The sequence below is a fragment of the Pteronotus mesoamericanus genome, unplaced genomic scaffold (assembly GCF_021234165.1).
Source record: "Pteronotus mesoamericanus isolate MK-2021 breed Mesoamerican mustached bat unplaced genomic scaffold, CSHL_Meso_final contig_105, whole genome shotgun sequence".
Taxonomy (NCBI): Eukaryota; Metazoa; Chordata; class Mammalia; order Chiroptera; family Mormoopidae; genus Pteronotus; species Pteronotus mesoamericanus.
In genome coordinates, this window is record NW_026555006.1 from 5,587,803 (window position 1) to 5,872,326 (window position 284,524).

At 50.1% G+C, this 284,524-nt stretch overlaps 3 protein-coding genes and 1 pseudogene across 9 annotated transcripts; 2 read left to right on the top strand and 2 right to left on the bottom strand.

Annotated features, from left to right (window-relative positions):
• Positions 1 to 8,946: 8,946 nt before the first annotated feature.
• LOC129070556 (NADH-cytochrome b5 reductase-like) lies at positions 8,947 to 28,085 on the bottom strand. 2 transcript variants are annotated; one of them, XM_054573529.1, is made up of 7 exons: positions 27,839 to 28,085; positions 24,128 to 24,417; positions 23,089 to 23,237; positions 20,603 to 20,690; positions 17,445 to 17,549; positions 14,060 to 14,263; positions 8,947 to 10,837 (listed from the first exon to the last, which is right to left on the bottom strand). In XM_054573529.1, exons 2-7 carry the CDS (start codon positions 24,320 to 24,322, stop codon positions 10,634 to 10,636), a joined length of 945 nt encoding a protein of 314 aa, XP_054429504.1. In that variant the 5' UTR covers positions 24,323 to 24,417; positions 27,839 to 28,085; the 3' UTR covers positions 8,947 to 10,633. The 2 variants fall into 2 exon arrangements, with proteins under 2 accessions (XP_054429504.1, XP_054429506.1); XM_054573531.1 differs by lacking the exon at positions 27,839 to 28,085 and having other exon boundaries at positions 24,128 to 24,440.
• Positions 28,086 to 28,229: 144 nt separating this feature from the next.
• On the top strand, positions 28,230 to 41,091 carry MRPL37 (mitochondrial ribosomal protein L37). The gene is made up of 7 exons (XM_054573458.1): positions 28,230 to 28,639; positions 30,705 to 30,888; positions 30,983 to 31,098; positions 33,818 to 34,003; positions 36,006 to 36,163; positions 39,078 to 39,281; positions 40,843 to 41,091. The coding sequence occupies exons 1-7, from the start codon at positions 28,294 to 28,296 to the stop codon at positions 40,918 to 40,920; spliced, it is 1,272 nt and encodes a 423-aa protein (XP_054429433.1). The 5' UTR covers positions 28,230 to 28,293; the 3' UTR covers positions 40,921 to 41,091.
• Positions 41,092 to 49,169: 8,078 nt separating this feature from the next.
• On the bottom strand, positions 49,170 to 205,995 carry SSBP3 (single stranded DNA binding protein 3). 6 transcript variants are annotated; one of them, XM_054573478.1, is made up of 18 exons: positions 205,847 to 205,995; positions 204,763 to 204,835; positions 204,480 to 204,541; positions 201,612 to 201,696; positions 93,185 to 93,274; positions 71,965 to 72,045; positions 71,008 to 71,067; positions 66,678 to 66,744; positions 66,494 to 66,570; positions 59,434 to 59,498; positions 58,710 to 58,758; positions 58,058 to 58,093; positions 57,524 to 57,578; positions 56,145 to 56,215; positions 52,235 to 52,313; positions 51,993 to 52,021; positions 51,747 to 51,848; positions 49,170 to 50,926 (listed from the first exon to the last, which is right to left on the bottom strand). In XM_054573478.1, the coding sequence occupies exons 1-18, from the start codon at positions 205,900 to 205,902 to the stop codon at positions 50,897 to 50,899; spliced, it is 1,167 nt and encodes a 388-aa protein (XP_054429453.1). In that variant the 5' UTR covers positions 205,903 to 205,995; the 3' UTR covers positions 49,170 to 50,896. The 6 variants fall into 6 exon arrangements, with proteins under 6 accessions (XP_054429453.1, XP_054429444.1, XP_054429470.1 ...); XM_054573469.1 differs by having other exon boundaries at positions 59,434 to 59,522; XM_054573495.1 differs by lacking the exon at positions 71,965 to 72,045.
• On the top strand, positions 194,277 to 194,895 carry LOC129070614 (60S ribosomal protein L17-like; annotated as a pseudogene).
• Positions 205,996 to 284,524: the final 78,529 nt, after the last annotated feature.

Below are 284,524 nucleotides of genomic sequence, written 5' to 3' on the forward strand. Positions count from 1 at the left end.
CAAGGCTGGTGCTCTGAGCCACGAGGCGGAGTCACCAGGGAAGCCTGACAGAGAGGGTCCTGGTGGAGGATTTGCTGGGCCACGGAGGGAAGTAGGCAGCAGGGGTGGGGGAGGCTCACAAAGGAAGCCTCTGGTTGGGCCAATGGCTCCCCTCCCCTCCTCCTTGCTGGCCAATTAGTCCCGCTCCCTGGGCCCAGTCAGGCGCTTTAACAAGCCGAGACACATTATGTTACAGGAAAGTGAGCGGCCAGGGGGGAAACAAAGGCAGGGCCCTCGCCATTGCCATCTAATAAAGAACTTAACACAGGAGGCTAAAAGCAGAGGCACCTGTTGACCCAGTTGTCCCGAGCCCGGTTCAACAAGGCTGTCAGGCGCTCCGAATGACAAGATCGTGCAGGAGGGGGAGAGCCCCTGGAAGTGTGTGCGTATCATCTCCACTAGCTGGGAAAAGGGAGACCTTGAGACTGTATATTTATCCCAAGTCCTGGAAAGGGGAAATGGTGGGGCGGGGCGGGGGGCGATTATAATGCCCAAAGAAAAGCCTCTAAAACAAGTTTGGTTAACTGCCTGCCCTCCTGCCAGGTATGCAAAATGAACAAATAGAGCCTGAGGCAAGAAAAGGGTTCAGGCTAACAGACCCCATACAAACCTATGTTTGGGTAGTCACATCTCCCTGGGGAGAAAGGGGGCATCACCTTTACCGGTCAATCAAAATGTAACTCTCTCACCCCCATCCCACCAGCTATGTAAGTCCTCAGAACAAAGCACTCGCTCTCCTGGCTTCTTGGTTCTTTTGCTATGTTGGGGGATGGGGGTTGGGTGCGGTACCTGGCCCACTGGCCTCTGGCCACCCCATTTTTGGCCACTCAGCCTCTGGCCACCCTTGCTGTTGCCACCCTTGCTTTTGTTCTCCCAGTAGAACTTAACACTAATAAAGTTTGCTTGCACGCTAACAGGCTTTGACCTGTAATTCTTTACTGCACCAGCAAGAAGAACCAGGGTTTCTCTGGTAACAGTGAGAGGAAGTTCAGTTACATAAGGGGAAATTGCCTTGGAGTCCTTCCCTGTCTCAGGAGAGGCGACTGCAATGGCTGTCTCAGGATTCTGATCCCCACATTGTTGCCTGGAGTGTTTTACTTCCTTCTCTTACCCTCTGAGCCCTCCTGTGCTCAGCCCCTCCATCCTTCCCACCACACTCACTCCTCAGCCACACATCCACAGCCAGATCTCAGGCACCAAGAACAGCTCCACACGGGGCCCTCCCAGAGCTCCTTGCCTGGCAGGATACCAAGCCGAAGACTTCCTTGCCCCACAAAATAAAGCAACCGTTGAGCTCCTATGGTTTGCCAGGTACATTCATTCCAGCCACATCCAAGCTATGTGACTTTGCACAAGTTCCTTAAACTCCCCTCTGTGCCTCAGTTTCCTCATCTGTAAAATAAGAATAATGAGTTCATATTTGCGAAGGGCTTAGTACATGGTGTATAGTAAGTTCTGCTTATTAATTTAAACTCATTAATTTAAACAAAATTAGAAAACTTCATAACAACTTTGCAAGGTAAGGATTATCAGCTCTGTTTCACTGTTCGGTAATCAGGGCTCAGAGAGAATTGCTTTTATTAGTTCATTTAGCAACAGACATTTATTGAACACCGACTATGTGCCAGGGCAATGCTCACTACTTGTACACATTATCTCACTTAATTCTCACAGCTCTGCGAGGGGGTGTTATTGCCCCCCAATATTTCCAAGTCTCCCCCGGGGGGAGAGCACTACCCTGGTTGAGATTCCTGGTTATTTATCGTCTGTCTCCTCACTAGCACGTGATCGCTGGAGAGCAAAGATCTATATTTTATCACTACAATAATTCAGCCCATGGTGCAGATTAAGTGCTCCATAAATATCTGCGGAGAGATGGAATAAAAGTATCCCTAGTTTAGAAGCAAGGAAACTGAAGTTCAGAGAAATGAATGATTTGCAGAAGATCACACAGCTGCTTAGTGACAGAGCTGAAATTTGACATATATCTGACCACTCGAAAGTCTGTTCCTTACCATGGCACTGATTCCTCCCATGTGGAGGCCCTTTGTGGGGGTGAGGGGGGGAAGAGGTCTAAGCTTGGTACAGACTTGGGCTAACAGGTTGTAGGTGCCGGGAGCGGCCCCTGTAGCCTTCTTCATTGACAGCCCTGATCCCTCCAACTTGTCTCTCAGGCCACTGACAATTCTGTCAGGGAAGCAGCACTTCTGATCCCCCATCAAAAAGGGGGACCAGCCCTGGCTGGTGTGGCTCAGTGGATTGAGCACTGGCCTGTGAAGCGAGGGGTCACTGGTTCAGATCCCAGTCAGGGCATGTGCCTGGGTTGTGGGCTGGGTCCCCAGTTGGGGACTTGCAGGAGGCAACTGATGCTTCTCTCACACATCAATGTTTCTCTCTCTCTCTTTTTCTCCCTCCTGCCCCCTCTCTCTAAAAAGTAAATATGTAAAATCTTTTTAAAAAATAAAAAAAGAAGGGGGATCAACCAGACTTCAAAAAATCCAGACATAGAAACTGCCACGCTCAGCCTCCGGGGCCTCCTGTCTGCACGCAGGCTCACGTGGGAGCTCAGAGCTCAGAGTGGGAGAGAAAAGGGCTCACTGTGGAAGAGGCGCTGAGAAGCCCACGGCGGGTGGGCCAGGGCCTTGGGCCGTCAGAGTTAGAGGGGACTTCAGAGATCAAGTCCCCTGCAAAGCACAGCAATAGCTTGCCCTACTCCTATACTATTCCAGAGAAGAAGGCACCCTCTCTCAGTCTCTGTCTCATGTTTTCAGCCTCTCCTTCACGAGCCGCACACAACTTGTAGAGACTCCCTTCTCACCTCCCTTCACTCCCCAACCCACTGCCATCTGGTACCCTCCTCCACATGCTCTCGATAAGGTTCCTGGCATCAAGAGATTCTTTTTCCTCAGCGTTCAGTGTCAACCCCCCCCTTTCTGAGCCTCAGTTTCCTCAATGGTGTAACAATTCCTACCTCACCAGATTATTCTGCGGACTAAATAACTCATTCCTTCGAGTGTTCAGCAAACATTTCTGAACATCTGCTGTGCGCAGGCTTCCGCTGGCTCCGAGGACGCTGACTTCCGAGGCGGCCACAGTCTCCCAGGGGCACAGATGCGGTTATAACAACAGTGAGCCCTCCTGGCCCTTTGCCTGAAACCTGGTGGACACTCTGGGAAGTGGGGGCTCTGCCTCCCTTCTGCCTTCTCTGGGTCTCAGAGAATGGGTAGGAAGAAGGGGCGGACTTGCTCTCTGAAGTCCCCTCTAACTCTGACGGCCCAAGGCCCTGGCCCACCCGCCGCGGGCTTCTCAGCGCCTCTTCCACAGTGAGCCCTTTTCTCTCCCACTCTGAGCTCTGAGCTCCCACGTGAGCCTGCGTGCAGACAGGAGGCCCCGGAGGCTGAGCGTGGCAGTTTCTATGTCTGGATTTTTTGAAGTCTGGTTGATCCCCCTTCTTTTTTTATTTTTTAAAAAATATTTTATGTATTTACTTTTTAGAGAGAGGGGGTTAACATGGGGAGCACGTGGCCAGGCTACAGGGCTGGCGGGACGGAGCCAGTGGAGACATTCTGGAGATTCCCTGGGGCCGTTGATCTGGAGGTTCAGGGGCAGCTCGCTGAAGGCAGTCACTGAGCTGGGCACAAAGGTTCACTTCTTGGTAGAGACCCTCTGCTGTGCTTAGAGAGGTTGGAGGAAGGGAATTAATACACATGAAGATCCCACTGTGAGTCAGGCACAAGGCTGAGCACTTTACTTACATAATCTCCTTTATTCCTCAAAGCAGCCCTGGAAGGAAAGGAAGTCCCATCTGCCTTTCACGGGAGAGCAGTGGCTAACCCTCGGCCCTGTGCCTTCCACCAGGCCCTTCATTCATTGGGCAGATGCCACTTCAACACTCCCCTGGTCAGATGCTGCACTAGATGCGACGGCTGGTGGGGTAGGAGGGGGCATGTGATGGAGGCCTGCCCTCCTGCGAGAACACCACGGTCTCCGCCAGCTGCTTTAACCTCTTGAGCCTTCATTTCTCTGCCTACAGAATAAGGAGGCTACTGACCTCTGAAGATGATGAGAAGTGAGATAACTTAGCCACACTGTTGACGTGTCACCTATATTACCCAGATCACCCGGAGGAACCTGCAGAAATTTTCTACATGCACCAGGCTTCCTGCGTCTCTCTGCCTGAGGTTGTCTCTGGCTGCCGGGCACGGAGCCACCCCTGGGAGGTCACGAATGCAAGAGCTGGTGCACAGGGAGCAAGGCTCGCCCCCTGAGGGATGATGGATGTTGGTGGATAAATATGCCCCCTGGCTGGAGAGTTTGAAAGGCATTTAGCAGTATTATGGTGGGACCTCGCAGGTGAGCCCCAGCTGCCCCCTGGGGTAACCGGCCCCTCAGCGTGCCCTTTGTTGGCTTTCCTCCCCTACTCCCTTACCGTGCTTCCCTGAATCACCTCCCAGCTGTGGGACAAACCCCATCTGACACAGAAGACGAAAACCTGGCACTCAGTAGACCCTTAGTAAATGTTTGCCTCCAAGCTCACTTTCACTTTTACAGAATCGGACATCTTCGAGAGCACGGCGGCTCCTGCTGAACCATCAGCGGCCCATCAGCATCACCCAGGAGCAGCTGTGGGCAGTGGCCCGGGGGCACAGGGAGGGGAGGGGAGCCAGGGCCACAAGCCCTAGGGCACTTAGGGCTGAGGCACGAGGAAGCCAGGTTAATCTCTGCACAGGAGTGCACAGCTAACGTTAATCTTCTGGGGTTCCAGGTTCTGCGTTCCGTTTTCCATCCCAATGTCCCGATCCTGTGCTCCAACTCAGGATTCTATGTCCAACATACTAGGCCCAAATTCTATGTTCCTTGTTGCAAGGAACACCTCCCTCCTTTCCTCCTTCCAGGTTCCCTTGTGGTTGGCCAGCCAGAAAGGAAGTTCCCTTGCGCCGAGGCGGAGGAACTGATGCAGGCCTGCCTGCTCTCCGAGCGGCCGGCGTGGAATATCATCCAGCCCAGTGTACCCACCTGCTGCAGCGCTGAGTGCCCAGGTCTGAGACCTGGTCAAGGCTGTCATCTCGCCCCACTACAAGCTCTGCCAGCACTGGGAGCAAGGGGCAGGGTGGTGTAGTAGACTCCAGCCAGAGCCTCTGGGACCGCACGCGCACGGCTTTGCCACCTTCCGCTATGTGAACCCCATACTCTTGCGCGTGGCGCCGGTGCACGCCATCTATTTGGAGTGAGCTCTCTGGGATGAGGGGTCTGGGACCTGTGTGGGGCCCCACGCTAGAGCCTGGCCCTGAAAGCAGCCCCTAGCTCATCTTTCAGTGACTTGTTAAAGCAGTGCCCACCCAGGCAAGGCCGGCAGCTTCCACAGCGCATGGCCGATTAAAAGCAAATGAGTGTGATGTGTCTACATTTACCCCTCCTTGGGCCACTGCGGCCACACACGCTGTTGACTGCCTTTGCCTCTGGCTGGAATTATGTCAGCCACGTGCACTCCCAGCTGCCTGTACAGATCAGAAGCTCGGAGGGGCAGCTATCTATGTCTTTGATTAATAAGAAATGGGAGATAAAATAATAATGACTTAATACATGCAATTTGGAATCAAAATCTTCCAATGCATGGCGAAAATAAGAAAAAGGGAAGTTGCAGAGAGTGCGAAGTCTGAGGACAAGTGCTATCCTGAGAGGCCAGCCATGAACAAGGCACTGCTGAGAGGGGCACCGGCGTGAGGCCAGGAGGAGGCCGGGCTCTCGCCTGCTCCGTGCCAGGGGCCGTGCTCGGGCATCACGCACACCTCCTGCATCCTCCCGCAGCCCCGGGAGATGTGCTATTGTCTCCATTTCGTATACGAGTAAACCGAGGCTCAGAGAGGCCTAGCTACTTGCTTTCAATACTTAACATGATCTTAGCTAGGTCTGCCTCACAAAAGAAGGAACACAATTTTTAAAAAGGAGGAAAAAAGAATCCCACCTGTGGTGCCTGGAAAGTCACTCTGGTTGAGTTTACAAGGAAAAGAAGAGGGACAAGCAGAAGGAACAGCATGTAAGCTACAAGTGCTGGACATTGTTTATACTATTACTGCTGTATTAAACCAGGCCAGCACACAGTAGGTGCTCACAAATTGTTTCAAATGAGAGACACAAAACTTTGGAGGCATAAAGGGACGCAGCAAATCCTGAAGTGGGGGAGAGGGAATGAATGTTTTTAAGCCTCTAGTTTCTTTAATTATGGAACTATTTACAACACAAAAAAGGTAGAGCCCATCACCCACATCCCCCAGATGTTTGTATTTGATCATACTCATTTCAAATATTCTTTTTTAAACAAACATTTTATTTATTTATCTTTAGAGAGCAGAAAAGAGAGGGAGAAAGAGAGGGAGAGAAACATCAATTGGCCACATGTGTCCTGATCAGGGACGGTACCCACAACCCGGGCATGTGCCCCGACCAGGAGTCCAACGGGCAGCCCTTCGCCCTGGGGCACGACACCCAGCCGGGTCACACTGGTCAGGGCTCCAATATTCTTGTAGTAAAGTGACGAAGATAAAGGCCCTCCACCCACCCCGCCCCATTCCCTTCCCTCTATCCCCAGAGATCACCACTATCCCTGAAGTTGGTGGATCTTCTTCCCGAGCATTTGGCACCCTTTTGTGTTTTTAAACTTTCCAAATATGGTTATCTCACTGTAACTTTCCTTTTAGAATTGCTTTCTACTCAGTTACTATGTTTTTAGGATTTAGTCTATGTCGGTACATGCAGACCTGCTTCATTCATTTAGAACTGCTGCATGGTATTCCGCTGACGAATCTCTACAGAACAGTTCATTTCTCCAGACTCCTTCTGATGGATAGTAGGTACTTTTTTATTCTTTGCTATTTCAAACAGTGCCACAATGTATATCTTTACATACATCTCCTGGTGTGCTCATGTGTCACATATGACCAGTTTAACAATGACAGCATGTGTACCCCTATATGACCTTGGAGAACGGCTTAACATCTCAGAAGTTTAGTTTCCTCATCAGTCTACTGGGGTACTAAAATAGCATGCATTTTGGTAACAATTACACGCTTCAATGTAGATGAAAAAGCATTTTGCAACCTGTAAGGTACCCCATGAATATTAGTTGTCTATTATTCAGGTAGTCGACATTCAGGGTGTACTCAGCTGGGGTACAGGGCCCTGGAGCGCTCACGTGCAAACGAGACAGTCTGCGAGGTGCGGCAACGGAACTCACAAGGCTGCTCACTAACCTCGCCGGGAGTGGCAGAGGCCAGCAAGGCTTCCCAGACACTGAGCTGAGCCCTTAAAAGACAAGGAGGCCAAGGCGAGTGGTAACAAGAGGGTAGCAGGATGGCCCAGGCACAGGGAGCAGCAAGCGGATGTGAAGGGAATGACTGACACAAGAGAACAAGTTTGAAACCTAAGAGCTGGGGGTGCGGGTCAGGGGTCAGTAACATAAAGTAAGTCTGGAAAGGTGAACAGAGCTGAGAGGCTGCATCCCAAGGGTAGTGGGAGCCCTTGGAGGACCTTAAGCAAGGGACTGATAGGCTCAGACTTGTGTGTGAGCAAAAAAGTGGTCTGAATAAGCTCTGAAGGTCTGTACCTGCAGTCAACAATAATGCACTGTACACCTGGAAATGCCTTAAGAATGTAGGTCTCATGCTAAGTGTTCTCACCACACACACACACACACACACACACACACTCTCTCTCTCTCTCTCTCTCTCTCTCTCTCTCTCTCTGGTCTGGCAGCGTGAGAGGGGGCATGGGGGAGGCTGGAGGCTGGAAGAGCAATGAGGGGATGGTCAGGTGGTGCAGGCAAAACACAGTGAGGTGGTTGTTTTTGCTGCCGTCACCCTGACAGCAGAGTTCCCATGACACGCAGCAAGGGCATCATCAGGAGAGGTGGCAGGAATGGGCCAGCTGACAGGACCCTCACCCCCAATTCAGAGGTCCATCCTCACACATCCCAACCAGTCCTCTTCTTGGACTCACTCAGCATCTGACAAGGCACAGCACCCGGCCACGAGCTCTCAGGTTTCCGGATGGTGTGAGCCCTTTGGCATCTTGGCACCGAGGGCATGGCTGGGGCCCTACCGATGTCCTATGATAAGAGACCCCACCAGTATCCAGGCTGCACAGATCCCACGTGGAGGGAAGGGAAGAGAAAGGTGACTGTACAGGACCAGGGAGGCTACTGGTTCTCACTGGGTGGCCTTGTCTAATGTCTACACATCCAATATCTAAAAGGGGACAAAGACACACACAAGAACTGCCCCAGACTCCCTAGCCCTTAAGCGGGGACCCCCTGTCCATCACCCTTATGAGCAAGGAATTGCCTTTGAAGCCTCTACCCTCAGTGGGGAGGCGTGTCCTGGCCCTCCCCCACATGAGGCTAAAAGCCCTTGCTACCCACTCCTAGCACTCCGTGTCTCCCCGTCTAGCACACCCATCCCTTCCAGAATTACTGGCTTAGTTGTTGCGTTCCTTTCGGGCAGTAAGCTCCCCAGTGGAGCTTACTAGATGCCTTTTCACTGCTGTTTCCTTGGTGCCTGGAACAGAGTCTGGCTCATACCAGGCGCTCCAGAAGTGCCTGGGAGGAGACTCAGTCAGATGTGCTGACTGAAGGAGGGGAAGCACGAGGGTAGGTGCCCAGATTCCCGTGGCCCTGAGAGAGGCAACGTGTCTTGCCCGAGGCACAGGCTGGGGCCTCTGACTCAGGGCGCGGCCCTCCCACACATTGCACTGGGCTACAAAGAGGTTCTGTGACAGCACAACATTTCCCAAAGCCTATTCCATGGATCGCTGGTCTCAGAAGCTTCTAGTGGATAGAAATGTTCTACAGTTAAATAAGCTTGGGAAACTCTGGGTTAAACAAAATGAAAAAAAGTTTCTTTACCACTGGGCTGTTCAGAACCTTTAATATACTCACACACATGCGATTCTTGGGGAAGGTCACATTCGGTATTCCCCACGTGTATCTGACCATGGAATTTTGCCTGTGAAACAGTCTGAAACCTTTGGCACCATCCCCCAACTGCTTGTCATGATTATTTACTGAATGTGGCACAGTAGAGAGATTTGTTGCAACTTTTTGGGTGGTGTATGGAAACCCTTCTTGCACAAATGAAAATTAATCCAAGCCCCAAGACATAAATGGGATAGAAACGAGACTGCTTTGGTCAAAGGGGAGCCTGGAGATCCCGCCTGGCCGTCCCTTCCCCCTGCTGGGCCAGGAACCCTCATGTTCTGCCTGTGGAGCCCAGTGTGAACACCACCGGCACCGAACTCTGAGCACAGGGCTGCCTTTGGGTGACCCGGCTTGTGGCGCTGGCCCTGCTGTGAACTGCTCACCTTCGCCAGGTCACTTGGCCTCACTGGGCCTTGGCTTCCCTGTGGATACAAGGAGTCTGGCAGGCTGGATGCTCTCTGGAGTCGACTTTGAATCGCTGATATAATGAGGACTGTGATTCTATGGCTGTAAAATTCTAACTCCGCGATTCTATGGTTCTCTCATTCTGAGTCCATGACTTAATATTCTGATTCTGGGAATGCCTGTAGCCAGCCTGAGCTGGCATCGCGCACTGGGGCTCAGGCTGTGGAAAGCAGAATTCATCAACCGCAGTGCGCTGCCCAGGGGCGCTGGCTTCCCTGGGGAGGGCATGCCCCACACAGGATGGAGGGGGCGGGTGTGGAGCAAAGGGGTGGGTGGATCAGAATCAGCCTCCACTCAGTGGGCAGAGCAAGGAGAAGGACCCAGGTCTCCTGACTCCTGCTCTATCTTTAGATCTCCATAGCAACCGTCGCCAGGGCACCAGAGCTGAAGGGAGGGCTGAGCTGGCTGCCTGCAAGAGGGAGGGGCCTTTGCGGCTGTGCCTCCTTTGCTGGAAAAAGGATTCTGGGCTGGACTCTTGAGCCAGGGAAGGGCAACTGAGTTTGAAGCTGTTTGCAGTGGGAAAGGCCTAGGGCCAATATAAAACAAAGGTAACACGAGGCCCCGCCAAGCTCTGAGAGGGTGGTCAGGTCACAGGGCCCAAGACTTTTCCTGTGTCAGGCTCATGGCACTGGAGGTACAAAGGCAAGCTCCCCCTCTCAGCCGCCCCTGTGGCCGTCCCCTGAACACTAAACAGACCCTTCATTTCAGCCAGGCCTGAGCCCACCCAGGGATGTCCCCAGAGAAGGTGGCTCTGGAATAGACATTACAGGGCACGGTCTGAAAGGAGCCCCACAGGAGCCCTCTAACCTGGGGAGCCAGAGGAGCTCTTCCAGCTCCTTCTCCTACCAAGTCCTACTCATCCTGGGCGTGGCCTGGACTGGGAGTTTCCCGGGAGCCCTCCTGACTCCGGATGTTACTCTCGCCACCGCCAAGGCCCCTGCAGCCCCATTCTCCCTCCATACAGCAGGATGCCGTCCTGAGGGAGTCGGAAGCTTTGTGGGGTAGATGAGAAGCAGTGCACAGACGTAAAGACAGCTGCCCGAGGCCACCTGGCAAGTTAGCAGTGGTCTCCTGTCCACATTCGCTGGTTCCTGTCTGTGCCCTTCCCCACGTCCCACGGGCAAGGCCCTGGCCTGGGCTTTGGAAGGGAGGCCAGGCCTAGAAGAGGAAGTAGGAGTCCTCGGCCAGGCCTGCGTGCAGCAAGCACCTGGCCATGTCCTTGGTGAACTCAGCTGAGCCACAGACCAGTGCAAATGGCTTTCTCCGACAGGAGCCAACCAGCTCTTCAATCAGGTCCTGGGCCAGGCGGCCAAAGCGTGTCTTCTCCCGGTAACTCCAGGGAAGCTGTTCTGGGGAGGTCTCCTGGGAGGATGAGAAACAGTGGGGGTGACTGCTGGGGGGTCCTCAGCGTTCACACAAAACAGCTCTCTTTGCCAAATGAGGAAACTGGGGGTGGCGGGGAGCGGGCAACCTTCACCTAGCCCAGCCCTACCGCAAGCCAGGGACCTGCTCCCGCGGGGCCTCAGCGCCCGCCACCACCTTGGTGGCAGTTCTGTACCCTCCTACAACAGGGAGCAGGCACGCTCCAGGGCACGCAATGAGGCGGGCTTGGCAGGGCTGGAGCTCAGGCCCCACTGTCTCTCACTGCCTCTGGGGCCGAGTGCCTGTCATCCTGGGAGAGTTTTCCCCGCCTTCCTGTGGGTCCGCTGGCCTCTTCCCAGGGTTGTCTATACCTATCACCCTTGGAGCATAGGTTTTCTTCATTTGTTTTAAGGTTTCAATTAACTTGTTGACTTAATGACATTTATGGAGCGGCCGCTCCGTGCCTGGCATTGTGCTAGGCACCGCGGACAGGGCAGCTGCTCCGAACAGGCAAGGCTGCTGGCTTCACCCTGTCCGTGTGTATCAGGGGTCTCAGGCATCCGTGTCTTAACCAAGAGAGGGGTCTGTTTCTCTCACAGAAAGAGGCTGGCGGAAGTTCGGGGCTGCACGGCGCCAGCCCGAGGGGCCCAAGCAGGCTCTCTGTGCTCCCAGCCTCAGCGTGTGGCTTTCAGCCTCGGGGTCGCAAAAGCAAAGCTGGTCTACTGCCAGCTGACTTGGAGGAATTTCTTTTAAGTAAACATTTTATTCAAGTATAACATATGTATACAAAATCACAGAAATCATTAAGTATATATAGCTTGAAGAACTTTAACAAAGAGAACTCATGTAACCAGCACCCAAAACAAACAAAAAACCCCCTGCAGAACGGGACTGTTGAGACCGCTGCAGGCCCTATTAAGGCGAGCCTCCGGTTCCTGGGGCTGAGCAGAGGCAGGAGAGGGGGCTGGGGTTGGAATCTGGGCTTCGCTGCCATTTTCTGGCTGAGCGACAGTGACCTCTCTGAGCAACTGTGAGGAGTGTGGGTGACGGGGACGCCGGGCAGAGGCTCCATGAGCGCAGGCCTCTCACCTCAGGTGCACGCCCAGGGCCTCGGGGCCGCCTCCCAGGGCCTGCCTGGCCCTGAGGGCCCTCTGAGGACAGCACTGCAGTGTGGCGGGCGGGGGGTCCTCTCTGATGACCCACATTTTCCTAGCTCCCTCCACACTCGGAGGTACCCCACGGGACCCCGAGGACGGCCCACCGGCCTCACCTCTCCTTCCCACGGCCCGGTTCCCTCAGGCCAGTTAGGCTCAGCTCAGCCCGCCTCAACTGCGCCCAGAGTGGTGTCGGGTCCGGGTCCTGCCCAGTGGGGTGGGGATGGTAAACAGTGGTGGTGCACAGGGTGGGCGCTGTGCAGGCGGAGAGCCCAGGCTGTGACAGCAGACACCTCGACAGCAGCCCAGGGGCTCAGGGAAGGCTTCCAGAAAGGAATTACACCTCAGCAGAAAGGTGTGGCGATGAGTCAGTGTTAGGAGGAGAAGTGGGGGGAAGCGCTGCTGGCAAGGGGGACGCTGCTGAGCAAAGGCCCAGCAGCCAGGAAAGCACAGGGCACTGCAACCACAGGCAGACCAGTGACACGCGAACACCGCATGCAGGAGGGCGCGTTAGGAGACGGGCTGCACAGGACTGGCACCGCCATGCGGGCTTCACACGGTCCCGAGAGCAGGAAGGAGCCAGGGAAGGGCTGGAGGCAGGGTAGCGGTGTGGTCCTTCCAGCTGCAGGATGAAGGACAAATCCATAGAGGGTGGTTGGGGCAGGGGGGCACTTGAAGATTCAAGCTGGCACTGGCTGCTGGCTGCCAGTGTGGCCAGACAGGAGAGGGAGCATCCTGAGTGGAGGGAGGGCAGGCAGGTAGGAGGTGCCTCTCACTCCATGGCCCCTGCCACGGATGGCCAGCCCCCGCGCCTACCACATTCCAGGCTACAGGCATCATCCAAGCCCCACCCGGGGCTGAAGGCCCTCCACTGCTGGTGAACTTTAGCTCTCCCCACAAGCCCAGGCTCAGAGGCCATCTCCTCTGTGAAGCCCTCCCTGCTTGCTGCAGCACCCTGAACACCCTCAGCAGCGTGTGTCCCTGCGCTGTCTTATACTGATGGACCGTAACAGCCGGGCCTCCCAGAGTAGGATGTCCAGGGCTCACACCCAGCTCTCCACCAACTCGCTATGTTACTTTGAGCAAAATTCTTAAATCTCCTTGTGCCTCAGCTTCCACATCTATACAATAGGTGTGATGGCAGCACAAACCTCCTAAGATTGTGGTGGGGGGTTACATGAATCCACACACAAAAACGCTCAGCACAGTGCTGGGCACAAAGTGCTCTGGGACGGAGCCATTGTCCGCAGCCCCTGTGGCCGCCTCCCCACGAACAGGTGAGCACCTGCAGGGCAGGGCGCAGGCTGACCCTGAGCAACGGGGACCGGAGGGAGGCGCCAGCCAGCAGGGCACCCCAACCCAGGGGACACAGGAGAGAGAAATAAAGCTACCAGCCAGGGGAAGGCAGGTGAACAAAGAGAGCTGAGGGCCAAGATGGAAATAAGGGGCAAGATGGGCCCCCCATGTCATGGCCCGGAGGGAGGCACCGTGAAGGCCTGGGTGAATGAGGGGATGGGATCAGAGGGAAGAGGGGTCAGCGGGCAGAGTCGCCTGAGTGTCTGCAGCCTGGAGAGCAGGGAGCAGCTTTCCTCCCAGGCAGGGGCCAAGCGATGTGGTAGGAACTCTACTGAGTGCAGTGGACTCAGATCTAGTTTATTCCACAGTGGTTGAGGGAGGGGTGCTACCCTGTGCCTGGCACTGGCACTGTGCTGAGCACTGAGGAGGTCTGGTGGTCCAGACAGGTAGTCTCTGCCTCGAGGAGGACTCCGTGGCCTGGCCCACTGACTCCACAACCAGGCCCCCAACGGACGATGCCAGTGGGCGGACGGTGGGCAGCAAAGCATGATGGGTGAGAGCTGGAGCTCTGGAATCAGAGAGCCCCAGGGTCAAATCCTGGCTTTAGCCCACCTAGCAGCATGGCACTGGCTGGCACCATCACTACTGGGAGCATGTTTCCTTGTCTGCATGATGAACACGACAATACCTGCCCTCCCCGCCTGGCACGTGGTGGGATCCCACCGCGGCATGGATTATTACGGCACGGGCACAATCATCACCCTGGGCTTACCTGGCTGAGTACAAAGAAGGTGCGGATGTTCCAGAAACGGGCCTGCTCCTCCAGAAAGGTTTTCAGGTAGATGCCCTCAAAGGTCTTGAAGCAGCCAACCAGGGTGACAAAGGTCTCGTCATCCTCATTGTCCGTGATGCTGTGCAGGATGGGCACCATGGGGGCCAGGCCGGTGCCCGCAGCCAGCATGAGCAGCTCGCCGTACTGGGGAACAGCATGGGTGTGTGACAGGGTGGGCGGGGGGTGGTCTCATCCCACCTGCCCGCTACGGGGCCTTTCCTTGGGCTTGTTGGAACCAGACGGCACTGCTCTTCCTGGTGTTCGTGCATCTGAGTTTCCCTCTCTACCTCCTCCAGGAAACCACTTGCTTGTTCAAGTCTATGGTTTGTGAGGTCTGTGTAACAGACAACATGGAATCTAGGGGCTGAAAGGGAACATATGGGTGTGGCCCATCTTACAAGTGGTTTGTTTTCCTTCTAAAGCATCCCCACAGGACTTGTACATACTTCTGCTGACGGGCAGTCCACTACCTCTCGTCAGTTTGCTCTGTTATGGACTGACTCCCTCGCCAGGGGGGTCTTCCCACCTCATGCGGAGCTCAAACCTGCTCTCACCCTACTGCCCCCACCCCGGCTCTGCCCTCTGGGCTGCTTCCTCTGCCCCAGGGCGGCCCTGCAGAGACCCAAGGGCACTGGCTTGGAATCCTGAGACTGTTCCACTCTAGGCTAAATAATACTATATGTAAGTGTCTAGCACAGGAGAGCCATGAAATAATTGAGTTTCCACCCTAAGAGGCCCTAGTTCCATCAGCCCCTCCTCACTGAGCACATTTCCTGGCTCTAGGCCTCTTAAAGAGAGGCCGTCCTCTTTATGGTCAGTGCCTTAAAGGTTAGTGCCTGGCCCATGCAGTGAGGTATTCACCTCCTTGTTCTAGAGACTAGGCCTCAGTGAATACAGTCCGGGGTTTCACTAGCTTTACTGACGGCCCCTACACACACCACAGCATTGCATAAACTACCTCCTGAGGTGCCAGGAGTCACAGGTCTGGGTATAAATCCCCCACCATGGGCTCTGGGCAAATGCTTTCACCTGTCTGAGCCTTAGTTTCTTCCTTGGTTAAAAAATAAAATAAAGTAAAATAAAGTAAAAACCGGCCCCTCCCCATAATAGCACCTATCTCAGAATTATCACGAGGATTAAAAGCGGTGCCTGGTGAGGCCTGGGGCTTAACAACTAGATGCCATGGCCTTTCTGAGCCCCTCCTGCCAGCCATGCTGCCCAGCCCTGTGTCCCTGCTCGTCCACTGTCCTGTCTCTAGCCTGCTCCTCCTCCTCCCATTGCTGCTGAGGTTCTCCCCTGGGAAGCCGTCCCTGAGCCAGGGACGGGTGAGGGGTCCCTCCTTGTTCCCCACAGTCCTCGGTGCACCCTGCCTCACTACGCTGGCCATGCTGTGTTGTTCACATCTGTTTGTGTGCCTATCTGCCCATCAGACCGTGAGCTTCTGGAGGACAGGGGCCTTGTCTGAGCCATCTTGGGCCCCCCAGGGTCCAGCACGGGCCTGGCCCTGGCTGAATACCTGGGAACGTCTGTGGAAGAGCTCACAGACAGATGCCAATGTGCAGTGTCTGAGCTGACCCGACGTCCATCTGCCGTGAGGACAAGTACAGAGCAGCCAGACAGGGCTGAGATGAGGGCTAGTGCAACCCAGCCTCTTCAGAGGAGCTGAGCCAAGTTTACCTGTCAGTTCAGGGGCCAAGTGTCAGTGTGAGACCACCTCTCTCCTCCTCACTGCTGGGCCCTACCGCCTCCCCAGGCAGACAGGCAGGGGCTCCCCAGCCATGTTCTGTGGGTGCAGAAGGGCAGCCATAAGGCTTGGAGAGGCCCCACCTGGGAAAGGTGATTAAGACAATCTTCATCAGGTGCACCTCAAGGTTGGGAGGAAATGGAAAATCCCTAGGGCCTGCTCTCAAGGGCCCCGGGGACACAGGGACATGCTCAGCTAAAGTGCAAGGCTGAGCATGGTTAGTATTAGGAGAATGTTGTAGGAGAGTATTAATATATGCACACCTCCATATGTGGGAAATGAAGGTAGTAGTGCCTAGGAGCTGTTGTGAGGATTAAATGAGTTACTACACGTACGTACTAAAATCAGAGTCTAACTCAAAGGAGGTGCCCCATATATGATTGATATTATTATACACACATATGTGTACACCCTTGCATATACACCGCAGTGTGGAAGAGGGTTTGGAAGGATATATGCCAAGGCAGTAAGACTGATATGTCTGGGTGGATGGCCTGCAGGTGTTCTTCATTTTCTCCTTATTGCCACTCTATATCTGCTGATTTTTTGGGGTAATGAACATGTACTGCATTTGTAATAAGGAAAAAAAAAATAAAAATAAAAGCTATTTTTAAGTTAAACAAAAAGAAGGGAGAGGAATGATTCATTCTTTTCCATTTGTTTTTGTTTTGCTTTGTTTTCCAAATTATAAAGGTAATAGGTGTTCATTGTGGATAATTTGGAAAATATAATGAAGAAAATAAAAACCATTTATTTCATCATTCAGAACTATTATTTCATTGCAGTTTCTTTTCATATTTTTTCTGTACATTTTAACTTAGTTTCTCAGCCTGTTGTATATTGTTTTGTACCTAGTGTTTGTCCCTTGACCTTATAACATAAACATACATTATCATTTATTAACATAATTTTAAAATCCAAGATAATATTCTTTTAAGTACTTGTAACCCAGGGTACTTAACTGTCCCCCGGTTGTTGAATATTCAGTTATCTCCAATTTCTTGCTATTATAAATAAAGCTGCAATGAACATGTGCAAAAGAGTCAGCATTTTGGATTGTTTCCACAGGACAGACTTCCAAAAGTGGAATTACTGTGTTAAAAACTCTTAAGCCTCTTCATACTGCCAAATTGCTCTCCAGAAATGCACCAACTGATGAGAAATTGCTAATTCTTCCTGGGAACATGAGGGAAGGCTTTAAACACAGCACGGAGATAAGAAGAGCATTGCAGGCTGGAAGCAGTGGCTTCCAAGCAGTGAGCCATGGGACAGTCTCTACAGCCTTGTAACTGGAAACATATCTCAGGGTAAGATGGGATGGGGGCCTTAAATACCAAGCACATGAGTCTGAATTTTCTAAGCGATGGGCAGTCATGGATATTTCTGCAGCATGGGCGAGCAATTTTGTTTTTTAGTGCCTATTCCATCTCCTCCCATGTCCAACCCCAAGGATACTCTCGGACTTGGGTTTGAGCTCAGGAAGAATGGTACAGTGAGATTCTACAATCTGAAACCTGAAGCTGCAGCCCTGGAGGCCAAGGTGGGAGGGGTCTCCTGAAGACTCAATGTGCTGGCACTGACCTGGTTGGGTTTATAGAAGAAGCCTCCAAAAGGTCCTCGCCAGAAAGCCGTGACTCCCGTTCTCCAGGACTCAACATACCGGGACATCAGCCCAGTCGGGTAGCACTGGGAGCAAACACAGGGAGACCTCATTGGCACAGGCACATGCTGCCAATACAAGCCACAGCAGCCCTTTCTGCAATGCTAAGTGCATTACATGTGATATCTCATTTAATCCTCCTAATCATCCCACAAAATTGGTAGCCGTTCCCAACTTTTAGATGAAGCCCAGAAGCTTATCCAGAAGGGAAATGGTGATGCTGGGATGAGAATCTGTAGGACCTCCAGGTCTAGCTAAAGGGGTCTCAAACTCAAGTAACTAAGGGCCCATACAGGTAACCTAAATGAAGAACTGGGTATGAGATGACTAATGACAACAAACACTCAGCCTCAGTTTAAGAGGGCAGCAGGGAACAGTGGGAACTGTGGCCAATTGGGGAGTGTATGCTCCTTCTAAAGTTTGTAGACCACTCGTCTGAAATCCCTGTATTACCCTACAGTTTCCTTGTTGGATAAAAAACATGAAGGATGTGAAGGAGACTCCTCCATGGGTGGAGGACAGTCCACATTTCGGGGGTCCTGCCCACTCTATGCCAGGCACCATGCTGAGGCTGCAGGGGAGACAGTTGGGCCTGAAGCTCTGTGGAGGCAGCCAATGCCCGAACCATGGAAAGGACTTGATAAATATTTGAATGAATGAATGAATCAACCAATCAATTGATCAGATTCAGGCCCTGCCTTTAAAGAGCTCACAATCTAGGAGGAACCTAAGTCTCCGACATACACAAGGCAGAGACACCCTAATACTCCACGAGAGAGATACAGTGCTGAGAGAACACTAAGGACGTGCAGTCACTTCAAATGGAGCAGGATCAAGGATAGCTTCCTGGAGGAGAACGCATTTGAGCTGGACCTGGAAGACTGAGTAAGATCGAATTCACAGAGAATGAATGGGAGCAGGAGGGCAGAGAGGATTCTGGGTGTCAGGTAGGGTATGGTCAAGGATAGAACAGTCCAGGTCCTGTGCTGGGAACGGCAAGTGGACACAGCAGGGTGGGTGAGAGGGAAGCACTGGATGTCAGGCCTGGAAGGGTGTTTGGGATGAGGCTGGAACCAGACTGGGCTTTGGTCATCAGACATGCTTTTAAGTGCCCACAGCCACCTCTACTAGTACCACCCCTGACTTCCTTGGACGCCATTTGCATAAATCAAGGGAAGTCCTTCGGTCACCAGGAAGAGGTCTGGGAGGGAAGCTACCATTGTCCTAACTTGCTGGAGGCCGTGTCTCAGAGCGCACCTTGTTTTCTGGCCCAGACTCGGGGGAGGCACAGCCCACACAGAGCCTGCTCAATACACACTTGTTAAACAGGACTGACACTGAACTTTTGTTCTTCCACTTCCAAGGGGCCGTGGGACAATGATATCATCTCTCTGAGCATTAGCTTCTTCATCTGTAAAATGGGGTTAATGTGATCTACTCTGTAGGGTGGTTAGGGGAATAAAATGCCAGAAGCAGTGCCTGGTTCCCAGACAGTGCCTGAGAAATGGGAGTTCCTCCTTCCCATGTACCAAAGAGGAGAAACCCAAAAAACCCTTCTCCCTTCCCAATTTGCAATCTTTTCCAGCTTTTCCTAGCCAGCGGCTTAGGGATAATTAAGCATCCATCTAAGAGAGGCTTTCTGGTAAGTGAAGGAGAAAATCAGCCTTGCAGCTGGGAGAAAACTGTCTCCGGGCTTATCCTTTCAACAGAAACACACCCAGACAAGCAGCTTGGGGAAGCAGGCCATTTGGAGAGGATTTGTGGAATCTCCCAGACAAACAGTTGTGTGGAGAAGGGATCCCATCCAAGGTTATGTGTGAGGGAGTAAACGCTCAGGCTCTGAAGGCAGGCAGGGAAGGCGGAGCCAGAGCTGGTGCTGGGGTCATGCCATCAGAAGGCCAAGGCTTCCCACCAGCCACCTTTCTTACCAGCTGCGGAGCTTCGGGTTCTCCTGGGGACTCAGTTTGCTTATCAATGAAATGGGGATAATAATTCCTGTTCTACAAGGGAGATGAAAAAATGTGAAGCTATTCTTAAACACTGGTGTTCCCTAAGATTCCATTTGGGAAATGATGATCTAGAGCCATATATTAGGTTAACCCACAAGAAACTGCTGTTTCTCTAAGTCAGAAATATTAGAGTGGCAGCAATTTCATGCTGTGCCACCCATTTATTTTTCCCACATAATTGGACCTTCATGAATTCTTTTATATTCAGTGTCTATTCTTTGGGTCTCTGGAGTATTTTGTATCCAACTCACTTTGCTCATCTCATCTCTGCTAAATTCCTCACCACTTGGCTGCCTCCATGAGCCCCTTTCCTCCTGCCTTTCAGGCCGGGAATAGTTCCCACGAGGCCCTGTTCTGTTTCACCCCTCCCTACCTTTGCTTATTCGTCCCCTTGGCCTGGATGTCATTCCTTGCCACTGCCAATTTCTGCTCCTCCTTTAAGGCCCAGCTCAAATGCCCTGGCCCCTGCCCACCTTCCCAAGAGGTGATCTCAGGTTGCTTGGTCCACAAAGTCCTCCAAGCCCCGTGCTGATCCAGGACAAATGATGAACAGTTCCCCAATCAGTCCTCCTTTACAATTGCACATGCTGTTCCCAGCACTTTGAGCTTCCTTCCCACATTTCCCCTCTGGTTCCCCGCTCCTTCACTTCCACATGCAGCTCAAACACACACTTCAGCTAGGAGCCCAGCCTGCTGTCCCACAGCTCCAGCACCCTGAGCTGGGGGCTCCTGTCCTGGGGTCTATCACACCGTACTGTTCTGGGTCAGTTGCATCTGGACCCCGATGCTTAACACACAGTAGGTGCTGGGCAGCTGTCTCCCATCCCCCTTGCTCAGCGCTCACTCTCCATCAATTGGCAAGAAAATGAGAAGGAGCAGCTTTAACTTTCTCAGTCTGAGCCTCATTTTCATAAAACCTGTCAGGTTTCAATAGGACCTCTGTTGGTGGTCAGGCAGCCCCCCTTCACCAGGAAAGGAGATGGCAGAAGGTTCTTCACTGTCCCCTCTAGCCAGCCTCCTTCTATGTGAACCCATGGAAGCACCTTAGAGCATCGTGTGATTCAGCTCACCTTGATTAAAACTTCAAAGAATCCTTCTGCATTGGCAGGGCTGATGGGCGTGTAGGCTCTCTGAATTTCTAAGCCATCTACTATCCCTCTGGGAAAGAGAAGCACTCAGTCAGTCACTCAATAAACCCGTGTAAGTATCTACTCTGCCAGGCTGGTAAAAGTGAAGGTGGGGTTGGGTCATCCCCAGTGGTCCTCACTGAGGGGCAAGCAAGATGGGACAGAAAAAAGCACTGAGTTCCCCCCGCCTGTGCTGGCTGTGAGCCCCTGGGCAGGTCATTAGTCCCTTAGCTCCCCCTTCTATGAAATGGGGCCAACCATCTTTGTCCCTGTTGTGTGGGTCCACTGGGATCACAGAGAGAAAGTGCTTCAAGAAGTACATGACGAAGAAGCGGTCTTTAGGACACCACTGAGGTTTTTTCCTGACAGCTCTTCGACCACAGAATGATAAAGATAAAAACAATTGTTTTCAACAACTGTTTATTAAACACTTACTACCGTGTGCCAGGATTACCAGAATTGGAAGGATCCTCGAAGGCGCCCTAGTCCAAGCCCGGCCCCGTGCACAAATCCTTGCCATAATGTTGTCAGCAAGGGGAGCAGGGTGATCATCACGACCGAGAGAGCAGCCTTGTTGTCTTAAATGCCTGCTATACACCAAGCGTATTACATGTGCTATCTTATTGCATTTAAGCAATAACCCAAATGGCCAGGGCTTAGAGAAGGAAAGCCACTTGCCCAAGGTCACACAGCTAGAATTCACACGTAGCTCTGTCTGACTGCAGAGCCAAGTTACCACTACTCCTCAGAGCTTTCCAGAAGCACCTAAGCACTCCTCTCTTGAGTCCCACAATGTTTACAAAGGTTTTTAAAATGGCCTTATCCTAATGCATCAAAAGCAGGGGAGCTGAACAGAAATATTCAATAAATATTTGTGGAACAAATGAGGGAATAACAACCAGAACACATGACATGACTTAGATGCAAAGAGCACGGTGACATTTGGTATAATAGAGGCAAAACTGACATATGGAGGGAGCAACCACTCTCACTGGGGGCCCAGGGAACCTCACGAGGCCTCCTGGAGCTGGGGTTTAAAGGATGAGCAGGCCACCAGCAGGTGAGAATGGGGACAGGAAGGGCAGTAATTCCAGGCAGGGGAATAGCTGGGGCAAAAGCTTAGAGGTAGGATAATGTAGGGCAGGAACTGGTGGATGGATCCATAAGGCTAGAACAAGGGGCAAATGTGCAGCAGGGGTAGGAGAACTTGGTGGGAAAGGAAGCTGGGAGCCTGGGTTAGGATGTCACTGGGAGGCATCAGGGAGCACCAGAGGGCAGTTGAACAGGGAGTGGACATGGTTGGCTGCATGTGTTAGGAATGCCACTTGAGTCGCAGAGAGGGTGGAGAAGAGGGCGGGAGGTCCTGATTTATGGACGGTTGGTTGCCAGGGGCTGTGACCTGCTCTGCGGCCCCTCCCATCCATTGGAACAGTGAGCTTTAAGGACCGCAGGCCAGGCCACAGGCCAGAACAAGCTGGGCACAAACACCAGGGGTCACTGCAAGGCAAGTGGCCAGAGTGTGACCCGTACTATGCTCTCTCCTGATTTTCCTCATCCTCTAGCTGCGCCTTCTGTCTCCTCTGCTGGCTTGTCTTCCTCTTGCCAATACCGTAAATGCTGGAGTAGACAGGGTTTGGTTCCCTGCCCTTCTCTCTTTCCATGCCATGTGCTCCCAAATGCTGTCCAGGTATATGCCAATGATTCCCATATCCATATCCGCAGCTCAGATCTCTCTGCTGAGCCTCATACCCAGAGTCAACTGCCTGGCAGAGGCCTCCATCAGGAGGTCGCAAAGGGTCTTGTCTCTGGGCAGGTAAAGGTGGGAGCTGAGGCAGGAGGGAGAGTACACAAGTAGGCTGGGAGGAAGAAGGAACTTCAGAGGACTAGTTAAGAGCATTACTCAGCAGCTGGGCTGTCTGAGTTTGCATCTGGCTCTATGGCTTACTAGCTGTGTGCTATTGAGCAAGCTCCTTGTTCTCAATGACAGCGTTCTATCAACTGGTGCTACTCATATTAGGTTCATACCACAGGCTCTAGAGCCACACCGCCTGCCTTTAAATCCTGGCTCCAACATTTCCTAACTGTGTGTGTGTGACCTCAGGCAAGTTACTGAACCTCTATGATTTTGGTTTCTTCTTGGGTATAATAGTACCCACCAAACAGGATTTTGTGAGAATTAAATGAATTCATATGTATAAGCACACAGAACTGTGCCTTGGATAGTATGTGCTATAAAAGCATTTGCTGTTATTATTATTAGTTATGAAAAATGCATTCTCTAGTTCAATCCCAAAGTCCTCTGAGTCATATATTATTATGTCTATTTTGAAGAAGACTAGTAGGGGGTTGAGCGGTTGACCTAGGCCACACAGCTAGCAAACAGCAAAGCAGGGCTGCAAAGCTTTGATCCTCCCACTACCTGAGTGTACCGTAGGATGAGGTGCTGGCCAGGCCAGAGGCCGAGCTGGCTGTTCCCAGGTAACGCAAACTGGATGCGGTAGGTATCTTTAGTGAGTTTTTCCATGGCACTGATGTGGAAGGCCAGGAACATCTCTGGGTTCAGTTTGGAGGGGCAGCTCTGCAACAGGAAAATATCCAACAGCTAGAAGATGGGGCTCAAGAGACACGCGAGCATCCACAAGCACCCTTCCCACTTTCCCAAAGGAGACACTCTCTCACCTGGTAAGTTTTCTGTTATAATAGAGCCTAGTCACACCGTACTTCCCTTTCATGCTCTGATCTTAGAATGCCAAAGCAATTTACACCATGCTCACCCTGCTCTTAATCCTTCCATGGCTCCCCTCAGCCCCAGGATAAAGTGCAGGCTTCTTAGCTGGACACCCATGGGACCTGTGGACCAACCTCAGGCCTCATTTTACCTCCCATGCTCCGATGCCAGGCTCTTCTCCATTCTCCCAAGAGCACCCTGCTGCCTCTTACCTGTGAGCCTTTATTTGCTTAAGCTGGGCGCTCTGTCCAGAACACTCATCTCTAATGTATGAATGGCCCACCCATCTGTTAAACCTGCTAAAATCCATATTTGCAAAATTTAGAAATTGATGAGACCTCAAAGATGATGTAATCTAAGATCCTTATTTTACATGTGAGGCCTTGAGGGTAGTGACTCACTTGTCCAAGGTCACATCATGAGCAAAGACTCAAATTCATGTCTTCTAAGTCTCAGCCCTTAACATTCCATCTCACCTGTATCTCCTCCAGGAAGTCTGTGAATGCCATAACTCATGGATCGCTCTCTTCTGTAAAATGTCCACACCGAATTACCCTTGGAATTGCTCCCCATACCCAACTCAGGGCCAGGCTTTTTGGTCTACTTCCACTCAGTGCACTCACTTTTCTCTGCTGGACAGAGTCAGGGAAAGCCTCCCCAAGAAGGTACACAGTACAGGGTCAAACCCAGACAGATGCTGCCCCCCGGGCCCTCTTGTCTGAGGAGCCCCTCTCTCTTACTTGTGACTCCTTCCCTCTTAGCAGGCTTCTGTCCTTGCTGGCTCGGGCTGCCTCCCACCTTGCCAGGTCTCGGTTGTAGAGGTCGAACACACAGGGCGAGCAGCCACTGCCACAGCACTGGGAGGGTAAGGGCTCCACAGGCCGGAGCTGCAGCCAGGCTTCCTCATCGTCGTCCTCCTCCCTCTTATCCATCATTAAAGGGCTCGGGCAGCCTGGGAGGGACAACTGGTGCTCTTCCCACACTGACCTGGCTGTGAGGTCACGGGCCCAGGTCCCGTTCCCTTGCAGGTCTGGGAGAGGGAAAACGTGTGTTACACTCTGGTCACCTCTACTGCTCCCATCCTCCCGAGACGTGCAGGGGCCGTGCTCTGTGTGAGCCCTGAGGACAGGGATGAATCACCCTGGAATCTGGTGCCTGGTGGGGGAGGCAGGCACATAGGACATAACAAGCAGAACTGGCAGCAAAGGCTTCCTGGCCTTTTCCTGTGCTCTGGGTCCTGGATTAAGCACTTTACATAGGAAATCTTGCTGAATTTTTTAAATATTTTAAATGATGAAAGAAAACATTTATATATAATTTAATAGTTATAAAAAGTAAATGTAAATGGTATCAAAAAACACCTTTGTAACCACCACTCAGTCAAGTAAAAAGAACCTGCCAGCATCCCAGAAGTCACTTACGTGCTCCTTCCTGATCACACCCCCCCAGCCCTGTAATCAGCATCTAGATTTTTGATGTAATCATTCCCCCACTTTCCTTAATTTTGTCTCCTTTGTTTGTAGCCCTGACCACTACAGTGCAGCTCTGTTCCGTTTTTACCTTTACGAATATGAATGATATTCTTACAGAATCACAGTTTCTTTCACTCAGCATTGTTGGTGAATCATCCACCAAATTGCTCCATCTCATTTAATCTTTACAACATCTCCAGCCAGGGCTGGAGCTGTTTCTGTGAAAGTAGTTTGGGATTTATAAGGTCATCCATTTTTATATGTAGAAATCCAGTTTACATAGAAATAGACTTGATCATCTCTATTAACAATCTATTCATTTAAAATTCCACAGACGCCCTGGCTTGAGTGGCTCAGCGCATTAAGCACCAGCCTGTGAAATGAAAGGTCATTAGTTTGATTCCAGTCAGGGCACAGGCCTGGGTTGTGGGCAGGTCCCCATGTGGGTGCATGAGAGGCAACCAATCACACATCGATGTTTCTCTCCCCTCTCTTTCTCCCTTTCTTCCCCTCACTATAAAAATAAATAAAACGTTAAAAATATAAAAAATAAAATTAAAGTTAAAAAAACAATAAAATTCCACAGGCATACCAAATCAAAGGAGGGTGCTCTCCCCCTCTCGCTTGAGAATCGAACTGAGGGGAAGCCTCATGCCACAGAACATTATTTGATATAAATATCATTCCTCTAAAATGCAGCTCCTCCAAGAACTCCAGCCTTTGATTTCCTCCCATTTATTCCCGCCGTGGACACTTACTAATAGGGGCTGCTGAATGATGTGCTGGGATGCAGAGGTGAGTGACCCTCATCTCTGCTATAGAGGAGTTCCTGGCCTAGTAGGACAATCATCTGCTAAACAAATAACCATTATAAGAATAGATGCCACTAACTGAACCAGAGTCTAAGCCAAGCACTTTGTACTATGTCACTCAATCCATGTTCTTCCTCATTTCACAGAAAACTGAGGCCCAGGTCAGGAGGCCGGAAGTGGTGAGGTTAGTAATGCACACCTGGGTCTCTTATGTCTCCAGGCTGGTACTTTCTCACTAGATTTCATGCTTCTGGTGGGGTGGGGGGAGGGTGTGTTCATCTCTGATTCCCAGTGCCTGGCTACTGGACTGGCCCAGAACAGGGGTCCAACTTGCCAAACTGTCAGTGAATTTTATGAGCACCCTGGAGCCTCCCAATGGCACTAATTTCATTTGTGCATAAAGTGCTAGGATCAAGGTGTGGGCCAAGCCTGGGGAAGGGCAGAGGTGGAAACGCCAAGTTGGCCAGAGGACCAGGAAGTCCCATTTCTTAGTTATCAATCACTTCCCAGGAATCCTAATCGTTAAGACCTTTTCCACTTTGATTGCTTCCCACATCCGTTTACACTGGAGCTTCCCATGGGCCCAAAGGATGTGCTTCTAGCTCCTCTACACCATCTATCACTGCACCTGCCACCAGCTCTGATCACACCAGTGCCCTGCTTAGCAACTTCTAACAGCTCCCCATTGCCTACTGGATTGAATTCAACCTTGCCTGGCGCCCAAGGCTCCTCCTGATCAGAACCTGGCCAAATTTTCCTACCACTATCATTGGTTCTAGAAGAGCCATCCCTCTGCGTGCAATAAATCTGTCTCTTACAGGAGAAAGGGTTTGGCTTCGGAAAATCTGATTCTACTGCTGGTTCTATGATTTCAGGAAGGCTTAGCAGGCTGGGACCCCCTTCAGGGTAGTATTCTACCACCAAGCACAGGCCGGGCATTTGAAGGCTCCAGTGAGCAGTGAGTGCTCATTCAGTTTACAAATAAGGTCTGGGGGCCAGGCACAGTGCTAAGGTGCTGGGATACAGGAGAAGTCAGTAGGACATGGGCCCTACCTTCACAGAGCTTGTAGCCTAGCATGGTGTTACATCAACCTGCCCCATTTTTATGGCATGTTATATGCTAGGTATGTATATGAGGGAATGAGGTCTGGTCCCCTCTTTATACCCATTTCTTACTTTGATTTTTGTAAGATAAACTGAGATAAGTGAAAGAACTCCATTATCTGTAAGCAGCTATATATTGTGAGGGTTATGCATATTAGTCTTTGCCTTAAATCTACCTCTTCCATATTTTAATAATCCCACTTTCTCCAGTATTTTGGAAACTGGTAAGAGAAGTTGGGCATATCAGTCATGAGTTGTAAAGAACTGGTTCATGCCTCCTCTCCATCTCTACCTTTTTGGTCTGGGAGGCACCGCCTCTAAACTATGCCTTGATACATGTCATTGCCTCTGCCTGGATGGCTCTCCTCACCTTTCAGGCTTTGCATAAGGTTACCTCCCCTCAGAGGCCCTCAGTAAACCTCCCCTTTCTCATTCTCTATCATGTATACTATTTGCTTCTATTAGTACTCATTCATTAAACATGCATTTACTATGTGTCAGGCACTGTTTGGGGGGTGGAAGGATATACCAGTGAAGAAACAGAAACCCTGCACTCATGGAGCTCACATTCTAGTGGGAGATAGTCGTTAAATAAGATCAAAACAGAAAACATATGTTTGTGTTAAATGCTAAAGAGAAAAACAACCGGGAAAAGGGACAGGAAGTGTGTGTGTGTGTGTGTGTGTGTGTGTGTGTGTGTCAACGCTTATTTGTTTACTTGCTGTTTCTCCCATTAAACTGTAAGCGCTACATCACACATCTACTTTATTCACAAACACAAACACAATGCTCAGCACAGTGCCTGACACATAGGAGGCATCTGATAAACAGGTGTTGCTCAATGAGCAAAGGAACGCCCCCATCGCTCTGGCCTCGCTTCCTGGAGGCGGAAAGGGAAATCCCGAAGAAAAGGGAGGAAAGTAACTCTCGGGTTTGGGGAAGAGGCGCGCAGTAGGAGCCATGACGCTGGTGTGGAGGACAGGGTCACTCTCAGGCTTAGGGGAAGGACAAGGTAAAAGTGCTCGCAGCAAGCAGAAGTGGATGGAAAGGAAAGAGAACTGACAGCGCACACTACGTGCCGGGCGCTGCACAGGTGAACTAGCGTAGGCGTTTGTATCCCTACATTTACAGCAAGGGACACTGGGTCTCAGAGGAAAGTGCCTTGCCCAAGCTCCAACTGCTCGGTAGCGGTCCAAGCTGCCCTGAGTTCAGGTTTGTAGCCTAGGTGTTGTCCTATTCTCATCCCAGTCACAACCAAGACCACTCACCAACACTTCAGCGCTGCCCTTCACCTGAGGCTCCTACAGGCTCCCTCCCTCCCCCACCCCGAATCCCACCTATGAGAAAATGAAAATGGCCTGCGGGGTGGGGCAAGACCAGCGTGCCCTGACTTTGATTGGTTCCAGTGGCTGCCACTCACAAAACTAACTTTGGCGCCCAGCCCCTTCGTTCCCAGCAGGCCTTGCGCACGGGAACATGGCGGCGTCCAGGTGGAGGTCTTGAGGAGACGAAATCGGTATGGCTTTGACGTCGGGATCCGCAAAGCGGGCGCTGGCTCGCCCCGGACGGCTCGGCCTTGGGGGCTATGGAGCCCCGAAACGCGGGGCGTATGAGTGGGGCGTCCGCTCCACGCGGAAGCCCGAGCCTCCTCCCCTGGATAGGGTGTACGAAATCCCTGGATTGGAGCCCATCACCTACGCGGGGAAGATGCATTTCGTACCCTGGCTAGCGCGGCCGGTTTTCCCGCCCTGGGATCCGAGCTGGACGCATCCAAAGTTCCGCCGCAGTCCTCCGATTCACGAGCACCCGCTGTACAAGGACCAGGTCTGCCACACTTTCCACCAGCGCAGCAGCCTCCTCGAGGGTGAGGCCCCAGGATGCACGGGATGGGACCTTGTTCCTCTACCCAGCACTGACCCCAGCCCTCTGTGTCTTTGGGCAAGACATTGAAACTCTGAAGGGCTCGGTTTCTTTGTTTACGAAGTAGGGCCTATAGTGATTTTCTGACAATTGTCCGGATTAAGTGGGTTGTAAAGAGGTGTCTACCCCTAAAGTTCATGATCTCTTCATCACCCCAGTCTGCTTCTCCAGCTCTGTATCTTGAAGAGTTTTGTTACAGACTTTACAGAACAGTTCCAAGTTTAAGGAACAGTGGCAACGCTAGGAGTAAAAGTCAGGTTACCCAGCTTCCACTCCAGGATTTTTTCTGCCCTCCCACAAAATCCAAAAGTTCAATTTCTAAGTGTTTGTATTTCTGATGTCTTATGAGCCTTAAAGTGAAAAGTCTCATTGCCCTCATTGCCTTTTATTCATTAATACAAAAGAAACTGCCTGAGGATGTATCCCCCGAAGTGTCTAGGCTCCCTCTAATCCCAGACACAGCTTTTCAAATGAAGATTATGTCCCTGAGCCAGAGTAGTCTTTTTCCAGCTGGGATGGATAACCTGTCAACCAAACGGGTTAACCAGACCTCTGCTAACTTGTGGGCACACTCATTGAAAAGAATACAGTGTTAACTTTGATCTGAAGGTAGAGGACTGGTTGTGGGCTTAATGCAGAGCTTAGTTCCCTAGGTCTGTGCCTCTTCCTCCCTTAGGGAAGTCAGGTCTGGGGAAAGTGAATTAAGGAAGTTTGCCTGGCAGCACAGCACATCCTGCTGAGAGTAGCTGATGTTCCTTAGTGTTTAAAGACAAAGTAGTCTGAATCAACTCTATTTCAGTTTATTTATACTCAATCTTTTTTTGAAAAGGATCTTAGAGAAATTTTACAACACAGCCAGATTAAATTAACAATAGATAGGTGAGGCACTCAGCACAAAGGAGAGAGAAAACAGTTGAATACCAAAAATTCATTCTGTGAGGTTCTGCTTGCTAATGGGGAGCTTGGCTCTCAGCTTACTAGCAACAACAAATGGTACAGAGACCGGAGCAGCTAACTAGGCCAGTAGCCTGTTTCTGGAAAGTTTTATTAGAACACAGCCATGCCCACTTGTTTACTTTTTGCCTATGGCTGCTGTTGTACTACAGTGGCAGAGGTGATTATGTGACAGAGACCATACAGCCCAGAAGCTGAAAATATTTACTGTCTGGCCTTTTAAGAAATTAAAGTTTGTTTACCGTTGGGATAGGGATTCAGTTACGCAATTCACCATGTCCAAAAGGCTAAACAATACCATACCCAGAAAAAGCCCAGCCTACGCAATTCACCATGTCCAAAAGACTAAATAATACCGTACCCAGAAAAAGCCCAGTCTTCCTATAGCAAGGCCAGAGAGAGGTTCAGAAGGTGTCAGGGAGACAAATACAGTATTTCAGAGGGCTTCTTCATACAAAAATCTGTTTATTAAGTAGCTCAGTATAGAATCTCAGGGTTAGATAAGATGTGATATGTTATTTAAGTGCTCCCAAACTTGGGGCTCTTCAAGTTATTCATGATTTAAAAGTTATTTCCATTATTTCCAAAAGCTCCTTTCCCTTGATAAAGTAGCATGGGCTTAATGCTAATAAATGAGGTACATTTGGTAGGTAATGAGCTTTTACGGTCAGGGACCAAGTGTGGGTCAATAGAAGAGATCTAGGTTTTGAAATGTGGGCACCCACTGATCTAATCCCATAGTCTAGCATCTATCTGAATAGGCAGATGCTTATGATCTCAGCCATTTTAGCCACTGTTTTAATTCCTGCTGTGCCAGGCATTCACTGTCTCAATTGTTAACCCTCCCTCAATAGACAGTCATTCCTGAAACAGAGTTGAAATCTGGCTATTCTAGCTTCTGCTCCTTATTTGTAGTTCCGACCCCTCAGATGTCTGTCTGTCTGTCTTGTCTCTAGCCTTTTCCCCAAGATGCTACCAGGCAGGTTTAGGTATCTCATTCTGAATTGTGTGCCCCCCCCCTCCCGCTTTTTTTTTTGTGACTAATTACCCCAAAGGTGTAAAGCAGGCCCTCTGGCTTACCAAGACCAAGTTAATAGAAGGCCTTCCCAAGAAAGTGCTTAGCCTTGTTGATGACCCAAGGAACCACATAGAGAACCAAGATGAACGTGTTCTGAACATGGTCTATCATGCCCGTCTCTGGCACTCAACTGAAGACATCCCCAAGAGAAAGTCCTACTGGTAAGATTCCCCAAAGTCAGTAAGATTTCCAGTTGATGGATTTTGGATCACATGTTGTTTTATGTCTCCAAATGTTTCTTCTTTTTTTTCCAAGCCCAGTCATTGTGGACGCTCTGATACAGCTGTGTAAGTCCCAGATTTCAAAGCATCCTTCTCTGGCCAGGCGGATCTGTGCCAAAAACTACAGGTTATCCACTACGTGGAACCGAGGTTGGTATACCAGAAAGCTGTAGTCTGTTTTTCATCTTTCTATATTACCTGTACCACCAGCTCACATTCCTAGCGCCCCACACCCCCGCATGTGTCCTCACTTTCATCGTTCATGATCCAATTTTGTAGGCTTAGTCACGTCCTCAGTATCATTAGCCATAGCCCAGCTTTTTTTGTTTTTAATCACTTTTTCCCAAGGCCATTAATTCGAAAGACATATCTATTGAGTGCCTACAAGTGCCTAAATGTTGGCAAGATAAGGAAGTAACAAACCTCGCACAGTCTCTGCTCTCACACAGCTAATATTCTATGGCAAGAGCCTTTAACCCCATGCATGCCTTTCTCCTTTTCCCAGCCCATTTCCCACATAGCTGCTAGAGTGATCTTTCTGAAGTGCACATCTTATGACCCTCTTTTATCAAATCCTTCGCTGTCTCCAATAGCTTCAACCATTTATCACGGTACCCACGGCCGTCTGTGATATGGCTGCTGCCTTGTCTTTCTAGTCTTGTCTCCTGCTCAGCTGCCTGCCACCCTCCCCCCATGCCCAAATTTACACTTTAGCCACTTGCAGCTTTTTGGCGTCAAGCGTTTACACATTTGCACACACTGTGCATTTTGTCTGAAAGGCTCTTTTCTACTTTTCCTCATTTGACCAAATTCTTACCTGCAAGACTCAACTCAGGCCCCTTCCTGTGTGAATCCACAGGTTAGCTGTTTCTCCTCTGTGGTCCTTATGCCCATTATGCATGTTTTTATCATAGCACATATTATATTGTAATTATCTAATTATCTTTTCTGTCTGCCCTACTACACTGTCAGCTTTTGTCCACAGTGTCTAACAGTTCAGGGTACATGATAGGTGCTGACTGAAGGGACAGGTGTATGAATACCAAATTTCAGGTATTTCAGGTAGGAATGTTCAGAAGACACGGGTGTTCTGATGAGTAGAAACCTGGAACAGGGAAACCAGCTATGAAATAATTTGGGATTTTCAGGACATCTGCTTGGTCAAGTTTCTCCAGCTTGCCCCTTTGCATATGGACTTCCTGGCAAGGACTCAGCTTTGCCGAGGTAATGGCACCACTAAGGAAATTAGTGCACCTCATTAACAGAGGAGCACTTGTTGGCCCGTCATCAAGGATTGCCTCTAATTAAACTGCCCCATTTGGAGCTGTCACTGGAGGAGGGATGTGGAGGGAATTGAACTGGAAACCACACTAGAGTGGTCTGTGGGGAGAATCTAAAACCCAAGGTTAGGAGAGGTCCGGGCACATTTATCTTCCTTGCAGATTATGTGTGAGGAAACAGGAAATACTTCAGAAAACTATTCTTGAGGTGTGGGTATGATTTATTTTAACAAATAGGTCAGAGTTTATCTATCCACAGATGCAGTATCCCTTTTTTACATACTCAATAAGGGATGCCACATGCTAATTAAATGACAGATTTTAATGACCACAGCATAGATAAACTCATCATTCTTGATCCATTACCATTACGCAGCTATTTGACTATTTCTAAAAAACAAACGAACAAACATGCACCTTCAGAGGAAGATTTGCCAGCCTCCGTGTAGAATTCTCAGGAGGCCATTCTCAAGAAGTGTTTCCATTTTGCCTGGTGGTGGCATGTGGCCTCTGATGGGGACCTCCAGGAAGGGCATTCACAGTCAGACCAGGAGGCTTACTGATTATTCAGATGTGAGGTTTTTTCCTTATACACCTATGTCACTTTGTAGGAAATACGCTAATCCGACTTAAGTGAGGTTTTCTGACTGGCTTGATTTTTTTTCACTCTCAGTTGTTCAGGACAACCTGGCCTTTTTCCTGGGTTTAATAGCCTTCCTCCCGAGCCTCTAGCCTCAGGACTTCTCTCTCCGTCTCTCCCTCCCACCACACTGTACTCTAGCCCCCTGGCTTTATTTCCCTACCCTGCCAGGGAGCAGCACGCTTCCGGGCCTTTGCACGTGTTATTCTGTCTTAACTAGAATGCTGTGTCTCCTCGTTGCCTGGCAAACTCTTACCAGCAGTTTTCAGCTAAGGACAGTTTGGCCATCTAGAGGAGATTGTCCAGTGTCTGGAGACATTTTTGATTGTGACAGGACTTGAACCAGGTTAGAAAGGGGGTGGGGGGAGTCAGGGGAGTTCTCCTGTTGTCCAGCCGGTAGGGTCAGGGGTGCTCTCATGTGTCTACAGGACAGCCTCCCTTGCCAAAGAATTATCTGGTCCAAAATGTGCATAGTGCCAGAGTTGAGAAATTCTGCTCTTAACTCGCCTTGAGAAGCTAGTTTGAAGGCAATGCTTCTTTCAGGAAGCTTCCCAGGCCTGCAGAAGGAGGTCAGTGTTCCCACCTCTCCTGTCTCTGAGTATAATTCATACTTTGGTTGGAGCACTTACTACCTGGCGAGCTTCTTCAGAGCAGAGCATAGCTCTCATTGTGGGGCTCCCAGCTGAGAGCTGGGCTTAGGACAACCCGTGTGGGGCAGCCCTGAACCCCCAGAAACCACCAGGTCTTTGGGGTCGCTGGAGAGAGAACACAGGAAGAAGAATGCATCGGTCAGTTTCCTCTCAAGAATCCCAGGATTAATACCTTAACCAAAGTTTTGTTTTCTGTGATTAGGGTGATTAGCCCAGAAAGCTATAAAGACTTGAGCATGGCAGGGTGAGGCTGAGACAAGGCTTTAGACCAGGTTAGACTAACTGTCTCTCCCCTTTAGAGTCTATTCTCCTTCAGGTCCGCGGTACCAGTGGGGCCCGGCTGAATGCCAGGGATCCTCTGCCCCCTGTCGCCTCCAGAGAGGAAGTTGAAGCTACTAAGGATCATGTTCTCGAGACCTTCTATCCCATATCTCCCACTATTGGTCTTCAGGAATACAATGTTTATGACGAAAAAGACGACACAGGTAAGTATCAAAGCCTTTGACTTTCAGGCAGTGTGGAGATGAGAGACGTGCTTTTTCTGAAGGGGAAGGATATATTGAGTACTTACTGTGTGCTGGGCACCTCACGTGCATTTTCTTCTAAGATCCATGGAGCAGCCCTGTGCAACAGGTACTATTATCCCCCTTTTATAGGCAAGGCGGCTGAGGCTCAGAGAGCCCACATGATTTGCTCAAAGGCCGACTTTGCTTTTGACACCTGAGAAGCAACGCTGTTAGATCAGAGTTTTAATGGGTGGTGTGAGGCGCTTTTGAGGGCCATATGTTTCCTGTATTCATAGGTCCCTTGAAAGACACCCTTTTTCTCTATACCGTGTAAACTCTGGCCAACCTCCCGGTAGGACTGAGGAAGCCCCACAGGCTTTGGATGGGGCTCTTCATCCAAATGCCGTCAAGCAAGGCACCGCCCAGTCAGCCAGACAGAAAGCAGGGAGTCGGGCCAGGCAGGCCCACAGTTCTGCTACCCACTCAGTCGTTGTGAGCTGTAGCGGCTTCCCCTTAACCGCTCCTTATTTCTGCACCTGCAGCCTCGGTCAGAGCCCACTGTCGCTCCCTCGGCCCATTGTCATAGTCTCCCAACCCGTCAGCATGACCCCCGCTGTTTTCCCCCCAGCTCATCTAGTTCACCGTTTAACCTTTCTAATACAAGTGTAATTCCATCTCTCTCTCCCTGCCCATCTCCCCCCTGTGTGTTGGATAAAGTTTGAGCTCCGTAGCGTATCACATGAAGGCCTTCAGGTCTGGCCCCTGCGCCTCTCTCCAGCCTCATCTCTGCTCCCCCGGTGCCCTCTGTATTCCTGATGTACTTAACACATCGTGCTCGTTCTCACTTTTGGGCTTTGACACGTTCTTTTCCCTCTACCTGGAACTTTGGACCATTCGCCTCTTTTTGTCTTCAGCTTGGTTACGCCTCATCTTGCATAGTTCCTCGTAAGAATCACTTCCCCAGGATGCTCTGGGCCTTTCCAGTCTCATCAAGGACCTTTTATCTTTCCTCCCACAGCCCCCTGACTCACCTCATATCTTGACATGTCCCTCTTTGTGGATATGATCAGTTTTCCTGTCTGTCTGCCCCGCTGAACTGTGAGTGCCTCCATGGCAGTGGCAGTCTCTGCCTGGCTCTGTTCCTGGCACCTCTCGTGGAGCCCGGCGCCAAGTGAGCGCCGAGTGTTGGGTGCTCACGTGTGCTGAGGGACCGAAGCAAGGACTGAGGCAGAGAGCCACGTGTCTCCTAAGTAGCGCTCTTTTCTGAGGTCTTCAGAGCCACGTAGTGCCAGCCTCTTTCTTCCTCCTTTTCACCGGTCCAGGTTACTCATTCTGGAAGCCCCCAGCCGGCCAGGGGTTTGCCCAGAGCCATGGAGGGGAGGAGAGCCATGACTAGCAGGGTCATGGCTGAGATGAGCAGGTGCCCAGCTTGGATTCTCAGCACCAGTGTTGTGCTGATAATTGTGAGGTATAAGGCAAGTCATTGGTTACTAATAATAAAGTATTGAATTTTGCAAATGATTTGCCTTTTTTTAAAAAAATTACTATCGTAGCTTTCAGGTTATCTTTCTGCTAATGTCACTGTCATCCGTGCGCTTGAATGAGAAATGGGTGGAGATAGATTCATGGAAGAATCACCTGTAACAGTGCCACACATTTTTCTGTAAAGAGCCACGCAGTAAATATTGTACGTTTTGCAGGCTACATATGGCCTCTGCCACAGCTACTTAATGGACAGTATATAAATGAGTGAATGGACAGAATTGTGGTCGGTAAAAAAACTTTATTTTTAAAAACAGATGGGGGGCCAGGTTTGGCCAGCAGGCCGAAGTTTGCCAGCCCCTGAGCTGGAGTGATAGTGTCTTGCCTTTGCTGAGTCTCTGTGGTGCCTGGCACTGAGCTAAGGTGAGGTGACTTTCCTGAGGCGTTGGGTCAGGCTCATTAACCTTTTCTGCCCTCCACATGGTTATATGTCTTGCAGGATTCCAGGAGGGTTACCCTTACCCCTATGTGCACACCCTGTATTTGCTGGAGGCAGCCAATGTACGAACATACCGCTTTCAGCCAGATCAGCTGAGGGCCAAGATGATCCTGTTTGCCTTTGGCAATGCCCTGGCTCAGGCCCGGCTCCTCTATGGGGTAGGTATGTGGAGGAGACCACCGAGCTGCCTTACACATGGTGGTCTCCCGCCTCACACTGCTCAAAGGAAGGAAGGAGCCGGGCGTGGGGGGATCCCTTGTTTTACTGAGGAATTTTAGGAGAGGCACTGCGCTCACCCTGCAGAGATGAGCTGACATCCTCTGGGGGCCTCACTTGGTGATCATGGCAGCCCGTGCAGTTTCACTGCGACCCCCAGTGTTAATATTATGCCACTGAGTCACGGGGAGGCTGAGCCGCCTCTGCGGCATTACACAGCAGTAAGGACTGGAGAAAGTTTGGGAACCAGGCACACCCAGCTCCCAAGGCCTCGTGGTTTGCCCGCAGCATACCCCTCTGTGCTGCTGTGTCCAAACTGGCGCACCAGGCTCCCTGGGCAGGCAGGGGAAGCGGAGCAGCAGAGGGACCCAGACCTGCCTGCTTATTCGGGACAGGTTCTGGGGACCCAAGATACGCCTTGGTGGGAGCCCCTTGATTCTGAGAGGAGGCCTCAGGGACCTGGATGGTGTAGGACGCAGGCTGAGTGGTCAGCCATACAGAGCTGTCATGAGATTGGGGGAAGCCTCTCTGGGAGCGAGGGGTGGGGGAGTGTTTCTGGGAACTGCTGGCAGTTTAGAGCCTAAGACCCTTCTGGGGGAGGGAGTAAATTCAACGTGCTCTGTTGCCCATCCCTCTCTGTCTGGAGCGAGGTGGGGTTTGGAAGATTGTTAGCCAAATGAGATGGAGAGAGGCATGGACTTTGCCTGTATTGAACATCTGCTACATGCCAGACATTTAATTAGGGTTGTTCTCAAAATATGGTCCTGGATTAACAGCATCAGCATCAACGTGTGGGAAGTGCTGGTTCCCAGACCCACACTGGACCTACTGCCTCAGAAGCGGGGGGCAGGGCTGGCAGTCCGTTTTGGACAAGCCTTCCAGGGCTGCTGGTGCAAGCTCAGGTCTGAAACTACTGCACTGACACTTCAGAATCGCTGCATTATTTAACCCTTGTAGCGACCCCCCAGTGGCAGACACTAGTAGCTTCATTTTACAGATGAAGAAACTGAGGCTCAGGGAGGATAAGTAACTGCCCAAGGTGACACAGCTTAGGGATTAGCAGCTGTCACCCCTTTATGTGACCTTGTGTCTTTCCAGTCCTTGGAAGGTTATCTTTGTTTGCATTCTCCATATACTGCCTGAAGGCTCTGGAAGGTTCAGTAACTTGCCCAAGAGCCCACAGCTAATGAGCGGGTTGGCAAGCCGTGGAGCCCTGATCCAGCCAGCTCTGAAGGATGTGCTGCCTCCCGTCTCTGGGGCAGGGAAGGCTGCAGAGATCGTCACGTGCCAGGTTCCAGGCCTGCGGGCTCGTCGCTTCTGTGCCAGCAGAGCACGGGTAGCAACGCTGCCACTAATTGCTACCCAGTTGGGTAGAAAGGAGGCCGCCCCCACCCCCTCCAGGTCCAGATTATTCCTGGGGCCGTGAAGTTGAGCAATTATGGGAAGAGCCTCTGTGTAAAAGGTAAAATTGCTGAGAAATTTATGTACTACCTGCAGCTTTATTGATCTGTAGAGGGAGATAAGAGTCAATACAAAATTCTCAGCTAACACTTAGAGGTACTTTTCTTTTTATTTATTTCTCGTGCAGCTAAGAACAGGTATTTCTAAGGCCAGCAGTCCCAGTGTGGCCCACACTGAGGTCTGACATTAGCTATTCCTAACGTTAGATGCAGCCCTGGAGGGTGAACGTAGGCAGCATTTTCAAATCAAGGACGCTGTGCTTCATGCGGCCTGCCTGGTGGAGCTTTGTCCAGTGGGTAGCAATCACGAAACTGGATTGCTGCAAAGTCTCAGTAGGGTGAACATCTGATTTGTCATCTAAACGGGGACACTGCTGAGCGGGAAGAGAGGCACTGTTACTGGCTGCCCTGGGACACTGGGTGTAGACCAGAACAGTAGTATTTTAAGTCATTTAATAGCATGAGGTGGCTCACATCTCATGGGTAACCTTGAGCAAATTATACCACCTCTCTGAACCTCTTTTTTCTCATCTGTTAAATGGGAATATACCATTAGACTTAGGAGATTAGAAGCGATTTTATGTAAAACTGGTATAATGCCTGGCACATGAGAGGCCCTCCGTAAATGGTTGCTGGTATTGTTATTATTATGAAGTGGCACTAATTGAAAGAGATAATTAGCGAGTGGGTTGACTGGTGAAACCCTGCAGCTGCCGTGGCGGACTGGACGCCCAGGAACCGGGCCTGTTCTCGGAGCCGCATCGAGGGCATGAAGCCCTGATGAGACCACTGCCCGTCTCCCGGGGTGCCAGGCCCCTGGGCGCAGGCAGACGTGGGAAGTGAGCGTGGCCGAGGCTGGGCCAGCCCGGGCTCTGATGCTACACATCCTTGTGACTCCAGACAAGCCACTTGCCTCACTGAATCTCAGTTTCCTCGCTTGTCCAGTGGGATGCGAACTGAATGAGATTATATACAGCCATTGGCCCTCTAGGTCCACATTTGAGAGAGCTGATGTCACCATTGTCGCCCTGAGGTGACACCAAAAGTTTGAGGGATTTCCTGTTGTTAACCTCTCAGCCCACCTTCCTGTCCTGTGCCACCTGCCCAGTAATCCCCTCTCAGTGGCAGGAATTATTACTTTCATGTGCTCAGCTTGAAAAGCAGGCACCCTGGGGCCACGAGGCACCGGGCCGGCAGAGCCCCGCTCAGGGGGGAGGGGGGGAGGCCTGGCCCTGGTCAGGGCCCTGAACTCATTCTGCTTTCTTTGTCTTGTGGAGAGACCAGTAAATGGGAGTGGGCATTCTTTTCAAGGCCAAAACTAGAAGCTGCCTGGCCTGCGCTCTTCCTTATGCCCCACAATTCTGCATTTGATGTCTTTGTCCCCTTTTCCTCTCAGAACGACGCTAAGGTTTTGGAGCAGCCCATAGTTGTGCAGAGTGTGGGCACTGATGGACGGGTCTTCCAGTTCCTGGTGCTACAGCTGAACACCACAGACCTGGCTTCTAACGAGGGCGTCAAGAATCTGGTATGGGTGGACTCAGACCAGCTCCTCTATCAGCATTTTTGGTGTCGCCCAGTGATCAAAAAGAAGGTGGTTGTGGTAAGTCCAGCCATCTCCCACCTATGACTGGAGCAGGGCCATGACTCACCCCACCAGGGGCTGGGGTTGAGGGGATGCTCACTGCTTACATGTCACCGCTGCACCCCCAGGGCCACCCGACGAGCGCCGGCCTGCTTCCTGTGCAAGGGCGGCGGCAGGATCTAAGTCCGTCCATAGTGTAACGTCAGGCCAGACTAGCACTCTGGAGACGTAACGCGGGATTGAGGGGTGGCAGAGACCACTAGGGACGCTGCTGGACCTGACTCGCTGTGTCCCGTGTCCCACGCAGAGCCTGAGTAGATTTGCTAAACGGTGGTGTTCAGCCTCTGAAGATTAGCAACATGTCAGTTGTGTAATTAGTTCTCCAACATCTATCATTGTCGTTTCTACCCCTAAAATGCTTCCTGGGCCCCGGCCCTTCTCGTTGCCTCACATACCATTGTGTCCCCTGCGTAGCCATACTGGCCACCTTCACGTGTCTGCTCCTCGTCATGCTCTTCCTTCTCCCCTGCATGTCTCTCCTCTTCCTTCAGCTTCTTCCCTCCAGAACACTTAGTACCAGGCCCTCCTGGTTTAGTCAGTGGCTCCTTTCCTGTCCAGCTCAGTTCCTGTGCCCCTGCCCCTGAGCTACATCAGCCTCCTCACCCTGCCCTTCCCGCCTTCCTCTGTGACTCTGTACCAGGGCCCATACTGGTTTCTCTGAAGCTTCCTTCCTTTTCTTTCTGCCCCATTCTACTTGCCCTTTAAGACTCATTTAAAAAAAAAAAAAGATGCATACATGGTTGTTTCTGTGTATTGAAGTCAGTGAGTTAGTCATTTTCTCTTATTTTTCTTTTCTTTTTTTTAAGATTTTATTTATTTATTTTTAGAGAGAGGGGAAGGGAGTGAGAAAGGAAGAAAAACATCAATGTGTGAGATACATTGATCAGTTGCCTCTCACATACCCCCAGCTGGGGACCTGGCCAACAACCCAGGCATGTGCCCTGACTGGGAATCGAACAGGCGACATTTCAGTTCACCGGCCGGCACTCAGTCCACTGAGCCACACCAGCCAGGGCTCTCCCATTTTTCTTCGCATCTCTTTTCTAGTGCTATTAGGAGGCCTGCCACCTTCTACTGTCTCCATTTGAACACCTGGCTGTAAGCTCCATGAGGGCAGGAGCCAGATTCAAGTCACTGGAGGTTTCCAGCACTGGGCACAAGGCCCAGTACAGAGAAGGTACCTAGTAAGTGTATGTGGCAGGAGCGGAGACTTAACTGCCCCCCAGGACGAAAAGGAGCAACAAACCATTTGTTTGTGGTGGTTGAAGTGAGAGGGATTAGGGATCACGCCATTGTCGACAGAAGATTTGGCTGAAAGGCGCTAGGAGTGCTTCATGTCCTCTCCAACCCAGCCCCTCAGGCATCTCTTTGGTGCCAGCTCTCCAGGGCCCCTCCTTGGTCCTTGAGAGAAGGAAAGAGTTATTATCCAGGTACTTAGGATTTACATAAAGCCGACCTTTGTTTTAATTGCTGCCATTAAACCTGGTAGTAGGATCCTAATGGGTTGTGTTCTTTCCAGGAACCTGTGGGGCCGAGGGGTTTCCAGCCAGAGACGTTCAAGAAGTTTTTAGCTCTGTATTTGCACGGCGCTGTGTGAGCCAAGGAGCTTTCTGAGGCCTGAGGCCCCGCCGGCCGTCCCTCAATGAAGATCCTGCACCCTGGGCGGTTCCTGGGGCTGTGCCTGGGCCGGCCTGAAAACCTAGTGCTCTTTCAGCCTGGTGGTCACGCTGACAATAAAGAGTACCGCCCGTGCACTGGAGCCTGTGCTTGGTGTGAGGGTGCTGCCCGGGGAGGCGCCTGCAGCTGCACATCGGCCTGCACTGTGAGCCTGCCGCTGCACCATACAGGCCCTGCCGCCGGGCCTGTCCTGGCTCTGCCCGTGGCCCATTTTGTGACTTTAGACAAGAATCTATCTCTCTGAGTTTCCATTTCTTCACCTAAAACTTAGGGCTAATATGACCTACCTTGTTTTGAAGACTAGTTCATGTGTATGTAGTGTCTGAATAGAGTGTCGTATTGGGTTGGCCAAAAAGTCCATTTGGTTTCTTCTATAAGATGGATGTAGTAGCACTTGGTTGTCTTTAACTTCGTTCCAAACAATTTTTGTTAGATTCTATTGTGACAGCTGTCATATCAGCATGTATTTAAAAAAAACTTAGGAAAATTGGTGAATTGTGTAGCCATTTTAATATAGAAGATGGAAGAAATTACACAGTGTTTTTGGCATATTATGCTCTATTATGTCAAGAAAGATAAACATGCAACTGAAATGCAAAAATTTGTGCAGTGTATGGAGAAGGTGCATGTGACTGAATGTGTCAAAAGTGGTTTGTGAAGTTTCGTGCTGGGCTGGAGATTTCTCACTGGACGATGCTCTATGGTCGGGTTGACCAGTTGGAGTTAATAGTCATCAGACGGACACTTGGAGAACAATCAGCATTCTACCACGCAGGAGATAGCTGACGTACTCAAAATATGCAAGTAAGTAATTACTGGTGAAAATGAAAAATGCGTCTTTATTACATGAAAAAAACCTAAATGGACTTTTTGGCCAACCCAATAGATTTCTCACTAGTGTCCTACTTAATGGCTGAGTACATCCGTGGTTCAGCTGGTCTGTGTGTGTGCTAATAACATCAAGTCCTACTCTGGGCCAGGCACCTACACACAGCCCCTTGAATCCTCACACAGCCCTTGCTGGGTAAATGTCGTTTCCATATTCAAGAGGAATGGTGAGTGCCCATGAGTGTTAGGCACTTTCTGGGCCCTAAAGAGGAAACAGTGTAAGGGATGTGTCCAAGACCACACAGCAGGTGTGTTAGGCCAGCTTCCCTAGGAAACACTTGGAGATGGAGATGGAGACGGGCAGGTGAAAGTGGCGGGGGAACCGCGATCGGCAGCTGCGGAGAGTGGCGGTGGCCGCCCTGCGCGGGGAGAGGCTGAGCGCGGCGGGTTTGCCCCCCGAGGCCGCGGCCGCTTCCAGCTGTGCGGGTGCTCTGGAGGAGCCCTGGGCCCCAGAGGCGAGGTGCTGAGCCTTTCTAAAAACACCAGTGCCCCGTCACCAGCCACTGGATATACACTGCTCCCCAGAGACGGAGACACTTTGGGCTTGGTGGCTTCGTTGGGCCAAGTGCAGTTCCCAGAGGGACTGGGCTGAGAGCAGTTCGCCATGGACATTCCTGCTGCTGGAGCTTCTTTCTGGAGAGACATGGAGCACATGTCACACCCACCACAGGAGTAAATGGCAGGAATGAGTTCGCAGCCCATGTGTCTCTGACCTCCAGGCTCGTGTTCTTTCCACTTTCCGGCTCGGCAGGGATGGGAGGGGTGGCAGAGGGAGTACCGTGAAGAAGACCCCACTGGCAGCGGTGTGTGTGAAGGGGCCGCGGCGAGGGGAGTCAGCGTGGTGCGCGGGAGGCGGGCAGGTCGGGGGTGAGGCTGGAGCGGCGATGCCAAGCACCCAGACCTCCCGGGGCAGGCGGCCTGAGCCAGGGGGTTCACTGAGCCCTGCTGCGCATTTTACTTTTTATTTTAAAGGTAATTACTACATATAAATGGTGGAGATTTAAAGAACTCAGAAGTATACTGTAAAAGTGAAGGACCAAGGCAGTCCTTAGTCCTTTTCCCTAAGGGTGACTACAGCTTAGAGTTTTCCTATATAGAACGATTTAAGTGTACATGTATAACAACATATATGTACATTGCATTATCCTATTTATAGACTCTTGTACACCTTTAAAAAAAAAATACTGATTTTACAGAGAGGAAGGGAGAAATACCATTTTTGTTGGTCCACTCATTGATGCATTCATTGGTTGACTCGTGTGTGCCCTGACCAGGGACCGAACCTGCAGCCTTGGTGGGTGGGGATGACACTAACCAACTGAGCTACCTGGCCAGGGCCTGCACCGTCCTCTTTCACCTAATACTTGGGATCGCAGGCTCTCGCCACATCAGCACACAGGAGCTACCTTGTTCTTTTGAGCACCTGCACTAATATCTATCCATGGATGTTCAAGTTATTTTCAGTTGTTAGCTATTACAAATAATGCTGCAATGAGCATTCTTGTTCATGTATCTTAGAGTACTTTTGCCAGCGTAGCCATTGGATAAATTCCTAGCAGAATTGCTGAGTCAAAGGGATTTTTAAAAAAAACCAAAACACTGATCGTGTGTGGAGGATGAGCCGGCAGGCGACTGTACGGAGCCCAGCTGGAGACCACTGCGGGACTTGGGTGAGCGGCGGTGATGGCTTGAAGCCAGGCTGAGCAGGCTGAAGCTCCTTGGAGACCGGTGGCAGGAAGGGGAGTGAGGGGAGCAAGTCTGAATCCTGAGGCTGGGATCGAGGGGGCAATGTGATAGCCTTGTGGCTTGAGGGCTGCCCTGGAAGGGGCCATTGTCGCAGGGTGGGCCTGAGCAGCACGCCCCCATCCCAGTCCGAGTGGCCGCTCTTGGTGTGTCCTCTTCGGATCTAAGCTGTGGAGGCTGGTGCCCACTGCGCTCTCACTTCAAGCCCCTTGCAGCTGATCTGCAAGGTGGAGCCCGCAGGACTGATGGTTTTTATCCTTCCCGCACAGGTGAGGAAACCGAGGCTCAGAGACCACCTGGTGTAGCTTGAAAGCTCGAACGTGACAACACCTGCCCCCTCCACGGAGATACACCCACCTACCTCATCGTCACCACCTTCTTAACATTCCTTTCCTCCTCAAACACAGGGAAGGAAGGAATATAGAATGGTGTTCAAGGCCATGTGTAGGGTTAAGGCCTGAGAACAGACTACTTACCTAGTGAGTGAGTCTGGGGAGAAAGGGGAGAGGTCATACTATTGATATAAAAACGCACTTACAGGGACTTGGACTTCGAAGCAACAGCCTTCTGGAACCAACATTTTGACACTGTCTTTATGAACAGATGTGAACATATTCTCACTCGGCCAGATCTGTGTCTGGTTGAGTCATTAGAAGTTTCCTCACTTCATTTCCAGCAGTGGCAAGGGAGTTACGGTCTCAGGCTGGGGGAAGCCGTTTCCAAGAGCCGCCTGTATTCCAGCTCTCCCCACTTTTACATTAATTAGCTGCATCTGACTGACCAGGAGGTTTCTAGTCGCTGGGTCTGGAGCCCTTTAGAAGCCTGTGAAGAGACGGGCTTTCCCCCTGCAGGCTGCTCTGTCGCCTCCCAAGGCTGGCTCGGCTGTGCCAGGGCAGGTGTCTGAGGCTCTGTGACCTGCTGGGCTCTGCCCCTCAGCAGCAAGCCCACGGCTGGCAAAGGAGCAGGCCAGGGGCACCTTGGAGTTTACACAGAATCTCCCTGCTTCCCCTTGACCTGAGTGTCGCAGACCGCCTTCCCTTGGGCATGAACACACAAATCACCATGATACACAGGGCCCACCTGCTTGACGGCTGGAAGACCAGCCTATGATAGGGGACCTCATCTCAGGAGAAGCTCTCAGGCGAAGGGTGATGCACCCCACGAGTGTCCATGGGCATCTAGTATGTGGCAGGCATGCCCAAGCCCTGTGTATAGAGCAGTGAACAAAGTAAGGTCCCTGCTCGCCACACGCTCACATTCTCAGGCGGGAAGGAGGTGAAGAAAGAAGAGACAGGGTGCCGTGGACAGGGCTCCCTGGAACAGACGGGGAGGGAGGGCGTGGCAGGTTTACTGGGGAGCACTCTCCAGGGACCTGGAAGCAAGCGCGGAGGGAGGAGGGTGCCACTGGGCAGGGGGAGGGGTGAGGCCTCGGCTGATCCTAAGCAAAGTTTGGAGCTGGGTGGCCCTTCAGAGTTGTCCCAAACTGAGGCAGAGCAGTGGGGCTGAGAGGTACAGGGCTGGGTACAGCAGGGTGGTGTGAGGTCAGCCCCTCCCCTGTCCTGGACACTCTGCTTTGGTTATTGCCACCTGAGAGCCTCGGTCTAGCCTAGGCCAGACATCCCAGGCCACATCTCCCCACGCCCAAAGCCTGCTGCACCCAGGGTGTGGGCTTGCTGCCCAGGCACGAGTCCAGCCTGCCCAGAGCAGCACGGCCTCTGCCAGTTTTTGGTCACCCTCCCGCAGCGCGCACACTCCCTGGGTCTCCTCAGACCTGGCTGGGCCACGCTGGAACCCAAGGCCAGGTCAGGACCGGAGGCTGAGCCCTGGGGTTACCCACCCTAGACCTCCTCCAGGGGTGGTCCAACCATTCAGCCTACTGTGTAAGTGCCTGCTGTGTGCCAGGCCTTGCACTGGGAGTGACAGATACAGAATGAGAGAGGCACGGTCCTTGCCCTCGGGGAGCTCCCTGTGGCTGGTGGACACTCAGAGAGCAGCCAGGCTCCTTTGGATCAGCAGACGCAGGCAGCCATAAAGGCCACCTTTCCCCAGAGCTGAGCGCCCACCTTCAGGTGACAGCATGCAGCGGGGGCGGGGGCGGGGGGGGGGGGGGTGCAGGGCTCACTACTCAGCAAACACCAAGTTATTCCTTGAATACTCATTGAACACATGTTGGGTGGTTCTGGGGACAAGGAACAAGCAAACATGGCTCCTGGCTTCGAGGGGCTCCCAGCCTGACGTGGGAGGCAGATGTTGAGCCAATGCAGCGCAGGGGCCGTGGGAGCCCAGAAAAAGTCTCTAACTCAGCCTTGAAGACTTCCTGGAAGAGGGGCAAGTGGAGCTGGCTTATAAAGGGCAAGCAGGAAAAGCATGCCAAGATGGAACAGCAAGAACAAAGGCCCCTGCTAGGCAACAATCCGTGAAGTGATTCTATGTGGCTGGAGCATGAGCTGCTGAGGGACAATAAAGAGCAGCAGGGGCCTGCAGGGCCCGGCCAGGCAGCATCTGAGTGAGGTGACTGTGTACTGTGTCCCTGGGCAGCGTGGGCCAGCCATCTGGGGCCTCTCAGCAGCTCTTGGCACTCTGCTCCCTGCAGTTTCCTTTATCTGGTCTCCAAGGCACTTTGCTATCCTACTCATTTCTCTGCCTGCTTTGCTGGTTCCTATTGCCCTGCGCTCTTACTGCTGAGAGTCCGTGGGCCCTTGTCTGTTCGCTCTCCAAATAATCTCAGCCAGGCTCGTGGCTTAAGGACCTTCCAAATGCCATCTCCCAAAGTGTGTCCAAGACTGCCCACTTGACATCTTCACCTGGATTGCTCTCCCACAAACCATCTCAAATTTCACTTGCCAAAATGGAGCGTCACCTCAACCTGCTTGTCCTGCAGCCAACCGCACCTCAGTGAAGGGCAGCTCCATCCGCCCATGTGTTTTGCTCACTACTGTACCCCTAGAGGAAGGATGGTCCCCGGCACATATGGGTGCTCAATGAGTTCATGAATGAATGGATGAATGGAAGAGTGTGAGGATGCTCAGGAGTGAGTTGGATCTCTGGCAATGGAAGGGCTGAGATGGAGGCAGGAAACCAAGGCGGTGGCTGGATATACAGGTTACTAGGTGTAAGCTTCACTGGGATGCCACAGGTACCCGAGAACAGAGGTTTTTGCACCAGCACTGGACAAAATGGACCCTCTAACTTTCAGCATCCCCCACCTTGGTCTGGTCTTGTTCCTGGTACCCCTAGTGACAACGTCCAATGAGCCCAGGGCAAAGGTCACACCCAACTAAGGTCACACCCAACCATCACCCGTTCTCCTCCCCTGCCCAGCCCTGGGGAGCCCCAGCATTCCAAGAGGTCCAGTCCACCCAGTTCAGGGTAGAACCCCCACAGAAGCGCAGGGTGTGCTCCAGCTCAGCCCCCTGCAGCCTGTGAAATCCGCACGGGACAGCAAAGGCCAGGGCCAGGGGCTCCTCAGGGTCCCCCAGCCTATCAGGCTGAACTGCACCAGCCCCAGCTGAGCCCAGGCTGGAGTCCTGTTCCGGCTCTGCACCGTGGCAGCCTCTGCCCCCTACCCCTTTGCACATCAGCTGGTTTGCCTCAGGTTCCCCTCTTCTGGCTCCGAGGAGCAGTGCCCGGCCAGAAGGGAGAAGGTGTGGGTCTCTAGCCAGGTCGACTTTGCCAGCGGGGGCCCACCCCTCATTCCGGACCCCCCGGCTGGGTGTCCCCCCAAAGTGGAACTTCATGGACACTGATGACTTGAGCAGGAGAGGAGCTGCTGAGTTGGGGCCTTGGCCTCCACTCCTGCCCGAGTGTCGGGGTGGGGGCTAGGGCCCCTCTGGGAAAGGGCGGGACTGACGCCTCCTCCCTCCTGCATCCCACCCAGGGATCCAAATCTGGGCTGCAGGGCCTGGATCAGGCCTGGGCAGGACTGTGGGGGACAGGAGCCAGTCCTCTCCTCAGAGACCTGCCCCTGGTGAGACGGCTGGCACTCACAGCCTCACCAGGGCCACGAACATCACAAGGGCAGTGAGGAGGGTTGCTGGGGGGCACAGGCTGAGGGACGGTGCGTGTCCTCAGCCCCCATGGGGAGGCGGGCAGCGAGGCCCGCAGCAGACTCTCATCGCGGCTGTCCTCTTCCCCGCGTGACCTGGGTTCCCTCCCGGCTCGGCACCCCACACCACTGCTCCTGTCCCGAGTGCCGCTCCGGGAACTCAGGGGACAGCAAGGGTGTTGAGAGACGTTCATGCGTCCTCTCTACCTTCTCTCCTTCCAGCACTGGGTTGGCACGTGGCACAAAGGCCTCTTCAGAGCTGAGATCGCAGCTCAGCCAGAGCTTAGGTCTCCTCATTGGCCCCCCAGAGACGTCTTCCCAAGAGTTCAAAGGTGTCTGTGCTGAGGAAGAGTCAAGGAAACTTTGTCTAAGATGAGGGGAGGTGCAAAGTGGACCTTCTAGACCCTCCCAACTACTTCCCATCACACCCATCTGGACTCTTCCCCAAATGGGTTAATGCCACTACCTGCTAACTGCTACTGCTGTTACTTTGTGCAAGGCATTGTTCAGAATAATTAACAGAAATGAACACAAATGTTAATGTATCCTCACAACCACCTCATGAGGTAGGTAAACTGTTATCCCATTTTATAGACGACGAAACTGAGCACAGTGGTAGAAATTATCTCGCTCAGAACTACACAGTAGCGGCAAAAGCAGGATCTGAAACTGGCACTTGGCCGTCTGGTCCCTCGGGTCTTGCGACGGTGGACTGAGCCCACATTTTGCTCCGACACCGTTCCCCTCCCTTCCTGCTGCGGGCCTGGAATGAGGTCCCCAGAGCACCAGAAAACGGGGAGCTCTGAGTTCCAACCGGCACCCACTGCAGCCAACCTCCCCCGCTCTCAGGGCCTCTGGCCTAGGTGATGGCTGGGGCCGGGTCTCCACATCTTTCCAGCCCCCCCGCCCCCTGGCCATCTCCCAGGACGCTGCTTAGGTTTTCTAAATTCGCATCAAACTGCGCTACTCTAAAAATCCTTCAAGAACTCTCCCCTGTTTTTGAGGTTAAGGGGGAAAAAAAAAAAAAATCAGCGTCCTGGTGGCCCGGCACCCTAGGATCAGTGAAACAAACGCCATGGGAAGGGAGAAAGCAGGGTGTGGCGGCCCACAGCGCATCCTCCCTGACACCGACTCTCCGCCGAACACACAGACCGCCCAAAACCTTTCTCTAGTTCCAGAAAAATACATTCTGACAAGCCAAGGTGTGTTTGCAAGGCAGCAGGCCGAAAGTGGCTTTAGAACGCCCCCACATACCTGAAGTGAGACTGATGTCCTCCCTCCCAACCCACCTTTCCCAAAGGCCACTGCGACTCTCCACAGAAAACGCAGAATTAACACGCCTGGGGACAGGAAGGCAGAGGCCTCAAACTGAAAACCAAATCTTGTTACACTGCAGGAACAAAAACTCTGCACCCAACCTGTCGCCTCGCATTTTGTGATCAGTATAATAAGCTCCCACCCAAGTGCCCCCCACCAAACATGTCAGGAAGGGCTGCGGAAAAAAGATGTCCCTTTAATAAAACGTTATCAACATATATCGTACACAAACTACAATGTATCATAATTACTTTTTTTTTTTCCTCTCTTAATTCAGAACCAGACTACAAGGTAAGAAAAAACACAGAAACAGCTACAATGTTCCCAATAATCCGCACAAGGTCTTTTTTCAGGCAGATGATATCTCACATAATATGATATACATGGATCAGAAAGGGGGGAGAAACAAAGACCAGCTACGGGGGGCGGGGCGGAAGGAGGGAGTAAATGTACAAAGAATTCGGGTGTCTCCGGGGCAAGACACAGAGGTTTCCATAGGGGGTGCTGAGGTGAGGGAGGCCAAGTCACCCCTCCTGGGAGGGGACAGGCTCCAATGTCGCATGTCGGTTTTTGAAAATAAAAACAGGACCGGAAACAGCACGTCTGTTTGGTGGTTGGTGTCCCCCCCACCCCCCACAGCTATTCCAAAGTCTTTCCGTCCAGTTCCAAGCATATGCAGAGCAATTCTGGTATCTCATCTTTGAAAAAGGAGGAAGAATCAAGAGAAAAAAAAAACCCACCCCCCCACCCCGACCCAAACTCCAGCCCTACACTGCCAGCACACACGAGGACGATGCGAGGGCCACGGGGACAAGGATGCGGAGGTCACAGTTTCCATGTCCCAGGTCATAGCCATCCTGTCGCAGGTGGCCTCCCCCACTGCACTCCAGGCCACCACCAGCTGGCAGGATCCTCGCTGGGAAGACTGGGGCGGGGGCCGAGGGGCTGGGGGACGGGGGAGGTTCAGGAGAGAGGACGCAGTCCTGGGAAACAGTGCATGCCACCGGGTTGCAGCGGGCGGAGCTTCCGCCCTGGCGGAGTCTTGAGCGCCTTTGGGTGTCCTGGCCCCTCCAGCTGTGTGTGTAATGGGGTGGGGGAAATTCTGGGGTCCAAGTGGTGTGGCTGCTGTCGCCACCTGGGCCAGGAGAAACTAAGCAAAAAACGAAACAAAAAAGTTCCCGCCCCTCCCTTGCCCATCCGCACAAGCCAAAAATCCCAAGTGGAAAAGGGTGACTTCCTTTCTTCTTTCCAAAGAAGGCCTTTCGAAAGAAACCGCTGATTATAAACTGCCCAGTTTATTATTATTATTATTATTATTTTTAGGTGGCTACAAAGACAGTGTGACATCTCACACCTAGACTAGCTTCCTGGTGGAAGGGCTTGGGTACAGACAGCAGGGCTTGTTTTTTTTTTTTTTGTCCTTTTTTTCTTTTTCTTTTTTTTTTAAAGAAGAAAGCAGAGGTTGATTGGGGGGGAGGGTGGGGGCTTGCTAGAAGCTTCCTTTTAAAAAAATTTCTCCCTCAAAGCCCCCCCTGAAAACAAATTAAAAAATCCCAACAACGGTAAAACCCCAAACAAAAAACAAAAAAAAAAAGTGTCATGTACATAAAAGGTCCTTTTGGGGAAGGGCAAGGGGTGGGATTTTTCTGGTCATTGACTTGAAATATATTTTTGAGTTTTGTCCTTCATGTTTTATGGAATAAAAAGTTCGGCCTTTTTATTGCATGAACTAAAATCGGGAAAAGTGGGGGGAGTGGAGAAAAGGGCGGGGGGGAGGGGGAGTGGGGAGATGCCCTTCCCCCTGCTCCTGGGTAATGACACCTCACTTCTTCTTGCATAATTTCTGCCATCTTCCCGCCTGCAATGCCGGCTCTCTCAGCATCTCGGAGAAGAGGAGGGGGGATCACACACTCATCGTCATGCTTGGAGAATACTGGAGGGGGAGAAGCAGAGAAGGGGGGTCGTGAGGGCCGGAGAGCAGGAGCCTTGTGAGGGTCTGATTAAACAGGGGTGGACGGGACCAGTCCAGGGCCTCTCTGGGCTGAGGCCGGGTGACACTGGATGGGCAGGGGGCCCAGCAGGGCCAGGAGGCATCTTTCGGCCTGCCTGTGCTTCTGCCAGGAACCCTGGAGGCAGATTCACCCCCCACTTTCCTTCCTCAAATCACCCCTCTTTCCAGCACAGGACCACAGAGAGCTGGGGGCCGCTGAGCCACGCTGCTCTGGGGTGGGAGCCAGTCTGGGGTTCTCCAGCTCCACTACGAGGCTGTTCCTTCAAGTAAGACTGTAAACACGAGCCCAGCATGGAAAAGCAGACGGTTGACCCCTCTGCAGCGAGACCCCAGGAAACCACTGTTTGTACCTCCCCCTCCCCCAGGACAGGCTGAAACAGACGCCCAGGACAGGAACCCAGTGGGCCTCCCGAGTCCCAGCCCAAGGCTTTCCAAGCCACATCAGCTTAATCAGTGACTGAGGCGTTGTGCCTACACACAGATGCCTAGAGAAGGGTCTGCCAGTTGTCACATTCAGGGGGCAGTGGTCAGGGCCACACAGCAGGGACAAAGGTGAGGGCTCTGCACTGTGTGGAAACATAACCCAGGCGAGGGGCCTCTAACACGCTGTTGGGACACAGGCCCTGGGGCAGGCTTGGCCAGGAGGCTCTGGAGTTTGTTCAGCGGGTAGTCTCCAGAGCTTGGACCTCAAGGGGTCAGACGATGGTCTGGGAATGAAATGAGGGTGGCAAGAGGCACTTACATTGTCATTCTGGAAGGAGTGGAGGAAGTTCCCTCCTAGCTCGCCATCGTCTCGAGGGGTGCCTGGAGGATTGCTAATGCCACTTATGTTGTTAGGAGAATTCTGCAGGGAGAGGAGAGGAGACGAGAGGAGCTGAGTCCCGGGCCCCCACGACCTGCCCAGCCAGACTGGGAGACAGGCTTCCTGCGGGGAGGGTTCAGGGGAGGGCAGGGGGGTGCTCTCAGGGAAGAGACGTCAAATACTCACTTTTGGAAGTCCATCTATATCACCTGACCCTGAAAGAAAAAAAGAATCCTGTTCAGTTTCCTGCCCAGTCTTCTGTGGAGGGGCCTCCAAACCCTTCCACCCTCATCCCACACTGTTTCTCTGCAGAGAATTTTCTATCCTAGCAGTATCTTTCTCTCGGGATCTTCCTGTGGGCCCAGCAGAGGCTGGGACTGTGGTCCAGGCCTAGCTGAGCCAGGAGCCGAGGCAAAGAGAAGGCTTACCTAACGATCCATTCATGTGGTGTGGCTCCATGCCGCCCATGCCTCCCATCGGGCCATCCGAGCCTGGACCCATTGGGAACTGAGAAAGAAGCACAGAGTGTGGCGGCTCAGCGGGCCTCGGCCTCAGCCCTTGGCCGCGCTCCTGGGCTCGCAGGCCCAGCAGCGCCAGCGTCCTGACCTCAGGGAGCTTCCTCTCGTGGGGGCTCCTGTCTCACGCCCTCAGGGCAGAATGATGGACATCTAGGTGGTTTCTATTTTTTGGCTATTAGGAATGATGCTTACGAACATTTGTAATTATCGTGGAGACACATTTTCCTTTCTCTGGGGTAGGTACCTAGGAGTGGAACTGCAGGGTCACATGGTGACCATTTAACCTTTTACAGAACTGCCAGGCTGTCTGCCAAAGCAGCTGTGCCACTTGACATTGCCTCATTTGCATTTCCCCAATAACTAATAATGATGAGCATCATTTCATTGTCTATTTGTTCTTCTTTGGAGAAATGTCTATTCAGACCCTCGGCCCATTTTTTTAATTTTTTTACTATTTAAGAGTTCTTTCCGTATTTTAGATTCAAGTCCCTTATCATATATATGATTTGCACATATTTTTCCCACTCTGTAGGTTGACAGTGTCCTTTGAAGCACAAAAGTTTTCAATTTTGATGCAGTCTGATGTATCTACTTTTTTTCTTTTGTCACTTGTGCTTTTGGTGTGAAGACAGCTTTGCGTAACCCGGGTCACAAAGATTTACCACTATGTTTTACCCTGTTTTCTGGCGTCAGCTCTGCCATTCAGGCCTGGGGTCTGTCTCGAGTTAACCTCGCGGCACCTGCCAAGGAAGGGCCCCGCCTCCGCTCAGGCAAGCCCTCTGTGTCTGTGAATTCACCCGACGGCTACCTCCGTCTCAGAGGCCCATCGTTTCTGAACCTTCCAAAGCACCCTGGACGTCATTAGCAATCAAACCTGTCTTTCTCAGGGAAACGGTTTTAAAGCGGAAAGGTAATTTGAACTTGTGTGATCCAAGCTGGATTCCAATTAAGTTATGGTTTTAATAAAGAAATTGGGAAAGTCCTGTTTCATGGGGCTGCCCTTACTGGTGACATTTTTGAGTTCTTAAGCAGTCTCATTTCCAAAAAATGAGTAGGTCCTTTGGCTGTTATGCGGTTCTGTTGCAACCTCCTCTCCCCTCCGTGACTCTGAACAACCCAGGTGGGGTCCGCGGTCCACTCGTCCTCATCTAGGCTCCTCATGGTCTCTTTAAAGATCATCAAACAGTTCTGGAGACATAGCACATACACTGCTCTTTCAGTGAATTCCTTTCTCCATTCTCATCTCAACGTATCACAGCAGGCCAACATTTTAACATCTCTCCCACGGCCAGCAACAATGATGGCCATTTTGTGGGAGCTGCCTGAGGCACGCAATTTCTAGAAAATCAAAAATCTCATTAAGAGCTTCTATATGTTTTCAGGAAACTGACAAGTGACCAGAAACTTTCATTATGACAGCCTGACATCACCGGAAGCAAATCACATCCCTTTGTAGCACTTGGGGGGCAAGGGGTATGGGGCATTCAACAGGTAAGATGTTTACAGACTGAATGACATTTGTCAAATTAACTGTGTACTGGTGGCAAATGCACAGATAAATGAGCAAAGTCTAAGTTTGTATCTGGACAAGAGACCAACAATCTTTGATTTATGTTTTCTTCACAGAAATCAACATGACAAACTAAAGCTCCAGTTTCCAAGTCGAAGTACCCAAGACCCGGGACCTGTTTTTGCTGCCGGGATTTGACGCACCGCTTGACATACTGCAGGAAGCTCACCTGACTGCTGGTTAACAGCGGACAGAATCCACTCTACCCTCAAGTACCAACACATGTGTCTTCAAAACCCCCTTCCGTTCACCCAGAAGACTCAGCTGTAGCCTCTGAATCAGCTGTAACCTTCTCAGTTCAGGGAGCAATTAAGGGACCCACTTGGCAACGGTGTTCCTTCAAGGCATACGTCCCAGTGAATGCAGCAGCCGCCATTTCTGACCGAGCTGGAAGGACAGGCCTGTCCCCTCCCAGACCAGTGCGACTCGGTCTCCAACGCCCTTCACGCGCCCCACCCCTTCAGGCCCCTCTTTTTCTTCGCGGCACACTGTGCAGTACCTTCTGTGCTGGCTCTTCACCTCCCTGACCCTGAGCTGTATGTGTCCTCCCACCTGGCACTGACAAAACACGGTCATTTTGCCTTTTTTTCCTGGTGCTGTCAGGGTCATGCTGCTCCTGGTGTCATTTTCGTTCTTATTTCCGTCATCTGAACTCTTAGAAAACATGGTCACCATACTCACAACATGAAAACTGAAAACTGCACTATCGCAACATAGAGCACAACAGCTCATCTGCAAGCAGAGGTGAAGGTGGGTGCTGCCGGTCCCTGTCACTGCAGCGCACTTGAGTCACACCCCTGGGACGACGCCATGCGGCTGACCCATTGGCGAGGGCTACAGATTGTGACCAACAGAACCCGTGGTCAGGAAAAGTTTGGCAACGACGACCGTGAGAGGAGGGTGATCAATGCCATTTCCACGTGACACTAACACAGGACGCCCAATCCCTGTGTCTGGGGCCACTGCATAGGCCTTACACCTTCCCCCCAACTTTCTGCATCCACTGCCATAAACCAGGACTTTGTGTCCTGGTGTGTTGTCTCCTGGAGCACAGGGCTTTTAGAGCTAAAAGCCGGGTGGCCGGTCACCCTGGTGAGAAAAGGTGTGATGAGGCAGAGGTGGGAGGTGCTGGGCGTGCAGAAGGCGGGGAGAGGGGTGGTGGGACGCGTGGTTCCCACCCCGCTCAGTTCCACGGCCCTGGTTACAGCCCTTCGTGGCGCTGAGACCGTCACCACAGAGGCTACAAGCAGCTCAAACATGTGCAGTGACGCGCATTGGGCTGCTTGTAGCCAGGGTTTAGCACATGAGTGGCTTAGGTGTCACATTACTAACTGAACCAACAAAACCAAACAGTACCGCCAAAGCTGCAGACAGTTCTGGGGTCCCAAGCCCACCCCCTGGCTCTGCAGCCCACAGGCTGTTGGTCTGGCCACACAGCAGCCCCCTTTCCGAATCCTGAGCTCCCGAGGGCAAGGCTGGTTGGGTTCAGCTCCCAGACTGATGTGGAAGGGTTGTCTGGGGGTGAGATGGACTGGCGTTGTCCTCAGGGAGCTCCCAGCGCGGAGAGGGAGACACACTACAGCTGCAGAGCCAAGTTCCATGTGACACAGGGCAGAGGCACAGGGAGTGGAGTGATCACAAAAGGTAGACTGAGCTGCAACATCACTTGAAACCTGGAGCTTTGAGGATCTAAGAAGGGGGAGATTCTTCTTGACGCAGGAATGGCCTGAAGAGGGGCAAAGTGGGTGTAGGGCAGGGGAGTCGCAAGGCTCCCTAAGAAGCAGGACACACGTGGCAGGTAGGTCCCCAAAAGGGCCACGTGCTCCTGCTGTGGCTTCCACTCTGAGCCCCATGGCCAAGGAAACAGACCCGAGAGGATGAGGGATGCTCAGGATGGCACAGCCAGACAGCAGAGCAGGGACCGGCACCAACGCCCCACCCCCTGCCCGGCCCCGCCCCCTGGCGCTTACCCACACCCACACAGGGGAGCAAGGGACCCCCACAGTGGGGCCTGGCGCCCCACTCCAACCAGAGGAATGGGAATCACTTCATCCCTTTTCTCCCAGCCCTTGGCAGCTATGAAATGGGAACTGAGGTACCCAAGAGTTAATCACTTTTCTGACGGTTTATTTTATTCATCTTTGGTAACAAATGGCTGAAATCAATTAAACTTGCTTTCCCCTCAGCTGATGAAGTTAATTATGATTTGTTATTGTATCCGATATGTAAATTATTAGAAAGCAGACTTACGTTGGACCGGCTGCCTCCAGGCGGCACCGGATTAATCATTGTGTAGATGTTGTCACTGGAATTTGTTGAATCTGTGGAACAGTGGAAACCCGCAAGTCAGGGTGATTAATTCATTTCTTAATTAAAACAAACTCATGGCACTTGAACTCATTCTTTTGTATTTTATCACCTAAAATTTTCTTTAAGTACCTCCATTTTCTGGCTAATTTGTATTTAATGAAGATTCACAAAGTTTTTAATCACAGAAAATTCAACTGTGAAAACCACTCAACCCTGCAACGAAGGATTTCAGGGTGTCCGGACAGCAGCGTGGCCAAGGCAGAGGGAGATTACAGGTTCAAGTCCTCATCTCCCCGCCCCAAACCAGATCTAGTCACCGGCTGGGACAACACAGGGGCAGCCAGACCACCACCTGCACTCCCCTCAACCCTGCCCAGCGGTTTTAATCAAATTGGGGAAAGAGAAACGTCACAAATTACCTGGGGGCCACCCTGCCAAGCTGATGGGGCAGGAGAGAGACACAGGGACGGGGCTGGAGACACATTAACATATGGAGTGGTTTAATGTGACCCAGTCTGAATGTAGGTCATGCAGCTCATAAAAATGCAGCAGCAGAAAGGAGTCGGAGTGGGAGCCGGAATATCACGGCTGCCGCCAGCTCCACCCCTGCAGCTGAGCAGCTTCCCTGCTATGGGGAGCCGAGGAGGGGGAGGGAGAGAGGGACCCCTCCTCTGTCTCCCCAGTTAGCCTGAAATGACTTCTTAGGAAATCAGCTAACATGTTTATATCAGGAGCAGGTCCCGTATTTCTCAGGCAGAAATCCAACCACCTCTCACTTTTTATTTTTGGGGTTGGTAAGGACTGTGTATTGCATTCTCCCTCGCTGGTGGTGTGCTGTTCTAGGCTGGGGAGGGAACACCAGTGCAGTACAGTGTGTGCATGTGTGCACATGCCTGCATGTGTGCATGTGTGCTCGCCCTTGGTTCAAGAAAAAGGGAGGGAAGGGTCTCCTGTAGGGAAGACCAGAAGCCAGGAGGCAACAACGCACAGAGTCCTGGTCCCAGGCTGCCAGAACCTAGAGAAATGCACAACCAGGACAGGGTCCTCTCTGACCCGTGGGAGCTGAGGTCAGTGAGACCCCCCGCTCCCCCACCGCCCTGCTCTGCTCGTCTTTTAACCAGAGATGAGACGTGATCTGGCTGAGGCCACACAGTGGTTCTGTGGCATCAGGGGCTTCATGCCCCCAAATCCCTGATGCCGCGACGACCAGCGGAGGATGTGCTGCTCAGGAAGAGTGGCTAGGGGGCTCTGTCTCTGCACCTGTGCCCCTCCAGGACTCCCTGTGCCCCCAAAGGCACCCCTTCCCCAAGCCCTCTTACCTGCAGGACTAGGCATGATGGGTGTTCCTGGGGGGCCGCCACCACCAGGGGGTCCCTGGAGATAAGATAACTGACATGAGAAACCCATGGTGGTGACACGTTGGGAGAGGCCACTAAGCTCCAGCACAACAGCTGCAAGTGCCCCCCTGGGGCCCACACGGTGATTCAGCCAGAATGTTTAAGCCTTAGGGGCCTGGACTTGGACTCCCCCGCTTTTTATTAAACTGAGATGGCTGTGTATGCTCACATGCATGCCTACCGGTGAAACTAGGGCCGAAACCAGGGGCCTGTGGTGGAAGTTAGCCAACCCATTGGTCAGCCCCTGAGATGGGGATCCCAAGTCCAGGTCTTCCTTGAAAACTTCTGCCACCAGAGGGTACAAACCCCTGAGCATTGATGGTAAGCTCTAGCACAGCCGGAATCTGTGTTCAGAATGTGTTTTGAAAGGGAAAGAGACAGGGACCCAGGAAGTTCTCCTGCACACTCCGTCACAAGTGGAGAGACATACAACACCCCAAACCCACACACACTTACCACGTAGGTACCGGGTGATGAGGAGGAGTATGGAATCTAAAAATAAGAGGTGGGGAAGCCACGTGTCAGAGTCACTTCCTCCGACAGACAGCATTTCTTGGCTTCCAAACCCACCTAGGGACAAGACCCTACTCTTGATGGGACAGGCTGTGGGATCTACTGAGCCAATTGGTTAGTTTCGCTAGGAGGGCCGGGGGTGTGAGCAAAATCCAGCTCCTGAGCTGATCCCAAGAGCCTTGCAGGGAGCCTTAGGGGGCCCCGTTTGAGGGCAGGAAGGCGGGAACTTCACCCCACCCCTCTGGCCTTCTCCCCTGGACTGCCTGCGCTTGGCCCCTTCCCGGCTCCTTCCTCTGAGAGCTGGCAGCTGGCCCTGCAGGAGCCTCGAGCTGAGCAGCGCTCTCTGAGCCAAGCTCTCAGCTCACACCTCGGAGTTTCTGCAGAGCAGTGGGCTGGGCTGGGCAGGGACCACGCCCAACGTGGCACCAGCACGTTATTCCCAAGCCTCCACCTACAGGTGGGATTCTCTTTGGGGGCATCAGGTAGAGTCTTGCTGCATCTTCCCTTCCATCTGACACCTCCAACCTGGGGACAGGAACCACCCTGCACCCCAGATCCTCCATGGCAAATACCACCCAGCCGAGCTGGTACTCACTGAATTAGCACTGTTAGGATTGGGCCAGGGTCTGCCAGCTCCCGGGCCCCTGACAGAGGGAGAGAGAGAGACGAAACAATGAAAAAGGTACCATCAGCTCCAAGGGGGTGGTGCCAGCAGGGGCAGAACACGAGGGCTGGAGTGACTAACAGGATGCCCTTCATACCGGCCGAGGGCCTCAGAGGCCATCTGGCTCTGGGGCCATAACGGGTAGTTCCATGGGTAGAAATCTACAAACTCCTATAAATTATATGAAAAACTTGTGAAGTACATAAAGTTTCCTCTGCATGTGCACTTTCCTATGGATTTATGACCACAAAGCGGTTAAGAAACACTAAAGCACTGGAACAGTTGTACAAGGGTTCAAATCTTGATCCTTCCACTTTATGCTGTGTGAGCCTGGGCAAGTGGCTTTACCTCTCTGTGCCTCAGTTACCTCATCTGTAAATGGGAGATGGTAATAACCACCTCACAGGGTGATTATGAAGATTCGGTGAACTAGGCCACGTGACATGCTCAGGACAGTGCTGGGCATGTAAGGCACCCTATGGGATGAGGTCTCATCATCAGTATTTTAACATCCTCACTTTGCTGACTAGGAGACAGAGGTCCAGGGAGGTGCCAGTAATGGCTTGAATGAATCACACGTGTTCCAGGAGAACAGCAGAGTGAGGGCTGGGGGGACCATGGGCTCTGAGCCACTGGTGGGTCACTTCTGCCTTACATGTTAATCCCGGGCATGGCGGGGCCGAGGGAGTTGGGTGGTGGTCTCATGCCGCTGCCGTAATTCTGCAACGATAACCAAGGGTCAGTCTATGAGAAGAAGGGGAACCAGAGAGAGAAGGGATGGGGGGGGGGGGGGACAAACAGACAGAATATAAGCAAGAGGATTAGTCTGTGAAAAGAATCTGATGAGAAAAAAATATTTGTTTAAAAAAGGTGGAGGGAGGGTGGGAGTCAAGTGATGGAATCACAATGACGAGCCAGCACAGAGGGACAGCCACAACTTGAAACACAGCTTTGGGGGCTTCCAGAGGGTTCTCCCAAAAGCACATGGACGGCAAGCAAGCCACTCACATCTCTGGGCTCAAGGTTCTGATGGGCACCTTCCCCTCAGGTCTCAAGCAGGTAAAGGGGACGACTCAGTAACAGACCCGCCTGGTGAAGGCCAGCCACCTCGGGCTCTCTGAGGAAGACACCGCCAGCAGGCTGGCGGGGGGCGGGGGCGGGGGGTGCTGACCATGGAAGGGGGAGAAACGCTCCTGAAAGGCCTGACCTGCAGCCGTCCCCAAGGTTTGGTATGTACACACGCCACCTCGCCCCAGGTCTGGGTTGTCCCCCTGGCCCCGGATAGGGTTGCCTAATCCAAGCGCCAGCATGCGGGGCCTCAGCAGGCACAGTGCTAGAGCAAAGGAGAACCGTTTCTACCCTCAGGAGGGATCACTGTTCTGTGTGAGAAGAGAGAGCAGACAATTCGGAAACTGCCCGGAGTCCCAGCCCAGCTCAGTGTAACCACTGAGGCAGAGTGGGGCGCGCCCCAGGAGCGCCTGCTCCAGGTGGCCCAGGCCTCTTGCCTGGTTCCTCTCCGGTCACAAACAAGCCTGACCCCCCTCTCCACTGGATGGGCTCTTAAACATCCTCGAATACCCAGCTCAGAGAGCACTTCCTCTGTGAAACCTTCCCTGCCCCACCCCGTGGGGTTAACTGCTCCATCCTGGTTGCTCCCACAATGCCTTGTGACTCCCCTCCTCCCCTGCCCATACCGCACACGTCCGTCTCTCCCATTGGGACTCCAAGCGCCTGTGGAAGAAGATGTGAACTGTGCCGTAGTGGCCTTCAGAGCCCCCTCACCACCGCACCAGCACAGAGCAGGTGCTGAATCGACCAGTGAAGGAGTGAAAGAGGGAAAAGGAAAAAGGGCCCGGCTGCAGCATCAGCACTGTCCTCACAGAAGAATCTGAAAGACGTAGGTTGGTGGAACTAATGGCAAAGAAGAGCCAGAATTAGCTGTTCTTTACTGAGCACATAGTATGCTTATATACAGTCTCTGGTTTGGTCCTTACTACACACAAGGCTGCTCCACAGAAGGGGAGACTGAGGGTCTCAAGGGAGAAAGATTTGCACAAAGTCCCAGTCAGTCAGCAAATGACACAGCTGGGGTTTAAACCCAGATCTGTAAAGCTCTGGACAGAGTCTGCACTCCACATCACACACCTGAGAGGCCAGTGGGGTGGGGCGAACGGGAGGCGCCAGAGCGGGAGCTACAACCTCAGAGGCAACAGGAGGCGGATGCTGAGTCCCAAGCCAGGGGCCACCTCCTCTGCTTGGTCACCCACAGAGGGGCGTGGAGTCTATAGCAGGATCCCCAGAGAGGGTGTGGACAATGACAGGAGCAGGACCAGGCTGGCAGGCAATGAGCTAGGCCTGGGGCTGGGGGCGGGGCAGGGCGGGGGGGGGGGGGGACAGGGCAGACAGCCTCTCAGACAGCCAGATGCTTAAGCCCGCACCCCTCGTGCCCGATCAGGGCCGAGAGGGTGTGCAGCTGCCCTTGGGCCAACTGCGGGGTTGTGTGGCGGGGACGAGCAGGGCTCGGCCCACTTGACAGAGATGTCACAGTAGTGCCATGGATTTGGGGTCAGAACATGGGGGAGGTTAGCGCCCTGGCTTAGCCACTTGCTGGTGACTGCGCAAACTACACAAATAACAATAATGCTCACTCTGCGCCAGGCTGTGCTACGTGCTTTTTATCGCCTACATTTAACTATCGCACAACCCCATTACTATTCCCTTTAACTTTAAAGGTTAAAAAACTGATGCACAGAAGCAGGACAACGGTGTCTCACGCAGCCATGCTGGGACTGAAGCCCTCGGCCCGGCGGCCTCCTTCACAGACCAGGGACAAAGAACTCCCCACCCCACGGGCCCTGTGAGAACCAGATGAAATGACAGCTCTGAAGTGCTGTCAGCCCTTAGAGGTGTGCACTGCTCTGGGATGCGGGCAGCAGAACCAGTGCCAAAGCCCTCAGTGCTGCCTTAAACATCATAGAACCTCAGCTCTTAAAGGGCCCTTTCTAAGCCCCACATGAAGCTATGAGGTCCCCTCTACAAATCCCAGCCTCACTCGTGCTCGTCCAGAGCAGAAAGCTCACCCCCTTCCCAGACAGCCCAACTCCTCCAGAAAGGGGGGGGGGATAGAGAGAGAGAGAGAGAGAGAGAGATCTTCCAGGGGCCCGGCTGCAGCACCCTGCTGCCTCTCCCACCCAGGAGAGTGACCTGCACCATGGGGGCGGGGGGTAGACTGAGAGGAGGTAACAAGTAGGGTGCTCGCTTCCACTTCCAAAAGATGCCTGAACATGAGACCCCCTCAGGGAGGCTTCGGGTACACGGCTTGCTGTTCCTGACCCTACCCCGCCCTCAGGAGCCTCCCAAGCAGCCAGCATCACTGCTTCCCTGGAGGGACTGTGCCCACCGGGTCCCCCCTCCTTCAGAAGCTGTAGGGCCACTCACACCTCCTCACTTCACAGATGTCAAGCTGGAGGACCAAGGGGGCCAGACAGTAAGTCATGGCGGAAAGTAGGGCTAAAAATTAGGTTTTGGAGGAAAGTTTTCAAGTCACAAACACCAGCCTTTCACAGAGGGCAGGTGGGCTTGGAAACGTGGTTTCGCAGACTCAGGTGACATGGCGCTCCCTGCTCCCAGTGCCTGCCTCCCTGCCTGCAGCACTGGGCTGCCGGGTGTGGCCACTAGCCAGAGGCTGCCCCCTTCTCTGCTCAAGCACAGCTCCACAGGAGAGGGGCGGCGGCTGGAGACACAGAGTTCTCAGCGCAGCCACGGGACCAACCACCCATGCCCTCAGCTCCAGGTGGGCACCCAGACCCCGGCAGAGGGATCCGATTCCCAGTCAGGACATTGACGGGCCTCCTGCTGGGGACTCTGCATCAGGTCCCACCGTCCTGGTCTCAGCAACATGCTCTATGTAGGGTCCGAACTAACTTAACAAGTCACCCAGCAGCCAGCAGGGGCTGGTGGCTGGCTGCTACTACCTCCCAAAACGCCTTGTCAAAGGAGCTCTTTCTCGGTGCTGCCTGTGGCCTGCTTAGTGCTATCTTCCCCTAAAACTAGGGGAAGAGCCATCTTTGTAACAGATCTGTCAAAGAGGACTTCCGGCTGCAGGGGCAGTTGGCAGGCGGGGGTCCTGTCCTCTACCCCTCTCTAGTCACACGGGGGCCTGGCCATCCCACACTGGGAGGCCTCCCAGGGAAGTCCCTGACTGGCCCGCTCCCTCCTCACCCAGCCCTGGGTGCTCTGCCCAGGCTCCAATCCTCCGTCTTTCTGAGGTCTCTGCTCAGAGGCACTGAGCTCGGACTGCGCTGATCAGCAGGCAGGGGCTGCTCCTCCCACTGCGGGTGACAGAAATCTCCTAGGGATCATGGGTCATCCTTCACCTGTACTTTCTCAGATTGGAGCCAGGCCAGAATGGCGTTCTGATTCCAGGCTGTGCTGCCTCCGCCCCAACCTGAACCAGAACCGCTGAGGGCCAGTGTCCCTGGGAACTGGCGTCTGTGAGGCCTGGGGGCGGCAGCACCTCTGGGGGGCCGTGCATTCTCTCCACCTGACCCCGGCTAGAAGCCCCTGCAGTTTTTGCCCCATTCAATTCGCTTTTGAAAAAGTTCCCAGAAGGTTCCCACCTGACACGACCTACACACATAATTCTTTACAGAAAGAAAACAATTAAGTGGAAATATTACCTCCTTTTTGGCACTTGCTGTTTCACAAAATCAGAGTAAAATCTGTCTGAGGGACTGGGGGCAGAGGGTAGGGCAATGCCTGGTCTGCTGGTTCCTTTGTAACATTTAGGCTAAAATGCAACACAGGCTTCAAACGTGCAGTGTTGCTCCATGTGGACCTGAAATCTGTAAAGTAGCCAAGACCACACACTACTTGTTCTTCTTTGTTAGGAAAGTTGTGGCTATTAGCAATCTTATTCCCCTTTTGAATAACAGGCTGAGGTCTCAGCTTAGCACTGTGCATGCAGTGGCGCTTACTAAAGGACACGAAAGGGCTCGCCACCTTACTAACAGCCTGAGCCTAGGGCCCAGCAAGGGAATGGGATCCCCGGGGCACCTACAGCTGCTGCTTCACCCAGCCTACAAGGAGCCCCGTGAGGTCATCGCCTGGCCGCCCACTGTGCAGGTGAGGAACCGAGACCCAGCCAGGCTGAGCCGTGGCCAGAACTGTGCTTTCCGGCACCAAGTTCTCAGTTCACCCTTCTCCTGGCCACAGGACAGCACCCTCACGGGCAAGAGAAAGGCCTGGCGGGTGTGCAGAGAGAATCTGTCCTCTCCCCATCCTCAGCCTTGGGGCCCAAAACTTCCAGGCTTTGTGCTGCCCCTCCCTGGCTGACCCCAGACCCTGCGACCCATCCCACACCCCAACCTTGCCCAGGCTCAAGACCCACAGTGAGGAGCTGGTACAGGCATTCTGGGTTGCTCTGAGGGAGTTTGGCTCGGGGACTTAATACTGCCCCCTACTACCCAGAGGAGTACAGAAGACATAGGAAAAGCACTTAAGGGTCTCCATGTTGATAAAATAAAGAACAAACGAGATGTTTTCAGGACCCCTGAGGTTGGTGGGGGTGAGGGGGGTCAGCTGGCCTCACCCCTGTGCTAGAATCTCCCTCCGCTTGGGGCACCCCCTTCAGGGCCAACAGGAGAGCTCGGTGAGGCCAGGATGGCCAACTGGGCCCAGGAAGCTCTTTTCAGCAAGACCTCAGCCTCAATACCCTCATCTCCTCTTTAAAGCAGGACACAGGAGTGCACCAGACTGCTCGCTGGGGCCACTGACATGAGGCGACACGCACTAACCCACGATGAAGTCTTCAACTTCTGGAACACTCTGCCCTCACCCAGTCTGAAAACATCCATTACCAGCTTCTAGAACCTCAATATACTAATGATCTCTGGCAGAAAAAATAAAACAAAACCATAAAAACAATTACCAAGCCCAAGCAACTAGAATTCTGAACACCTGTTTTAAGCCCCCAAGTCAGAGCTACCTATGCCAAATGTCAGGCCAAGAACATGACCCTCCCCTTTTAGCAACCCCACCAGGCAGACGCTGGTCTCCTTCCCATTTCACAGATGCAGCTGCTGGGACTCCAAAAATCCAGAAGGGTGGGCAACAGTATAGGAATGAAGCTTTCCACCCCAGACTCCATCCTCTTCACCCTCCAGAACATTCTGGAATGCCAAGGCTGTTGCCAATTTCAACACTGAGAGTATTGCTAATGTGCGGTAGAGGCTGAGGGAAACTCCGGAGACTCTTCTGTAGGCTCTGCCACCCTGCCCCGGGTTCCTCGGCTCTGCTGCTTTGCAGAGGTCAGCCCAAAACGGCCACTCGACAGGTAGGGGGGCTTAAGACACCCTGATGGCTTAAGAGGGTGGCCAGAACTGATCTCTGAGGGATTTGAGGAAAGAAGAAAGAAAAACAGGGAAACCAGGCTGCAATTGCTGCAGACTTGCCTCCTTTTTAGGATTGTGGGGCCAACAGGAGACAAGGCCCTGCTTGAAGCCTTCGCCACCACAGACGCTGAGGCACCACCAGGAAGAAAGCAGGGGCTGGACGTGCTGCAAGCGCAACGCTGGGTGGGGAGAGGGCTGCGGGGTGTCGCAGGGGCCCTCTCCTACAAAAGGAAGGTGTGTGTGTGCGTGCTGGGAGGATGCTACTCCACCCCCAAGGCAGGTAGAAACCTGGGGAGGGGCTCCAAGAATCAGAACACCTACAGGCCGGTGGGAGGAAGAAGCGGGCTTCTGGGCAGGGCAGAAAAGGGAGGAAACACGCTGGAACAAAACCCTTCCACTCTCACCGTAGGAACTTCCGTTCCCCTTATCCAGACTTCTATCTCCTTTGAGGTAGTCAGACCCCAGAGAATGCCCCAGGAGGGAAGAAGAGAGCAACATTACAATACGAAGAAGAGTAGGCGCCAACCGTGAGGAGGCTCTAAAACAGGAATGGCCAGTCCAGCCCCTGCCCGATGATCCTGTGGGACCCCGTACCTGTGACAGGGTATGGAGCTGGGTGACAAGGAACAAACTTTGTGTTGTAACTATAAAGGGGTAGACAGAGCACTTGACGTAATTTCTGCCAGAGGTTTCTAAATGGTCTTTTTTTGCAATGGAGCCCTCTGGTCAAAAGAACTTTTAGGCAGGACCCCAGTTTATAACACATGCAACAGCTTTGGGTTGAAGTGAGCTGGGGCCCTGCCCAGCCTGGCGTCCTCTCAGGGGGAGTAGCACTGCAGAGAACCACAAATCCAGACCACTCCCCGTTAGACAAGGGGGCACACAGAGGCCTGCTGGGGCCCGCAGAGGTCCAAGTGATTTGTCTGCGGTGAACAGGAAACAGAGCTAGGACGGCCACTCATTTGTCCTGACTGTGGGGTTCCTGGAGGACCCACACCACTGCCTGGGCACCATGCCTTCCAAATCCCTCAAACCATATGCTAGCACATGCCTCCCCTGCAAGGGTCTGTCAACTAAACTAGGAGGCTCCTAGAGGGGACCCTAGCTTCCTGGGGATCCCTCAACTCTGCTTGCTGGGGGACTACTTCTGGCTCTGGGTGGGGTTGGCCCAGCCCTGCGCAGAGAGAGTAGCTGGGGACCTGGTCACACTCTCTGTTCTCACCCCTGCCAGCTGAGCAACATGGAAAGACTGACAGACTGTGGCAAGAGGAGAGAAGGCGGGAGCACAGATGGTCAGGGAAACGGATGGACACACAGGGTTACCTGTGGGCCAGGCCCCATGGGCCCCATGCCTCGGGGAGGGTTCATTCTCTGCATGGATCCTCCCATGTTGGGGTGCCCTGCATGAGAGAGGAGGCAAGCGGTGAGCAGCAGAGGCAGACTGGAGCGGGAGGAGGAGCCCCTCCCGACGCCCCATGCCCCAGGCAGCCCACCCACCCCTCTCTACCTTGTTGTCGTGTGGGATCCATGGAATTGGGCAGCAGTGGCTGTGTCCCAGGAACTCCTCCCGGAGGCTGAAAGAGATGGGAGACACAAGCTGAGTGGCTGTTCCCCAAGCCAGGGGACAGAGGAAGACACGTCTGCCTGCCCCAGCTCCCACCTGCCTGGTTAGGGCCACACATGGCCTCTCTACGACCATTGCTGCTGCCTGCCAACCGGGGGAAGGTCCCCTGGGAGTGGCAGTCAGCTTGGGCTGGCACCAGCGAAAACTGTGGCACGGGCGGGTCGGAGCTTCCTCTGTGGGACAGGAACCACCGTGCCGCCTGGCATCTTTGCGGGTCTGTGTCCTGCCGGAGACTGCCACACACTCCTGAGAGGCCGCAGTGCCCCTCTCTCTTACGACCAACCCCCAACCCTTTCTCTCCCTTGCCTCATGGAGATGTAACTCATTTGATCTGCATCTCCAAACTGAGGGGATCCAGAGAACCACTCGCTAAAAGCCTGTAACAGTGGAAGGCCCTTTTTGAAGGGGAACAGGGGAGGAGGTGGCTTTGATATGGAGACAGGAGAAAATGAGGCCCAGAAGCTCAACAGCCCCACCTCAGGAACCTACTGGCAAAGCCAGGACGAACACTTGGGACTCCTGGCCCCCTCCCGTGAAATGCCACCTTCCCAGCCCCATGGTGAAGAGGAGGCCTCCAGGAGAGGGGTGAGCAGGATGCTGAATGAGAGCCTGCTCCCCAAAGCCTGAGGCAGGCGGCAGATGCTGGTGTGATTACTATCAGGATGACGAGGACAGGGTGCCATGGGTTTCCTGAGTGAGCACTTGGAACGCCCGCTGTGAAAACCTATTAAAAGTGATTTACGTGAGACTGAAGTTATTTCAGCTGCCACTGGAGAAGAGAGAAAGGCAGAACTGTGGGGAAAGTTTACTTCTGGCCCTTCGCCTTAGGACTCAACATGGGCCCTTGCCTTTGAGAGGTAAGGCCTCTGGGGCAGCTGGTCACCCTTTCCCACCCCTTCTGGGGCACCTGTGATGGGGACCATCACCCCAATCCGGCTTGCTGCTGTGGGGACGGCTGAGTGGGCAGCTCATCTGCCTTTGGGCCAATGGTGAACTCCAAACCAGCCCTGGAACAAGGTGGTGGGAAACGAAGGGCTAAATCTTCACTGCTTAGCTTCTGAATGGGTGTGTATGGGTGTCTAGGGTGGGGAAGCTTGTGGGAGGCCACAGGAGCCTAGGGAGTGGCTGATGTTCTTGAAGTGGCCTTTGGCACCAGCTGTGTCTACCTGCTTGTGGGGTACAGAGCCTGTCTCTCCAGCGCCTGGGCTTTAGCTGTCCCGATCTCTTGCTTTCTCCCAGCCCTGCTTCCTCTCTGAGTTCCCAGGCTCTGAATCAGTTGGCTGGTTTGTGCCTGCCCGTGGGGGTTTGGGATATTTCTTGAGCCTGGTTACATCTGAGGCTGTTTGGCTTGGAGGATCCCAGGATGGTCATGCAGATGGAGCAGCTGTGGGGGCTGGGCCTCGCTCCCTTTCCAGGTAACCCAGTGCTGACCGCCAGTTCTCACAGAAAGCTCCTCCTTGGGCCCCCATGAGCTGGCTGCATGCCAGGATGCAAGAACAGAGCTGGGTTGTGCAGAGGTTTGGAGGGGGCCTGGGAATCACCTCCCTCACCTTCCTCACCCCCCCGGTCCTGAGATGGGACAGGGAAGCCTAGACCTCCTGTACCAGGGAAGGAAGATGCGCAAGGACCAAGACATAAGGGTGCTGCACTGAGAAGGCTCAAGCCTTAGACATGAGAGAGTAGAACAACAGCTCGAATATGGGACTGCAACCATGTGCCATGTGCATACCTCGGGACATGCTAGGGAGACGCTAAGGCTGTCCCATGGGCTCCAGGAAGTAGGCCAGTGCCTTTCCTACAGCAGCATGGGGCAGGTGCACAAGTGTCTGCACAGGGAACGGACACATCCCGGCAGTGTTTGCAGGCTCATTCGGCTGCCTACCCAAGTCAGCTGCCAGGCCAGCAGGGGTTCCGCTGGGATGTGATGGTCCTCCTCTCCTAAATCCAGCTGAACCCCACTGGTCCCCACCCATCCAGCCACCCTAGCATGAAACAGCAATGCTCTTTACATAGCACCAAACCTCAGCCAGGGAGCCAGGTAAGGGGCTGGCCTTCCAAGACTTTGTGGCAAGTCAATGACCCTTAGATTCTTGCCCCCTTAAGTGCCCTTCTCACTGCCCTAAGCAAGGCGGCCACGTGAGCCTAGCAAGTCCTGCTGCCTCTGCTCCTCCACATGCCCTGGGGCATGGCTGAGCTCACCGGGCGGCTGGAGGCACTGGCCGACTGGCAGCCCCAAAGGAGGCACTCTCCAAGAAACCCTCAGGGGCAGTACCTGTGAAAGGGGCACATCCCCCCTTGGCAGACGAAATTGCTTCAGTTCAGAGGGAATTGGGAAATCACTGTCATTTTCTGAAGGGGGTGGCAGGAGGTTGAGAAGATTTGTTTGTAATACCAGCAATAGATAATGATTTATTCTTCATTTGCTCTCTTGGGTACGTGCTCATGGTTAATTGACAAATAGAAACACACTGCTTCCTCTAGTGTCCCTTAATGGCTGGAGGAAGGGCCACAATTATGATAAGGAAGCATCTGTTCTCTCCCCGGGGCAGAGGCCAGGTCAGGCCAAGGAGAGCCTGGAAGGGCAGGAGGGAAAGTCGCTGCTGGGGCGCACGTGTGCAATAGCAAAAAGGAGACCCACTTGGTGACTGGTTAAAAACAGAGACAGTTTCACAACGAGGAGTGCTGAATGAAGGAGAGGTGCAAGCAGCACTGGCCCCGGAGCCAGAGAAGGGTTCGGGCCGGCTCCCCGGGAGAGTTCGGGGAGTCACTCCCATACCCCAACCCTGTTTCCTCATCTGTGATGTAGCCATAGGGCCCTCCTTGCTCAAAAAGCCAAATCTCTAATTTTTCTTGTCCAAATTTGTCCCCTTAATGTCAGAGAAAAGAGGAAACAAAGGACTTGTGAAGAAAAAAAAAAGCGGGGAGACACCTGATAGGCAATTTAACTTCCAAACTGAAGGCTCCCGATTAGGAGCATCCCTCTGTAGTGCCTGTTTCGTCTCACTCAGGGGCTGCCTTGTGGAGCCTTGAGAACGGAAATAATAACACTCAGAGAACACCAATCTAGTTAGTGACTGAGCTCCCAGCTCCAAAGGCAACAAGGGCTGGATGCACTGGTGTTGCTGTCAGATTTTTTAAGGACTTTTGGAAGGTCACTCGAGGAATTAGACATTTAAAAAATTCTGACATAAAAAGACACTCCCTGAAGTTTCTTTATTGTTTAAAGTTGTCTCTCCTCAAAAGAGGATATTCTCTGGCACCTCACCGGCTCCCCTCCCGCCTCTGGATGGGCTGAACTGGGGAGGGCAGATAGGGGCTGATTCTCCAGACCACCTAGAATTGCCAACCCTGATGGGCCAACATAAGGCACACAACCCAGGCTGAAAAGCCCTCCCCATAAGCAGACCACTCTTCTAATTATACGAACAAATCCTTTCTTGTTTTGAGTTGGGTCTGGGAAGCAGGCAGACATTGCTGAAAAACTCCCCAATGTCCTGCTCTGCTGCCTCACAGGCTCCTGATCTAAGCATTCCTACGGGCCATTTCTCCCCTTAATAGCAGGATTCTATTTACCAGCTTTGGCAATTCTCAAAAGCTTCCAGGAAAAAATGCACATTGTCAATTAACTTCATTAAGGAGGAAGACCCTTTTCCAAGAAGGGGCTGGAGGGAGGGGCAGGGGTATTACCACCTTCTCTGGAATAGCTGAAACTCTGCATTCCCACCCTGGCTGCTTCTGCTGCTGCCCTCCAAGCTCCGGGACTGCGGCCCCAAGCCTCCCAGGAGAGGCAGGTAAAGTGCTGGCCGGGGGCTGCACCATGCACACGGAGTGGACACAGGGCCCTCTCTGGGGCCCTGCTTGTAAAAGCTACCTTGTTAAAACCTGTCCCTCTACCTCCCAATCCTTTCCCCATTTTTTGTTTTAAAGATTGTATTTATTTATTTACTTATTTATTTTTAGAGAGAGGGGGAGGGAAGGAAAGAAAAATTGATTCGGTTGCCTCTTGCACACTCCCCAACTGGAGACCTGTCTCGCAACCCAGGCATGTGCCCTGATCGGGAATCAAACCAGCGACCTTTCAGTTCGTAGGCTGGCACTCAATCCACTGAGCCATACCAGCCAGGGCTCCCCACATTTTCGATGGGAATCAAGAGTCCAACTGGGGTCAAGGGTGGCTGAGTGAGGGGAGAGAGAACATGAAAAGGTACAGTACCTGGTTTCCCATTCTGATCGGGGGCCTGGGGCCGCCTGCGTATCGCGGTGACATAAAAGGCTGCAATTACAGGGAATTAGTTCAATGACAGCCTGCGCTCCCGCACAGTGACAAACACAAATGCACTCCACTCCACAAAGTCCAGTTTTGTTACAACTAACAATCTTTTAAACTCTCTTTCTCCTGGTGGCCTCTTCCCTTTGGGCAAAAGTCCCCTTGGACAGAGGAAACAATAGATGCCACAACACGTGAAACTCCAACTCTGTATCTGTGTTTGTTTAGGGAGGTCGACTTTGGGTGATGGGGCAGCAGTTGGGACTTTGCACAGGACGCAGAAGAGCAGCGACATCTATGTGGGGCTAAGGAGGGAAACTTCTGCTCTTGGGAAGGGCAAATCAAAGAAATCAGAGAAGGGCCCTATACATACAATGTTCAGGGTGTGCAGACAAAGCTGGACACACGCACACACACACAGAAACCACTGACAAAGGGGGCGGGGAAGGGGAGCGAGGTTCCGAGGGGGACACACAATGAAAATGGTAAGGGGACAGCGGGCTCCCTAACGTAATGCAGGGAATGGGCAGGAAAGCTTTCTCAGCAGCGAGAGTGCACAAAGAAAAGGCTAGGGGTGCAGCTTCGGTTACAGACAAATGGTTAACCAAACTCAAAAAACCAAACCAAAAGTGAGAGAGGAGAAAACAAAAACGCAAAGGCCGCTGACAAGGTCACAGAAATGTTTTTCTTTTCTTTTTGTTTCATATCCAAGCTGGGTGTGATGTCCAAGGAATGAAGACTCTCTTTAGAAAATAATATATTTTTTTTTCAAAAACACTTCCTTTGTCAATCAAGACTCGAAGGCAATGGCGAGAGCACATTTTGATTTTTGTTTTTCCTCTGCTGGCTCTGTCCTCCTGGTGCCCCGCGCCCCCCGGCGGGCGGGCGAGCCAAGTGCGTTACCTGACTGTGGGGTCCCATCATGCTGCTGGGATTGTGGGGTGGAGGCTGTGCGTGCGGCGAGGGCTGTGACCCCGGAGGACCCTGTGAGGCCAGACAGTAGAGGCAGGTTATAGATCACAGCACATGGAGAAGCGCAGGAGAAGCTTAAAAGAACAAAAATTAAACCAAAACGGAGGGTGGGCGGCGGGCGTGCGGGCGGCGGGCTCTGGTTGGCAGGGAGGTGCGAGCTGCTGCCTAGATCACCGGCTCATTGGAAGATGGCGAGCGGGAGGGAGAGAAGCTGATAAACACCTTTGTGAGGATTCACAGGAATGAAAAGTCAAATTGAGCTCCTTTGTCAAAGCACGCAGGAGCCGGGGCCCGGGCATCGACTAGGATTGCTGGAGCAGAGTTTGCCATGTTAAATACGTTGGTTCACATGGGCTCAGAGAACACAGTATGCACAGAAATGGACCGACTCTGCAGGCTGTGTAAGAGGCCCTGCCCTCAAGGAGCTCCCAGTCTGGGAGGACAGATACAGATTGCAGGCACCTAGAGACCAGTGTACTTACTGATGGCTGAATGAGAACAGACAGGAGAAGCAGGGTAGTGCCAGAGATAGAACGAATGGGCAAACGAGAGGAAGAGACAGTTACAGAGCACCCACTCAGTGTAGTACATTAATTCACCTTCACTTGAAAAGTGGCCCTGTGAGGTGGGGTTCCTCATTCCCATTTTTACCACTGAGGAAACTGACTCTCAAGGAACGGAGGGACCAGGCCACAGGCACAAAGCCGGTAAATGGCAGAGCCGAGGCCCACCCCAACCCCTGCAGCCCAGAGGCAGAGAGCAGGGTAGGGGGACGGGGCTGCAGGCCCCTGACTGCTGCGCTGGGTGGGTGGGTGCAGAGGCTGGGTTTTCCATTCCAGCCGGTGACAAGCCATCCACAGTTCCAAGCTGACCTCTAAAGCCCTGGGCATCACTACCTGGAATTCCCTCAATGGGAAGGGACATATGAGTTCACTTAGACCATGCGGTTGGTCAAACTGTGGGTTGCAACCTATTAGTGGATAGTGAAATCAATTTAGTGGGTTGCAACCATTGTTTTGTTTTGTTTTTAAAACCTGGAACAGAATTTTAAAAATATAATAGAAAATATCAGAGAGCTCTTTGTGTTTTAAAGGAAGTATTTTTCACTAACCTGTGTTTCGCACGCGCGCGCATGCGTGCGTGTGTGTACTGGGGTTACAGTGTAAAATATATTTCCTACTGCAGGGCACAGCCAGCCTCCCTGCCCACTTGGAGCATTCAGAGCTGGGCGGTGCTGCTGGTGACGAGGAGCCCTTCCTAATTCACCCTTCCCTACACCCATGACTGTTCTAACCCATGGAAGTTGCCTTTGAGAAAAATTCAAAACGTGCATGGGAATGGGTGTGGCTACATTAAAAAGGACAAGGAGAGAAAGAATCTTTGAGGGGCTCAGGTAGGGTTTGCTTCCTCGGCCGCTGCCTTCAGAGTCAGGCTGCCCGGCCTCCCACCTGCTCAGGAAGTACAGCCTAGAACTGAGGAGGGGATGCAGGGGTGGGCCTGAGCTGGTGGGCACGAACACCCAGAGAAGAGGTGAGAGAGAAAGACGGAGGGGGCCACTCAGGAACCCTGTGGTGCCACTGAGGACAGGCCTGGAGTTTGTCCCCAAGCCAGGGGCCGCTCACTTCCGGAAAGCTCCGCGGAGCAGATGTTCCCCTACCTGCCACGCTACTAATTTCAACAAGTGTGTGTCTTTCTAGCGGCTGCCAGCAACGGCATGGTTTGTTACCATGAGCAATTTTCTTAATTAACAGACATTAATTAGCCATTTAGCAATTTTGCAAGCATTTGTTTAGCGGCTTTCCTAAACATGAATACCACTGTGATAATGGCACTGATTAGAGGGTCCCCTAATTAACAGTACAGGGAAGGAAAATTGAAATCACATAAATTAAAAAGGAAGGGGAAGTTAATGAAGGCGGGACATATTTGCACCTGCAAGTCTTTTGTACCATAAAACTTGGGTGCAATGTAAACAAAATAAGATAATTTGAAGCCAACCCCGAAAAAAGGGAAAATAAAAAGAACAGACAAGGAGGGTTCAAGGGTGAGGTCCAGTTGCCAAGAGGGGGCCTTCTGTCGGTTCTTCAGCTCCTGGCAAGAAGGGAGCACCTCCTCCCTCCTAATCCTTCATTGCCCACCCACCCTGGTGGCATCCAGTGCATCCTGGGGAGAGCAGTGTGGCTTCGCCCAGGTCCCTCACACCTGTGTGCCCCCGTCAGCCAGGAGAGGTTAGTAGTGGCTGACTCCATGACTGATTACAGGAAACACGAACAAAGCATCCAACAGGGGGCCTCCAAAGACGGCAGTCCTTACTCAAGGTCCATACTGAACCTGAGTCTAGAGGCTCAGCTGTCGCTTGGACCCTCGGAGGCCCAGGAGGCGGCTCTGTGTCTCCCTCAGAGGCTCTTTTCGGACTCTGGTCTCTGCATGAGCGGACATGACACGAGTCTGCCTCAACGCAGCTGCCTCAAGGCACAGGCCTGATGAGTAGAAAGCCCCCTCACCCTGCCCAGCAAGATGGCCAGTGAGGCCCCAGCCCAGCCTGCGGCGGGAGTGCGGAGTGGGCTGTTAGTCTGGGGAGGGAGCAGCAGCTCAGAAATCTCCCCTCTGACTTGGAGATGGGGTTCAGAAAACTGAGGGCAAGGGAACCCTGACCCAGCCCAGCCCGTCACCCAAAGAGAAAATACCATCACCACCTGTCCCCAGCACACCACAGCGGAGTGGAGCTGGGCATACAGCAGAGGGGCGCAGAGTATCAGGTTAGACCAGGGCGGGGGTGGGGGGAAGGGTCCTTACTAGAAGCTTAGGGAGAACCACACCTGTCTGGCAAGCCACCTGTTTCTTGGGTGGCTCTGATATACCCTGCCAGCCAATGTCCTTCCTTCACTTATAGGAGAGAAAAGAGAGGCCCGTTACAGTGGTGTGATGTCCAAGGCCACTGAGAACAGTTGGAGGCTGAGCCACATCTCCTAACTCCATCATGGCATCACATCCCCATTCATTTTAGATAAAGAAACAGGGTGTGGGAAGATCTGGGTTCGAATCCTAACTCTGCCACTGACTGGACTTCTGTTCTCTCATCACTGAAATGGGAACAATTATAGTAATAATGATGGAGCTACACATCCCACATGAAGAAACGCGGCCCTGACCTGCTTTAGCTCACGTAATCCTCCACCCCTCACAGTAAGGGCCCTTTCGCTGCATTTTACAGCCAAGGATCTGAGAGCCTTAGAAAGTGAAGCCACTTGCCCAGGGCTGCATGGCTATTAAATGGTTGAGTCAGGCCTCAAAGTGTGGTTCTAAAGGCCCTGGGGATCTTAGCTGGCTCACCACTCCACAAGCCCATGAGCAGTACAGAATGCAAGGAGCAAAGAGGAAGAGCTACTAGAGGCTGAAGGACTTGCGGGTACATCTAGTCACTAACCCACATGCATATCATGGCCAGCCCCATGCTGGGGGGAGGGGGGCGGTCAAGTTGCATGAGACCTTTCTTGGCTCTGAAAGTTTTCAGACTAGCTGGGGAGGATGAGGGCACAAGGGACAAACAAGCTCAAGAGAAGGTGACAAGTGAACTGAGGTACAGAGTGGCCACAGAATGTAGACCATCAGGAAGATGGGATGAGAACCCAGAAGTCAGAACTCCACTGTAAGCCACCCTCCCCGGAGTCAAGGGAGTGGGAGAACCCAACTCTGGAAATCCCTCTACTGAGTCTAGAAAAAGGAAGCAGGAAATGTGCCCACTTACTGGGCTTTCGCTCTGCCCCAGACCCTGTTAATGGACGTGCCATTCTGTCTCAGCCATTCCCAAGCTCTCTGACCAGAGATACGTAATTCCCTCACTTCCTTTTAATTCTTTTTCCTGTAATTTCAGCATTGGGTAGTGTTACATCTAGCAGCTTCTGGGGAGGCTCTGTGATGGGTGTGACCAAGGCACACACTGGGCCATTCCACTAAAACTCTGAAGCCCAGACACACGGTTAAGTGGAAAAGCCAAGCATTGCCGTGGTGAGGAGTGAGCATTCCCGCCATACAATGGATGTGAAATCTCTGTGGAAAAGCATTTCAGAACCGTCAGTCAGCAGGACCCACCTATGCCCCTGGTCATGTCTTAGTTAAGTCCCCGTATTTCAAGAGATGGGCTTGTGGTATTATGGGAAGGCTTCAGTTACACAGACCTGGCTTCCAATCCCAGCTCCTCCTGGACATACTGTGAGTCTAGTTTCCTCATAAGGAAATGGGGGACATTCTACAAATATTGCAGGATAGTGGAACAGCTGACAGAGGCAGGCACACAGAAGGTTCCCCAGTCGTCCATGGTCCCCCCATGCCTCATGCCCCAGTAGCCATTCACTGCCCATTTTCCAGGGAGAGTGGGAGCTGGACTTGCCCCCTTCCGCCTGTTGAAAGCCCCTATGTCCTCCTTGGTGAAGCCTATCCTGCTACCTGCTCAGTTTCTCTCTGAATACAAGGCATCTCCTTCAGAGTCTGCCTTATCTGTGGGTACCCTGTGGGCTCCTCAAGGGCAATGACACTGCCTTACATCCCACATGGACATCAGGGCCTGGACAGGACAATGGGGCTCAGCCAAGAGGCTGACATACCTACGGCCACTGTCAATAGCCCCTGGGTGGGTACATGTGACACCTTTGAGTTTAAGGAACCAGAAAAAGTTAAACATGGTGGCCAAGTTGGTCCTCTGAGCTAGACTCTTGGGGGTGAGGGAATAAAGCTCCTTAAAATTACAAATTACAAAAATTTTTTTAAAAAACCTGCACTGGGTTTTTTTTTTTTTGTTTTTTGGGGTTTTTTTTTTGCTTTAGGAAAAGTAATAAAAGCTATGTGCTAAGTTTCCTATTTCTAAAATGCACTGCTCCTTCACCAAATGCCACCCCACACTCCCCAAAGCTGCTTTCACCTGCCTAGAAATCACAGAATCTCAGAGAAACAGAGCTGAGACTTCCTTCCAGGCTTTCTCAGGGCAGAAGGAAGCCTGGAAGAAAACACAGACGAGGACAGGCCACGGCCAGCGGCGAAAGCAGGGGCCTTGAAAGCCAGGGCACTGCAGCGGGAGTCCCGCCTTACAACCTGGGCCTTGGGCGTCTCCCCCGTAAGATGGCCAAGGAGTCCGGTTGGAACTTTCTGCACAGGAAAGCTATGAGAGGACGTTCTACACTGCCCAGCGATACCCAAACAGAAGGCAGCTTCGTTACCATCTTTGCAGAAGGCCTTTGGGGAAGGGGGCCTGGAAGATTCAGGTTGCTCTGAGACAAAACACTCCACACATCCCTGGCCTCCTAGCTCCTGGGACACTGGCCACTGGTCTGGCAAGGCTGATGGGGTGTTTTATCAACTGGCCGCGGGAGATGGATGACTTGCATTACTGGTGGCCTCTGTAATCTGTCTGTTGGGCGTGTCACTTTAATGAATATAAAATTACATTGATTAGACACACGGTAAAAGGCATACGACAGACAATCCAATTTGCTCCTTGGACATGAATGGTGATGGAAAATGCTATAAACGCATTCTGGAGAGAGGTCCAAGGTGTGCCTGTGTGCTGCTGACATCCCAAATCTGTCACCTCAGTCTGCTCCACTCATGGCCTCCCTGGAGCGGGAAGCTGACCACCTGGTGGGGTGAGGAAGGGAGCGTTCTAAATTCTCCCTCCCTTTAAAATGCAGCTCATCCAATAGAAAGTTATTTTCTCACTTTGACCCATAGGAACAACTCAGCAGTGGCTTGAACAGTTGCCTTCCTATCCTGCTTCTGTTCCCTCAGGGGACAAGGTTTCTCCGTGTGTATGTTGGGGGTACAAGCTGGAGTTGGAGCTGAGGGCAGAGCGCGTCTGAGCCATCTCCATGCCCAGCCAAAGCAAGCCTGACGCGCCCGGCAGGTCCTCAAGGGCTAGGCTGGGCCACACCCAACGGTGAGGGGACCACCAGGGCTTTAGCATGACCCCCAGAGAGCTCACAGTCAGGGGGCTCCTGGTTGCCAAGGAGAGGTGCCCACAACAATCATGATCCTCTACAGACACTGGACAAGTGGAATGGGTTTTGCCAGGGAGAAGTCTGGCAAGTGGTGGTGGCCCATCTTCCTGGGATGGTGGAGAAGTCACCAATTAGAGGGAGTGGGATGGTACGAAACGTCTACCCCCTTGTAACATCGCGGATCCTCACAGGCACCGAGGTTTACTCTGAGCCAAGATCAGCAAAAAGCTCACTGTTTTCCATCTGAGCAAAGGCCCTGGCTGACCCCCCTTTCCCGTGCCTCTCTTGAGGCAGGACGGCGCTGGGCAGCCAGGCAGGGCGAGTGAGAGTTCTGCACACTTGTGAATTTGGCTTTGTCAAAGGGCCTCCAAGACACCTGCAGGAGGCGCTCAGCAAACAATTGGCTCAAGAGGCTAAGAGCATGCTTGCCCCACAGAGACAAAGACACAGAATCAGCAGGCCATGCTTTTTAAAACAAAGGGAGGAAACATGGCAAATGAAAGTACAGGCGGCGTCCAAGACCTAACATGGAGCTCTTCCACACATTGCTCCTTGCCTCTTCCCCCAGCCCTGCGCACAGAAGGAAAGACTGAGCCCCAGAGACACAGACTCACTGGTCCTAGGTCCAGGCTCGGTTCCCTGCACCACACTGCGCATCCAGAATGGGGCAGGAGGCAGAGGCCAACTGCAGCACGAGGACCCCAAGAGCAGAGCCACATGTTGGCTAGGTGGCAGGCTATGGCTCTCGGCCAAATCTGGTCTGCCACCTGTTTTTGTAAATAAACTTTTCTTTTTTTAAATTCTCACCCAAGGATATGTTTATTAATTTTAGAGAGAAAGGAGGGTGGGGTGGGGGAGGAAAAGAGACAGAGACAGAGGCATCAACTAGTTACCTCCATACATGTGCTGACCAGTAACTGAAACCGCAGCTTTCTGGTGTATGGGACAAGGCTCCAACCGAGCCACCTGGCCAGGGCTGTAAATAAAGTTTTATTGGAACACAGCCACGCTCACTCATGTACCATCCACGGCTGGTTTTAGGACATAATGGCAGAGTTGAGTAGCTGCGACAGAGACCAGATGGCACACAAAGCCTAAAATATTTACTGTCTGGCCCTTCACAGGAAAAGTTTGCCAACACTTGAACTAGGTAATGGGTTTCAACAGTGAAGGGGGAAAAAGCTGGGGTCTTTTTAAATTCTCAAGGGAAAAAACCAAAGCAATTCATCTACTTTCTGATTCTTAACCTCACATCTCCCTAATAAGGTAAGTAAAGCAAACATTAACCTCATTTACAGAAGACTGAAATCCAGTGACACTATGGTACTATTTATCAAAGCTATGCTTTATCCCACTGAGGACACACAGAACGAGTGCTGTACCAGGGGTCAGCAAACTGGAGGTCTGGTTTTCCCACCGCCCTGTCCTGTTGGCCCATCTCTGAGCCCCAGCTTTCTTAGCCATTAGTCTTGAACAAAATGACCTTTTATCATTATCAACACAAAAATCGGCACTCACGTCCAGCGGGCCAGTCCCAGAGTATGTCCTTACTGACCTCCTCCCCAACGTCCTTCTTTTCACAACGCTGGGGAACAAGCTCTTCCCGTGCTTGTCAGCATTCTGGGGGCTTGACTGCAGCTCTGAGATCTCGCAGCAGGTTCACACTCTTTGACCCTCTCCTATGTCATGAAATCACAGAGGAATTCTATAGGGTCATCCCAACAAAGGGCTCTACCTTGATTGGTTACGGTTGGGATGAGGATAAGAGAAGTGACTTCGTCTCCAGCCACTAAATATTTCAGGCCTCCCTAGGAGATTTCTCTGTATGCGCCTGTGTCCACATATCTGGGCGCTATTTTCAGGGACCAAGAAAAAGCATGAATACCCAGAACACATGGGCAGAACCCATGTCCATCTGGCAGTGCATCCAGCTATTAGGGCTGAGTATGCACGAAGCACTAAAGACACATAAATTAGCAGCACTCTGGCCCTTCTGCAGAGTCCCAGGCTGGTTGGAAGTATAACTATAACCACAGCAGCACCTCAACAGAGGCTGGTATCAGGTATGCTAGGGAGCGAGAAGGCAGCGATTACAGAACCACCACACTGGGCAGGATAAACAGGCATCCTCTGACAGAGGCAGGAGTGGGCGGAGTGGGTGTGGTGCCGGAGGGCCTTACACACCAGATGGGGACCCTGGGGCTGGGAATGGCGGGCCAAGGAGCAGGGGCGTCAACTATCAGTAACTTGTACAAAGCAATGGCGATCAGATCTATATTTTCTTGGGAGCCATACATCCATTCTGTTTCTTTTTAAAGATGTTTCCTTGCCTTCTCCTAAATTAGAAATCAAGACTTATGGCTACTGGAAAACACTGAATCCATAGCTATCTAGGGTGCTAATTCCCATCTCTTGCTGACTGCCTATGGAGTGAGGAAACTTGTTAGAGCTTGTCTGTGAGCGGCCCCTTCCATCCGTCCTGTTCCCCCACTAAGCCACACCCCAGCCCTGATCAGCCAGCTCTCATTAATGTTAGCAAAAGAGCTAACATTAAGGAATCAAATGGGAATCAAATGGGAATCAAATGGAAATCAAATGGCCAGGTGAAGGTTTCCAACACCCAGTCCCAACTGCGTGGGCTTCTAGCCAGGCCCCAGGCAGCACACCTCTTCCTGCCCGTCTGCTCGCTGCAGTAAAGATCTGCTCTGCAGGTGAGTGGGGAAGTAGAGACGAACCCAGGACTCAGAACCATCCACCCCCCCAGAACAACACATGGGGAGGACACCTACCACGTCAAGAGAATCAAATCCTCCTTTCCCCTCAAAAATAATGGACTTTTGCTGCGAAAATGCACAGTGCTGCACAGACGTGCCCCGCTCCTGCCCACCAGCCCCCATCGCACCTCTCACCAGCTTAGCCTCTGCTGTGACTCATGACAGCGTGGAGATGGCGAGGCACATATTAAAAAGGTGCTGTCTTGTCCACCCAGAGAATTCCTGCTCTACTTCACTCCAGACTCAGGCACGCACACCGCCTTCCTACCCTACCCCCATGTGTCCCCAACAGACAATTCCAAAAACTAAAAATTCGTCACATCCAACTAGGAAGGGGGGGCTGCAGAGCCCTGGCAGCCACAAATGCAGAACGCCAGAATTCAATTCCAAGTGTCCACCAAGGTTTTCCCCTTTAGTTTTGTGGCTACCTGGATAACTGGGTGGTTGCTCAAGCTGCCTTGTCCTGGAGAAACTTGGGGTATGGCCCAAGATCTCATCTTCCTCAGCTAAAGAGATGCAACAGGATGGGGCAAGGAAAACCAGGAATCTGGGGAAAAACCGGTTTAGGAAGCCTGCCCAGTTACCTGGGCCGCGGGTGATAAAGCCTGGTGCTCCTTAGAGGAGACACGGGGGGCAGCTGTGTGGTGGATGCTGTTGGAAAAGCCCCAGATTCACAGGCCTGGAGAGGTCTGCAGTTCCCCACATACTCACTTACCTCTCCTGTAAAATGGGCTGCCCCACCTCCGCACAGAGAGCCACGGGACTTAGACACCTGGAGTGCAGGCCCTCACCAAGGCGAGGATGCTGATACACCAAGCTGTGCCTTGCAGTCCCCACTGTTTCAGGGAACCCCCTTTCTTTGACTAAGCCTTCCTACTACCCCATTCCCAGGGAGCTGCCCCGACGCCCACCAACGTGTCACCCATCGTAACCTGAGCCAGTCTCACTCACCACGCTGGAAGGATGGCCCTCACCAAGGGAGGTCCTCCAGGTCCCCCCTGATGTTGGGTGCTCTTCAGCGAACTCTACAGGGCTTGTTTTGTCCTTCAAGTGGCCCCTTCTTTCTTCTACCCTCAAGCCTCTGAAGTCTCAGAGGAGAGGGAACGGATTTCTTCTGTTTATCACTGCACCTCCCACATCTACTCCTTCTAATGCTGTTGCATTTTACAGCTTGAAAGACTGAGCTGCAGCAGGTAAAGTCACTGCTTCAGAACAGGCTGCAAGTCTCCAAACTCTTGGACCCCTGTCCAGGCTAAGTCTCTCAAGATCAGCTACCATAATTAATCTGAGAAAGGGACACGTAATCAGATCTGCAATTGGGGCATATCTTTTTAGATCTTGGGGGATGAATGGGGAAAGACTTTGCTCAAGTCTTCCAGAATAAAACTCACTTGAGATTGAAAAGCCTTCAAGAAGGAAAGGGGACAATTCTGCGCCCCAAGGAAGAGGCCATGGAGACATGTTGGAGGGGTAGAAACTGGGTTTGAGAGCAACCGCTCTGGCCCTTGTCTCAGGGAGCAGCAGCTTTTGGTCCAACAACAAGATGCGGGTGGCAGGGGCTACATCACAAAGATCTTGATCTTACCAAGAACCTGGGCTTTTCTTCTTTTATAAATGAAGAGACGCCACTGACAGGAAGAGCACTGAGGGAGGGGAACTAGCTATCGCACCGACCTGCAGTTAGCCCAGGCTGGAGTCTGCCCCATACATGCCAGCCCCTGGGAAGGAGGCCTTGGGCAGATTTCTAATCGGCCTTTCATTCCTATCAAGCTGGTGAAGCAGGTGGAGCTGCTCCTGTTTCACGGGTGGGGAAACTGAAACTCAAATAAATGATACTCAATAGTGAAAGGACTCAGGAATACAGGCAAAGACCCACGTCCCTGGGTGGGGAGGTGTCTTCTATCAAGCTCACATGAACAAGCCTGCTTCATGTAGGAACAGAATCACAGGCTTCTGGACACACAGTCCGCTTCCCTGCCTCCACTGGTTCCCATCGTGTAAACGAGGAAACAAGGAATCAAGGTGGCAGGGCACTGAGTGAGGTCACATGTTAAAGGGCCAAGGAGGGTCTATACTTCGTAGGTACCAGATATGGCAGTCAAACTGGAGGAGTAAGCACTAAAAAACTGGGAAAGCTTGAGAACAACAGACCCTCTCCCACATATTGCTGCCACCGAAAGAGGAAACTCACAGCAGCCCTTGCTCTTGAGAGAGCTAGATGGTCCAGCTCCACCTGGCCTCAAGACTGCAGAAAAGCACAGCCTCAGCACACACCTGCTGTGCCCGCAGCCCAGGACCCTGAGTGTCTCCTGCACCAGGCGCCAAGCAGGGCTCCAGAGGCATCATTTCACAGCATCCTCACAGCTGCCCCAAGAGGCCAGGGCTTTCTTCAGCCCCCATTGTCAGATGAAACAGATGAGATTCAGATAAGTTAGCTAACTTTCTCCAGGCAACCCATATGCCAATCCTAGGGCCCCAAGGAAGGAGAGAGTGCCTTTGGGGAGGGAAAGGGGAGAGAGGGTGGGAGAGGGACAGGGCACCGAGGCGGCAGATGAGCCAACAGGCACACGGGGGGCTCTTAACGGCTGACTGCTGGCTTCTGACCACTGTTCAACATGGATTCTGAAGCCAGTGGGTCATCTTTCAGTGGCAGCAACAAGCCATTATGGAACATTGTATGCATTTATAGGTATAGTCAGTCCTCATCAGAACTCCAAAAGGAGACACTGTGATTCGCTGAGTGGCTGCTTCTCAGCACAGCTGAGAAAACCAGTACCCAGGGAGATCGGGTAACTTGCCCAGGACACGCTGCCAGGAAGTGGCAGTGGATTGTCCGGCTCCGCGGCCCCTGGTCACAGCCACTGCATGTTGTAATACCTCTCTTCAGAGGCCATCTCCTTAGAAGGCCTCTGCTGCAGCTGGGCGCCCCCCGGCCCCCATCCCTGCACGGCACATGGAGCTGATATGGTGCCCCCCCAGGCAGAGGAGCCCCTGGGGGACCACAGCAACCAGCATGGCAGCTGCACTGCATGGGGGCTGTGGCCCCTGCCCATGCTCTTACCAAGTCTCATCCCACCATTTGGGACTCAGCGAGAGACAGGGCTTTCTGGAAGACAAGTTCAAGGAGCCACCAATGGGCCTGGCCCAGGGGCTTCCTTTATCCCAAGGCCTTCATTTGGAAGAGGGAACCTGTCACAGAAAGGTCACCTAAGGAGTTAATTCAGGAAAAACAGGACATGAACCCAGAACCCACGCTGTGGAGTTCCTGCTGTACCCCCAGCTCCTAGAACACAGCCTCACAGTTAGCACCCAGCAATACACAAGAAGGCTCCCTGGCCCCCAGTCCAGCCCCCTGGTCCTGGGCCCAGCCCAGGCTCCCCAGAGAGCAGTTTCCTTTTGGAGTGTCGTGCTCTTACTCAGGGGTCTATCCTGATCCGCATAATGCCAAGGCGTGTTATTACAGGATTCCTCTGGAATTTTCTTCCTCAAATCTCTTTTGCTAGAAGGGCTGAGGAATTTGACCTTTCTTCTTCTTTTTTTTTTTAAATGGAGAAAAACCTCAGCATAATTCGCAGAGAAGAAAGGTAGGGGCAGAAGCAAAGGAGGATCTACCCCCTTAGCCAACTACGGACAAAACAAAAACACAAGGGGGTGCCCCCCCATGAGATGTGGGAGGATCTTATGGGGGATCAGACACAGTCACAGTGCGGGGTAAGCCAACAACCCACAGAAGAGCTCTCAGGCACAGGGGAAAAATTCAATTCTAAGAGAAACCCAAAGTAAAAACCCAGGTCCAAAGGGGAAAAGGATAAACCAGCCCAAGCTCTTAATAAACGAAAGGTGAAGGCAGCTGCTAACACCAATCCTTGAGTATCAGATCCATAAAAGTCGGAGATCCGGGAGTCAGCTTACAGCTCAGAAGAGGCCCAGAGTGAGGGGCCATGGCTGCTGGGGTCTCCGGGGGCACAGGGAGCAGAGCAAGAATGCAGCCCAGGCCTCCTGGGTCCAAGGGTCTTTCTGAAGATGCTCTCCTTCCTTTCACCCAACAGAGAGTAAAGACTTGGGGGGAATTTGGGGGTGAGGAGGCAGGCAGGCAGGCAGGCAGCCAGGAGCTGGCTGCAGCCCCCACTGGGCTCCCTGGTGTGGGGCCAGCTCTGCATTAGGGGGCAGTCGAGGCCCATGAAGTGGCTGGGTGCTTTGTTACGGAGAAAATCTCCCAGGCACTGACTGCTGATGCATAGCTAACAGGGCGGCGGACATTGATTTATGTTCAACTTTCCATTTCATCAGTGAGAGTTACAGAGCGACATGTGGAGTTCACGGGGTTTTTTTGTTTTTTGTTTTGCGGGGGGCGGGGGGGGGGGAGTGTGTCTTGAATGTGCAGACACAAACAGGCCCGTGCGCGTGCACAGAGGCACACGCACCAGTCAAGGCAGCAACTTTTCCCCCCATTTTTAGGGGGGAGGACGAGGAAGCCTGAGGCAGCCTGGCACGTAGGAGTAACCTTTTGTCCACTGTTGCTAGGAGCCTGGTGCTAGTCATCTGCCTCTTGGGCAGGCGTTAGGCACCAGGCTGGCTGCCGGGCAGAGTGGGAGCACAGCCTGACCTTTGTGGAGGTGGTGTTGGCAAGAAAAAAAAAGGCTTCCCCTCCTTCTTCTCCTGGCCTTTCCACACAGACCAGGAATTGCTGGGGGAGGTCCAGTGGCAGGCGGGGGTGAGGGGGTGTGTGACCTGACTAGCCCAGACCACAGTGCTTCAGAGTGGCCAGGGATTTAGAAGGCTCTCTTGGGCACCCCTCACTGGACATATGAGCAAACTAAGGCCCAGAGAGGAAAGGATGGCTTCCCAAGGACACATAGCAATTTGGCAGCAGGGCCTGCCTCAAACCAGGGCGCTCAGCTCCTAGGGAAGGAGTCTTCAGGCTTAAGGCCTGCCCCTGGTTTTATCACAGCAACCAGAGGAGGGGGCTGCCACCTTAGGAGTCAAGTCAGCCTGCACCCGGGTTGGGGGAGGGACACCAGTCGGGGCACCCCGCCTCCTCTCTAATCCTTCTCAGCAGGGGTGGCCCTGCCTTCTGTCAATTTGGAGCCAGACAGTGGGCCCAGGGGCTGCGAGGAGGGGGCTGGCCCCTGGGCTAAGGGACAATCAACCAGCCTGGCCAGGTCTCACACGGTTTCTCGGTCCCAGCCACAGACTCACCATCTGCCTCACCGCCCACTCACCGTGACACAGCACCTCTGCCCTTCCGTCACACACACCCAGGCCAACGTACCTATCGGACCCCCCTGCCCACAGGGATGCAGAGGGGACAAGGGGCTGGGGGCAGGGAGTGGGGCCCAGAAAGGGGAGGGGATCTGCTCCCCCAACAGATGGGGTTCATCAAGAATTTCTAGATCTCACAGCCCCATCCTGTCTTCCCTGAGCAACTCTGGCCAATTTAAGTCTCAGTTTCCCTGATCCTCACAGAGGGAATGATAGTAGCTCTCAGGCCTGTGTTACAGGGTCAAATGAAATTAGAGAAGAGAATGCCTTTTCTTTCTTAAATTTTATTTACTAGGGTGGGGGGGAGGGGGGAGCGAGAGAGAAAGAGAGAGATTTGTTGTTCCACTTATTTATGCATTCATTGCCTGCTTCTTGGATGTGCCCTGACGACAACCTTGACATACTGGGATAATGCTCTAACCAACTGAGCTACCTGGCCAGGGATGCCTTTTCTAATCTGGACCGTGTTCCACCAGCAACTTTAAGAAGGGTTCAGACAGTTCCACTTTAGGGCCTGAGAGTGCTGGCTGGGGCTGCCAGAGAAGGCCAGGCTGGGCAGCCACAGGACCACGTGTGGGGCCTGACAGGGTAGATGGCAGCTCAGGCTCAGCCTCTCAGCGCCATAGCCTCCCATCTCAAAGACCTAACTGGAATGCTCCAATGCTGGCGAACCCCGGGCTTCCTCTTGGCTGTGCTTCCTCCCCCAGCTCCATCATCCACTGAGGGGCCACCAGGCCCTGGCAGGGAAGCACAGGTCACTACGCCCAGTCACCACCTCAGCTCAGGCCTGCCCACCTCCTGAGAGTACCGCAGCCTGGACGCCACACCTCCACACTGGCCAGCCTGCTGAGACCCTGGTCCCTCCAGCCATGGGTGTTCTTCCTGGGATCATGTCACTCCCCTTCTTAGGCTGCTTCCACAGCTCCCCTTTGTCTTTAGGTTCAAGTCCTCTGTGTATCTAATTCACGGCTCACCTGGATCTGTCCCCTCCCCACCCCACCGCCACTAGCCCTGCCCAGCCATCCAAGCCTCCTGCCATCAAACTTGCCTTTTCACATCCCATCCTGGTGTCCCGGCACCCTGCCCGCCTCTATCCCCAAGCGCCTCCAGCTCAGGCCTCCGCTCAAATGTCAGCCCCTGGAGGCAGCTTTCCCAGACGGCCCCAGGCCAGGCTGGCTGCTCCTTTTGCCAGACCCCATGGCTCTGGCCCCTCCATGTAATCACTGCCTGCCCCCTCCGCCAGATGGTAAGGTCCACGTCTGCTTCCTTAGTCTGCAGTGCTCACCAGGGCTGGGAGACTAGGAGGTCAGTGCACCCTCAGAGACCACACCTGGCCCCTGGGCTAAGGGAATCAACCAGCCTGGCCAGGTCTCACATGGTTTAGGTTCCAGCCTCAGACTCACCATCTATCAAATGGGGATCCAGATCTCCAATCATCAAATCCTCCCTAATGGAAGACTGAAAACCACAAAAACAAGGTAGTTTAATTCTTCCCAAGTCTCCCGAGTCCCAGACTTGCCCTGGTCGGCCCAGAGAAGTCTTTCCTGTTGCAGTGGCTTTCTGGCTGAAGGAATGTCAGCTCACTCAGCTCCTACTGCCTGCTTCCCGCTGGAGAGGAAGGCAGGAAACGGACAGTGCTCGGCCCAGCTCTTAGAACTGCCCACACTGCTGTACTGGCATGTTCTCAGTCGCTGGGCTTCGACCCTCCCTGGAAAAGGCAGCCCAGTCCAAGGCTCACAGTCCCCAAGGCCCTCTGCTGGGCATCTAGTCTCTGCTTGGTTACAATCAGTGCCAAGGAGCTCACTACTTCATTGTTAAATTGGCGAGTGGTAGAACTGTCTTCCCTATAAAGACTCCAATCGGTCTTCATCTTCTTTTCTCTCAAGGGTCTGAGAACTAAGGGCTGAAGCCTCATAGAGGCAGGGCTGAATGTCTTCTACATGGCAGAACTGATTGTCCAATACATCATCAGAACACTCCTGAGGCTGCTTCTCTCCCAGAGAAACTCTGACTATTCCTGCGGGAGGTGAGGAGAGAAGTGTTCCCTATACTCTCAGTGGGAAAGGTCCAAGGTCATGTGTGCTCCTCTCTCCCTTTTATTTTCTGGATCACATCTCTGGTTCCAGGGCAGTATCATCATCTGCTCCTTCTCCTCTCCCTGCATAACTGGTGGGAGGGTTCTCTGGAGACAGACCTCAGCATCTTTCCAAGGTGGATGGGCTTAGCTGACAGGAATGGGGACTTACTGGAATGGGGGGACACGTCAACCCCTACTGCCTCCATCTCAGCAGAAAACGTGTTTAGACCAGGATGGGCTGAGGTTTGGGCAAAGGGAGCTGGGTCCCCCAGGGCTCTTTTTCCAGAGAAGACATAGGTCTTTAGCCCTTCAACCACAGCTGGGTCTCTGCAATGCCAGGGTCCATCAGTGTGTTCAGCACCCAGGTCCTTGCCTCCACGGAGCCAGTGGGGCTGTTGCACATGAACTGTTCTGGAATGCAGACCTGGCCAAGGCATCATCCAGACCAGGGCACTCCAGTGGCTTCCCACTGCCCACCAGATAGAGCCCACTTTCCAACAAGACCCACCAACCAATGCCGGCAACCTCTCCAGCTTCGTCTCCCGCTGAGCACCATCTCATTCTGGACACTGTCCCAGCCAGGGCTGCGCTGCCACCAGGAAGCCCTCCCTTAATCTCCTGTCTGGGCAGGCAGGTCTCTTGCTTCCTGCTACAGGGTACGGGTTTACCTGTCCGTCTCCCTGGTAGGCTAGGTGCTCATGTGGGCAGATTACGGTTAATGCAGTTCTGGCCTAGAGCCAAGTCCTGTGCCTTTATGTCAGAGATGGCCAATGACTGTCACAAACCACAGGCCTCTGGGCCTTCATTCAGCATCTATAAATGAGAAGTCCGGACTAGAGTGGGGATGGCAAATATGTAGGGCGTGAACTGCCATTTACATACCCACATTCATGGTAAATCTGACCAGTCAGTATCTGTTAGGCCTGGATAAAGCTTCAGAATCATTCTCAACACAGTGTTTTAAGTAGCCACCGTTAAACAATCACAGCTGGCATCTGAATGGAAACACTGGCTACTTTTGAGAGGAGATGGCTAGAGATTCTTTCTCCTTCCATTCTTTCCCTTCTTTTCACTAGTCTCTCTTCTTCCTCTACACAATTAGACCTGCATCTACATTGGAGCACTAAGGGCAGGCACCAGGAAGCTTGGGTTTGGACTCTGCTTACACGCTGGGTAGATAACTTTGGGCAGGTCGCCTTCCCGAGTCTCACTTTCCCAATCAGCCATGCCTCCTCTGCAGAAACAACTGCGATCAAAATGAAAGTAAGTTGCATGTCTAAAAACACTACATAACTGAAAACAATTATTGGAATTTAAAACAAAACAAGAACAAAAACAGTCTGTACCCAATGCTCCCTTCTCCATGACCCCTGTCCTCCCACAGTTCCCCAGCCCTGGACCTAGAAATCCTCATTGGGCAGTGCCTCCCTTTAGAACTACCTTAGGGCCAAGGAGCTGGGGACCCACCCAGACCAGTGGGCCTGGTCAAAGCCAAGGCAAGTTTGCCAGATGTGCAGCCCAACTGACTTAAGCTGCATGAAAAAAATGCCACTGCTTGATTATGTAAAATCCATCTGGACCCAAAGCAGAAAATCCAAGTTGGAAGGGCTCTCAGAGATCATCTGGTCTACCCGGCTTCATCTACTGAAGAGGACACTGAGCCCAGAGATGGAGAGCAACTTGCCCAAGGTCACTCAACAAGTGTTAGCAGAGGGGCACTAAAGGAGGTGTCCTCAGGCTCTAGTTTTCTGTTCCCCACTCCCCTGCAGAACCCCATCCCAGACCCTCCAAGCCTGGTCACATCTACAGCTTTGGGGCTGGTTTGTCTCTACTCCTGGTAATAACGTGAGCAACAAAAATAAACTCAGTTCAAACATTTCCTGGGGTCCTAGTGCACACCAGGTGCCGGGAATGCCAACGTTAAGGCAATTGTTTTACAAGGAACACACCAATCAGAATGCCCATGCTAAGTTCTGCCAGGACCCCGAGAATCCCACCATATTCCCCAATAGTGAGTATGTCCGGCTCCCAAACCACCTCCCTATCAGCCCTCAGCCTGCTGCTACCACACACAATCTCATGCCGCAGGACCAGGAAGGCACTGTCCACCTCAGAAACCCAAACAGTGAGCAAAAAAGAGCAAACAAAGGCCAGACCTTCTGACCCCAGGAGCAGCCTCATAGCCTGGCAGTCAGAGGCCTGAGGAAGGGAGTCCCCTGTGTTGCTTCCTGAGGGGCCAGAATGGGGGATGGAGAGCTGTTCCCTCCCACCCACCCTGGCAGCCCTGATGGCTTCTAAATTTAGCAGCAACTGGGGGTGGAGTGCTGACCTGAAAACTGGGCTGGTCACTTTGGGACAGGGCCTGGCCAAAGCTAGATCAACCAATCCCAGCTGGCTCCCTAGTGCAAAGACCCTCCTCAGCGGAGCGGCCTGCCCAGGCCATGGCGAAGCAGGGGAAGTGCAATTGTTGGCAGCAGATAAAACCCTCGATACCATCTCTACTTCCCTTCTAATATCAAAGTGGCTGCCTGCAAGATGAGCAAGGGGGCAGGGTCGGCAATCAATAGCTAATATTCCTGTTGCGAGTCAGCCTGTTCCGGAAATGGGAAAGCCACTAACTCCTGCCAGAAAGATACCCTTTCACCTTAGTGGTGACCCAGCCCTAGTGGTTCAGCATCATGGCCAGGGAAGACCCCATCCACATTCATCTGACTAATGGGGAAACGATGCCCTGGGGAGAGGGGTGTGGTCAAAGTCACCCATGAAGCAGAGACACCACAGCACAGAGCTCCCGCTCAATGACTCAACCAACTCTTGATGATTTACCCTAACAGGGGACCAGAGAAGACCTCAAGTCAAGGGGGTCCAAAAGTCATCTCTCTGTAATGGTGGCTGGTAGCAGCTAAATAAGGACAACAATCAGTCTGGACTTTCTGACCACACACCCCTGAACGTCACAGGGGAGGGCCCACGAAGTATGTCTGGAATTAAGCCTTAACCATGAACAATTATACCAAAGCAGGAAGTAGGGAGCTGCCCACATATCAGGCAGACCTTGCCTTGCCCCAGACTCAGGCCAAAATAGAAGTTCATGGCCTATTTTTAAAAAGATAGCTGCCTATTGTCCACCTTTTCCCACCGTCTGCACTGGGTAGCCAGATGGCAGCAAGCAGCTTGAGTAGGGATGCACACAGGTGGCACCTGGTACCTGGGTGGGCTCTGTGCACCAGGCAGGAAAGCCACAAAATGAAAGCCACATCTGCGTTCTATCACAGGCATCCATGACATCATCAGAAAGAAGTCCCCACAAATAGAACACCCATGGGAAAAACCACCAGCTAGAGGGAGAATGCCCTGGGTATAGTGGCCAGAAGATGGCTGCCCCTTAGCACGGATGACCATCTCAGATAACAGCTCCTTAGGGTTCCCCTCTGGGAGAAAGGTAGAGTCCACCTGGCTCCTCTCTTTCTTGGATCCATGGGTTTCCAAGGATTTGAATGTCTCACTGTCTCCTTGAAGTCTGGCTCCTCTGGCTAATGCCTGCAGCCTTAACCCCAGGCTGGGCTGCAGGCTATGCCTGGTCTGGCCCAACCTGGAGCCCACATACTGATTTGAAGCTGTACCCATTTCCGCTCCTGGGACAAGACCCCAGTTTGGGCAGTATGTTAAGACTGCATTCACCATTTGTGGCCATCCAATACTTTGAACCACCATCCTTATGTCCCTCTCACTCTGTATCACCATCCTGGTGGCCCACATGCTGCTTCTGTTTTCAGGGAACACCCATATTTTACTGACTTCCTTGTCTGGTGAGCAGCATGTCCTAGCCCTCCTCTCCTGGGAGTTCTCAATCAGAAGGTGAAATCTTGCAAAGCAGAAGTGTCTTCTAGGTCATCTCCCATCCTTAACATCCCTAAGAAGTATTCTTACCATTTCTGTGCAGACACCTCAAGTACCAGGGAGCCCCCTGCCTCCTGCAGCCCGCATCTCACTGCTGGACACACATGGTGTGAAATTCTGGCTTCCACCGAGCACCAATGTCCTTGGACTCTGCCTCACTGGTCACACTTTAGAATTCTTGGGCTTCGCAAAAAAAATCTTTGCCTTCTTTTCTACACAACCACTCCTTCCATAGTCTTATCTGGAAGTGCTAGCCTTGAAACCTGGGGACCTCAGGCAGATTCTCAAACCCAGCTGCAAACAGGTTTGCAAGAAGGGGATGTTACACTTACGAGCTTCATCATCAAGTTCCGTCCAGCCCTGCATGCCGCCTCAATCTGGTTTAAATGCAATGAGTCCCCCACAGGGGATGGACCCGATGAAGGGGGAGGCACCGAGTGGGTGGCGGCCGCACCCAAGCCGGACAACACAGAGAGCCCCTGAGAGCCCAACAAGGTGTCTTTTGGGAAAGGCCAGGCGCTCGACCAGCGTGAGATCTGCTCCTGCTTTGGCAGGGCAGAGTGTGGGCACAGACGCTCATGGGATGCCGTCTGTGATCACACTCGGAAAAAATCAAGTGGTTAACCAGAGGGAAAGGGTTCCGAGACCTGCCAGGATGGTGGGTTTTCTGGGGTTTTTTTTTTTTTAGATTATGCCTAAGGTTTGTAGTTTGGACAGGCAAAGTAAACAATGACAATGACAGCAGCAACAAAACAGAAACAAAGAACAGTTTACTTGTTTAAAAAAAAAAGAAAAAGAAAAAAAAGAAAGCCCCTGTTAAAAGACAGCTCCACGAGGACTTGGAAGCAGCCCCACCACCTGCCTGACCAGAGGCGACTGTGTCGCGACTGCGAGGCGGGTGTGAGGAAAACAAACTCCAGCACATGCAGGACGTGTCTGCTCTCCATCTCTTTTCTCCCTGCCTCAGTTTTTGGATGGGTTGGAAAAAGGGATGGGAAGGGAAGGGCTTTGACCAGCATAAAGCAACGGTATTTAGACCATGGCAAACTGAGCTACGACTTACTCCTCTCCTTCTCCCTCCCTCCCGCCTGCCGGAGAATGGCCTGGAGTGAAAGGAGCACAGAACCAGCCGGGGGCCCAGCACGTACCTGAAAGAAACCCGGTGGGATGGGGCCTCCAGGCATCCCATCATTGGGGGGAATGTTGCCAAGCACTGGGCTCGGGGCAGCTGCTGCACTCTGTGGAGACAGGAAGGTGAAGAGTTAGAAAGGCTGCACCCACAATGGGAGACACGCAGCTCCAACCGCTGGCCCCCACCCCTCCTTGTCCGACCATATCCTCCACAGACCCTTCTTAACGCCGCCTTTGCAGGTGTCACTTCCTAGGCAAGTGATGAACTCTGAGCCTCCATTTCCTCACTCCTAAAATGGGAGAACGTCCGCCACCTTGCACATGCACTGCAGAGCTGTAGTGGGTGGTCAAAATGCAGTAGCTGTTTTAATGTAAGGAGGCACTCAACTGCTTTATGAAGTTCCTTCAGGGCAGGCGAGGTGCTTAATAAATGTCTGTACCCTCTCTAAGAGGCTGGCATGTTGTACAGAAAAAGACCGATAAATATCCAAGACTTAATGAATAAACAGACAGCCCAGCTGGGAAATGTCCCTGGAGTCGATAAGGGAGGGCAGGTGTGTTTTTGGTTCCGTCAGGGTCCTGGGTGCTATAGGACAGGAGTAGGCTGCAAGGTGGGGGGTAAGGGGGGGTCGTTACTTTTCCTTTTAAACGCTGCTATTCTGGCATTTACCTGGTACATCTGCTTCAACAAATGCCTCCCAGGGGTGAACAGACGTTGCTTGCCTCAGCCTGGCCTCCTTCCAGACAATCTGCGTCCCACCTGTTCATGTGGTCGGCGTGTCTGTGCCTGGCCCCGTGCTCACACAGGCAGTGAGGGAGGCTGCTCAGCAAGGCACAGGCCTGACCATCCTGCCTGGCCCGTGCCCTGCTCCTCCCCACTGATTCGGGCCTCAGTGGTCCCCAAACCCTGCCAGGACTGAGAATCTGAAACTGAATCACTAATCGTCTCCCAGGGGTCTGACTGGTGCTGTGAGACAAGTGTGAGCCACTGGGGTCAAAAACGGCCTCTATTTCTCTTAAGAACGCAGCCTGCTGTATCACCACCTTCAAGGAGTCACTTCTTCCCTTTCCTCAGCCAAAAAATAGGAACCAGAACTCCTGACTTCTAACTCTGATGGGAGGAAATGAGGCAATGTGTGAATTCCACAAACACGCTGCATGCAGCAAAATGAACAGATCCCTCTGGGAACCAACACATCTGGGTTCAAGCGCTGGTGCCTCTACTAGCAAGAGATGACTGTGGGCAAGCCAACTGGCCTCTTTTTATGAGCTTCCTATAAAAAGTGGGGGTGGCTATTGTCCTACCTGGTCTTTAGGCTTGTAGAGGATTAAGTGAGCTGTGTTTTGTAAAGCAGGAAACCTCAGTCATCCGGAAGCAAGGATGACTCAGTATGGACACACAGTAGGTGTTTTAACAGACCCTAGGTCAAGAGAGTGGGTGGGGTTGGGCTGGACATTCTGGCCCAACATTTCAAAACAATTCTGCCTACAGAAAAGCAACCCTCTGTCACAAAAGAGATTCTGCCAACCCTCCCGCAATGCAGCAATTTTCAACCTTTTTTTCATCTCGTGGCACACATAAACTAATTACTAAAATTCTGCAGCAAACCAAAAAAATATATTTTTGCCATCTGACAAAATAAAAAGGTGTAATTTTGATTCATACACACTGGACAGTTATTGTTATACTGCCTGTTGTCATTTTTTTTATTTGACCATCTAAGGGAAAAGAGGTCAGTGCCCTGACTAAATAGTCAGGTATTGCATGCTTTAAAAATCCTCGCGGTACACCAGTTGAAAATCACTGCTGTCATATGTTACAAGCCTCTCAAACATCACAGATTAGGTCTTCCCACCTCCGCAGGTTTGAGGCCACAGGACTGCCCAGAAGGAGGAGGAGCCTCCCCGGCCTGTGTTATCTGGGATGAGGGTTGCCAGGGGAATATGCCAGGTTCTCCATTAGCTGCCCTGTTTGTGGCTGGTGGCTCCGTGAAAATGCAACTTTTTGTGATTTATAGCCAACAATTACTCCTCAGAAGAAGGAGCAGAAAAGTTTAAAAAACAATGGAGTGAGGTAACGATCCAACTTCGAGTTCTTTCAGAGACTGGTTTTATATTTAACTCTTTAATCCTTCAGGATATCATTTTGGTAAAGAACATGGATTCTACTCCTCAAATAGTCAGTGGCCTCAGTATGATTTTTTTCCCCATTCATCCTTTTTTTTTTTGGTAGTATTTTTAATTGTATTTTTTCCATTACCATTCACCCTCCTAATGCCCCCCGCCTACCTCAATCACCACACTGCTGTCCCTGTCCATGAGTCCTTCCCAACCCGTCTTAATGCAGAGACAAAATTCTTACAAAGGTCTGTTTCTGGGCATTTTAATTCTTTCCTATGTCTCTAAGACTCCATTCTAATGATCAGTTTTACAATGTGTTTTACTATCTTCTTTAATTCTTTAATGGAAGTTTTCTTGCTTATTTTTATCTTCTTAATCTCTCCAAACTTCAGACCATTTATAAAAGTCACCTCCCTCTCAAAAGAAAAATGGTCTTATATACAGGGGTGGGAAAAAGTAGGTTCAAGTCTGTCATACGGTTTACTCTTATACTACTACTTACTTATATTTAATCATTGTATTATTTGTCTTGCTTATCATCATTGTTACTATTTCCTATTCTCACTTATGATTTATCTTTTAAGTACTGACAGCTGGCAGTTAAACCAACAAAAGCGGATACTTAACACCTATTTTTGCTCATCCCTGAAAATAAAAATTTAAAGGAGAACTGACATCTTTCCAAAACAGAGGCATCCTCCTCCAATTGGGCACATCTTTATCCAAGTCCACCGGTCACGGTCACGCAGGATGGGTGGACTAACAATGACAATGATAGGTGGGCGCAGGCCATCAATTTGGGAAAACCAAAACGCTCTTTTGTGGAAACGACTTGGTCTCGAGATGAGGATGAGAAAGATGAGCTCCTGCTGTGGTGTGCGAAGGACCTCGTGAAGGCCCTGCCCAGCGCTGGGGTGGTGTGGATGGTGGGAGCCATTTGGCCTGAGGCTCAGAAAAGGCCAGGGCCTTTCACACCATCTGTCTCTGAGCCCCCAAGGTGGCCTTCTGCGGTAGATACAAGTGCCCCTACTTTACAGACAAGAATGGAGGGCAGGCTCAAGACAACTCTTTTCTATTTATCTTTTTCAGGGAGCCCATACCTACTCTTCCTCAGCTTTCCTAGAAACAATGTTTTGTTTTCAAAGATCTGGAAAGCGTCACCAATTCAATTCCTTAAACTGGCATTTACCATTTAGTTTAAAACACTTTTCTATTTTATAACACAGCAGAGTAAAAAGAAAATTAGTCACGGCATTTTGTTAAATGTCATAAGCACTTACCGTCCCCCATTAAGTGGTCAAAGAAAACCTGAATTTTTTTAACTAGACCTATTGTTAATATATATAGATGTATCATTATTTAACCAATTTAATTAACAGGCTTACATCAGTGTTTGCTAACCTGGTAATTACAAACTGGTAACTCTTTGGTATTTTGACTTATCTTTTGGATCATTTCAACATCAGCCATCTATACATCTACTTTTATGGTAAAACATTCATGCCCTTTGCTATTTGGGTATATGACTTTTTCCCTTATTGATACATAAAAGCTCTTTATATATTATGAATATAACATAAGGATATCTTACTATTTTTTTAAAAAAACCTTTTAAATGAAAACTTGAACCTGAGAGCATGACTTATCCCCTCATTCTAAGGTCTCGTTTTCCATGGAATCAGGAAGGAGTCAGTGGTTCTAGGAACTGAGGGTAGCGGGTGGTCCACAGTCCTCTGAATTCAGGGCTGGACTGACCACGGTCCTACTAAATGGATTCTCTGATTCTCTGTTCTGACAACTGGGTGGAGTACAGACTTTGGCGACCCTTCAACAAAAGGAAGACCCTGTTGGCAGTGACTAAGGTAGCAGGAAGCTGAAGAGATGACTTTCATCATTTAAAGCCTCCTCTAGAAGCAAAATTAAGTAGTCTGCAGTGCTTAAACATGTGTCCTGAATTGTAACAGTTATTGCTATTCTTTGATTATGAAGTGAAAAATGTGTGAATAACAACCACAAAAAAGATGTTCCCCCAATGGGCTCAGCCCAAAGGGCAAGAAAATCATTTTCTTCATGATTTTCTCCCAAATCATGAAGAAACTGAATAGCAGCAACCAGTTTAACAGGGTGACAAAAGGGTTAAGAAGGCACTGCCCTACCCCGACACTTTGACAGCAAAGGCAACTGAATCCATCTCTAAGAGCCAGCTAATGTGAGGCATACAGCAGGTGTTCAATAAATGATTATAACTTTTATTATTCAAAGACCTGCTTAAACCTGGCCATCTAGAGCAAGGCCTTTCCAGACTGCTAGGAATGGGCCCCTCCCTGCGGTTTCCAACACGGAGTTAGAGTTCCATTAAGGCACTCAGCAAAACATCTCATGTGAGTTTTCTCTAAAAACACAAATCCCAAACTGAAACTCCCCAACGTTCACAGAGGCCTACAGCAGACTGAAGCTGCGGAAGGTGCGTGAGACAGAAGACCTCCACTGGAGCAGGAGAGGAGAAAGACTGCTGGACTCAGGAACCAGAGACGAACCCCCCTCCGCCGCCCCAACGGGCTCAGGTCTAGCTGGGACCCCATGTACAAGTCCTTTGTCACTCTGGGCCTCAGGTTTCCTCACTGTTCAATGGACCAGTCAGAAGAGAGCCCTTCACTCTTCTGGAAAAGGGCACTTCAAGGGCCCTTTTTTCAGGCTGCTCTCCCTCGCCCAGTCTACACACCCCGGGGGACAGGGACTGGAAATAGCAGCTTCTACATGAACAGGACAATCCTCTTTCCAGAGGGGCCCGCATTTTAACTCTCCTCTGTGCATTACAGAACACTTAGAAGTCAAATGTTAAAAACTACCCACAAACCTACTGGTTACTGGAGCCTGCAGATAACAGCCGATGATACCCGGGCTCTGCCGCCCCAGGCCCGCATCACCAACATTTACCCATATATGCATGCATACATGGACCGAAAAGGCAGAATCCAATCAGGCATGCAGTTTGGTAACTCATGTATTTTTACAAAACTAACTTAAAATTCTTTCTAAATAGAAAACAGGCCTTGTAGGGTGGCGCGGCCCACTCCAGCCAGCTGCTTCCTCTAAACCTCCTGGGTAGAGTCAACTGGAGAAGTCCAAGGTGCCTTCAGACAACTGCCTGAAGCTCTGGAAGTATTTTAGTTTTTTTTGTTCACAGCCGGGGGGACTTCCAACGAGGGCTGATCCCTCAACTTTCTCCCTAAAGAGGGTCTCTTTATGACCCCCGAGTGGCTCCACAACCACTGGGGCCCTCCCCGCATGCTCCGAACACACGCCAGCTCGTTTCACAGGCGCCACTCCAACTACAGGCGCCCCTCGCTATCCAAACCTGCTTTCCAACCTCGAGGGGGTATCTGAAGGCCTCTCCTGCCCCAGAGTAAGTGTATTATCTCTGCCCCCCACCCCCGCCCCACCAGTGGAGAAGCAGAGTTCAAACCTGGGGCCTCGGAACCTAAGCAACTGTGAGGAGCCTTGAAAGCAGTGCTAAGAAATCTGGATTTTCTGTTGTAGGCAATAGGGAAGAATTCTTAGCAGAGGAGTAGCTTCTGAGGACTCCACCTTGCCTGTACCAAGCATCCCAATATATCACTGACAAACCTTCCAACACCCAGAAAACCCAAGCCTCCACTAACAGACAGACTGGGCAAGTCCCAGATGTGGTGCTGGAGCCTTTCCTCATTCTATGCAAGAAGACTCCTGTAAAGAAACCAAGAAACAAGAGCCTCCCATACAGTATTGTAGTATTTCATGGTAGGGGACAAGCGTTCGTGTGTCTGTCAAGGAGTGAGGGTCTGGGGGTGTTCCCTACAAGGTATTATCTTCCAGCCTCACCCCGTCAACCCCAGTTATCCTCACTCACAGACTAGCATGAGACCCCTCCCCCCATGTTTACTCTGTCTTAAAAATGGTTCTATGCACATGAAGCTCCTGGACAACTGAATAACAACAAATGCTCAGAGTGAACCTCGGGACTCCTGCCAGGTCGGCCAACCCATCCTGATTGATTTACAAGGCTACAAAATGGAACTGTGCTGTGCAAATCCCTCCGTCCTCACCCCACCCCAATGCTCAGGCCTCAGCGTGTTGCGGCACGGGGCCCACGTGTGAAACCACCAGCGCGGCCTTCCTTGACTGAAACTCAACACAGGCCATGTGGCACACACCCAGGACACCACAGTACACGGGCTGACTGTGTGCAGAGATGGAAGTCACGTAGGGGAGTGAGGACACTCCCGCGGTGACTACACAGGAGGAGAAGTGAGAAATGAAGGCTTCTGAGTGATGCTCGTGTCCATCACTCAGAATGGGAGGAATGCTTGCAATGGTATCATCCAGGTGTGCAAAATACTGGGGTGACCTGGGTCCTTCTGGGCCAAGTTCCAAGAAAGAATTTTAGCAGCATCGGCAAACTGAACTGACGATGTCGCCAAGGGAATGGAGAGAATGGAGGGAATGGCCTCACCCAGATGGAAAGGCCAAGACCAAGAAAGTAGCCTCCAAAGAGGGAAGGTACAGGGTGAGACCTCTGGGTTTTATACATAGACCACAAAGAGCATCAGCTTTGGAGAACAGGGGCTCTCATTCTGCAGTGTGGAGAAGACACAGAGCTGTTGCTACGTGAAGAGACAAAACTTAGCTGGTGTTAAAAATAGGATCAGATGACACACGGGAGTGAGTGACACAGGATCCCTTCCTCCAAATAGCCAAGATGCCGTCACGTGGAAGGAGGACGTGCTCTCTCAGAGCCAAGGGACAGCCTGGGTCCAGCAGGAGATGAGACGCTCCTATCTACCAAAAGCTTCTCCAGATCAGAGCAGTAGAGTAGAGTAAGCTGGCTTGGGAAGTGGTGGGTTGGCTATGTTAACTTGGGGTGGCTCACAGTCGGGACGTGGCAAGACCACATTGCAAATCAAAATGATGTGGGCTTGACCTCCACTCTGCTACATGAGAGCCAGGCTGACTGTCTCAGCCTCAGCTGCCTCTCTGTTAAAGAGCAGAGCCACAATACCTGGTACTGCCTGGTGTCTTCTGGGGATCACATGAGAGAAGAGCCCTGGACTGAGGGTCAGGGGGCTGGAACCCGCCTTCTGTATGACTTGGACAAACCTGCCTGCCCTCTGCTCAGCTGTACACCAGGCAGCTGAGATCCTGCTGTTTCAAGGCAACGGTAGGCGTCACACTGAGCTCTTAGCCAAGCCACCTGAGAACAGGCCACGAGTAGGCGAAAATAGCCCCAACCTGCCGAGCAGGGCCATCAGGCCCAAGTGAGGTGTCCTGACATCACAGCTTCTTCCCCGACATCCCACATCCTTCTGTCTCCTGGGGTGAGGGGACGAACGCAGGAGTGCAGAGAGGGGACACAAAGAGAAGCTACTGATCCCAGAGACAGGGCAAGAGGGAAGGGGATACTATTTCTTCCTCGATCTCCCTGGGGAGATGTCACTTCTGTTTACTGGTAAGGAAACTGAGGCACAGAAAAACATATTACCCAAAATGACCCTCACCTTAGTCTCTCTGTCCCTCCACCCCTTATCTTGGGTTCAAGAAACCCAAATAACAGTGTCTTGCCCCACTCCCCAAACCCTGCTCTTCCCAAGAGTCCGGTGTTTTTTGACCTTTATGAAAAGAAGTAACAGACAGATCACTCCAAATGTAAGGTAAACACAGTGCTTTCTCTGCATCTGGCATCATCTAGGCCTTGCTCTTCCCTAAGTTGACTGACCTCCTAGACCTCCTAACTCTGGTCCTTTTGACAAATATTTCAGAGTTGGCCTTCACTAAAGGGCGGGCGGGGTGGGGGAGAGAATGCAAGATCACGCTGAAGAGTCTTGGCTCTAACTGGCAAATTACTATGAGAAGAGAAAAGAGAAATGAGGTAGGTAGGAGCTTATATAGGTTGCAAGTGCTTTATACACGCTGGATGCATTCAGCAAGCACTGGCTCCTGGGGCTGCCTGGGATGCGCTGTGCCCACCAGGACAGGGGATGACAGAGGCATGGCTCTGCCCTCAGGTCGGGAGGATGAAATGAGTCTCAGTGACAGAGAACTGAGGGATGTGAGAAGGTGCTCTGGGTGGGTGCTGCGAGGCGGGGATTAGGGGGATCAGGGAGGCTTTATGGAAGAGGTAGCACTCAAGCCAGGGCCTTAAAGGATGGCAGGACTCGAAGATGCAGGAGCTGATACAGATGTGAGAGATTACTGCTGTCATCTTAACCCTGCCTGGAAACCAGGCCTCTGACAGCCCTGCCTTCAGAGCACAAATCCCACCAGGCCTCTGCCCGCACCAGAGCTTCATTCCACCTCTGGTTTCAGGGCGGGCTTGGGCTTACTTGTTTCCCCTCCCCCGGCAAAAGGGGGCTCTTCCAAAGAAGGGCAGCCATCCACTGGGTCTGAGAAGGCTGCTACTGCTGGCCCAGCTAGCCCCGCTCACCTTAGTATGGCTTACCCAGCTTCTGTCCCTGACTCATGCAACAACCCAGTAGGGCCTACAGATGAGAAAATGGGAGATGTCAAGGGACTTGTCCAAGGTCATGCAGCTTGAAATGGGCAGAATCGGAAGTCAAGTCCAGGTCTGCTAAAACCAGAGCCTGGCTCTTAGCTGTACCCAGGCTTTTCTGGTCTACATTTTAAAAATGACACTTAACGGCGGCCTCCTGGGGCGAAGTCTGGATTCGAAGCACAGCCCTTCCGTGCTCCGGGGGCTGGTGTTCTTGGGCACCTCATTTTACCTTTCTGAGTCCTTCATCATCATCTGTAGAACAGGGGAGACCTCCACCTTTGCAGGAGTGTGGGGAGCTTAAACATGATTCTCAGGTAAGGGGCTCAGGGAGTTACAGGGGCTCGGGCACGATAGGTGCTCAGGAAACAGAAGCCCCTGAGCCAGCAACACTGCACGAGGCAGGTGACAGACGCAGAGGAAGGTGGGAATAAAAGGGGGACATGGCTGTTGGAAGACAGAGTCCTCTGCTCAACAGAAGCCGCTCTTCTGAAGAGAGGCCTCTCTCTACCCTATGTTAGAAAAATACCACTTTTTAATTAAGAAATGAAAAAAGGCACACCCCAGTCAGAACACTTCCAAGAGAAAAGAAGAACTAGCTTCCTTGTGCTGAGAAGGCCACGGCCACCATTCCCCAGGGCCCTGCCCATCCATCCCAGGAAGCATCCAGCTTCTTCTGGGAACTGGATCAAAGGGCATGGTTTGTGCAAGAGGTGGAGCCTCATGTAATTAATACCTGGTTATACCCTGGATGCTAGCCAAGGCGCCCTCCTCTGTGTGCAAATACATCCCTAGCTGGGCTCTATGGCACAGGGCATGGGTCCTAGGCATCTACACTCAAGACAAGGGAGATTAAGGGCCAGAGGTACCCCTGAAAATGAACAGTGCATAGTGAATCAAGCCTCAGGCCCTGGTTTACACCATTAGCAACACCCACTCCCTGCCCCCACTGTCTTAAAGGAGCTACTTACAACTGCAAACATGTCATAGTAGGCCAGTGACAGCTCCTTAACAAGAACACTGGCAGCTGCTTCTGGAAAAGTGGAAAATTCCCTGGCGTGGACCCGTACACACGCTTAGTTCCAATGACAACTTAATCTTGCCAGGATTGAGGTGTGCAGAGAACAAAAAAACTGCCTGCTTCCAGAAACTTTTTTTCTAAGTTTAAAAGAAATTGTTAAAGGCATGGCCCTCAGAACATCTTTCAAGAATGGGAGTCTCCACGTTGCTCAGCGGGCACCCAAGTTAGTGGGGACAGGGTCGCATTCCTGCAGCTCATCTTCTGCCATGGCAGGACAAAGGTCGCCTAGTCTGAAAAGGTCACCCGAGTTCCCTGATATCAGGGTAGGGAAGTTTACACTGGCCGGGAAGGGGTGTGCAGATGAAGGGGCCGGGAATCCCAGGGCTCTCCGGATGGGCCGGGAAGCCAGCTAGCAGCCTACCACTGTGGCTTGCAGGGTGGGACGCACGGGCTCAGAGCTGAGCAGATGCCACCTAAGCCTTTAAAGCATGCACTAATTGCGCTAATTTAGTGAACAGTCACTGTTTCGTCCCCACCCCAGTCAACCAGCATCCTTTGGTACTGCTGGAGAGATGCAAGCTGTTGGCTTTAGTGTTATTTTGTCAGCCATTAAACGATTCATCGGAGTCATTAATTGATTTATTACTGCTGCCTGCTCAGAGGGTTTAGCAAATAAAGAATGATGTAGGTCACAATGCAAAGGAAATTGGACCAAAGAATGCCAAAAGAAGCTGGGCACTTAAGAGTCCGCTTGGGCGGCCCTCCACGCCCAGCTATCAAATGGGGGACAGTGTAGCTACCTCTCCTGCCTGAAATCTGGGTGCCAGCCTGCCTTCCACTCAAGGCGCCAGTGTAGCCAAAGAAGTAGAAGGCAGAGAACCTTGTCTGGAGGACTCTGGCAGCCAGCTCCCAGGCACCTGCCAGGCTGGGTCACCAGCAAACTGAGTACGTACGAGGGGGAGAGAAGCCTATAGCTGTCCACCAGGTGTATGCAGGGATGCAATGGCTGAGCCTGTGTCAACGGCTTGCATCTCTCCAGGGCACCAGGGAGGTCAGGGGAAGGCCCCCCCAGCGAGGACTCTGCTCCTCCAGGGGTGCCATGTTCTGGCCACAATTCCTCTTTCTCCCTGCACTGCCCACAGGAGTGACAGGACGATACAGCTGATAATAAGAGGCGCATCCCAGTGTCTGGCCCTTTAGTACTCCGCTCTGATCCTCTCAACAGTCCTGGCATGTGGGTAGCATTATCACCACTACGTTTAAGAGAAGAAAACTAAAGCTCTGGGAGCTGACTTGCCCATGGTTACAATCAGACCAGGAAGTGGCAGTCCTGGGATGTGAACCTAGGCCTACCTGGCTCCAGAGTCTCCGTTTCTTCCCCTCCTCCCCTCAGACACAAAAGGGTCCTACAGCTCAGCCTCAATGATAATCCCAACAAAACCCAGCAGGTGAACAAGAACAGGTCAACACCCTCCTCGCAGCGCCAGATGCCTCATTTATAAAGTGACAGTGTTAATGTGGGTGGGCCCTGAAACCACAGAGGAGTGAGACTGCACAACTCAGTCCCTTCTCCCTAAATCCCCAGCTGCCCTCGCCCACTGCGATGCTGACGGTTCACCTCGCAGCCGACACAAATCATACTGCCTCCTGCCCCCTTCCTGCTGTAAAGGTTCCTTGTGCTGGGAGCAAGCCCTCCCGTAGCTTCCCCTGCTGCCCTACCTGCCCTCAAGCCCAGACAAAAGATAGCAGGTCCAGGAAGCCATCCAGGATTACGCCAGGCACCCAGTAAGTGCACAATGAAGGTTTACTGCACCAGATCACACCAGAGAGAGATAATTCCAATCCTTCTCTGTTCCCAGTCCCCAGGTTCTGAGTAAACATGAGAGTGGTGTTGACATAGGGGGCGCACGGGGGAGACTAGAATGGTCATTTTACAGAAATGTGAACACCCCCCAAAAGAGCATTAATGGATCACGGATACTGTGTGTGTGTACATGCACGTGTACTTATGTGTGCATGTGTCTGTCTGTCTCTGAGGCAGGAAAGGTAATAGCTCTGGTACCTAGTGTCCCCAAGGAACCAAACACAGCTGGTCTGGTTGACTCAAATGCTGTGATCATAGCCATTAGCCCTTGAAAGACATATCACACCCTCAACCCGCCCACTGGCATCTAGAACAGAGCCCACCTGGCAAGCCCTCAGAGGGTGGCTGACTGTTTACATCTGCTCCAAAAATGATGCAGAGGGGCTGAAGAGGCAGGACACGTACACCCCAAGAACCAGTTTGCTTCAGGGCTTCATACAGACCCACCCCACAGAGCTCTGAGTCTGCAGCCTGCTCCTTCAGAGTTCCCCAACAAGAGGTCCACATGTATTTGTTGGGTGTCTACTAGGCACACAAGGTAGGGCTTTTTCTTGTTAACACACTCCAAGAATGGGTCCAGAACATCCTGAAACACATATTCTTTAGGATTCTAGTAAGAAAGCGGCTGAAGAGGCAGGGCCAGAAGCCCAGCCTGAAAGGACCAGAGATGACAACTGACTGATCAAAGGCTTCTGAAGGGACAGGACAGTTATCTACTAAGAATCAGACCCAAACTTGGTTTCTGAAACAGACAAGGGATCTCCCGTAGAGGTGGTCCACCCCCACCCTCTCCCTCCATCAATTCATAGGGTACTGAAAGCACAAAGGAAGGTCTTTATACAGACCTTCATCGGAGTCTCACAAATTAGATTCTTTAAGTGCCATTAGGGGAAAAAAGGACCTTTTATTACTTATATATATTTAGTCCTGTTAGCTACCTTACAAAGGGCTTTCTTTCACCCATATTTACTTGATGAATATGCCCAACCACACTCTGGAACACTTTCCTCCACTCTCTTCCTTGGATGATAACTCTTCGTCCTTTATGGTATGTGTTCCTCATCACAGCACTTGTCACATCTGACTGTTAATTCCTTATTAAATTAGCCAGCTGTCTCCTGAGGGATAGGGTCAGGAATGGTGTGCACAGCACAGAGAAGGTGCTGGCTCAGTAAATATCTTTTGGATGAATCAAGTCCTTGCAGAAATCCTGCTTTTCAAGAATAGTCACCACATCTACAAGGTCAAATTCCAAGTCTAGCTAATTCAGTCAACTACTAACTTACCATTTGGCTACATCCATACAACTACTCCCTCCCCTCCAAATACACCACCACCACCACCACCACCACCACAATGGATGCATGCACACACTCTTCGGCACATGTACCTCCATGTCCGTGCACGTCTCTGGACACACAGTTCCCTCTGCCTGTAAAACCCAAGCTTTGGATATGCAGACAACCTGGGTGCTGGTGCTGCTCAGCCTTTGCTGGCATATGAGCTGGCCAGGCCACTTCTCCTAGGGCCACTGGTCACTCGGTAAAATGAGATCATTGTTATGCCTCCCCTCCTAAGACAGCTATGAAGACTAATTAGGCTAATGTTGGGCAAAGCATCTGTAGTTCCAAAGAAGGACAAAGGCAACGAGAGAGTGGGGTGGCCTCAAGGAGCTAAACTTCTCCTTGTTGTTCCCACTTTGGAAGTCAAGACTGGGCCCAGCGGGCTGGGTGCAGTGAGAGGATCCCAGTGGTCTCTATGAGTTGCTAAGATCTACCTGCCTCTCCCCACCTCAGCCTAGCCTCCTTTCCATCTCCAAAGCAAAGCCTGCTGTTTATTCTCAGACAGGCTGGATGCCCTGGTTACTGGCCTACCTGAAGAGAGATGTTTGTTCCACTAGCCCCTTTTTCCACAGGCCCCTTTTTCCACAGGCCTCTTAAAAAGAGAACCTGCTTACTACCTTCAGAGCTTGGGAACAGACAGAAGTCGGGGGGAACCACTCCTGGACCTGGGTGGAAGCTGATGGGGACAACAAGGCAGAGGCCCTACCCCAAGACGCCTTTTTCTGTGCACCAAACACCACAAAGTGTGCCCCAAAGAGAGAGGAATCCTCTGCCAATCACAGCTAGACTCTCCAAACCACAGATTTGTAGGAGACGTGGTTCTTGGGATTGGAGGCAAGACACAGGGCAAGCCCTGAGCTCACTCAGGAGGAATGTGTCCTCCTCCTCCTCCCTGCTGATTTCATCCCTCACTTCGCGTGAAACGAGAACTTGAGAGACAGAGAAGAGCCAGGCAAGAGGCAGAGAGAAGGGGGAAGGCAGAGATCAGGCTCTCCGAGTCCACAAGGACCTCTGGCTGCACGTCCCTGCTCTGCCCACTCCCTGTGCTTACCATGTCCTGGAATGGCTTCAGACCCTCACCCGTCAGCTCGTGGGGAACAGTTCGTCCCACTTTCACTTTCTCTGCTCGACAAGCTCCCCCATCACCTTCCATTTATCTACATATAGAACTCCTAGTCATCCATCAATGCCCAGCTCAGATGTCCCTACTTCCCAGCCCAGAGCAAGCACTCAAGTCTCTGAGTAGATCCATGAGCTAAAAGTCACTATTAGAAGATATCAATCTCCGCCTGCAGCCCTCTCACAAGGCACCCAATGAAACATTCGATACCAACTTCTAACCAAAGGCTGCCATGGTTGTGGACAGAGCACTGAACCAAGGGCAGGAGCTTCAGCTCTCCAGCTAATTTAGAGAGGGAGGCAATTCACCCAACTCAAGACATCCCCCTCAAATACCAGACAATACCCTATTGGGGTTGCCACAGAGTTAAAGCAACAAGAGGCTAACAGAAGAGCCATAATCTCCTCTCAGCCTCTCTCTTCCTCCCATTCCAACCTCCCCCTTTTCTTGGGCCTCCAGCTTCAGCCACAGGGAGCACTAACTGGTGCCTTTGCACATGCCATCCGCTCCACCTGGAACACCCATCTCCTTGCCAGCATTTGTCACTCCAATCCATTCATCCATCCCTCAGGCCACCCTGGGCACTGGACAGGATGATTTCTTCATCTTCAAAGTCCACCTGAAACTACCTGTGACTTTTTCAGCATTTTCTACTTGGCCTTATTTTATGGACAACAGATCTCCTTATAGAACTACTGGTTCCAAAAAGTAGAATCCAAATATTTACTATGTCTGGTAATCAATAAACACTGATGACGGGTGGGGGCTGTGAAAGAGCTTTTTGGACAAAGCTAGGCCTGGCTCTTCTGTGAAATGTTTTATTTATTTTTCTCTTTTGTAAAAATGCAGCTTTAAAGAACAGAACCTAAATGTTAAGGGGGCAAAGAGGGGCCTTACCTTCCAAAGATTTCCATGCTTCTATCCTTACACAATCACTGAAGGATAGAAAACCGAAAACCTCGGAAAAAAACTGAACTTGAATCTTGGTTCTTGAATCTTGAAGCTTGCAACTTGTAAGTTACACAGACATGGCAGGACCATCCTTGATGGATGGCCAAGCTCCCCTCTCTACTGCAAATCCGGCCTAAAGCAGTCCGTTTTTCTTCTATTTTTATCTACTTCCATTTGAGGCTATGGCCTGAGTCTTCTCCACTGAAGAAAGGAGTTTTTAATTAGGTTTGGGTAGTCCACAAGCTTTTAGAGACTTTGAAACTAGACCCTAGAACTAGAAGGGGTCCCACAGTCCCCTCTGTTAAAGACACAGCCCACAGATCTGGCCATGGGCAGGAAAGATCTGGGACTGGGGTCTCCTAAGAGGTCTGTGCCCTGGTGGTCTCACCTAGAAAACTGGAATTAAAAAGCCCTGCTTCACAAAGTTTGTGAAAGTAAAGTTTCTGCTTCCTCCCCTAGACCAGTTTCTGGCCCAAGTCCACCAGGTTCTCCATAAATACTTGTTGAATGGACATCCTTCTAAATCCTCTCTGCCTTTTCTCCCTGATAAAGGATAGTGCCCTGCGGGGATAAGCCAGGCACTGCTCACTGTAGAGCACGTCCATCCCTGTGTCCCAGGAATGGAAATACCCACCACTCTAGTCACCAAGGGAACCTGATCTCAATCTCTTCTGTTCCTTCGTTCCACATCTAGTGTATCTTTCTGGTGAAGGTTTTGACGGTTAAGTGTCTTCACAAGGTCACAGTTCTTCCTGGCTGGGTCCAGTCATCACAAACCCCCACACCCAGCTCCCTCCAGTGGGAACCAGGAGGAAGACTTCAGTCACAGAAACAAACAAACAAATAAACAAAAAAATGTAACCTTCCAATTGGGCTCTCTGGTCTAGCACCAGGGTGGGGCAGGTGTCAAACTGGTGAAGTCTCTACAATGGTGACTTCCCATGTGTAAAATGGGAAATCACCATTCCCTGCCTGTCCTGGCTCACACAGGGGTGTGAAGCACCAATGAAGAAACAAATACAACACTGGTATAAATGGAAGGACAACAGCATCCCCTGCCTAGAGACAAAGGGGCTGGGAAGAAAGAAGGACGTTACAGTAATAGAGTCGGGCCTTGGCTAGCTGTCCCCACGATTCCCTTCCCATCACCTATAAAATAAAGGGGTGGATGTGATTCCTTGTCCCCAAACCTGGCTGCACATCAAATTACCTGGGGGCTCTGCAACAGCCCAGCTGCCCGCCTTCCCCAGGCTGCAGGGATCTAGCTTTGGAAGTTCCCACATCAATGTTCCTGCAGATCCCCCCTGGGTTCCACCTCTGCCCTGACCAGGGGAAACTGACCCCAGGTCCAGGGATGGCTGGCCAGATGGGCAGGCCTCTTCTAGCCCTCCCCCCCTCCCCCCAGGCTCCCAGGAGGCCTGCGGGAAGCCTCCGGATGCAGGTCGGGGCTTAGACAGCCGCCCAAACAGGTACGGGCCCAGATTTAATTGGCATCTCGGTTAAGCTTTCTAATCTCATTAAAGCTGCCTCCATCATGCAGACTGAAGCTCTGAATTTAATAACAGAAGAGAACTGCCCTGCCCCACTGTAAGCTGATTAGGTCTGGGGAGGACTGAGAGACAGCTCTGGACCGAGGCCCCTGGTCCAAGTCAGATCCCTCCTCTGCTATACCAAGCCATGCTGCCCTATGAATGGCACAAACTCAGACTGAACGAAGAGGGTACACTGCAAGGGAGGCAGGAAGGAAGCAGGAGGAAGTGTTGAGGGCAGGGGTGCAGGGTCCACCTGCCTAACCACCCTGGGCAGACGGTGCTGTCCCTAGGACTTTCATGAATACAAACCACCAAGTGATTTCATTTCATACCTTGTCAGGGCACAATTATACATAGAGTCCCCCCCATACCGGGAAACAACTGCCCTTCAGCGTGCAGGACCCATGGCTGCCTTCCCCACATTCTTTGTGCAGCTCTCAATCCCTGTTACCGTTCACAATGGGAAGAAGATGGCAGAGGGATATGGCCCATGGACCAAATGGCTGCTCTTCACCTTTGGAAGAGATTTGTCCCTTTTCCCCATCCTTCTACCCTCTCTGAAAGGAGGCACCCCAGCTCCAAAACACCACGGTCACCGTGTGCAAACATCCCTGTGTGAATACACATCGCCCACTTCTTGATCATCTCACTCTACCTAAATATATCCCAAGGAAATAACTTGGCAGTGATAAGGAATTCTGCAGTGGCTCCAAAGTAGCAAAAACAAAACAAAACACACACACACAGAGCTCTATTCAAGATGCCACACTGGGTCAAGGATAGCTTTGGAGACACAAACATTCACGGGCGACAACTGCCCAGAGTGTGCTGGGGTTCTGTCCAGTTGAGGGTTAGTGGTTGATTATTATTAATATTTAACAGAGAAGACAATATCTTAGAAGGGAAGGGACTTCCCTGCAGGTTCCAAGCTGGGCTAGCACAGATGCCCTGTCCAAGAGAGATGTTTGGGGGCACGCCCAGCCAAGTACACACACACACACCCATCCCCACCCCCTCAGGGACTCACTTTAAGACACTGGCATTTTCCACTCCACTTGCCAAGAATGGAGCCACCCTGCCCCGTGCAGTCCTCAAACCCCAGGAAACAAAGGCAGCAGTCATGGGGGCGGGCCAACACCCCTCAGGCACTGGTCCAGTCTCCCCCACCCCCTACCATTTCACCAGACAGGAACCGAAGGCCCACAGCAGGAGACACACATGCCCAGGGCCTGGCCATCATGCGCGACTCCACCATGCTTTCACTCACTGGATAGTTCGCGTAGAGGTGGCTTTTATAAAATACCCTCAGCAAATCTAAGGTGTTTACAATCCCCTTGGGCACAAGGACACTAAATTATTAGGAAAATGAGCTCAAGGGGCTGTGGGCAATCCTCCCAATCACACCAGTTCTCAGTGGCCAGCCTGCCTTCCAAGCTCCCACACAACACCCCAGTGCCCGTCTTCCCTACTCCCTACCTGGACTCGGTCCTCAAGCTTGGACCAGTGTATCAGTCTCCTCCCTGGTGTATCTTCCCCCCAGCCTTCCCCTTGTCCCTACTCCTTTCTTCAAACAGACCTAACCAGGCCACTAATGATGCAGGCTCACCACCTTGGTGGACTCTGCTTTTGGCTGCACATGGCTGTGCTGGGCCCTTCGCACAGGTCCAGCTCCACCCACACAAGCCCTCCTTCCTGAACACGACATGTCTCTTCATGCTTCCAAGTATTTATATGAAACTCTTTCCTTGCCCTGGAATGCTCTATTACACTCTCCCTTTTCAGTCATTCAATTTCTATTTCTTCTTTCTTTTAGGGACTCACATGAAATGTCAGTATCTAGGTAGCCCTCTGGGTAGGGTCAGTCAGGCCTCTCTTGGGATGCCCAGCAACTGGGTCTCTTGAAGATTCTGCTTATGTCTGTCTGTCTTTCCCACTCGACCACGAGATCCCAGAAGGCAGATGGCCTCTTAGGCATCTCCAGGGCCCAGGTTAAGGGTCCAGCACATCAAAGGCACTTCCAGGCCAACACAATTCCAAAAGAAACTTCAAGTCTCAGAACCAGTATGAGAGACACTGTTTAATCCAATCCGAGTTTGTTTTTTAAAGCAAGAAAATCAAGGCCCAGGGAGTATGGACATCGTGTAACTGGCTAGCAGTGCTGGACTAGTGGCTGACCCCATGGATTCCTCCAGATTGGCCAAATGCCCCTGCAGAAGACCAAACTCAGGAGAGGGCTACCAGGACCAAACATCCAAGAAAAAGGGGCCCCAGAAAGGTCCAGAGGCTGCACAGGAAAAGCTGGCTTAGGGCTCAGGAGCCCAGCAGAAGAGAAGGCACACACTGGCCTGAAGTCCCAAGTGGAGACCTGAGCAGGTGCTTGATGAGGCCTGGCACGTGGAGGCACTCAACAAACAATAGCCGTTACACAATTCATGGCACAGGTGACCAATTACCAACCAGTGCCATGCACAGTACTGCACAGGCCTGCACTCTGCTCCACGACCCCAGAGAAAGGAAGGGTTATTTCTGCAGGATGTGGAAGGGGGTGGGGGGCCGTCTGGGGCGGCTTCACAGAGTGGTGACATCTGATCAGACACCATCTGTTATTTTTCTCTAATTGTTCCACATGTGTGAAATTTTGATTCTAAGCTAGAATGTGGACTCTGACATCCTGAAACCGCGACAGCTTCTCCTGCTTTTCCCAACCCCTCTCCAAAAGGTCCATTCCACAGCGGGGATTCTGGGAGATACTGAGAGAACTCCAAGAGGAGTGATGGACCATGCCCTTTTATTTCAAAGAGGAGGTAAAAGTGGCATTGGTTTCCCACATCTACTTTACCTGCAGAAGCTCCCCGAACACCATCAAGAAATGCAGCAGTGTCAGCGGGCATTTTCCAGCATTTAAAATGCTGGTGCACCTGGTGTGGCCTAAGAGGTGAGCACCCTCAGGCTCTACTGACACTTCCTGTGTCCCATGGGTCTCTTATACACCTTACCTACTTCCCCCTCTCAACAACCCTGCAAGATAGGAATCAACGTCCCCACTGGACAGCCTGGGAAAACCGAGGCTCAGAGTGAGGTCACTTGGTGAAGTCAGTGGTAAGCCCACATGGAATCTTGGACCTCACCACACTGTCATAGTATTAATTCTTTGCTCACAGGCACCTGCTACAGAAGCATCACCAGGATCATTTGGTAGGAATGAATCAGCACCCATTCAGACATCAACATCCTATCTGTAAGAAACGCCACCACCAGCACACCATCGATGGTTTCACAGCAATGACTAACCTAAAGGGCACAGTGTGCCAGATGGGGTCACTCACGCAGGCCAGACTGTATCCCGATTTCTACAGCTGCACCCCACCACCTCCTCATATTGCCGAGGCCCTGACACCCCAACCACCCTCTAACCACATCCTAGTTTCCACAGGAGCCCAGAAGAATGCGAACTCCAATTATTCCCTTTCTTGTTTGCATAATGGCCACTTCACAATTCTCCCTCCCAAGCTGGGACCCTTGCTGCTCCTTGAGCTGGCGCTCAGGCCAGGGAGAGAGAACAAATGGGAGGGGGGATGAAAAACACACACAACAGTAAGCTCCAACCCAAACAGAACTAATCCATTCAGAGCCGAAAGAGTATGAGCAGATGGGAAGCCGGCATCCCCCGCCCGCCGCCACCTGGGTTCCGGGGCCTTCACCACAGTGTTGTAATTATAAAGGGTGACCCAGCCACATGCTCTCGGGCCACCCCCTGCTCCCAGGCACCCGCGGGCACCGCCTTCATCTGGTTTGTGTTTACAGCCCTCCTCCCTGAGTCTGCCCCAAATCATACGTGCAAAGGCAGGAGCACAAGCACCCAGCCTTAGGACGAGCTGCCACAGGGAAGAGGGAGGTACCAACTTTGTGCACTCCCCTCTGAATTCTGCGGGAAGGGCACAACACCTCGAGGGAGCTCCACTCCGACAGCCTGTGTGGCTCACTGTGGCACCCTCCGTGTTTAGCACAGGACAAGGCTGCACAAATGTATTCAAAGATCTGCTGAATGAGTGTAGACTGACACTAAGTCTGGTATTAACATTTGTATTCCCTTTTTTATGTTCCCTTATCTAAACCTTAAGCACCCTGAGGACAGAAATTCTGTGTCACTCCTCATTATCTCCCCAATACCTGGCACTTCATGAGTGCTCCATAAATACTTGTTGAACAAGAAGTGACCATTCACCACTTTCAGAACACTGAAGATCAACCCATGCACGGGTATTCACTACATCAGACAATGTTAGGGCTGAAGGGGGCTTAAATATCACTGGTGTCACTGTGTAACAAAAAGGGGAGTGACTTGTTTGCAGCCACAGACCAAGTTAGTGCGGCAGATGCAGGACTGGAACCTGGGCCCGGATGCCCAGCCCGCCCTAGCAAGGAAGACAAAAGGCTCCGAAGACGTGCCTGCTGCTCAGAATGAGCGGTAATCTGGCGGGGCAGACGAGACAAACACGTGAAACAATTAGAGAACAAGATAACTGCTCAGCTCATGGTATTATACCCTGATATAATAAAGTACACGCTGTACAACACAATTAAAGACAAGAATGAGGCACACCGCACTAATTACACAGGACAAAGAGTTAGCAAACGGGAGCCAGTGTTGTCACAGAGTGCTCTGGAGGCCAAAGGGCCTGTGGTGAGCCGAGGGTGGGGTTGCCTCTACCAGGAAGCCTCTCCTGAATTACCATTTCCTCCTTGGTATTCTTGCTAGCTCCTGCCCTGAGCTGGACAATCCCTCTGTCACTCGTAGGCCCTGTTCAGTTTGATGTGGACTACCTGGACGGTCAGCCTACGGGCCAGGAGGCAGATCCTGGCATCAAGTCAGCCCCTGGTAGCTGCTCAGGACTCATTTCAGCGTTAACCCTCACCAATACTATGTGCTGGGCACTATGCTGAGCCCTCGCGTACATCAGCATCACCTTATGCAATCCTTACACCACCCCGTGAGGTGAGGGCACACGTTTTTGCAGATGATAAGCTCAAAGAGGGGAAGTCACCCTCCCAAGGCCATAATCCCAATAAATGGCAGTCAAGAGACAACATAAAATAGGTCCACCACTCTACAAATCTACATAGCCACATGGTCCAAGATGGAAGCTCCAGCCCCAAGGGGCTACTGAGGACTAGAAATGCAGGCGGTTCGAACCAAGATGTGTAAAATACAGAGGAAGTCTTGAAAAGAAAGTATGGAAAATAACTCATTAATACTTTCTATACTGATTACATCTTAAAATAGCATTTTGGACATACTCATTTATGATTAAAGTATATTGAAATTAATTTCACCTGTTCCTCTGTGGCTTTTTTTTTAATGTGGCTCCCAGAAATTTAAGATGATGTATGGCTCGCATTCTTTTTGTATTGGACAGAATTACCTCCGTGATATTTGCCCAATGAATGGTGGGCAGGATGCAGGCAAACCCAGAACACCACCAGTAGGACAGGAGAACGGAAAAGATGGCCACAGTAAGGTTAAAGTGGGAGGCAGCCCTCAGCAGCGCAACATGCATGGGGAGGGGTGAGTCTGAATATAACTGGGGAAGGGGCTGGAGCCAAATGACGTAAGACATGGAAAGCAGGGCAGGGCTCCAACCTGAGAGTTCTGATAACGAGAACAGGCAGCAAAGCTGCTCGCCATGTGGAGAAAGGAGCTGGGAACCATGACTCTGTGTGACTCCAGTGGCCCAGAACCAGATGCCCACCCAGCTGCTTTCCAGAACACAGCAGCAATGCCTTAGTTTCCTGTAAAAAGCTCCGGAGTTCTTCTCCCCTGAGGACCAAAAAAATACTTGTTCTAGACATTCTGTGGGCTCAGGGCTGGTCTCACATTGGGGTTGCTGAAGAGGCCTTTCAGGGGAAGACAGGCAGGAGAGGGAAGCTGAATGGGGGTTTGGGAAGTAGGGGTGGGTGAAGGGGTAGGCAGGACTCTAGAAGACCATTCCAGGCACAAGGTCCAGTGTGTGCAAAGGCTGCATGTACAGGGGCAGGCGGTAAGAGGGCAGCCACAGGCAGAGATGGAGGAGCAGAGTCCAGAGAGGTTGCTGGAGCGAGGGCCCGGATTTTCTGCTGATAGAGAATACTGTTGGTGCAAGGCTGGAGGATGAGTCTGGGATGCTGTCAGAGAAAAGACTGGTCCTCACCCATGCAAACAACCACTGGACCTGGTGCAAAGGCTACCCAGCTGTCATCTACTGAGATGAAACGTGGTATGCTGAGGAGAACATAGAAAAACCCAGGCTACCACCAGCAGCAGCACTGTGAAGGTGCGAGGGTGCACAGGACCCGATGCTGCTCGTATTGGAGCACTCATAACTCTGGCACACCCTACCGGGGTTTGCCATGACAGGGGAGAGGCTGGGCAAAGACCAGGGCCACATGTGTCTGAGAGAAGGTGTGGCACAGGGACCCTGGCGGGGGAAACAAATCCCAGCTTTGATATGTGCAAGCTGAGAGACTTTAGGCTGCTTGTTCACTGCGTTAGAGGGGAATCACCACCTTACTCACCAGGGTCATTATCAGGTATCCAGAGATTCAGCAGAAGTAAAATACCCAGCACAGACCCAGGCCCTTCCCTTTCCAATATTACTGGTCTCCTCAATGCCTCCCTTCCCTAGTGAGTGGAAGCACAGCACCTGCCTAGCACAGTGGGCAGCACATGTTAGACATGTGATAAATAGTAAATGTTCTATTATCAGATGTCATGACTGAGGAACAGCAAATTAGATCTGATGAGGGGAGCAGAAAGTTACTTTAGTGAGAAATGGAAGAATGGTCCTGGCTGGTGTGGCTCAGTGGGCCGTATGCTGGCCTGCCAACTAGAAGGTCGCAGATTCAATTCCCAGTCAGGGCACAGGCCTGGGTTGCAGGCCAGGTCCCTGGCAGGGGGCAAGCAAGAGGCAACTGATCGACATTTTTCTTGTACATCGATGTTTCTCTCCCTTTCTCCTTCCCTTTCCCTCTAAAAAAAATAAATAAAATCTTTAGAAGAAAATGGAAGAAGGCTTCAAGCTCAAGGCCACTGACTTCCTGGGCAGTTGGGAGCCAAAGTAAGGGGACTCAAGTTTGGATAGTCTTGTAAAAGATGCACCATAGGCAGAAAGAAACTCACTTGGTTTTAGGACTCAAAAAGGGTCATTACTATCTGGTTCTCCATCTAAGCAGACTTTTTTCCCCTCTCCCAATTTTATCCCAAGCCCAGTCACCCTTACTTGCTAGCTGTTTCTTATGTCCCACCGATCCTATCTTCCACAGAGATATCCCCCCACTCTCCCTCACTTTTGCAAATACTCTTAGCCTTCAAGGCCCCCTGGAAATATGACACTCCTCAGAAGCCCTGCCCAGATTCCTGTTTCAATGTGTTCCCCACTCCCACCCTGAACCCAACTCCTGGCACCCTTCTATCTGGACTGGCAGCTCCTGGGTTCCTTTGTTATTTCTCCTCCTGGACAGGCCCAAGTCTTGCACAGAATCCAGGGGGCCTTCCCAAGGAGTGAGTGGAGATCACACACCTGCTAAGGGAAAGAATGGGAGGAATGCAGTTATGCACACCTAGGTGCGATAAGCCTCGGGCTGGTGTCGGCCATGTGCCACAGAACATATCCGCTGGAGGACAAGGGAGAAGCTACAGGTCCAAACAGGCATAGAGTTTCAGGCAAGGACACCAGACTCGCTATCAGCAAACATCAGGTTATTTGAAACCAGGCTGTGTGACAGGGAGGTAAAAAGCCACGGCCACAGAGGCCTCACCTGACGCCACGTTCACCCCTTATCTGGGCTATTCCTGGGATGAATGGGGAAGATGCCGGCTGGGAGAGTGGGACCAGCACTCTGACATTTCTTAGGAGCTGTTACTGGTAGTATCATTATAAAGATGATAAAAATAATACATGTTTATTTGATGCTTCTGTGGGCTGAGCACTTACCATGATCACCTCTTTATCTACCTTCACACCAACCCCAACGTAAATACTTTATAAGATCCATTTCACAGAGCAGGAAACTGAGGCTTACATTACCAAGGGTCATGCAGTGGTAGGTGGCAGACGTAAGGTCTGTCTGAAACTAGAATTTTCAATGACAACCTCAGCCTTTTCCCCTGGAGCCCACCACCATCCCTTATACCTTGACACTCAATGTAGGATTCTAATGGTGAAACAATAAAGATTCACATAGGATTTAAGCCATTCTCTGTCCCTCGGAGCCCCCAGGATGAATGAAGCCAGGCTTCATTCAATAGGCCATCCATGCCCTGCTGCCTCGGGATGCCCGACATTCCCATCACATTCTCCTCATTCTGCTCTTCCAGCCCTGGAATCTGAGGGCACACTGCCCTCTTTGAAGGACACAGCTTCTCCACCATCCTGGCTGCCCAGCAAACACTCAGTCTGTGCTCTCAAATCAGCTCTAGCATCACCTTCTCTACCAATTTTCATACCTACCACCCCACAATTCCCCTGGCCCTGGAGAACCAACTCTTCTTCCACTTCCGTGCCCGACTTACCCTGGCCTGGGCCCTGCATGCCATGCGACCTACACCACTGGCCTGGGTTCACTGCTTTGTTTGGCTTTACTCAACAGTGGGCTCCTTGAGGGCAAACATGCGGTCTTATTTTATCTTCGAACCCTAGACCTTGCAGAATAAATTAAGTAATGTTTTAAAGTACCCTCCCCCCCTTCCAACTAGAACTGCTCATAAATAATTAAAATAATTTAAAAAATAATAACAAAGAAGGGCAGGACAGGCCATCGATCAGAAGGGCAGGGACTCATTCGTAGGTCATCTCTGAAAATTAAAAATACCTAAGAAAAAGGCAACCTCTGCCAGAAAAATCTCGCTGATTTGGTATAGAGATAGAAGATGAAAAGCTGGTGTGACTTAGCACTGTAGCAAAGTTATACTGCACTTCTGATGAACTGTAGGAGACATACACAGAGTACAGCTTCAGTGGCTGAACGAGGTCCCTTTGCCAATAGTGCACCTAGTGCATGTAAGCAAACAGGCAGATTTCCAGCAGTAATTGTCAAGCAGGTTTCCTCATCTTCCTGCCCCTTATAAACACCACTCACTTGCTTGGCAAACCTGCCTTCCAGTCTTGGCCCAAAGAAGGGAGGCATGAACTCTGCCATGAGGGAGGTTATAAAATTTCTATCAGGCCCCATCCAGACTGAGTCCCCCCCAAATATGCAATTCTGCAAGAGCCTAATGAGAGCCAATACTGCTACAGCAAGCTAGATCAAGTCAACGTTGGCCAGTGTAGACTTTAGCCATGACATAACCGGATAACAAGGAAATATCAGCATCTTCTGCAAAAAGCAAGAGAAGAGAAAATTGGTTTTCAAAACAGTCAGCCCTGCATTCGATTGACATTTGGGGAAATGGCCCTATTAGGATTCAAGGCCAACTGCACTGTGAGAAATTGTTTGTCCCTTACACATGTATACAATGAGCTGAGAAAACGTCAGGCGGTTGGAAAGTTGGCTTCATTGCCACTCACTGCTCCTGACACCACGCAGTCACTCAAGGGCCCTGGAGTGGTCCCGAAAATCTCTCACTCCCCAAATGCCTGGTACTAAGAAATAACCAAGAGCTTTAGCCCCTGCCAAAAAAAGAAAAAAAGAAAGAAAACCCCAGGAACACACCAAATCCATGTCCAACTCCTTTGCCCCTTAGAACAAAACCCATTGCAGGCGCACACAAAGCGGGGGAAGGCTGGACAAAGGAGAGGCCAGGTCACACTCGACAAGGCGCTTTCTTGTCGTTTCCAAAACAGAACTGTCCTCTATTAAACCGCTCTTGTTGCTCAGATGTTGATGCAGGGAGGGAGGAGGGCACAAATCTCAAAACAAAAGGCGAGCTGCTGGGTAGGGAGGCCCCAGGCCGGCTCCTTCTCCCCTCACACTTCCAAGCCTTTGAAAGCCTGCAGATCTCGGTCCCAGAGCTGGCAGCTGTCTGTTATTATCCCAACAACTCCAAGGGCCTCAGCACCAGGGAGCGTGTCCCGAGCAGGTGAACGCCATCTGCCCGGCTCTGACAAGATGCCCGTCTTCGTGCCTGCTGCTGCCAGCAGGCTGGGCCGGCCTCAGGGAGGCACAGCCAGCCTCCCGACTTCTCCCGGAAGGCTCTTCAAGGCTCAGCCAGGCTTTCTTCTCTCTCCCCAGGGGCTGCAGGCTCAATCACTACCTGGCATTTATCACAGAGGGGGAGCTCTTTTGAAAGACACTTGGTCACCTTTCAGAGAAATTTCTAAAGGCATTGAGAGTATGTCTTTTCTGGGGGCGGGGTGTGGGGTGGTGGTGCACAGAGTTGGCTATACACAGACAACAGAGCCTACTGACACACCTTCCAGGGGTTAATTTTAAGAGGGGTCTTTAATTGATCTACAAGGAGAAGAAAAGTTTTCTACCTGCCTTTTAAAAGCACTCCCTGCATTAGCTAAAACATTCCCAGCACACCCCAGCCCATTTCCTCCCATCCCACCCCAGCTGTTTTAATTGGGGTAAGTGGTTCCCTGGTGCAATCTACAAAGTACCAGTCCAGACCACGGAGTGAGCAAGAGCTAAGTGGAAAAGTGGGGCTGGGCAGAATCTCGGGATGGAGTCAGAAGGCCCAGGGTTCCGGCTTTGCCTCTGCTGCTCCTGGGAAGAGAGCAGTTCCCCCCTTGAAGTTATTTCACTGGTTGGTCTGTCAAACAAATGGAATGCCTATATGTGTGACAGGAAAAGGGAACAACTCCAGTTTACAGGACCAAAGCAAGCTGAAGATGATGATAGTGAGTCTGCCTGCCTCTGAGTCCACATTTCTGTGGGGTCACATCCAACACTTCTCTGCACTGAGAGCTAGCAGCACCTGGCAGGGGCACAAGTCCCCACCCTCATCTCTCAGGGGTCACGAGCAATAGGAAATCTGCAGTTTGATGTCTTCCAAGTCCCACAGGCTTGTGTCTACTTCACTGACACCCACCAGTGACAGACTTCTTCCTCTCCCCCTGCTGTGAGTCTCTGATGGGAAAGCAAGGTGGGGACAGGCACAGGGAGCAAGTGATTGAGCCATCCCAGAAGGGGGCAGCAGAGTTACAGTCTGACCCTGGGTAGGAGGTAAAAACCCACCAACAGCTCTGAGACAGGACCACTGTCCTCGTTGTAAGCTTAAGGCCAGCAGCTGAAAATGCCCACGGGAAGAGCTGAGACTTGAACGCTCTGCTTCTGAACAAAAGCAACAAAGCAGTGAGGTGATGTGGAAAACCTGGACATCAAAGCTGGGTACAACCCCCTATAGATTCCCTGGCCCTGGGCAAAGTGAAGACGAGAACCCTGCCTGATTCTCAGGACTCAAAAGGGTCCTCAAAAGGACAGTGGGGCTCAGAAGGACTGTGGAGGTAGAGGGGCTTGGAAAACTGTAGGACTCACAAGATCCCCAAGTAGAGTCTATCTCATCAGGAGCAAATAAGCCAAACACCCAGCCCACAAAGGTAAGACACCCACGGCCATGTTACCACCATAATCGCCACCATCGCTCAGGGAAGGAGCTGTAAACTCAGAAAGCAGCCCAACTACATTGAACAAGTGACCCTTCTGTCCCTCCCATGCCCTGTACATAGCAGAGGATCCGATTTCTAAGGTCTTTAGCTGGAGAAAAGCCAAATTATCATCACTAGAATAAAGCAAGAAGGTGGCACATAGAAACAGTCCTTGTATTACTCTACCCAAACAAAGTAACCTCTGTGTTGCATTTGCTGGTCCACAGTTGTGGGGACTCACATCTACAGTAGTTCCCCGACCCCCGCCCGGTCCATTGCACCGCATGGCTGGCAGAGGCTCTCATATACATCTCTTAGCCTACACCCAACTGCCTCTCTATAGCATTCACTGGCCAATGGGCCTCTCTCATTTTTGTCCAACAAAGCAGCAACCCACAGGAAAAAGGGCTCCAATACACAGCTACCAGCTCTCAGCTTTGTAGTATTTTACAGGAAAGGGAGATCATTTGGGGCAAGTGGTCAGAGAGGGCTTCCTTTCCCAAGAAGGTGTAGCTCCTGATGAGCCTTGAAAAATAGGCAGCACTTCATAGAGGACCGAAGAATACACTCCCACTTACTTCTCACAGTCCCACTATGGGCCCCAAGGAAAAGCATAACCCTCTTGTGCTCCTAAGGCTGTCTCATCTTGTCACAGGTCCTGAACCTATCTTCAGACCAGACCAACCCCATGCCAGGGACATGCCAAGGCTCAGGACCTGCTAGTCCCACTTGGGAGGCATAGGCCACCAGACAGCGCCCCATTGAAGCCCTTGGGTATCTCTTCCCTGCCGAGCTTCCCCTCCATTGGGGATAATTGGTCCAGCTTCCTGGAAATGTCTCCTCCACTTTGAATCCACTTCAGAAAGGCAGGCTCAGGGCGGGAGATCGGGGAGGGGCTGCAATGGGAACATCCTGTCTGCATCAGAGAAGGCTGAGGACTCCAGGGCTACCCACGTGGCTTGTCTTTTTTTTTCCATTGAGCAGGAAGTGTTCATTCGACCGACAAACAAGCATCTGGGGATCGTGGTAGGGTTAGGGCAGTGAAGCCAACCTCTGATTTGTGGAAGTGAACAATCCAAGACAATGGGTGTGTAACAGTGGAGAAATTGGCTCCAGATGCAGGCCAGAGCTCGCTGTCCAGGGACCAATCAGGTAATCAATCCCGTTGATATGTTTATTCCGGGGGGGGGGGGGGGGGCGGGCACAGATGAGGGACCTACAGCCACTGCATACCAGACAATGGAAGGCAGCTGGCAGCACAGTCCTATGATCCACCCTTCTCCCAGGCACAGTCTGGGGTTTCTGCTTTCCCTTCTGCCTCAGGGCTGAAGGGGAGATGACCAACCACAGCCAGCTGTGTGCCTGTGTTTTGTAACATCAAGAGTCAAGTCCCCTGAGGTCTGCGACCAGGGTCTTGTAACAAGGTCCCAGGGCCTGAAGTGCCCTTCTCCACTCAGGGCTTCAGGTTGCCCATCACCTCTGTGCATAAGTCTTAAGCAGGTGCTACTGAGAATCCAGATAGCTAGCCTTTCCCTAAAGCAGCTTTTCTGAACCTCACATCAGCCAGAAAGCACAAACCCAAGGTTTTTCACTTTTCAGGCTTAGACAGTATCAGAGTGTAGAAGATGGAAAAATAGGGGCCTGGAGGCGCCTAGCCAGCCAGTTAATAAACAGCAGAGTGGGGACCAGCACCCAGGTTTCCTGTCCCACCCCAGGGCTCTTCCCATGCTCACGAAGGGCACCCGCCCCCAACATGTAACACTAGACCCAGTCCCCGGGGGAAGACAGGGTTACTTGGTTCTCTGCCATGGGTGGGGGAGGGTGACGATGCAATAACAAACCACACCAATCAAGTGTGTGTGACACATCCCAAAAAGCACTTTGGAGGACCTACCATATAGTACAAACTCCTGGGAGAAGCAGGAAGAACGGAGGACTCCCCTGCTTCACAGACCCTCAAAGAGAAAAGCATAAGAATTCTTCTATATGATACAATGTGACCAAGAGCGGTGGCCTCGAAGCTGTACCCAGACCTGGCTAGTGCAGATTCACCAACACTGGCGGACAGCAGAGTCTCCGTGCCTGGTACAGGCAATAAGCACCGTGCCCTCCCCCCACAAAAATAGATTTGTTAAGTAGATTGTTAAACGGATGGCAAGTTGAGTCTGACACCTCTAACACTGCTTTCCAGGACAGTAACTCCACCTATTTCTTTAGCTCCTTCCTAAAAAGGACTGAGCTCCTAAACAGGAGTGAACTGCCTGTTTAGGTAGTAAGCACCCAGTCACTGGCTGTACCCCAACTGGGGTCCTGGCTTCCAATGTCCCTTACCAGCGTAAAAATTCCATAAAGCTGAAAGCCAGCTGGGTGTGAGAACTGGACAAGAGCGAGATGCTTGTTGACTTGCCCAACCTTGGAGGTAAGGGAAACCCTTGATGAACAGGAAAGGGAGAAAGGAGCTGAAAATCCTAAAAACAAAAGAACAGCAGAGCTTGTCACTCCGGCCTTGATCATCCATGGCACCCTCTCCAGCCATCTGTCACTTCATATAGAAATTCCCTGCATGTGATTCTGTCTGCCTGGAGAGACTGCTGGCTCTTATCCATCTCCCTATCCCCACTGAGCTCGGGGCCCAGGAGGCCCCATAAACACTGGTGAACAAAACAATGAATCAGGGCACTATCAGGCCCGCTTGTACAGAGCAGGCACTGGGCGTGCCTATTCTTCCAGGCCAAGGCTCTCTAGGCCACGCAACTTGCTTTCCTCAACTTCGGAGAGCACTCGTAGCTCATGCTGCACACAGCAGCACGAGATCATACCTGGCCTACTTTGTTGCCACTGGCCACCAGATTCTCCTCTGTTCTCTGAGTCCCCATCAGTCAGAGAACAAAAGGACTCACCACACTCTATTTGGCACTCCAAGAAGTACACTGCAGTTGGGACTTGGTGGTTAGTTTCAAAAGTAGAAAAGTCAGGGTTATAGCATTTTCCATGCACAGTAAAGAGAGCTTCCTTAGAAAACTTGTTTATTTATCACCCCCGGTGCAAGTATAGAATACCTATTTATCTATTCTAACATCAGTATAAATCAAGATGATCCTTTTGAAAATGATCTGGCAAAATGACTCAAGAATCTTGAATGAAGAAGCCCATACTTTTTGACCTGGTAATTTTACTTCCGGGAATTTATTCTAAGGAAATCATACAAAATGAAACGCAGTGTTCTGTATAATGGTGGGGCAAGGAAAGGGAGGACAGGAAGAAAGATCCAGTAATAGAGGAATAGTAATATAAAACCTATCAGTTAGCAAAGACAATTAGGAGTATTTGGAAGTATGCTTATCAAAAGAAAAGGCATCAGACCACAAACACATGTGCAGGCCCAGGCAGCATTCTGTCCAGGCCTAGAAGTTGTGATACAATATGGTAGAGCAAATGTTTTCTTTTCAGTTCCCAAACTTTCCCCAAAGTTATCTTCAGAGACAAGAGTTGCCACACTAATAGGAGAAGAGTGATGCCTGTATCTCCATCCATCTACCTCCTTTCCAGGCCTGGGACTTAAGCAAGGGGAGAAGAGGTGGGGGAAGACTCTGAACCATGGCAGGCGAACCTGATTTTGAGCCCTGTTAACATGACACCTCTGAGAATGACATTTAACCAACAGGAACCTTCCGGGAATATTTAAATATCCTCCAAAAAACCAAACCAGCCAGGCGGGCTTTATATATAGTGTGCATGCACGTACACAGAGCCAAAATTTTCAATACAGAGAGATAGATACACCATTCCATTCCCCAACAGCAGCAGTGGCCAACTTTCCGCCCCAATCAGCCATCTGGGACTCAAAGGAAAGGTGTCAGATTGATCACCAGGGTTGGATTAAATTTTTTTTTTTCTTCTTAAATCCCCTTAACTGAGAAAGTAGCTTGAGCCAATTCTGCTTTTCTCACAGACACCAAAACACCAAGCTATAGTTACACCAGTGCATCTTCACACTCCCAGAGTTTGGGGGAGGGGGAGGGTAAAGCTTTCCAAGCAGCCCTCTGCAGAGTCTCACCTCCTGGTGAAGAGGCTGGAAGCATAGGCTTAAAGAAACAGTCCGCTGGGAAAGGAAGGTGTCCCCAGCCTTCTCCCCCAGGTCTCCTTCAGGTGAAGAAGGTGGCACCACCTCCCAGAAACCTCTCCAGATCCCTTACCCCAAGCCGGGAATCTTCCCTCCTCTGTCCTGCCACTGCAAATATTTTATCTAGACTATTATATTAGCCTGACCTACACCAGTTACAACATCCTTAAAACTTATTGAGGGAGTGACGGGAGGGAGATGGTTGTCCTGTCCCAGGACATGCCAGGCACCATCTTCCTGATGACTTCATTTTCTCCCCTTGGCAACTCAAAGGGTAGATATTCCCATTTTATAGATGAGCAAATTGAGGCTTGGCAACGCTGCAGTTCTGTGGCTGAATCCTTGGTGTTCAAGGCTCACTAATGCTACAACACACTGGCTACTGCAGACCACGCTCAACAGAGAAGAGAAGGGAACCAATCACTACTGAGCACTGAGTATGTGCCAAGTGCTTCTGCATGCATTCTTTCTAATCCTTGGAACAACCCAGAGAATACAGCCTCAGCCCCCGGCCTCCAGATGGGAATCTGACGCTCAAAGATGAGCTGACTTCCTTCTCACACAGCTCTCAAGGGATGAGCTAGACTTGAGCCCAAGTCACAGAACTAGATCTAGGGCTCATGTCTCTCCATATGGCATCTATTCAATTGTCAAAACCTCCTATAGGAATAGGACTGCAAGCCATCTCTGTAGCCCCCAGCCACGCCTACACCTGGCCTTTTGTAGGTGCTCAGACATGTGCTTTCGTTGGGGGAGAGAGGCAAAACAGGGTAAAGGGAACCCTCAAAGATTTCTCTCTAATGGGGGTGACTTCCAAACACACAAGAAGCAGTAACAACAACAAACAGGGGTTCTCCTGGGAGGAGGCGGTGCTGCCTCATGGCTCAGCATCTTGATGAACCTTACAACACACTTAGTACCACCTTTAGCCCAATAATTGAGAAGGTCCTCGACACCCCAACCCCAACCCCAACTCCCAGTGCAAGACTATGCTGGATATTACTGCCTTCACCACCCAGACTCTCCCTGAATTTAATGATCAACCCTCCAGGCAGGCGCCAGCTTTCCAAAGGGACAATGACCACCTCTAGGAAAAATGGCTAAAAGCAGGTTCTGCGTCAATTTATTAGGTTGTAAAAGGCAGCCCTAGAGAAAGAAAGAAAGAAAAGCAGCTAAGACATGGTGTTTCCGGTATTTTTACTGTGCTTTTGTTGACCCCCTTCTCTTTGAAGGAGGCAGGTGGTCTGTGAGTTTTAAAGAATGAGCAACCACAAGACTAGAGCTGGGGGGACTGGTTTTAAACTCACTGGCTGGACAGACTTCACAATTTTTCAGGTCCTGACAGGGGAAAGTGGGAGCTCCTTCAGCCCCCAGATGCCTCTGAAATGCACCACCAGGAGGCTGCCTCCTGCCCTCATGTCACTCACATTATGCACCATGTGCCGGGGCACCAGCCTCACACTAGGCAGGTAGGAGGGAGGGAGCGGGACCTCAGAGGTGAATCAGATGTGATCTCCAGGGGCTTCCAGTGGGGGTGCGGAAGGGAATTCGACACAAATACTAGTGACTGAAAAGCACCAAATGAAAGTTATGAGGAAGAAAAGCCAATGTCTGGGAGGAGAAATGCTGACTACACCACCCTCACCCTCCAAAAAAAGAGAAAGAAAAAAATAAAAAGAACCAAAGTAGGGGAGAGGTCTGGTTTCAAAGAAACCAAAGGCACAGTGTGCACAAAAAGGTTTTAGTTAGTATCCGAGTTGCTGGGCAGTCACTCAGGACCTTGAGCATCACCCAGGTGTTAGAAACCTGGGACAGAGACTTAGACACAGGCTATGACTTCAAGGAAAATGGGCAAGGAGACATATAAATAATTTCAATCAGCAGATGTAAGTTCCAAAGGCTGGCTCAGTAACTCTAGCAGTTAGCACCATGCCTGACATACAAGGCATTCAACCAATGAATTTGTGGGATAAATGGATGAACAAAAAAAAGGGAGTTTACTCTCCCTTGAGAAAGCAAGGAAGATTTTTTGGGGAAAAAAACCTGGAGCCCAGTCATAAAGGGAAACTTGCCTTCCAAGCAAGCAAAAGGGGCATCGGGCACCCCGGGGCAGAGGGGACTGCATGTGCAAAGGCACAGTGGCTTATCCAGGGAACTCCAAGGAGTCCTTTTGTTTATGCTGAGAGACAAAAGATGACATGGGCAAAGGCGCTGAGCCTGCAAGGCTTTGGCGGCTTCACTGAGGAGCTTGGGTTTCATCCTGAAGAAGAGACTCCTCAAGATGCACAGACACTGGTACCGCATGGCCAGGTTGATGTGTCAGAGGGAGAACTTTGGCTGCAGCTTCCATTGATCCCAATGCCCCCAGTTTCCAGGTGTGGAAACTGAGGACGTGAATAGGGCCATCATTTGCCTGAGGTCAACTGCCTGAATGGTGTCGCTCCCTGGCTTCAGTCCAGGGCTCCTTTTACCGCACCCTGCGACCATCCTGAAAGCTGTCACTGCATTACCTAAATATTCCACCAATGCTGCAGAGGCTCTTCTGGATGAATCTGCATGAACAAGCAGCGCTGCTTTCAGGCCAGGGACCTGGGAATTCCTTAACCTGCCTGCACTTCAGCTTCCTCATTTTGTGAAAGGCGAGGGGCATCGATGCTAAACCCAGAGAGGCGCTGTGCAAGTAAAGTGGTGGAGATATGTACAAGTCCAGCAAGCTGACTTGCACAAGGTAAACCATCTGAGGATGGTAGGTTAGTATCATTCACTCACTGAAACACACTTCAGTGTCCACTATATGCTGTTCTGACCATTAAGGGCAGGATGAGTTAAAGGGAGTGAAAGCCCACCAAGGTAAAAATCAACAGAATGTCCCTGATAATGGAGGGCAGGTATCTGAGCCCCCTGGCTTATAAAGTGAGATGTCTGGGTAAGCAAGGAAGATAGTAAAGCCACAGGGTGTTTATGTACTGCTTGGTTGCTTGGAGATAAACATAGAAAGCTAGTTGGGGAACAGGCTGGAAAAATGGAATGTAAACTGCTCTACCCTGCCCCCTTCTAAGGCTTCAGAACTAGGAAATTAGTAGGTCTACCTGACGTCCAAGGTAGAGAAGGGACCACCCAGCACAGCTACGGGCCTGGTTCCAGCCTTCCCAAGGCACAGTTTATGAGATCACTATGCATGAAGGTTCTGGTCTGATCACGAGTCTCTGCTATCCCCCCTGTCCCTGGTTGGCTGCAGGTGAACCAAGAAACAGAGTTTCAGGCAGTAAGGGGTGAGTGGGGGGAAGACAGCGCTGATGGGGAATAAAGAATCTCATGGATTTGCGGTCTTAAGAGGCCCACCACAGCACTGCCTGTGAAGTTTTGTGGTGTGAGAAAGCAGAATGCTTCAGTGAGTTGAGGTGTATGTTTATGAGCAGCTGTGGCCAGTATCCACCAGTGTGAACAAGTGCCAGCCTCCTCTGATCAGTGCCCACCACTAAGCTGCTGCCCCTGGGCCAGGAGGTAAGCCCCTCAAGGATGCACAGTGTGCTGTGCTCGTATCACCACCACCCTAATACTGCGTCTGGCACATAAATTCACGGTGACACCTTTCAAATACCAAAAGAGGATGGCCAGGCAGAATCAAGCAGGATCACAGGGTGTGCACAAAAGAGATGCAGAAGACAAGGTCCTTGCTCCTAGGACAGGCAGAAAGAACAAGAAGGAGGAATAGCTATGGTCTCCAAGAACAAGTCAGCTGTCTTCCCTTCCACCCAACCTAACACCCCAATCAACTAAGCCAGGTTCAGGGAAACCACTTATGCCTCCAGTGCTTTGTCAACTGCCACAACCAGGAGACTCTGAAAGTCCAATACAGTGCCTATCATAGGACAGGCATCCCACATAATTGCTCACTTCCTCCAAAATTGCACCAGGTACCTTACTGGGGTGCTGGGATTAAAAACAGACAGGATCCTTGTCTTCTGGGACATTACTAATAATGGTTTGGGTGGGGGCACAGAGGAGAGAGGTCCAGGGTCCTTGCCCTCCTCACTCCCAGCCCTGGGAACCAATGTTCACCTCTTGAAGAAGTCAATTAAGCCCCCAGAGCACCTAAAACTACTCTTTGGTTGGGAAAGGTAAAAAATAAATAAATAAATAAAAATCTAGGCCCCAAAACTCTGCCTCTAGGGCTCAATTAACTTTGTGAAAGGCCAGCAGATGCTCAGATAACAGGTACTTTTACCAAGACTAGAAGAGAAACTGCTCTAGGAAACACAGAGAAGATCGATGCCCCAGCCCCTAGGACCCCTCCAGCAGGTGTACTAGGGAGTCAGACCCCTGAAACCAGTTCTTCCAGCAGAGCAGGATGCCAGGGTGTCCTAGTGGAATGAGGCTCCCATCTTCCCTGGAGAAGGTGGTGCTCCAGCCTCCCGTCCAGGCCTGCTTACCAGACCCTGTCCTAACAGGCATGAGAGGACTGCTCCCGGCCTCACCTGCCAAGCTATCTGCCTCAGGCAAGCAGGGGGTGGGGAGAAGGCCTGCCGAGGCGGTGGGTGCTTGCGGGTGGGGAAAAGCTCAGTCTTGGATTCCAGAAGCCTGGATTCCAGTGACAGCTGACACATGCATTGAATTCATGGAATTCCTACCAGTTCTAGAGGTAAAAGGGGGCTGACACTAGAAGGAACAGAGGAAGGCCCTGACCTCTGGAGCCTTTCCGGCTCTGGGCCAACTCTGTGTCTACTCACGTGGTGAGGAAGCTAAGGCTGGGCAGAGGGTGATGGGGAACATGCAACAAAAGGGGGACTTCTTCCTTCAGACCCGTGGGGGCCCAGCTCAGCAGGATGAACTCGTGGAGTGCAGCACGTATGCCCGTGTCCCCCACCATAAGATTTACTGAGTACTGTTTATAGAAAGCCAGCATTGCACCATGAATTACCCTACCCACTTTACAAGAATTAACTCATTTAATCCTCTAGCAGGCGTGAGAGCAGACTGTGCTGTCCCATTTTACAGATGTCGAATGGAGGGGCTGGGAGGCAGGGAGGCAGCAGCTGCTCCTTCTTGTTCTTCCTTTTGCTCATCCTAGGCTGCTAGTCTTCCAAGTCACATCTTTTTCAAATGCCTCTGAATTCCTAAGGTACTGACCAAGAAAGCTGACATTCAAATGCAGGTCTGTGGGCTACAGACCCCCAGCTCATGGATATCATCTTCTTCCAAAAGGAGAAAGCCTCTGGTCATCTAAACCAGAAGCCTGGTTACACTCTCAACAGTCTTCAGGGCTGTGGACAAAGGCCCATCACAACAAAATCCCTCTTTGGCAATCACGGAACAATCAAGGAAGGAGCCTGCCCCTTCCAGAGAGTCCTTAGCACGGTCCCCTCCCTTGCCAGGACCGGAGCCCAGCTCAGCCTCGGTTACCAAGGGGCCTGCTGCAGTTTCTGTAACCCCTCCTGAAGATGGCCCCGAACCACTCCCCCACCTCCCCACCCCCCACCCAGAACTCCCTTCACTCAGTGATTGCACAGGTCAGGGCAGGATAAAGAGCAGCAACCCCCTCCAGACCCATGCCCCTGCCCGGGATAGGCTCCCAAACGCTGCAATGCAGCCCTAACCACCCCACCACCTATAGCATTCCATCCCCATAGTAATTAGGCAGTCCCGCTGGGGAGCAAGGAAAGGAGAAAACCAGCCTGATTTACAGAATTTACCAAATGGGTCTGTTTTTCACCATGTTCCAGTCCTTTTGGGAAAACTCCAGGTTTAAGAGAAGTAGATTAATGGCAGGGAGTTAATGGGGCAGTGATATACCCTGCCTGAAATTTTTTGAAAAGTTCTGCATCAAGGCGTCCAAGTCCAGTGGACCTGCGTGATTTAGTACAGTGGCCCCTGAGAACAGGCAGGCCCACTATGTCAGTAAATCTGCTAAACGAGGTCGTTTGTAGAGGGCGGTTTTCAAGATATACAGCCTGACATGTTGCCAAACTTCCCAGATAGCTGAGCCCCAAATGTGAAGACAATGGGAGAGTGCCAGGCAGCAAGTCAGCCCCCAAAAGTACGTGGAAGCAGCCAGCTAGCACTGGGGAACCAGGGAGAGCTGCACTTTTGAGTTCTCTGGCTTTCTGCTCTGCTGGGAGAAGGGGGTTCAAGAACAAAGGAACCAAAGACAGTAGAGCCAAAAGGGAACTTCGATATCACCTCCTGCAGTTCCCATTTATCAACGGGAAAACAGAACCTCAGACACTAGCCCAGAGTCTCAGACTGACCTAATTTTTACATGGGCAACTGCACCCATGCCCAGACCTCCAAAACCCAGCCAGACCTGCCTGCCCTTCCTTCTAAGGGTCTCTTGATCTCACAGGGAGATGGTAGGATGGGATCCTCATTCTCTAGCTCAAGGATCACCAGGCTCACCAGTTCCTTTGGGATATACAGACATTACCTGAATGAAGGCAGAGGCTCTGAGGGTGAAACCCTCCTCTCTGACAAACCCTGCGGGGATCACACATGTGTGCACCTGGGCCAAGGCTGCAGAGACACAACGCGCAGATCATAATCACTCCTCCCAAGAAAAGATGCCCCCTCCCTTATTTTGCAGCTCTCACTGATGTCAGTATCGGACCAATTATGATGCCATCATTCCCCATTACCTTTGCTGGGGATTCAATTACTGGATTAATTTATAATCTCCCTTCCTGGTTTTTTTGTGTGTTGTTGTTGTGGTTGTTTTTTTGTTTGTTTGTTTTTTTACCTACTGCTCTCTTTATAGCAAAATCACATAAAAGTAGAACTTAGCCCAAAAGGCATCCAAATGTCTTGACTGCTAATGTCAATTCATTAGAGGCATTACTGCTGCTTCTGTGTTTTCTCCACACTCCTCACTTTATTTTGAAATCCCTAGAACCAAAAACCTCTTATCTGTGGATTTAACACAGTGGCATAGATAATCCAAGGGAAAGTCCCGCTTGACATCAGGGGTTGTGCTTTCAGGTGGATTTCCAGATCCACCCCCAGCCATTTGCGACACCTTCTTGCAATGGCTTAGAGGGCATGAGTGGGAAGCGGGAAACTGGGTAGGTGCTAACACTGGGTCCGTTTCAGGGGAGATGGTGCTGCTGGTGGCTGCAGCGGCAGCTCAAACTCTCATATCTCCCTCCTGGAGCTCAGGGTAATCTGATGATCGCAGTGGATAATTAGAGTCTCTTATCAAAACAATTAGCGGATGAATGAACAGCCAGCCAGTTCTGTCTCCGACACAAGCACACAGGAGCAGCAATGAAGGGGAGGCGGAGGCAAGGGAAATGACAAATTCCAGCCACCCTGCCCATGCCTGGGGACAGGCATTCTGTTTCTAACACAGGAGACACACTGCTCCAGCCTCCTCCTCCTGCTCCTCCCCCCAGCCCATCTCACCAGCACGGCCCTCCCTAGTGCATTCCCCTTCTTAGCCAGGAGGTCAGTCTCCTTTTCCTGCTTTTCAGTGAGGTATCTGACTCACCCTCGTCCTGCAGAAAGTTTCCAGCAGCCAGGCTGTTCCTCTGCTCCCCAGAACCCACTCCCAGTCCCTCTTAGTCAGGTATTTACTCTTTAATCAGGCTGGGACCCCTGGGCAGGACTCAGGACTCCCCACAACTATCTGTGGAGCACATGAGTGAGAGAGGCCGGCATGCTGCTTCTCCCTCACAACTGAGAAGTGTTTCATGGGAATACCCTGGCCGTTCCACCCAGTGCCCCTGTCTGCAATTTCATTAGCTAATGTTTAAAATTCAAAGCTCCTCCATCATTCCCTTGTCTCCCCATCTGTAAACAGGCCTGTGGGGTCCAATAGCATTTGTTTCCACCAGTGAAAGTACACAAGGATTAGCCAGAAAGCCCTCTGGAAACATTATCTGAAGTAGCCTGGATCCTCAGGTGGGACAATTTGCCAGGAGAGTTTGGTTTTCGGACCTGGGAAACAAGTGGAGAAGGTAGGGAATGCCCGAGGCGTCCCTGGGACTTCCACCAACAGGGAACACAAGGAAGAGCCTCGTTGTTTCCAAACACGATTCACAGGCTTGGGGTGGGGGCCTAGTCTCTCTTAGATCTTACTCCAGCATCACATCCAAAAGTGACACATTCTGGGATATGCTGGAGTGGGGTGCCCCCCCTACTTCCTAATGTTCAACAAAATGAGGAGGGAAAAGGAGAGCAAGGAGGAAAAGACAAAAAAAGCAGAAACCAAAGCAGAGTTCTCCATCTGCTTTTGTTTTCTGCAGTGTTCCTTTCAGAGGCCTGGGCTCTGTTAAGCCCCCGAAAGCCATGGCATCATCTGTCCACTTCCCCCTCTGCAATCTGCCTCCCTGCCCGACCTTGACAGCCATCAATCACTCTGTAATGTGCTGACCTCAAAGCTCAGGGGACGGAATTTTCAAGTCAAATGTAGCCGTTAACATAAATAAAGCATTGCCCTGGATTTATTTATTTATTTATTTATTTCTCTCTTTCTCTCTCCCTTTCTTCATGATTCTGCAGCTGCTGTTGCGGACTCAGTGGGCAACAAAAGTGAGGACAGACAGGCAGACTGGAATGGCCATTCTACTTTACTGAGTCCTAAAAATTATGATGTTACAATAAGAAAATTTTTTTATCAATTTTTAAGTACCAGTTATCCTGTTTTGCAACTGTCCCAGGGAAGGGACAACAGATTCAACAGGACCAAAGACTACAACCCAATTGTCTTGAGCAAGGCAGACTGGGGGTTCCTTCTGCACCCCACCCCCAAGCGCCCTCTCTAGCTGGGGCTCACTCTGCATCTTCAGTAAAGCAGCTGTCCTATAAGCACATTTACATGCAAACGACTTCCACATACCAAATATAGTTCTCTAAGCCAGCGTTTATTTTTAAACATGAAGAAGAGTCTCCCATAATAAAGCTCATGATAAATGTTATGATCCTTAAAATGATTTTCAGGGGGAGAGGAAGAGCAACTAGAGGGACTAGGAAGAAGAACGGGGTTTTGCCCCGAGTCTCCCCCTGTGCCCCATGGCCATCTTGACCTCACACCCAGGCAGATCCCACCCTCTCTCCCTGCGCTCTGTGAGCCACACGCCCTAGGCACAGACAAGGACCACAAGGCTAAAGGGATGGTCCCCAGAGATACAACCCACAGATCCAGAACAGAGCAGGTGGCCCTGCACACGCCAGGTGTCTGGTAGGGCTGTATTCACCCGCTACAATTGGGACCTGAGTCACCAGTGAAATTCACCTGAGACTGTAGATGGAAGTAACTAAAGGCTTCTGACTAGAGGTCAGGATGACTGGCTGGGCTCTGGTTCTGGCTCTGCTGCTGATCTGTGTGACCTTGACCAAGTCACTGCCCCTTTCTGGGCCTCCATTCCTTCATCTATATAATGGCGGAGCCTAGCCAAAAGAGAATTCTCCAGGTTCATTCCAGGCCTAACTAGGCATAACCACTGTCACACCAGAAGCTCCCCCGATAGCTCTCCTTTTAGGCAGGAGGCTGCTTTGCCCACAGAGGTTTTTAAGTTCCTCAACCGGTATGATAATGTCTCGACATCCTCACTCACACCTTGAAAAACCCAGGGGTTCCTCCAATTTCTTCTGGGAGAAAAATCAACAGATGAGGTGCCAGGGTATCTTTATAAAACTTACACAACACAGGACACCAGGATATAAACCCCATGAACTGATTCCCCAGCAGCATCTTCCTCCCTATGGCCCAACCCCTTGCCATCCCCCTCAACCTTGGAAACAGAGTGCTGGCCAAAGGCACCACACAAAAACAGGGGCTCCCCTCACACCAGGCTGAACTTTCCCCAAATTTTACTAACAGGGAGCAGAGGCCTGCCCATCTCAGAGGACAGGACTGGAGTGTGCATGTACCCTCCTCTGATCCTCTGGCTGGTGGATTCTCTCTCATGGAAAGAGAGAAAGGTCCCCAGACAAGCAGCAGCCAGAAGCCAGTTCCTGTTTCGCAGATCCAACAGTAAAGGTCCCCAAAATATTCTGGAAACTCTCTGTAGGGCTTTGTCTGTCTCAAAACTGGAGAAACCACTGTATCTCTTGGACTTCTAAAAGAAAGGGACTCTGAGTTTAGTCCCCAGCCCCATCAACCCTCTGCTCATGAAACAGAGATGGACACACCATCAAAGGCAAGAGGGTGGGGGTGGATGTGAACACGCCTATGACCCTGAGGATGAATGATAGACTTTTTTTTTTTAAGGCTGTTCAAGGCAGACACATTAACAAGGCTGCACATTTATCTTTCTGACATTTTAAAATATGCTGCAAAAAGCTGAATCTTAAATCAAGGTGCATTTTTAAAGGCATTTATACCAGGGACAAAACCAGTTCCTCTCCCTCTTCAAGGAACATGCCTGCTGTGGAACAAGGATTACTGCATATGACAAGAGTCTGGGCTTCCTGCACAATTGAGAGTGAGTTCTGTTTTGGAGGAGGCAGGCTGGAGGGCCAGGCTGGACCTTATAACCATATGTAGTCCCCTGTAAGGAACGTGCCTCCATGCTATGTGGGAGCTGAACAAGTCCTATGGAAAACACCGGCTCTGCAAGGGTTCAACAGAAATGGACACTGTCCAGACCTAGGGATCTAGGGATCTAGCTTCCCATCAAGTATTCCTTGGAACAACCCCAAACGGGGAGCTCCCAGCTTTTGGAATCTGGATGCCATGGCAGCAAATGCTCTACACAATACTGCTGCCCCAGCTGCACCTCTCCTTGGGTCTGGGGGAGGGGTGGCCCTAGTTGGCTGTCCTCTTTACGTCATAATTCAAGTTAGGCTCTAAGGGATGGGGTGGGCAGGTGGGGAAGGGAAAGAAACCTTGAATGGCTTTTTGGGTAGATTTAGCCCCATGTTCCATAAGCTGGGTAGAGAACCTTTAACATACCTTAGGGGAGTATACCCCAAACAATCCAGGTCTACACCTACAGTCGGGTATACTGATGCATAGTGTGGCCTGGTCATTATCGAGTTATCTGGTCTAGAGAGTAAACAGTCCCTAATTCTCATTCCCATATTCTCCCTCTCCCTGTCTGTCTCAGCACTGAGCCAAAGAAGGAAAGGCCTGCACCAACACCCCCCAGGCAGCCCCAAAGCACAGAAGGCAGACCTGAAAGCTAGAGGACACTACTCTCAAGGGCTCTCATTGCCAGGCTCTTCATCAGATCTGAGCTGGAGGGAGACCTGAGCCCAACTCCACTGTCAACAGAAAAAAAGCAGAAATCAAAACTAACAACTGCCACTTCCAGGAGAGAAGGCTACCTGTCCCCAAGGGGCACTCATGCCAGGCCAAGAAGGATCAGTGATGAGCACAACGAAGGTGTTACCAATCCCACCATACCCTGCAATTCAGAGAAGAATTGGTAACGTGTCTCCAGGGGCCATGGAGCCAGGCCTCACTTGCCTCCATGTGCCTCCTCCACGGCCGTCCATCCGTGCCATTTCCTTCACCCTTGTGGTTACCAAATTCTCCCTGGTATCAACTCTAGGATGTTACTATAAATCAGCCAACCAGAAGTCCCAGGTGCAAAGGAGAGCAAGGACAAGCCCTTGTTCACAGGGGTCCCTCTCCACCACCATCGGTCATCTCACTCACTTTTCCCTGGTCATTCTCCGCCTGATTGAACAGAGAAACTCAGCACTCCCAGTCTGTCACCTCCAAGATTCTATCTGCTGACACAGCTCAAACCTCAATAAAACCAACAGCTCCACCCTTACGCAGTCAAAGGAGCCTCTCCCGAGCCTAAATCTGAAGGACAGAACCAACCCAGAAATCCCCCAGGACAGGCTCCCACCCACACCAATACCAGGCAGCAGAGAGACACCATTAACAGACGGCTGACACAGGCCACCTTGAACAATGTGGTCTCTCCAGAGTGCCAATGCTGGGTGGGGGATCGCCACTCTAGTGGTGGGGACAGGGGTCCTGGAAATGTCTGTTAAGGCAAAGCCTAGGAATAATGAGGAAACAGCTCATTACAATCACTGAAGGCATTGTTAAATGGTTTATTAAACTTGGCAAAGAAAAATACATCAGCATCCATCAGTGCAAACACTTTTCTATACATCAAGCCCTTGAAATTGTCCTCATTCCAAGTAGAAATAAAGGTTTATACATGTGTATATATATGCACATAAGCATATGTCCCAATATAATAACCCTATGTGTAAAGTCATCTCATCTATACAGAAAGAAACATAGGTCTGAGAGACAAAGACGTATTATCTGGGTAAGGGCATGTTATATTATAGGAGTGTGTGCATGCACGCACACATACTTAAACCAGATGCCGGATCATTTCCAGATGCTACAGTGCAGGATAGCCTTTGTTCAGGGAGAGGAGGAAAAAAGCTTACCCTTCATGTCCAGATACTTGGGTTCAGGTTACATGAAACAGGATTAGTTCAGAAAATAGTACAACTTCACAGCCAAGGAGAAAACCAAAGAATGAAAACCTTGTAAACAGCCAGTGCAACTGCAAGACTGAGCCCAGTGACAAAAGGCCAAAGACTTCTGGTTTTGCTCTGATGCTCCTCCTTCTACCCCACACCTGTGATCTAATGTGGAGTGGGGGATCTCTCAGGCCTATTAACAGGGCTTGAGTTCTTCCCATGACAAAATCCGGTGGCATCCAATCCAGGGGAGAGGTCACAGGATTTGCTGCCTGCCTGTGCATGGCTATCCTTTCTGCCCCCAAGGCCATGCCAATCAGCTGGCCAACCCTCCACAAGCAATCTCTCTACCCTGGATGGTCACCACCAAGGATGAACAGTGTCCGTGCACACAGCACAGGTGCAGAAAAAGGAGTGGCAGAGAAGGGGCCAAGAATGGTGGGATCCCTTGCCCCAATCACCCTCCAGTACCCAAAGCCAAGGCAACAAGCTTTTGATGGGGCCAAACTCTAAATGCACACATGCCCTGCGCCGTGCAACACAGACCATTTCACACAGGTCCAGGCCACCGGCCCTTTCCAAGAGCATCCCACCACAGGTCTCCGTGGGTCTCACCCATTTACATGAAAGTCCCTTCTCAAAGGCCTGCAGGGCTGGGAGGTCAGCTTATCTAGTCCAAATCATCTTATCTCCCCATGAGGAGGAACCAGGGCTCAGAAAGGTTTGGTGACTTGCCTACGGTCACGGTCACGCAGTTCACAAGTGGAAGAGCCGGGACTGGATCCCAAAGCTATCTATCTAAGCCCGTGCTCCTTCCACTCAGCTAAGTACTGTAAACCAACTGCTGTCACCAGCCCTGGGAGGCAAAGAAAGTGACAACTGAGAAAATCAGACACTGGCAGCCAAGGAAGGCAGCATGGCAGTCACAATCACTGCATCAGCCCTGCAGGAGAAGCAGCAGCAGCAATGAGATTCAAGGAAACCAAAGGTGGAGGAAGGAGCTGCAGAGGGGGTAGGACATGGAATTTGGCGCCAGGACACCTGGGTTCTAGTCCTGGCTCTGCCACTGACAACCTGAGATACCTTGACCAAGTCAAGCTGCAAATCTGGACCTTGTTTTCTCATCTGTAAAATGAAAGGGCTGAACAAGATAATCTGGAAAGCCCTCTCGCCCTCATTTCAAGTCACCAGGGCCTGATTATAGCTTTAGCCACACTTGCTGCTTCTGTGGCCTCCAAAAGTTACTTCACCTCTCTGTGCCACCAGTCCCTAACCTGAGTCAAGGAGGTGACAGGCTCCTCGGCTCCTTGGTGAGAATTCCAAGGAAGCCTTGTAAATCTCAGGAGTGCCCCTAACTGCCCTGGCATCCGGAGGGACCAGAGGCAGCTGACTGGCTCCCACGCCCTGCAGCCAAAGTTGCAGCTGAACAGGGAACCTGAGTGGGAGTCCAATGCATCAAGGAATCAGGCTGAGTGCTCACAGGGGACCAGAGAGGACAAATAAAGTATGTCACTGCTGGCACTCAGGTCAGGAGGCGAGCAAACACATGCATACGCCTCCTCCCACACAGCATTGTTCCCGGTGCCTCTGTCAGCAGTTCTGCCGGCTTGACAGCCGGGTCTTCCTAATAGGGCAGGCTGACCCAGCAGACACCGGTCACTTCCCCTCCAGGGGTCCATAGGGACATACCACTGCCTGGGGTGGGGGATGTGCCAGGAAAGCTGGACTCGTCCTCTACAAAGGACTGGGAGCCAGCCAGCTACACAGATGAGCCCTGGAGGCCTACCACACCCTACACAGGTTGTCTCCTCCACCCTCTTGCCTCTGCACCATCCCCAACAGGTGGGCAGTCACTTGGCAGCAGGAAGCTCACTACCTACCTCAAGGGGCCTATTCCATGGCCACCTGGTGTCCAGATTTAGTAGAGCAGGAAGCTGTTCCCATATATATCTCTACCCGTAGGCCATGGTGCTGCCCTGGATCCAAACGCAACAGCCCTGCTGCAGACAGGCTGCCTCACAGAACAAAGAGCAAGCACAGCAGGCTCTCTCCCACCCCAAACAGTCTTCTCTCCAAAGCTGCAAGGCCTAGAAATTAACTCCAAGCCACTCTATCTTGGTTAGAAAACCAGCTATGCCACTTAACAAGCTGTATCATTTAACAAGCAACTTAACCTCTCTATGCCTCAGCTTCCTCATCTATAAAACAGAGATAATAATGGGGTTGACATATATAAACTGTTTAGAATGGGGCCTGGTAGAAAGTAAGGACTATATAAAAGTCAAGCATTATTAAAACTGCCCTCAAGCTAAACGCTATCACATCCTTCAGCATTTCTTCATTCAGAATCACCACCACCATTGTTTCTCGGCCTTTTGGCCAAGGTCAAGGGTAGTAGTATCTGTTCTTATCAGAATCACCACCATCTATGACACTCCAGTTCACTGTTGATAGCACAGGCTCTGGGTTCCAACTGGTTCCAGCACTTCCTTGCAATGTAACATTGGGCAAGTAACTTAACCCCTCAAGCCTGGATTTCCTTTTCAAAAAAAGAAAAAAGAAAAAAAGAAAAAAAGAAGAAGATCTTCTGACCTACCTCAAAGGATGACTGTATAGATGGAATGATAATGCATGTAGAGCACCTAGCTATTATTATGAATTATTAACAGTAACAACATCATTCTTCTCCTTTTAAGATTATTTATTTATTTTTTAGAGAGAGGGGAAGGGGAAGAGCAAGAGAGGGAGGGAAACATCGATTGGTTGCCTCTCCAACATGCCCCCACTGGGGACCAAATCTGCAAACCAGGCATGTGATCTGACTGGGAATCGAACCAGCCACCCTTTGTTTCATGGGACAGTGCCCAATCAACTGAGCCACACCGGTCAGGGCTCACCCTTCTCCTTTTAGAAAAGGTTCTTGTTCAGTGAGCCTGCGCTACTTTCTTTCAGTGATGGCCAACTGCTGCCACACAATACGGCTGTCAGGTAAAATCTCAGGGTCACTTTCCCATTCGCTGTTCAATCTCATCCTGTGCCTATGAAGTAGATTTTTTTTTTGAACCCATACATAGGACTTTACATTTCTGCCTATTAAATTTCACCCTATTGTTTGCAACCTGGAGTGGGAGCAGGAGGATCTGCTAATCAGCTCTGACTCAGTCAGCACAGAGGTGTTCTCCCCCAAAGAGGGGCAATCCCTGAGAAATTCAGAACCCAGAGAAGCTGAACTCTCAGAACTAAGAAGGTGACAGTCACAGCTGTGAGGGCCTTGGCCAGCTCTGCCTTCTGTTTGCCCAACACCCGGACACAACAGACAGCTCTTATTACCAGAATCCTATCAAGAGGAGGGAAAGTACCACTTTCAAAAATAGAGCCACATGTGCACACTGTTGTCATAAACACAGCCCCCTTTCAAGGCCTCTACTGCATTCCTCCCCGTTCAGTAATGTGTTTCATTTCTTCAGCATAAACACAATCAGACTTAATACATTCACGCAATATTTCCAGGCTGGAGAATGAGAAAGCTGTGTTTCCTGGGAACAATAGGCACTTGTGCATAAGTTTGCAAAGAAAAAGAAGAGAAAAGGCAAAAACCACCTTCCAGATTCCAGGTTAGGCAACTGTAAGCCACATCAAGGACCTTTATGCAATCTGCCCTGCAGTGGCTGCAGGAGATACAGAGGCAGACTAACGTTGGAGTTCAAGGTCATGTCAGACCGGACTTAAAACTTGCCCTCCACATACTGCAAAGCTTCATGCCATTTCAAGTCTACTGCCCAGACATCAATTCAACAAACCCTTTTTTGGGACCCTGAACAGCCCAATAGGGCATGAGGCTCATCTTGGTCTGTCCTCAGGGACAGGTACACACAATCCTGTAAGACAAGTATCTGTCCCCTGGAAGGTAGCAGAGAAGCAGCTGGGGCTGAATTCTCATTCACACCTTCAGCTCTCACTCCTTCCCCAGGCTGGAAAAGGCAGCACCAACAGGAGGGATTCCTCGGGAATCTGGGCAGGAAAAGGAAGCCATTGGGGGACGGGCAGAAGAAATGAGTCTTACAAAAAGGGAGGACTTAGCGCAGGAACCAAAGTGATGCCATGGCACAAGTATGGGTACTGGAGCCAGAGACAGTGATCAAATTCCAGCTTCACCACTTCCCATGTGGCTTTGAAGAAATGACTTAACCTCTCTGAGCTTTAGTTACATCCACAGAAAGAAGAAGAGAATGAATAGGACCATCTCTAAGGTTCTTCTGGCAATGATACTCCAGGTTCTAGCCTGAAACTTCTGCACCTTTACTAAACCTCTCACTATCCATTCAGAGGGACTATAATACAATAGGCCATCTAATTCCCTTTTACCTACCAGGTCTTTGCAATAGGCAAGGCAAACATAAGATAAAACAGATACTGACCGGCACAGACTCCCACCTTGGTGGACTCACCCAATCCCCTCCTGAAGCCCTTGGAGATCCCCACCTCCTCACCTCCAGAGCTCCTCTCTCCCCTTCACAAAGTGAGAAGGGACTGGATTTGATTCCTGCCCAAGCTCAGTGAGCACCCCTGGAGGTAGGGAGAAAAGAACCAGCACAGCCAGAACCCCTCAAACCCAGGGAGCCGATGGACACCAAGCAGATGCCCCCCACCTCTGCACACTGGCGTGGTTCAGCAGCTATTCAAAGTCAACAACATAAATTTTTAAATCCTAAAAGGATTCTCAAGCCTCTTCTAATCTGTCTGCCATTTTGTTTCGTCTGCTCAGCTCAAGTCAAGGGGAACTTGACATTTGGAATACTAACTGCAAATAATCCACACCAAGGACAGGGCCTGGAGTGCTGCAGTGTCAGCATGTGGCTCACAAGGATGGTGGGGACATTCCACTTATCTGCAGAGGGTCCCAGAAGGCACATTGTGTGGGGTGGGAGAGAAGGGGGGAGGGGAGACCACAGGGAGCTGTCAGCTACCCCAAGGGCAGGGCTGTACCTATTCACTGGATTTCTCAGCCAAAACACACAGGACCACATCAGGTGAAGTACTCTGCTTCTTCGCATTTCCACTTTGCAGCAGCCACCGAATCCACACTTGGTCCTGACAGTGGGGTCCTCCAGCAGCCAGCCCGTCCACCTTCAGGCCACACGCCTCAATCAGCAGGACACACAGGCAGGACCACATGTTCGACACTGTCACACATACTGTGAGGCCCAGTGCACAGGCAAGGCAGGACCCAGGGTCGGGGGGAGGAGTCACTGCCTTAAACCCTGCTGTGTGAACCCACTCTGGCCTGCCCTTTTAAGAGGAAGTGGTGTGGGGAGTGCCCAGTGGCCAAGGGAGGCAGGGACTTCAAGGGCAGATTTTGTGTGGCTGAGGCTGACCTCCAGTCTCCGACCTCTGAAGCAACAAGGGCTTGGCTGACACAAAGCATTTTTTTCTCAAAGTTTTCAAAGACAGTGAGCCCTTTGGGTATAAAAATAAAATCCCAAGACCTCAACTGAGTAATAAAAGAAGATATAATGACTATAACCATAACATCACCTATGTATATGAATAAAACTCAACAGCAAATAAATCCAAGTACACACTTGAAACCTCTCGTCTCCCATCCGCCTAAGTCATCACCTCCTCCAGGAAGCCATCTCTGACCACCCGATGTGATCTGGGCACCCATCTTCTGTGGTCCCACAGCCCCCGTGCCCTCTCTGACAGCACTGGATCCTCAGTTCCGCCAACAGAGACAAACACATATGCTTGGTTTCCATATGCTAAACAGAATGTTTATTCACCGTTTCCCCAATTAGACTATAACATCCTTGAGGGGCAATAGTGTCTTTGACTTCACTTTGCAAGAACCTGGAAATAGATCTAGCATGTATCTCATATTGAAAAACCATCTGTTGAATACACAGGGAGTGGATGAGCACACAGCTTCTAGGATTCTGAAGAGCCCTTGAAAATCTAAGCCCCACTAAGACAACTTCGAACTATCTGGGGTGACTCCAGGATCACTTTGGGTCCGTCCATCTTTGGAAAAAATATATATACCCAAGGGGCATGAGCCTGAGTTTCCATGCAGACCCAGGCAGCAAAGGGAGTTCTCTCTTCCTGACTGAGGCCAAACAGGGACCCAATCACAAACATCCAGTAATGCTGAACATGACGTGAACAATGTAAAAATAGCTGCTGTATCTCTTGCCCCCTCCCTTCTCCCCAGCAACACGGAGGGCAGAACAAAGTGACACCCCTAACAAGCCTTAGCTTGTTCCAGCACAGACAGCCCCAGCCTCCTACATCTGGACCAGCTGCTGTGAACCAACAGGGGATTCCAAATTACATTTTAATTACCATAATTTTTCACAGGTACCTGAAGCCAGACCATGACAATGGTGCAAGAAATCCCCAAGTATGATGCATGAGGTCCACGCTACAAGCTGGACTTCTATACACACACCCTTTCTCCCACGTCCTTCAATTCATACGGCATTTTACGGACTCCCTTCAGGGGCCTTCTCTCTCCCATAGGCTCTGGTTCCATTCCAACCTCTGAAGTAGGGTGCTCTCTATAGAGAACTTTGATTAAAAAAAGGGAAATTGGGGGCTGGGGATGCAAGATTTATCCCACAGGGTTACTAGGTATATTTAAGATCATACGGAAAAGCAGAGTGAAGATATTTAAAGAAAAAGCACCTATTTAGGATAATTCATGCTGAGCAGACAGTGGATGCTTAATAGTCACACATTCTCTGTGTGGACGTGTCTATACCACCAGCAGGTTAGGAAAGTGAGCTCTGGAAATAATCTGCTTACATTTGAATCCAGGCTCTGAAACACTGTAGCTGTGGGATCTTGGGCAAGTTAATTAACCTTTCTGGACCTCAGTTTCATCAACTGGAAAATGAGGATGATAGTAATTACTTCACTGGGTCACGTTGAGTCCAATGAAATAAATACAAATAAAGCACTACCAGAGTGCCCAGCCCTAATACACAGTATGCACCCCAAAACCAAAAATTTACTGTGGGAGAATTTCAAGTGCCTTAAGAAAGAGGAAAGGCAAGCTTAAGGTGTTGCATTTAGCTCCCCATGCAGCAAGCAGACTTTGTAAGGGAGTTCAGGAAGGAGGGGTGGTGCGGGATAAGGACCCCGTGGCTCTCCAGCTCCCCACCTAAAGGATGAGTGCCTTAAGTGACTGTGTCCTGTTACTTTTTGGTAACCCCTGGGTCCCTAACATGTGACCAGCATAAAACTTCGGCTAAGTCAATATTTACAATATTAATTGAACAAATTAATTTTATCTCTCTCGCCTCTGTGCATTCCAGATATCAAAAAGAAGCAGGCTGCACAAAGTCCTCTAAACATGGCTTGTCTCTTTTCAGCTGCAGTAATATTTGCAAAGGGAGTTGGCATCGCTGTGCGTGCCAAAGCTCTGGAGCTGTTTGCTGCCGCAGAGAAGCAGAGGCGCTTCCTCATGGAGGGAGGCCTCACAGGCCCTCTTCTGGGGTGAGCGAGCAGCACCAAACCCACCCATGTGCCCAAATTGTGGGAAATCCCACATCGGCCAAGGGACAGCCGGGAGGGGACAAAAGGTAAGTGGCTCGCACTGAAACCACCCCAAAAAGCCAACATGCAGCAAGGAGCAAATACATGCTCTATTTTTAGCTACAAATGATGGACAGTTACTCCCGGAATGGTGCAAATTCTGCTTCATCACCCTCAGTACCTTTCCAGGATCCCCAGTGGCTTCCCAGGGAAAGGGCGACTGATAAGGGCAGAGAGCAATTTCTGAGACTCTCTCAGAGGAAGAGAGGGAAGACACAGAGAAAAGGAGGTGAAGTCAGGTGGGGGAGAGAATATGGTCTGAGGGATCTTCAAAGCGCGCTGGAAGCACCCGAGGCTCCTGCCAGCGGCTACAGTTCCACTGGCTACCAGGAAGCAAGGGGGTCACCGACGCCCCACCTCTCTTCAGGAGGATCCAGGCTATGGAACCAGGAAGATCTGAGTTCCGAGCAACGTTACCTCTGCTGTATTCTGAAGCAAGTGACTAAAGTGCACTGAGCCTCCGTTTCATCCCCCACAAACTGGTGCTACCACAGCTGAGCTACTCTAAGGAGTGAATGAAACGGTGCCTGCCAGGTTTCAGATAATTGATTAATTATCTTGTAACAATTAAACTGGAGCCCAGATAAAGGTTGTCAAAGGCTCTGTTGTGTGATCTTGGCCAAGTCCTTTCTGTTCACTGGGTTCCACATCTTTCCACTCGCAAAGGGAACCAGCAGGCCACACAACCTGTGACGCGTGCCTGCTCTGGGATGCTGTGCCATGGCCTGCTGGACTACTGGCCCAAGGGTCCCCTTTTCACGTGTTGGGGGCTTCACTCTGAAATCATATTCTGATCTCAAATATGGGCCCAAATTCTAATTACAATGTGTATTCCATCCCACACTCCCCCAAACAGTATCATGGGCCATCTATCCACTGCACAAGAATTTGCTACCCCTTCCCCCCTCTATTGGGCAGGGCTGGGCAACGGCCATGTAACAAACAGGACAGGACAAACCCTGCCTTCCCCAAAGCTTAATTGCTAAATGCTGTAAAATGTAAGCTAACTATTTTATTGTGCTAGTGCTACAAGCTACAAAAAAGAAGTACTGGGAGCCTTGGAGTATACAAGACACCTGACTCACTGAGGGTCAGGAAGTGCCCTTTAGTCAGATCTGAAAGATGAGCAGGTGCTAACCTGGAGTCCAGGGAAAAAGGGAAGGGGAGAACACACCTTCCAGGTAGAGGGAACAGCATGTGCAAAGGCACCTTTGAGAAACCAAGAGAAGTCTAGAGTAGCTTGAGGGCAGAAAGGAGATGGAAATTGCCCAAGTCCAAGTCCACGCCGGGGGCTGCAAGGCAGGCTTTCAAATATGGATTGCTACTACACCCTGTATGAGGCTTCCTCCATCCCACCCCCAACTCAGAGGGGTTTCCCAACACCACTGGATTTAGGTAGTTTCCCTGCCTAGACTAAGCAGGAGAAGCAGGGAAGACCCAGGTCACAATAAAACAGGGCAGTCGAGGGATCCAGAATCCAGGCACCGTTCCTAGCCTGGAACTGGCACAGGCATTGAGAGGCACCCTCTTCAAATACACTTTTAAGGTTTTTCTAAGGTTTAGCTCCATCCTGCCCTCCCCCCTACTTGTTTTGCTTCTTGTTTTTATTTATTTATTTTTAAACTGGGGCCTGCTTATGGTCAAGTTAATGCATTTTTAAAAAGAAAGGCTTGCATATGCTATGGCCCTCCCTCAGAGGAGATGGGCAAATCAATAGTCCTCTTAGCATTCTCCCTCTACCACCAGGAGGCCAGAGGGGTGGGCACCAGGGCAGGCCCTGTGCTCCCTGCAAAGTGGGCCTCAGAGCAAGGCGCACCCTCACCACCTGCCCTGCTCACGCCACATCTCCCACACCCTGCCCTGCACCTCCTAGAGAGGTAAAGTCCAGGAAACAGGAGAACAGACTCGGGTAGGAGGGTGAAAAATGAACAGAGTCTAAAGACTTATATTCAAATCTCAGCTCAGCCTCTTCACAGCCTGGAAATCTTGGACAAGAGACCTAACTTATACCTCCCAGTATTCAGTTTCCTTAACTAAAAAGTGGGTGATCTTGTCTACAAATTGAGTGAAGTTACAGGAAAGGAGATCTGGGGTGCTGCCCTGCAAACCCTAAGGACCTCTATTCCCATTTCCCAGGCTCCAAGGGCCACACCCCAGTAGACAGTGCCCTTCGTGGAGGAGCAGATCTACCCTATTGTCACAGATCCTCCTTGCCCACCTCCCTCTGGGCCCTCCCCACCCCCACCCCCCTGAGCTGGCACACTATGAACTCCCTCAAGTGAGAGAACCTTCTCCCAATGCCCGATGCCGACAGATGGGGAGTCCTAAAATACAGCGTATGGATCATGTTTCATGACTAGCAAAACATGCCAGCCGGGACACTATGAGAACCCGGCCGGTTTTCAGGAACAGGATTTTACACATTTCCCAGGACTGGCAGATCTGCGCTTGCCTCCACCAGCAAGCTCCGGAGCCTGGGTCCTGCACCAGGAGGATACTTAGGACAGGTGGAGGCCTGGTGGGGGAGGGGAACCCCACAACCAACAGGTTGGCTGTGCCCTCATCCTCTGCTGCTTTTAATATTGTTACGACCATTTACTGGGCACCTACCCCCTTGCTGCAAATCAGGCGTTTCGCATATGCTCTCAGATCTGGGCCCCAACCCTGGCTCTCACCATATGCCTCCAGGCCTGTTACTTCAGCTCCCCGAGCTTCGGTTCGGGTTGGTAGTACTGTCCCCTCCCCAGGTCAGTTGAGGATTAGGTGAACAACCCAATGGGGGCTGCTGCAGCAACCACTGCCACTGCCACACCAGTGTAACTGTCAGGTAACCATCACTGCTGCTATCCGATAGAACACAACGCCAGCTATCAGGGCAACCTGGTGGTAGGGGGCACCTCTGTCTCTGAAGGGCCGCAGGAGTGGGCTTCAAACGGTCTGCAAACCCCTGGACTTCTTGCGCACAGTGATTTGTCTATGTGAATGTGCAGTGTTTGAAGAGGGCACCAGAATGTAGAATATAGCCACCTCACAAGAACCCAAGGTTCAATAAAGGTTAAAACCCACAGCTCCATATAAAGCCCTGTCTGCTTGATCCCCCTGGCAGAACAGTCCTGGACTCTTGGATATGGAGCAAGAATTACACCCATTCCCCTCTCCCCAAGGGGCAGAAATCAGTTCTTGGCAACATCAGTTAACAAAGAGCTCCCGAATGAAGGAAGAAGCCAGGAGAGCCACAGGCAGTTAAGTGCGTGGGCAAAAGCCTCCTGGAAGGGAAGCCATGTGTTACACAGGTTCTAGAATCTTAGAAAATTCAACTCGGCAAACAGAGGAAGGTGGCTTGTGCTTCCAAAGGCTCTGAGAAGGCCAGAGGGGTAGAAGGAAAGTGGAGGCAGGAAGCTGGGTACCTGGCAACTGAGTAAACACATGGCGGAAGGGCACGATGGCCAAGAAATACCTCTGTTTAGAAGCCTGTGTTCAGTCAAGCCAAGTGGACTGATATTACCCCACTAGACCTGACCTCTTAAGGACAGGTACATGTTTAGAAAATAAGTTATACCAACAAGATAAATCAGGGTATTAACACTATTAATATTGGGATAATGAAGTGCCAGAATTTTGTATTTATTATTAAATTTCCTTCACAATGAACATATACCCATGTACTACTTTGGAAATTAGACATGAAACTAATCTACTCACAAAGCTACCTATGTTGAGTACACGATCAGTCTTGACATAATTCAAGTACTTATGCTTCTGCCCAAAATAGGCTCTTGAAGGCGCTGTCTGGGAATGGGTGATCCAAACCACTCCCAGGAAAATATCATTCTGAGACAGAGTAGCAAGACTGAGTATGTTCAAGACACTTCCTTGGATCCTCTGTGGTTTGGTCTCTTTGGGACATACAGTATGTGCTCCGCCTCCCTGTAATGACTGACTGAAAGAAAGAGCATCAAATCCAGTTGAAGCTACATGTTCCATAGAGTGGTAAAGGCCTTGTAAAGAGGTTAAAGAATTGTACAAAACTCCTAATTAATTTCGGGGGGGGGGGGCAAGAGAAGGATGGAGAAAAGAACGAGGTTCCCCACTGCCTAAGCCCTTGCTGCCTGCAGACAGCACTCTAATCCTACACGCACACAGCTGTAAATTTCATTTGGTGCATGTGGTTTTCAGTCTCAATGTTTTGAGGATACATATAATCCAGACTTCCTATTTACATTACATTGGTTTTCACCAACACAATAGCTACAAATGCTTTCTACTCCATTCCTGTCATCTGTATGGAAATCCTTCTCTGACGCAGGAAAACTATAAAGTCATGGGAAGAATTCTCGTGAGTGGTGAGGACTCAAGTCTCTCACTTCTTCCCGCTTGTACAGGAAACTTCTGTGTGGGAAGAAAAGGGGCTGACCCAAGCCATGAGCCACTAACCCACACTTGGCTGCTTCTTGTTTATCCACAGCAAAAACACAGGAGCCCATACAAAAAACATCCTTATTGACACTACATAGTATTTGTTCTTCCAATAAAACAGATCCTAGCCACCAAGGCGGCCTGGAACAGACAACACCAGGAAGCACACTTTAATAAGCATCTAAGTCCTACCCTTACTTGCAGAGAAGAAACTGAGGCACCAAGAGAACCTTCAGATCCATAGGTTCCCATTACCTTCTTCCAGGCAACAGTGACAGTACATGAGTTTAATCAAGTTGGCCTCAAAATCAAGAGGGCAGGAAGGAAAAGAAAAGCCTGTCCGTATTTCTAAGGACATCCCTGAAGTACCTGCATTAATGTTTCCTTCAGACTTTCTTCTAAAAACCCTGATTTCCATAGAACCACACTTCTCTCCATGGAACCAGGCAGTGTCTCACCTCTGTGCAGGGCTGAGCCCAGAACCCATCACACAGCAGATTCCTAACCTAAATTTGCTGGATTGACTGAAATTACAGAGTAGGTTAGGACTCTGAGATCCCTTAAAACAGGAATTCGAACATGCCATCCAAATCTGGGGCCTAGCACTGTCACCCTGTACTATGGACCCCTACGTAACATGTTCAAGTTCTAACCCCCAGTACCTGTGAATGTGACCTCAGAAACAGATCCTCTGCAGATGTAATAAAGTTAAAATGAGGTCATACTAGATTAGAGTGAGCCCTACTGCAATGACTGGTGTCCTTAAAAAATAAGGGAGGTTTGTGTGCGCGCGCGCACACAGGGAGAGCACCATGTGATGACAAAGGCAGACACTGGGACTGATGTAAGCCAAAGAATGCAAAGAATTGCCAGCAACAGCAAAAGAGAAAGGCCTGGAACAGTCTTTTCTAGGACCCTCAGAGTGAGCGTGGCCCCTGCCAAGACACCTTGATTTTGGACTTCCAGCCTCCAGAACTCCAAGCGAATAAATCTGTTGTTTAAAGCCACCTTCTTTGTGGTACTCTGTTACTGCAGCCTAGGAAACTAATACACCCTAAATTCCTTCCAACCCTCCTCACCTACTCACCCTCCCAACCCTTTCCTCTTCCTCTGTACTGTTTCTCAATTCAGAGCTGTGTGACTTGAAATAGTATAGCTGTACTTTGACATCCATAAAACTACCCTTGACCTTCTACCAACACCATCTGGGACAGGTCAAGAGTCCCCATCTCTGTCTGAGTCACAGCAACACAAGGTCATCTTTCCTGGGTGGCAGACTCTGCCCCTTGGCCTGCCAACTGAGAATAGCCAAGGAGAGTTTAAGCAATGCACAAGGTGTTGGGAAAAACAAAGGAGATGGGGAAGGGGATGGAAGGTGAGTGGAAAGTAGGACAGAGTTGGCCCAAAGTGGGGGAAGAGAAGAGAACGTTTAAAAAAGGGGGCCTGAAGGTCAATGGCACCGACAACATGCAAAGAAAGCAGACCTGCTTTCCACTGTCCCCCATGGCCAGCCACATGCTTCTTGCTCCCTCCCTCACCGGTTAGACACCTGCCTGGAACTTTACTCCAATGGCCTGACAAGCAGGTTAACACCTAGAAAACTATCTACCCACACAGCTGTTGCACTTTAAGCTTCCGCAAAGAGAAAGCCAGGCTGCTTCCGTCCAGAAGCTGGGCTTTATTTGTTTTGGATTTGCAATACCTGAAACTTGGTGAGGCCGAGTCAACATCAAATGGCCAAGGAGCTGGCCAGGCAGATAGATGGGGCTGGGGTTGAACACATCACCTCACCTGTGTCAGCATACACAGCAGAGTCACCTGGGGTCCTGGGGAAGCAGGGCAGGTGTGTCCCAGTCTCATTCTTCTATCACACTCACAGCACTGATGTGCCTCAGCTAGGCTAGGAGACTAACAGGGCCACAGAAGTGAATGACCTCTAAATCTCTCCTCCACTCCTGCAAAACCAGAAACAAAGGAACCCTCCAGAAGTGGCAGTGATGAAGGCTAATACAGATCTAGTTGGTCACAGACCATACCAGGACCTTGTGCCATAATCTTCCTAGGCTCTGACACTCACTCACACACAAAGTAAGTCCATAAATGAAGCCAGTCCCAAGTGCCAGGTGCAACAGAGGCAGCCTGATGACTTGCTGAGAGGCTGGGTTGGAAACCCAGTTCCACTGCCTGTAAGCTGTATGCCATTCATCCAGCCAACAAAAATTTACTGAGCACCATGGGCTCTCAGTGGCCTCATCTGCAAAAATGAGGGAACAATACCTGCCTTAGCAAAGCTTTTCTGAGGATGAAGCATGAGGATAAAAAATAAAATGCCATGCCATCGAACCAAAGGGTTGATGGTTCGATTCCCGGTCAAGGCACATACCGGAGTTGTGGGTTAGGACCCTGGTGGGGGCGCTCAAGAGGCAATCACACATAGATGTGGCTCTCTCTCTTTCTCCTTCCCTTCCCCTCTTTCTACAAATAAATAAAATCTTTTTTAAAAAGTTATATAAATAAATAAATAAATAAGTGTGCAGCACAATGCTGGGCACATTAAAAGAGTCACTTTGAAAGAGAGATTAGAACTATTATGGTCCTGCCCTGGTCAGCATGGCCTAAGAATCGAGAGGTCACCAGGTTGCCAGTTCAATTCCCGGTCAGGGCACATGCCTGGGTTACAGGTTCTCTCCCCCATCAAGACACATGCGAGGGCCAACCAATCGATGTTTCTCTCTAACTCTACCTCCCTCCTTTCCCCTCTCCCTAAAAAATAAATAAATAAATAAATATTAAAAAAAAAAAAAAAGAATTGTGATGGTCCCACCTTCCATATCAGAGCTTGAGACCTAAGGTCTACAGCAGATTTCTATACCATCTACTGGAACGTCAAGCTCCATGAGGACAGGCAGGGTTATCATCTGTGCTGTTCCCTGCTGTACTCCCAGCACCTACAACAGTGCCTGGCACATGGCAGGCATCCAAATGTTTGCTATAGGAACCAAACTGCCAGGTAGCCAAGGCATCAACACTGGATGAAGAAATAAACCCACCACGACACACTCAATATCCTGGGAGGGAAAAGATGGAATCTGAGATTATAAGTGGGTAGTTCTGCTCCCAGGCCAAGGAGCAAAATGGCCAGGTACCCACTGTTTCCCCCAAATTAAGCCAAATTAAAGCAGGAGACCAGCACAGGTTCAGCCTTGAAGAAACATGTAAAGGATTAGTGACTCTTTAGTCCTGGTTCATAAAATGAGGGCTGGGGGGTCTAACAAGATGGGTATCCAATGAAGAAACAAGTGTGGAAGAGCCAGAAAAAACATAACTCTTTTTGTTTTGCAGGTGTCTTCTTCAAAAGATGATGGCTCCCACTTCCATCGAGTTCACAATATCATCATCATTTTCTTGGGTTCACAATATCATCTTCTTCTTTAGCCTCCTTCTCCTCTACCCACGTCTATTTCAGGTTCAAACATTCCTGGCAAGTGTTGTGAGGTGCATAACACATAATCACTGGCCTTCTGGAGTGCCCGGTACCTCAGCCACCCAGGGTCCTTGTACCCACAGCAGTTAGCTGTCACTCCAACTCTTCTGCCTTAGATCAAACCTCACCAAACCCCAACCCTGGGTATTTAACCATTTCCATCCCTATCAGCTGTGCCCCAGTGTCCGCTCCCAGAGCGGGCCTATTAAAACCCGTAAGACATATGACTAGGAGGTATCCATGTGGAAAGGCATTATAGCACATGGGAGTCTGAAGACTTGAGAACCTGAAGGCTGAAGCACTGTCTTGCTTAGGTCATAGCTAGAGGTTTCTTAACTTCTCTAAGCCCCAGTTCCCACTGTCCATAAAATTGAGCATCATAGCAATAGTCTCTCCCAATGAGATTGTTGTAGGGCACTCAGGAAAGAACAGGAGATGTGCCCCTAAATGGTTCTTTTTTTAAAGAACTCCAGTCTTCTCTTTCTTACCAGCGGAAGAATGGACCCAAGTACAAGTTACAAAACCATGCCAAGACCAAGACAGCCCTGCAAAGCAGAAGTAGTCCCATTTTTCTCAAGTGATTAACAGGTCCAAGAAAGGCTGCAGTGCAATTTACGAGGGCCACAGCCAAGAGAGATTTACACGCGTGTGGCCTTCAGATGGTTTTCTAAGACTGCACAACCCTCGTTTGGCTGAGGATCTCAGCAGCAAGTAATTTTCTAATTGATTCATTAGCACTCCAATCAACTAGTACTTTAGACACAATGGGCCCCGCTTGGGTCTGAATGCCTGAGCCCAGGGAGCTGAGCTGAAGGGACCACTCCTGCTCCTGGGCTGGAACAGCCCAGGGGCGGGCCCACAGAGCCCTGCACTCCAGAGTCCCTCGAGAGAGCTGTACCGACGGGAAAAACAGTTTGAAAAGAGAAACAGAGCTTACATAGCTTCTTAAATATTAGTTTTTGGTGACAAGAATTTTCAGACTGGAACACAATTCTGCAAAAATGTTAAATGAAAAAGGAGAATAGCCTGAAAGGAAATGCTCCCCCAAAAAAGTTAGCACAAAGTTAGTTTCAGTGGCAGAATCATGGGTGAATTTTTCTTCCATCTACTTTTCAAAATAAGCAAATACAGGACACAAAATTTCAGTCTTCTCAAGTGTAAAGCCACAACAATTACACCCAATTCTTGTGAGGATGAAGCGAGATTAAGTATGAAACAAGCAGACCCCAGAGCTCTGGGCACCGGACAGCGTGCCAGCCTCACACACCAGCTCACTGACTCTAGAGCCCACCTGCCATTTGGACCAGGAATCAAATGCTCAGGGAGGTTACAAATTACTCCTGTCACTTGTGAATTGTTGAAGCCACAAATGCTAAAACTCGCAGATCTCAAGAGAAATGCTGTGATCATTTAAATATAAATTAAACTTTAAAAATTAGCTTCATCAGTCCATATTACTTTGATGTGTGGAATATTCACATAGCACAAGGTTCCCAAACGGACCCAGCCACTAAGAAAGGAAACTCCAGCAGAAACTCTGCTGGGCCTTTGTGAGATTCAGGAGCTGGTTTGCTGCCTGTACACTCAGCTGTAGAAAAGTTCTTAATTACATGGCGGTTTGGAAGGACTCCTAACTCAACCCAGCCTGGATCAGCACTCTCCTCTACCCATGCATCCACCCACCTATCCATCTACCCAGCCATTCATCCACCCACCCAGCTGTAAGTATATTCTCCGTAAGGAGCTCCAGCTGAGCCAAAAGGCAGTGGGAACACTCAGCAAACTAACAGCCTTCCTTAATATGAAAGACAAAATGTCAAGCACCCTCAGTCTGTAGAGCCCTGGGCTCAAGGTACATAAAAAGACTAAGGGCCTAGACATACTAGTTTCCTCATCAAAGCCCAAAATTTCAGAACTAACACAGGACACCTCAGGAAGCTTGAACGAAAATGATTCAAGTCCTACTTCACCTAGCAAGGAATTCACTTGTTACCCCAGTAAATGGCATTCTCCAGAAAAGCCAAATGGGTCCAAAATTCTTGGCTGGTAGGTAAGGTGGCTTCTTCAAGTGACATCATGAAGTCAAACTTCCTCACAAAATATCCCAAAGGAACCTATGCCAAAACTGTCCCCACTGTTTTTCTCACCCTAACTTCCTATGAGGCTTCATCTCATCTCCATACCTTTCCTCCCTTCCCCTCACATCCCTCTGCAGAGAAGAAAGCCATCTACTTCTTCGTGTCTTACTATGGCAACTCTAACACAAGAAGGCAAACATAAACTGGGTGACTGTCACCATGAGCCTCACTAGGATCCACAGTAGGAAGCAGCTGTGTTTCGCTCATTTTCTGACTATCCCAGCATCAACCATGATCAGCATTATACTCACTATTATTATTACTATTCGCAGAAACATGCAGACAACACAAAGTTTGAGAAGCACCATCTCAGTCCACTGCTCTGAAACTTCAATGTGGGGGTAAACTCTTTGTCCTTACTACTTACTCTGCAACAGAGGCTGATTAATGATAGAAAAACATCAACAAGATCCAAGAGGCACAACCAAGATCCCCCACAAGAGAGCACACAACCCACCCAACCCCACAAAACATGAGCCCACACTGGGCCCCTCAGCAGACTCTAAATAGCAAATCCGAGAAACTGGGAGCTGGCCCTCGGAAGCCCCAGGTTTTGGCGCCGGCCCTGCCAGCGATGCCTCTTCGGGCAGTCATCCCGCCCCCGTGCAACCCTAAGGTTCCTCAGTTGTAAGGTAAGCACTAAGCTCCTCACACACCCGTCAGGGGAAGGCAGTTCTCTGAGGGCTTCAACACACCTTGGAGCTGAATACACAGCTTGTTTTGTTTAGTTTGCATCTAATGAGGCCTCAGCTCTCTAATAAGAACAGGGAAGATCCATTCTTTCTAAAGAAATCTGGCCCATTGTGAGAGGAAGGACTCTGGACCAAAATCTAAGCCAAAGCGGAAAAGACCAAGGTCACCTCTACTTTTATATACTAGAGGTCCCAGAAATCTTGAGCTCAACCAGTCCTCCACACCCCATGACTTACACATACACACACAGCGCCTGTCTAACACCAGTAGCTTCAACTTGATTTTTCTCTTCAGCTGTTCTAAAATGTTTCCACTTGTAAAATCCCTAGGTACCCACTATGCTTACCCTGCCCCCATGCCAGGAAGATCTTCCTATAGGGAAATGAGAGTTTGGAGTATCCCAGTGAACCACACACTGAGTTGTAACCCATTTCTGACCACCATCTCTCAGGCTCTATGGAAGTCAGCACAAGTGGGCAGGTCCCTGAGGTGTGGCCTGACCCTTGTCTTCCCAATGCTGCAGCCCAAAAGCAAGGGAGTGGGCACTCAACAATCCTCACTGAAATGCACTGAATTGAGCAAAATTACACCCAAGCTAGATAAAAACCAGAAAACCCTAAAGCCACCCTCTATACTAAGAAGCCAACCTGAGGCTCAGCAGTGCAAAGAGACTTTGCCAACATGTGTCTTCCATCCACAGGCATGGGTGGACCAAGGGACCTGAGTGGGACTGAGGATGATGAGGTCAGTCCCTGGGTTTTATAGACAGAGGACCACAGCACAAAGGGGACTTACTACCCAAATCACACGTAACCAGAAGCTGAGCTGGACCCAGGCCCTGGGCTGCAGATGGCAGACCTTGTTCCCTCCCTAGGACACCCGCATTCCAACGCCGGACCTGGATGGCCAGCAATGGGAGAATCTCCCATTCACTGCCGCCAACCCAATCTTCTGACCCCAGAACGCCCAAGCCCTCAGCCAGTGTATCCTACTCTCGGTGGGCTCTTCTGGTCTTCCAGGGGTGCATGCCCCTTGGCCCCCTGCAGTGCAAGCCCTCAGACTCTCACCCATCAGACCCACATTCCAGCCCAGCTTTTCCCATGCACCTGCCACACACATGGCAGGGTGGGCAGCCCAACAAGGACATGGGACAAGTCCTTGCCTGGGATCCCACAGCCCCAGGAGTAGAGAACCCCTTGCACCCCTGGTCCTCAACACCTGCACCTAAGAAATTAGAGCAATGAACGTTCACAAGTACCTGCTGGGCCTTTAATACACAGACCTCTCTTCAAAAAGCTCATAGCTGTGATGGAGAGAGGGAGTAAACCATATAAAACTCCCTCCCGGGAACACCCAACCTCTTCAAAGGGTAGCAACTCAAAAGCCAGAAGCCCTAGAAGCTAACCAACTGGAAGTCCCTTTGAGCCCGGGTCTGGGCTAAAACAGAACTTTGCATAGGACACAGTGCTTAGGGAGGCGTGGACTCTGAACACACCATCTACATGCGTCATTCATGGGGCCCGTGGATTTCCAGGTAACTACAGCCAGGAGGAAAAGGAGATGAAGCAGACCCCTCACAGAAAGCTGGGGTGAGAAATGTGAATGCCTTCCTGAGCTGAAAGAGCACTCACTGCCTTCAATAAAAGCTCCCCAAAAAGAAGGAATGACTTAGGTAGAAGGTCCCTCACGTACTGGGAGGCTCTCAGGCCAGGACACTACTGTAACCACCCCTTCTCTGCAGCGCCTGGCACATGTAGCATCCAGTGGACTTCTGCTGGGTGAATGAATGAAACTAGGTATTCTGTCCTGCTCCTCTCTGCTCCGGGCACGAGGCTGGGCACATGACAGGTGCATAGCTAATGTGCTGAACTGAGCCGAAGTTCTGGACAGTATCAGTCCGGATGTAAATGAAAGAGGAGGGCACCAAGTGTAGATAATGCAGTGGGGGGTCTCCCCCCTCTTTAAACAAGCTCCGCAAATTTGAGGAGAATGCTTGTCAAACTAAAGAGATTCTCCTAAAATCCGGTCTAAAATCTCCAGAAAGGCAGTCCCTCTCCAGACACTAAAAAACAGGATTCAGTTTACACGATGGGTGTTTCAAGAAGGCAGCGATTGTATGCAGGAAAGGGAACCTGGGCGCACACCCGTCTAGCCACACCCTCCCCTTTGTGTGAGGGCCACAGTCCCTGGTGGGGCTCCTGGAACCCTGCGCCCTCTCCTCCACCCACCCTGCCTGGCCAGGCCCCATTAAAACGCACTGCTCGCACCATCCACACGGTTGTTTTGGAATGTGCCAGTAATTCTAGTGGCAGGAACAGCAAGCTTTAAGCTCAGCAGAGAAACCAGCTGGAGAGGCAGCCTCATGAAATAATGAAATGCCAAACCAACCCCTACATCTTCTCCAGTCTCTCAGGTCACCTACCAGATTAGAAGGCCTGTTGCTACGGCAACCATATCTTGCAAGTGCTGGCTGAACTTCCCCATAATTTTTAACCCTTTAGCTGGGGGAGGGTGATGCAAACGAGCCCAAATTCCCCAAGAGTTGTCCTGCTCTAGCTGTACTTTTACAGATTAAAGCAAGGAAAAAAGAAAAATAGCAGCCGAGGCAGGAAAGGGGTTGGAGGGGTGAAGGTCCCCAGTTAAGCAAACAGACAAACAGTAGAAAGGAAACACTGCACACATCCACCTTTCCTTCCCACCACCGTGCCACAACCACAGCTGGCGGCCATACAGCAAACTTTTCCCGCACCTGGCAATTGGTCCACTGCGCAGGGGCTGAAAGTAAGATGGGAATAAACAAAGGCAAGATGAGACTCTGCCTGCCCTCTCGGCCAGGCTCCGTGCCCTCGCGCTGCAGACTATTGCGGGCCCTTCTGTGGAAAGCAGAAGGCGGATGGGAGCCAGGCGGAGGGGGACAGATGGCCAGGCAAGCACTGGCACTTTCCAGTTGTCTGCTGGGTGCCTGCTGCCAAACAAGCCCCCACCTCCTTGCGGCATCCACACCAATCCCACACACTGCTCCTGGAAACCATGGTGCTGGTTCTACAGGGACAAGGGATGCCACGCCAAAAGGTGGTTTCAGGGAAGCCGACTTCGCCCAGCCCACGCACCCCCCACGTCTGTAAGTCATGGGAGAGGCACGCAGGGGCGTCCACTCCCTAAACTGCCCAGGCCACTCCCTCCCTTCATATCAGAGCAGAAGACTTCCACCCCCAACCAATCAACCCTCTTTGTGCTCAGCAACCGGAGTTCATGGGGTCCTTCAAGAATAAATCTTCAAAACGACTTTCCTCGGCCTCTTGGATTTGACAGGAGAGACTTAATAAAACCACAGAGGCAGAAAAATGCCCTCCATGGCCTCACCACCGGGGGTGAAGCCCCCTCACCTCATACCACTTCTTCTGCAAGGGAGTCATGCAGGGGAGGGAACAGGGCTCGCCGGTGGCAGCAAAGGCTCCTGACTGGCCGGCTGACTAGCCAATAGGAGGCCTGTGTGGTTTCCCCAGAGGATCGAAAAAAGGTCCCTGAGAAGGAAAGAAGGGAAAACAGGAGAGAAAACGGGGCCCCCACTAAGAGGCAGGAGAAAGTCAAGGGGGTGGGATGAAGGGGAGGAAAGGAAAAACGCAGTGAGGGGGTGGGGAGAGCCTGGCAACAGCCTGGCAGGCTGCAGGGGGAGCTGCCCAAGTCTCCCCAGAGTGCCTAGCCCAGTGCCCACCGCATCCCCCGCCCCTTGATCAACGAAGCTGCCGTGCTGCACACAGCTCACAGCCCTGCTCCTGACAGAGGCTCCAGATCCCCTTACAGAGGTGAGGGAGAAAGGGGGCAGGTACTGCTTCAGTGGGGTTTGAGGTGGGAGAGAGAGAAGGTGCCCTGCCAGTATCCTAGCATTACTGGTAGAGAAAAGGGAGAAAAATTCAACCTCACACACCCCCTAATGCCTTATTTTCCTGCTGCCCGGGTAGGCTGGCCACCTCCACCTCTCACCCATGCAGGGGGACACTCTGGAGGAAATCCAGTCCAGTGAATTAAAGTCCTAATGTTCCCTTTGCCAAGTAATTTACAAGACGCACCGCAACGGCCAGGTGAGGAGTGATCATTTTTATTAGCATATTCACCCATCACCAACCCTTCTGCACATGGAGTGGTCAATCGGTTAAAAGGAGCTGAGGAGAGCCCTGTAGGGTGCAGGTGAGGGTGAAAACAGGCCCTGTCCCTGGGGAGAGGGAGGGTGCAGCTTCAGCTGGAGTTTTGTCACAGGGCTGCACACTCAACAGGCATGTGGGCACTGTGTCACTATGTGTGGGACTCTGACGGAGAAGACCAAGGTGGGTGAACAACCAGCACTTACCAAGTACCTCCTATACCATCCCGGCACAGGGGTACCCTTATCTTAGAGTCCACTTCCCTAACCTACTCAAGGGCAGGGCTGCAAACACAACTTTATTTCCCTCTGCAATGTCCAGGACAGGGCAGGAGATCCAAGAACACTTGCGAGACAAAAAGGAACTTATGCCCCCATGTAAGCAGGTGGCCACCAAGCTCATGCACTGTTTCACCTCATTTATACCAAACCTTCATTCAACAAATCTTTACTGGGCACTTACTACTCCGTGCCAAGTACTGTGCATACGAAAGTGAAGACTAACACACCTGTCTGTCCTCAAGGAGCACCTCTCATCTAGCAACTGAACACTGTACTCTCACAGTGCTCCATCCACCCGCTGCACAGCTGGCCCCCAGTATTTGATGACCGCACTGGACTCTTGGATTCTCAGGCGGCATGCTCCTAAGGCTTGCCCAGTGCGTCCAGCTCAGATGGAGAGGAAAGGAAGGGCAGTCTCCGGGCTTCTGTGCAAATCCTGGTAACTGCTGACCATGCTACCAACCAGAACATTCATAAACAATTCCACAACTGCTGAACTAAAGACCATTTGTCAGGGGCTGCAGCTGGTGTCTTGCTGTAGAGCAGAGAGAACACCAGAACAAGAGACAGAAAGCCTGGCTTCCAGCCACAAAGACTAACTTAACCTGCTGTGTGACAGGGGAATGGAGATGAGTTGACTTCTACTCTCCAGGCCTCAGTTTCCCCTGCTGGTATACTAAGAGCATTGTCCAGTCGGATCTCTAAAGACATCCTAACACACAACATAGAAGAGAGCAGCACCACCCTAGCTGGACAGGGCTTCGGGAACAAAGGATGCAGCACAAAGGATTCCAGGCAGAGTGGGCAACCCGTTGCTACGTCTCCACCCATGCTCTCAACAACACAGAAAAATTCTACCCACAGCTCTGAATAATAAGAGAAGTAACATTTAGGTAAGGTTGGGGATTAAGCTAAACCTCACTTAAGAGGCAGGGAAGTTGGCATTTGGGAGCAGGAAATGGGCCTGGGAACGTACTTAATACCTACCGCAGAGCAAAGCGGATCATGGCCAGCTCCTGACTCAAGAGCATCTTCAGCTGCTGCCACATTCTCCCACTTGCAAACTCCAGACACTTCCATGGTGCCAGGCCAAAGAGTCGGGGCTGCAGGTCAGTTTTGAAAGCCACATTTTCAGAAGAACATTGGCAAACCAGAAGCCAGGCAAGATGCCTTCCAAAACAGAACAGGAGCTATTTTAAATGGAAACCCTTTGGTGGAGGCGGGGGAGTTTTATGGGAAGAAGCGAGAACATGAATGAGTTGCTATAATTAACAGCCCCCAAAAAGCTGTCATAAAGAAGAGGAAGTCTTTCCACTTGGTGGTGGTAATACCAAGAACACAGACTTACAACCATTCTAACTGCCCAGAACTAAAATGTGCCGCCCTGTCAGGCAGTGAGTTCCCCGTCACTGGAGGTGAAGCAGAGGCTGCAGAGGGAATTTGGGCCAAGGAGACTCTCATGGGACTTTAGAGATTATCAACTGATAAAATGCTGATGGGAGAAATATACAAAGGGGAGTATTCAGGCCCTTCATATTTTAAAAGGGAGGGAGGGGGGAGTGAGAGAAAGAGAGAAAGAGAGACAGACAGACTCCTAAGAGAACATGGAAATATTTTGCCTGCCCCTAACTAACCTGCAGAGGGCTTTTTATAAACAGGTTTCCCATCATCCTTGGTCAAACTCCACCCGCCCTTCTTAGAGGCTGCAGAGGTCACTGTGTTTTTGTGGCAAAAGCTGCAGGTGGTGACTGAGCTGCTAGATAAGTAAGAAAAGCTCCATTATGTAAAAACACAAATGTTTAAGGCACTTCTGTGCAGCGGAAAATCAGAAAACAAGGTTGGGGAGCAGACTCTGTGTAGGAAATAGAGCAAGCAGGTCAGCATCCATGGCTTTGGGAGGATGAGCTGCCCTCTTGGCATCCTGAGCCAGTATCACCCAGCCTGGCATGCTGAGGATGGTGGCACATCACAAGGTAGGTGGTAAACACTCACCAGCTACATTGGAAAAATGTTTAGATCACACAGATCGGTGATCACCATGGAAGTAAACCAGGACCTCTGCCTCTAGTGGGTTTCAGTACGAATCCAGTGCATTATAACTGCCAAATCCATCAGGGTTTGCTGAATTCTCAGGACCTAGAACAGTCCCTGGCACATAACATGTGCTCAAGAAATACTTCTTACTTGTAGAGAAAGTGGATATTTAAAATGAGTAAGCAAACCAAGTATCTTTTCTCTTAGTTTGGAATCAATTACATAACTTCTCCCCCCACCCCCCACTGACTCATCCATCTCCTTGCATTCAGCTCAAAATATTACACCAAAATTATATTGCATTTCCCGAGTCCATGGTGGGATAGAGGAGATATGTACAAGCTCAGGATGGGATAAAGGAGGTATCTACAAGCTTAGCACATGAAGCCCTCAGTCTGAGCTCCACAAGGTAGGAATTTTTATATGTTTTGTTCACTACTTTATCCCCAAAATGTGGTATAACATGGGGACATGGCATGCACTCAACAAATATCTAAAGAATCAGCAAGTCACTTTTCTCTCCAGGCCATCTTTTCTCAACTATAAAATGACTGTCCTAGAGAGGCTGAGGGGTCCCCAGCTAGTTCTAATGTGTTTGAAAGTCTGTGACCCAGGTAAGCTGTCCTGGGAATGGCTGTGATCAGAGAAAAGTCTGCCTGGGTCTCCCCAGGTGTTTCCACTAAGAAGGAAGCTAGGAGGCAGTGTGGTACTGCAGAAAAAGCCCAGACTTTAGAGCCCAAAAGTTTGTCTCAGCTCAGCTCAGGACATAGGACCTTGAGGATGTCACTGCCTCATCTGCAAAACAGGGGGTCCCTGCCTGGCTCACTCCCCAAGTTGCGGCCTGCATTATATGATAATGCATATAAAACCAAGTTGTAGAGGCTAGGGTTAGTGGTAGTACTAACTAGATTAGTAGTAGGTTAGGGTTAGAAGAGTGAGGCTCCGCAAACCCTCACTCATATGTGTCACTTCCAGCATTAAACATTACAATTATTTCTATCCTCAATGGGCAATGCCAGCTCGAGACAAAGTATAATCAAGACCAGATCACAAAACCACATTATACAAAGATTCACAATCTGTAACTTGGTTCATGTGGAGCTTTTGCTCCTTTCTCAGGAAAATGGACAGAGGCTTAAATCAGAATAGGGAATATATTGGGAAAATTGGGCCCTGGCCAGGTGGCTCAGAGAAGGCCATCCCAACATGCCAAGGTTGTGGGTTCAGTCTCCCGGAAGGGCACATACAAGAATCAACCAATGAAGGCATAAACAAGTGGAACAACAAATCAATCTCTCTCTCCCGCCTCCCTTTCTCTCTCTTTCTAAAATCAATCAAAAAATGAAAAAAAATTGGGAAAATTGAATACCCCTAAAAGGAAGGCAGAAGCCCTTCCAAAACTGCAACTCAACCCCACGCTGATAACCTACGTGGGATAAGCAGAGAAATGCTGCCCCCAATGGAACAGGACCTCCCAGGTGGGGCAGCTTTTAAGCGTCTCTGGAAAGCACTGGGCCTGAGCACGGCCCCAGAGAGGAGGTGTGAGGCCTCCTTCCACCCCACAGCCAACAAAAGAAGCAAGGCTGTAATGAGTGGTATATATCGACATCGCATCTATGAGCAGAAGTGACAGTCAAAATCAAGACAAGGGACCCTTCTGGACACACCAGATGCATTCAGGCCCCACCACACCACAATAATATTGCCAGGCAATGTGAGTTATCATTAAAAGGGTAAAAGGCCTCATTTTTAACTCTCTCTGACTGGCAGGCATTGCCATCCCTGTTCCAACCCTAGGAGTTCTCCCTTCCTCATTAAGATAGGATACAACCAGAAGGTCTCCTGGGGAGAGAAGGGGGATAATTAAAAGTTCAGGAAAAAGAGGGGTTCGAGGCCTGACAAAGGTTTCTTGGGTGGCTTCAGGCAAAATTTAGAATTCACCTCTCATTCCCAATTTGGCATCTTATTTAATTACCTGCATCCAGCTTTCCACCTCTGTGGTAAGGACAAGCAGAGGTGACCACATACAAATACATCCATGCAAATATCTGAGCAAGAAAAAACTCCCTCCCCCTCCCTCATTGTTCATTTATTTCCTCCCCAGAGCATGGTGGGTAACTGTTGCCAGAACTGTACTCCTGGACAGACCCTGGTACCAAGAAGGTGCTCAGTAAAGAACTTCCTCATGCTCACCAAGTGCTGCTAGTCTGCAGAGCAGACTCTCCCCAACAGCCCAGAAGGGCCTGGCAAAGAGTGAGGGGGGTCCCAGGTGCTTTATGAAAAGACTGACATCCCTAACAAAGGGGGAAGGGCACCTGTGCTCTGGTCCCCATTACAGTTGCAAACAGTGGCAGTCCGCTTTGTGAGAACCTCAATGGGTGGAAGCCTCCACCCCACCCCAACTCCTCTAGGAGGCCCCTACACAGGCACAGGGGAGAATTATTCCACCAGGAAGGTACAGCCTACATCAGTGTATTTCCTACCCCACAAGATCCTGGCCTTGAGAGCAGCAGGCCTCCAAAGCTAACTTTTTTCAGACCAGGTAGTTGGTTTTATTTATTTAAGTTCTAGTTTATCTTTTAAGCTGTCCAAACATTTGTCAGAGCACCTCCGCCAGAGGCTCAGCTGCCCTGGAGGTTAGCTCTGCTTTTCGTGGTGGATTTTTTCCCCCTCATTCTCTCCCCCGATAATGACAAGGCCTCACATTTATAACAGCTGTATACTTCACATGAGTAGTTCTCTGACTAGCTGGGGGTGGTGGGATAAAGCGAATTGTCTTGAAGTGGGTCTGCATAGCACACTGTTGTTTTATTCAGATTGCATATTTACATGCAGAGTCTTGGACAGCGGGGTGCAACATAATCCCCTCCACTGGGCAGGCACACCACTCTCCCCACTCTCCGCAGAGCACTCCTGGGAGGGGAGGCACCGGGCCTTAGGAAGCCCACTCTGGCAGAGGGGCCCCGAAGACCCTGAAACTGTCCGCCGAGTCACATCCTGGTTTCCAAGGGAAAATGATAAAGATACTGGGCTTCTTACAGCCAAATGAGATTTCCAATCCAGAACTGCAAACCCTAACTGCATACTGCCTTGTTTTTGCTAATCTGGGAAGTGGGACCAGTGTTCCCTTCTCCCCAGCTCAAAGAGGAAGAACCGGAAGAGGACACGCACAGCCTTCAGCATTAATGTGAAAAATGAGCATTTTTCACTTGGAGGAAAAGTATTTAGCAAATTCAAAGAAATAAGAGACAATCATACTACCAAATCAGGCAACTGATGCTACACGGACAGTTACAAAGGAGAGGGGTAACCTTTATTTATACTCCTTTCTCCCCAACTAAACAGTTTTCTCTGGCCCTCAGAGGAACAGCTTCTTTAAAAACCAAGAAGTTATGTGTTATTGGGGAGCACAATATTGCTATCCCTGAAACCACCCTGTTTACCACCAATTCTTTTTAAATGTTAAAATAAAACCCCTACACTGACAGATGCAAACAAGATTTTTTTTCTCTCTCTCCCACCAGAAAGGTATATTGCAGGGGAAATATACAGGGAAAGGTATACTATTTGTGGCAGTTTCCTTAATCAGACTTAACCTGGGATTTACCAAATCTTCCAATTCTTCAGGAATAGACTGATTTGCATAGAGCTAGCCATACCTGCTCTCCAGAGACTTCTGGAAGGGGCAACTCTTTAAAGGTGTTACCAGACGGGGAAACACAAGGGGAAAGACCAGGTTTCTGGCAAGGCTGGGCCTCTGCAGGGCTCGGCCTCTGCAGGGCTCGGCCTCTGCAGGGCTCAAGTGTTGGTCTCTATTTCAAATAAGAATCTCTTTCCTGCAGACCAGCCTGGTGCATGAGAAGACATTATAGTACCCAAAGAGAACGTTTTAGAGTTGGGGTTGGTAAATTAAGGTCCCAGAGCCAAATCCAGCCCACCACCCATATTTGTAAATAAAGATTTATTGGAACACAGGCACACCATTCATTTCTGTATTGCCTATGCATGCTTTTGTGCTGATGACAGAGCTGAATAGTTGCGACAGAGACCACACAACTCACAAGGCCTAAATAAAGTATTTACTATCTTGGCCCTTTACAAAAAAAGCATGCTGAACCGTACTCCAGAGTCAAATGCATTCCATTACAAAGGGTGTAGTAATAGATGGTTTACAAAGAATAAGGACAGCTGGTTCAACACCTCCACTTTGTGGATGGAGAAACTGAGGTCTAGAAAGGAAAAAGCGACCCGCCATGGTCAGACCACTAGAAAGACCACAAAGTAAAGGGAAGGACTTCTCACAACACAACACCAGCAGCAGAGAAAAACAGAAATAGAAAATTAAATCCTACAAACAAATGTTAATGCTTGGCCCAAGTTTAAACTTAAAAAATGTGAAAAGTGGGGAGGGAAGGAGGAAGACATAGGATGATCTAAACAAACTCATTTCCAAAAGGACAGACTATTTAAGCCCTTTAGAAATACCCCTTCCACATACCCAAAAGCACATGTGCCAATTACAGATCCTGCCTCCGCTCCCTGCCCAGGCAAATGGCCACTCCTCCTCTCTACAACGATAGCGAACTTGGCAGGACTGAACCCAAACAGCCTTTCTTTACCAGTTGCCTGCAATTTCAGCTTTTCCTGATTCTCACACTACCCTGCCCTTGAGGAGGCCAAATTTGTGACGTTTGTGTTCAACTTTAACAGTCTAATAATTAAGACCTCTCCCCAAAGAAATGCTCAGCACTTCCCCCAAAACAGCTGTGGAGAATCAGGCTGAGAGAGCAGTGCAGATGGGAAGGACCCAGGCCTTCACAGAAGGAACAGGAGGGAGCATCAGAAGCCACAGCCTCCATTTCCAGAGCTTTCCTTGAATCCTCACTGGGGAAAACACTGGACAATGTGAATGGTGCATGGAGATGAAGCAATATTACAAAGTTAAAATTAATTAGCTGGCATGTTGACAGAGGCTCCATTGTGCCGTGCAGTGAAGCAATCAGAGTACAAGGGCATCACACATAATGTCGAAAGGCCCTTGGCAGCCACAGGTAAAAGAGGCGAGGACATGCTCTGTCATGTCACCAACATGGTTCCCTAAAGGAAGGGATGCATGCTTGTGTGTATGTGTGTGTAACACTAGTAGTAAGACAAGTCTGGAATTAGATTTAAATTTCAAAAAAAGTAACTGTGGTGATTGCTGGTCAGAGGGGAGTATAAGGGGACTAAATAGTAATGGGAAAAAATACAATAAAGATTTTTTAAAAAGAAATAAAGCAATAACCAAAATATCAATAATAACTACTATTAGAGCAGGGGTTCCCAATCTCCTGGCAGTGGACTAGTCCACCCTGTTAGGAACCAGGCCTCACAGCAGGAGGTGAACTTGAAAGTAATGTGCTTGAAACTGTGTCCCCCCACCCCCGTGGAAAAATTGTCTTCCGCGAAACTGATCCCTGGTGTCAAAAAGGCCGGGGACTGCTGTATTTGAGGACTCACCACGAAAGACAACAACTGAGGAACTGAACAGTACAAAGCTTGCCTATAAACCACTGAGTGGCCTGCAAGAGGAAGGCAGGCAGGCTGGGAGCTGGCGCTCGCCCTGGTGCAAGCCAGGGAGGGCAGAGGCTCTTCCCCAGGGACTCTAGATGCTCCCTTATCCTTATCTGCCTGCAATCACCCTCTCCAGTCGTGTCACGAACTACCACTCCCACTCGGCTGCACACTGCGATTTCCCAGATCTGCCAATAGCTGCCTCACCCCCACCCCACCCCGCCTTGCTCACACTGGTTCCTCCACTCCTCCACCCAGACTCACCTGGAAATCCGGGGGGCTGTACAACCTCGCCATCAAAAGCACTGAATGCCTGTGCTCAAATCCTGGCTCCAACACTTACTAGTTGTGTGACCTTGGGCAGGTTACTTAGCCTCTTCTCTGCCTCAGTTTCCTCACCTAGGAAACTAATTATACTAGTTCTGATCTTATAGTTAATGGTGCAGGTTAAATGAGTTAGTTTACATAGAGCACTTAGAATACTGCCTGGCACAAAGTCAGGGCTAAATAAGTTAGTATTACTAAGGCCCACACCATTCCTTCTTGTAGGGCACTTCCTCCAGAAAGCTGTCCCTATTTCCCTCTGTGGGTTCACTGCAGCTAATACCTCTCTGAGGGCGCTTATAGTTTATTTATAGCTTATTTTATATTCATGGCTATTTATATAATTTTTTGTCCACGTGACTTAGTTTGGCAGTACTAACTATATCCATTCCCATATCCTGCATCATGGGAGCACAATCTCAGGTAACTTTCCAGAACTTTCATTTGTGCCCTATACTGGGCCATTACATAGTTATCTCATAATCTGCTCAACAAAACCTGTGATACTCCAGACTGTTACCCCAAGTAGGCAGATGAGGAATCTGACCCTTAATCCCTCCAGGATGGGCAACTTACCCAGAATTGCACAGTGAGTTAGTATACTGCTATTTAATTTAGGTTTGTTGAAATTAAAGAAATAGAGTAGGTAAATGATGGGGCTTCCAGTAAGAACTAAAATAGCTTTCAGGGCTCAATCAAGACAGATAATAATGCACACAAATGCACAGAAATGGGTTTAGAAGGATACACTCTAATTGGTCAAATCTGGTTACAGTAAGGAAGAGGTCAGTAGGGAGTCTAGGGGTTCTCTTTATTTTTTACTTTATATACCTCTATATTTTAGCAATATTTAATATACAAAGTACTTGGGTATCACTTACATAATTAAAAAAAAAACAAAACAAAACAAGAAATGGCCCTGGCTGTTGTAGCTCAGTGGACTGTGTGCTGGCTGCCTGCAAACTGAAAGGTCGCCCATTCAATTCCTGGTCAGGGCACATGCCTCAGTTGCCAGCTAGGTCCCCAGTTGGGGGCATGCGAGAGGCAATCAGTCAATGTATCTTTCACATATCAATGGTTCTCTTCCTCCCTTCCCCCCTCCCTTCCCCTCTCTCTAAAAAAAGAAATTACATTTTTTTAATAAAAAAGAATTATGTTAAACTCACCTCCTATAGAAGACCTTGAAACCATTACCAGTTAATTCTAATAAAACTTTAGAGGTGTTGTATCTTCTTGGACAAAAAGCATGGTAAGAACCAGCTTTGGAGTCAGATAAACCAAGCTTCAAGTCCTAATACCAACCCTCTCCTTACAGCCAAGTGACACTGTTGAAGTTACTAAACCTCTGAGACTTGAGCTCCTTGTGCAGGAAGGGGCTGTGATCTTATTTATTTACCCATGGGTTTTCATCAGGCTGACCTGAAGCAGCATGCAAAATTCTGATACAGGCTCTGCACACGGGCCAGGTATAGCCGTCTCCCCTCTGGTTTTGAAGGGTTACTCCTAATCTATAACCATGAGTCAGTCCTTCTCCGAAATGATCTACTTGGGTAAAAAGAAAGGTGGCTGGGAGAGTCAAAAAAAAAAGAATGTCATCAATCACTCGAGGGCACAAACCCCCGCCCCTGAGACCCTCCCCCCTTCTGAGACACCAGCCATTTAGGAGTCAGACAAGATCCAGGCAATAAAAGCGGCGACAGAAACCTTACGAATGAGGTCCCTGATGCCCCATTGTCTCTGTAGTCCAATCTGTGCCTCTCACACAAGGTTTCAGGAACATAAAAAGCATTCAGATAAATGGGTCTTTGCTACTGGAATCTTACACAGGGAAAAACATCTAAATCTAAATCAATTAATATGTACTCAGTCCCCACAGGGCCCACCACTGGAATCAAGCATTGAAGGGTGAGAGGAGACAGAATGAGGGGCTGAGACCCAGCCCTCCAGTGCCAGATAGGCCAGACAAGGAAGCACAGTCAATGTCAGGAGGCCCTGCTTTGACTTCCCGGGCACTGGTACCTAGGCCAAGGCTTCCACTGCAGCTAACACCTTCCGACACTACTCACCATTAGTACCTTCACCAGGAAGTGAAACTCAGATCGTCCATAAAACAATGTGCTGACAGTTCTGATGGACTTTTGTTTTTCAAGTATGTTGTGTATGCCATACGAGCCAACTATTCCACATATAAGCATACTACCACATGTAAGTGCACAAACACTGAGCCACCAAGATGTTCAGGACAGTGTTGTTTACAATATGAGAAAATAGCAAACAATCTCAATGTTCCATAGTGACTGGAAAAATTACTCACATCCAAGAAGCAGAATACTTGATGATCACTGAAAAAGATGGAAAATACCTAATGGCATGGAGGCCAGAGGTTTATGGGAGCCCTTCACCCAACACCAAAACAGAGGCTTAATGAAGACTGACAGACAGCTCTAGAGGATGGAGATAGTAGGTTACTACCCAGGAAAAAGAACTTGATCCTAGACAGCCAACTGGATCCACAGTTGCCCACATCTTGAATAGGATCAGGCATCAGCTCACAACCCAGTCACCTCCCTGCCTGTAATGTTTCTGAAACAATTTTAGGATTCCTTAACCAGATGAGGTCCTGTGATCAAAATAAGTTTGAGAATCACTCTAAGTTACACTATTTACCCACCCTGAATCTTACCCTACCCCACCCTCTGAGATCTGCAATGCCTCTAATGTACTAAAAATTCTTGAGAAGCTGTACATTAAAGAAACTGCCTAATTCTGCATTTCCCACAAGCATCTGGCTGCAGACCTTTTATTGAAACATGTCTAAACATCTCATGGGAATGCCGATAGTCCAGAAAGCACTCTGGGTGTGGCTGGGAGGCCTGGGGACCCCTGTGCCTCTCATTTACTGGGGAATCTTCAGCCAAGTCCTCTCTTATTCCTGGGCACAACCTGTCCATCTGGGAGCCAAACTAAATCAGAGGGTGAAACTCTTGGGAGCCACAGAGGAGAGGGGGAATGGGGGGGGCAGGGAAACATAAAGGTGGGAAGCTCAGGGGGCAGGAATCTTGGTATCCCACTCCCCTTAAACTAATACACAGCTCCGATTTTTCTTTTATTATTTGGATTTCCACATTTCATTTAAAAAAAGGGCTTTCCTGCTAAAAAGAAAAAGAAAGTAAGTTAAAAGCCACCAAAGCCTATGTCCCATAAGGTCTCTTCTAACCATTACTGTTGACTTTCCTTAAATCTGTATTTCATGTAGGAAAAAATCCTCTCAAATGGAGGGGCCAAATCAGGCTTCCTGGAAAAGCAAGAGTTTGAGCTGAACTCATTCCAAAAGAGGCTCCATGGGTTTAAGGCTGGGGGCAAACCAGGGAGCTTGGCTCTGGGTAGGAAGTGGGGGGAGTGCGGGTGAGCACTGCTGGTGGAGATGAGAGGGATCGTGCAAGTGTGTGGACAGATGAAAGGCATCTTGAAAACCAAGGTCAAGAATACCCACGTGGAGGCTGACAGTAAGAAAGCGGCTGATGTTTGAAGAATTATGTGATCAAAACAAGAAAGCCACTAGTTAGGTGACCGTGGCAGACCGTTTCTGTGGCTCAGCGTAAAGACTGAGGCGAAGAAGTGCCACAGTCACCGGTGCTCATCTCTGACTACAAGGGCAAAGGCAGAATTCAAGGCTCAACTTGAATGAGAACTTCAAACTCAACCTCCAGCTCAACCCTGGTATATTAAGATGCCCTGAACAGCACTGGATATTCAGGCTTGACACCCAGCCTGAGAACTCAATCGGTTCCTTTGATTGAGATGGAATTCTGCAGGACGGTACACCCAACATCCTGGCACACTAACCCCTACATCGCTCAGAATCCCCAAGTCCTATGAGGGTCCTGTGTGGTGTCAAAGGTTATATCCCAGGAGAAATCAAAACTTGGAGTGTAGCTCAATCAGGGTGTCTGAAAGAGAAAGGTGTTCATCCTTCCTTCTCTATGCTTCTTCCAACTGGGAGGCTTCGATCACTTTTTGGCACTTTACGTGTCCCACCTTCCACGCCCGTCTGGATTACTATCTGGCACTCCAATTCAAGCAGCCCTTCCTCACCACAAACCTTACTGAGATTCTCCAGGGCCTTCCTGAAAGCTGGCAGTTGGCTCTGTCAGACAGGGATGAGGCTTCTAATTGGAATTCAATTACGCTCTGTATCCACATTTCACTAATCTGGAAATCCAAACAACCAGGAAACTCACACAACATCACTGGCCACCTTCCAGAATAGTGTGTGACACCGATGACAAGGAACTCATCATACATGCCATGTTACTCAATTGTCAATGGCTGACTAGAACACGGTTCCTAAAATAATTCTGAACCTGAGGTCGGAGAAGAGTTACTGTGTTCAACTTTCAAGGTCTGACGTGAGCAAGGCATATATGTTGGCGTACGTGCCAAGCACTTACCATCTGTCCTGTACACCATGACTAGCCTTCAGATTGGATTTTTAGCTTAGCTTCAACATATACTGGATGTGTGACTTTGGAAAGTCACAAAAGCCACCTACCTACCTTTTCATCAACAAAAGGGAATAAAAGGCCTTGCCTATTGCTCCCCTGGGACTGCTGGAAGGTGCCAACAAACTCATGTACAGGAGACAGTTCTATAAAGTGTCCAGTGCAGGGGATTATTATATTTAAGGGATTACAGTTCCTCTCCACAAGAGTGGCCCTGAGGCACTACAGGATCCTGAAGTGGTTTCTAGATCAACAAAGAATTAGCACCAACATGGTGGCTGCAAGTAGTGGCAGAACGAGAGAGGCAAAGCTCAATTCTAAACTTAGAAAGAGCTCACAGCCTGATTCTCTGTTCCTGTAACAGAGGATGAAGAAACACTGGGATCGCTGTCTTTACTGGTTTTTCACAGTGTTGTCTAGTACAACGCCGTGAGCACACACAGCCCAGAGACCTGACTGTTCAAAGCCAAAGGGCCCAGTTTGCAAATTGACAGAGCCATCCACCTCTTCCCAGTGTTGGTGGGGTGGGAAAAGAGCAATGATATCACTTCCAGGAGACCACCCAAAGGGGTTGTACCAAATTGGGGCCAAGATGAAAGGTCTGCAAGCAACCCCAAAGCTATGGACACTTCTTCCACTGCATTATTTTTATAGCCCACTGGGTCACGCAGCAGGTGAACACTATAGTCTCCGGACAGAAGCTGTGTGTTCTTGTAAGACTGAGTTGTTTGGAGTCCAGATTAAGTTCAGGGAGTGTGCACACACCACCCGCAAGGATAACTGCATTGCCCGTGGAGCACAGACGCTGTCATGAGCTCTGGCGTTTAAGTGGGAGAAAGAGCCTGTGTAGACACATGTCTGTGAGCCTGCTTTGGAAGGCTGCCTCTGAGGGGGCCTTGGTAATTTTAAGCCTTGCTTTAGGACACACAGGAAGGGCCTGCTGGAGCTTTCCTGTGATGTAACACAGGAGCACAGGGATGGGAGTGTGACACACCCAACTCAGTGTCTCAGTCTGTCTGCCAATTATTGTGACTTTAGATGCATTTTCCACTCCCCAAGTGCTTCCTCTTCTATAAAGTGAAGACTAAAATCACCCCACAGGACTGATGAGAGAACCATCAATAATAATTACTAATATCAAGAGATAAGACACAATAATGAACGTGAGCACTGTTTACAGGGGCTATGCGCGTGCCAGTGCTATGCTGGGCACTTTGCCCACATTTTATCTAATCCTGTCTAAGTCCCACAGGCTCCTGGCCTCTCAAGCAAGGACAGCTGGGGCGGGGCAGGGAAGCCAGCCTTCAGACTGAATACCTTCTACCTTGCAACCACAGCCTGGTGAAGTTGCTGGGGGTGACAGCTCCCCACCCACAAAGCATGTCTGAACAAACCTCAAAGGGCAATCTCCATCCAAGAACCTCACACCTCGGTTCATGGACATGGGTTACTCTCCTCTTACAGATAAAGAAACTGAGGTGGAGGTAGGGAGGGAACTCCGCAACTCATCCAACTAATGACTAATGGGTCATACCACTAGTTAATGAGCATCTGTCTCCCAAAAGCCAGACCTGGGTCCTGTCAGGCAAGGCAGTGACTCAAGTGGCCACATGCGTGTGCGCTTTCTGGATACTGGTGATATTTGAACACTGGACCTTCCATATTGCTTGAGTCTGGAAAAGTTCCTTAATTTCTCTCTGGCCCCATTTTTCAACTGTACAACAGGATAATACCTGCCTCACAGGGTTGGTTATGGGAACTAAATTACTTCATATATGCCAACCACTTGGACCAGGGCCTGGCACAGACTAAAAGCCCAAGAAATATCAGCTGCTATCACTGTACATTGTCCACAATCCTTGAAGACAAAGATCTGCATGGCCTTCCCCTCCCCTTTCTCCTTCTCTGTCTTCTTTGAGGTCCAGCAACAACATCCCCTCCAGGAAAGCCTCCCAGCCTCTAAAGCAGCCAGCAACTGCCCTCTCTGGGCTCCCTCCAAACTCTTCGTCTGTTCCCCTTTCAGCATGAACCATGAGCTGGCACTCAATTGTCAACTCGTCTGCCTGACCATCTGAATAACAATCAACTTGACCCTCACCTAGCTTGTATCCGGATCCTCAGGACCATGCCTCTGGCAGGTCCTGGCTGACATTCCATAAATGATAACCAAGTCACTTGCAACCCCTCATCCACAGGTTTCCAATTCTTCGTACACCAGCAATGTTCCACTGAGAATTCCGGTGTGTCAGGCAAGGTGCTCGGCATTGTACACATGCACTGCTGAAATACACCTGTGCCTTGACCCATTTTATGGATGGACAAACTGAGGCTCAGAGGAGCCAAGTGATTAACCCAATGCCACAGAACTGGAGAACAAATGAGTCAGGTCAAGAGCAAGATCTACTTGACCCCATTCGACCTTACCGCCTAGAAATCCTCTACTTTGTGCTTTCTGTCCTTCTCTATTCTTCGGTGTGTGTGGGTAGATGGGGCCGGGGAGGCATCTTTTTGCACAAAGCAAGGTGTCCCTGCATATAATTTCCCCATTACTGCGACAATTAATAGCAAACCAATGGGCCTATGCACTGGATGGCTCTGATGTGCCCAGGCCCTCCTCCCAGTGTCACAAGCACTAACCCACTGACACAGACAGTGACATACCACTTGACTGACTGACAGCCTGGCTTCCACCTTCTTCCTTCTTCCCCTCAAGGGCCCCCAGAACCAACAGGGGAAGTTGGTTGTTAATGGCAACGGTCTTGGGAGCAAGGTGAGACCTATCAGCCCACTGCTGAAGGCTGGAGGGAAATTTTCAACAGCCTCTGGGGCCCCTTTCCTGTCAATCAAGGCGGCCTCTTCCCTTCCTGGGCCTCAGTTTCCTCTTCTCTAAGTAGCGGACGCTGCCTTCTACGGTTCTAGTTATAGAGCTGAGAAGAGTTAAGGGAATCCAGCGAGCAGGCCTCTGGAGGGTGCCTTGGGTAGGCTTTGATGTCAGCAAGTGTTGTTTTTAAAAACTAGGGATGTCTCTCAGCACCCTAGCTCAGCCAATCCCCACTGCTCCACCTACTTGTATCCACAGCCACTTATATAGAGAGCCAGACATACTGGTGTCTGAGTTGAGGCCCTGGGCTGAGCCTGTAGGAGGCTGTGTGTGATTTGGGACACTGGAGCTAGAGCTGCCATGAATTACCTCCATCCCATTATCCCTACTAGACCGTAAGCCCACTTGGAGAGGAAAGACAGGCTACTACTGAAGCTTCCCTGGCACCCAGGAAGTTCACAAGCTGACTGAAAGGCTCAAAGAGCCAGTGAGCATGGGGCTGGAAGCCTGTCTCTGAAGAGCGCCAAGCAGTCCGAGCAGCTTCCTGGGAGCAGTGAGGAATTACACAGAGTGTTCAGAGGCCGGGGGGTAGGAACATGTGCAGGGGCCAGGTGGTGGGCAGCACATGAGGCGGGTGCCTTGGGTCAGTGACCAGAGCGCCTGGGTGGCTGGCAGGCCTGAGACCTGGCTCCTACAGCAAAGGGGGCACAAGCCCTGGGAAGATGGCCCCTCTGAGAAAACATCCTGGGAAAGCTGTTTCCCCATATGACCGCGGTTATTAATCCCCTCAGCAAGTCACAGATGGGCAGAGACATCACTCCCTCAGGCACCGCTGACCCACCTCCTCTCACCTGCAAGCTCTTGACCTATCCAAAGCTTTCCGGGACGTTCAATACCCAACACCTACAATTTTCCTGAGTGAAAGCTGCTCACAAACCACCATCAACCAGCCTATGATGGACGCTTACATTCTCATGTCCCAGAAAAAGTTGTGGCTCAGAAACGAAGCAGTCAGTGAAGCCTGTACCACACGGGACAAGCTATCCCCCTTCTTCTCCTTCTGCCCCCCACCCCACCTGGCAGTGTGAGTTGTGAAGCAAACACACACTCCCCGCCAGGCAATCTGCCAGGAAAAAGAAGCACCCAGCCCTGGCGCCCAGGAGCCCCGAGAGTGAGCTGCAGCTGATGTCTAAAATACCAACCCCACCCAATCCAACTGGCAGTGCCAGGGAACTAGCTGGCCACTAGGACCTGAACTTTCTTTCAAATGTTTTCAGTCATCAGGTTATGACAGGAGCATGACCCAAGCCTAAGCACAAAGATCAAACTCTGCTATGGGGGTGGGGGAAGGAGAACACCCCCTGAGAAGATGTAAAGGGAGCAGCTCCCACCCTCTGGGGGAAACTGTGGGAGTTTTACCTCACAACACAGAACCTTGTCCTGGGGCAAGACAAACAGGGAGCCGGCTGCAGAAGAGGCCAGCCCTCTCAGATCAGCAGCCCGTACTGCCCACTAGCTTCCAGCCGGGGGTTCTCCCCTGTCAGCAGATGAATCCAGGTCCTGCTTCTGTCCCTTGCCCCGGACACTGGGCAGAACCCTCTGGTCAGAGCCTGGAGGGCTCAATGTGCTCAGCATTATGCCAATTATCACTATGAAGTATCCAACTTGAGTCTAACAGACAACCTGACCAAGGAATGTCACCACCATTTCACAAATGGGGAAACTGAGGTTCAGGCAGGGAAGTGGCCTTAGGCAAGGGCACTCGATGACATGGACTCACTAACAGAAAAACCTAGAGGGGGATGACAAACCACTAGGCAGTATTTATTCCTATTTGGGGGTCACACCACATGTGTATATCGCCTACTTGTTTAGCTGAGATGTGTGGTGGGCCCACCAGAGAGTAATGTTTGGGGTCCGCAGCAGCAGGAGAGACACTCCGAGCTCATGCACGGGCATCTCCACTGCACCTCCCTGGGACTCCCACTTTGATACTTGGTCAATGCTGCGACAGGACACCCAGCCACCGGCCCCCCTTTCATTTCCAGAGCTGCCCTCAACTCTAATGAATCTCCAAGTGTCAAGTTGTGGGCCACAGGAAACAGGCCCTAGAAAACCACCTCAGCTTCAGCCACAGCCCCCCTCCAGAAGCCTCCAGTCTCTAGAGGAAAAGATGGTGGGGCAAGCACTTCAGAGCTCACACAAGGAACCGTTTTTCATAAAGTACCAACTTTTAAGGAGACGCACAGCCAGAGGCCTTCCTTTGGACTTTATCTTGACTTGACAGGCGGCTGCGGTGGCCCTGCCTACAACTGGAAACCAGGCCATAAAACCCTGTCCACTGGGCAACAGGGACAAGGCCAACCCTGTGCCATCAGAAGGGGCACAGGTGGTGCTGACAAGGCTCAGGGGCCTGACGGGGAGGGGGAGGGGAGAAAAAGAAAGGGGAAAGGAGGAGGGAACTGGAAAGGATAGGTCGGGGAGGGGAGAGGGAGGAGAGAGCCTTTGTGCTGCCCTCCCTTCCCCCACCACAATCCCCAGGAGCAACAACAATCAGTTATGCAAATAGTGACCCCTCCCCCAACCTGAGCCATCCACCACTCCTGGCCCCGCCCCCTCCCTCTGGGTCTCTAGGTCTCAGTCTCGGGTGTCTCCCTCTTTTCTCTCTCGCCCTACCTCCCCCCACCCCTCTCTCACAGGCACCGGCGGCCTGAAGCCTTGCCCATTCAGAAGCTTGCCCCTATCCCCCATGCCCTCCCTCAAGGTCCTGTAATCTTCTGAAATTAATTTTACCCCAATTTTACCAATGCCAGCTTCTTAAACCACTACATATTTCTCAGTACGGGGCCAGGGAGAGTTCACATTGGAAGGAGGGACGCAGCCCTTCAAGCTTCACAATAACTGAACACACCACCTCTTCCATTTCATTTCGCTAAGTCTCTCAATGAAATAGCATCTGAAGGAAAAACTAGCTTCGAGGCAGGGCCCTCAACATGTGGTCAGTCTAGACCCCTGCCATGCACATGGGAAGTCTCAGCCAGGTGACAACTTCCAGGAGGGTGGGAGTGAGGTACGGTAGTTCCTATTCCCCCCAACAAAGACACACTCTTCTTTTTTCAAGAGATACATACTTCTGATTGTTTCAGTTTCAAATTACCGTCAGCCATCTAAATTGGGGATCCCAGGGCCTCCGCCACTGGTACATCAGAGGTGGATATTCAAAGCAGCCCTTATTTACAAAGGGAGATGCAAATCTGCCCTGTAAACCTGGACACTGGCAACACGCACTGTGGCCACTGTCCATCCCAGGAGTTCCCATCCCTACCAAGGCCCAGGAGTGTGTCATCTGTCATCCGAAGCCCAGAGATGGCAAACAATGACCATGACAATGACAAACATCTGTGGGCACACGCAGAACCTGGCGCCTGTTATATCTCCATTTAAGCTTTTGCCAGCTTTGAAATAAAGGACTGTTAAGAAACAAAGACTAAATGTTTTCTATGCGTCCTAGCTACAGACTGGTAAAGTCTTCTCTCACCTCCCCTAAGCAAGGACATTTAAAACATGACACTCTGGGAACGCCAGAGAGCCCGCCACAGGGATTACTTTTAAAGAATCAATAAATGGTCACAGGGCCACAGGCCTCACCTGACCCCAATACTGTGTTCTCATCAGCTGAAAGAAAGTGCACCCTCTTTCCCCTGGAATGGATTCCATACTCCAAAACTGAAAACCAAAAACCACCGTGGTCCTTGGCTTTCCCCACAAGGGCTGCTCCAGGCCTCACATGATAAGCCTTCAAAGTCACCCTGCAAAACCAGCATGGACCAGGGTACTCCAAACAGTCAACCTCCAACAGTGCACTTGCTGAGTACTTACTGTATACAGGGCACTGTCCTGCGTTCTTCACACCTAATCCTGAGAAGTGGGCCTTTGACACTGTTGTGTTTTTTACAGATAAAGAAACTAAGGTTCAGAAAAATATCAGGGTCACACAGGGACACTCAAGAAGGGCAGTGCCATCCCCCACATCAGAACAGGGTCTCAAATTTGCTGGAGCATTTCCAGCAATAAACATCTATGAGACAAATTTTACAAGTTGTCTTAATGTTATAATGGGTCCCTGTGGCTTCAGATAAGAATCCTAGAGACTGAATCATACATAAGTTTGAAAAGCGTATCTCAAGTGCTGCAACATGTGCTGAAAGATGGGTTAGAATACAAAGTGGCTTTGGGTGACAGCATTTAAGACAATGAGGTCAAAAATGCTTAAACAGACATAAAATAAAAATTTTTATGTAAGTTGAGAGCAGGATAAACTACTTTCTAAATTCACAGGTTATTTTCAATAACACGATTTTAAGCATGTACATTAAAATTAATAACAAATATTTTAAGTAAAGACACTCTGGCACCAATGAAGCTACACCTACTGACCACAGTTCTGTTCTGCCTCAACAACTCCACCCCGACTTCCACCGAACCTCTGCTGGGCATGGTGGTTCTCTCAGCTCTAATGTGATGTGCCTGTTGCGACCCCAGGAAGCATGAAACAGACCTCTGGACATCAAGTTAGAGACCAGGCACTGGAAGGCCCATTTTCTTCATGAAAAACTAAATCAAGCCCATCCTTTCCATTTTTCTCAGTACATTAAATTAATGAATAGATTCTTCCAAAATGTTCAGCTTTTCTCCCCCAATGTTTGCTTAATTCCCAAGTGACTGCTAATGCTTGCTTAAAGATAATTAAGACAATCTTAGAATGAAAGCGGTTACTTTGGAACTCAGAAGTGTGAGTTTGCCTCTTTTGCAAGTTTAGTGAGTCCTTACTTCTAGGTGTCGCACACAGAGCTCATGAAGAAAAAGGCCCTAGAACCACTCAGAGCAGAAGGGTGGCTTGAGTGGAAAACCCAGGGCCCTTCACCAGGAAAGGGTCCATCCCGCCCCCTGCCAAGACCCTCAGACTAGAACAGCAGGACCCCCAATAATGCTGCTCCCTCTAAAGGGGCTGCCAACAGCCAGCACCAAACTTCAAAACTAACTACCACCTTTGGGGGGTTGGGGCCCCTGTCTGGTTCCTTTCAGTCCGTGTGCCGACAGCCAGGCCAGGACCTACCAGCTACTTTTGTTTCACAGGGAGCAGAGAAGGCAGGGGCCTCTGTGGACGCTGGAGGCTCGAGTTAAGTTTCGCTGGTGAGTGGCGGGGGCACAAAGGAAGGAACCGCTGGGGGAGGGGAGGCCGCAGAGCTGGAGGGCTGGGACAAAGGGGACAAGAGACAAAGGGACAGGAAAAGGGAGCCGTTTTCTCCTCTGAGGAAGAAACTCTCCATTTAGCCTAATATTTCACTCACATCCCTGGGCAAGAAAGACTCAATCACACAATTCGGGAGGCAGCTTCAGGCGCCCCCAATACCCCTGGCTGCCTCAGCTGCACATTGGTTCTCCTCATCCCTCCTCCTGCCTGTCCAGGCCCCCACCTCAGACCACTTGTTTGATGGGCTGCCTCTCTCCAACCCCATCTACCACCCTGAAGAGAGACAAAGGATTATTTATTAGGAGAGAAGAAAACCCCTCAAAGTGTCAGCCAGCGACAGACATGACACTTTCTACAAAGGGGTAAGGAGACAGAAGTGAGGTTGCGGGTTGCGGGGGTGGAAGAGGCCGCTGTCACTACACAACAGGGCCTCTCATGCTCCCTAAATCCTACCTGCTTGGCCCTTTGGATTTTCCTCCGTTAAGACCACTGTCCACCTCACCAGGTGGTTGTGATGATTAATCTATTTTGAAGGTGAGAGTGTCCAGCAGCAGGACAAGGTCTGCAATAAAGACGGCAAAATCTGAAATGTGAGCGAGGTAAGACCAGAAAGACCTTGAACGTCTGGCTCAGAGTCTGCGGCCTCTGTCCCACGGTCAGGGGAACCTCAATGCTGTCTTCATGGCAGATTCTGAACTGTCTTGTTTTGGTTCTGGTTTGATTTTAGTAAGGGAGAGAGACACGATACCCTCACATTTTACATTAACAAAGCCAATCTGGCGCCCATACCCAGGCCCAAGCCAACTAACGGGCAGTTTAAGGGTGAGGCCAGGAGGCTGGCTATCACCACCCAAAGGGACAGCAGAATGGCAGAAGCCACAAAGCTTGGCTCCTTCCCTCCCTGCTGCCACCCGTGCCGCTGCCCATGCCAGAGCCCTGTCCTCTAGACACAATTTCGTTCACCCAAATAGCTGAGCAACTCCAGTGTGCCAGGCGCAGCACAGGGTAGTACGGTCCCTGCCCTTCCGGCAAGAGCATCACTCATACTGCATCAAGTCCTTCACGTCTGCTGTTTTAAAAATGCAGTATTTTTAATGAGCACCAACTGTATGCCAGGTGCTGCGGCTCACTCATTTGTTAGGGCCCTGAGAGAGGCGTTCTAGTCTCTCAATGGGTATCCAGAGGAGGAGAAAATGAAACAGGGGCCATCAAACCAGAGCCGTCCCAGGCTCCTCCCTCCTGTGGGGTCTAGCCTGGGTGGCCAAGCTGGCGGTGGCCGTGGCCTCTGCCTGCATCAGGTCAGGGGCGGACCCCTCCCCAGAGCAGCAAGTGCTGCTGTTCCAGAGGGGAGTGACCCTGTCTATGGCCTGAAGAGCCTAAGTCAAACCTCCCCTCCCACTTCTCTTCCTTTCCCTAGGACAGCAGCCCCTCCCCGATGGTTCCGCCTCACCCGGGCCCAATGCTTGAGTCTGGACTGTAACCAGGAGAGGGACCTAGCAACTGGCCTGTCAAATAACTAGACCAAGGATCAGGCCACAATTGGCTCTGGATTGGAACCAGTCTCTCTGCAGCGTGCAGTGACAGCTTCTGTCCTCTGTCCTGAAAAGAATGCTGGTGTGACACACGCTCAGAATTAAAAACATTTTTAAAAAGAATAAAGGGAGGGGGAAAGAAGCCATCTGTATCTCAAGGCAGCTCTGGATGGGGCCAACACCAGCTTCCTGAGAAACTGGCCCAGAGTAGCCCCAGTCCATGACCCTAGCCCTCCCAAGGGAAGGGACAGTCCAGGACAAACTCGCTGAGTCACAGGAAAGGGTGGCGCTGTGGCAGGCACCTGCACCTTGAAGGTGGCCAGGACATGGCCGGGGGTAGCCACGGCCTGGCTGCAATGGCCAATGCCCAACCCCTAACCATGAGGAGGGGGATTTGTGTTTTTGGTAAAGCCTAGGAAAATTAACTCAGGTCTGAGAGAACATAGGCCCCTTCAAGCCTCCTTATAAAAGTAGTATATCCTTCATTCTTTTAGTTTATGTTCCTGTGGATTTATGTTCCCAATAACTAATTTTTTTACATTTTCTACTAGAATGAGCTAGACAAGAACATTTTTGTTCCAACTTGTCTGTCTTGAAGATGCAGTCATTGCTTTCTCCAAATTCTTAGTCATGCCCTCCCAAGGCCCCGGAGAGCCACAAACCAATGCTGGAACCGCTAAGATATCCTTTACCACCGCTTTACAGAGAAGAAAGTGAATACCCAGTGAACGTCAACTAACTAGTCCAAAAATCACTGAGTCAGCTGGGCCAGGGCCGGCCCAGGCAAGGGTACCCTCACGGTCCGTGAGTCCCAGCAGCAGTGACGGGGAGGACAGGCAGGAATACATTCCAGTGCTTTTCTGGGGGACATGCCCAGCTGAACCTGCAGGATGTATCTTCCATTTAAAGATGCACAGCTAGCATCTTAAAACACATAAGCTCCAGAAAAAGGAAAGAACTATCTTTCAATTCTATGAGGGCAAAGACTTTGCTGGTGTCCTTCTGTCTATAGCCATACCTCAGAGGTATTAACTATTTGATGAGTGATGGGATGAATATCTGAGCAAAAAAAAAAATCTGCTCTGACCCCCACAGTGGATTTTGGATAAAAGTCTCCCATTAGGACTGTATTGACAGGAAGTAGGGATTTAAAGGAAGTGAGCATTTATTTCAAGCCCCTGGAAAAGCCTAAATGGCCAGCTTAGAACTAAAGAAACCCCTCCGCTAGGGAGTGGCTGGGGCCTGCCTGAGGAGTAGATAAGAGCTACTCACAATGAGAAGCCAGCTCCTGCACAAACACCCCCAAGCAGCCCCCTGGAATCTTGTTTATCCTCCTCAGCTAAGCAAACAGGGGTCTTCGCAGATAATGCAAAGGTCAACTGTAGACTTGTGTGGCCGGAAAATATCGCCACCAACCCTGAATTACAGGGGTCGAATCATAAAGTACTCCCGCCCAGATAAGCAGGAGAGTTAGAGGAATCAGGGGTAAGCCATTTCCCATAATCACAGGTTAACATTCCACTACCACATCAGCTGGGTGACTGTTCAGGATTCCAGATCACATCCCTGCCCACCCATTCCCCAAACCCCTTTACAAAAGGCAAAAACTGGGCAAGAGAAGAGTTACAGGGCTTCCAGCCTGAGAGGTCTCATCAGTTGGCAAAAGGTTGGGCTAACTGAACACTGGGCATTTTTGCACACATCTCTGAGGACACGTCGCATCTGAAGTTATATCAGTATGTCAAAGACCTATTTCAGAAAGGAGAGGCAAATGCCAATGCCAGAGCTCAAACCAAGCAGGCAAACTTGGCCTTATTCTGAGGGTATAAAGGCTTCAAAGAGCTGTTCAAATGTACAGATGTGGCCCTTGCAGGTGGGCAGTCTCCTGTACTTCCTGGTCCGTCTTTCAGTCCACAAATATGAACCGGGTATCCATCAGGTGTCAGACCCTGACTTTACAGAGGGAAGTGCTCCAAGCAAGGAGAAGAGCCTGTACAAAGGCCCTGAGGTAGGGAAGTTGGCTCTTTCTTTCCTTAACTATAGCCTGGCAACTGGTTGGTATCAAAACCTCAGAGTTCACTCCACCCTAACAACAATAATACACAGTGCTAATTTTTATTTTGAAACAGAAACATTCCAAAATTTCCCTGAAATATTTTTTTTCTAATGTACCAAGTCCACTAACTTCTCACCTTTCCCTGATGGCCCCCTCTCCAATTCTGCAGCAGTAGTAGCAGTAGTAGCGTCTAATTCCCGAACAGTTCACATGGGCCTCAGGTTTGGGCCACACCCTAGCTTCTTGCGGGCCAATGGTTGCCCCAGCTGCCTATCCATGTCTCCAGTGCAGTCCTGGAACAGGGACAGGGGAGGACATGTTTCCTAAGCCAAAGGAAAGAGCAAACCCGATCTGCTCTGGGCAGCATAGGCCAGGAAGGAAGTAGGAAGTCATCCTGAGTGCAGGAAGTCCTTGCTCATCCCTAGATGAGACCCCAGCAACAGAAGGCCATCCTCCGTCCCAGGAAGGGAAAGATCCTTTGGGGGGCAGGGAGCAGGGGTCAGAACACTGCTCTGGCCCTGTTCATGGTATGCACTGGGGACAAACACTTCTAACCTCAGAGCACTTGGTTCCCTTGGCTGACTCTGTCCTCACCCCCAATCCCCACCAAAAACAGACTTCAGGAAGAAAATGAATCAAGTTTTACAAGCTTCCCTATTTACCCAGGGCTGCAAATCTATCAGTGAAGAAGCTTTTAAAATAAACTCTCTCCTAGTGCTGTCACTTCCTTTCTTCTATTTGCTGCCGCTGCCACCACACACACACACACCCCGCCCCCGCCCCAGCCATGGGTTTCTTTAACCTTGGCTGTGGATCCTGAGTCTGAAAGAGGAATTCCAAATTGAGAACATACACCAATCCACCACTTATAAAACTTCCCGCTTTTTATTCTGCTCCTCTCAGTTATTCATGCATCTGAACACACCACAATAGAGCTCCCTAAGCAGATATTTTCCCAAGAACACTATCAGCCCCTCATGTGGTCATTACAGAAATATTTACTGAGCATCTTTCTAGGGGGCTCTGCATCATTACCTCAAACAGTACTACTGCCAGTTGAATGCAATCTCCATTTTACAGATGAGGACACTAAGGTGCAGAAAGAGAATAGCACTGGTTACCCTGTGAGTAAAGAACCTGGAGGGAATTAGAACAGAGGCTGTTTCACCTTGTTCTTCATACCCTGGTTCCCCAGCACCCTGTGTGTATCAGACACAAAAAGCAAAGTTCCTTCCTTAAAAAGAAGAAGAAAGAAGGAGGAAGGAAGGAAGGAAGGAAGGAAGGAAGGAAGGAAGGAAGGAAGGAAGGAAGGAAGGAAGGAAGGAAAAGGAAGGAAGGAAGGAAGGAAGGAAGGAAGGAAGGAAGGAAGGAACGAACGAACTTAGGGATCACCAGCCACTGTAATACTAAATCTCTAAAGCTAAAGGTCATTTTAACTTCTTCTCAAAACGATCATGGAAAACACAACCAGCAGCATGTAGAGCCTGTGCTTTAACACCAATGATGCTGCTGAGGTGGCTCCTTGGAGGCACAGGGTTTGGGGCAGCCTTCCCACCCCAAGACAGGAAAGCCAGGCCACCCAATCGTGTGTAAGGAGCCAGCTGCCCAGTCAGCGGTCAGGGGCCTAGAGTTAGTCTCTCAACCTCTTGCTGCCCACAGAACGTGGGGCAAGGAGATGTGAAGGCTGGTGGCCTTCCTGTAGTGGCCCCTGGACCTCTTGTAAGGCCCTCCAGATAAAATGACCCACGTGCACTGTGCCTTCAAACTTAGAGCTGAACCCATCATGAACTCCCAAGAGATGGGGAGGAGGACGGGGTGACGGGAGGCCCCTTCTGACAGATGAGGAGACCTGTGCTGGGGTCAGTGGCTGGACGCGGCCCAGATTTGCTCTCTCCTGGCTCCAAGGATACTGATAAACCATATTCCAATGTCTCCAGGGGCAATACCATGGCACCCCCACAGAAACACAAAATGGAAAAGGCACTTGCTCCATTTCAAACTGGCCTGCCCTCTTCATCCTAAATTCTCCGGTTGGCTTTCTAGATCTCTATGTCCATAAGCTGGCTCTACTTTCTGATCCCATCTCCCTCCCAAGCAAGACACCCCTCTTTTCTCTGATCTCTGTCCACCCCAAACTACTACCTGTAAAAATTCCCTTGCTTCCACAGCCTGTCTGCATCCCCCTCCTCCTTCCTCAACCCCCAACACCCAGGACCTCACTTCCCCATCGCCCAGCTCTCCCCTCTGCTCAGCCCTAAAGCAGAGGCAGTAAGAACTTTCCTTCCATCTGTCCCAGCTGGACTGCCCAGAGAATAAGAGAATATTTTATAAAAAGTTGGATATTGTTATTCACCTACTCTAGTGTCTGATGTCCCACCACACTTCATATACAGGGGTGGGCAAAAGTAGGTTTAGAGTTGTAATAAGAATAAATAGTACAGTCATTACTAAATAGTGATGTAAGAATAAACTCTGTATTTCATGTACTCACAACTTTAAACCTACTTTTGCCCACCACTGTACACAGAAGTTCACTTCCTCACTGGCATCTGTCTCCTGTTGCCTACAGCTTACTGGGGGTTGATCAGAAAAAGCCCTTAGGTGACAGACAGGGAAGAGACCCTAGAAAAGACTCTCTAACTCAATGACTCGACTGCCTGAAGCTGAAATCCAACTTCTCCTTTAAAGCAAAAGCTGCCGAACATCAGGCCATACTTCCTTCCAAAAAGGAAGGATTTCCAACTAACCTGTACACCGAAATCCAGTGTGGCCTCTTAACTAAACCCCACCCCCCATTTGACAGAAGAGCATTTTCACATTATTTTCCTTCAAAACAAAAAACATAATTTATACACTGAGTGTCTTTACTTTCCAAACCATTCGGAATTAGGGAAAGGGGGGAAAAACACGTCTGTTTCTATTCGAAACTGTCAAAATTAGCATTCAGTAATTAAAAATCACACCCTTTCTCTTAATAACCTAACCAGCATGATACAATCAGGTTGTGCCAACTCTTTAATCTAATTGACTAATTACAGATTTTAATTTAGTCAGTTACTGAACAACTGTTGACAATTTGTTTTCATTAGGGACAAAACAGAATAAATATTTAGGCTTCTAGTCACAAAGACTCCTGCGATCAGCTCTCCGCTGTGACCCCAACTTCAGAGCAACTGTGGCTCCATCAACCACCTCAGGCACAGGTGCGCACGTGGCTCTCCAGCCACTTCTCAGCCACAGCCTACACCGCACAAACTTTCCTACAGGTCCCTCTTAGGGCAAAATCCTTAAGTACGTGCAGTGGCCTCCATTCCCAAAGTACAAGCAATTCCCAAATTCACACACATCACTCAAGAAGTGGCAAACACTTAAATGTTGTGAAGAAAAATAAATTCAATGCTACATGTCACTGGCTTTTAAGAAACAAAATAAGTTAACAGTCAAAATAGGTTTATCTGCATTCATCTCACTGGGTAGGCAAACTGTCACCAACATTTTTTTCTTTAAGACATACATTTCTAGGTTTCTACTTAAGTGATCTAATTCTCTCAAAGTGCATTTCCCCCCCCAAGGTTTCCATCTCCCAAAGTCATCCAAAGGGTTCTTAAAATAGCAGTGTGGCTCAAGGAATGGGGACCTGGGTTCAAGTCCAGACTCCATTATTTAATGACTCCCTAACTATGGGCTTATGACTTCATTTCTCTGAGCCTCAATTTTTTTATCAAAGGAACAAGATAAAAACAGACTCTATCTTGTAGAGTTATAGAAATTAAATGTCACAGGCTCACACAGTGCCTGCCGCAGAGCAAATGTGCAATAAATGCTGGTCACTGCTGTATGAGAGCCCAACCCTGGCCATCCCAGAACAAAGCCAGAAGGAACCCTCTACATTGCTAGACGGGTGTGAGCAGCACAGACGTTAGGCTAGAGGTTCCCAGCCTGAGGACTCAAGTTGCCTGAAAATTTTAGGAACTCTGGACAACTGCTTGTGTTTTTTAAGCTCAAGAATCAGGTCTGTGTCAACTGAATTGGAATCCAAATTCCAAATGTTTTCTGTTGACTAGAATTCCACCAAACTGGTATGCTCACCTCGGTTCCCCTCAGCTAGTAAGACGCTCTAATTATCATCAACTATATAGTCTTATTGTTTCTATTTCTTCATCAAAATGAATGGTGACTGCCCTGACTGGTGTGGCTCAGTGGGTTGAGCATCTCCCTGCGAACCGAAAGGTCACCAGTTTGATTCCAGGTCAGAGCACATGCCTGCGTTGTGGGCCAGGTCCCCAGGTGGGGATGTGCGATGTGTTTCTCTCAAACATCAATGTGTCTCTCCCTCTCTTTCTCCCTCCCTTCCCCTCTCTCTGAAAATAATTAAATAAAATCTTAAAATTTAAAAAAAAAGAATGGTGACTCAGTGCATGCAGGCTGTTTGTAAATAAAACATTTTCAAGCATGGAATCCACAGTGGGTGGTAGAAGATTAAAACAAGAAGGCCTCATAAGAGAAAAGACAGAGAAACTAAACTCTTCAAGGTGTACGAATCCAAAGCAGGATGTGTTCTTCCCCGGTGAAGTCAGAGAAAACCAGCCCAGCCCTTTTGCCCACGGAGAAACAAAGCAACCCATGGGCGGGGCTTGAGCTTGACTGTGCCCCTCAAGACCCACTTCCCACCCTAGTCCTGCCACCGCCTGTATCAAATTATCCTGGGTTGGGGTACGGGTCACCAACTAATAAGGCAGCAAAGATGTCAAATCTGGTATAATTCTTAAGGAGGCAGTGTGATAGAGCAGTGAAGAGCACTTTAAACCCACCTTCAACACTGCTGAATCTCTCCAGTGCCTCAGTTTCCTTAACTACGATATAGAAAAATGGGACTTAACCCACAGAGCTGTTTTGAGTATGACATGAGATAAAACCTAAAGCACTTAGAGCAGTGCCTGGCATGCAGTTAGCACTCAATAACTGTTCGCTATTGTTATCAGTTCTTCTTCCATGAAATGGGAAGAAAATTCTGTCCCCTACACTGTCCAAGTAGGGTAAGAATGAAATAACACTTCAAAAAGTCCTGGCACATAGTAAGTGCCCAATTAACACTCATTTCCTTCATTAAATAAGAGATGCATTATTATTAAACCACAACACCATAGTTTAGTAATTTATCCCTTAGCAGGACACTACCACTCTGACCCCCAATAGCTCAACATCCCATGGAAAGATCATCACTCCCTGAAATCACAAGGGCCAGAGTCAAGCCCTGTGATTTTTACCAAGTCTCATCTCTTCAAGTTGCCTTTGATGAAGGTGCTGCTAGTAAAATAATGCCAAAGAAAGTATGTGGCGACAGTCAACTGGATTTAAGTTCATTTTCTGTAGCTTGGGGTCAGAATTGACTGAAGCACTCTGGTGATCAAGTTTTCTGCAATTCCCTATTCCACGCATTCGCTCGCTGACAGAAATTCACTGCGGTATTTAAAGTGGCAGCCATCACAACTAACTCAAATTGTATTGACTTCCCCGATGCTGAAATGCTCTGCTGAAACCATCAATTGGCCAATTCGGAGATAACGCGGTGGCTGAAATTCCCTGTCATGCTGTAAAATTCCCTTTTGAAGAAGCTTACCAGCCCGGAGATCCGCAGCTGTGGGCCAGCACTGCCTCGTGTAACACAAGTGGGCTTGCAGAGCGGGATCTGGCGGGCAGCGCTGCCAAGAGCAAGGGCCTCCAGAGAGAGGATAACATTTTCTACTGGAAGCCGTCTAAAAGACAGCAAGAAAAGAAGGGCAGCGTGCACACGCCCGACACCAAGCCTGCCCGCTGGGCCGTCTGCCTCCCTCCCCCCCAGCACAGGCCGGGTGGCCAAAGCCACGGGAAGCCCAGGGCATCTCCCAAAGAAAGCTGCAAAATTCCTAATGGATGGCACAGACACAGACACAGGCGCCAACCTCTTAAGTGGAGGTCTGCTAACATCAGTGGCTGCCCCGGGATTCAGCAACCTTTTTGGCCACAGACCTGGGGTGTTATCACCCTATTCCAGGCCTCAGTTTCCCTACCTATAAATACAGAAGCTCCTTTTTTATATACATTTCCAAGATTCGAAGGTGTGTTCAAATTTCAAATTGCCTTCTCAAAAGGGGACAATTTACAAACGAATTTCAAATGCTTTCACCTGGCTTAAAAAAACTTAAAAAGCTTATTTTACATATTTTCATATCGCAGGCACACTACAGCTCAGAGAGACCAATTGACTTACCTAAGGCCATCTGAAAGAATCACAACTTGAAACTTGAACCCTGGTCATCCAGGTCCAAATCCTGTGTATTGTCCACGACACAGCTTTAGTCCCCATCACTGACCAGCCAAGAGCCAGGCACACAGCAAGAATGCAGGACTCACATCCCAACAACCAACCGCTGCTCCGGACCAGTCTGCAAAGCCGCACTGTCCATCCCCAGAGAACTGGCAAAGCTGAGGCTCACATCCCGGGCATGGGGGAGGTCGGCCACCCCAGAGCCTGCTCTCTCAAACAGCCTTTTGTGACGGGGAGAGAAGGATCAGAAGAAAACCTCAGACAGAGGCCGCAGGGAGCAGCCGTGCTTCTTAAGGTCAGAGAACTGTGAAACAGAAGTGAAATGTCAGGCTCTGCACCCAAACACACAAAGAGCAGGAGACACAAAGCCTGCCTGCGAGCTATGCAAACAGCTGTCATCCGGAGGGGAAAGGGAATTTGGGAGGCTGGGCCAACCTGGGTCAGACAGGATGCCGAGATCTAGTCTCAAGGTTCTTGCTGTGGTCAGAGCCTGAGCCCTGCAAATGTTAAGATAACGCCCTCCACAGGGGGCTGGGACCCCAGCCCCCCTCGACTGCAGGCAGGCAGGAGTAGTTGCCCAAGGCCAGCCAGCAGAGACGAGTAGCAGACTTCAAGTGGGAGCTACTGCTTATTCAGCATTCTGCAAGCATCTGCTAGCACCTTCCACGTGTGTTCAATGCCCTAGCAATATGGCAGCAAACACCAAAGGCAGAGGTGCTGAGCACCCCCCAGGCACCACTCAGGAAGCAAAATGGGGAGACAACTCTCTCAAGAGCCCTCAGAGGTGGGGATGATTCCCTCCTTATTACAGATCAGGGAACTGAGGTCAGCAATCGCTTGTCATTTCGCCTCAGTCTTCCAACCTTCAGGTCCCAAGACTCAATCTCAGCCTCTCCAGCCTAGTAGCTTTCAAAGTTTAGACTGAGATACACAAGACGGCAAATTTCACATCACAAGCCAGGGCACATGTTCATTTATAGGCACACATAAATCATTGAAAACAAGTTTCCCAAATTAATACTTACGTTTACTTTCTGTGATACAGTTGTTTCATTTTTCTGTAATTATCAACCTGACCCACTAAGTTGATTTCGTGAGGTACTAACACTAAGGGGTCACAGCGCGGTTTGCAGAACAGTGGGTTACCATGAGCCATTTGTCCGTCTCCATTAAAATGTGTATTTAACACGCTTGATCCCTGAGCAGGAAGCAAACCATTCGCATTTCTCAACACCAGACCATAGCTCACTCACCCCGGGGTTTACTCAAGATTCTGCTATGGCCCCCGGAGCGGGAGAGCAGAAAGGGATGGAAACTGCCCTCAGGAGTTTCCAATCTAGAAGGAGGAAGGAAAACGATTCAACCATGACCCCAACCATGACCCAATCACTCACTCTCCTTCCAGGAAGCAAAGCAGCAAGAGAATAAGAAAGACACAACATTCTTGGGGGGAAAAGGAGAAAAGCGGGCCTTCCCTTGAGGGTGGTCCTGGCAGGCATGGTGAAGGCAGCCACATTCCAGGCTGGCATCTGCTTTTACAGAAGGGATGGTTGGCACAGAAACAAAAACACCCATCTCAGGTGGTGCAGTACCAAGGAGGGACTGCCGGGAAGAGGCAGAGGGGGCTGGGGAAACTTCCACGCTCCTAGAGCAAGAAAAGCGGCTGAAAGGAGAAAATGGACACTCACTGAGTAACAGAGGACAGGTGCTGGCCAGGAATGTCCACGCTCATCTCATTTCTTCCTCACAAGCACGGGGGTGGGGGGGCACGGGGGTGAGGGGAGCACGACTAGAATGGAGGCTGTGTGGGTGACCCCCGCCCCCGCCCCAGTCAATTGAATGAGCTTGAAGAAGGTGGACTGAAACCTAGGGACCCAGAGAACTAATCAACATGTGGGCCAATGATGGCTCATGTTTCTCACTTCTCACCCAAAACCCCTGCTGCTGTCCCCCTTTTGGCCATCAGAGAGCCAGGATTATTCCAGGCAAGGTGAGATAATAATTATAGCTCATGTTTATACAGCACTTACGCTGTGCCAGGCACTACATGTATTGTGTGTGTGTGTCTGTGTGTGTGTGTACACACACACATGCATAAACGCATTTGATCTTCATGGCAACCTTATGAGGCAAGTATACTTTATTAACCCCATTTTGACCTAAGGAAACTGAAGCACAGAAAGGTTAAGATGCCCAACTCTACACAGCCTGTAAGTGCAGCAAGGCAGCACCAGACAAAGCCAAGAGTCCTGTATCCTGTTGGGTTTGCAGGTTGGAGTCCTACTGGTGACATCGGGCAGGGCATCTTTCCTCTCCAGGCCTCAGTTTACCTACATGTAAGATGACTAGGTAACCTCTGGTTCCATTATCTGCAACCCTGCATTAAATACATTTCCTGGCTGCCACCAGGGGTGGGACTGTTTGCCTACTCCTGTCACCTGTCCTGCCTCTGCATCCATCTCTCCAAAGAACAAGATCAGTCTGCACGAGTGTTTTTAAGCACTTATCACATCCTGAGCTGCATCTCTCCCTTCAACTAGACTAAACAGAGCAGGCAGTCCATGATGGGACTGAATCAACATTTCGAAACTTGGCAGCGCCTTCTGCTCCTGGTCTGGGGGCCAGCTGACCAAGGCCTCGGAAGTCAAAAGGAGAAAGTAACTGATGCACCCAGAACCTGTTTCCCATGGACCTTTCCCAGGCCCACCTTCTCCTTCAGGCCCCTCTGGAACTCCTTGCTCAAGCAGAAAGTCAGGTGAGGCCCAAGGCCAGTCAGAGCAGCATACACCCTAAGGAGAACAATGACAAGACCCCAACTGAAGGGCTTTCAATCCTGCTCGTCCCTATAAACATCTATACAGCACTTCACAGCACAACAGCTCTCTGTGCCTTGCTCCCAGCCGCCCCCATGGTGGGCTGCACAGGGATGACCCTTTGCGCCTGTGTTTCACAGTCAAGAGAACAGTCCTCCAAAAGTGAAGCAACTCCATCTCCCCAGATACCAAGGTGGGGGGGCGGGGGGACACGCCAAAATTTGAACTCAGATTTCTGCTGATGCCAAGTGGCTGGCCCTGTGGGTCTCACCATTTAGCGACATGGCAGCGACATGTGGGATTGGGACAGGACTACCCTGTCCAACACAGATAAGGGGCGCAGACATCTCAGGGAAGCATTGATCAGTGCCAGCCTACAGCAGGGTGCTGCTCTGCCCCGCGCAGGGGTGTGGAGGTGAGACAAGATAGCTGGGACCGAGAGAGGACTCCATGACACATCAGGGGAGTCCAGGCACCAGAGGGCCTCACTGGGAAATTCAAGTGTCCGGTTCCCTAGGGTCAATTTGTCTAGAAAAGCACGCTATCGTCTCCATGATAGTAAGAGTTTTAGAGTTTCCACTCTTCCTCTTCCCAGAGGCGACCAGAGGTCACCTCTGACGATGGTTCGCTATTCACTTGACCCAGAAAACCCCACAAAATCATGCAAATCACAAGGTTCAAATCTTCGGGTTTCAAGAACACCCGTGAAACTGCCCAGGCCATCAAGGGTATGCATATTCACAAAGCCACCAAGTATCTGAAGATGTCACTTTGAAGAAGCAGTGTGTCCCATTCCATCGATACAATGGTGGAGTTGGTAGGTGTGCCCAAGCCAACAGTGGGGCTGGACACAGGGTCGGTGGCCCAAAAAGAGTGCTGAGTTTTTGCTGCACATGCTTAAAAACGCAGAGAGTAATGCTGAACTTAAGGGTTTAGATGTAGAGTCTCTGGTCATTGAGCACATCCAGGTGAACGAAGCTCCCAAGATGCGACGTAGAACCTACAGAGCTCATGGGCGGATCAACCCATACATGAGCTCTCCCTGCCACATTGAGATGATCCTCACTGAAAAAGAACAGATTGTTCCTAAACCAGAAGAGGAAGTTGCACAGAAGAAAAAGATATCCCAGAAGAAACTGAAGAAACAAAAACTTATGGCTCGGGAGTAAAGTCAGCATAAAATAAGTAAAATAAATAATAGTAAAAGTAAAAGCAAAAAAAAAAAAAAAACCACACACACAAAAACAAGAGTTTTGGGGGGAAACTTCCACGTTGTAAAAGAGAAATGAAACAAACTCACCAAGTACTAGCCTCAGAGAAACAACCATTTTATATAAATATATACATTACTACTTCACCCTCATGACAAATACGCAAAGGAATCACCATTTCCCCATTTTGCAAATGTGACAACTGAGTGTCTGAATGTCTGTCCTGCCAGGGAATGACAAAATGAGAACTGGAACTCAGGTATGCATCCCAGTTGCTAATCAAAGCCCAAACGCTTCAAAATCCAGAAGATTCAAGGCTCAGGAAAATAAAAAAATAAAAATTTTTTTAAAAAGCATTAACACAGGGAGAAACATTCCTAATACTCATCTCACCAAGGCTACAGAAAACCCCATTACCCTGGCAAATCAAAAACGGTCATTACTGTCCGTTTGCTGTAAGCTCCCAGCAACCTGCATTAAAGAAGTTTATGTGAATCGTCTAATGCACTTGTGCCATGGTCAGAATTATTACCCAGCTAAAAAAGATTAATTTTTCTAAATACTCTAAACCCTAGCACCATAATAAAGGCTACAGCTAGTGTAACATTTCTGTTATCTTGGCTGACAGACCCTCAAGTGCACACACCTCCTTTCCACTTCTGCTTCTTAAGACTTAAGCACACACACACTCACACACAGAGGTGGGAAGGTCAAGGGAAGGGGGCAAGGTGGCTCTGGTTTGAGGTTCCCACTAGAGAACCTGCTTCCCTTGGAAAATTAAGACGGCCTAAGGGAGGCTGCAGGGAGAGCCGGGTGTCTCCCAGCTCCCTCAGAACAGCGGCTGGCACAGCGCTGGCTCTCAGTCCAAGTTTGCAAATGCTTAGCTAACAAGGATGGCATTATGCAAAGACTGGTGCACACAGCTAGTCTTGGAGTTCAAATGAAGTGACCACTGCCAAAAACTTTGTTTGGGTCCCCATCACTCCCCCCACCTCACCTCCCGCCTTGAAATAAAGGGTGAGGATTTGCAATTTGGGGTCTTGCTGCCACTTGAAACCCATTAAAGTGGCCGCATTGCCTGGGTTCTGGCAAAATGCAATTCCAGTTACTCATTTAGTGTTTAATTAACTACCGATGGAGGAGTCTGCCAGCCTCCGGGGGTTAAGAGGAATTGCAGCAAATGGGGTGGGAGCCCGAAGAAAGGACGCAACACAAAGTCTAAGCTCCAATGGGAGTGGGGAAAGAAACAACTGTGTGTATGTTTTGTTTTCATAATCTGCCACACAAGGATGCCAAGGGTCAGAGCCAAAGGCAACGTGGTGAACTTGTCAGGACCTCTGAGCAGATAGCTACGCCGGCTTATCGCGGGGGAGAGCGCTCTCCCAAGCTACCCCGGGTCCAGCTGCAGCCTTCTCCTCCCATTCCTGCCTGCACCGCCACCTTCTCATACCCCTGCTCCCAAGGGCTCCAGCAGGCATGGTCACTCCCTGCCTGGCAGGAACCTCAGCTCAGCACATCCAAGGAGAGCCCTCTCAAATATCACTTTGCTATTTCAAACCCACCAAGGACGCTGGACCCCTGCCACTGAGCCACAAATACCTCTGCTCCCATGCACACCCTGGACTCCTAACCAACCGGCCTGGAGAAGCAGGCTCACAGCAGGGAGCGGAGGGGTCAGCAGAGTCCTGCTGGGCAGGAGCACAGGGGTAAGGAAGCCAGCCCCACAAACAGAGGCTGACTAAGGGGCTCACATGGCAGAGGTTTTCAGAGTAGGGAAAATGAGGCTCACGGCTCACAAGGTCAAGGGACACTATGTCCACTATAAACCCAAATTTTTCACTGGGGATCACAAGAGGGGTTTGGAATTTGGGGCAACAGTCTGTGAACCTCCTGAAATCATGGGAAGTCTCCTATGTGGGACACACACACATGTACTTTCTGGAAGGAAAGGCCATAGCTTTCATCTTATTTCCCTGCCAAAAGAGCCAGTGGACCTTAACAAATTCCCTTCCCAAGGCTCAGGTCCCGCCTCTGCCAGTGACTCTGCAATTCACCTCTCAGGAACTTCAGTTTAATTCTTTTCTAAATTCATTTCTTCAGTGAAAATGTGTGGCCATGCTTTGAGTCAAAAGCAAACAAATACCTTCCCTCCACCCCTTGGCTGAATGCCCTTGGACAAAGCACCTAAACTCCAAGCCTCAGTTTCCCCATCTGTAAAATGGAGATGAGGTTTCAAAAACCTAACCCAAAAGGCAGCGGTGGGACCAAACCACAACCACACAATGAAAAGGCATCATGAGAAGTACAGCAGCATGAGCTGTGCATGAAACCATCACTGCTCTCTAGCACCGTCCACTCAGATGCCACTTCAAGGACTTACCTACTCCATTCATTTCTTACCACCAAAAGGAAAACACAAAATTAGCTCCCACAGGGAGGGAAAGGACTGCTGGTGCTTGAGAAGGCACCAAGACACTTCTACCAACCGTGCAGTTGGAGGAGATCAAAGTGAAGAAGAATACCAGGACACCACTGGGCTCACAGTAAGAGACACAGCAGGCAGCTGGGAGCATCTGCTCCACAAAGGGCCAGAACTCAGACAATAGCATCTAAGAAAACCCAATGGGACCCCAAGGGCTTTCATCAACACACTTGACAACCACTCTTCTAGCCAGAAGGGAACAGCAAGGAAACCATAGGCAGGGTCCCTGTGAGTCTCCTTACATGGCCTCAGATCTCTTCTGACTTAAGACAAACCAATTTCTCAGAAAGTCCACTCCGGGTACCAAATCCCCCGATGTTCCACAGCTATATGTGGTCAACAACAGGGCGCTCCAGCTTATGAACAATGAGCCAAGAAACCTGAAGTTGCCAGATGTGTGCGGCAAAATAGACTGTGACTCAAATAAAAACTCACCAACTCAAAGAAAATTTAAACCCTCTCCCCGTTGAGTCATACAGCTCATCCCAGGCCCTCCAGACTAGCCTTGACCTGAGAAGAGCCTTTGAGATCACCCTGACCCATCAAGAAGAAGAGACAACCTGCAGGTATACAAAATCATTTCCCGAAGAGAACCGAGGCCAGGACCTCCTCTGTGGAAAGAGGTCCTTTCCAGCCCCTCAGGAATCGGGCATCCCCTCCTCATCTCTGCCCAGCAAGCACTTACCACTTACTACCCACCCAACCCTGAACCTGGTACCTGGGCTACACAGACTCCCCACAAATCATGAGACTCTCTTAATCTCCTTGATCGAAAACGGATATTCCACTTTATCTTCTATAAAGCATTTAAAATAACTAGTTAACCCACATTCAATCACTTGGCTCAAGATCACCTGGCAAAAAGGAACAACTTCACCTTGGCTCGTTTGGCTCAGTGGACTGAGTACCAGCCTGCGAACCAAAAGGTCATCAGTTCAATTCCCAGTCAGGACACATGCCTGGGTTGCAGGCCAGGCCCCCAGTAGGGGGTGCACGAGAGGCAACCACACAGTGATGTTTCCCTCCCTTTCTACCTCCCTTCCTCTCTCTCCAAAAAATAATATATACATATATATATATTTTTTAAATGAACACTTTGCAGTATTCCATTGGTTGTTCCAGACCAGGCTATACTCACTGACCCCAAATTGCCTATTTTTTTCTTACCCACATAGTTCCTTAATCCTTCATTCAATTAGCATGCATGCCTACCATGTGCAAGATACTATGGGAGCTACACAGATGAATAGCTGTGGACAAACTGTCTCTGCCATGGAAAAAATTAGTAAGTTGTGGTTGGAAAGACAAACCTGAAGGAGAAGTTAGTCAGAATAGGTGAGGACAAATGACACCATGGACCTGTGAGGCCGAGCCTCGGCATGGTTTAGGGAACAAATTCTGGAGTCACTTATGACTTATGCTTAGATTCTAATGCTACCCCCTACCAGCTGTGAATTAACTTCTCTGTGCCTCAGTTTCTCCATTTGCAAAATGGAATTAACAACATGCCTTCTCTCACAGGGTTGCTGAACCTGTACCGCTCAGCACAGGGACCCAGCACATGGAAAGCCTCCTACAAAGGCTTTGTATAGGTGGTTTCTGTAGACACTGAGATTAAGGATCAATCCGACTGTACAGAAAACTATCATGAAAGCCCTCCAGAATGCAGAACTTAAAGGATGGATAGGATGTGACGGGTATGAGAGGCACGCGCTCCAGAAAAGGGTCCAGAAAGAGGTTACAGCAATATGGGCTAACTAGATGGTAGCCATGGAATATGGGCTAACTAGATGGTAGCCATGGGAATGGAGAGAACACAAAAGATCTGAAAAGTACAAAGATAAAAGAGGGTTTCTTTCCTTAATCTTCTTAAAGAGTTCTTAATTTTCAAGTTGCTTCTCTGTCTTCCCTGCTACCCAATGTTACTTCTTAACTCCTTCACAGTGGAGGTGACCCTTTCCTGTCCCTACTCATGACTCCATCCCTCCCCCGCCCCATATGACCTGACTCTTTGCGCACATAAAAGCAAGTGTATTCCAAACCAAGAAAAAGAATTTGGACTCTAAAACCTGGAACTCAATGTGACCTCGTCTCTTGGTAGCATCTTCTAAATAACTATGCCTACCTCAGAAATCTCTACTGCCGTTCCTTAACAAAATTACTGAAAGCAAACCCATGTAAGCTTTCACAGCCACCACACTGTTTCTAGGTGGAAGACCAAACCACAGAGAATCTCTCATTATTTACTAGTGCACTAAACTTAGTTAAAAATCATTAACGTCTCTGTAAAGATAACTTCAAAAAAGAGCACAGACACCTATATCTAGTGATTGACTTGAAATAGGCACATCTGCCCATCCGCCCCCTCTAAAAAAACACTATTTGCATAGCAGTCAAAGACTGGTCACACAGGAACTGGCTGTCCACAGGTTAAAACACACACACGCACGCACACGCACACACACGTGATTTTTACTAGGTAGAAAGGTCAAATTCACCAACTATTTTTCTATGGCTAAGGTGCCTCTTAGCCTCCTCCCCAGACTTCCAGCTCAGGAAACCCTATGATCATCACCATGGATTTTCCCAGAAGAACCACATCACAAGTAAAAAGAGTCTCCTCACTTCTCACTACTACAAGTTTACCAGGCCATAAGTACCATTTGCCAGCTTCTCATTTTCAACCCTGGAGAAGGCATGAGAACTGGTCAATTTCCTCAGCATTCTACTCCAAGTGCATTAACTGTTCACTCACAGCAGAATTTCATCACATTGAATATTCTCAAAACCAGCAGCCTCCAGCTGAGTCTGTAACTCCTCGTTTTACAGGAGATATTTTCACCATAAAGACATTCATGGTAATGGGATTTGACCATTTGTGAAACTCAACCAAGACGCGTTCTGGTCTCCTAGGCCAGTTTCAAATTCTGCATGCAGGGGACACAAGTGTGCTGGCCAAGCTGGTGGGCCCAGATGCCATTCAAAAAACCAACTTCCATGCCCCGGAGTTTGGGGACCAATTCATCTCCACTTCATGCAGAAGTGTTAGACAAAACAGATCACACCTCTTATATGTACATATATGCACAAAGAGAGGCACACACACACTTAGCCTTCCTGTAGAAGGTTAAGGCCAGTGGGAAGCAGACTGGAGGGAGGGCTGAGAAGACCTTCCGACATTTCTCCTTCCATCTCCCCCAAAACATCCTAACTAACCTGTTTCATCCAATCATAAAGTCTGACACCAACCCAGGTTTGGAGTCTTTTTTTTTCTTTTTTTGAGGGGGACTGCCGTATAAGACTGGATGAGGGGCAGGCGTCTCTTACAAGCATTTCATAAAATTTTAAGAAACTCATACAGGTAGCAGGTTAGGGTTAGGACAGAAAGCACTACAATGTGATGACATTAAATATGTTCACAAGAATATTTTGAACACATGACTATGGACCAGTCAAGGACCTTAAGATATACATCGTCTCAGTGGACACAACATGAGCTCCTCATCAAACATAAACACCCAAAACACAATTTGAAAGCTCACTTCCTGGCCCTAGCCAGTACAGCTCAGTTGGTTGGGTATCGTCCCGCAAAGTGAAAAGTCATCGGTTCAATTGGGTCAGATTCCCAGTCAGGATACGTGCCTCGGTTGCAGGTTCACTCCCAGAATGGGACTTATACTAGAGACAGCTGATTGATGTTTCTCTCCCATCCTCTCTTCCCCTCCCTCATCCCTTTCTAAAAATAGATACGTAAAACCTTTTTTTAAAAAAAAGAGGAAAAAGAAAGATCACTCCCTGGAAAGTAACACAAGAGCCCATTTCACCAAATTCTCACTCAACATCCCTTCTACTCCAAAACACAAGTTTCATATTTGCTTTTTCTATTTTTTGGTTGTGGTTCATCTTTTCTTAAACCACCACCAAAGAGGCTCAGCCCCCTCCCAGCTAACTGTCCACTCTGAACATAAAACTCAAATGGTTGAGCCCTGCTCAGCGCCATTTAATTCTCCAGATAGGTATCTACACACTCTTTTGCATAATTACAACATTATGAAATACCATTCACCAAGTTAGAACGGTGCTAGAGGAGGGTATAGGGTGAGGGCAGCAAGGAGACGGGCAGAGAAGAAAGGCAAGGAGAAAACAAAACCCACTGCCAATTGGCCATGTATTTGCTTTTGGTCCTAAAGAAGTTAAGAGTTATCCAACCCTGTAATTATTGCCAGGATTAAAATTTTGTTACTCACGTAATCATGAAAGGCTTTCGCTTCACTTGAATGTTCACAAGTGTCTCGCCTTTCAGGAGCTGCACAGTAAAGGTCCCAAAATACACTGCAAGTTGAAAAATAAAATAAGATCAGGTTACTAATTATGACTTGTGTACACAACGGCAAGTGCACAATGCACGGTGCTAACAGCACCATGTCTCCCAAAGGCTCAACCCCTCCTTTCCAGACTTCACTGGGCAAACTCAGCCTAGAAAACAACACAGACCTAACCTCTTCTAGCGAGCTATCTGTAGTAAGAGTAACAGTTCTCACCTATCAAGCATCTACTGTGTACTAGAATGCCTTACCCCTATGATCCTGCTTGTGATGACCACAGCGCTTAAGACTGATTTATCCCCACATTACACAGGTGGCACTGAAGCTCACACAGGTCAGTATAATCCACCCACGGGTACCCAGACAGCACAGGTGGGAATCTGGATGAGAATCCATGCATCTCATCTGTGCTCCTTTTACTGTTCCCCAACCCAAAATGGCTGCATTTAGTTAAAAGGTTAAATTGTCAAAATCAGGACTATGATTCATATGCATAGCAAACTGTGTGACTTTGCCAATAAAGGAAACCTACAGGTTCTTAATACAGGAACCCATACCCTCAGCCCTCCCACCTCACCGCCCCCCCAAGCCAGGCCCTCCCCCAAGGTATTCTTATGCAAGAACCACTCCACCCCATCCCACCAAAGAACAAGTATCAGTTAGCCAGAGGTCAACCAAGTATCTTATCCTTACATATTGAAATAGAGAGCCCTCCTCAGAAAGACACTGTCAACCTGTCCTGCAAAGGGCAGATTTGGGGGGGGGGGGGCGGGAGGTGGATAGATATCCCTGCCCCAGCCCCCTCTATGACTTTGTATGGTCACTCCTACACTTTGTATTACATGAGAACAGATATACGAGCCCTTCGTCACCCAGTAAAGCCCTATGCAACCATGGGGTAGTCAATGTATTAACAAGAGGCCCTAGAAACCCTGTTCAGGTCAGGAGCCCAAGGCCCAGGGATGGGAACTGACTGACTGAAGGGTAAAATGGGCACCAGAGCAGAAGTCTGAATCCTAGCCCAGTGCTCCTGTCCCTGTTGTGAACAGCCAGCACAGGAGAAACCACCTCAACCGCCAGCTCTGCCAGTCATCAGACAAGCATCCCACTCAAGGTACATGAATAACACAGCCTAGCTCTCTTTGGATCACCTCCACTACTTCCTCCCACCCCAAAAGTCGTGGTCATTTGCTCAGTGTCAAATCCTGAGGTGCTTTCTAACTAACAAGACCACAGCCAGAGCCACCGCTGCCTGAGCCCAGAACCACAGACAAAGGCTGGAGAAGTTTCAGGGAGGTTATGGATAAAGCAGGAAAATCAGCGACTTCTACTAGCTGCAGAACATTCTGCAAGGGGCTCAAGAACATTCCTTGCTGTCCTCTGAAGTTGCACAAATTTGATTAACTCTTCCACATACTAAAGATTGCTAACACTACAAACTCCCCAGCTCCTTCTAAGTAACTTTTACTCAAAAGCTACGTTTCTGCAAAACAGACAATGGTCAGATGTGCCAACTCCATCCACCCTCCTCTCCAAAACCACCACAGAAAAGCCATCACCCACTCCAACAGGTAGAATCCTTATGCCACACCAAATGCCTACAACACTGGCAGTTGTGAGGTTGGCAGAAGTAATTAAAAACTCATTTTCCCTGCCTAAGGTAGAACAGACACTTCATCCCCCTGCATTTCAAAGAGACCTGAAATAGTAACCTGAGCTGGCTGTCAGGTAAACGCACTAAGATCCCAAGACATGGCACTCCCGTTTTCCTGAACTCCACCAAAATATCAAAAGCCACTCTGCTTTCTTTTCCTTTTCAAAAGGATGTCAAAGACTCCACGGAACAGTCGCACAAAGCACCCCGGTCTTCCTTGCACTGCAACTGGCTCCCGCTGACCTTAAGCCTCCCTCCTGCCTACAGACAAACAGAAGACCACACTGAGGTGGTCCTCCAACCAGCAGGACCCAGGAGCCTGAGAGGGGGTCACATATAAGAGAGCCCCTAACTACTACAGGTACTCTGTAAGGTCAACAGCGACAAGTTTAAGTTCTCAGTAAAATGAAACTTTGTGGTTTTAGGGATGCTGGGGGTGGGGTGGAGGGAGAGCCCACAGAAGAGAGGAAGGTCCAGTCAGTCTGAATCAGTATCTTTAAAGGAAGTGGCAGCCGCCTCTTGCTTTTTCTCAGGGTGCCTGGAAAAGGCCTCAATAGATTCTTTCTTTCTTTCTTTCTTTCTTTCTTTCTTTCTTTCTTTCTTTCTTTCTTTCTTTCTTTCTTTTTCTTTCTTTCTTTCTTTCTTTCTCTATTTTGAGTGTATGGTTAAAACAAAAAAAAAAAAAAAAAAAAAAAAACGAAAGGATAGGCCAGTTGTAAAACAGACCTGGTATCCCCTCTACCCCGCCCCACCCCACCCCCCAACTCCCTCTAATTAAAGCAGCATGCAGAATTGACAAAAATCCTTCAAGGTTTTTTTTCCAAGCCTGCTGAGTGGATGGGAGTGAGATAGAAAAATAAGGAGTTTCTATCTAAACACTAGGCATGACTTAGTAGGTTCTCAATAGGAGGGAAGAGAGGCAGAAAAACTTTAGGCACCAGCCTTTTCTGCCCTTTTCCTCCTTCACCAATCCTGGCCTGAATATCCAGAGGTGCCCTGCTCTGCAATGCTGAGTGAGGGTGAAGCATGGGGGGTCTGCTCCAGGTCTCTCATCTTTGCTCACTTGAACCTGGGACTCAGACAAAACACACACACACACATACACACACACACACAAAACTATCACACAAACTTACCACCACCACGAGTGCAAAAACCCAGGCGGTTCCCCCAACGTGATGTTTTTTTCCCATCGAATCTAGAAAGGAGAGAGCAGAGATAGCTTAGAGGAGCAGAGGGAAGGGGTGGTCTGGGGGCTTCTGAGCCAAAAGGTTGTGAGGACCAACTAACAATAAATGCCAAAAGGTGATAAAAATTCAAAATGGTGGCCACAGTGACTGATCCTGAAAACAAAGGCTCTAAGAATAGTGGGGAGGAGGGGGTGTCAAGAAATTGGATGGTGGGGGGAGTTCCACTCACCTCTGACAAGAAGGTCTGTGCAGATTTCTGTGCTCCTACGTGCAGTAAATATTCGTAGACGTATAAAGCTAACCTAGAAAGTAGGCAGGGGGCAAAGAGAGAGAGGAAAGGTGTCAGATCACAAGGAGCAATTGCTCCTGGACCTTGCCAGCCGGCTTCCAGCCCTGTCTGCGCTGTCCCATTGTGGCCCTGACCAGAGGTGAGCAGCTACCTCGGACCTGCCTAAAGCCGCGAGTGGAAACAGTTAGGGGCTGGATATCAAGGGACGCGTTACCTCAAGCCACGGGGGCCTGAAAAACAACCCCCAAACTTGAACTTCCAAGTGGCGTCAGAACCAAACCCACCTAACTCTCAAACTCGAAAGCCTCTCGATCCCAGAGCCTCCCTCCTTTTTGCGACCCACTCCTTGCCGCCCTCTCCCCAGCTTTGAGGGTCCGGGACTCTCAGTCCTGGGCTCCGGGGTTGCTTGGCAAGCACTGGAGAAGGCAGTAACGCCCACCCTCACTACCTCCCCCAACAAACAACTGTCCCCCAAGCCTTCGGCCAAGCCGGCGCCGCCGTCCCTGCCCAGCCCGGCGCCCGAGAGGGCACGGAACCGGCGGTGAGACTGAGGGCAGGGACGGGAGAACGCTCCGGGCCGAACAAAGCCCCCAGCACGCACTCTTCACGCCGCGGGCGGACAAAAGGAGCCTTCGGGGCTGCAAAAGCCACGCGCCCCCTGCCCGCGCCCCGTGGGCGAAGTGCGGCCACCGCGGCGAGCGCTCCGAGTAGGGCAGCCATCCCGGCTCGCTCGCGGGACCTCGCCCACCCCTCACCGCGTGCCCCCACGCCCGGCACGCCCCGCGGCCACCAAGTGCCCCCTCCTCCGGCAGCGCCTCCCGCCGCCCCTTCCCCGATGCCCCAACCTCTGCCGGCTCCCAACAATGGGCTCTCCCACGCCGCCGCCGCGGCCTCGGGGACGGGACCAGGCTGGCGGCGCCGGGGCCCGGGGTGCAGCAGCCCCCACCCGCCCACCTGCCTCCCACCGCCCGCCCGCTCGCCCACTCGCCCGCAGCCCGGCAGCCACTTGGAAAATAAGGCTTACTTTTCTCGAGCCTGCCCGTCCGAGGGCACCGCCGAACCTTTGCCTTTGGCAAACATGTTTTGCAGAGAAGAGGGCGCCGAGCCTCGCCGCCGCCGCTGCTACCGCTCCGGCTGCTCCCGAGCTGCCCCTCGCTCCCGGCCCCCTCCCCGGCGCTCGCCCGCTCGCTCGCTCGCTCGCGCTCTCCTAGCCGCGCTCCCCTCCCTCCCCCCCAGGCTCTGGCTCCGCGCTCTTTCCAGCTGTCAAAGCGTCAGCCCCGGCCGCGGCCCCATCGCCCTGGAACTCCTCCCGCGCCGGCTCGGCCTGGGGTGCCGGGGCCGCCGCCGCCGCCGCCGCTCGCCCGCCGGCCCGGCTGCCCGCTGGCTCGCTCGCGCGCCCGCCCGCCCCGCTCCGCCTGCGCCGCCCTCTGCGCCTCCGGCACCGCTGCCGCCGCCGCTGCCGCTGGTCTACTTGGAGCTCAACCGAACGTGGCTACCCCGGCGAGGGAGCGGGGCGGGCGTCAACGTCCCGCGATTGATAGCCGCTCCGACCAATAAACGCGTGGGGGCGGGCCCGGGGCGGCCCGGGAGGGACGCCCTGTCAGCGCCCAGCCGCGGCAGTCCCCGCTGCGGCCACCTCAGTAGAGCCGCTGCCCGTGCTCCTGCCGGCGGACCGGGGGTGCGAGCCTCTTTTTTGTAGATGTGGGGAGGGGACACGAATCAGGATGGGGGAACTCTGGTCCCCGGCCCCAGCGAGGAGGGGGTTTGGCCAGAGCTCTCCGCGGCGTGGACATTGGGGGTGGGCGGGGGGGGGGGGGTCGCTGCGGCAGCCTCAGAGGGGAGGGGGCGCGGACCCCTGAGCCCGGCACCGCCGGCTTCCTCCCGCCACGTCCCTCTTATCTGCCCCTCACCTCCCCCAGCTACGGTCCGCGTCGGCCCAACCCTTATCTCCCCCACCCCTTCGCCGGCTCTCCCCCTGGGCTCCAACCCCGACCACCTCTTCAGCCTACAACCCGACCCCCACTCCGTGCCGGCCGCCCCGACACTAACCAGCCCCCACCCCCCGGGGCCTCGCTCTCGCCCAGTCTGTTTTCTGAGCGCTCGGCCTGGGGTTCCACGCTGCGAGCTGGGCGGCTGGAGCCGGCGCCGAGGCGTGCGGCTGCTCCTTTACTAGATCATTAAAATACTTTGGAAAGCCCCAAAGTGGAGCTGCGCGAAAATGGCCCCTGGCTTGCTTTGGGGAGCCTAGGGGAGGAGACAGGGCACTTGGGCTAAGATAAGGGAGAGTGATTGCCCCTTAATTTCTAAGATCGACCAGCACGGGCAAGTTAGCCCTTGACTTGAGGAAACAGTGCCATTCTGGGGTGTGGGGGGCGTCACCTGGGTACCCCGCGACACGAACTGCCCGCTAAAGAAATCAGCAAACTTCAAATAAATGGAGCTAAATTGGGGAGTGGGTGACGAGAGTCAGGAATGGGGGGAGGGGAGCTTCCATTGTCAGTGACCCAGGTGTACAATGGGAAATTGAAGGGAGGCTGACAGAGTGACCCAGCTATTTGCTGCTGACTCCTTTCTGCCCACACCGAGAACCCCGAGGACACACTGTGAGTCCCTCATTAGAGACTCTTAAGACCAGAAACCAACGAAATAGGGAGGACGCCCCCATTTTCAGAATGTTTTTAGAGCGCGGTTCTCTTTAAATGTGATAAAACACTCTCGGCACTGTCTCTTTAAAAGAGTCAAGCAGAAAAAGCTGTGTAAGCGCTGATTGGCTGCCTGTTTGGATACATCTTTAGGGGAGCCTTGAAACTGTTAGCCTAGGTTGATTTTTTTTTTTTTTTTTTTTTTTTTTTTACTGCGCTGTTCCAATAAACAAGTAACGCCCCTCCCCCTAACATGCCTAGCTCCAAACAATTAAAGGGTAGGTCAGTGTCCTGGGGAAAACACGTTTCGAGTAGGAAAACTCAGAACTAGATTTCAACAAAATAAAGAATAATTCCCTATCATTAAAGTTTGCTTATTTTGATCTATAGAAGAGAGAAAAGGGGCTTTTAAAAGAAATGCCCCGCCGCAAACAGATCTGTGTTGGTTCAGGAAGGAGACACTGGGTGCATTTTTGGAATAATGTTCTACTCAATGTAACAGCCTCCCTAATTTAGAATACAGCTAGGCCCTAGGGACGCCTCTGTTCTCTGCCGGGACCTAGAGCTCTCAGGAGAAGAGGACAGAAAAAGGGAAACACAGAACCCTAGTCTATGGTTGACTTTGCTTAGCGCCTAGTTTGAAGGTTGTTTTGTGAATGAGAGAGACATGGAGATTGGGAGGGAGTTGAAATACAACGATAAGAGAGAGAAGGAAATAATTACAGTTATTTTTTCCCCTAGGCAGTTTAATTTAATAGGGCTAACTTAAGGTACCATAGAGCCCATGTTAATTAAATTGGCCTGCTCATACCCTTCCCCTGGACTTCTATTTTTGATGGGCTAGGAATGGCCAGGGATGGCTTGTCAACAGACTGACTCACAAGAAGCCTGACTCATCTTGGGTCTGCAAGGCCCACAAATTATGAGTATTTGTTAGGTCCTGGCAAAAGGAAAACACTGCCCTTCTCTGGCCCTTCTAATTGAGGACACTACCAAACCCTATCAGCACCTGGGCTGCAGCACAGGCACGTCTGTTTGTGCACCATTTTCCTCATCTGTCAAATGAGAAAGGGAGGTTAAGAGATCTTACCATCTCTTGAGAGCCTACTGTTCTGTAATGCTGACTTCCACACCCCCTATCCTGTTTAAAAACAAAAACAAAAACAAAAACAAAAAACTAACAAGGACCAGCACCTCCTGCCAGAGTCTTTGGGGCAAGAAGAAAGGGGCGGCTTTTGGGAAACCAGTGCCAGAGACTTTGTCTCTTTGCTGGGGTTTCATACAGAATGAGGCCCTGCGTCAGTAGGTTCCTGGTGAAGCTAAAAGATAGTGGGAGGACCCAGCCTGCAGGAGAGAAGGGAGCTGATGGGTTCCTGGGAAGCAGAACCGCTCAGCAGCCCAACTAAGTGTGCAGCCACTGGCACTAGAATCCAAAATGCAGTCACATAAGCAGCAAATCCAAACACCCTGAAACGCATTCAAAACCCCAACCTATCTCACCCTGCTCTGTCCCCAAGGCCCCACCTTCCCTGAACCACATCTTTAGGCCTGGTTTCTCTCCTTAGAGTGCCTCCCACCTCAACCCCTTCTTTAACCATTTCCTTACTCAAAGCTGACATCTCCTCCACTGCCATCTCCTCCACAGTCCCCCCAACAACTCCCCTCCTGTGTTTCACTCCTGGAGCAAAACCCATCACTCCATCCCTCCGCTTGGTCTCATTTTGTTTGAGTCTACATAGTAGCTCCCCATTCATTCCGCCCATTGTTGTAGCCAGTTGTTTACTGTCTGTCTCCCCAGCCAGACTGGTGGCGGAGGAGGAGGGGGTACGGGGCAGAAAGTAATTCTGAGTCATCTGTGTGTCTCCAGCACCCAGCACAGGTTTAATACCTGTGTGCATGTTAACATTCAATGCAGACACCAGGGGATATAGGGACCACGAGATGAAAAATGGTCCCATCCCCAGAGTAGCTCTGGGTCCAGTGGGAGATAAGAAATAGACAACACCAACAATAGGATTAGATAAGGCCACTCCCTCAGCCCCACCCACCTAAGCTACTGGCCACCTGGAACTACTGTACTTTCTTCCCAGAATGTACTAAGGGGTTTCACATATCCACTCATTCATTCTTTCTCCAGACCTTTCTCTCCCTCCCCGACCTCGATTCTCTCCCTCCCCCCTGCTGTCCCTCCTTTTCTTCCTTTTTTTCCTTTCGTTTAAGCTATGTTTACTGAGCATCTCTTCTGTACAAAGCACTGTTCTAGGCACTGGGTAACAAACCAAACAAGACATCTGCTCAGTGGATTGAGCATTGGCCTGTGAACCGAAGGATTACTGGTTCTATTCCCAGTAAGGGCACATGCCTGGGTTGTGGACCGGGTCCCTGGTTGGGGGCTTGCAGTCAATGCTTCTCTCCCTCTCCTTCTCCTTCCCTCCCCTCTCTCCAAAAATAAACAAATAAAATCGTTTTAAAAAAACTTCTTACCCTGTGGAGCTTACACTGTTGTGAAATCCTCTGCCCAAAAGCCTTTTCCTATAACAAACTCCTATTAATTCTTCTAAAATCTGGGCTGACAGGTAGCACCTTCTCCAGAAAGCCTTCCCAGGAAACCCTCTCTTAGCTCCCAGTCTGTGCCAAGTGTCCCCTGATGACCCTGCACCTCCCCTTGACCACAGCTGATTGCTGTTGGCAACACTGCACGGGTGTGGTCATGTGTGCATTTCCCCCTCAAAATGTGAGCTCCTCCTGGCCAGGGAATGATGGCCATTCACCTGTGGACCCCCAGTGCACAGCAACTGGGGTGAAAGGAACAGAAGATGTGAGTAACAGTGCCCAGAGTATGAAGAGGCAGGCAGGTGAGGTGGGAAAGAAAACGGAGAGGTAAATTCCAAGCTTAGGCTAGAATTGCCACACCTTCTCTCAGCTGCCAGAAACGAGAAAGCCGGAGGGGGGATGGTGGTGTTCTGGGATCAGGTGGGATGGGGGGTAAGACTCCCGAAGGTAGCCGTTAAAGGAAAGGGACTTCAAGCTCATAGGCTCAACCCAGGAGGTTGTGCCTGACAAGGATATACAGAATCTCGTTTCCTCTCTGTGGTTCCAGCTGTATTTCAGTGTTTCTCACAGCTGCTGGGAGAATGGGGGCTCCCCTGGGGACACTGAGCACATAGCCCATCTCCCTCCTGCCCCCAGCACACTGGGTCCTGGAATTGCATGGAGACAACTCTGGTTAAAAGCATGGGCTGCTCTGCTGAGGGAGGACTGGGCCCACACTGGTCAGCCCTGGTTTCAGCGGAAGTTTCCCCGAGGGCATAATGTACAGATGAAGCGCTGTAGAACTGTGCATCTGAAGCCTGTATAATTTTTTTAACCAGTGCCACCCCAATAAATTCAATAAAAAGGGGGGGAAATTTTCCCTTCAAGGGGACAGGGCCTCCATGGGGAAGAATGCAAAATCCAGCACCCAGAGACCTGGCTTCAGGCTCACTGGTGGACTTGGGGCAGGTGATGTTCCCTCTCTGAGCCTATCTGTGGAAGGGGGATGTTAACACCTATGTCAGAGGCAGGCAGGCAGAAGATGAAGAGCAGGCACTGATAGGGAACTACCTACTGGGCTGTCCACTAATGCTGGCCCAGCCTAGGTCCTGAGCACCTCCGCACAACAGAGCAGCGCTGCTTGGAAGGTTGTTCAGAAGCTTAGAGGAGATACTAACTGGGGAAATGTTTTGTAAATTGAAAAAAAAACAAACAACAAATTACTTCTGTTATTACCATAGCAGAACCAGCAAAGAGGTGCTAAGGAAAAAGGTAGTGGATTTAAGTTTAAAATCAAATGTGTTTTGAAATGTCTTCTGATGGTCACACACCTATCCTGAGCCAACGTGTCATAGCAAATTGGTTTTAGGCAATTTCTTCCATGGGTTTAGTTCGATCTAGAAAGCACCTACTGAGTGCTGAGCCCTGAGCCAGAGATGCTGGGGAAGTATAAGAAAATATAAGGCAAGGTCCTGTCAGGGGTCGCTGGAGAGAGGAAGCCGATGCTGTGGTCCTTCCCGGGGTTCCCGCTGCACCTCCCCCACCTCCTCCCCAGAGTGCACTGGCCTTGAGTTTACTGCCATCCCAGCCTCTGTGCCAGGGTAGAGTCCCCCTTGTGTCCTCTGCCCTGCCTGGGACCAGTAGTACGTCTGTGTTCTCACTCACCTGCCACACATTCCTCATGCTGGTTTCTCTGCCTGGAACACTGTCTCCCAGCTTCACTCATTTCCTCACTTCCTCCAGGGCCCTGATCAAACATCACCAGGGCCCCTCCCCCAGTGAGCCTCCATGGAATGGCATCTGCCCCCGTCATCCTGTTCTGTTTTTCTCCATAGCAACAATCACCACCTGACATATTATGTTTGCTTATTTTTTTTCTTACTTATTTCCCTCATTAGAAGTTAAGCACTGTGGGAGTTTTATCCCCACTTTTAGAACAGATATTCAATACAAATGTGTTAAATGTTGAGTAAGGAATTCATTTAACGAAGGCTTTCTGGGGCGGCCTGGGCATCATGGTAGGTGCTGGGAATGCAGTGGTGGTTAAGGTGATCTCCGGCGCCTTCCACGTGGAGCTTACACCCCAGGGGGAGAGACAGTGGTTACTTCAATAGGCACACGGATAAATATGTCATCGCAAACTGCCAAGTAGAAGATGCTGTAAGAGCGAGTAACCATTAAGTCTGATTCCGTGGGGAAGGGGGTGGTGGTCAGGGAGGGCTTCTCTGTGGAGGTGACATTTGTGTTCTGAAGGGGATGTGAGAGAGTTAACCATGTTCCAGGCAGGGAAAGGAAGTCTCTGCAGCAGGGAGGAGCCCTGCCAACTGGAGTTATTGATAGCGGGTCCTTGTGACAGGAGCAGAATGCCCAGTGGTTCTGCTGGTGTTTCTTGCCATGGTATGAGAGAAGCCCCGGGACAGAAAGCAAGAGCTCTTCGGCACAGCCGAGAGGGGTGCTGCTGGGCAACACTGTGGGGATTGGATTGCTGGAGTCAAAATGGGCCGACCACGTTTACATCCACTATGATGGCTCTCACAGAAAAGAAAGAGAGAGTACATGTATGGGAGTGAGAGGGTGAGAAAAAGTGTTGACCATATGGAGAAACTCAAACTCTTGTGCACTGTTGGTGGAAATGTCAAATGGGCAGCCACTATGGAAAACAGTATCGTGATGTCTCAAAAAATTAAATATAAATTTACTATATGATTCACTGGTTCCACCTCTAGGTAGATCCTATACACAAAATAATTGAAAGCAGGCACACAATACAGATATTTTTACACCAATAATTATAGCAGCATTATTCACAATAGCCAAAAGATGGAAACAACCCAACTGTCCTTTGACAGATGAGTAGAAAAACAAAATGCAGTATGACCATACAATGGAATATTATTCAGCCTTGAAAAAGGTCTGCAGTCCTGAGGCATGCTGCAATGTGGGTGAACCTTGAAGATATTATGCTAAGTGAAATAAGCAAACAAAAGCGTACAACTATTGTATAAGTTTACTGATACGGGGTGCCTTGAGTAACCCAGTTCATAGAGACAGAAACTACAATGGTGGCTGCCTTGGGCTGGGGCAGGGGAAATACGGAGTTATGGTTAATGGGTACAGAGCTTCAGTTTGGGAAGATGAAGCTCTGGAGATGGATGGCAAGGATAGTTGTACAACAATGTGAATGTACTTAATGCCACTAAACTGTACACTTAAAATGGTTAAAATGGTAAAATGTATGTTATATATATTTTACCACAATTTGAAAAAGGAAAGGAAGAAATACTGGGCTGAGAGCTATGAGACAAAGCACAGAAGGGGTCCAATACAGCATGTAATGGGACTTCAAAAAGGGTGCTAAAGAGACGAGAGACCTTTAAACAAGCCCAGTAGTTGGGGGGCGGGGGGACGGTGAACTGGGACATGGACAGAACAAATCTAAACTGTGTTTTGAGTGGGAGTTGGGGGATGACGGGGTTAGGTATGGAGTACGTTTCAGGTAGAAGGAACTGCATTAATTAATGTATTCACTTGAGATTCCACCCTTCAGGGCCTTGAATGTCCTGCTAAGAAGTCTGGTCTTTGCCCTGCAGCCAGGGGCTTTAACCAGGGACAGGGAGAGCATCCCGGGAGCCTGGGGGAGAAGCAAGCCTGGGGGGCAGTAGCGGGGGCAGCAGGTGTGCCAGCTGGAGCTGGGGAGGGCCAGGCGGAGAGGCGCTCACGGGTGAGTCTCCTGGGCTGGGTAACCGATGGGGTGTGAGGGTGCAGAAGGTGACTCTCAGGTGCTGGTGTGGCTGAGGGGGCTGCCGGTCCAGGGGCCCAGGAAGGGACTCAAGTCTGTTGATAGGGAGTATGATGGGGTCAGTCTTGGACAAGTTGAGTGTGAACAGCCCACTCCATGGCCAGGTAGAGATATCCAGGAGACAGGCAGGTGATGAGTCTGGAGCTCTGGGGAGAAGTCCGGCCTGAAGCTGTCGTAGCCTGGGGGTCATCAACATCTAGAATTTAGATCCAAGCCCCGGTGGGAGTAGGGTGGCCTGAGCGTCAGGTGTGAGAACGAAGACACATGGGCGTGGCACAGAGGCCAGGGTGCCCCGAAAGCCCTCCGCTCCGCCGTGCCAGGGCCCCTGCTCTCCCGGTGTCCTTGCTCCTCTTCTGACCCTTCCTCCTGTCACCCTTTAAAGCAGCGCTTTTCGACCTTTTCCATCGCACGGCACACATAAACTAATCACTAACATTCTATGGCACACCAAAAGTGTATTTGTTGCCAATCTGACAAAAAAAATAGGTACAATTTTGATTTATTCACACTGCACAGCTATTGTTGTGTTGGCTGTTGTCAGTTTTTATTTGAAAATCTAAGGGAAAGAGGTCTGTGCCTCTGAAATTTAGTCAGGTATTGCATGTTGTTGAATTTTTTTTAATTGATTTTTTGAGAGAAGAGGGGGGCATCACTTTGTTGTTCCACGTATTTATGTATTCACTGGTTGATTCTTGAATGTGCCCTGACCAGGGATTGAACACACAATCTTGGTGTATCGGGACAACACTTTATAACCAAGTGACCTACCCGGCTAGGGCCATATTGCCTATTTTAAAAATTCTTACAGCACACCGGTCGGCAATCACTGCTTTAAGAGATTCTTTTTTTCTCTAGCCTCCTCTTACACATTTATTAGTCAAGCTATTGCTGATACCAGGTTACATAACAAAAAGCCCCCAAATCTCAGTGGCTCATAATAAAAGTCATTTATTTCTTACTCACAAGTCTGTCATCAGCTGGGTGCCTCTGCTTCAGGGAGCAGCTCTAGTGGGCTCTGTGGGTGTCCCTTGCCAGGGCCCATGCTGAAGGGGAGAGGCTGCCTGGCAGGCACCTTTCAGAGTGGACGAGAGGAGCTCCAGAGGCCAAGCCAATCCATGCAAGCCTCCCACCTGCTCCCAAGTCACATGGCCACCCCCAACATCAGCAGGGGGGGGAAGTATGTGCATGTACCTCCCACAGAAAGGGGGTGGATATTTGCTGAACACTAATACAATCTACCACACACGGGCTTTACTTGCCCTTCATCTTTGACCTTCTCTTTCTCTTTGGGCAAGTTCGGCCATGCACATGGCATTGATTACACCTGAACCTCCATGATGACTTCTGAATCCATCCCACTGGGTCAGATCTACTTCTGAGCACCAACCCATCATCTATTTAATTACAAGGCAGTCCCACCTGGATGTCCTTCAGGTACATCAAAGTCCATGTGTCCAGAACTGGACTCATTATGTATCCACACCTAATCTCTATTCACTCCATCTCTGGACAACGCACCAACACCTAGCCAGTTAGAGCAAAGCTCCTGAGAGGGCTCTCCGAGAGGAGCAGGCTCCACCCGTGCCCTGGAGGCACTCACAGTCTAGGGGAGGGGGCTTTGCAGAGAGCATGAACTTGGTGTTGAGCTTTGAAGACTGAACAGGAGTTTGTAGGCACAGAGCAGTGACAAAGGGATCCCGACCAAGGTTGCAGCATGAGGCATGGAACAGCCAACAGGTTAGAGGACCATGGTTGGTTGAGGAGGTGGCACTTGGGACATGGCAGGGGCGTGGTGAAAGGCGAGAAGGAACGGGGGCTTCTCAGACCCTTCCACGCTGTCCTCATGAGCACCTGTGCACTCAGGGCCCTGCTTGGGCACTTGTGGGTCCTGAGGGAAGCCAAGGACTGTTTCTTCTCTCTCTCTGGGACTTGCATGTGTGTTGAATGAAAGAAGGATCCTTGTTGGGATAGAATAAGTCCATCCTGAGGATGAATATCATGGAGATCATAAGGTTTCTTCATCTGAATCATTCATTCTATTCCTTCCACGAGCCAACACGGGGCTGGGGTGGGGCACCCAGTGAGTGCTCAGTAAATGGGAGCTGTGTCCCTGGGAGCCCTGAGTTCACATCCTCCTTCCTAGCTGTCTCTCCCCCAGGGGTCAGCACGGCGAGGCTGAGGGGACTCCAGGGACCGGCAATGAAGGAGATGCAGGGTGGCCATCTCCCCCAGCTATCTGGGGCACCCAGAGCAGAGCTCGCAGGCTCAGCCTCTGATTCTGAGCCCCGTTTCCACGGAAACAGACATCGGCAATCGTCGAAGTCCCAGCTTTCCTGGCTTTCCCACACGGGTCTCTTCCCAAACTTGCTCTCACATGATTCATAGACTCCACGCTCGTGAGGCTGTAGGAGCCTTAGTGAGCGTCCCACCCTCCCCTGGCTGGGAAGAGGGGAACTGATGCTATATCATGTCGTCTTGGCTCCCAGTTCAGGGCTCATCTCATGCTGCCCCTCACCCAGGGAGCCCAACAGCCATCCTGCCCGTTAGCCCGGGCCTGGTTTGCCTGTCCACTCCTATAATGAGGAGAAAGTACCTGCAGTCAGCACTTGCTTATTGAGCATCTCAGATCTTGCTGCCTCAGTGCGGGCGAGCCCAGAACGATGGGTACAGGGTGGTGGGTCTGGGAGCTTGACCCCAGCGCGGCCCGCAGTCTCCAAGGCTGATGGCACTGGAACCCAAGACCTGCTCCCTGATCACTGAGAGCTGGAGCCCTGCCCCAGAGGATGCTGCAGGAAGTGAATGAGAGGGCCCCCAGCAGGCTCGCAGGGAAAGGGTTTCTTCAGGCAACACCCGGTGGGATGGCTCAGCCTCTCTCCACCTCTGAAAGGCTGTTCGTCCGCTTGTGCTCAGACCTCCATCTTCTTGTCACTCTGCTCTGTCTCTGTCTTAGGACCCATCGCTCTCTTTATCTATACACCCTTATCTGTCTCTGCCTCTTCTGTCTCCCTATCCTGACCCATCTCTGGTTCTCTTCATATAGCTCTCTCTCCATCTTTCTTTGGGCTTCTCTAGATTTTCACCTGTCTTTCTGGGTGTCTCTAGTCTCTCACTGGTGACATCCAGAGAAACAGAGATTTTTGTCTTTATATCCATTGTTGCATTCCCAATACCTAGGATACTGGCACATAGTAGGTACTCAACAAGCATTTGTTGAATGAATTTCTTTTTAAATAGCTGTCTGTTTCCCTCTCTCCCTCCTTGCATATCTTTGTCCCCTCTCTCTGTCGTCTCTCGACCACATCTGCTGTTGTGTATCTTTTGACTTCTGCTTCTCTCTCTTCTTTTCTTTCTTTGTCTCTCTCACTCAGCCTCTCACTGTTCTGCCTCTCAGTTGCTGCTGGCCTCTCTCTTACATGCACACTCACAAACGCAGAAAACCATCTGCGGCGTTCTTTCCTGTAACTGTTTCCTAGGTTGATGTGGGTTTAAGAAACCTAACTTCAAGCCTCCAGCTCCAACCCTCAGCGAGCCGCCTACACACATTCCCTCCTCTCCCAAATTACCATTATAAACAGGGCCAGGCACTGGGCAGCCCACAGCAAAACTGGGAAGTCAGCAATTTGTTGCTAATGCCTTCAGCTGGCTCCTGAGTCACTGTTTTTCTCTGCCCCGTGCCCCTCCTGAACGGCAGGGCCCCCAGGGCCAAACGACTGCCCCTTCCTATAGTCTGCTCTAGGGAAAGGTCCTGAGACCAGCCGCTCACTGCCCTGCTGTGACCCTAGTCACCATCAGACTTCTGCAGGGGCCTGTCCCAAAGTTTCTTCTCTGGAGGGTGGGGTGGAAAATGAAGGTTTTGCCCCAGAAGTGGAGCCTTAGGCCCCTAGAAGTATGAGGGGCAGCATATAAGGGGATTTAAAGAAAGAGATTGCATACTCCCAGATACCAACCTTGTAGAGAACCCCGTAATCGAGAGACAGTGTCATGTGGTGATGGGAATGGGGTGTGAAGGCCATCGAAGATCTGGTTCAGCTTCTGCTCTCCCCCTTATTTGCTGTGTGGCCTGAGGCAAGCGCTTTGACCTCTCTGAGCCTCTGTTTCCTCATTTGGAAAGTGGGAATCATGATGCCACCTTTTTGGGGTGAGAGTGAGAGCAAGGTGTGCAAAGCTCTTCACACACAGGATACTCTCAGCGAATGATCACTTTGATTTCTCTCAATGAGAGAAATCTTAGCAGATTTCTTAGAATCTGCTAAGGAAAAAAATGCAATAAAGATGTATTAGGTATCTGTACTGTGCCAGCTCCTGTGCTGGTCTTTTGTGGTGGGTAAATTTAGGGTCAGAGAGACCTCAGTGTGAAGCCTGGGCCTGCCACTTCTGCTGTGTCATTGCCCTTCTGTAAGCCTCGGCTTCCTCATCTGTAAAATGGGAGTCATTATACCACCTCTAGGTTTGTCAGAGGATTAAGTGAGAAAACAGCTACAAAGTGTTTGGCCAAGCGCCTGGCCTGGTGTGTGATCAGGAATTATTAGGTGGTACTAGTTTTCCAAATGCTCACTTGTTGACTGTCGCGCAATCCTAAAAACTGATGTTATTTGGCCCCTTTTCCAGTAGTGGAAAGTTGAGGCTTGGAGAGGAGAGGTCATTCACTAGGTCAGCTAGTGAGCAAGTGGCAGGGCAAGAACTGGAATCTGGGCCTCCTGAATGCAGCTTCTTTCTCAGCATCATCTGTACTTTAGCCTTCTCTCTCCCTCCCAGAGCTCCCCAAAACCCAAGTGAGCCGCAGCCCACAAGTCTTCCCTAAGCACTCTCATGTGCTCACTCTTCCTTGGCTATGATGTGATTGCAAGAGAAAGCAATTCGGGGAAGCATGACACCTGCCCTGAGAAGCTAACTACCCAAGCCCATTCAGGATACCCCAGGCTCTTGAACTTGACATGGAACCACACATGGTGGGACCAGGGGTGAGGGGAGCCAAGAGCCATGAACAATGGGCCATGTGAAGTCCTTCAGCAAAAGTGTCTCTTGATGCAAGTTCCAGGGAAGGGTTATTCATGAGTGGTTCATCTTACATACTGACATGCAAATGAGAATAAACGGTGTGGCACCCCACCTTCAGAGGTCTTCTGTGGAGGGAGGGAAGAGAAGGAGGTGTCTGCTTACAAGAATTCTCCTGGAGATGGTGAAGAGATCTCAAGGGAGAAAAACCAGCAAGGCACACCTTGTGCCTGCTGACTCCATGACTGAGTCCCCCGAATGCCTTGAGGTTGGCACAAACTTGATGTGTAGCCTGGAGTGGGAGGACCCAGCTCAGTCACAACATCTGGGCCACATATGCCTCATTCTGCCCCTAAATGGCTCAATTCCAATAGCAGGATGGGACTAGTAACTGAGCCATCTGGGGGTGAGTAGAGGGGCCCTTCTGGAAACAGAAGATGGGAATAGAGATTACCAGCAGTGTCTTTGGCTGATGAGAGTGCCTGATAACACTAATCCCCCCCCATTTTTGTATTTTTCCAACTTGTCAGAGCTGTGAGTCACCCTCTAAGTGAAGGGATTCCCACGTCTAGGTGCTGGTTGGCTGGCAGATGCCAAAACAAATCAAAGACTCAGTAGCGAATTGCTTGGCTAGATTCAAGCAAGGTGCTGGGATGGTACTGTGGCTGAGGCACTGTCACTTCTTGGAAAATGAACTGTCTTCAGAGCAGCAAGTATCTCTGCTAGTTATTTATTTATCCTCTGCCACTTTGCAAATGTGATTCCAGTTCTAGGAGCTTGCAACGAAGGGATTATGGTCAAATTTAGTTAAAGAGGAAATAAAAACAAAAACACACAGGATCAAGGAAATAAGAGAAAGAATGAAAATGAGAGATACATCTGCTGTGACTGAGCATGAGATGAAGTTATAAGCTCCTTACCCTCCAAGGTAGAAAGGGAAACATGGTCACTTATGGAGCTTTTGACATCAAGGGGATAGGAACTAATGTTTATCTAGTACAATCTGGGATTTTTAACATACATGATCTCACTTCCTTCCCAATACCCATGCCCATAAGCCATTGTTATTCTCATTTTCTGGGAAGAAAAGTGAATGGCAGATGTGGCCATGGCCACTGGTGGCGCGTCACTGAGATGCGCTCTCCAGGGCCAACACACCTATCCCTCAGCTGCTGGGAACTTAGGCTGCTGGCAGCTCACAGTGCCATTCCTCCCTAGGAACCCCACCCAAAGGTGCACGCCCTTCAAGGGAGGCTTCCTATTCTGGCTCTGAAGGTCTAGAGGTCCCAAAGGAGTAATGTTTCCATCAGGGGACACAGTAAGACTTCAATGTACTTTAAACTGTGGCTTCTGCCTGATTGTTTTGAACTCCTTGAACTAAGAGACGATCAGCAAGGAGAGGAAAACTCATACTGGCAGAGGTCATGGGCCCTGCTCATCAGGAGAAGGTACGACCGTGTGGCTAAGAACAGGAACAGAGAGGAACACATGTCACGCTCACATGACCAGCCGGGGAGTCCTTTGTGCTCCATGCCCAGCTTCAATGGTACATGGACAAGTCAAGCAGAGCATGGTAATCCAGGCTCAGACCCTTCATGGCTAAGGGCTGGGTCTCCACCAGGAAAGCTGCCTAGACCAGAAGAGATGTGAGCAGAAGGGGGGAGAATCCTGCTGTCAGTTATGGCCTTGAGATCAACTTCCACAGCTGGTGCTGTAGTTCACACACTAACCTCTTTCAAGTTTCCCAGGAAGCAAACCCAACCAGAAACATGGAGAAGTGATTCCCAAATGGGTCAAATATCACAGAAGCAAATGGATTGGGACAGTGCAAGGGGAAGACTGTGGTGGACACTCTGGTCCTCCACCCGGACCCCACCCATCCTGAGCTGCTTCAAATTGTTATGCCCCATCCCAGCAGTGGCTAATGTGGAGCTGCAGGCCCGCCTACCTTGCAACAATTTGGGGCACTTCTGAAGGGCCTTACAGCTGAGGCCTCAGTCACAGCCCTATCGCTTTGGTCAGCTTTGGCCTCTGACCAACCTTGCCTTCCTACCTGCCTTACAGACACATTTGCCAAGAACACATCCCAATAGACTTTAGGCCGAAGCTCTCAAAGTCAGGGTCAGTTTCTACAAAACCTCATCTAAGCAGACATGCTGGTAAACTTGCTCAAGGTAACAGCCTGCGTATACACCTGCCACACCATGTCATGAAGACAGTTTCTCAAGGCGACAACAATGTTTTTGCATTGAGTTATAAAATTTTAATTATTTAATGTAGAATCAAAAGGTTTAAAACATGTATATTCTTTTCAAAAAATATTTGTTGTTTAGAGAGAGGGGAAGAGAGGGAGAAAGACAGAGAGAGAAACATCGATGCAAGAGTGAAACATCGATCGGTGGCCTCTCACGCCCGCCCTGACTGGGGTCTGGACCTGCAACACAGGCATGTACCCGACCCAGAATCAAACCCGTGACCTTTCACTTTGTGGGACGACAACCCAACCAGCTGAGCCACATCATTCAGGGCTATATGTATATTCTTTATAAGGTTTTTGAGATACTGTTATATAACCACCACAAACGTAGCTGTGTGAACAATAGCTGTTTTGTCATGCTCGGGAATGTCAGTGGGCCTTGGACAGGGCTCCGCAGGGAAGGCTACTCTCTGCTCCATGGTGTCTGGGGACGCAGCTAGCAAGACTCCAACAGTGGAGGGACTAGAATATTCCAGAGGCAGCTTCTCTGCACATCTGGTGCCTAGGCTAAGATGACTCAAAAGTTGAGTTCAGCTAGGATTATTATAGCCTCTCTACATGACTTAGGCATATCCCTGGATGTCATCTGAGTTTCCAAAGGGAGAGTCCTGAGAGGAGGCATTCCAAAAATCCAAGGTGGAAGCCGTGTGGATCTTTCTGACCTTGCCTTGGAAGTCAGCTATCACCATTTCTGCTGTACCCTTGGGGTCCAAGCTGTGTGATTCATCCAGCTTTCGGGGGAGAAAATGTAGACCATACCTCTCGATGGGAGGAGTAACAAAGAATTTGAAAACATTTGCTTTTTAAAATATTTATTTATTTCCTCACCTTAGAACGTGTTTCTTGATTTTTAGTAAGATTTTATTTATTTATTTTTAGAGCGGGGTGGGGAGAGAGTGAGAAAAAGAGATTAAAAAATCAACGTGAGAGAGAAACATGGATTGTTTGCCTTTTGCATGCCCCCACTGGGAACCTGGCCCACAACCCAGGCATGTGCCTTGCATGGGAATCAAACCCACGACCCTTCAGTTTACAAGATGATGCTCTAGCCAAGTAAACCACATCAGCCAGGTCAACCATTTTTTTTTTTTTTTTTTTTTTTTAAACCACACACCACTTGTAGGGATTTATCATAGGGAACTAAAGTAAGTGTCTAAGATGTATGCAAAACAAAGTTTACCTCTCAACATTGTTCATAATGCTGAAAAACTGGAAACTATCTAAATCACCAACAACCCATAGGAATTGGTTAAATAATTTGTGGTACAGTGTATCAATACTGTGTCAATACTATGAAATACTATGTAGCTATTTAAAAAGATGATATAATATGATGGAAAGATTTTTATAATGTTAAATGAAAAAAGTTGGTTGCAGGCAGATCTTATAGTAAGATACATTTTGATTTAAAGAATGCAGTTTTTAAAAAGGATTTTGTTTATTTTTAGAGGGAGAGGAAGGCAGTGAGAAAGAGGGAGAGAAACATCGATGTGCAAGAGAAACATCAATCAGTTGCTTATCGCATGCCCACAACAGGGACCTGGCCCACAACCCAGTCATGTGCCCTGACCAGAAATTGAACCAGTGACCTTTCAGTTTGTGGGACAATGCCCAACCCCTGGACCACACTGGTCAGAACTATAGTTTAGTTTTGTTTTTAATTACAAAAATATTCAGCAAGCTAATTGAGTTTCTCCTGTGCCAGCTCTGAGCTAGGCCCTGGGGATACAGATACAGAGTAAATAAGAACCAGCTTCATGATGTGAAAGAATTTACTGGTATATTCCAGGGGCGGGGTGGTAATGGTGGTAGTGTTGGTGGCAGACAGACACATAAAAGAAGTGATGTTTCTCTTTGGTAACTTTCAAGAGGAGATAACAGTTGAATTGCATTCTGCAATAAATTAGCCAGAAAAATGAAGAGGGCAAGTGCTATAGTCATGAATGTTGACCACTGCTCATCCCTTCCACCAATCATAATCCTATTTTTGTTGTTGGTGCTTGGTTCAGGAATGGGCATGGGGCCAATTCTGGCCAATGTGAGGTGAAGAGCAGCCTCCTAGAGGACTTCTGAGAAAAGTTTTTGAGTACCTAATAAAGACACTAGACTTGGTCACTTTTTATTCCTGTGGATGTTTTCATGTCTAAGTGTGAAGTTTGAGTCTACTGCCATCTTCTTCCAACCCAGAGAAGATTCAGCTTTACAATGAACCTGATACCCAGGGTGGCAGAGAAAAAGGACATAAAAAGCTGGTTTCTCAACATTTTTGAGCATTGATTATATAGTGGGCAGGGGTCCATCTTGCCTTTATATCAAAGGAGATACTGTATGTCCTGATTGTCCAAGCAGGCTTGAGTCAGGGTGTTATGTTACTTGCAGCTGAAAGCACGCTAACCATTGCAGAAGAGCATTTCAAGCACCAAAAAGAGGTGAGAGAGAATGGCCCGTAGTGCAGAACGGCTTCCGGGGAAGCTGGATGGGGGAGGAGGAATGCCAAGGGCTGGCAACGGACCGGCCAGCAGGGCGGGGTCATGACAAGATTATGTCATCAAAAGTCTCATGACTAAGCTGGTCAAGAGTAATAAGCAGCAAAGTGATTTGTTCAAATCTGTGTCTTATGAAAATCACTCTAGGAGCTAAGATAACATGCAAGAGAGAGAGGGAAAGCACTCAGGGAGATCAGTTGGAAGACTGTTGCATGAGGGGAGAGGTGATGGGGTCATGGTACTGAGGTGGAGAGCAAGGAAAAGTCAAGAAATATTAAGGAGGCAGAGTTGCCAGGCTGGGTGTTCAACCGGCTGTGGTGGAGAGGAGAGGGGATGGGGCTCTCTCCCAGGGTTCATGCTTGGGCATCTAGGAGGCGGGTGTGAGAAAGGCAGTGTGTGGGAAACGGCTGGTAGTAGGCTTGTGTGGGAAACCGAGAGCTTGTTGTAGACATGGTACATACATGGTGCCTCAAGACACAATGAGTGTAGGGAAACCTACTGGAGAGTGTTGGTCACCTTTTTTTCCTGCTAAACATCTTGATTTGCTTTGGGGAGCTTTCCCTCTACCACTGGACAGAGAGTTGGGGTACCTGCCATCAGTCTGGTCAAAGGGTAGACCACAATCCAAGCCTGGACAATTCCTTGGAATGGGAGCTTTTCTTGGAATCTGAACCTTGACCTGCCTCAGCTGAAGTGTTCAACCATCCCCAAGATTAAATTTTGTCTTAGTTTGGGCTCCCCTGAACTTAAAGCCTGAGCAAGGGTTTGTGCGTAGGAAGTGTATTTGGGAAGTGATTCCAGGGAGCAGGAGAGAGGAGCTGGGAAGAGAAACCTAATCTAAAGTTTGTCACATTTGGGTGCCCCGGCCCCCTGGAACCTTTTGAGGAGTGGACCATAAGTCTCAGGACAGTCTGCAAGAGGGGTGAAGGGAGAGGCCTGTGCCCATTGTCTCCTGACCCCACTGGGTGCGGGTGTTCACCCATGCATCCCGGGTTGCCTACGCTTGTGTGCTCAGGCCACTCCCATAGGCAACTCAGGGGGCAGCGTCAGAGAAGCTTGGGGCAGGAAGTGAGAAGCTGTGGCACATCTTAGTTTGAGATGAAGCGCTGTCAGTGAAAATTGGGTCAAAACATGTGTAGAAAAGACCGCAGTGGCAGAGGGGAGGCTGAAAGTATGCAAAGCACGAGATGTGTGATACGGGCCGCCTCCAAAGGCACCCGCAGGCTCCTGCTGCTCGTATCTCCGGAACTATGCCCTCCGGGCCCCGTGGTCCAGCTTTTCCTTCAGTTCTGCAAACCACATCGTAGCTTTCCAGTGGACTCACGGTAGCCATAGTCTGTTTCTGTTGCTTAAGACCAAAAAATGTTCATGGGTGCAGCCCATGGCATCCTAGAGAGCCAACTCAAAAACTGTTATGGAGCAAATAAAACACGTTTCTATGGTATTTCTTGAAAAGTCCTTTGGTAGAAATGGAGGGCTGAGGCATATTTTCTGAGGGTGTGGCCTCCCTACACATTGTCCTCCCCGAATCTAAGGGAACATTTGATACTTAAGGGGAGAGAGTCCACCCCTTTATCACCCAGGCCCCTGACTAAGAACAGCAGGCCACACCTTTATCTCATTAACACCCCTGGATGGCTGTGTGCTCCTGGGCTAAAAGAGGGTCGTGAAGGTACAGCATCTAAGGGCGGGCCAGCTTAGACCAGCAGTTTCCAACTGGTATACTGCAAGAATTTGTAAAAGATTTTATTTATTTTTTTAGAGAGAGGGGAAAGAAGGGAGAAAGAGAGGGAGAGAACCATTGATGTGTGAGAGAAACATCGGGTTGTCTCTTGCTTGCCCCCAACTGGGGACCTGATCCACAACCCTGGCATGTGCCCTGACAGGGAATGGAACTGGTGACCGCTTGCTTTGTGGGATGACATCCAACCCACTGGGCCACACCAGTCAAAGTGTGCCACACTGTCTCCTTTTCCCTTAGACTGTCAAATAAAAAAAAATGACAACAGCCCACATAACAAATAGCCATCTGCTGTGAATGAATGGCAATTATATCTATTTTTTTGTCAGATCGGCAAAACTATATTTTTTGGTGTGCCACAGAATTTTAGTAATTAGTTTATGAATGCTACAAGATGAAAAAGGTTGAAAAATTGCTGGCTTAGACCAAGGTCTTGGCCTTGGGTATGGGGCGTCATGAGTTTATGGGCACAGGATTGAGCCACACCGTAAGTGAAGAATGAATGTGTGCTGGGGGACCGCACGCATGGGCACAGGCCTGCCTGCGTGACCACGGGGCCAGCTTTCCTCAGAAGAGGTCATACTGCTGGTCACTGACCAAGTATCACTTGTAGGGAGAGAATGGTAAGTAAAGATACATTGGTGAATAGAGATGCGTCAAGTGGCATGCATTTTTTCATCTCTCAGCATTAACTAAGCTTACGTATTGAGTACCTGCACCCTCCAAGTCTAATAAAGCTGACAGACACAAATGTAAAGTTTAATAGAAATTTATAAGGGCTAAGATGCAGGGACATGCGATATGTCACAAGGGATATATTATTCTGTGAAATCTGGAAAGACTGTCCAAAGGAGGAGCTGCTCAGGTGGGTCTTGAAGGGCCAGGGGGAGTTTCCAGGCAGATGATGGGGAAATAAAGAAGAAACAAGGAATCAGCCGAGTGAAATCACAGAAGTGTGGAACGACGTGGTGCATCAGGGGACAGTGTGAAGGGTAATGGTGGGAGGTAGCTCCTGTGCTCAATTCTGTAGGAAAAGGAGATTTTGTTTAGAAAATCACACTTGCGTATGCATGGTTTATATATTTTAAATAAAACATGTATGATGTTTTTTGAAAAGTTCAAATAGTACAGAAAAAGTGAGAATAGCCCCGACTGTCCTTTCCACCCACCTAACTCCCCTCAGGTAACCTTAATTGTGTATAGGTAGTAGTTTCTTGTGTATCCCTCCAAATTTTCCCTATATACCTCTAAACACACACATACACGCACATGCACACATGCACGTGCACACACACACTGTCTGTCCCGAAGGTATCCAGCCATGTAATATGAAAAATAGAGATATTTATTGAGAAAATACAAGCTGCAAGTAACATTGTACATAGGACAATGATGCCTCAGTCCTCTTCAAAGCAGGCACCTTGGGACTTCACACAGTTCTCCCAACTGCCATCACCTGCCCCATCATATTTTTCTGAATCTCATTGACAGCCTGAAATCCCTTCCCTTTCAAAGGTGATTTTAGTTTTGGGAAAAGTCAGAAGTCGCAGGGCACCAAATCTGGGCTACAGAGGGGCTGAGTCACCTGGGTGATTTGATGTTTCACAGAAAGACTCTGCAGGAGACATGATGGCAGGTGTGTTGTGGTGATGAAGCTGCCAGTCACCAGGTGCCCACAGCTGCGGCCTCCTGAATCATCTGAATAGTTTCCGCAGAGGAATATTAAAGCTTAATGTAAAATTGGAAGCAGATTCACAGTTCTACTTGCTCAGTCATTTTGAATGCGACAGCCACACAGTACACATGCTCACTCAACAGTGTCTACCACCTCTGCTGACTAATACAGTGAAGTCGTCATTGTTCGTGCATGTGTATTCCAGTTCACTCTCCTTGGCTGCCGGGTTACATCAATGTCATGCAAGCTGTTCTTGTTATATTAACAATGGATGGACTTTTTCAGGACAGACCTTGTATATACTGATTATCTTTTGACTTTTTTTACAGTGTTTTTGCCACATGGAAATTTAAAGTGTTTTTCTAATAATCTAGGAAAACTATAGTAATTCCTTTTTTTATATCTTCTCATATCCTAAACATATTTCATTGTTTCTTTCCTTTTTGGTCTTGGTTCTTTTTTAAAAAATTAAATATATTGGGGTAACATTGGTTATTAATGTTTTATAAGTTCGCACTGACTGGTTGGCTCAACGGATGGGGCATTGCCCTGCAAACTGAAAGGCTACTGGTTTGATTCCTGGTCAGGGCACATGCCTGGGTTGTGGGCCAGGTCCCCAGTTGGGGGCGTGTGAGAGACTACCTATTCTCTTGCACATCAGTGATGTTTCTCTTGCACATCAGTGTTTCTCTTCCTCTCTCCCTCCCTTCCCCTCTCTCTAAAAATAAATAAATAAAATATTTTAAAAATAAATAAATGTTAAAAAGAAAAGAAGGATATGTGTTTAGGTAGTAAGCAAACTGTTTTTATTGTTCTTTAAATAAATTACATGGATTGTATGCCAATAGTTGAATTTTTAATCAGAAAATACATTCTAATGGTCAGAAAAAAATAATGGTATAAAACTGTATGCCTATGGATGAGGTTCCTGCCCAGCCCTGTCCTACAAGCACCAGGGACTCACGCTCTGTGGTGATCCCCACTATTACCAGTTTGTTGGTTGCTTTTTCTAGTGTGATTTTTGAGATGGAAAAAGATTCCCATACCTAGCGACTTAATCTGGCACTGACAGAAACCTAACTCAAAGTGGCTTAAGCGAAACAGGGAATTTTTTGGCTTACGTCCTGAAAAGCCCAAGGGTAGCGCTGGCTTCAGGCTTGGCTGAGTCCAGACACTCAAACGCCACGATTAACATGTGTTTCTGTGTGTGTCATAAGTCTTGGCTCTTCTTTCTTTGGTGTTTGCTTCATTCTCAAACAGACGCTCCTTAGAAAGCCTCCAAGATGGCCACTGACAGTTCCAGACTTATATTCCTCTGGCTTAAGAACCCCCATGAAGAAAGCAGCATTTCTCTCTTGGAAACTGCCAAGAATCCCAGGTTTTCCTCTCATTGGCCTGAGGTGGGTCACATAACTACCTCAGGACCAATGCTCGGATAAGCCAGGCAGCCTGAAGTCAACCTCACTGGAACCAAGAGTAAGACAGAATGAGTTCTTGAAAGGAAAGGTGGTCTTTGTCACCAAAGGGGAGGTGAGTGCTGATCAGGCAGAGCAAGATAGTTGGCCATCATCCTGCCCTAGTGCTTCTAGTGTTAATAGAATAGTCCATTTACTGAATGAGTCCCACTATTCTTTTCAGAGATCTATGTAAAAGAGGAGCACACACAATCTTGCCAGTAGCTTCACATGTATATGTTGTGAACATCCCTGGGAGGCTTGAGTGCTGCTAAGCCCTCTGCCTAGGTACTCACACAACAGCTTTTTTAAAAATCAACTCTCTGATCCTTAAATTTATATGAAAATGCAAGGAATCTGAGCAGACAGTGGAACATTGGAGAAGAAAGCTTAAGAACTTACACGGTCATATATAAAAACTCATTATGAAATGTTAATAATTAAGACAATACAGTATTGACACAGATTAGACAAGTAGACCAATGATACGAAACAGAGAACCCAGAAACAGGCTCGTACATATATGATCGCTTGACTTATGAGAAAAGGGCTACTACAATTCACTAGAAGGAAAGGGGTATTTCCAAAAAAATAACTGGTATTGGAAATTTGGATGGGCAAACGTCAGGGGAATGAACCTTGACTCCTACCTCAGACTACACACTAATGTTAATTCAACATGGATCAGGGTCTTAAGTGTGAAAGATAGAACAATGAAGTGTTTAGAAGAAAACATAGGAGAATTTCTTTTGACTTTGAGGTAGAAAAGATTGTTTGAACTTATCACATACACACCAAAAAAAAAAAAAAAAAAAAAAAATCAACCATAAAAGAAAAGGTTGAAAAGATAAAGGAAATAAATGTCATTAAAATTAAGAACTTCTGTTTATCAAAAGATACCACTGAGATTGAAAAGTCAAGCCACAGACCGTGAAAAGATATTTGAACTACATATATCCAACAAAAGACTCATACTTAGAATATTTAAAGAACTCTTATACATCAAGAAAACAAAGCCGGACAACCTATCTTTTAAAAAATAGGCAACGGACTGGAACAGACACTTCACAAATCACCAAAAAGCATATAAAAAGGTGCTCCACATTGTTAGTCATCAGTGAAATGCACATCTAAACCACAAAGAGATGCTATTATACACCTATCAGAATGGCTAAAATGAAAAGGACTGACACTTTCAAGTGTTTACAAGGATGTGGAGCCGGAGGAACTCTTATACATTGGTAGTAAGAATATAAATTGATACAATTCTTTCAAAAACTAGCAGTATTTACCAAAGCAAATACATATGTATATTCTATGCCTCAGGAATTCCACTCCTGGATATATACCCAACAAAAATGAGCGTGCATATGTTCACCAGAAGAAATGTACAAGAGTGCTCATCACAACATTATAATAGTCAAAAATTGGAAACAACCCAGAAGTTCATTAATAGTAGAATGGATAAATAAAATATAGTGCCTATGTATGCAATGGAATATCACATAGCCAGTAGCAGGAACAGACAATTGCTGCATGAGGCAACACAAACGAATCTCTTGGACATAATGTTGGACGAAAGAAGCCAAGCACAAACAAGTATGTACTATACGATGCCATTTATATGGAGTTCAAAAACAGACAAAACAAATACACGCTGACAGAGATCAAAATAGTGATTACTCTGCAGAGGGTATGGCCAGGAGGCCCTTAAAGAGCTTTCTGAATCTTGATCTGCGGCGGTTCGGTTATAAGTCATTAAAAGATGCACTTACGATTTAGACAGTCTACTCTTTATGAGCTATACCTTAATTTTAAAAAAAGTAAAAAGTTTAAACCACCAGTGTCCATCAATGTCTCCCTATTGCTTACAAGAGAAAATCCAGCTTTTTATTTGGAGCACTGATCCCCACTCTAATTAGTTTATTGTTTGGCTGCTACCCATTCCCCCACTAGACTGTAACCTCCATGAGACCAGGACCTTGACTACACTTTTCACCACTATAATCCCAGCTCCTAGCACAGTTCCTGGCAAAGAGAAGATGTGCAATCAATATATATTTTTAATAAATTCGTGAATGAGTACTGGCTTTATCTTGTTCCAATAGCAACATTTCTGAGCTCCTTCTTCAGCTTCCTGTCAGGTTTCCAGGTTTCTGGAACCTTCCTAGCACTCTCTCGCCCTGCAGAGTGGCTTACTCCTGCCTGACAGGCAGTGTTCTTGCACATGTTTAGCTTTTGCCAAAGTTGTTCTGGAATGAATGTCCTTTCGCCTTTCTCTGTCCCACAGACTCCTGTCTATCCTCCAGGTCTTTCCAATCCCTCCTACAACTCGCTTTTTCATGTTCTTAAAATGGGAATACAGCATATTTATTATTATGTTGTTATTTCTATGGTTCCACACCTTCTTGACTTTGAGACCTTAGACAAATTGTCTAACTCTCTGGGCTGGTTCTCTCATTCTTTGGGAGAATCAAACATAATTCTCAGTTTGCATGCACCCCCTCCCCAAGATCTATTCTTTATCTCTCACTTCCCTTTGTGTGCCCCAGAAGGCTGACCTCTGTAGACTACATCACCTAGGAAACCTTGCCTTCTGCTTTCCTGTGGCTTCAGCCAATGGGAACTACAAGCAGTAGCCAGAGAAGAGGATCTTAATTCCTCACCTCCCACCCCATTCTCTACAGCCCCAGCTTTACCAGGTGCTAGGGACAACCCCTCCCCTTTCAGACCTGCAGTTGGTTGCTAGCCTTGGGCACCCCACTATCCCTCCTTGGTTTCTTTAACCCTTCCCTCACTTCTGCAAATAGTCTCCATACTAAACTCTTCAAAAAACCCTTCAGTTGCCATCTTTTTCCTTCTGGGACCCAGTTTCACATACTCCCTAACCCTCATTTGCTCATTTGTGATCTGGGAGGCAACTGTGATGATTAAATGAGGTGGTGTATGTGCAGCGCTTAGGGTACTGCTGGCCATAGTAAGTGCTCAAGGCACATAAACTACCTTTATTTTTTTTTAAGATTTTATTTATTTATTTTTTATAGAGAGGGGAAGGGAGGGAGAAAGCGAAGGAGAGAAACATCGATGTGAGAGAGAAACATTGACTGGCTGCCTCCCACTCACACCCAGGCCAGGGACCGAACCCGTAACCCAGGCATGTACCCATCCAGGAATTGGAACCAGGGACCCTTCGCTTTGTGAGATGATGCTCAACCAACTAAGCTACACTGGTCAGGGCTAAACTACCTTTATAATGATGATTTTGCTCCATCACTTGGCTATGAGTGCCTTGCTCCATTTGATGGAAGCTCAGTAAATATTGTTGAATGGTAAAATCATAAAATCTTTGTGTTTAGCTACAGAACTTTCTGATAGAACTGTCCTAACTAAGGTAATGAGCTCCCCATGTCTGGAGGTATACAAGCTCTGAAGGTAGACAATCAACTGATGATGATGTTGAAACAAAATTTGGCAGAGAAAGCTGGTTAGGCTTTTCAAGGCTTTTTTAGCCCTAATGCTCTGGAATTCTCTGACTCCAAAAGTCAGAGGAACGGGAAAAAGAAAATCCCTCGGCTCAGGCTTTGAAGAATGAACAAGGACAAATCTCACATGGACTCACCATATTTTGGTTCAGCTCTTGAATACCACCCAGTTGGCCAGCCTCATTTGCAGAGGAGCAAATGAAGCCCAGAGAGTGGAAGTGACTGGTTCAAGGTCACATAGGCAGGTTAGAACCCAGCTCTCCTAACTCCGAGCCTCCGCAAGTGTCAGGCCTCAGGAGAAAATGCACTTCTCCAAGTTCTACAAAGTGACTTCTCTCCACATCTTTCCGGAATGAGATGTGTATCACAGCAATGAATCCACAGGCAGGCAAGGAACCAGGCTTGGGGCAGGGAGGAGGCACCATCTGGGACCCTCCCCAGGATGACCATAAGGTAAGAAGACATGGGGTAGAAGTGGGGACAAGAGCCATGTCCTCACCATTGGGGGCCTCTCGGGGCAGAGAGAACAGAGGTGGTTAGTTTGTTGGCCCAGGGCAGAGCAGGGACCCCTGGGCATAGCTGCAAGGAGGCAGCTCTCAGAACTTTTCCCACAGAGTGATCCTTGGGGACAGGGAGCTCCTCATCCCCTGCAGGGCACAGCGAGGGCTGCATAACCACTAGCCCACGACTTTGGAAAGGGGATTCCTGCCCAGCAGTCTCTGAGGTTCCGTTCCCAGTCCACAAATTTCAGGATCTTTAGGATGGGAAAAATCAAATCATCTGGTCTAATATACCCCATGGGGTGCTAGAAGCATCTCTACACCATGACAGCCAAGGCTTACCTGGAGCCCTCCCCGCGAGCCCCGGTAGCACCCTGGCCTCCCTCAGTTCTCACTCATCTCACTAAGGCGTGAATGGCCGTGCCCTAGTTAAACCACCAGTGACACTGTCACCTGGACCCCTCCACCACTTCCCAACTGTTCTCCCGGACACTGCTCTCCCTTCCCCTCCCCTCCTCTCTCCTTCACCCTGAAGCCAGAGGAATGTTAATAGGTAATTACCAGATGACTCTTTTCTTAAAGCCCTCCCAGGGTGGCCCTTTACATGGAAAGTTCCCTGGTTCACTAGGTCCTTTGGGGTTGGCCTTTGCCCACCTCCCTGACAGCCCTCCTATGACTCTACCTTCACTCTGCACACTCTGGCCATGTTGGCCGTGCCTCAGGCTAAGCTCATTTCTGCTTTAGAAATTCTGTACTTGCTGTTCCCGCTGCCTGGAATGTTCTTCCTCCTGATCTTTGCCTACCTAGTGGATATTGACATGTGCCACCCAGATCTGCCTTCAAGGCTGAGGTCCTCTTCTCCCAGCCGCAAAGTGTTGGTGGCCGTAGCTCTCAGCAGAGGGCGGTGGGAATGACCCCGCTGATGATAGCTGGCTTGCCCAAAGTCTTTCTCCTTCCTGGAGGGAGCTCCCCAATGGCTGCTGAGTGTAGGGTACCAAGGCCTGGCCCTGTTGCCTCCAGCTGGGACAACCATGAAAGGCTATTTGCTCCAGAGGTCCCTGGGGTCAGCTGACTAACCTCCCCCTTTACTCCACCCTGCCTCCCTCACTCACCATAGGGCATTGGCCCATGAGTGTGCCCCCAACAAGTTTCCTGCATGCAAGTCTCCACGTTTACCTCCGCTTCTGGGAATTTATCTGAGCCAGCATGGTGGGCATCGCCTCGCTGGCTACGGCATGGAATGTTGCCCCTATCTCTCTGTCGTCACCCTACCCTATTTTATTTTTATCACTTTTTCAATTACCTCTTATTTTCATTTGCTCATTTTTCTGTTCTCTCTTTCCCCCATTAGAACATCGGTTCCACAAGAGCTGCTATCTTGTCCTTAATGTGTCCCCAGAGCCAATGACAGGCCTGGTGCATAGTTGGTGCTCACTAAATATTTGTGGACTGAACAATTGTGTGCAGAAGAGTGAGTGGGTGAAGGGATAAATGACTGCGAGTGATGCCTTTTTTCCTGCTCTCCCCTGCCCTGCCCCACCCCCCAGAGCCCTGGAGCCAGGCTGCAGCCCCTCCCCCATGTGACCCCGGCTGAGCTGGGGCCTCCTGGGAGGATGGAGCCTGCAGCCGCCTTGGCTGCTTGCCCTGTATTGATCAAAGCTGGGAGGCCTGCTGGCTGAGGTCTGTCCCAGCGCATGGGGGTGGGGGAGCGGGAGGGGGATTCTGGCTGAGATTCGTGCAGGGCTTGCCTGGGGCAGAGTAGTGCTGGCTCAAGATCCATCTGCTTTAGGGGCTGACGGCACCCCTTCTCCACACCTCTCAGGAGAGGCCAGCCTAGCCCCAGGAGGGTGGCTGGGCAGGAGGACAGGGACCCAGAGCAAGGCTGCAATTGGACTTGGGCAGTGAATGTTCTTGGCCTCTTGCGAAGCCACACATTTGATGGCACATCACTGTTCACAAAGATCCTACTGCTCGCTCTCTGGAGGCTGAGGAGTAGACAAGCGCTTCTTTACACAGGCCTGCCGAGTACCCCGTGTGCAGAGCACTATGCAGGACCCAGGGATGAGGTTTTCAGTGAGCTCAGGTTGTGGTGGGAACCACACTGGAGCAGATCATTGTGACATTGTGATACGGGGCACAGGAACGGAAATGCTGAGAGGAGGTGCCGGGGAAGAGGCCCAAGGACGAGTCCTCCCTTCAGAGCCCTGACTTCAGAATGAATAATAGAGATAATTGCTATCTGGCCAAGAAGGACCTCGATCCAGAGAGAAGTGACTTGCCCAAGGCCACACAGCTCTTAGCCGTGAAACTGGGTCTGGAGCTTAGTCTCCTACCCTGCAGCCAGACTCAAAGTGTAGGATGCTTTGGCATCGTCAGTACCCCGCCTGCATGGACTGAGTACTTCCTCTGGGTTGGCCACGTGATGGGGCTGGGGATGACGTTGGAATGGGCAGTGCACCCTTCTGACCTCCAGAGCTCACAGCCCAAGAAAAGGCACGCGAGCACGCATGTGTATATACACACACAGCAGCAGTAATTTAAATGGGTCCGCTGATGAAGGTACCTAGAACTGGGAGATGGGACGGTAGAGAAAATTAACTGCATCAGAGACAATCTGGGAAGACCTTAGGGAGGAGGTGGTCCCTGAACTGTGTCTTAAAGATGAGTGAGTTTTACAAAGCTGGAGATTTGGGGCTAGGGCGGGGGCGGGGGGGGGGGCGTTTCGAGCTGGAGACACTGCGAAGAGTTAGGGCAGCCCAGGCATGGGGCATAGAATGAAGAAAGATCTGGAGGCTGCTATCTTCTGTCGCCTGGGCAAAGGCAACAGCCCCCTTCTAGGTCTCCAGACTCCGAAATCCCAGCCTTCTGCCTATAACCCACAGGGCTGCCAGAGCAAGCTCCGAAACATGGCTCTGACCATGGCACCACCCTGCCCAAAGCCCTTTAGTGGCTCCTCACTGCCGTCTGAATAATGTCCTGTCATCGTAGAACTTGAATATTAGAGGTCACTTCAGGCATCCCATGCCCACACACTCCCATTTTACAGAAAAGGAAACTGAGGCCCAGAGAAGATCATAGAGTGGGTCAGGGGTCATGCTGGAGCTAAAATAGTGGCCTTCTGAACCCTGGGCAGGGCTCTTTCCCTGACACCACACTCTCTGCCCTCCTCCCACCACCCAGCTGGTATTTACAGAACTTGGGAAAGTCTGGGCATCCTCAGACCTTTGTCAAAACTGCTAAGGACCTTAGCTAGCACAGCTTTGGCCCCTACTCGACAAACAAGCAAACTGAGGCCAGGAAGGCAAGAATGGAATCATTGTGACTCATCAGACTTGCAGTTAATAAAATGCTTGCACAAAAGTTCTTACTTAACTCTCACATCCCTGGGAAGTAGACTGGGGTAAAAGTTATCATACCCATTTGATAGATGAGGTAACTGAGGCCCAGAGCAGAGCAATGGCTCACAATCACATGGTGGCTTCATTTTATTCATTTTTCATATATACAGTATGTATTTGCTCTGTAGCAGACCCAGTACTGGGTATAAGCAGGGGACAAGACTTCCCATGTGCTGGATGTTCACAGTCTACCTGGCAATTCTGAGAAGTTGCAACTGCAGTGCCCTTCAAGGAACACTAACATGGGAAGCCCATGGCAAGACTTTGCAGGGGGCCAGGGGGCGCGGTGGTATTTCAGAGGAGTTCAGGGTGGGAGCTGGGGAGAGTGGGAGTTCCAGGCAGGGCCCTGGCCAGCCTCACGCTTCCTGCCTGCCAACCCCAGCTCCTTCCTGGAGGATTTAAGACTGTGTTGAGCAGTTGTTTTAAATTTCCGGGCAGGGGGCTGCAAGGAGGGGGAGCTGCAGGCCGTCTGGGGTGTGGGCTGCTATTTACCAGGGCTCTTTGTGGGATGCAGCTCTCCAGGCTGGAGGCTCCCACAATTGCTTCCAGCTGGGCTGTCAGCCAGCCCGAGGAGTTGGGGGTCCGTAAGGGGGGCAGTAGAAGAGAGCACAGGGGCATGAGGCGTCCCTTCCAGTCTAGCGTCCTCTCTGCCTCCTTGGGTGGCTCCTCTTTCTGGGACATCAGGCCTGGCTGGGCACCCTCGGACATAAATGTATCTATAAACCGGAATCCATCCGGCCTGGACGCTCCTGAGCTTTATGGCCTTTATGCACTTAATCTTTCATTTCCTCTCCCCTGCTTCATCTCCCCTCTCACTTCCCCTCTTTCCCGGGAGGAATTGCTCTGCTCCCCTCCCCCACAGAGGCTCCATGGCCCCTTTGTCAGGACGTACCTGTGTGTACAGCTGTCCCGACTCTCTTGGTCTCTGGCAGGGCCCCCACCATTCACTCCCTTTACTACAATGGGAGTGAATGACAACCAACTGGCATAAAATCCTACCCCACCCCACCCTGGCTCCTCAGCACCCCTAGGACCAACTCCTTAGCCAGGGCAGCCAAGATCCTCAGCCTCCTCTCCCCACTCCCCTCAAGCATACCCTGGGCTGCTACAGCAAGCACACTGCCCTCCTCCTCGCTTACCTGGGTCCCTCCACCAGAATATCTTACCAACTTTTCCCATCGGGCTCAGGCAGCACCTTCTAGGCCCCTCACTCTCAGGCCAGGTTGGGGCCTGTCTTCTGTGCGCCTGCAGCCTTATTTTCTATAAAAGGAAAACACGATTTGGTTTTGTCTCACATGTCTATGAATAGATGAAGGGGGTAGAGAGCTTTGGAGGTTGTACAGGACTGTACTAATCTGAGGGGATGGAGGTTACTCTTCAGCATTGTGGGGGGGGGTCCTGCTTTCAGAGAAACATTACTCTCACCTCAAGAGTCATTTGTGCTCATTCCTGATGAATTTCTAGAACTAGATTCTGGGAGTATGGTTTGTTTCTTGTATCCCGGCCCCTAGCCAGGGTCTAGCTCAGGAAATCTCTCATGTGCATGTGCAAGATCTTCCAGTTCTTTCTCTTCATATTATAGGAGGGAGACCGAGCCCCAGAGAGGGAAAAGAATTCAACCAAGGTCACACAGCAAATCAGGGCAAAGTTGGGACCAGTTTCTTAAAAGATACTAAGAAACCAGTTAATGAAAAGAGCCCTCCCCTGGGAGCCAGAAGACTAGGTATTAACCACAATTTAGCCCCCACCCCAATCTCAAACATGTCACAAACTGTAGTCTCTTTGGACTCTTCTCCTGTTACGCTCCCCCACCTGGTTTCCTTCTCACCAATTCTAATGATGGAGGTGGGGAACACTTTCTGAGAGAAGACTCTGCTCCTTTAAGGCCCTTCCTTCCCTCCCTCCCTCCTTCCTTCTTTCCTCCCTCTGTTCTTCTAGAGCTCTCCGGTGAGCTGGACCAGGACTGGGGGAAGGTGGCAGGCAGGTCCCAGCTGCAAGGCCTCGTGGGACCTACACTCACAGAATGAGTCTGTACCAGACAAAGAATGTCAACACATCCCTTTTGTTCTGGGGGCGGGGTGGAGGCAGAGCCTGGGCCGGCAAGGGGAAGAATGGAGCAGGTGGATGTGTGTGGGCCAGGACAGGGTAGAATGAGTGAGGGTTCACTCTCCGAGGGTCCGAGGGTGAAAGGTCACACATATGAGCCTCTAGTCTGCCTTCCCAGGCCCAAGAGTCAGGGAAGTTTTGGCCTCTTGGTCAGGGAAGCCTCTTGCCTAGTCTCATAGCAAGGTGGTGGCAACCTTGTAGGCGTGGGTCCTACAGACCATAGCCGCTAGGCTTCTACTTTGGGTTTCTCTCTACCCCTCACCCACCAACTGGCGAGCCCTTCAGGGTGCCGAGCACTGTACTGTCCTTTCTATGTACCTTATCTTTCCCAGTTTTCAGAAAACCCCATGTGGGTGGCTTCATCGCCCCCATTTCACAGGCGTGGGAAGTAATGATCCGAGAGGGCAGTGACTTGTCTAGCCACTCAACTAGGGAAGAGCACAACCAGGATTTGAAATCACGTAGCTCCAAAGCCCAGCCCGTTATCACTTTTCCCTTGAGGGCAAAGGTTACACTGATTCAGATTTTAACTCAGAAAGGTGAAGCAACTTGCCTCAAGTCACTGAGCCTCTTTGGGACAGGGACTGGCCAGCCCCATCTTCCCACCTGCTCTGACTCGCTTCAAGAAACAACCTTTTCCAGGACTCAGAGCCTCGGCATCTGGGAGACTGTCTTCTTCCTCTTGGTCAGTTTAAGTTCCTGGATTTCACCCAAGAGCCCTGGAATGAGGAGGGGAAGCATGAAAGCTGGCTCCTTATTATTGGTGTGTGACTTCTGTCAGAACTAACATCTAGACGGAGCTTGCTCCTCTGTAAATAGGTTCTGTCTCATTGGGTGGCTGGGGGCTCTAAGAGACAATGGAAGCAGAGGTGAGCAGAGCTGACCAGGTCTCAGTGAAGGTTAATATTCTCCTTCTTTCTCTCTTCCTCCCTCCTTCCTTGCCTCCTCCTCTTGCCTCTTTGGCCTGGAGGTCAGATCAGGCCTGACTAATGGGCTACAGGAAGCTAGCTGAGCAGGAGCTGTGAGAGACAGGCTGGGCTACAGGAGGAGGCAGGAGAGGAGACAGGGAAGAGCTGTGAGAGCAGAGGGAGGTGACGTGAGAGAGCCTTGTATGAAGATTCCTGTTCAGAGGCAAGAATTCATTTCCTGGGGGCTCATAACACTTGAGTTACTCACTGTAGTCTCGCCCTCCAGAACGCCAGACTGTCTGTCCTGGAAGCCAGCATCTTCCACCCTTTCCCCAAATCGTCCAGATGAGGAGACAAAACTAGGCTATGGGAAGGCCCCATCCAAGCACTGGAAGAGCAGGGTCACGGGGTAGGGCCGCCCTGCCCCCAGGGGCCTGCCAGGGTTTCCCCACCTCCCATGCCCACTGGTGGGAAGGGGGCCGGAATGGGGGTGGTGGAAAAGCTTGTCTTGAAGCCAGTGAGCATCCTGTTCTCACTTAAGTATGTTTACGTGGGGTGGCCTGGGGAGTCCAGAGGTTATGGGAACAGTAAGTCTGGGCAAAGCCCCCTACCTGGGTGTCTCCTCTGACCCAGGTCGCCCCAGGCTGCTCCCATTCTACCCACATGTTCCCCCCACATGTTCCCCGCCACCCTGCCCTACTCCATTTAGGCAGAAAATTAACCCCCACAAAGAACGGGGGAGTGGACTTCAGGTTGTGTGTCTGTCAGCTGGATTGATTCCTGGGTCTCTTGCGGAAGATGATCAGGTCCTTTAAAAATAAATAAATAAATAAATAAATAAAATAAATAAATCTAAGGCCAGATTTAAAGTCTTGCCTGAATCCTCCCAGCCCAGCTTCTTTCTCCCTCCATGCCCCTCTCCCTCCCCTGCCTGGAGCTCTTGCAACTTCTCCAGGGCCCCTCCTGGCCATTCAGGCCTCCCAGTTGAGGGGAAGGGCAGGCAGGAACCTCTGTTCTTTGAGGGCCTCCAAAGTGCCCTGTGCTGTGCTGCACGCCTTACCTCTCTGATTTCAGCCTCCTAACAACTTTATTGGCTTATTCCCCCTTGCCGGGCTGATCCCCACAAGTATAGAACCTGGCAGAGGAGAAAAGTCGGGCTGAGAGAGGGTGGAAACTTACCCGAGGCCACATATAGGCAGAGCTGGGCCTTGTCCCAGGTCCTCCAAGCTGAGTTCAGAGCTCTCCTATGCCACCCCTGACCAGGATCTCCAGGGTCAAAGTACAGGGTCAGGCTGAGATGGGCAGACCTCAGAGCTGGAAGGGGTCTCTCGGACCTTTTTAAATGACCCTTTCTCCTATGGATGGAGGGACTGAGACCCCGAGAAGGCAATGGACTTAGCCAAGGTTCCACAGCAAGTCATTCTAAGTGCCATTCGAGGGGCTAGGGGCTGGGGAGTAAACACAGGGGACAAAAGACAAGACCTTGGTCTCATGAGTTCTTGCTGATGGGGGACCAGCAGTGCACTTAAGGTCCTCATAAGGGAAGCATGGTGGCTTCTAATTGCACCGCGAAATCCCTAACCTGTTTATGGCTGTTCACAAGGCTTCCTGGAGGAGGAGATTTCTGAGAACTGAAAGGCGGCTGGAGGTAGGCAGAGAAGCGCCAGTGCGGGAAGAGTGCTCCGTGCCTCCTCTGTCCCTCAGGGAACCACCAGAGAGTTTTAAGTGCTGAAGTGCACTCTGTCTTAGGATTGCCAGGTAAAACACAAGCTGCCCAGTAAAGTTTCAGATAAACAAATAATTTTTTTTTTTTTTTTTTGTATAAGTATGTCCTATGCAATACCTGGGACATACTTATCCTAAACAATTATTCACTTTTTGTCTAAAATTCAAATTTAACTGAGAGTCCTGTATTTTTTATTTGTTATATCTGGCAACTCTGGCCTTAGCTGCCATGTGGAGATGGGGCTGGAGGGCCTGAGACTGGAGGTCAGAGGCAGCAAGGAGAGGAGGAGTTTGAATGGAGTAAGAGGGAGAAGGAAGAGGCAAGGCTAGCACCCTAACATCTGAGCAATCAAGCTGGGGTACAGAGGCAGCATTCCAAGGAGGGTGGGAGGTAGTCAACGAGTATGGTGAGTTTAGTCGTGGACAGCTATGGTTGAGATTCACCAAGGCTCTCCAAGTGGAAATGCTCAGGTGACAGTTGGGGACAGGGTTAGAGGCATAGACACAGAGGTGTTCTTGGCAGATCAGGGGAAGGGAAATTCCAGCTGAGGAAACAGCAGGGGCTGAGTTGTAGCAGTTGTAAGTCCTGGCTCATGGAGGGGCTTGCGGGGGCGGGTGCCTGGCTGCAGCTGGTCCTGGTCCCTGGCAGTACCAGTCCAGGTCCACCTCAGCTGGTCTCCTTCTAAGTACTGGAATTTGACTTTATCTCCCCAAAGGTCACCTTGCCCACAGCGCTGCCCTGGGGGAGAACATTCCTCACATTCCATGGCCCTCACAGGAAATGGCAGGCCCAGTTTCCAACCAACCTCAGCTCCTCTTGGCAGGACTTCACTGAAGGCCTACTATGTATTCCTAGGGTCTGGCCCAGGTTGTCTGACCAGTCTCTTTGATTTTTGACTCTGTTTTCCACCAAGTAGGTGTTCCTTGGGCCAGGTACCTCTCCTTCCTAAGCCACAGTGTTCTCCCCTGTAAATTGGGCATAATTCTTACAGGGGTGTTGTGTGGTCATGTCTTTAAAAAGCATCAACTTCAGCCTCTAGCATTCAATAGGTGCTCTATAATACTAATTCCTCCTTTGCGTTCTCTGAGCCTCTATTTTCTCATTTTTAAAGGAGAATAATAACCTAACCTCCGATGACAAGCCAGGTCCTGGGCACAGATGGGCTATGATGGCCCACAAGATGGCTGCGCGGGAGGCCTCAGAACCCTGTGTTTCTCAGGGCCAGTAGGGGCTGGAGGCAAAGTCTGAGGTAATCTCAGCTGGGCAGCGACCAGGCAAATAGACAAACGCCTGCAGCCTTCATGATATGGCTGCTGGGGCCCAGGGGGCTGGCCAGAGGGCCTTGGTGGGAAAGGCTGAAAGGGACAGAGGCAGGGGAACTCATAGAATGGACAAGTTGGGCCTCTGCTCTGAATCCTGTTACATAGGATTGTCCTATGCCTTCCTCTGGCCCTACTTCTCCTTTCAAGGTAAGGTGTACATGGGTGAGGCCAAGGGCACATGCTCATCTGGAGCCCAAGCTTATCATTCTAGATCACTCTCCAGGTATCTGGAATCTGGAATTCCTGCCCTTGGCCCTGAGCCCACTTCTAGGACCTGAGTCTATCCTCCCAGTAGACTGTGCTGCAGGTATGTGCAATCCTAGGTGTGAGGCGGGAACAAGGAAGCAAGCTGTTTTGGGGGTGAGGGACAAGTGTGCTTGGGCATTTAGACCTGAAGCCTGAGTCCACATGCCTGCACATAAGGACTCTTGCAGTAGAAATGAAACAGGTGGGAAAAGAAGAAGGAGCCTGGCAGGGGGCTGTCATTTGCGTCAGGAACTTGTCAGGGGTGGACCAGTGCCAGGGGGGTACCAGGGTGACAGTCAGAGGCTTTAATCCAATAATGGACCAGTTTTACCTGTAGGTTCCCAGACCCACCCATGGAAATTCATATTTCTGTGTCTTGGAGAAGACCCTGCAATTTTCTTTTCTTTCTTTCTTTTTTAAGATTTTATATATTTATTTTTAGAGAGAGGAGAAAGGAGGGAGAAAGAGAAGGGAAGGACGGAGAAAGAGAGGGAAAGAAACTGATGTGTGAGAGAAACATTGATTGGCTGCTTCTTACACACCCCAACCGGGAACCTGGCCCACAGCCCAGGCATGTGCCCTGACCAAGAATCGAACCAGCAACCTTTTATTCCACAGGGTGGTGTCCAATCCACTGAGCCACACTAGCCAGGGTTGGAAATTTCATGTTCAGCAAAGATGACCAGGGGTCATGCTGGGAACTTTGCTGTCTTACAATAACCATTTAATTCTTACAATAACCCTGCATGGTAGGTAGCTAGGAGGAAACTGAGGCTGGGTGGGAAGAATTGCCTAAGATCTCACAGCTGGTAAACAACAAAGCTGGGACAGAGCGGCACAACATGCTATCACCTTGTGCTCTTCTGCCCCTCCTTCACCCCAGACAAACCTCCCTAACCCCCAAACCTCGGAAAGAGATAATGACACACATAGAATTTGGGTCAGGCCCTGGCTGGTGTGGTTCAGTGGATCGAGCACTGGACTGTGAACTGAAAGGTTGCCAGTTCAATTCCCAGTCAGGGCACACAGATCCCCAGCTGGGGACGTTAGAGAGGCAACTGATGCATGTATCTTTCGCACATTGATGTTTCTCTCCCTCTCTTTCTTCCTCCCTCCTCTCTCTCTAAAAATAAATAAATAAAATCTTAAAAAAAAAAGAATTTGGGTCAGAATTCCTGAATTCCTTCTGGACAAATTCTACTCGGACTCAGGGAAAGGGCACTTCAGAATTCTCCTTAGAATCCTGAAGCCTAAGTCTCCCTCTCAGTGGAGGAGGGCGTGGCCTGGTGAAGGCCCCTACCCCTGCTGACTCTGAGCAGCTCTCCGACCGTGGCAGCGTTGGTGACCATCCAGGTACTGATGTCTTCCACATTGGTCGGCTCCAAACTCAATATTCTCAACCTAGGCAGCACCTCCCGCCCCCTTGCTACACCTCACACCTCATCATCTTCCCCCCACCCCCAGACCTGCTCCTCTTTCTGGCCCTGCCACCCTCCCAGTACCCAAGCCAACAACCTAAGTGTCCATGTCCATTCTTAACTTTGCCCTCTCCAGTTGCAACCAATCCATAGGTTACCATTCTGCCAGGTCTACTTCCTTAATAGCTATGAACTTGTCCCCACCTTCCATTGACCTTGTATCTGCCCTAGTTCAGGCCTTACCATCTTTCAAAAGGACCACCGGACCCCAACCATTGCATGTATGGCAGCTGGAGTAATCTCTAGGAAAACAAGAGGCATGTCATGCTTGGGTTCAAAACCCTTCAGTGCCTCCTGTCCCAGTGCCTGCCGTCTGGAAGCCAAGCTCTTCTACACTCTCCAGCAACACTGAAGGGCTTTGTAAGTCTGCCTATTCCCTTCCCACACCCCTGCTATTTTTCACCTCTCCGTCTTTGCTGGTATTCCCTCCTCTAAGAAGCTTTCCCTGCTGCCCCCAGGCTCAGTTCCCAAAGACCTCTCTTACAGCTCTTGCCACCTGCAGTAATAATAATAGCTGATATTTACTGAGTGCTAACTCCATGTATTTTTCTTTAATGACTCATTTAACCCTCACAACCACCTTATGAGGCAGAGTCTATGATCACCTCCATTTTTCAGATGGGTAAAAGGTTAAGTAAATTGCCCAGGGTCACACTACTTGGGGATTTGAGCCCAGGTGGCTGGCTCCAGAAAGCTGGCCTCTAATCCCGAGATTCTGCCTCCTGCCCCATTGGGTAGATATTGGGGGTAGGGTGTCTGTCTAGAATGTGAGGTCCCAGAGGATAGGGAGGCTTTTAATCCATCAGGATGAGCCCAGCAGCCAGCCCAGGTGTTGGCACGGGTAAGGGCCTGACGCCTGGAGCTCCTGCCTGGGTCTCGGGCTGCTGCTGCTGCTGCTGCTGCTGCTGCTGCTGCTGCTGCTGCTGCGGGTTTGTGAGGGATCGCCTCCCCCGCCCCCCCCACCAGCCCGGCTCCCCGCCTCGCCCCCGCCCTGTGACAGGGCCTCGGGCAGCCCAGTAGGGACGGGCTTGGGGCCAGATGGGCTGCGCCGCTGCAGGGAGGCCAAGACGGCCTGCTGGGCCGCGCGTTGCCATGGAGACAGGGCGGCGGCCCCGCCCCAGCGGGCGGGGGAGCAGGTGGCGGGACGGTGTGCAGGCTGGGAGAGGGGCCGGAAGGGGCCCGCTGGGGAGCCGGGGCCGGTGGGGCGCGCCCCCTGTTCCTCCTCTTCTTCTCCGCCTCCCGGCTCCCTCTGCTCTCTCGGCGACCCGGGTTTGGCCTCATAGCTGGAGGCTGGGGCCAAGGGACCAGGACTCTGGTCCCAGCCTCAGCTCTCACTCCCCGTGTGTCTCGGGCAAATCACTGCCTCAGTTTCCTCAAGTGTGAAATGGAGAAGTTGGGCCAGGAGATTTTCATGGACACTTCAGCGCCACTACTTTAGGTGGCTCTGGGATAGGGCTGGAGAATGCAGAGCTGAGTAATTTCTCATTCTCTTCCCAGATAAAGGCATTTTCTCATCAAATTACGCCAGGCATAGGACTCAAAACCTGGGAAGGGTAGAGTTAGAGGAGCTGCTAGAGTCTCTGACCCCAACGTCTCCGTTACACAGAGCAGGCAACAGGAGCCCAGAGAAGGCGAGGGACCTGCCCAGGGTCACAGAGTGAGGAGGAGAGGACGTTGAGGCAAAATGAGAAACCAGGTCTGAACCTCCAAGCGCTCCACCCATCATCACCTCCAGCCTAGGAGCCAAAACCGGGTGTGAGCGTGGGGGGAAGGGCGGGTTGCTGTGGGAAGAAAACAAACACCCCCGCACTCTGTTGTGCAAGCTCCAGCTGCCAAGATGGCAGGAAGGCTGCCTGAGAGCAGACTTGAGATAGGGGCTTCCTGTCTGCAGCAGAGACCCTCGTGGTTGTCCTGCCACCATCCACACCCTCGTGGTCTCCATCAGAGACTACTGCACAGCTCTGCGCAGGTGTCCCCGCCCTACAAAAGAGGCGGGGAGGTCGTGCACCCCATCCACGCACCCGACCCCTAGTAAGTGAAGAACTGGGACCCCATCCAGGCAGTCGTGCCCCAGAGTTGGGCCTCCTCCCCAGCCTCCTCTGGGAGGCCCTGCTTTCCTCAGGAATAAAGCCCCTTTCTCTTCCCTCTGGTAGGACCCATTTCTGAGCTCTCAAAGCCTCAGCCTTGGAGGGGAGGGGTGTGTCTGAGAGGGAGGGCTGGGCTTGCTTCTCTTCCCTCAGGCAGGAGTCACTGGGGACTGGCCTGCTCTGGTTCCCAGCTGATGGTGGTGGGGGGTGACTCTGGTTGGGGTGGACGGGAGCAGGGCAGAGGCAGGGCCTGTACCTTTAAGGTACAGCTTACCGCTGGAGTGCCACACACACATACCCACCCACCCACCCACCCCACAGTCTCTCTTGCACACAGCCATGCAGTCTCACAGCCACACGCACTCCCAGGCTCTGTTCTCCCTCCCACCCTCTCCCTTTCTACACACAAACACACACACACACACACACACACACACGCATCCATACTCTCTCCTTCTCTCCCCAAGGTCTAGTTTCGAAAAACGGGCTAGGAAAGGAAAGACAAAGAGTTCTGACTTAGAAAGAGGACCCTGCTTCTGTCTGCCCCTCCCTGGCCCAGGAAAGGGGGATTATTTAACAATTCTGTGTCACTCCTCTGGGTCAGGGCATCAGGGGCGAATGAAGGACCCAGGCAGGGAGGGGGCCAGGCTTTTTGCAGAGGGATGGAAGGGAGGGATGATTGACCGTGGGCCCAGCCTGTAGCTACAAACCTAGGCATTGGTAGGGATCATCCCCCTTCTCCTACTCATTCAAGGTTTAGGGGCAAAAGGAATTGTGTGGCTTAGCCAGAGAGGTATGGACTAGCTGACCTTTGATTTATGACGAAGGGCCCCTTGACCTTTCATAGGCCATTTTACACTGTTGATCAAATCCTGGACTAGAATTCTATGCCCAGAGCTCCGGAATGAGAAGTCCTTCCTTCTTCTAAACCCAAATTATTCTTGCTGTAGGCCCACATAGAGGGTGGAAGTATACTTCCTATGTGACCCTCAGCTTTCTCATCTCAATTGCCTGATAAAGCCCTGGCCAGGTTGCTCAATTGGTTAGAGTGTCATCCAGATACACCAAGGTTGTGGGTTTGATCCCCTGTCAGGACACATACAAGAATCAACTAATGAATGCATAAATAAGTGGAACAACAAATCCATGTTTTTCTCTCTCTTCTCTAAAAATCAATAAATAAACATTAAAAAATTTTTCTTGATGATTTATGGGGAACTTTTATATCCTTCAAAGCCCAACTCAAAAGTCCCCCCACAAGTAGAGAGCTTTCCCTGCCTCAGCCCTTTAGGCAGAACGAGTTCCTGTTTTCCCTAGGCATCTGGGCTTTCTGTGTATTCTACAGTTCTAACACTTCCACAATTTCATAAGCAAGTGTGTACCTGGTCTGTAGCTGTTGCTTTTCTCACATTATCTCATTTATTCATCACACCCTATCTGCCTTTGTAGGGGGGATTAGGATCCCCCTTTAACTCACGAGAATGCTCTGGCTAAGCTACATTAGTTGAATGGCTAAACAGAATTTGAACCCACATCTTCCTGGTGTTATATCTTGGCCTTTCCCCTGCCTCTCACTACTCTTCCCAGGCACGTGTACCTATAGGAGACTCAGCAGAGGAGGAGGAAGTCCATGATAGGTCCCAGGGGGGCTTGGAATTGATGCTACCACTCTGCGCACTAAAAGTACCCTCTTCAATTCAGCAGAGCTTTGCCGAGTACCTTCTTGCTGCAGACCCTGTGCTGGGTGCTGGGATGTGGAGATAAAACAGGTACTGTTTCCCCATGGGTGCAGCAAATAGCCAATGATGACCTAGGTTTCCTGGAGCTGGGATGTCAAGGAAGCTGGGACCCCACAGGAGGTGCTAACTCAGACTGAGGCTGGGGGACTGGAGAAAATGAGAAAGGGCTCCCCACAAGGCGTGACAAGGGAGATTGAAGGAGAAGTAAGAATCAGCTAGGTAGACGAGGCATATGTAAAAACACGTTGGGGATGGCACAAGAATCTTGAAAGAAAGAAAGGTGAAGGGGGCCCAATCACAAGTCTTTGCCCTCCCTGGCCATACTCTCCAAAAGGCTGCAAAGTCAGGCATTCTGCTAACGGCCCCCCTGGCAGCTGCTCTTGACTCTAGGGGTGTTGGAGTCCCAGAGTTCCCTCCCTAGAGCACCTCCAGTATCAGGAGAGGGAGCAGGAGAGGGAATGGCTCAGGACCAGCCACCCCAGCTTAGGGCTCCTTCCTCACCCCCAGCTTCACAGAGGACATAGCCAAGGTGATGCAGCTGCCATTGAAGTTTGCAGAGGGAAATTCCCTGCTAAATAGAGTTGTTTCATGAAATGCCCAGTGAAATTCCAGGAACCTTTGCACCCTTTGTAAAAAAGAACAACAGCACCTAGACTCTAAATCAGTTCCCTAGGAGAATGGCTGATGTTAGAACTTAAGCGTCTTAAATGCACCCCCTAGGAGTTCCCTAAGGTCCCGTCATTGGTATCTCCTCCATAATTTTTGCCAGATTGTCTTACCTCATTTGCTTAGTGTTTTTCTTTAAATGAACTCACTTTTACAAAAATTTAACAAGGAAACTGTACTGCACTCTAAATATTTTGGCTTTATAAAAACAGAAGGTAAATACAGAAATAAATTCAAGGAAAACAAGGCAATCTTAGCTTAGATAGTCGTGCTTGCTAGGAAGCCTCTCCCTTTGTTATCAAGGTTGGAGAGAAAGTGGCCAAGAGGCATTAAAGATGCACCAGCCACAAACTGGGCCTTTCCCCTTCTCTTTGACTTGATGCGAAACAAGAACTGAAAAGGAATAACTTCCCGGAGGCGAGCTTGAGGTTGCATGTTCTGTGTGGCCAGGCCTGTGCACTCCCTGTCTGCATCCCCATCCATTGGGTCTACCTGACCCATACTTTGGGAGACTGTCTCTGTTCAAGCCCTTTGGTCCAGAGAGAGGGGGAAATGTAGCTGAGGCCAGTCAGCCAAATGGAGCCAGGCACCCAGGATTTGGGCGGAGGGTGGAACACAAGAAGCCCAGCTCTGCCATTGCCTACCTAGCAGTCCCTGAGCATGTGCCAACATTGCCCTGAGCCTCAGGTTCCTCAGTGTGTGGCAGGACGCCTCCATTCCCACCCTCCAGTTTTGTTATTGGGATTACGTCCCAGAAAATATAAACCCCTCAGTGCTACTCCATGGCTTGCAGAGCAGAGTCCTGACTCCCTTACAAGACATACAAGCCCACCCCCACCCTCACCCCCATGGTCTGGCCTCTGCCTCCTCCAGCTCATCCCCTTGCAGTCCAGCCACAGCCATCTGCTGAGCACAGCGCCTGCCACATCACAAACACGCCATCAGCATTTGTTGAATGAGTGAATCAATGAATGTTTTGCCACGTGTTCCATGCTGCTTCATCCCTGCGTCAGCCATTTGCTTTGAATGCCCTTTCTTCTTTTCTTGGTCTCCAAGCTTTGATTCATTTCTTAAAGCCCTGTGTAGATGCACCTCTCTTCTAAGGAGCTTTCCCTGAAATTTCCCAGAAAAGTTCACTCTTTCATTCAACAAAGATCTATTGAGTGCTTCCTGTGTGCCAGGCATGACGCTACTGGCTAAGGAGGCAAGAATGAACAGGACAGACAAGGTTCCTTTCCTCTTGGATCTTCCATTCTCCTCAGAGCCTCCCAGAGCCCCGCTCCTATGCTGCTCTCGCATTGGCCACACACACTGCAGTTCTGCGCTTGTGCCCATTGCTCCTGGGCTGTGCTGGAGGTCTCAGCTTCCGTCATCGTGGGGCCCCAGGGCCCAGCCTGCAGCTTGATACACTGCAGGGTGCATTGTCAACTACCAGGCACCCTCCCCACCACCAACGTTGGAATTTATAGACCAGTGTGGGCTTGAACGGAAGCAAATGCTGGCCTCCATTTACTGAGCCCACGAGAGCCTACTGTGTGCCAGGCACCTGACCTATGTTATCCGCCACCCTGACAGCACCCTGGAAGTTAGCAACTGTGAACTGGGACTTAAACTGCCAGGCCAGGCTTCTTTCCCAGCAGGCCCCTCAGCCCTACGCCCTTTGGGAGCCTCTTCCTGAGGCCAGATTCCAGGAGCCTCCTCACTCTGAGCCCTGCTCTGCGCACCCCCATCCCCCCAGCACTGGCCTGGCTTCCTGGAATTTGTCCTCCTAATTGAAACCAAACACCGGGGCTCCTCCAGGGCTGTGCCCCAGAGGCCCCCGGTGGGTTTCTCTTTCCCTCCCTCCTCCCTTCCCCAGCTGGGGGCAGGGTGCTCAGCCTTCGGCAGCTCTGGGGGGAGGCACCTCCCCTGCACAGGGTGTGGGGCAGGGGCCCTTCCTGTTGCCGAGGCCTGGTTTAAACTCAGCTGTCTCGCAGGCTGGAGATGATAGGAGAAGACAAGGAAGCAAGTGAGGGAAGAGAATGGAGAAGGGTCAGCTGGGAGAGTCTGGGGAACACCCTGGATGAGCTGAAGGCCTGTGAGTTGGAGGCTGGATTTGTGAGAGCTCCGTCTAACCCCACTTTGAGACCTTGGGCCTTGGGCGAGTCACTTCATCTCTTCAATCTTCAAGTTCCTCATCTGTAAAAAAATGGAGACCTCACAAAATCATTGAGAAAATGGGACGAGAAAACCTGCATTAAGAACTTGGCCTGTGGTTGGCGCTCCTTGAAACCCGGCCTCGGTTATTGTTACCGCAATTATGTGGGTGCATAATGGTTGGTCGAAAGATGTTAAGGATGTAGTTGGAAAGGTTGCTCAGGGTCAGTGAATGTTTGTTGAACGAATGTATTCGTTCAACTTTCAGCATTTCACACAGCATCTCCCCTGGGACACAACTATGTGTGTGCCCTGGGACACGCCACTGTGAGGAAGCAGTGACTGCCCTCAGGCTCTGAGTCAGGGGAGGGGTGGGCAGATGGTCACAGCCATTAAAGGCGATGACAAGGCAGAGTGCTCAGTGCTGTGACAGGGAAGCGGAGGTGGGTGTGGAGCCTCCAGGAGGACCTTACTCAGGCGGGGGCAGGGACAGGGTGGTCAGGGATGGCTTCCCAGAGAAAGGGACTAGGTGAGAGCTGAGCTGGGATCTGAATGTTTGCCTTACCTTCTTTTTTCACTTATTTCCACCAGCACTGGTCGCTGTATGCCAGCTGGACCCGGGTGCTAACTGAGGCATGTGGTTATGCTGGGGAGCCTAAGTAGACCGCGGTCAGATGGGGCTCTCCCCCAGCTTGTGTCTCAAGCACCCATGTTGTGTTTCCTACCACCAGTGCTCGCTCCCACCACATTATCAGTGTAACCGCTTGTTTTCATGCTGTGCCCCTTGCAACACTGTCCCATAGATGCATCATGCAAGGCACAAAGGTAAGGCATGTCTGCAAGTTAAAATTTTTTAGTAGCCATGTTTTAAAAAGTGAAAAGACACAGATGGAATTACTTAAAAAAAAAAAATTATTATCCAGTCCTGGCTGGTGTGGCTCAGTAGATTGAGTGCTGGCCTGTGAACCAATGGGTCACCAGTTCGATTCCCAGTCAGGGCACATGCCTGGGTTGTGGGCCAGGTCCCCAGTAGTGGGCATGTGAGAGGCAGCCACACACTGTTACTCTCCCTCCCTTTCTCTCTCTCTAAAAATAAATAAAGTCTTTAAAGAATATAAATTTTTTTTATTGAGTTGAGAGAGAAAGAGGAAAGAAGAGAGAGGGAAAAAAACATCTATTTGTTATTCCATTTATTTATGCATTCATTGGTTGATTCTTGTATGTGCCCTGACCAGGGATTAAACCTGCAACCTTGGCATATTGGGATGATGTTCAAACTAACTGAACTAGCTACCCAGCCAGGGCTGGAATTACTTTTAATAATACATTTTATTGAACCCAATATACCCAAAATGTTATAAGCACATAATTGATATAAACAAGTTATTAATGAGCTAATTTACTTTTTTTTTTAACTAAATCTTTAAAGCCTGGCATGTGTTAGGCACTCACAGAGCACCTTGAGTTGGATTAGCACATTTCATGGGCATGATCAGCCTGTGTGGTGAGTGGTTAGCGTAGTGGATAGTGCAGCTCTCAAATGTGGGTTCCTCTAGGGCAGAGACCCTGTCCTTTCTATCCTTTTCTTCAGTACCAGGAGGGGTGTCCCCTGTAGAGGGCTCAGCATGGACAAAGTTACAGGAATGGAGGAACAAAAGTATGTTCAGGGAAGAGCCAGCCATGTGGTGAGGCTGCAGTGCAAAGGTCCCTGAGCTGGGGGTGCGCCGTGGGATTGCATGTGTGTCTGTGGCCAGGTTGAGAGAAGTCTCGAATAATGTGCTAAGGAATTAGGATTTTGATTATGGGGCAACTCAGATGATCTATTTACAAGCAGAGAAGAATTGTATTCAGGTTAAGCTTTAGAAATAAATAGCCCTCTGGTAGGCATTGTGGAGGATACTTTGGGTGGGATTAGTGAGGAGGCAGAGAGACCAGCTAGGAGGCTGATACTACCGCATAGGAGAGTGATGATGAGAAAATGGGGATGTGGAGGCGGGGCTGTGGAGACAATAAGAAGGTTGAACAGTAGGACTTGGAGACTGGCTGATTTCAGGAGGAATGGAAAGTCAAAAATAAGTCCCAAGTTTTTAGATTGTGGTGCTAGGTTTTTTGTTTTTGTTTTTCTTGTCTAAATTTCATACTTTGTTATTTATTTATTTATTTATTTTTGTTGATGCTAGTGTTTTGAGCCAGGACACATAGGAAGAAGGAGGGGAAGAGCAAGTCTGTTGAGGATAACAACAAGAGTTCAATGTTGTTACACGCGGGCTTTGAAATATTAGTAGGACATCTTGGTAAACAGGAGTAGTAAGTGTTTAGCATATACTGTGCTAGAATTCGTTAAGTGGTAATGACATTCAAGCAGGGGCTGAACAAACACTAGCTTGGGATATTGTAGAGGGCTTATGTGCATCCCAGATGACCTCTCAGCCTAGATGGTGTCTGACCTTAGGGTTTGGCTGCAAATATGTGTAGGAGACACTGAATATTGGAACTGGGGCATGTCTCTAATTTGGGGAACTTTGCAGTCCACAGGTACAAGTGGTTTGTGTTTTTTGAACCTTGGCTCAGAACCAGAACTGGGGGCAGGATATAGGCATGACAGCTGCCGTGGGGCAGAGGCTCCATCCCAACAGACCACGAGGGAAAATAGCCCTGAGATCCTGTTGGACCCATATCTTAGAGCCAAAGAGTAGGAAGGATCCTTGTTCGTCAACCAGCCTCTTTTCCTCCCTCCTGTTTGATTTGTGGGAAAACTGAGGAGTATGCCCAAGGTCACATAGCAGGTCATAACTTCTCTGAGAGAGAGGCTCATGCTGGATCTGGTTACTACCTCCCCAAATCCCAAGTGCCTATAGCATCTGCCTCTCTTTACCTTTCCTAGGCACGAGAGGTGTTCTTCAACACATGTGGAAAATGATCCTGGTCCTTTTTAATTAGGAGGATAGAGAGAAGTCAGGCAGCTGCCCCCACCCACGGTTGGGAGACTAAATGCTCCCCAGATTACACAACAGATGCCAGGGCTCCAGCAACAAGACCCAGCTTGATAGCTTTGTGGTAACCTCAGCCAGCACAAATTTATTTTTATGTTTTAACTCCTCAGTAATATATAGACCTCTCATAGGCAGGAGAAATGGCTTCCAGAACTTCTCCCTTGGAAGAAAAAATTATTTTTGAACTTGCGCAACACACACCCAGTTTAATTAACCCTTTTGTCAGTATGCTTGGTCTGCCCTGGGCTGGGTGAGAAAGCTGTTTCTCTCCAGTGAGACGGGTATAGTGCAAATTATTGAGAAAAAGGCAACAACAACAACAACAAAAAAATCCAAAAACAAAAACGTGGGGCTGGTACGCCAGCTCTGCCAGTCTTGTTATGGGACCCAAGAATGGCCCGTGATCTTCTTAGAGCCTCTGGGTCCCAAAGGACAACTCCCTGACAAACAGCTCTAAGGACTGTTAATTGTATGCGCTTCCTTTTGGGTTTTGTAATTTTAGCTGGAGGTTCCTGTTCCATAGAAGACCCAGCATCTCACCTCTGCACCCTTCAAATCTCTATTTCCATACTGACTTGCTCTTCAGAACTGGAACCAGAACATTTGGAATTAAAGTTCACCTGTGACCGCTCCCAATCCCTTTTCTCCAGGTGTTAAAAAGGTACTGACCTCCTCACCCTCCAATATCCTTTTCTCTCTAGGCACACTAATTCTGCCTAATGTCCCTTGCATTGTTGCACCTCTCTCTGGTGTCCCTCATCCAGGTTAGGTTTTCAATGCACAGCTCTGGTCTGTCACTTCTTCGGCCAGAAAACTTGAGGGGCGAACCCCTCTCCCAATATCTGAGGGCTAAAGCCTGAACTCTTGCATCTTTAATACATGGTGCCCCAAGACCTACCCACTGGCCACTTTTGCAACCATTCCCCCTTCCCGTGTGTGTGTGTGTGTGTGTGTGTGTGTGTGTGTGTGTGTGTTCCATGCTCCATTTGCTCAACGTGCAAATATTTGTTGAGCCACTACTATGGGCCAGGAATTGTGTTGGCCACTCAGGACATAGTTGCACACATGCCCAGAAATCAAGTGTGTTTTGAGAGCTCTGGGGTTTGGGGGCTCTGAAGAGGGGCACAGAATTGAGAGAGGGACTGGGCTGCGGCCAGCTCTCTGCTGACTGGTTTCCTGTTTACTATTAACAGCTGCCCATCCCGCCTAGCGCACAAACGCCCAAGCGAAGCTTGGTGTGTTTTCAGACCAGCAGCTCAGTCGTAAACTGAAGCAGGTCGCTTCCAGCTGCCTTGAAAATCTGCAAAGCAACCCCTTTTAATCCCTCCCTCCCTACCCCGTGCACTCCCCAACTTCTGCCTTCCTCCCCGCCCTTGGAGGACATATGGCTCCTTGAAGTTTTTGTTTGCTTGCAAGGGAAAAATATCCAGCATCAGTGTAGAGGGGTTTCCTTTATTTTTATCTTATTAAGCATCGAGAGACATAGCAATCTGCTTGCAGATAGTATACGTGCATAATTAATAAAATCTCATTATTTATTTATAAAGAGACACACGAGGAACTGGAGAATTAGGGCTATCCCCATTATATATGAAGAGAGGAAGAGAAAGAGTGGGAGAGAGAAGCAAATACTTTTTGAACGTTAGCTCCTTCCAGGGAAGTGCAATGAATAAAAAGGCACCTACTCCTCAGCGAAGTGGTGCTCCAGGCCCAGGGGGCATCAAAGCAGAAACCAGGTTCAAGGAGCTTAAAAAAGGAACAGGGACCAACTTAGTGTTGGCAGTGCCCACCCAGCATGCCGGCTTTGGGTAGTTGGCAGGAGAGGAGGCAAGGTGGAGGGCCTGGCCGCGGGGATGAGGGTGGGTGGGGGTAATGGGAGGCTTGGGAGCCAGTTCCAGGGCTTCTAAATGAGGGGGACTTGAGCACAGAATCCCTACTAGGTCAGGGAGAGGAGTCACCCCATGGGCACCACATAAATAATCTGGTTTCTTTGGTCTCCTACAAGGCAGGTAACTTTAACTGGGGGGTGGTTCTAAATGCCAGCTTTGCCCTTGGACCTCTGCATGCCAGATGCCCCGCCAGGACCGCCAATATCAATAACCTAACTTATTATATAACAGCCCCCTCCAGCCCAGGCAGGGGTCAGAGACTCCCAGGCTTCATGAGTTGGGGTGGACCTTCGCTCTCCTTGCTCTCTCTTCCTTCCTCCCTCATTTTTTCTTGAGACAAGCTTTAAAATAGAAAACAGGCTTGTACAGGAACCAACCCCATAGAAAGGGGTGGTTTGGAGCGATTTTTCCCCCTACTTCCCTCCAGTACAAGCAACTCATGCAGCGGAACGCTCGGCCTTCCTAGGGCGGTGGGCTCCGGGAGGGGGGCGGGGAGAAGGGCTGGGGAGGGGGTCGGCCTGGGCAGCAGCCCCCGCAGGGTTACCCGGGCGCGTGCAGGGAAACGTCTCAGCAATTCCAGCGCCCGAGCGGAGCGCGCGGGGGGGTGGGGGCGCGCGGCGCGGGGCACCTTGAAACCGCCGGCGGCCGCGCGCTGATTGGCTGAGCCGCCGCCTCGGCGTTCCAGCCAGGCGCCCCTCCCCCCGCGCCGTCCACCCCGGAAGGAATTTCCTCCTCTGGCGGCCGCTATTGTTGTCCGGTTTCGCTGTTTGGGTCGGATCGCGTAACCATAGTATCCAAACTGTGTCCGCGCGGGGCCCCAGCCTAGGACCCCTGTGCCCCTAGCTCCCCCCCCCACTTTTTGTTGCAGCCTACTTATCATGACTTCATCGGACTCCGGGGAGCAGGGGAGGGGGATGAGGCGGGGTGGGGGGGAGCTGGTCCGCTTCTGGCGGCCCCTACTTCGAGATGTTTTCAATTATAATTTTAAAAAAAGTCTGCTTTGTGGGTTCGGGGCTTTTAAATTCCTCCTTACCGCCCCCCCCCCCATTAAACCGTTGGACCAAACTTGAATGGGGTTTTCCCTCCGTTTCCCCTTTACCGTCTTCATCCCAGCCTCTGACTTTGCTGCTCACAGCTGGGGGTGGGGTGACTTCGCAGCAGGGGTCGCCCCCCAAAACCAACCCCTCAAATCCCAGCTCTGTCCCAGCCCCTGAGCCTGGGCTTGAACCGGGGAAAGGGAGGCTGCTGGCGGAGCCGTGAACATCAGATCCTAAGAGCCCCTACTCTCAGCTCCGGGGCACTTCCTGACGGGGTTGGGGGATCCCTGGAGGTGGATCTGGGGCCTCGAGGAGGTGCAGGGTGGATGTCGGCCAAACATCGGGGAGCGGGTGTCAAAGGGATGACGGGTGATGGGGTATGCAGCTGACAGGTTCGTGGAAAAGCAAGCCCCTCGCCCCTCAAATTTCTCCCCGAGATCTGCGTCCTCACATCCTAGTCCGCGCAAGCTGCCTGAGCCCAATACCTGTCCTCCAATTCTGCAAAAAAACAAAAACAAAAGCCCCGTGCCAGCGAAGTGTATTCTGCTGGGAGAGGTGGGGAAGCCAGCAGCAAGTCCGCACCGGGCGGGCTGCGCGCGGCGCGGGAGCCCCGGGGGCTGAGGCCCGCAGCGGGGGACGGTGTGTGTGCTGGGGGTGTCAAACATTCCCAGAACTCAAGTATTCTCCCGGCGCCGGTTGGGGCGGGGGCAGAGGCGGCAGCAACCCAAGTTCGGGGCAACACTGCCCCCTAGGGGCCGCTGACGGAGGTTTGCAGCCAGGGCGTCCAGGGGCCTTGAGGTTTTAGCCTAGTTGTGGTTGAAGCCAGGAGTACCTACTTGGGCAGAGGCTGCAGTGATCCCCTGGCCCACCGGTGACAGGCCAGAGGAGGACTTCTAAGCGTCAGCAATGTGCTCTGGGGGTATGTGGGGGAGAGGATTGTATGGTTTCTCTAGACTTTAAAGCTTTTGCAGGCAGTTGGCTGCGTCCTACAGGCTTCCGATGCACGGTGACTTCAAGATCCATGGATCTAGTTGCCTCAATGTGCAGTTGGGGAAACTGAGGCCTGAAGGGAGGGGCGACTTGCTCAGGGCAAGGACATGAGGTTTGAGCCCAATCCTCCTGGGGTCCGGTGGCTTTTTTGGATTCACAAAGTCCTTTTTATCTTTGACTTGAGGGGCTTCTCATCAGAGAGGCATTTTCAGGCATTTCACAAATGAAAAATGAGTGGTCTTTATTTGCTCAGTCATACAGTTGAGTAAGAACTCAAGTGTCCTGTCTTTCAGTCCAGCCCTCTATACCATGGGGACTTTGGGGACTTGAACTGTGGGCTGAGCTAGTTTGCCCTTCTACTGGGACCCCTGAGACCTGGGCGGAGGTGCCTGCTCCAGGTTGAGGGGTCCAACAGAAAGGTGTGGGTCTCCTGAAACCTGGATTCTGGACCTCTAAACTGCCGCTGCCTCTGGGCCTCAGCTTCCCCATCTTTAAAATGGGGGGTGGGCAAGAGGGTGGGAAGGCATCTTGCATCTCCCGTGCTTGGTGGCACCATAAGGCTCCTCCTCCTCTTTTGTCTGTCACGCCCTCTCTTTAGCGCCTCCCTGCTTCTCCGCTGGGGTCGACCAGGCAGTTTCCTCCACCCGTCCTTCCTCCCTCCCTGCAGGGCTTCTGCGGCCGCCCCTCCCCTGCCCTTCTGGCAAGCGCAGAGCCGACTGCAGGAGGGAGCGGTGGGCAAGGAGCCAGCGGAGCGTCAGGTCAACCCCTTGGGAAAACTGGGTGGGTGGGGGGATGCTGCCAGAGTCTGCAGCTTGGCGCTAGTGGGGGAAGGGTCTCTGGGGGTTGTGTCCAAGGTAACTGGTGTCTGAGGTGGCTGCTGGCCTCCTTCCCCTCTCCCTAGAGGCTAGGGGAGTGGCACTGAGAGCTCTTTGGACTCCTTCCTCTTCCTTAACCACCCATGAACATTCAGGCACAAAGTCTGGTGCTTTCTCCTGCTAAATCTCTCTGCAGTCATTCTCTTCTCCCCATCCCTCAGCCAACACTCTAATCTGCAGGCCTGCTGGTCTCTCCTGGGCTGTGACCGGCCCCTCTGAGCCTTCCTCCACTCTGTCCCCTACACTGAGCTTTTTGAATCACATTCCCTGCCCTTCCTTCCATTGCCCTCAGGATCAACCTCTCCTCTCCACCTCATTTTGGGCCTTTCTCTGACACATCCTTTGTGTACTGGTGACACCGCACGTGACTTCCAGAGCCTGGCCTGTTCACTGGACTCATCATTATGAGGTCTTGCCAGACCTTGGGGATACTAAGGCGAACAAGACTACCCATCCCTGCAGAGAGCCCACAGAGCAGGGCAGAGACCCCAGCAGGGTCATATAATGATTGTGGCAGTATGGGGCCTTGAGAGCACCCTTACCCAGCCTTGGGGGGAAATCAGGAAAAACTCCCTGAAGGAGGTGATGTTTGTGCTGAGTCCCAAGGGAAGAGTAGGATTTGGGCAGACACACAGAGGTAAAGGGGGAAGACAGTTCAGGGAGAGGGAATGATATGAACAAACAACAGCGTGGGCAGGTACAAGTCATGAGAGAGCATGAGCCTTATGGAAACAGGGAGACAATGTAGCTGAAGTATAAGGACAGAGGGCAGTCCAGAATGACACAGCCCAAGAGGAAGATGGATAGAGATGGTCCTTATGTGCTGGCCTAAGGAGCTGGGGTTGCTCTGTGCTGGCCACAAGGAGCCAGGGGAGGGCTCTGAGCTCTGGGCTGAATTGTACTTTCAGGCACCATTTCTCTTGCAACCAGACCCTGGGAATGCAGAAATGACTATTTTAATGTACCCAGTGTACCCTCTTATTCCCTGCGTCTTTCCATAAAAGATCTGAAAGGCTGTAAAGAGACATGAGACATGGTTCTTGCCTTCAAGGAGCTGGCACACTGGGGTATGTGAAGAACATACTGGGCCATGCAGAATGAAAAAAGCAGAGTGAGATCTTTCTGAAATACACACCGAGTGGCCCTGTGCACCCCTACTGTAAACCTTGTCACTGGCTCTGTGGTGCTCTCAGGGGCAAGCTGGTTTCCTTCGCATGGCATTGAAGTCCCCTGTGGTCTACCTTGTTGACATCTCCAACCCATCTTAGCCGAACCCCTCACACTCCTTTCGCTCCAGCCAACTGAGTTATTTGCCATCCTTCAACTACACCACATTCCCTCCAGTCATCAGATCTGCACCTGTACTGTTTGCTCTGCCTGGAATCTTATCCCCCAGCACCCAGGTCTTGCCCTTTCTTCATTCAACAGTTGGCTTTTTTTTTTGGAAAATGTCGCTCAGGCATCACCCCCTTGAGGAAGCCCTCTTTGGTCCTCAAAGCTGGGCCGGGTTCCTTTTATGAACTCCTGTTGTCCCCTGTGCTTTCTTTTTTAAAATTATTTTTATTTTTTAAAAAGATTTTATTTATTTATTTTAGAGACAGGGGAAGGGAGGAAGAAAGAGAGGGACAGAAAAACATGGATTGGTTGCCTCTCATATGCACCCTGACCAGGGATGGAGTCTGCAACCCAGGCATGTGCCCTGACTGGGAATTGAACTGTCGACCTTTTGTTTTGAAGGATGATGCCCAACCAACTGAACCACACTGGTCAGTGCTCTTGTGCTTTCTTTTATCACAGTACCCATCTCGGCATAGTTTAATAATTCAAAGGAGACTGGCAGCTTCCATTTCTGATTCACCTCTTGGTCTCCTGCAGGTCGTACACATCCGGGGCACAGAGTAGATGCTCGGTTAAGTTTTTCTTGTTGAGAACTGCGTACAAGCTGCTTGTGATGAATAATAGTGATAGGCATTCATTGAGTGCCTGCTGTGTGCCAGGCACTGTGCTAACCACTTGTCGTACTACTTTTCTGTCTTGTAACAACCCTATAAGGTTGACATTATCCCATTTTGTAGCTGGGGAAACTGTGACTCGGAGACGAGAGAGGACTAGCAAGATGACTAAGGTATTTGTCAAAACTCATTGAATTCCTTGAAGTTAAGATTAGTGCATGCAAATTATACTTCAATTTTTAAAAATAAAAAAAAGCAAGAAAACTTCTATAGCGTATAATATTTCTTAGGTCTGAAAAAACTTCGAGAAATAGTTTTTTGTTATTACGAAAGAAAAAGAGAAGGCACAGTTGATGAGAGGCAGGGCCAGCCCTTGACCCAAGGGGTCTGTCCTAAGCCTTTGTTGGTCCAATATCCCTCTAGTCCAATAAGCCATCTGGAGGGCCCCAAGAAGGCTTCCTGGGAGAAAACGGTCCTTCCAGGATTTGAGGGTCCCACTGGCAGCGGAGGACTGAAGAAGGCATTCAAGGTAGTGTGAAAGTCCATGGCATGTCCAGGCTAGAAGGTTGGTCTGAAGTAGTACCAGTGTTAGAAGCATGAAGGGGAATAAGACGAGATGAGATTTCCCAGAGCAGCTCGGTCCAAGGGTGGGGAGCACTGAATCTTCTCCAATAGAGTTGGACTTAGTGTAGAGGTGGTGGGAGCCATCGCCTTCTAGAGAGCACTCACCTGGGCTTCTCTTGGAGGGATCCATTCTTGGGTGAGAGTCCTGGTTGCTGGCTACTGTTGGGGGGGTGGAGGGGTGGGGGTGGAGCGGGAGGCTATCCCAGGGCATGCAGACATACAAAAGAAAGGTTGAGTCTGAAGAGGTTTGAATGCCAGCAGCCTAGCGGATACCCCGAGGCCACAGCACCAGATGGAGAAGCAAGGCCAGGCTTGTGCAGCCAAATTCAGAGTTCGGGTGAGTTGGGTGAAGGCAGTCAGGGCAGGAAGGACGTGACTGCCATGGTCAAGGCCTGCAGTGGGAACCTGGCACTTGCACAGCGATGTGACCTTGGATAATATAATGACCTCCCCTCCCCTCAGTTTTCTCAACTGAAATAAATGGAGATATTAATAGTATCTACCCCATTGAATTTTCCGAAGATTAAATGAGGTGATACAAAGCTCTGAATACTGTGCCTGGCTCCTAGTAAATACATAATTTATGTTGGGCTTTTCTTCTTCTTAACCCCACTACCCCATTTGCAGTCCCCTCTCCTAGTCTCTTCTTCCCATGAGCACACACTTCAGTGAATTCCATATATGACCTTAAATGTACATGTATGGGTGTAAAATATGAGTGTTGTTTTGGATGTTCGAGGTCTCATTCTGTATGTTTCACCCCCCACACCCCGACACTGCATATCTGAAGACTTCTCTAGTTTGCTTCCAGTGGCCGTATAGTTTTCTGATGACACATCCACCACATTTTACTTATTCATTCTCCTGGTGATGGACCTCTACAGTGCCTCAAATTTCTTCCTTTCACAAATAATTCCTTGACAAAAAACCCTCGTACACATCATGGTTGGGTCCCCTTGGACCTGTGTGAGAATTTCCTTGGGATATCCAGGGGTGCAGTGGCTATGTTATGGGATACACACCTACTTAATTTTACTAAACGTTGTTTGGTTGCTTTCTAGAATCACTGGACCACTTTCCACCCCACCAGCAATACGTTCCCACCTTCTTGTGTGCCGGCCAGCACTCGGTATTATCCACCATTCTACTTTTTGCCAGTATGATGGATATAAAGTGCCAGCACATTAATTTGCGTTTCTTAGATTTTTCGTGAATACAAACAGCTCTTTATGCACTTATTAGCCATCTGGGCTTCTCCTTCTGTGAATTGTTTATGTCCTTTGCACACTTGTCTGCTGAGTTTCCTGATCTGCCTTCCTGTTGGGTGCTCCACAATTAGCACCGAGGACAACCTGCAGCAACTGTCTCAGAGCAGGTCTGTCCTCCGGGGATGGAATGGTCAGGTTGGCTGTAAAGGACAACTCCAGTGAATTCCATATATGGCCCTAGAGGGGGCCTGAGTTCTGGCTCACTGCCTTTTGAATTGCTGTCATTTCATAAACTTTTCCTCTGTGCTTACCCTGTGTGGGCTCCAAGGACCCGAATGACTTAGGTTGCTCCTCCTTCTAAAGACTCGGTGCAGTGAGGGAGGCAGGCTAGACAGAATGGTTATTCCAAAGATTATATGATGTGACACATATAAAGTCCTTCCCCATTAGTGCCTCTGTCCCATTTGATGGTCCTGGCTTGGGGAATGGAGGAAAAATCCATTGCTACATCAAGGAATCCATGCTATTCTTCTAGGGAAGGTGGCCTTAAACTTCCAAAAGAATACCCAGGGTCAAGTTTATGGCAAGCAGTCCAGGAGAACTGCTTAGCTGACAAAAATTTGGATGGGGGTGGAATTGAGAAGAAAGTGTGAGGAAGAGAGAGGAGGGCAGAAGAGGGGAGAGGAGAGATAGGGGAGAGGGTGAGGTACGTGGAGTGAAGAGGACCAGAAATAACCCTTCATTACAAGCAGGGATGTCTAATATTCATTTTCAAGTCACTGGAGTTGTCCTCTGCCTCCTTAAATCTTCAGCAAAGCCCACCACATCTTCATTTGCCTTAGGGGATTGTTTTGTGGAAACTGAGGCAGGGATTGAGTTTCTGTCAAAGTCGTATGGCTTATGACAAAAGTAGCAACCACAGGCTAGTGATATATCCAAAAATTGATCAAATACCGCTGAAGCAGTAAGTTAGAATCAGAGGTGATCATGGGAATGTAAGGCAGCCCCTGCGGAATTTGCAGAAATGTAAAATGTGAAGGAATAACTTCTGAGAGTGAATGGAGCATTTGAGGCAATTTTATTTAAATCTAAGTGGATTTTGTAACAGATTCTATTTTCCAAAAATGGTTGCATTAATATCTCCCATCCCATATGTTCCTCTTTCAATGTGACTCTTGACACTCCTCCCATCAAATCAAAAGATGGGGTCTATATGTCCTCTCTTTGAGTTCAGGTGGACCTTCATGACTATCTTGACCAGCAGAGTGGCAGAAGCGACACTATTTGTATGAGTAAGGCTAGGCTGTAAAAACACCAAGCCTGTCTGCTTTGTTCCCTTGGAAAAACCCATTGTGGTGGAAGCCAGCTGCCATGACTGCCCTGAAACCGCCATGCTATGAGGAAGCCCCAGCTCATTTACATGAAGAGATCGGTGGGAAGTCCTGAGACTAAATGAAGAGGGGGGTCTCAGTCATCTCTCAGCTGCTCAGCCCTCTGTTGTTCCATCCTCCAGCTGCTGTCTGCCTGTGGGACTCTGAGCCAGAGCCACCTAGCTGTCCTGATTCCACAGAAATCGTGGGAAGGAAGAAAGTGGTGGTTGTTATTTTAAGCCATGAAGGTTTGATATGATTTGTTACACAGTAGTAGATATTCCAAAAAGGTTTACTCTTATTTTATTACCTGTCTTCCCTGGTAAACTACAGTTAGTTTTTGTTTTAAGCTCTATTCATAGCATTTAGCTTTGAACATACTACGCTCCACAGATGCTTATTTTGTAAATGAATGACAGTGAGCAGAGCAGATCAGCTCGGTGTTGGGAAACCAAATGGGTTGTGGGGGCCCAGAGGAGGCTTCTAACTGAGCCTGGGAGATCCCGGAAGGCTTCCTGGGGGAAGTGATGCTGGGCAGGGCTAGACCCACAAGAATATCTCTTCTTTGTCTCTGGGTGTTGCTTGTTTGTTCTTGGCCCAAATGAAGCTTCCTGGCTTGATGTGTGTCCAATGGGCCCATCCCCGTGTGCATTTTGGGGTTCTTCATTCCCTCTCCCTGTTCCAGCTTCTTTTCTCCCTTCCTCTCTGGGCCTGCAGCTTCACTCTTCCTGCTTCCTCTGACTCTGGGTTTGGCTGGAGAAAATTAAGTCAATGGGGAGGGAGGAGTTGACAAATAGACGGTCTGGTAATTGAATTTTTTCTGTCTAGCCCTCTCTCCACCCCCCAGAGAGCAGGAGGAATTAGCTCTCTAGACAGTGGTTTTCCCTGCTAAGGAGCTCTGGTGTTGCAACCCCTCCCTGCCTAGACCAGTGGGGAGGCGGGAGGGGTGGCAAACGGGAGCCTTCTTAAGATCCTCTGGGCTAAACCTTATACAGATGAGGAAACTGAGGCCCAGGGAGGGGAGGGATTCGCTGCAGGTATTAAGTTGTTTAGCACCTGAGCCAGGCTAGAAGGGAAAGGTGAGGGGCCAGTCCTTGCAGTGGCTCAGGAAGGTGGGGAGCAGGGACACAGGAGTGGCAGGCTGCTGGAAACCTGGGGCTCCTGCGTTCCTGGCAGGAGTGAGCCCTTTGACCGTTGGTGGGGTTTCCTCGGCTGGGGTAGCGTGTCCAGCCTCTTGGGCACCCAAGACCTAAGCCTGTTGCTATGCAGCTCCAGCCACCCTGCAGGTCTCTTTTCACATTCAGTACCCTCAAAAGACAGAGGCAGGGACACAGGTTGGTAGTAGCCTTGGGTAGAGGGTTGGCAAGGCTGGAAATAACCAGGCTACATGCTCTGAATCTCACCATTTTGGAAAATGGGGCGGCCCGCCCCCACAGGGCTGCGATGAGTCGTGGCGGGCACTGGCTCTCTAGCCCTCCGTCAGCAGTGTCTGTTACTGCCTCACTGTAGAGGTCCTCCCAGGGGCTCCTCATTCTTGGTCACAGGTGAGCAAGCAGCAGCACTGGGATTCAAACTCCCAAGCCCTTTCCACAGTCTTCTTGGTCCCATAGGGGAGGTGTCCATGGGTGGGAGTGCAAACGTGGCCCCCGAGAGGTAGGGTTGCAAGCCTGGCTCCACGGGGCAGGAGGGGCGGGTGGATCCGCTATGGTTCTGAGCTCCAGGGCCCTCCAGGCCCAGCAGGGGTGGGTGCCGAGGCCCCTTCTCTCAGAGCGGCAGGGCTTCAGGGCTCCAGGAGCGCTTGATTTATTAAGCTAATGTTCTAGCACATTTTCCCCATCCCATAATGAGCTGTTTCCACCAGGGGGTGTCTGCAGAGCGACTTCGGGCTTCCGGCAGCTCCAGGAGTGAGGCAGGGCTGGCTCGCAGCTGTCTGTGGGAGGTCAGGGGCCTCTGCCGCCCAGGGAGAGGTGAGGTTGGAAAATCTGGGTTAAAAACTCACCCCGTGGTGGTGGGGGGCTGCTGAGGAGAGGGGGGAGGCTAGGCCTGCCCAGGCAGCCTGGGAGCATTCCACATTTCTTCATGTACTATCCCGCTCCAGCTTCCCACCAGCTCCAGGCGCCTGAGAGGGAGGGTTCTGGCCTGGTTCCTCCTCACCCCACCCCACCCCACCCAGACTTCAGAGCTCAGCCTGCCAACTACTGCCTGTTATCCCCCAGAGCTGGCATTTCTGCAGCTTGATGTGACAGTTATGTCCTTCGCAGCCAGATAAATCTAGGTTCAAATCCCAGTTCAGCCGCCTTCTAATGCTGTGACCTGAGTGAGGGTGGGACCATCCTTGAGCTCTCTAGGCCTTAGTTTCCCATTTTAAGAAGCCATTTATGCTGCAGATCAGCAGTAATGTATGCAGAGCTCTGTACAGAGTGACAAACTCTGCCTTGACCTTGGGACAAACCTCCTGGGCCATGTAACTCCAGCCTGTTGACCTTGGGGCAGACCTACTGGACCCCATAACTCCAGCCCAGTCCTTGCCACCTGGGTATAGCTGGCCTGTTCAGAGGCTTTACTTTCTTCACATTGAACAAAGACAGTGCTTAGTATTTTGGCTTTTAAAAACCTAGTTCATCTTTTTCTTACCAAACTCACATCCCCGAGAGCCTGGACTCTATGCCAGACTGGGCGACCTACTCAGTAGTAAAAGCGCCCTACTCATTGCTCATTCTTTGTGTTTTTAATCTATTGCTGTTTTTCTTTGGCACCTGGAAGGCATTCATCAAGGGGCACCTGTCTCCGCTCTTCATATCAGAGACAACGCTGTCCCACTGGTCCCATCCCCAAGGAGGGAAAAAGGGACAACTCGTGTGGGTCTCTGGAGACCGATAGCCCCTGATGCAGTGCGAGCAAGGCCCACTCACCCCACCTAGGGACCGTGATGCCATCTCACAGAGCAGGACAGTTGAGTGACCTGCCCAGGTAGGTAGGACATAAAAGGCAGAGTGAAGACCAACATTCAGTCTGCTGACTCCCAAACCAGTGCTCCTTCCTCTCGCTACCAGAGGTCACTGAGGGAGCTTCCTGGTCTTTGGCAGGAACAAAGGTGAGTTCTCTCAACTTCATTTGTGCAGTGAGTTAATCAGCCTTGGGCTCTGGGTGAATCTGGAAATTTGTGGACCCTTTTTTGGAAGGGCCAGGTTTGGAGGAAGAGAGGCTTAGAGGGGGCCTGGCCCACTAGGCACTTGCACCTCTTGTCTTGGCTTTTGTTCTTCACTGAATTCAGAGCCTCCCTGCATCCCTCAAGAGACCAAGCCACCTGAAAATATGAACGGGCATTGGGATGGACGGAAGGTTAAAGCACAGATGGTCGAGGCTTAACAGCAAAGGACCTAACAGAATCTCCAGGAGGTTCTGTTCTCCTGTGCCCCTGCCCGGCTGCCTGCTCAGGGGGCTCCCCCTCTCTCCCCCTCTCACACACTGCTCTCCATCTTGCTGGCATCTCTTTCCCCTCCTACCTTCATCAGCCTTCATCCATGCTGTTCCCTCCTTGATGGCTTCCCTGCACAAGGCTGGTGCCTTTGAATGTTTGTTTAGTCCTCTCTCAGTCACCTCCTCAGAGAGGCGTTCCCTCACCCCCGGATCCAGGGGAGCTCTCCAGCCACCCCCATCACCTCCCTGGCTTCTGCTATCTTTGCATCGTCATCTGAAAGGCCCTTGTTTATTACCTGTCCCCCATCTAGAATGGAAGCTCTGTGGCAGCAGGGACTCGGACTGCCTTGTGCCCATAATGCTACCAGCAATGCAGTGGTGAATTATCCACTTTAAGTACCTTTCTTCTTGAACTCACCTGTGTCCCAGCTCCTGGCTTCAAATTTACACACCTAAATTTACCTCAGGACTCCAGTTAATAGCGACTAAATGTCAATAGCAGTCACTTTTGCTAACATTTCATCTTTGCTGTTAACAGGCACTACTACATGCTTTTTATATATTAATGAACTTAATCCTCACAATAGCCCATGGAGGTAGTACTGTTATCATCAGCTTACCCCTTTTATAGATGAGGAAACTGGGCCAGTCAGTAAGTGGCAGGGCTGCGGCTAAAACAGAATGGTTGGTTCTCTGGAATCCCAACTCCAGACTGCTTCTAGAAGCAGCATGATGCTCTTGCCCGCCTCTCAGAGGGCAGACTCCCTACCACCTTGTGGAATGTGAACAAGCCCTTGGAACTTGCATCCCCACATCCCTACTGCTCCCAAAATGGCTTTTCAGAGTATTTCTTCCTAACACATATGATGTTTGTTCCAAACTATACATGTGAGGGGGAGCAGAATAGGCCATCCCGGAATATGCCACTTTGGCATGTATACTATTTTGAGTGAAAGGAAGTCAAGATCTAGCAGAGTCAAGAAAAGCTTTTACCTCTCCCATAACTACCTAACAGAATTTAGATAGGGAGCCTGGCCCAGAAAGAGAACTGTTACTAGGGATAACTTTTTTAATTTTTATCCTCACCTGAGGACATTTTTTTTCATTGCTTTTTAGAGAGAGAAAAAGGGAGAGAGAGAAACATCAAAGTGAGAGAGAAACATTGACGGGTTGTCTGGTGTATGAGCCTGGACCAGGGATTGAACCTACAACTTAGGCATGTTCCCCAACTGGGAACCAAACCTGTAACCCTTTGATCAAGGGATGACACACCAACCAAATGAGCCACACCGGCCAGGGCACTAGAGATAACTTTTATCTGAATGACCTATTTGTATGGCAGGGCCAACATCTAATTACCAAACATCTGCATATTATTATTATTAATATTATTATTATTTTATTTATTGATGAGTGCGAGAGAAACATCCGTCTGCTATTCCACCTATCTGTACACTTATTGGTCGATTCTTGTATGTGCCTTGACTGGTGATCCATACCACAACCTTGCAGTATTGGGACAATGCTCCAGCCAACTGAGCAACCTGGCCAGGGCCAAACATCTGCCTTCTTATTGTCCTGTAAATCACCTCCCTTCGCTTTGAAGATCCAGTGCCCACTCCTTAGCTCAGGGTGGTATATATGCCTCATGCCCTACTTGCCCTTGAGTCTCATATCTTTGGGGCTCCTTGTATACGAAATTAAATTTTTTTCTCTTGTTCATCTGTCTCATGTCAATTTGATTATCAAAACAAAAAAAAAAAATGGAAGTAGCAGAAAAATTTTCCTCTACTACACACGTCTGGGTGAGCAAAATTTCCTCCATCTTTTTACACATTTAACAGATAGCAGCGTAAGAAAGAGAGGACATTTCAAGAAAACAGGAGCCTCCCCAGGACCCCAATGGAACTTGGTCTGAATCTTTTTGTCTCTCTGTGCCCCCTCTTCTTTCCCTTCCTCATGCGTGTCCCTTCATTTGTCCTCTCTGGGTTCCAAGTAGAAAATAACCTCCCCATGATGCCTGAGCACTTCACCCCTCAGTTCTGCATCCCAGAAGCCACTTCTCAGGGGGAGAGAGAAAATGTAATTGGCTGGGGTTGGACCAGGTAGGTCCGGCTGAGGCCCAGTCACCTGTGAGGTGCAAACATGGCGGTTACGGGCCTTGGCCTGTGTGTGTGGTGGGGCGTGTTCTTCAAAAGGAGAGGGTGTGGCCGTGAGCTGTGCTGGCAGGAGCGCAAGTGGCTGGTATGATCATGGAGAGCCTTAAACACTAAACTAAGGAACTTATCCCCTGCTGACGAGGGCTTTATGCCAAGGAATAGCAGAATCCGACCCACCGCTCGGAAGGCTTGCTTTGGCTGCTGTCGGGTGGAGGCGGGCTGCAGGGACACCAGGGAGGAGGCCGTTACTCCTGCGTGGGGCGGTGAGGGCCTGCATGGGGGCACAGGGTCCCTGAGGAGGAGGCAATGGCTCATGCTGCCGTCCGTCTTCTTTGGGACATTTTAATTTCCTTCCTCCTGAGCCAGCTCTAAACTCATCTATTGATTCTGAGCACTTAGTCCAAGCCAGGCCCTGTGCTGGGAGCTGATGCCTTGCCCCTGGAAGCTCACTGTTGTGGCAGAGACAGGCCATGGACAGATACCTCAGTGACACTAGAGAATTGATGTGTGAGAAAGGAAGGTCAAATGAAATGCTGTGGGGGATCCCAGGAGGCCAACTTTACTTGTTGGGGGCGGGGGAGGGCAGTGCGTGGGCTAGGGGAGAGCATCTTGGTCATCTCTCGACCTCTTTTTCTATAAAGTTAGCACTTGGTACAGGCCTGGAAGGCCAGGTAGGAATCAAATGCATGGAACTATGGGGGAAGGGCTTTCCAGGTAGGGGGGACAGTGTGGGCAGGGGATGGAGTTGGGGAAGTGTGAGGATGCCTAGGAACAGCGGGCAGTTATACTGGCGGGGTGTATGGAGTTGAGTAATGAAAGATGAAAGTAGAGGATGGCAGGAACCTTCCTCCTTGGGCGTTCCCTCGTGGAACATTTTAAATGCAGAGCTAGGGTGTTTAGACTTCACGCTGCGGCAGTGGGGTGCCATTGACCGAGCACAGTTAATGATATGGTCAGTGTTTCCGTTCAGGACCCCGACAGCATGGGTTCTATAAACCAGGGGGAAAGTACTCAGGCCTTCAAGAGAGCCAGGGCCTGAGGGGACATGCTGGTGCCTTGAAATCTCCCACTGAAATGCCCATCCCCATTTCCCAGGGCTTTTGGAAATTCAGTAGGGCAGTCGAGGAGGCCAGGAGAGGTACGTGCAGGCGTGGGGTGGCCCTGGCAGCCGCCACATGGCTGAGGGCCTGCAGAAGTTGCTGATGGCTGGAAGGTAATTAACAACTGTGATCACTTCTGTCATGACATCATTAAACTCCGATTGCACTGGCCGGGCGGCTGATGGATGGGCCCGGGAGTCACGGCTCGTGAGGAAGGCTGGATCATTTGTCAGCAGGCAGAAGATCAACAGCGGGGACCCAGATCTCTACACATGGGGTACTGGTGGGCCCTGAGCCATCCTGGGCCAGGTCTTGGCAGGCAAGGCAGAGCCTGGACCCCGAACAAGTCCAGACTCCGTAGCATTTGATGGTAGGTCTGAGCTGGGAGGTCTTGAGGGGTCATTCAATGGAGGTGCCCCAGAAGGCAGAGGGGCGGCAGAGGTAGTGGGGCTCTAGGCATCCCCCTCCTTGCTTCCAACTTCCATTTTCTCCCTAAATGGAAGTTTTCTCTTGGTTGATTATACATGATTTTTGAGAAAGAAATCCAAACACTGTCTGGGAGAAGCATAGATCCTCCATGGTCCCATTCCCTAGATGTAAACGTTGTTAGAAATCTGGCTTGAGGTCCACTTCCCAAGGTTCCTGGAGGCATCGCCCGGATTCCTGCCGAGGTCCTTCCTGTCCTGTGGACTAGCCTGGGGACCCTCCAAATTCTCTTTTTGTCTTAAAAATTGTTTGATGCTTTTTCTTTCAAGTGTGGTCGAACTCAAGGAGTAGGACATTTCTAATCCCCTCCCCTCTCCCCACTCCCACCCCTGGGCTGGTTCCTGCCATTTTCATTCAATAAGCTCGGGAACAAGCTGTAATGTCCTGGCTTCTGCAGATTCTTTGTGTTGCCAAAAGCAGAGGCTGGACTAGAAGTCTCTGTGTTTAGCCAGGCCCTCTGTATTTATACATGCTGGCTAGAGGCCTGGGAAGGTGGGGGCGGAGGGGAGAGGAGGAAGCGCTAAGAGCTTGAAAAAGCAACAGGAGTGGGGAAAGGGGAGGTTGTGCACAGGCAGCTGGGCAGAGAGGTGGGGAAGAACAAGCCAAGGTGGGTGGGCCTGGGCTGCGGGAGTATCTCCTCCTGCGTGCGGTTCCCCTTGCCGGCTGTAGTGGAAGATGTGTTGGAATGAACACTCTTGGCTTCTCTCTCCGCTCCTCTTGCTTGGTCCCCATGGGAGGGGGACGAGTGACCCATTTGACCTAAATATAGTTGCAGGGAGCCTGACACTTTTGAGCCAGATTAGCCTGGGGCAGAATCATCGTTTTAAAATGAGGTGTATTTGGAGATAGGGGGTGTTCGATTATTTAATAATACATACAAATTATCCCAAAATGAAGTGGCATAAAACAATCCTGTATTCCGTTCACAGATCCTGGGGATCACACATTCTGGGAACTTCTGGCTGGGCAGTTCTTGTTCAGGGTCTCCTTAGGTGAAGTACAGGTCTCAAAGCCTCTTGGACTGATTCTCCTTTTCTCTCTCTTCAGTGGTGCTGGGATGGAGGGATTGCTATCCTACAGTGTCTGCCAACAGCTGGGGTCGATGGAGATGCCCCGACCCCATTCCCCAATCTTGCCTCACCAGCAATAAAGCTGATCCGTCCCTCTGCCCCACCTAGGGCTTCTGATCCCCATAGGGCAGCAGGTGGCAGTGGGGCTCCCCTCCCTTCCCCCGAGGAGTCCCGTGAGCTTGTGAGGGGAGAGTGCCCACCTGCCAGCCACATGAGTGCATTGCCTCAGAAGTGAATCCTCAGGCCGGTCAAGCCTTCAAATGGCTCCATCCCTGGCCAATATCTGAGTGCAACCACTGGAGAGACCCCAGATACGAACTGCCCGGCTTCCTGAAATCCTGACCCAGGATTTGTGAGCATAATCAATGCTTGTGTTGTGTCACTACATTTTGATGTAATTTGTTACACAGCATTTGATAACTGATATTGCCTATCTCCAGATACTCCAGAGGAAGATGGAAAGATGATCCTTGGGAGCGAGGGGTGAGGAGGCAGATCAAGAGAGTCAGAAAGGTAGACTGACCTCTCACATTCCTCACGAAGCAGGGAGAAACCCAGGACTCCACCAGTCTGGGAAGCTTACACATGGCATTCTCCAGTGCAGGATTAACACAAGAGGGCTCTGCAAAGTTTTCCACGGTGAGAGGAGGCTGAGAGTTCTTGTAGGGCAATTAGGCCAAAGTTACATTATCAGAAAGAATGTGTAGACATGATGAGAGTTTTCCACAGGAGGCTAGTTTTTTGAGGTGAGGGATGTGTCTGATTTTAGATGCACAGGGAGGGAAGCACACTGTGACCAATTCTGCAACCCCTCCCCTCAGCACACAACCTGGTGGTGAATAAAATGCCTTTGGCTTAGAGGATGCCAGGGACAGAAGAATTCACAAGACTCAAAGGGGCTGTGGGACATCAGAAACTCAACAGGGTGGCAAGGAGGGAGGGAGGGAGAGAGGGAAGGAAGAGGCCTGGATTTCAGAAGGGGATGGGGTTGAAAACTAGACAGAGAAGAAGAGTCTTCGAAAAAAGGATTCTACTAGAAAAATGTTTGAAAATTATGGATCGATTGAACTCCCTCAAACTTTCCCTCCCTCATTCTATAGAAGGAGAGGGAGGAATACCTGAAGTTGTGTTTTTCCCATAGCAGATCCCAGACAAGGATTCAAGGCAAGCCTGTTTGAGAAGTGATCCCAGGAAGCAGGGAAAGGAGGGGGAGTGAGACAGGGCAGGGAAGGCGGCCAGTAAAGGTGTGTTATCAGGCCAGTTATCCCTGTGGGCAACTGGGCAGAACAGGCCCCACCTTGTCATGCCACCGTGGGCGGGAAGCTGGTGTTTATCCTCCAGCTCTCACTGGTGGCTGGCTGGGCTGCTCGTGGGCCTTCCCTGCCTGTCCTCACCACACCTGGGCAGAGGGAAGCCTGGGGAGAGCTGAGTGCACCTTGGCTCTTCCTGGAGTGTGCACAGAGGGATACGGGTGGGGCTGTGCTGCCACTGCAGACAGAGCAAGCCGGCTTTGACAGAGTCCCCAAGGCTTGGGGCCTTTCCCAGGGAGTCAGAAGGCCCTGCTGGCCCAGACTCCTGCTTGGTGGGCAGCGAACCCTGTAGGAAGGTGGTTAGCTCTAGACTGGATGCCTGGAGAGTGCTGCTGCATATTTGTTTTAGGGGAAAGGCTCAGGCTGGAAGTTAAGAGGAATTGGTTCAAACTCTGACTCAGTTCCTTACTCGCTATATCATTTTTATTAGTCTCATCTCATTTCTCAGCCTCAGTTTCCTTAGCTGCAAAATGGGGCTAATACTCCCTACTCTGCCTGACTTGAATGCTTAGGAGAATATTGTAGTGGGTATTGGTAGCTTGCCTTCCCATCCTCTGTCTATTCGCCCTTCCTCTGACAACATTTGGGGACCCCACTCTTAGTCTACCCCTGGATCCAGCCAGTCTGAACAGGGCATCCCCTGGCCAAGCCGATGCGTTCAGAGCCGGATGCGTGCCCTGAGCCCCACCAACCAGAGTGAATTTCAGTGCTTCTGCGGGAGTTCTTGGAAACCTCTTGGAAAGCTCTTCCTGGTGGCCTTGAATTTGAAAGGAAAACAAGCTTATCACTAAGTCACACCTTAGAATGAAGCCAACACAGGGAGAGAGTAAGAATAAGAGAGAAAGAGAAAGGCAGGTCCTAATGACTGTTTGAGTCCCTAAATCAAGCTGTGCCTACAGCTGCCGAGTACCCCTCAACCTCTCAGTTATATGAGCCAATACATTCCCTCTGCTGAATCTTGTTTGTGGTGGATTTTCTGTCACTTGCAACAGAAAAATTTTTAACTGAGAGAAGTACTGGACATTGTATTGATGTGAGCTGTGGGTTGAGCGGCAAGGTTGTTTTTTGTTTTGTTTTTGGTTTAAAATAGTGTTTGAGACCATCCAGTTCTAGACTAGAGGAATGCTCTGGAGTATTTGTTGAATAGATGAGTGAATGATTCCTCGAACTTGTAGTCTCCTATTATCACTTTGAGAAACGGACATGAAGGGAGATGAAAGAAGAGGCTGGCGTGGGGGGTGTCAGAGAATTTTCCTCTTTTCCTAAAATTGGACAAACTTTCATTCTTGTTCTGTGGGGTAGGCCAAACCTTGCAGTCATTGTGGGGATGAGGAAGGGTGTGCCAAACCAGGATAGAATCCCAAGGAGACGGCCTGAGAGAGGACGCCAGGGTCCCTTACAGGGAGTTTGGGGACTCATCTTAGGCTCTGGAGCCCAGCCTCTTTCCAGGGCAGGAAGAAAGAGGGAGCATAGAACATGAGAAGGCTTGAGTTCTAGATCCAGTCAGTTTAAATGCTTGCTCTTTGGGTGATAGCCTATGTCACAGTCGGTCTCATCTGGCTGTGAGCTCAGATCCAATTCGCCCCGTGTCCTGAGTGCTGGGCCTAGCACAGGCGACATCAGAGTGGACTCATGGGGTGAAGCTGAGGCCGATCCCTTTCCCAGTGAAAAGGACATTTGTGATAGAGTCTCAAGTGTGCGTCTCCGTCTCCTCACATCAATCCTCTTTCTCATCAGTGTTCAATTTTCTTCTCATCCCTGTGGCACGAGCCTGTGAGCGGCCCACTTTCAGTTCTTAAGTAGCTGGTTCCCCCAAAAGAGGATATTTTCCCAAAAGCCCACCAACTACAAGCAGATAAAAATCCAGCTGTGTGGCCTTGGGCAAGTGTCTTGGTTTCTCTGATCCTTAGTTTCCTGATCTGTAAACTGAATATAATTCATTCTCTGTGGGCTAGATGAAGATTAAATGAAGTAATATATATGGAAAGTGCTTGGCACAAAGTTGGTTCCAATAAAAGAGAATTCCCTGCCCTGGCGGGTGTGGCTCAGTGGATTGAGTGCCAGCCTGCAAACCAAAGGGTCACCAGTTCAATTTCCAGTGTAGGGCACATGCCTGGCTTGCTGGCCAGGTCCCCAGTAGGGGGTGCACAAGAAGCAACCACACACTGATGTTACTCTCCCTCTTTCTCCCTCCCTTCCCCTCTCTCTAAAAATAAAGAAATAAAATCTTTTTTTTTTTTAAAGAGAAAATTCCCTTTGTTCAGCCTACACCTAAGGTGGAACTTGGTTAAGAAAATTTTCGTGACTTGACTTGGGGTGATGAACACACAATACAATATAAAGATAATGTATTATAGAATTGTACATTTGAAACCTATATAATTTGATTAACCAATGTTACCCCAACAAATTCAATAAATATTAAAAGAAAAAATGAAAATTATAGACAGTATTCACTTTGGGTAATGGTCAGGGAGCAGTTTCACCTTGAACTTGAAGTATGGCCCTTGTCATTTCTTTTCAGGTAGATTTCTCCACCGCCATGTTAAATAACCAACCAGAAATACCCTTCTTTTGAAGAACATCTACAAGAAAGACTTAATTTAGTCATTTAAAAACAACAACAGGAAGGATTGGAGGGGGCAAGGGAAAGTGGTGGGGGGAAGGCAGAGAAAAATGTATTTGAAAAAATTAATTAAAAAAAAGAAAAGAAATAAATGTAAAAAAGAAAACAACAACAATTTCTGTGGATTGATTCCACATGACCCCATGTGTCCACATATGTATATGTATATCTGTGTGTGAATGTGCACATGTGCTGTGCTTATGAGTATGTGTGTGCTGTGTTTGCGAGCACCTGAGTGTGGGTGTGTATATGTATGTGTGCTCGCCTGTGTGTGTGCATGTGTGTGTTTTCCCAACACCATTAGTAGAAAGCCATAATTCTGCTTTATGGCAGCAGCAGGAGCTCGTTCCCCTGCCATTAAGCTGCCTCCCTCCACTCATCTGGGGACTGGGGGGAGCTGCAGCCGCCATGCCTCCCTGTCCCTCTCCCTGCATGCTGCATAAGCACCCGGCCACCCCCTACACCCCCCACCATATGCCTGTCTTTTACAGTTCTTTGGAGCGTGGTGCTCATTGAGTGGCTAATTAGCTAAATGAATTAAGTGACATCCATATGTGTAATTAGCAAATGGTTATAAGCAGCTATTCTCCTTGGGATGTCTAAAATTTCTAGGGGTCAGATACTGTGGGGGTGCTTTAGGGAGTAAATAAGAACGGGCAGTGTGAGGGCCAAGGACCAGCCTGGGGGGCTCTGAGGGCTTGATGGCCTGGCCCTGGGAAGGGGCGGCAGCAGGAAGAAGGGAGGAGGTGCCCGTGAGCCTGGTAGGGGAAAACCCACTCATAATATACTGGGAGTCAGGAGGCCTGGGTTCTGGCTGCATTCCTGCAGGTTTCTGTAACCTTGGGTAAGTCCCCTCCCTTCTCTGGGACGTGGTCTCTACCTCTAGGAGGCATGGACGGAACCAGAGCTAGGACTCTCCCAGCTCTGATATTCTTCCTTACCTTAAGCCAAACTTTCTAACAACAAACAGGGCAAAGGTGGGGTGATAGGCCCACTTCTTTGTTCCGGAGCATGGCGCCATTATGCTCTCTGGTACCTGCAGGGTGTGGTACAAGCCGTGCCCTCTGCCTTTAACGTCATCCAGGGGGAAGCATTTCCGCAGATGCATGGAACTTTCTAAGTCAGGTCCAGTGGTGGCTCATTGCAACCCCAGGAAGTGAACTGGAAAAATGAGAACATGGTGCCTGCTTCTCCCCCCGCCCCCCAACAACATAAATGGTGGAACTGGAACATGGCAATTATAATAAACACTGTTATTCTGAAAGGGAAAGAATGGGAGACACACAGTAGTTGATAGTGGTTCCTAGCAATTCTGAAATTCCATTAGGCAGACACTTTTAGGCAGACCTGGTCCTCTTCCTTGGAGATGGAAAATATTCTTTGGGTAACAGCTTCTTTATGCATTGTTCTCTGTGGTCTCTGCAGGGCTCTGCAGGGTGTCCTCCTTTTTCCATCATCCTCCTTGCCACATCTCAAAAGAATGTTGGAGGATGTACCCAAATTGGGGATTGAGACATTTCTTAGTAATTTTCCCATAGGTGCCTAGGGGCCCAAGGGCCATTTTATTACTTGAACAGTTACAGTCTCTTAGCTCAAGTTCGTAGTTCCTTTGAGAGTAGCACTGTCTGAAAACTTAGTTGACTTTTTATCTGTTGCTTTGTGACCAGTTCCATATGCCAATAAGCCATATCCACAGTTCTTTTGTAGACATAGAACATATAGATTCACTGTATTTGTTTGTTTTCTCATCCTATGCCTCCTTGATTGATTAGAGTTACATGTTGTCTTTATTTAATGAAACTATTTAAAATTTATATTTTAATTATAGTTAACATATAATATTATATTAGTTTCAGGTGTACAACATAGTGATCAGATATTTATATATCTTATATAACTCCTTGCTTTAATGTGGGTATCTTGGGCCAGCATGCTTTGTTGGGTCTGTTGTTTTCCTATTGTCTCTCAGCTTCAAGCTCACTCTTAAATATTTTGGTCTGTGCTGCCTGGAACTCAGCAAACTATCGTTCCCCAGGCATCCTTGCCTTTTGGATTCCTGTTAGGTTCTTCTGATGGGGGGAATTGGCAGAAGGTGAGAAGGTGCCATAAGGGAAAGAGAGACTTCCTTCCTAATTTCAGCATCTACCAGCATCCCTCCAGTAGAAAAGACCAGCTATGGATTCAGCCTACAGCTTCTCTCAGCTTCCTTCCTCCCTCCTTCCCTCCCTTACTTCCTTTCTTTTGAAATTAATGAGGGAGCCCTGTCTGGTGTGGCGCAGTGGATTGATGCTGGCCTGCGAACTGAAAGGTTGCTGGTTTGATTCCCAGTCAGGAGCACAGGCCTGGGTTGTGGGCCAGGTTCCCAGTTGAAGGCGTGCAAGAGGCAACCGATTGATGTATCTCTAACATATCGATGTTTCTCTCCTCTTTCTCCTTCTCTTCCCCTCTCTCTAAAAATAAATAAATTAAAAAAAAAAGAAATTAAGGAGGGAACTATGAAAGATTATTTGGAGGTGGGAAAAGCAAGGTAGGAAATTGGATTATAGGATAGTTAACAAGATTATGTGCTCTCTTGAGCTTATATGTTAACCTCAATGCACAGTAACAAAGGAAAGGGTTTACTTAAAGCAAAAATAAACTTTTTACTAAGAAGTTATAAGCCTGGGACAGGACTACGCACCCTCACCTGCCCAGTTAGGAATTTATAACCAGATCACCTTGTGAGGTTACTTTCCATAGAACCCACTTTTTTTTTTTTCATCCATGGTCCCCTGTTTTTGTCTTAAGTCAATCTATAGTCCAAGCTTTGAAGTCTTAGTTGTGGCTACAGAATGTAACTTAATGTCAACAACCTTGACAATTTAAAAATTCATTTGTACTCTCCCTCCCAGGAGCATTCCCTGGGCCTTTCCCTTCCTCCTCTTCTTCCTTCACAGATGTGCACCTCCTAAACTCCAAGGGACCCCATGAAACTTGAAACCAGGGGAGCAACGGGCAGAGGCCGCTCACCCTGGCCTAACCACTGAACCTGTCTCCAAGGCCCCCTTTTCTCTGAGCAAAAGCAGCCCCCCTACGCTCTCTCCTGTTGCTTCTTCTGTCCTATCCTTGTTTCACTAACCCAGCTTTAATAAACATACTCTCAAAATAAAAAATTAAAAAAAAGCAATAACAGTTCAGATAGGGAAGCTGAGAGGTAGAAGCTACAGAGGAAAGTAAAGGCCTTAATATCCTTATCTTACAAAGTGCGGAGTCAAGCACTACTGTCTATAGATTATGGAACAATGGAAAAAAGTGTATATATATTACTTAACTTTACAAAGATAATCATGGAGGAGTTAAAAACATTGATAGAACACTGTTGGCGTTGGGGAGAGAAGGGTTATAATGGTGGTATCTGTTAATATATCATCTGTCATGGAAGTACAGCTATAGATAATGTTTAAAATTGATAAAGCAATAAATTGCCATATAAGCTCATTGTTTATAAAAATGTAGATCCCAACCAAAGGAAATAGCTAGAAGAGTTAAAAAGTGTTGCCTCTTGGAAGCAGGACTGGCAGTTAAGAGAAGAGGGAGTATAGTTGCTTTTCAGTATAAATCTTTCAGTACGATTTAATTTTCAAACCATATGCATATATTACTTAGGTAAAAAAAGTCATTAAACTACAATTGTGTTTTAAAAAAGACTTTTACAAACAACTGAAGAAGCTGAATATCAAGGAAATTAAGTGACATGCTCAAGGTCATAGAGCTTATTAGTGGCAGAGCTGGATTCAAACATAGGCTCTTTAATTTTAGTCTAGGTTTTATTTCACATGCTCACACAAGTCATTTGACAAACATTTATTGAGCACCTGCTTTTGGTTGACTATGATGGCCGATGCTAGGGTCAAGATGAATAAGCCCGCACACTGTTCATAGTCTATGCAGAACGGCAGATGCTTCAACCAGTGCTTATAATGCAATGTGGCCACACAATCATGTGATTGTATAAAATCTGAAAAAGTAAGCTATTTTTACCACAGTCAGTTGAGATTGCTATTTCTTTCTACTTTGACTTCTTCCTAAATCTTTCTCTTGTACTGGGTGGTATTGGAATGGCTGTGGGCTTTTGGGAGGTGACTAAAGGAGAGTAGTGTTGGAAATGTGAGTGTGGGTTTAGTGGAATATATTTATGTGATTCTCAGACATTTCTGTATATAGTTACATTATTGCTAGCTATGCTAGCATAGAAGTAAAATAATAATACATGCCTTCTCCCTAAGATCAAGAGCACAGAAAGGATGTTGGGATCATCTTCTTGTGCTGGAGTTTCTAGCCAGGGCAATCAGGCAGGACAAAAAAAAAAAAAAGGCATATAGATTGGAAATGAAAAGGTAAAACTGTCTTAATTTGCAGATATGATCATCTATAAAGAAAATTCTTTACAAAATGCTACTAAAACTATGTGATTTTAGTAAGTTCCAAGATATACGCTTAATATACAAAAAGCAATTGTATTTCTATGTACTATCAATACTCTGAAAAATTTTAAGTACTTTTAAGATAGTATAAATATATGAATACTTAGTAATAAATTTGACCAAAGATGTGCAAACCTGTAGTTAAAGACAACAAAATGCCCTGGCTGGTGTGGCTCAGTGGATTGAATGCAGGCCTGTGAACCGAAAGGTCGCTGGTTTGATTCCCAGTCAGGGCACATGCCTGGGTTGCCAGCCAGGTCCCAGCTGGGGGCATGTGAGAGGTAACTGATCAATGTATCTCTCACACACTGATGTTTCTCTCCTGCTCTTTCTCCTTCCCTTTTCTTCTTTCTAAAAGTAAATAAATAAAATCTAAAAAAAAAAAAAAAGGCCACACAACATTACAGAGAGAAATTAAAGAAAAATTAAATACATGCAGAGCTATACCATGTTTATGGGTCAAAAGACTCAGTTTTATTAACGTCAATTCTTTTCAAAGTGATAGATTTGACACAATACCAAAAAAATCCAAATGAGATTTGGATTTTTCCAAAAATCCAATAGATTTTTGTTTTAGAAATTGACAAGCTGATTCTAAAATTTAAATGGAAATGCAAAGGACTCATAATAGCCAAAACGATTTCAAAAAAGAAGAACAAAATAGGACTTAGGCTACTAGATTTCAAGACATTATTATGTTACAGTAGTCAGGAAAATATAGCATTGGCTTAAAGACAGACATATAAATTAATGGAACAAAGCAAGGAGTCCAAAAAATAGACCCACACATATATATTTGATTGACTTTTGACAGAAGTGCCAAGGCAATTCAATGGGGAAAGGAAAATCTTTTCAACAAATGGTGCTGGAACAACCGGATAGCCATATGTACAAATATGAACTTTTATCTTTACTTCAGGCCAAATGTAAAAATTAACTCAAAATAGATTGTAGTCTACATGTAATAGCTAAAATTCTATGCTTCCTAAAAAAAGTTCTGACTACTCTAGATACCTCATATAGTGCAGGCATATAGTATTTGTATTTTTGCGACTGGCTCATTTCACTTAGCATAATGTCTTCAAGGTTCATCCATGTTGTAGTATGTGTCAGAATTTTCTTCCTTTTTAAAGCTACATAATATTCCATTGTGTGTATGTACTACATTTTGTTTATCCATTCATCAGTCTATGGACATTTGGGCTGCTTCCACCTTTGGCCTATTGTGAATGATGCTGTTATGAACATGGGTGTACAAATGAGAGCCTGCTTTCAATTCTTCTGGATATATAAAGAACTCTTATAACTCAACAATGACTCTAAATGATACAATTTTTTAAAAATGGGGGAAATATTTAATAAACATTTTACCAAGATCATGGCAAATAAATATACAGAAAGGTACTTTAAAAAGAAATAAAAAAGTTTCCTAACATTACTGAACAGGAAAATAGAAATCAAGCCCACAGTGATATACTATTGTGAATCCACTGAATCGCTAGAAGTGAACTGACTGAGTATACCAGCTGCTGGTGAGGATGTGGAGGAACTGGACTTCTCAAATGCTGTTGGTGGGGATGTGAAATTATAACACCATTTTGGAAAATTTTGGCAGTTTAAAAAATGTGAAACCCTGGTCACATGAGGCACCTAAAAATTGTTTACTGCAGATTCAAGCATACATTCCCTGAAGGAACAACACCTAAACCCAAGAGGCCAGCTGTGGCAGCATCCAGTTCATCTTAAGGATTTCAATGATTAGTTGTGCCATAAATGTTCTGGTTTTTAAAAAAATGTGAAACACATCTATGACCTGGCCTTCCTACTCTTAATTATTTACCTAAGAGAAATGGAAGTATATGTCCACACATAAATTGAACATGAATGTTCATACCAGCTTTATTTTTATAACAGCCAGTAACTAGAAACAACCCAAAGTCCATCACTAAGTGAATGAATAACCAAATCGTAGTGTATTGGTAAGATGGCATTCTATTCAGCAATAAAAAGAAATGAATTATTGATGTGTGCAACAATATATATGAATGCAAAATAATTATTCTGAGTGGATGAAGCTAAACAAAAAGAATACATACTGTATGATTCCATTTGTATAGAATTCTAGAAAATACAGACTCATCTAGTGAGACAGGGGCAGATTAGTGTTTGCCTGAGGATGTGGAGGAGCAGTGTGGGGCAGAAGAGAGAGATGACAAGGACCACAAGGAAACTTTGGGGATGAAGACTATGTTCTTACGTTGATTGTGGTGATGTTTTCATGGATATATCTATATCTATATCCAAAATATAAGTCAAAACTCATCAAATTGTATATTGTATATTTGCAATTTTTCAATGATCTCAATAAAGCTATATATAAAAGCAAAAAGAAAGAGATTGGTTAAATAAATTTGAGTAGATTGTAAGGAGAGACACTATGTAGCAATACAAATTTTGGTGGGGAGAGGATATGAGGGGACTAAATAGTAATGGAAAAATTACAATAAAATTAAAAAAATAAACTAAATATCAGTTTCATAAAAAGAAAATTTTGGAAAGATGTTTATGATAATCATTGAGAGAAAAAAATCAAATTACAAGACAATATAGCCTATATGGTCACTTTTAAAAATATTTATTTATTATTATTTATTTATTTATATTTAGAGAGAGAGAAGTGAGAGAAAGGAGAAATATCAGTTTGTTTTTCCATTTATTTATTTATTTTTAAATTTTATTTATTTATTTTTAGACAGAGGGGAAGGGAGGAGAAAGAGAGGGAGAGAAACATCAATGCATGGCTGCCTCTTGCATGCCCCCCACTGGGGACCTGGCCTGCAACCCAGGCATGTGCCCTGACTGGGAATTGAACACTACGATTTGGTCATTCATTCACTTAGTGATGGACTTTGGGTTGTTTCTAGTTACTGGCTGTTATACAAATAAAGCTGGTATGAACATTCATGTTCAATTTATGTGTGGACATATACTTCCATTTCTCTTAGGTAAATAATTAAGAGTAGGAAGGCCAGGTCATAGATGTGTTTCACATTTTTTTAAAAACCAGAACATTTATGGCACAACTAATCATTGAATCCTGGGAATTGAAAGGGAATTGACCCTTTGGTTCCCAGGCTGGCACTCAATCCACTGAGCCACACCAGCCAGGGCTGTTTTTCCATTTATTTATGCATTCATTGGTTGTTTCTTATATGGGCTCTGATGGGGGAATCAAACCCACAACCTTGACTTATTGGGATGATACTGTAACCAACTGAGGTACCTGGCTGATGCCAGTCACTTCTTCCTTTTTTAAATAAATAGCCTGAATATCTCCAGGATTCACCGTTTGATTACAAATAGTGTCGCATTAAAATTAATTCATGGTTTATGCTAGCCCATAGCCATCCTGCCAGTTTCGGGATTCCTCTTCCCTGCAAAGTCCACCTGTTTCATGTGTTTCTGGGTGCCCTCAAATGCGACTCACTTGGAAAGCAATCTCAAGTGTCATTTGCTGTTGCTGACACCTGGGGCCTCTGCTGAGCCTAGGCACCTGCATTAATGCTGCTGGCTCATACGGGCCCAAACTGCAGCCTGTCATTGCTACCCTGACAAGCTCAGCCTTAGGGTGCTCCCAGAGCATGGCCTGGCAACGGGCAACGTGACAAGGGGAAGTGTCCTATCTTATTACTCAGCCAGAGGTCCCCCCACCCCGAGGGCTGGCTGGGCCCTATGTGTGGCCAGGCTCAGCATGGCAGCTCCCTTCTTTTAGACCGTCCTTTGCTCCCCAGAGGTGCTGGGGCAGGGTGAGTTAACGTGCCAGCTTCTGGCAGGTGTATGGAATGGATGATCCCATCCACTCTCCCATCCTGCTGTGGAACGTACTCTTACCGCCAAACTCCTCTCCCCAGGAGTCGTTTTTCAGGGACCATTATCACCTTCTGGCTGGTCCCAATGAGCCTGTACCCCAAACATGAACACTGATGGAGATTTTTCTAGGCAGCTCCTCCGTGCTTATGTTTGCATCACATGTTATATATTTCATATCATATCATATTATATAACATATACACATACACATGGTCGGGGTGGAGGGGAGGTGCCTCCCTCTCCCCCTGTCAGCCTGTCTACATCTTCAAGCTCTGGTCTAGCTGGAAACAGAGATCATGAAAGATCAACAGTGATTCTCTGATGGAGAGAAATTATAGATGGTATTCGTTTTCTTTGTTTTTTTTCAGACTGTCCTTTTTTCCCCTATGAATACACATAAAGGCAAGGACAGTGTGTCTGGCTCAGAACCTCATCCCAGAACCCAGCAGCAGTGTTTGGCACATAGTAGGTGCTCACTAAAGGTGTGGACGAATAGGAGGTGTTAATTTTTAAGACAGTGAGGGGCTGGTTTAACAGTAACAGGTACAGGCTTTGGAGCCCCTATCGGGCTCCACGTGGACACGGTGGGTCCATTGCCCGCGTTCCCGCCTCTGACCGGCAGTGCCTGGGATTGACGCCTGCCTCTCAGGGCAGGGCCGAGTGTCTGACGCCAGCCCGGTGCCCCGGACCTTTCTTTGTGAGCCGCAGGCTCGGCAGCCTAGGCTCCCTCCCGCCTCCACCTCCTCCCTCCCGCGCCGCCCCGCCACAACCCGGCCCGCTCCAGCGAGGGGAGGAGAGAGGGAACCAGGCTCCTCCAGGAACTCACCCAGTCGCCTCCGCCTGTGTCTCTGCTCCACTGCTTCCTGCACCTCCCTCAAGGCTCCT

Bases quoted from the DNA above. Each gene is read 5' to 3' on its own strand.
- LOC129070556 (XM_054573529.1), bottom strand. From the start codon at position 24,322: ATGATGGATAAGAGGGAGGAGGACGACGATGAGGAAGCCTGGCTGCAG. The intron at 17,550-20,602 runs GTGAGCTGAATC...GTTTGCTCCCAG, and splicing joins TCTTTGAAGTTTTAATCAAG to TGCTACCCGACTGGGCTGAT. The intron at 14,264-17,444 runs GTCAGTGCCAGC...GCTGTTCCCCAG, and splicing joins TCTTCTATAAACCCAACCAG to TACGGCGAGCTGCTCATGCT.
- MRPL37 (XM_054573458.1), top strand. From the start codon at position 28,294: ATGGCTTTGACGTCGGGATCCGCAAAGCGGGCGCTGGCTCGCCCCGGA. The intron at 30,889-30,982 runs GTAAGATTCCCC...TTTTTTTCCAAG, and splicing joins CCCAAGAGAAAGTCCTACTG to CCCAGTCATTGTGGACGCTC. The intron at 39,282-40,842 runs GTAAGTCCAGCC...TGTTCTTTCCAG, and splicing joins TCAAAAAGAAGGTGGTTGTG to GAACCTGTGGGGCCGAGGGG.
- SSBP3 (XM_054573469.1), bottom strand. From the start codon at position 205,902: ATGTTTGCCAAAGGCAAAGGTTCGGCGGTGCCCTCGGACGGGCAGGCT. The intron at 93,275-201,611 runs GTGAGTAACAAA...CTGTCTCCACAG, and splicing joins CGAAAGCCTTTCATGATTAC to AGTGCAGCAGCTGCCCCGAG. The intron at 58,094-58,709 runs GTGAGTACCAGC...TCTTATTTTTAG, and splicing joins ATCCTAACAGTGCTAATTCA to ATTCCATACTCCTCCTCATC.